Here is a 267,480-nt window from a genome sequence, read left to right as displayed (position 1 = left end):
AAGTTCTTTCAACTTTATCTAAATGTCCAATTCCAATGATTTATCACAAACACTATTATTGGAAGTTACTTGAAACCCCTTTTCATCTCTTGCCGTGGTGATAAGCAAGTGGGTTTACTCTGGCACACACACACACACACACACACACACACACACACACACACACACACACACACACACACACACACACACACACACACACACACACACACACACACACACACACACAGAGACACACACACACACACACACACACACACACACACAGTGCCTTTGGAAAGTATTCAGACCCCTTGACTTTTTGCACAATTTGTTAGGTTACAGCCTTATTCTAAAATAGATTAAATCGTTTTTATCTTCGTCAATCTACACGCAATAACCTATAATGTCAAAGCAAAAACAGGTTTTTAGACATTTTTGCTGATTTATTAAAAGTAAAAAAAGAAATATCACATTTACAGAAATATTCAGAACTTTTACTCAGTACTTTGTTAAAGCACCTTTGGCAGCGATTACAGCCTCGAGTCTTCTTGGGTGTGACGCTACAAGCTTGGTACACCTGTATTTGTGGAGTTTCTCCCAATCTTCTCTACATATCCTCTCAAGCTCTCAATTGCTGACCCTTATTTAAAGCGAATACCTTTTTCCCTATTCTACTCGAACACGTGTTTTAGATTGTAGTACTTAAAAAAAAGAGAACAAACAAATGAATGATTTTTAAGCTATTGTCACAGTTAATTAATAATAATAATAATAATAATAATAAATATATATAATTATTTAACCTTTATTTTCTTATTTACAATGGCGGCCTACCGTCATGATCCAAATACACACAATGATCCAATTATACATTTCCTGTCTCTGTAGTTGTGTTTGCTGTGGGATCTTAGAACTCTGCTTTTGACATATACAGCACACTATTGTAACACTCATGTTACAGTCGGAAAGCAGCATCAGTGTATTGTTGACACACAAAGGATATAGTATGTGTGAATGCGATCCAATGATGTCAACAGAGTGGTATTCCAACCATTTTATCAGTATTCTGTGGACTGTCCCCCAAACTGGTCGCTTTCACATAATCAGTTGTTTTAATATGTTATAACTGTTTTGTAATACAAAGGCAGACAAATTGGCAGACATATTAGATATTATGACATTTATTTGACCATTCTGGTTTGGAAAGAATTAAAATGTTACCATTTCAATTTGACCAAAGGAACAACCTTACGATTTGACTTTGGACGATACAGTGTAAATCTATTTGTCTAAGAACACACAGACACTGTGAATTCGTAAGAACTGTAAGAACAGTACGTGCTAATCCACTTATTAAGAAATCAATACTAATGTTCCTGCTTTAAGATCATAAATCCTTACATACTGTAAGAACACTGTGTCCCTTTCTTCTCTCAACAACTTTAATTAAGTCGTAAACTACAGCGCCAAAGCTGTAAAAAGATCAAATAAATGCTTACACTCCCACAATTACAGAACGCTTGACCAATGGTGAAAACATAATGAGGAAGAATTCTAGCCCCTTTGGCACTAAATACCATATCGTGTAATATTACACTATATATGCACAAAAGTATGTGGACAACCCTTCAAATTAATGGATTTGGCTATTTTAGACAAATTTTATATACCTTTGATGACAGGTATATAAAATCGAGCACACAGCCATGAAATCTCCATAGACAAACACCGGCACTAGAATGGCCTGGTCATAGGATGCCACCTTTCCAACAAGTCAGTTTGTCATATTTCTGCCGTTATTGTGAAATGGAAACATCTATGAGGAACAACGTCTCAGTCGCGAAGATAAAAGATAGAACAGCACACTCCGGGCGGTCTGTGCATATTTGTAAACAACAGCTGGTGCACGAAATCTAAGGAAGTCTATAGTATCTTGTGATAAAATACAGACCACACTATTTACCAAGAGAATTTTCAGCTATACTTTTCATGGCTGTTTATTTACCACCACAGACGGATGCTGGCACTAAGACCGCACTCAGTCAGCTGTATAAGCAAATAAGCAATCAGGAAACCGCTCACCTAGGTGCGGCATTCCTAGTGGCTGGAGACTTTAATGCAGGGAAACTTAAATCAGTTCTAGCTAATTTCTATCAACAGGTTAAATGTGCACCCTGAGGGGGTAAAACATCTAGATCACCTGTATTCCACACACAGAGACACGTAAAAAGCTTTCCCTCGCCCTCCATCTGGTAAATCCAACCACAATTCTATCATCCTGATTCCTGCTTACAAGCAAAAATTAAAGCAGAAAGCACCAGTGACTCGGTCTATAAAAAATTGGTCAGGTATGCATATACTAAACTATATGACTGTTTTACTATCACAGACTGGAACATGTTCCGGGATTCTTCCGATGGCATTGAGGAGCACACCACATCAGTCACTGGCTTTATCAATAAGTGCCTCGAAGACGTCGTCCCCACAGTGACTGTAAGTACATACCCCAACCGGAAGCCATGGATTTCAGGCAACATTCGCACTGAGCTAAAGGGTAGTGCTGCTGCTTTCAAGTTGCGGGACTCTACCCCAGAAGCTTATAAGAAATCTTGCTATGCACTTCGACGAACCATCAAACAGACAAAGCGTCAATACAGGGCTAAGATTGAATCGTAATACACCGGCTCGTCTTATGTGGCAGGGCTTGCAAACTTTTACAGACTCGAAAGGGAAGCACAGCCGCGTGCTACCCAGTGACAAGCCTATCAGACGAGCTAAATCACTTCTATGCTCAGTTCGAAGCAAGCAACACTGAGGCATGCATGAGAGCATCAGCTGTTCCAGGCGACTGACATTAGTAAGACCTTTCAACAGGTCAACATTCACAAGGCTGCGGGGCCAGACGGATGAACCAGGATGTGTGCTGATCAACTGGCAGGTGTCTTCACTGACATTTTCAACATGCCCCTGGTTGAGTCTGTAATACCAACATGTTTCAAGCAGACCACCATAGGCTCTGTGCCCAATAACAAGGCAATCTGTCTAAATGACTACAGACCCATAGCACTCACGTCCTTGGCCATGAAGTTCTTTGAAAGGCTGGTAATGGCTCACATCAACACCATTATCCCAGAAACCCTATTTATTTTTATTTTACTAGGCAAGTCAGTTAAGAACAAATTCTTATTTTCAATGACGGCCTAGGAACAATGCCTGTTCATGGGCAGAACGACAGATTTGTACCTTGTCAGCTCAGGGATTTGAACTTGCAACCTTCCGGTTACTATTCCAACGCTCTAACCACTAGGCTACCCTGCCGCCTCAAGACCCACTACAATTTGCATACGGCCCAAACAGATCCACAGATGATGCAATCTCTATTGCACTCCACACTGCCCTTTCCAACCTGGGCTGTAGTCATTGACTACAGCTCAGTGCTCAACACCATAGTGCCCTTAAAGCTCATCACTAAACTAAGGATCCTGGGACTAAACACCTCCCTCTGCAAATGGATCCTGAACTTCCTGACGGGCCGCCCCCAGGTGGTGAGGGGAGGTAGCAACACATCTGCAATGCTGATCCTCAACACTGGAGCCCCTCAGGGGTGCGTGCTCAGTCCCCTCCTGTACTCCCTGTTCACCCATGCCTGCATGGCTATGCATGACTCCAACACCATCATTAAGTTGCCACCATGGCCTTTTTTGCCTTCTCACCTAATTTGCTCACATTGTATATAGACTTGTTTATACTGTATTATTGACTGTATGTTTGTTTTACTCCATGTGTAACTCTGTGTCATTGTATCTGTCGAACTGCTTTGCTTTATCTTGGCCAGGTCGCAATTGTAAATGAGAACTTGTTCTCAACTTGCCTACCTGGTTAAATAAAGGTGAAATAAATAAAAATAAATAAATAAAAAAGTTTGCAGATGACACAACAGTGGTAGGTAGGCCTGATCACCGACAATGACCAGACAGCCTATAGGGAGGAGGTCAGAGACCTGGCCATGTGGTGCCATGACAACAACCTATCCCTCAACATAACCAAGACGAAGGAGATGATTGTGGACTACAGGAAAAGGAGGACCAAGCACGCCCCCATTCTCATTGAGGGGCTGTAGGGGAGCAGGTTGAGAGCTTCAAGTTCCTTGGTGTCCACATCACCAACAAACTAGAATGGTCCAAACACTCCAAGACAATCGTGAAGAGGGCACGACAAAGCCTATTCCCCCTCAGGAAACTAAAAATATTTGTCATGGGTTCTCAGATCCTCTAAAGGTTCTACAGCAACAACACTGGTTGCATCCCTGCCTGGTACGGCAATTGCTCGGCCTCCGACCGCAAGGCACTACAGAGGGTAGTGCTTACGGCCCAGTACATCACTGGGGCTAAGCTGCCTGCCCTCCAGGACCTCTACACCAGGCGGTGTCAGAGGAAGGCCCTAAAAATTGTCAAAGACCCCAGCGACCCCAGTCATAGACTGTTCTCTCTACTACCGCATGGCAAGCGGTACCGGAGTGCCAAGTCTAGGACTAAAAAGGCTTCTCAGCAGTTTTTACCCCCAAGACATAAGACTCCTGAACAGGAAATCAAATTGCTACCCGGAATATTTCCATTGTGTGCCCCCCAACCCCCCTTTTACGCTGATGATACTCTCTGCTTATCATATATGCATAGTCACTTTAAACTATACATTCATGTACATACTACCTCAATTGGCCCAACCAACCAGTGCCCACACACATTGGCTAACCGGGCTATCTGAATTGTGTCCCGCCACCCGCCACCCGCCAACCCCTATTTTACCCTACTGCTACTCTTTGTTTATCAAATATGCATAGTCATTTGAACCATTTCTACATGTGCATACTACCTCAATCAGCCCTACTAACCGGTGCCTGTATATAGCCTCGCTACTGTTATAGCCTCGCTACTGTATATAGCCTCGCTACTGTTATAGCCTCGCTACTGTATATAGCCTCGCTACTGTTATAGCCTCGCTACTGTATATAGCCTCGCTACTGTTATTTTTCACTGTCTTTTTCACTGTTGTTTTTATTTCTTTACTTACCTATTGTCCACCTAATTCCTTTTTTGCACTGTTGGTTAGAGCCTGTAAGTAAGCATTTCACTGTAAGTTTGTATTCAGCGCACGTGACAAATAAACTTTGATTTGATTTGTTTTGACCATCTGGCAGTCCAACGGACAAATCTGGGTTTGCCGGATGCCTAGAGAACGCTACCTGCCCCAATGCATACTGCCAACTGTAAAGTTTGGTGGAGGAGGAATAATGGTCTGGGGCTGTTATTCATGGTTCTGGCTAGCCCCCTTAGTTCCAGTGAAGGGAAATCTTAACGCTACAGCCAGGGCGACCTGTCATTTAGGGCGGTGGGGGGGCAGAGCCCCCAGAGCCCCCTGTTTTGAGCCCCATCTGTTTTGCAAAAAAATAAATATATATACAGTATATACAGTACCAGTCAAAAGTTTGGACAGACCAAGTCATTGAAGGGTTTTTCTTTATTTTGACTATTTTCTACATTATAAATAATAGTGAAGATATCAACACTTTGAAATAACACATATGGAATCATGTAGTAACCAAAAAGTGTTAAATCAAAGGTTATTTGACCAAAAGGAGAATGATGGAGTGCTGCATTAGATGACCAGGCCTCCACAATCACCCAACCTCAACCCAATTGAGATGGTTTGGGATGAATTGGAGCACAGAGTGAATGAAAAGCAGCCAACAAGTGCTCAGCATATGTGGGAACTCCTTCAAGACAATTGGAAAAGCATTCCTCATGAAGCTGGTTGAGAGAATACCAAGAGAGAATACCAAGAGTGTGCAAAGCTGTCATCAAGGCAAAGGATCGCTACCTCGAAGAATCTCAAATATAAAACTGTGTGTCAATCACTTTTTGTGTTGCTACATGATTCCATATGTGTTATTTCATAGCTTTGATGTGTTCACTGTTATTAGAAATAAGTAAAAAAATAAAGAAAACACTTTGAATGAGTAGGTGTGTCCAAACTTTTGACTGGTACTGTGTGTCGGGACTATATCTCATGGAGGGATGAAATAGTATGAAAAAATTAATCCAAATAAAGTTAATGAAAAAATGTCAATCATTATTTGAATTGGTTGGTAACCCATTGTATGAAAGTGATAATGCCCTCAAAGACTTTGTCTCGGTGCTAATGGTCCTAACAACACCCATGCTGATATATCCTCCAAACACAGGTTGCGAGTGCATTATCACTTAATTAGAGAGCTTGCTTAAACCTACTAATAACACATCATTATGCACCATTCTGTCAAAACTCATTACACTTGAATTCAACTGATAGACAATGAGTACCATTAGTTTTTTCAATTTCATTTCTTTCTACTCAGAACTCACTTCCTCTATGTTACTTTCACTCGTCTGCATTGTTTCCTTCAACTCAGACTCTTCCACCCTTTCCAACACAAAAGCCTTCTAAATCCCCATTAACGACAACATTTCTTGTCCCCTCTAAAATCTCCACCTCTCTCTTTCCCTCTAACACTAATTTACCAGGTGAACCTTATTGGAAGTCTTACCCTACATTTTAACTGTATATATTTATTACCAATCTCTGTGGGGTATTCATTATTTGCTTCACACTCAACATCTACATTTACATTACATTTAAGTCATTTAGCAGACGCTCTTATCCAGAGCGACTTACAAATTGGTGCATTCACCTTATGACATCCAGTAGAACAGTCACTTTACAATAGTGCATCTAAGTCTTAAAGGGGGGGGTGAGAAGGATTACTTTATCCTATCCTAGGTATTCCTTAAAGAGGTGGGGTTTCAGGTGTCTCCGGAAGATGGTGATTGACTCCGCTCCGCATCTATTATTTTGAGATTAACATGTAAAGCGCACACATTTTAAAATGCATCAACCATAATCTGATGCTCACTCAATTAAAATGAACTGGATGGATTAAACTACTCCTTACTGCTTCACACAACCAATCACTCATTATGCAATTTGTCAGATGACTTAAAGAGCTTCACATTAAAATCAGACAAAAGCATTGTGCTATGTCAGAAAAATGTTCACATAAACATGGCCACTGCCTTCCCGAAGTCGAGGATCGGTAGGATGGTCAGTTTTACAAGGGTATGTTTGGCAGCATGAGTGAAGGAGGTTTTATTGCGAAATAGGAAGCCATTTCTAGATTTAACTTTGGATTGGAGATGTTTGACGTGAGTCTGGAAGGAGAGTTTACAGTCTAACCAGACACCTAGGTATTTGTAGTTGTCCACATATTCTATAAGTCAGAACCGTCCAGAGTAGTGATGATGGACAGGCGGGCAGGTGCATGCAGCGATTGGTTGCAAGTAAAACTAAATGCATGCTCTTCAACCGATCGCTGCTGCTGTATATTTCACTGGTCACCCCCAAAACCAATTCCTCCTTTGGCCGCCTTTGCTTCCAGTTCTCTGTTGCCAATGACTGGAATGAACTGCAAAAATCACTGAAGCTGGAGACTCATATCTCCCTCACTAACTTTAAGCACCAGCTGTCAGAGCAGATCACTGCACCTGTGCATAGCCCATCTTTAAATAGCCCATCCAACTTCCTCATCCCCACACTGTATTTATTTATTTATCTTGCACCTTTGCACCTCAGTATCTCTACTTGCACATTCATATTTTGCACATCTATCACTGCAGTGTTTAATTGCTATATTGTAATTACTTGTAATTACCATGGCCTATTTATTGCCTTATTTCCCTTATCTTACCTCATTTGCACCCACTGTATATAGACTTTTTCTACTGTATTATTGACTGTATGTTTGTTTATTCCATGTGTAACTCTGTGTTGTTGTATGTTTGGAACTGCTTTGCTTTACCTTGGCCAGGTAGCAGTTGTAAATGAGAACTTGTTCTCAACTAGCCTACCTGGTTAAATAAAGGTAAAATAAAAATTTTTAAAATGATGGCGGCAGCATCAGGGATCTTTTTCACCTGCAGGGACTGGTAGACTAGTCAGAATTGAAGGAAAGATGAACGGGGCAAAGTACAGAGAGATCCTTGATTAAAACTTGCTCCAGAGAGCTCAGGACCGCAACGTGGGGCGAAGGTTCATCTTCCAACAGGACAACAACACTAAGCACACAGCCAAGACAGGAGTGGCTTCGGGACAAGTCTCTGAATGTCCTTGAGTGGCCCAGCCAGAGCCTGGACTTGAACCCGATCAAACATCTCTGGAGAGACCTGCAAATTAGCTGGGCAGCGACGCACCCCATCCAACCTGACAGAGGATGAGGATCTGCAGAGAATAATGGGAGAGTCTCCCCAAATACAGGTGTGCCAAGCTTGTAGCTTGGCGAATACAATTGCCAAATTACGAGCCTAGTTGGTTTAGCCACAGAAAAAGTGAGCAACTTTCGCGCTAGCCGTGATAAGAGATAATACTGAGATAATACTGAGATAATGAGTGGGCTGGACATGTTGAGAGATGAGTTTGGATTGGTCTGCGATATAGCACGTCTGTCTATTGGAGCTGGTCAGTATGTCTAGGTATTTGTGTCGAACACAGATTGTTTTAAATGTTAGTTTGCGAGGCCAGAGTTATAATAAAGTACATTTTCAAGGTCAAGCTTCTGGCATTTACATGTATCAGCCTGTATCATGTATCAGCCCAAAGTCGCAGCTGCGGGATTTCACATCAGATGGACTCTCTAGTACAGGCATACTATGCTCAGTTGGTAACCCCTTGAAAATACCATAGGTGTCACACCCTGATCTATTTCACATGTCTTTGTGCTTGTCTCCACCCCCCTCCAGGTGTCGCCCATCTTCCTCATTATCCCCAGTGCATTTATATCTGTGTTCTCTGTTTGTCTGTTGCCAGTTAGCCATGTCTTGTCAGGTCTTACCACCGTGTTTTCCATCTCCCTGCATTCTCAAGTTCTGTTTCCTAGTTTTCCCAGTTCTGACCATTCTGCCTGTCCTGACCCCGAGCCTGCCTGCCTGTTCTGTACTATTTTGACTCTGCCCTGGATTATGGACCTCTGCCTGCCTTTGACCTGTCTTTTGCCTGCTCCCTGTTTGGGTCAATAAACACCTGTGACTCTAGCTGTCTGCATCTGGGTCTTATTCTAAGTTATGATACTAGGACTAGCTTGAATTAGTATATAAAATATTCTCTCAAACTTTACCATTGGGCCTATGCCTCGAGCGAGGATGTGGGTTAAAACAAGCGTCAATGATGGTTACCTGTTGCGGGCCTGCAGTATGATGATAATGCTGATACTTTTTGGTTGGGATTACCTGAGCAGGATTTGGGGTGTTGATAAGTTAAGGTCAGGGTCCAGGCTCTAAAATGAATTCGATGGACCCCATCCTCTCTGTAGAATATCTTCTGTTTCAAAAAGGTCAAAGTTATCCACAAAACTCCAACAGAGCTATAGTGCCAGCAACCTACTGATTTTTCGCTACCATGACTCAGTGTTGCCACTGGGGCTGAAATAATTGGATGTTTATTGGAGTCATTCAGTTCCAATTAGTTCTATGAAATCCCATTTCAGCTGATCCGAGCTAGCCATCCTAATGTCATTAGATCCTACATGGACTACGACAGCAACAGCCCCTGTGTTCTGGAGTAGAACGGTAGGAATCAGCCTCTTGATGTTCTGTACCCGAGCCTCAGGATAGCACAAGGTTTTTGCCTCAGGAACCAAGATGTTTCTCACCATAGAGCTGCCGATGATAACGGCTAGTGGGATGGCAGAGGAGAAATGTTAGTTTTTGTGCCTGGAGCCAGCCGCAAAACCAAATGTGGCTGATGGAGGACCCGGTGTGACATCCTCGAGGTCCGGTGAGGTCCGGGATTCGTGTCCGAGTCCCCCCCCTTCCAAGTCTAAGGAAGAATCTGAGACAGAATCCCCTGGGAAGGAGTTTTCCAACGCCAAAAAAGCTCCACCCGCCACATGCAGCTTCCCTCCATTTTGCATACGGTGAGTGACACACTTCCATGGCCGGGCAGCAGGATTGGTGACAGTATCATCCGCTTATCCACCAGAAGCGACGGAACTCGCTTCTGGTCAGAACTCCGGAACTCTGGTCGGTCAACATTGTCCCGGAAGAGAGCATAGTAAATACACCTCCTGCAGCGCATGATGCTTGCTTTTTCCTCTGAACGAGAAGGCTTCCATGAGAAGAGACATAGCAACTCAATCTGTGTTGCAGAGACACAGTAAAACACATATGTATTTATCCGGACCTATGCAGGCCGTTGGTTAATACACCCAATACAAACCTTTAAATGAAACTAAATACACTCTAGCCTGTTACACTTAACCTTTTGGAGGAGAAAATGCAACAAACAGCACAGTGACATTGCGGAAGTCTGTGACCACAACACCATAATACATTAAGACATCAGTCATTCATCTCTATAACATTGTTAACAATAGACAATTAGCAAGGCCATAGTGAATCATTGAGGAGCCATCTCTATCACTTTAAAGTGACAATAGCTGAATTACAGCCATAACCCTTAACCCCAGGAATGTCATTTAGGGCATTAAATGCTGTTTAAGTGATGTTATATGGTAACGCCTATCCTCAGAGGGATCAACCTCTGGTTTTATAGGCAGCTAGAATGTACAGCCTATCACAGGTATAACTCTTTTGGGATTCATGTAGAACCCTCGTGGACAGGGTTAATGGATCTTTGAAGGGTTCTACCTGGAATCAAAAGGGTTCTTCAAAGGGTTCTCCTATGGGGACAGCCGATCAACCTTTTTATCTAAGAGTGCCGATGGGCAGGGTTTACAGGTTTGGGACTATGTTATTTGTTCCATTTGCCTGACAAACTCAATCAAGCACAGATTAAGTATTTTACATTATTTCGAATAGTGTTTGAACCCAGGTCCGTTAGACATTGGTTAATTTTATGTTTTGTTATCATAGGATAAGCTGGCCAGTGTCTGGTAGAATGTAAATGAACTCTGGACTTTAGTGCCTGCCAGATATCGTATATGTGATTTAAGTTTTATATTATAATAATAAATAATCCCTGGGATTTATATAGCACATTTCAATGACTGAATGTGATTTGTCCTGCTCTCTTTTTAAAACACAGGCTTTAGTACAAAAGAGGAAAGAGGACATGTGAACTGTCGTCTATGGAGACACTGACTGTAATGTAACAAGCATGGGTGGCGCTTGGAGCGCTGGACAGGGCTGGGATAGGGAGAGAGAGATTATAAAGATTTGTAATATCCACCAGACTAGACTAGACTAGAAAGAGAGAGAGAGAGCGAGAGAGACAGAGGCCATATCGGATGGAGGTGAGAGGTGGATAGGGGTACACAAAGAAAGCTGAATGAATGACTCAGTAAACTAGAGTAACGTATGTGTCTCTCAAAGCTTGTCAATATTATGTCTGATTATGACTTGTTTATGGGCTACCATTGCTTTGCAGAGTATTACAACCAGCTGTCGGAGCTAGAAAAGATGGAAAACAACAAAGCAATTTGTTTATTTCATCTGTTTTGGTTACATATGATTTGGCTTTGGTCCTTCTCCTGCATCAGAACCAAGAAATATAATTATAAGATTAAAATTAAATGACATTTCCATTCAAAGCAAAGTTTAGAACAAAAGTGTACAACTCATCGAATCAGAATTAGAAGAACAGACAAGTGACCGGCTTATTGTGTGTACCATTTGGAATGTTCAATTAATTTATGCTTATCCTACTGTTACGAAACCAATAACCAGCCTGTAGATATTGTTGCACTTGCTTGTCTACTGGTCCTAGGAAAACTTACCTTGGTCTAGGTCCAGCTCTGTCTCTATTGACCTCTTGGTCGTCCAGCCCAAGCACATTATAATTGGTTCAGATAGGGATGAAACATAAACATATTCAAAAAGGAAAAATATCAAAGGCATGCCCAAAATAAAAGACTCAAAAACAACCAAAAGGCATCATTGCCACCAAACCAACCCTATGTGTAGACTGCGGTTACTACATTCCGTGCCCACTGCTAATGAGGCTGCTAGCGCTGTCTCTGGTCCACATCAGTACAGAAGGTGGAGGTAATGCACGAACATTCGATGTCCACTACCAAACAGCCCCAACGAAGAAGGAGGCTGCTAGCTAGCTTGGGGACACCGGAATACATTGTCTTTTGCCCCAGCCTGCCGAGCACTGCTTTCCCATCAGTTCTGTTAATTTACAGAGATGGAAGTAGCTAGCTAGTGAAGCCAACCCAACTCTTGCTTGGAAGTAATTAGCCTCACCATAACGTTAAAATAACTGCAGGAAAGCAGAGCTCGGCAGGCGGGGGCGAAAGACACTGTGTGACTGTGTCCTAGCTAGCTTGCAGCCTCAATGGCAGTGGCGGTGTGCAGATAGACCCTTCTCAACCAACCAACAACCTCACGACTCTCCAAGCTGGCACTCTGACTGACAACCACCTTAATTGGCAGCATCTGATGTGCTTATCAAGCCTTTGCTCAGCACCTATACCCAGTGGCTGCCAAGTGGGAAATGGAGTGTGGAAGTGTATCCTGGAAAGTGTGTGTATGATCTCACACTAACCATTCCCTTATATCATAACAATACCATAGATAAGCATGTGACCTGACCAGGAAAAACTCTTAAACCTTTAACTAGGGTGAGGAAAAAGTCCCTGTCCTTTGGAACTATAACCATGATATGTCCCAGACAGTCACGAAGCACCAGAGTATCTGCTGGCCCACGTCCCAACTTCTCCGTCTATTAAGCAGCTCAGATAAGTTGACAAGACTATGACCCTACCTGGTCTGTAAGCTGCCAATCATAGGACAATGTGGGATGGACCTGATTGGTAGAACATGAAGTCAAACTGAAAGAAATCTGATTGAAACAAGAATGTACTCTATTCCACATTTCTTCTATGCACTCTATTTCTACCTGCTATATTATTATAGAGTGCTAACTTCAGTCCAGCCAGCAGACAACTCAAGGCTCTTCCCTTTGTCATATACCTGTTCAAGTTGTCCCACACAGAGCACAGAACATCTACAACCTATTACCAGGCACCACACTACCTATATTAAACTCTGGCATTGTTAGCGTGTAGGTTCTTAGCATATCTCAATGGATGCCAGAGACGGCATGAACTGGCAGGGACAGTGTAGATTGTGTAATATGTGAGTAATAACAGGCGCAAATCCCTGCTCCTTCACTGAGTGTACTGTACTGTACCAAACGTATAGGCATTGTCCCAAATGGAACCCTATTCCCTACAAAGTAGTGAACCATGTAGGGAATAGGGTGTCATTTGGGACGCATTTACCACTTTATCACTCTGCAACCCAAGGCCGTCGCACCTAACAAAATATGTTCAAATTATTAATAGAACATTATTACAGATATGTGGTTGCCATCCAGAACTCACATAACATCATAAACCCACAGGAACGTCCCTCGGAGAGACAAAGTACACCCACAGTGAAAATGTAACAATGGCTTAAAGTTTTTCATTTACATTTACATTTAAGTCATTTAGCAGACGCTCTTATCCAGAGCGACTTACAAATTGGTGCATTCACCTTATGACATCCAGTGGAACAGCCACTTTACAATAGTGCATCTAAATCTTTTAAGGGGGGTGAGAAGGATTACTTTATCCTATCCTAGGTATTCCTTAAAGAGGTGGGGTTTCAGGTGTCTCCGGAAGGTGGTGATTGACTCCGCTGTCCTGGCATCGTGAGGGAGTTTGTTCCACCATTGGGGGCCAGAGCAGCGAACAGTTTTGACTGGGCTGAGCGGGAACTGTACTTCCTCAGTGGTAGGGAGGCGAGCAGGCCAGAGGTGGATGAACGCAGTGCCCTTGTTTGGGTGTAGGGCCTGATCAGAGCCTGGAGGTACTGAGGTGCCGTTCCCCTCACAGCTCCGTAGGCAAGCACCATGGTCTTGTAGCGGATGCGAGCTTCAACTGGAAGCCAGTGGAGAGAGCGGAGGAGCGGGGTGACGTGAGAGAACTTGGGAAGGTTGAACACCAGACGGGCTGCGGCGTTCTGGATGAGTTGTAGGGGTTTAATGGCACAGGCAGGGAGCCCAGCCAACAGCGAGTTGCAGTAATCCAGACGGGAGATGACAAGTGCCTGGATTAGGACCTGCGCCGCTTCCTGTGTGAGGCAGGGTCGTACTCTGCGGATGTTGTAGAGCATGAACCTACAGGAACGGGCCACCGCCTTGATGTTAGTTGAGAACAACAGGGTGTTGTCCAGGATCACGCCAAGGTTCTTAGCGCTCTGGGAGGAGGACACAATGGAGTTGTCAACCGTGATGGCGAGATCATGGAACGGGCAGTCCTTCCCGGGAGGAAGAGCAGCTCCGTCTTGCCGAGGTTCAGCTTGAGGTGGTGATCCGTCATCCACACTGATATGTCTGCCAGACATGCAGAGATGCGATTCGCCACCTGGTCATCAGAAGGGGGAAAGGAGAAGATTAATTGTGTGTCGTCTGCATAGCAATGATAAGAGAGACCATGTGAGGTTATGACAGAGCCAAGTGACTTGGTGTATAGCGAGAATAGGAGAGGGCCTAGAACAGAGCCCTGGGGGACAACAGTGGTGAGAGCGCGTGGTGAGGAGACAGATTCTCGCCACGCCACCTGGTAGGAGCGACCTGTCAGGTAGGACGCAATCAAAGCGTGGGCCGCGCCGGAGATGCCCAACTCGGAGAGGGTGGAGAGGAGGATCTGATGGTTCACAGTATCGAAGGCAGCCGATAGGTCTAGAAGGATGAGAGCAGAGGAGAGAGAGTTAGCTTTAGCAGTACGGAGCGCCTCTGTGATACAGAGAAGAGCAGTCTCAGTTGAATGACTAGTCTTGAAACCTGACTGATTTGGATCAAGAAGGTCATTCTGAGAGAGATAGCGGGAGAGCTGGCCAAGGACGGCACGTTCAAGAGTTTTGGAGAGAAAAGAAAGAAGGGATACTGGTCTGTAGTTGTTGACATCGGAGGGATCGAGTGTAGGTTTTTTCAGAAGGGGTGCAACTCTCGCTCTCTTGAAGACGGAAGGGACGTAGCCAGCGGTCAGGGATGAGTTGATGAGCGAGGTGAGGTAAGGGAGAAGGTCTCCGGAAATGGTCTGGAGAAGAGAGGAGGGGATAGGGTCAAGCGGGCAGGTTGTTGGGCGGCCTGCCGTCACAAGACGCGAGATTTCATCTGGAGAGAGAGGAAAGAGGTCAGAGCATAGGGTAGGGCAGTGTGAGCAGAACCAGCTGTGTCGTTTGACTTAGCAAACGAGGATCGGATGTCGTCGACCTTCTTTTCAAAATGGTTGACGAAGTCATCTGCAGAGAGGGAGGAGGGGGGAGGGGGAGGAGGATTCAGGAGGGAGGAGAAGGTGGCAAAGAGCTTCCTAGGGTTAGAGGCAGATGCTTGGAATTTAGAGTGGTAGAAAGTGGCTTTAGCAGCAGAGACATAGGAGGAAAATGTAGAGAGGAGGGAGTGAAAGGATGCCAGGTCCGCAGCTCGGCTGCCCGAGCTGCACGGAGCCCTGTTCTGTGAGCTCGCAATGAGTCGTCGAGCCACGGAGCGGGAGGGGAGGACCGAGCCGGCCTGGAGGATAGGGGACATAGAGAGTCAAAGGATGCAGAAAGGGAGGAGAGGAGGGTTGAGGAGGCAGAATCAGGAAATAGGTTGGAGAAGGTTTGAGCAGAGGGAAGAGGTGATAGGATGGAAGAGGAGAGAGTAGTGGGGGAGAGAGAGCGAATGTTGGGACGGCGCGATACCATCCGAGTAGGGGCAGTGTGGGAAGTGTTGGATGAGAGCGAGAGGGAAAAGGATACAAGGTAGTGGTCGGAGACTTGGAGGGGAGTTGCAATGAGGTTAGTGGAAGAACAGCATCTAGTAAAGATGAGGTTGAGCGTATTGCCTGCCTTGTGAGTAGGGGGGGAGGTGAGAGGGTGAGGTCAAAAGAGGAGAGGAGTGGAAAGAAGGAGGCAGAGAGGAATGAGTCAAAGGTAGACGTGGGGAGGTTAAAGTCGCCCAGAACTGTTTTTCCTGGTCAGGTAAGTGTTCACGGAAAACTTCAGGCCCTTACAATGATTGAAGTCACTTCCTCATTGACTAATATAAATTGTTCCCAGTAGTCCTGAAGGCTTTGGGTACTGCAATGTTCTGTAATGTCTGAATGGAATGTTTCTCTGGTTCAGAGGGACTCATCTGTAGCTAATAGGAGATCTGACGTTTTGCAACTACAAACTAGAGTTTCTGTGGACAAACTCTGGTAGGTCCCTCCCGGCTTCATTCCGTTTGCTTCTGTTTAAGAACCATTTTGCAACGGAATTGGCGTAATGAATACTCCTCCATGTGATCAGAGACCGAGCCATTGACCAGGAAGTCCTTTGTGAAACACACACACACACTCAGACACACACTCAGACACACACACAGATGTGTAAGGCTCTAATTGTTACAAATATTATTGGTAGCACTGGCACTCCCAACTTAAAAACTTAGGAGCACCACTTAAAATGTATTAATGATTGAGTGTCACGTCTGCTCCTGCTCCTCCGGCTTACGACGTTGCCAGAGTACCGGTCCTGGGATTCATCATTGCTCACACCTGGCACGTATCATTACGTGCACCTGTGAATCATTATGATTCACACCTGGACTCCATTACCTTCATAATTTCCTCCCCTTTATATGTCACTCTCCCAGGTTCACTCACCAGTTGATATTGTTGTTGTGTATCGGCGGTCTGCCTTATGTTAGTGTCGTGTTCCTGGTTTTGTTTTATTAAAATGTTTCACTTGCACCTTCTTCCGACTCATCATTACATTGAGATGCAGCCTTTATTGGGCCTATATGAATTCTAGCTACTTTTGAGGCAGATGTTGTGCTCTAGAAACTAACATGTAAAGACATTTGTTCATTATAAGATAAAATGTTGAAACAAATACCTGTCATTGAAATTACAAAGAATGTTAGGTTTCTACATTGTGTGAAAGCCCTGTTTTCTACTGAGATGCATTACATTAAAAAATGTAACACTGTCTCTAAGAATGTCACATTTGTTTTGTGACAACACGCAAATCCATCATTCATCACTGATCTCCTGGGGCCTCACATATAAACGTGTGTTGCCCCAAAACATGCGTGCGCCACTTTTCACACAAAATTTGACATTTATAAAAACTGGACATGAGTTGTGCTTATCCTCCCGCAAACAGTAGACCATAAACACACAGTTTCTAGTTTGTTGAAGCATTGCAAGAAGGCAAAGAAGCAGCCTAGTGCAATTGGAATATATGACAATCTTATAACAAAAAAACAAGTAGTCTCGCTAAATATAATATAACAAGATGCAAACATTTTGGCATTCAAAAACAATTTGAAACAGGCATATACTTCCTATTTAATTTCCATGATCATTGCAGAATAAGTTCTTCATCTTTTCTGACTTTGATGGTTTCATATGCTACTCATGTCGTGAAATAGCCTGTAGCAGTGGTGGATAAAGTATCCAAATATCATACTTGAGTAAAAGTAATGATACCTTTAATAGAAAATGACGTAACTAAAAGTCACCCACTAAAATTCTACTTAAGTAAAAGTCTAAAAGTATTTGGCTTAAAATATACTTCAGTATATTTGAGCAATTACATTTACTTTTGATACTTAAAACTTCTCTAGGGTAGGGGGCAGCATTTGGAATTTTGGATGAAAAGCATGCCCAAATTCAACTGCCTGCTACTCATCCCCAAAAGATAAGATATGCTTATCATTAGTAGATTTGGATAGAAAGCACTCTGAAGTTTCTAAAACTGTTTTAATCATGTCTGTGAGTATAACAGAACTGATGTAGCAGGCGAAACCCCGAGGACAAACAATTCAGACTTTTTTGTTGTTGAGGTCACTCTCTTTTCAATGGGGTTTCATTGGGAATCCAGATTTCTAAGGGACATGCTTGCAGTTCCTACGGCTTCCACTGGATGTTACCACTCTTTAGAAATTGGTTGAGGTTATTCCTTTGTGTAATGAAAAAGTACGGCCATCTTGAACCAGGGTCACTTCATGTGTACTGTTTGATAGAGGCGCATGACCAGAAAGAATGCTTCAGTTTGTTTTCTTCCTGTATTGAACACAGATCATCCCATCTTCAATTTTATCGATTATTCACGTTAAAAAATACCTAAAGTTGTATTACAAAAGTAGTTTGAAATGTTTTGGCAAAGTTTACAGGTAACTTTTGAGATATTTTGTAGTCACGTTGCGCCAGTTGGAACCAGTGTTTTTCTGGATCAATTGCACCAAATAAATGGACATTTTGGAAATATATTGACGGAATTAATTGAATAGAAGGAGCATTTGTGATGTTTATGGGACATATTGAAGTGCCAACAGAAGAAGCTTGTCAAAGGTAAGGCATGATTTCTATTTCTATTTCTGCTTTTTGTGTCGCGCTTGCAGGGTTGAAATATGTTTTCTCTCTTTTGTTTATAGAGGTGCTATCCTCAGATAATAGCATTGTTTGCTTTCGCCAAAAAGCCTTTTTGAAATCTGACATGTTGGCTGGATTCTCAACACGTGTAACTTTATTTTGGTATCTTACATGTGTGATTTCATGACAGTTTGATTTTTATCTGAATTTATTTGAATTTGGCGCTCTGCATTTTCTCTGGCTTTTGGCCATTTTCTCTGGCTTTTGACGCTACCGTCCCACATATCCCAGAGAGGTTTTAACTTCTTGACGCTACCCATCCCTTGAGCAGGATAATTGTCATCAGCAACCGTTGAATAGTCAAAAAATATTACCGCAAATATTAATATTCATGAAATCACAAGTGCAATATTGCAAAACACAGTTTAGCCTTTTGTTAATCCACCTGTCGTCTCAGATTTTGAAATGATGCTTTACAGCGAAAGCAATCCAAGCGTTTGTGTAAGTTTATCGATCGCATGAAAAAACATTAAGTACACTTAGCATCAGGTAGCTTGGTCACGAAAATAAGAAAAGCAATCAACTTAGTCGTTTATCTTTGATGATCTTCGGATGTTTTCACTCACGAGACTCCCAGTTACACAACAAATGTTCCTTTTGTTCCATAAAGATTATTTTTATATCCAAAATATCTCTGTTTGTTTGGCGCATTAAGTTCAGAAATCCAAAGGAAAGAGCGGTCACGACAACGCAGACAAATTCCAAATAATATCCGTAATGTCCACAGAAACATGTCAAAGTTTTTTATTATCAATCCTCAGGTTGTTTAAAAAATATGTATAATCGATAATATATCAACCGCAATGGTCTTGTTCAGTAGGAGAGGGAAGGGAAATGGCTGTCCAAACTCTGTTGCAAAACTCATGTGACTACCTGACGCGATGTTGTCTTTCCGGCTCATTTTTCAAAATAAAAGCCTGAAACTATGTCTGAAGACTGTTGACACCTTGAGGAAGCGATAGGAAAGGGAATCTGGTTGATAATGGAGGAAAGGGAGGCTATGGAACATGGAGTTTTCAAAGTAGAAGCCACTTCCTGGTTTAATTTTTCTCAGGATTTCGCCTGCAATATCAGTTCTGTTATACTCACAGACAATATTTTGAGTGTTTTCTATCCTAATATGTCAATGATATGTATATTCTAGCATCTGCTCCTGAGAAATAGGCTGTTTACTTTGGGAACGTTATTTTTCCAAACATAAAAATAGTGCCCCCTAGCTTCAAGAGGTTATTAAGTAGTAAAAGTATAAATCAAAATTCCTTTTATATTAAATTAAGCAAACCAGATCGCCCCATTTTCTTTTTTTCACTGGGGCCCACTCCAACATTCAGATATCATTTACAAACAAAGCAGGTGTGTTTTGAGAGTCTACCAGATCAGAGGCAGTAGGGTTGATAAGTATGTGAATTGGACTCTTCCTTTTGGAAGTCTAGGAAAATGTAAAAAGTTAAATATTTTCTTAAGGAATGTAGTGCGGTAAAAGTAAAAGTAGTCAAAAATATAAACAGTAAAGTACAGATACCCCAAAATACTACTTAAGTAGTACTTTAAAGTATTTTTACTTAAATAGTTTAGACCACTGCCAAAAGGCCTACAACAAGTTAGTATAGGATACCATTCCTCCCATCTCTCATTGAATTGTACTCACACATAAATAGATAAGGTATTTTCTTATATGAGATCCAATCTGAAGCTCTGGTTAACAGTAGAACAGACATTTCACCTTCTCTATTGAAGTTTGTAGGCAATGTCTAAATACTGTAATGTCAAAATTCTCATGTAGACAATAATTAATTTATATACATAATACATACTGTACATCATAACCATTGCAGAATATATTCCTCAAATGTTCTGGCCATGTTGAGACAGTTAAGTTCATACTCTTGAAGTAGCCATACAAAATAAAATACCATGTGCATCTCTCATTCAAGTGGGCCTGTTAGATATCATTTCAAGATTAGGCTCTATGCATCTGACAGGGAGCACGGTTTATGACATATAGCAGAAATGTATTAGGTGAACAGACAGTTGATCTTTTACATTGAAGTGGGCAGGCTAACACTGTAAGTAGGCCTACTGTACTTTCCATTGAAAGGTGAACAAACAGTTGATCTTTATATTGAAGTTTGTAAGCTACCACTGAAAGTAGGTGTACTGTAGTTTCCATTAACAGGTGAACAGAGAGTTGATATTTACAGTGAAGTGTGTAGGCTACCAATGTAAGTACGTGTCACATCTGCTCCTGCTACGCCCTCGTGTGTTCATCCGGTGTATTCTTGACCTGCAGTTACTCCCCCTGTACTCTCTCTCTCTCTCTCCCTCTCTGTGTGATCGTGTGATTGGAGACAGGTGTGCTGGAGTCAGAGCAGATCCCTACCAGCTGCAACTCGTTCCATATCAAGACCTCTACAAAAACTCAGTTCTGCCACTTCCACTCTTCAAGATCATAATCTCTGCTCAGTCAGTTCATGATTCTGGCCATTTATGATTATTCAAGATCCTGTTACTCTGCTGTGCCCGTTTCCCTGCCTGACACTGTTTATCCTCTCGTTGCAGTTTACTGATCTGTATCGGTCTCCTGTTCCACATCTCACCACCCAACTACCTTGCTCTGGATTTTACTCACCACCACTACCTTGGATTCCCCTCAGGACCTAATTACCCTGTTCCACTCAGCTAACTCAGTCACCACATCTTTTTTTCCCCAGATCTGCGCTCCATAGCTCCTTGTTTTGACAATACATATTTTGATTGATTCATTCCCGTTTCCTCATCTGAGTCTGCTCTTGGGTTCCCCTGTGTTGCTCTGCTTAACAGTAGGATCTGGCCAAGAGATGAACCAAACAGACTCTACTACTCTTCAAACTCTTGTTGGACAAGGCACCCTTCTTGAGCAACATGACAAAGCCCTGCTGGAGAACATCAAGGAGTTTTCACGGAGCCTGTCTGACCTACAGACCGGAGTTTACAACCAGTCTCAAGTCCCTCTTCTCTGCCCCGAGAGCTTTTCGTTCCGGCTCCTGAGCGCTGCGATGGTAATCTTGGCGCTTGCAGAGCCTTTCTTGTGCAATGTTCACTAGTATTTGTGCAAGAGCCCTACTCTTATGTTAGTGAACGAGCCAATATTTATTTTTTCATTGGCTACCTTTGTGATCAACTGTTCGACTTTAATGTTAACCACAGTCGGCCGACTTACAGAATTAGCCTACACAAGTCAAAAGTAAATGTACTGTATGTTTACGGAAGAGGTAGCCTACACGGTTCAATGTAAACACCAACTCACTGTTCAACGTTAATGGAAAGTACAATAGGTCTACTTAAAATTGGCAGCCTTCACAATTCAATGTACAGATCGACTGTCTGTTCACCTCTTAATGGAAACTATAGTGGTCCTACTTACTGTGGTAGGCTACACACTTCAATGTAAAGATCAGCTTGTCTGTTCATCTGTTCTTGGCGAATACAGTGGGCGTACTTACAGTGTTATTCTACATATGTCAATGTGAAGATCAGCTGTCTGTTCACCTGTTACTGTAGGTTACATTTAGTCTACTTCGTTTGTTTACATTGAAGTGTATAGGCTTAAACTAACTTCACCGTTAATGGAAACTACAGTATATCTACTTACATTGGTAGAATACACACTTCAATGTAAAGATCAACCTCCTGTTCACCTGTTAATGGAAACTACAGTAGGTATACTTACTGCGGTAGCCTACACACTTCAATGTAAAGATCAACTAACGCTGTAAGTAGGCCTACACATCACATTCATTCATAAAGCCCTTCTTATATCAGCTAATGTCACAAAGTGCTGTACAGAAACCCAGCCTAAAACCCCAAACCGCAAGCAATGCAGGTGTAGAAGCACGGTGGCTAGGAAAAACTCCCTAGAGAGGAACCAGGCTATGAGGGTTGGCCAGTCCTCTTCTGGCTGTGCTGGGTAGAGATTATAACAGAACATGGCCAAGATGTTCATAAATGACCAGCATGGTCAAATAATAATAATCACAGTAGTTGTTGAGGGTGCAACAGGTCATCATCTCAGGAGTAAATGTCAGTTGGCTTTTCATAGCCAATTATTGAGAGTATCTCTACCTCTCCTGCTGTCTCTAGAGTGTGGAAAACAGCAGGTCTGGGACAGGTAGCACGTCCGGTGAACAGGTCAGGTTTCCATAGCCACAGGCAAAACAGTAGAAACTGGAGCAGCAGCACGGCCAGGTGGTCCTGAGGCATGGTCCTAGGGCTCAGGTCCTCCGAAAGAGAGAATTAGAAAGAGCATACTTAAATTCACACAGGACACCGGATAAGACAGGAGAAATACTCCAGATAAAACAGACTGACCCAAGCCCCTCGACACATAAACTACTGCTGCATAAATACTAGAGGTCAAGACCGGAGGGATCTGGAGATACTGTGGCCCCATCCGATGATACCCCCAGACAGGGCCAAACAGGCATTATATAACCCCAACCACTTTGCCAAAGCAAAGCCCCCACATGACGAGAGGGATATCTTCAACCACCAACTTACCATCCTGAGACAAGGCTGAGTATAGCCCACAAAGATCTCCGCCACGGCACAACCGAAGGGGGGCGCCAACCCAGACAGGAAGACCACGTCAGTGACTCAACCCACTCAAGTGATGCACCCCTCCTAAGAGCACCAGTAAGCCAGTGACTCAGCCCCTGTAATATGGTTAGAGGCAGAGAATCCCAGTGGAGAGAGGGGAACTGGCCAGGCAGAGACAGAAAAGGAGGTTCGTTGCTCCAGTGCCTTTCCGTTCACCTTCACACTCCTGGGCCAGACGACACTCAATCATAGGACCTACTGAAGATTTGAGTCTTCAATAAAGACTTAAAGGTTGAGACCGAGTCCACATGGGTAGGCAGACCATTCCATAAAAATTGAACTCTATAGGAGAAAGCCCTGCCTCTAGCTGTTTGCTTAGGAATTCTTAGGACAATTAGGATACCTGTGTCTTGTGACCGTAGCGTATGTGTAGGTATGTACGGAAAGATAGGTAGGAGCAAGCCCATGTAATGCATTGTAGGTTAGCAGTAAAACATTGAAATCAGCCCATGCCTTAACAGGAAGCCATTGTAGGGATGCTAGCACTGGAGTAATATGATCAATTATTTTGGTTCAAGTCAGGATTCTAGCAGCCGTATTTAGCACTAACTAAAGTTTATTTAGTGCTTTATCCGGGCAGCTGGAAAGTAGACCATTGCAGTAGTCTAACCTAGAAGTGTCAAAATCATGGATGAATTTTTATGCATTATGTTTGGACAGAAAATGTCTGATTTTTGCAATGTTACGTAGATGGAAAAAAGCTGTCCTTGAAACAGTCTTGATATGTTCGTCAAAAGAGAGACCAGGGTCCAGAGCAACGCCGAGGTCCTTCACAGATTCATTTTAGATGACTGTACAACCATCAAGATTAATTGTCAGATTCAACAGAAGATCTCTTTGTTTCGTGGGACCTAGAACAAGCATCTCTGTTGTGTGCGAGTTTAAAAGTAGAAAGCTTGCAGCCATCCACTTCTTTATGTCTGAAAGACAGGCTTCTAACGAGGGCAATTTTGGGGCTTCACCATGTTTCATTGAAATGTACAGCTTTGTGTCATCTGCATAGCAGTGAAAGTTAACATTATGTTATCGAATGACATCCCCAAGAGGTAAAATATATAGTGAAAACAATAGTGGTCCTAAAACGGAAGCTTGAGGAACACCGAAATGTACAGTTGATTTGTCAGAGGACAAACCATCCACAGAGACAAACTAATATCTTTCCAACAGATAAGATCTAAACCAGGCCAGAACTTGTCCGTGTAGACCAATTTGGGTATCCAATCTCTCCAAAAGAATGTGGTGATCGATGGTATCAAAAGCAGCACTAAGGTCTAGAATCACAAGGACAGATGAAGAGTTTGTCTGACAACATTAAAAGGTAGTTTACCACCTTCACAAGTGCAGTCTCAGTGCTATGATAGGGTTTAAAACCAGACTGAAGCATTTTTGTATTCATTGTTAGGCCGATAGTTTTTTATATTCTCTGGGTCAAGGTTTGACTTTTTCAAGAGACGCTTTATTACTGGCACTTTTAGTGAGTTTGGTACACATCCGGTGGATAGAGAGCCGTTTATTATGTTCAACATAGGAGGGCCAAGCACAGGAAGCAGCTCTTTCAGTAGTTAATTGGAATAGGGCCCAGTATGCAGCTTGAGGGTTTAGAGGCCGTGATTATTTTCATCATTGGTTCAAGAGATATAGTACTAAAACACTTGAGTGTCTCCCTTGATCCTGGGTCCTGGCAGAGTTGTGCAGACTCAGGACAACTGAGCTTTGGATTAATACGCAGATTTAAAGAGGAGTCCATCATTTGCTTTCTAATGATCATGATCTTTTCCTCAAAGATGTTCATGAATTTATTACTGCTGAAGTGAAAGCCATCCTCAATGCTGCTTTTTAGTTAGCTTTGCGACAGTATCAAAAATACATTTTGGATTGTTCTCAATTTCCTGAATTAAGTTGGAAAAATAGGATGATCGAGCAGCAGTGAGGGCTCTTTGATACTGCACGGTACTGTCTTTCCAAGCTTTTTATTTATTTTTATTTCACCTTTATTTAACCAGGTAGGCAAGTTGAGAACAAGTTCTCATTTACAATTGCGACCTGGCCAAGATAAAGCAAAGCAGTTTGACAGATACAACGACACAGAGTTACACATGGAGTAAAACAAACATACTAAACTAAGCTAGTCGGAAGACTTCCAGTTTGGTGTGGCGCCATTTCCGTTCCAATTTTCTGGAAGCTTGCTTCAGAGCTCGGGTATTTTCTGTATACTTGGGAGCTAGTTTCTTATGAGAAATGTTTTTAGTTTTTAGGGGTGCGACCGCATCTAGGGTATTGCGCAAGGTTAAATTGAGCTCCTCAGTTAGGTGGTTAACTGATTTTTGTCCTCTGACGTCCTTGGGTAGGCAGAGGGAGTATGGAAGGGCAGCAAGGAATTTTTGGGTTGTCTGAGAATTTATAGCACGAATTTTGATGATCCTTGGTTGGGGGTCTTAGCAGATTATTTGTTGCGATTGCAAACGTAATAAAATGGTGGTCCGATAGTCCAGGACTATGAGGAAAATCATTAAGATCCACAACATTTATTCAATGGGACAAAACTAGGTCCAGAGTATGACTGTGAGTAGGTCCAGAGACATGTTGGACAAAACCCACTGAGTCGATGATTGCTCCGAAAGCCTTCTGGAGTGGGTATGTGGACTTTTCCATGTAAATATTAAAGTCACCAAAAATTAGAATATTATCTGCCATGACTACAAGGTCCAATAGGAATTCAGGGAACCCAGTGAGGAACGCTGTATATGGCCCAGGAGGCCTGTAAACAGTAGCTATAAAAAGTGATTGAGTAGGCTGCATAGATTTCATGACTAGAAGTTCAAAAGACGAAAATGTTATTTTTTTTTGTAAGTTGAAATTTGCTATCGTAAATGATAGCAACACCTCCGCCTTTGCTGGATGCGCAGGGGATATGGTCACTAGTGTAACCAGGAGGTGAGGCCTCATTTAACACAGTAAATTCATCAGGCTTTGTCCATGTTTCAGTCAGGCCAATCACATCAAGATTATGATCAGTGATTAGTTCATTGACTATAAGGTGATGTTTACATTGAAGTGTGTAGGCCTCCACTGTATTGTACACCTACGTTTCCATTAACGGTGAACAGCTAGTTGATGTTTACATTTGTGCAGAATAACATTGTAAGTATGCCTACTATTAGTTTCTATCAACAGGTAAATAGACAGTTGATCTTTACATTGAAGTGTGTATGCTACCACTGTAAGTAGGCCTACTGTAGTTTCCTTTTTTTTTGTATACAATGTTTCAAAATTCGCAGGCAACGCAGGTTTGGGAAAACAATCTCTTTACAGGTCCACAACAGAAACGGTGAGATGCAGGAAATGTTGCAGGAAATGTTACGACAAAAGAAAACATTCTGCCAACACCTCCTAAGACATTTGATCAAGTTTGGCATGCATTGCTATTTCCTTTAGATACTGTCTTGGCCTAATTCCAAAACTTCAAAACTATACAGCAAATAAGGGCGCTATTGTCACCATAAAATATGAACATTTTCCAGGTCTTTTTCAGGCATATATTGCTCGTGCATGCGTGCACAATTTGTAATAACTGTTCATAATAAGGTGTATTACCACAACTGACCTCAGTTCATCTTTCAATCACCCACAATGAGGAGGTGGCACGTGGGTATATTCTTCTATAAACCATTATTATGAAAGTTAGATGCCAATCGCCACATAAAGTCCAAAGAAAAAAAGCCTGGAAAGAGGAGAGATGACTAGAAACAATTCGGTTGACCTTTTCATGTGTGGATTAGATGTCGGAGTAGAGGACCTTGTGCATTTAAGGTAAAATAACAACTCAAAATGTATATCCCAGGATAAATTAGCTAGCAAAAGAAATCTAGCTAAATAGTACAAATTAGCTAGCAACTGCAAGCTAGCTAGGTAAATTGCCATAAATATTTCATGCTTTTCAACAAATTAATATAATTTGTTCAGTTTGTTTTGATATTTCAACCTGTGTGTCGTGGTTGCGTTGGGTGTGGGGGGACAACATCAATTTGCTCATGATGGCGCACGTGGACGTTTGGGCATGGTGTCCTGGACTCAATCAAAAGTGCATCTCTATTGCTCAACAAAAAAGGCGCGATAGGAATATTTATCATGGTGACGCTTTTGTTTTGTTGTGGCCACAATATACCATCATGGATTAAACAAATTTTATGTACAATAATATGAGGCTAGTTAGAATAACCAAACGTTTGGGAAATAGCCTGTAGCCTACTTGAAGTCAGTGATTGGCTCGGAATTTCGGAATATGATCATGTCCAATGCTTTAGGTTGGTGGGCTCAATTATTTAGTCTGTTCTTCTAACGTCGTCATTGGAAAAATTATAGAGAATTGCGCCGGTCGGGTCATCGGGGCTAACACTGAGTTGGAAAGCACTGGCTCCCATATTTGCCTAGGGTTGTTGTTCCACTCCACAAATCAATAGGTCGTTACACAGAGGTTAGATTCACATAGGGACTTACACTGATCATATGCCTGCCATGCACACTTTACTGTCGTAAGTCTATTAATTCATTCCAATGTGCACTGTTGAAAAGTAGCAATCTGTGCATAAAGCGCTTGCGTGAGTTCACGACCTGATGTTTCACAGACAAACACTGCTGTTCCTATTGGAATCATGTTTAATGATTATAACAGAAAATGGCTACCTGACCATCCGCTCACAAAACAAACAACTAGGCTGAATGACTTTTGGAGCCCCTGATCGATCAGCTGTGTTGCCCACAATGCAGTGGTTCCAAAGTGGGCCATCCCATCATGTGAAATTGACTTGGGTTTGTTTACCAAGCAAAGTACAACAGGAAACCGTAGACTAGAGTTACGTATCCACTGACTCTGGATGTGCAACCCTTGGTTTTGTGTATTTTCACATTTCCACTTGACAGAGGAGCACCAGTTTCTACTGCTCTCCGGTTTGTGTGGTCTCCTGCTGAGTGAGACAGAATGAAGTTGTCAGTTGTTCTGCTGGCACTCGCGCTGGCCTCTGCGTTTGCTGCAGAGGGTAAGTTACAATTTTTTTAATTAAACTAATTAATGTCCATTACTCTACCCGTGTGCTGCTAAATGTTTGTACAGTGCCTTGCGAAAGTATTCGGCCCCCTTGAACTTTGCGACCTTTTGCCACATTTTTTCAGTTTTTGATTTGTTAAAGAAGTTTGAAATATCCAATAAACGTCGTTCCACTTCATGATTGTGTCCCACTTGTTGTTGATTCTTCACAAAAAAAATACAGTTTTATATCTTTACGTTTGAAGCCTGAAATGTGGCAAAAGGTCGCAAAGTTCAAGGCGGCCGAATACTTTCGCAAGGCACTGTATAATTCAGCTATTGGTAGCCTACTGCTTTGTTTAGTTACTTAACGTGCTTGCCCAGTAACCATACTTCAAGCCCAGCTTCGTCTGTTCAAAAAATATGTGTGGTCACACTTAGTTAAAGGACTGAGTAACTACAGTTGAATACCTTTTATATAAAAACAACGTCTGTAGCTACTATGTATGATGACCACTACTTTGGGCATTCATATAAGGGCCTCTGTCAATGTCTAGCATAGATTGCTGTATCAGAATGTTGTTCTAAGGTAACCACTGTTTTTGGGTCATCCCTCCTGTGCAGAGTCGTGTGTGGGTCGTTGTCACAGCTTCAACCCCATGGCCAAGTGCCAGTGTGACTCCATGTGTCGCTACTACAGCAGCTGCTGCATGGACTTCGACAGTGCCTGCCCTAGGAAGAGTAAGAAAGATGCTCTGCTTCTCATGATATTATGGCTCCCTGGAAATGATGATATATCATAATATCATATTTATAACGGATGTGTCTGAAATGGCACCGTATTTAATTTCTAGAGCACTACTTTTGACTACTTCGGGCCCGAAGTCAAAAGTAGTGGACTATAAAGGGTATAGGATGCCATTTTGGACATAGCCAGGGTTAGTTTAATGAAGTTTGATCAAGTAAAAAAATGCCACATAGAATCAAACCACTGTCCATATAAAGTTTCTAATATAAATCTGTGGCATTCTCTCCTCAGTTGCCCGCGGTGACACATTTGATGCCCCAGAGGACGATGTAGTGAACACCCCCACTACAGCAGTGAACACAACTGCTGTCCCCACCACCACCCTGGCCCCGACCACCACCACCCATACCCCCACCCTCCCCCTGACCCAGAGGCAGTGCCCTGCAGCGGGAAGCCCTTCGACGCCTTCCTCCAGCTCAAGAACGGATCCATCTACGCCTTCAGAGGTGAGGGGGAATGTGTAAGGGCAAATACCAGAAAAGTTCTTGATGCCATTGACTAGTGACCTGGGGATAATTCCAACGCCCGCAATCCAGTAAAAAATATGAGTCCAAGAATACGTTTAGTCAATTTATTTTCATTCTTTTCAATAATCCAAATCAAATAAAAAGAGCACGGCCTGTGCTCCTAATTAGGTTTAGGTATGATATGAATAGAACACAAAACATTCAAAATGGCTCCTACATTGTAGCTGCAAGTCTCAAAACAATTACATTTTCATAAATGTCCAGGGAGCCTAAATAAAGCATAGCTAGCTAACATTGAACCGGGTTGGTTTGCTCCCAGCCGATTCATGCAGGGCAGTAAACGACATGATTTGGTACTGTTCATTGTTGTTTAACTAGCTAACGTTAGCTGGCTGGCTTGTTAGCTAACATTAAGTGTGTGACCTTACACATTGTTTACCTAGTTACGTTCATTGTTTACCTAGCTAGCTCCATGTCTTAAGCTAAAGTGTACTGTTAGCTAGCTAGCTAACATTAGCTGGCAGGCTCCCTAGCTAGCATTACGTGTATGACATTATTTGTATCCCAGAGCCATTTTCTTTTCTAGTTAGAGCCTAATGTTAGCTAGCTAACATTGAACCTGGTTGGTTAGCTGCCAGCAGATTCACACGGACACTCAGTCAATCTTAAATGAACAATTGTTTATTAATAGTTAACTGGAAAGGTTCCAAAAAACTTGATGCAGCATAGAGCTCCTGACATATGTGTACTATCAGGGAAGTCCCGTTAGATCTCTTATAAACTGCTTACAGATGCGTTACATGGGCATGATTTATCTTATTCATCATTCTAAATTCAATCATCATTGACGTTTGGTTCATTCATGTGACCAACCAATATCTCACGATAGCCAGATCAGGACCTAGTAACACAAGGACCACTCAGAGTATGCTATTCTGTTCTTCTGAAATATACTACATTTTCTTCATATCATGCTTTTTTAGATGTTTCTTTTTTAGATGTATTTTTTTGGGAATGTGTTAGCTATATTACATGGCTTTATTAGACTCTTTAAAATGTAGATGTTCCAAAGGTCTGCATCAGTAGCTTGTCGGCTATGTGTGGAAGCCAGGAGATTCTAAATGTGTTTATATTCAAGTTTTTTTGCTTGACAATCACCGGCTGACATAATTTTGTGACCGCCACAACCCTATGTATTAGGAATTATTCTTAGAAAAGTGCCAATGTATTCGGCGAGAGGAGTCATATTGGAAGAGTGATCTGGGACAAAAGTACAAAATGTATTGGCAATGATTGCACAAGTGACCCCTAGACCTTCCAAAACATAGTCAAGATCCTCTCTGTATTGCAGAGCCAATTTACGCTATTTTTTTTAGCATTGCCAATTTTCTCTACGTCTCTAGATCTCCAGAATTTGGTCTAGGGCACATTGTTGGTCATAGTCTTAAAAGGCATGTTTTCTTATTAATGCTATAGTGAAGTTCACCACTTAACCGGACCCAACCAGGGCTCAGCAGGACACTCATTCCACAATGACCATCTACTTCTGGGCCTCTACTCCGGGGCGGCATTGGTCCCTTTTGCTCAGGGCTCCTTCTAGTTTGCCTCAGGCCACAAACACATTTGCACATAAATCATTCCATCTAACCCATAACACATTAATTGCCTCACTTACATAGTTATAAACGTACTAAACACTAGCTTAAGTCAATTATTCATTTGTAAAAAATGTGTCTGTTTCCAACAATCCCTTATCTGGATCAATGATCACTCACATGTTCCACACGACCTAGAAACCACATTGACTTCATAGGGAAGAGAGAGAACACATTATAACAGTTTCAGACCAACCTTGATAAGAATGAGATTGGGACAAGGTTAGCCCAAGCTACAATCTAGTGGCTATCCTCACATTTTACGAGCATTGCTCTGTCTCTAGAAGCCTTGCCTTTCCAATTCATAATTAGAACTATTGATAAATTATCCAACCTAAATTTAGAATGACAGTCCTTAGTGCTTCACGTTGGTTCTCTCACCGGAATTTTAAGACGCTCAACTTAACACACACCAATACAGGCAGAATGTACATTTACATTGACATACAGTATATACATCTTATATTTCTAGCATTCATTTTTCTCATCACGGCCCCCATTTGTGGTAATGACAGATTGGTATCTAAATGCATTTGTAGTCTAAATTACTATATATTTCACAGTGTATAGACCTCCACAAATAACCTGTTACTGCAAAAAATTGTTCATGGACAAGCCTAAATCAATTACGGGCACAGTTGACCACCCCCTTCCTTCATGGCATTCATTCTTCTGGCATCTTAATTTTCTTCTTCAGATAGGTTTACAGTTCATCCTCCCAATGGCACACATGTTGAAAGTGGATGGCCCTTGATAATTTCCCATTTTACCTGAGCCACCACTGTCCTTTACTGTCCATTATGTCTTGTCCATTTTCCTACCAGTACACGAGCGGCATGAGAGCAGTGTGGACGGGATCACTCTCCATGCTCACTGGTAATTCCCCCTTTGGGCACATGACTCACATCGTGATTCATGCGTCCCCCCAAAAAACAACACTGCCTGTTAAGTAAAAAATTAACAAATCAAATTAGAATTAGAACTCTTTTCTTGAAGAAAATAATTGTATCCCATAAGATAATAGTAAAATAGACTAGAGACAGGTGTCTCTCATTCAGAAGCAGCACTCTCTTTCTGTCCTTCTCATTGTCCGAATCACACATAGGACTATTGCTAAATTCTAACCGTCTTCCTAATTATTAGTGTTTCCATATTACATCTAAGTGTCACCAAATATTCTTAGCCTTTCTAGTAAGGGTGGTCAGGCCTCACCAGAAAGTCAGATCAGAGGTCAGTCAACCCATATTAAGTGAGTGTTTCTTTCCCTGTACCTCAGACATGATTTAGAAAGCTATTTCAAACATTACAAAAATGTTGTGTATCAGGTTTACATTGGGTTTTTCAGTACATTTATTATCAAGAGAATGTACATGTGTGCAACCAAAACTCGGACAATAGATACTTCATAACATTTCATTTTTGTGCTCTTTGTTCATCTTTTCCTCAGGAAGCCTTTTGAAGGGAGAGGTCATTGATAAACATGTCCAAAAAAACTTGGTAGTAGACTGTCACGACTTTCTATTGAATATGCTATTGTCCGGTTGAAGTATTATAGATTATTTAGACAATTGACAACCTGTGGATTAATTACTAACATCGTTTGACATGTTTCGAACTTTACATTTAACATTTACATTTAAGTCATTTAGCAGACGCTCTTATCCAGAGCGACTTACAAATTGGTGCATTCACCTTATGACTTTACCGGTACTATTAAGATGTATTCGTGTTTTGACCGCCTTTCAGCCAGTGGATTACTGAACAAAACGCACCAACAAAACTGAGTTTTTGGGATATAAAGAGGGACTTTATCGAACAAAACAAACATTTATTGTGTAGCTGGGACTCTTGCGACTGCAACCAGATGAAAATCTTCAAAGGTAAGTGATTAATTTTATCGCTATTTCTGACATTCGTGACTCCTCTACTTGGTTGGAAAACGTGTTTATGCTTTTGTAAGCGGGGTGCTGTCCTCAGATAATCGCATGGTATGCTTTCGCCGTAAAGCCTTTTTGAAATCTGACAAAGCAGCTGGATTAACAAGAAATTAATCTTCAAGCCGATGTATAACACTTGTATTTTTATGAATGTTTATTATGACTATTTCTGTATTTTGAATTTGGCGCTCTGCAATTTCACTGGATTTTGTCGAGGTGGGTCGCTTGCTGCATGCCTGCGCCAAACAGGTTAAATGTTTATTATTTGAAGATTAATTTATAAAATACATCAGCCAATTCAGAAAGGAAGAGAAACTTCAGAGTTTCTCCACTTTGGAGTTTCTCCAAATCATTGGAGTTTTGGAGTTTCATTGGAAATCATTTGAAACTTTGGAGTTTCTCCAAATCATCAAAACTCTAGTAATCCATGTCATGACTTTACCTCCTGGGTGAGGATCAGAGAGAGACCCCCCTCTCTCTCTCCCCCCCACCAGAGAGGAAGGGGGGGAGTGGGGAAAGTTTGCCAGTTTAATGACAGTCGTAAATACCTTGTCGGAACTCTCTCTCTCACTCTGCAGAAATTAAAGTAAAAAATCCATTTGATACCACGGAGAGATTTTTCAGTACTGTAACATCAAAAGGTTGTACATTGAAATAATATTTCTAACATAAATAATGTGGGAAATGGTTGGTGGTGCTCCAAACGATAATCATGTCAAACCAGTTGTTGTTTGGTAATATCATTAAAGACATTATAACGGAAACATTTTAACTTTAAATCACACATGTAAGATACCAAATTAAAGCTACACTCGTTGTGAATCCAGCCAACATGTCAGATTTCAAAAAAGCTTTTTGGCGAAAGCATAAGATGCTATTATCTGATGATAGCACAACAGTAAACAATGAGAGAGTAGCATATTTCAACCATGCAGGCGCGACACAAAAGGCAGAATAAAATGTAAAACATGCATTACCTTTGACAAGCTTCTTTTGTTGGCACTCCAATTGGTCCCATAAACATCACAATTGGTCCTTTTGTTCAATCAATTCAATTTATTTGGCGCGTTTGATCCAGAAAAAAACATCTTCCAAATTGCGCCACATCCCTACAAAATATCTCGAAAGTTTCCTGTAAACTTTGCCAAAACATTTCAAACTAATTTTGTAATACAACTTAATACAAGTTATATTTAAACGTTAATAATCGATCAAATTGAAGACATCTGTTTTCAATAGAGGATGAGAGAAAACTAACTCTACTTTTCAAGTCTTGCGCAACTCTCAACAGTGTTACCCATTTCCTAGATGGCCGTACTTCTTCATTGCACAAAGGAATAACCTCAACCAAATTCCAAAGACTGGGGACATCCAGTGGAAGCGGTAGGAAACAAGTACCTAAGAAATATCGTTTTCCAATGAGAACTCACTGAACAGACAGAGACCAAAAAAAAAAAAATCTGAACGGTTAGTCCTCGGGATTTTGCCTGCTACATAAGTTCTGTTATACCCACAGACATGATTCAAACAGTTTTAGAAACGTCAGAGTGTGTTCTATCCAGATATACTAATAATATGCATCTCTTATATTCATGGCATGAGTAGCAGGAAGTTGAAATTGGGCATGCTATTTATCCAAAAGTAAAGAGGCTGCCCCTTGTACCTTAACCTCTTGCTCCTACCTGACACGCAGGCGTCCCATCTAGACATCTGGAAATGCAAATGCGCTACGCTAAATGCTAATAGTACTAGTTAAAACTCAAACGTTCATTAAAATACACATGCAGGGTATTGAATTAAAGCTACACTCGTTGTGAATCCAGCCAACAAGTCAGATTTTTAAAATGCTTTTCGGCGAAAGCATGAGAAGCTATTATCTGATAGCATGTAACACCCCAAAAGACCCGCAGGGGACGTAAACAAAATAATTAGCATAGTCGGCGCTACACAAACCGCACAAATAAAATATAAAACATTCATTACCTTTGACCATCTTCTTTGTTGGCACTCCTAGATGTCCCATAATCACTATTGGGTATTTTTTTTTCGATTAAATCGGTCCATATATAGCCTAGATATCGATCTATGAAGACTGTGTGATAAACGAAAAAAAATTGCGTCTTATAACGTAACGTCATTTTTTTTAATTAAAAAAGTCGACGATAAACTTTCACAAAACACTTCGAAATACTTTTGTAATGCAACTTTAGGTATTAGTAAACGTTAATAAGCGATCAAATTGATCACGAGGCGATGTATATTCTATAGGGGTACGTCTGGAAATAATGTCCTGGTAAATCTCAACCAAAATATCCGGTCGGAGACCGGAAGAAAGGCTCTGCCTTGCGTCCGATTGACCAAGAAACAAATCGTAGGCAAATGACAAGCCTGTTGACATCGTGTGGAAGCTGTAGGTATTGCAACCTTGGCCGCATTTAATGTGGTTCGCCTTTATCAATCGGTTGAAGTGGCGCATGGATATATGTTTCCATTTTCAGTGATCAGATTTTCCTGCACTTTTCGATGAAACGCACGTTCTGTTATAGTCACAGCCGTGATTTAACCAGTTTTATAAACGTCTGAGTGTTTTCTATCCACACATACTAATCATATGCATATACTATATTCCTGGCACGAGTAGCAGGGCGCTGAAATGTTGCGCGGTTTTTAACAGAATGTTCGAAAAAGTAGAGGGTCGACTTAAGAGGTTAAGAAGTTAATCAGGGCAATTTTTCCATAAATAGACAGGTATTTACCTCTCCATGGTTGCAGGATCTTGTCTATTTTTACAAGTTTTCTATTGAAATTCATTGTGGGGAGCTTATTTATATATTTTGTGATATGAATACCGAGTATGTCTACTTCACCATCAGCCCATTTTTTAGGTAAACTGCAGGGTAATGTAACATTTGTATTTTTTACAGATCCAATACATAATATTGTACCCTTATCATAATTAGGTTTTAGTCCAGAGAGTACAGAAAAGTTATCTAGATCTTCAATGAGACATTGCAGGGATCTAGCTTGCAGACATAATATAAAACTTGAGTCATTGGCATACATGGACACCTTTGTTTTTAAGCCTTGTATTAACCCTCTTTTAACTCCTCTTGACAATTCAAAACTCTCTGAGAAGTAGCCGTTATTCACTATTTTACACCTGGGGTTTGCTATACATTATTTTTCCCCATTTTATAAGAGAATTATTGAAATTGAAAAAATCCAGGCATTTATAAATAAAATCCACTCTTACTTAACAAATGCCTTTTCAAAATCCGCTATGAATACCATTCCTGTTTCATGATGTTATATTATTTCTAGTAGTTGTGGTATATTATCTCCAATGTATCGTCATGTAAAAAAAGCCTGTCTGATCAGGATGAACAATACCTGGTAAAACCCTTTTAATTCCGAGTCCTATGCATTTTGCTAGTATTTTTGCATCACAACACTGAAGTGTAAGAGGCCTCCAGTTTCTTTTTAGACTGGATCTAAAAATATATTTGCCATCTGGGTCTTGTTTTAATAATAGTGAAATCAAACCTTCCCGCTGCGTACCTGACAGACGACCATTTCTATAGGAGTAGTTAAAACAATCTAACAATGGAGCTTTTAGTATATCAAAAAATACTTGATATACCTCTACCGGTATGCCATCAAACCCTGGGATTTTAGATTGAAAGGATTTAAGAGCCTCAAACTTCTTCCTCTGTAATTTGGCCTTCGCACTTTCTGTAAAAAAAAATTTTTGACATTTTTTATATTATGTGTAAAGAATTCCTTACCATAATCTTCATTCAGTCGGAAAGGATGAGACGGAAAAGAGAACATCTGCCTAAAATAATTTGCTTCTTCTTTTAAAATATAATTCGGGGAATCATAGATGACTCTGTCTTCAGTAACGAGTTTCTGCAAATATTTTTTTTTAGCGTTCCTGTATTGAAGATTCGGGAAGAATGTTGTGTATTTTTCTCCATATTCCATCAAGTGTGCTTTATTTTGTTAAAGATTACATTAGATTGTTCTTGAAATAAGTTCCTCAAGTTCTTTTTATTTTTCCTCTAACTTATTTCGTATCTCTGTAGTATTGTTTTTATGGCTATCTACCTGTACTATTAGTTCATGTATTTCCCTTGTTAGTCTGGTCTCTTTAGCCAGAAACTGCTTTTTTATTATTGATGAATATTGAATTGAATGACCCCTGAAGGTACATTTAAGGGTATCCCAAACAATAAGGGGATATGCTGAACCTATATTATACTGGAAAAATATGTTATAAATTATTTTGTCTTAGTTTACTGGAGGACAAATTATTTTTAACTTTGATTACATTTACAATATCCAATCCACATTTAAAATCTATAAGAGTTATGTGAATGCAAATTAGATGATGACTCGATCGCATTCTGTCTCCTATTAACTTTTTTTAACCTTTGATGCAAGAAAGAAAGAGACAAGAAAGTAGTCAAGGTGACTAGTTTGATTAGTCTCCTCCATGTATATCTCACTAGGTTGTTTTTTTTTTGTCTCCAAATATCCACTATTTCTAAAGTGTCCATAATATTTGTAATTTCCTTAAGGGAGCGTTATAGTTTGTATAGTGATTACCTTTACGGTCCATTGAGGTACTTAATGGTGCAGCTGTATAACCTTTTGAGGATCTGAGGACCCATGCCAAATCTTTTCAATCTCCTGAAGGGGAATAGGCTTTGTTGTGCCCTCTTCACGACTGTCTTAGTTGTTTGGATAGTTTGTTGGTGATGTGGACACCAAAGAACTTGAAGCTCTCAACCTGCTCCACTGCAGCCCCGTTGATGAGAATGGGGGCGTGCTCAGTCCTCCTTTTGTCTGTAGTCCACAACCATCTCCTTTATCTTGATCAAGTTGAGGGAGAGGTTGTTGTGCTGGCACCAGATGACCAGGTCTCTGACCTCCTCCCTATAGGCTGTCTCATCATTGTTGGTGATCAGGCCTACCACTGTTATCATCGACAAACTTAATGATGGTGTTGGAGTCGTGCCTCGCCATGTAGTCTTGAGTGAACACGGAGTACAGGTGGGGACTGAGCATGCACTCCTGAGGGGCCCCAGCGTTGCGGATGTGTTGTTACCTACCCTTACCACCTGGTGGCGGAACTGTCAGGTAGTCCAGGATCAGTTGTAGAGGGAGGTGTTTAGTCCCAGGGTCCTTAGCTTAGTAATGAGCTATGAGGCCATTGTGGTGTTGAACACTGAGCTGTAGTCAATGAATAGCATTCTCAGATTGGTGTTCCTTTTGTCCAGGTGGTTTCTGGTATAATGGTGTTGATGTGAGCCATGACCAGCCTTTCAACGCACTTCATGGCTACAGACGTGAGTGCTACGGGTCGGTAGTCATTTAGGCAGGTTACCTTCGTGGTCTTGGGCACATGGACCATGGTGGTCTGTTTGAAATATGTTGGTATTACGGACTTGGACAAGGAGAGGTTGAAAATGTCAGTGAAAACACTTGCCAGTTGGTCAGCGCATGCTCGGAGTACACGTCCTGTTAATCCATCTGGCCCGGCGGCCTTGTGAATGTTGACCTGTTAAAAGGTCTTACTCACAAAGGCTACGGAGAGTGTGATCACACAGTCATCTGGAACAGCTGATGCTCTCATGCATGCTTCAGTGTTACTTGCCAGCTCGCCTGGTAGCCTCCTGTTGTTGCTGGGCTATAGTTGGCTGTGCTTCCCTTTGTAGTCTGTAATAGTTTGCAAGACCAACCACACGCGACATGCATCGGAGCCGGTGTAGTACGATTCGATCTTAGTCCTGTATTGACGCTTTGCCTGTTTGATAGTTCATCAGAGGGCATAGCGGAATTTCTTATAAGCTCCCGGGTTAGAATCCCTCTCCTTGAAAGCGGCAGCTCTACCCATTAGCTCAGTGCGATGTTGCCTGTAATCCATGTTTGTGTACTCCTCAATGCCATCGGAGGAATCCGGGAACATATTCCAGTCTGTGCTTCTACACCTGCATTGCTTGCTGTTTGGGTTTTAGGCTGGGTTTCTGTACAGCACTTTGAGATATCAGCTGATGTACGAAAGGCTATATAAATACATTTGATTTGATTTGTGCTAGCAAAACAGTCCTGTAGCTTAGCATCTGCTTCATCTGACCTCTTTCTTCTTGACTGAGTGCTTCCTCTTGACTGGTGCTTCCTGCTTTAGTTTTTGTTTTTAAGCAGGAATCAGGAGGATAGAATTACGGTCAGATTTACCAAATGGAGGACGGGGAGAACTTTGTATGCATCTCTGTGGGTGGAGTGAAGGGTGTTCTGGAGGTTTTTTTCCCATCTGGTTGCACATTTAACATGCTGAGTTTTCCTGCATTAAAGTCCCTGGCCACTAGGAGCGCCGTCTCTGGACGAGCGTTTTCCTGTTTACTTATGCCGTATACAGTTAATTGAGTGCTGTCTTAGTGCCAGCATCGGTTTGTTGTGGTGTGTAGACAGCTACGAAAAATACAGAGCGAAACTCTCTTGGAAATTAGTGTGGTCTACAGCTTATCATGTGATACTACCGCAGGCGAGCAAAACCTTGAGACTTCCTTAGATTTCGTGCACCAGCAGTTGTTTACCGGAGGCCGCTGTTCTATCCTGCCAGAAAAACATATAACCCGCCAGCAGTATGTTATTCATGATTTCGTTCTTCCACGACTCGGTGAACATAAGATTTTACATTTTTTAATGTCTAGTTGGTAGGATATACGTGATCGTAGTTTGTCTATTTTCTTAACGATTGAGTGTACATTGGCTAATAGGACCAATGGTAAAGGTTGATTACCCTCTTGGTGACAGATCCTATCAAGGCACCCAGATCTTCGTCCATGATACCTGTGTCTCCAACTAATGATGGAGATAAGGGCCTTGCCGGGTGTGTGAAGTAAATCCTTTATCGTCCGACTTGTTGAAGAAAAATAATTCCTCCAGTATGGGGTGGGTAATTGCTGTCCTTATATCTAGAAGCTCTTTTCGGTTATTAGACATGGTGGCAGAAACATGTATAAATAACTTACAAAGGGACGATTTTAGTTAGTTAGCTTGCCACCGGAGGACAACGACACAACGAGATGCAACAATTCAAGTTCATTCTGTAAATTACGTTTGGCTTGTAATTGGTGTGAAGCCAGTCCAAACGGGCTTTTCTTGACACTTTTTGTTTTGATGCAACAGGACCATTCACAGTTGATCTCACTCAGTTTAGCCCAACGCTGATTGGCTATAATTTTTTTTATTTTTTTTAATCAAGAGACGCCAAATGCTCTCTGGTTTCCATTGCATTCAATGCTGCAGGCGGCAACAATGTCATACTCTTTTTGATCAGACAGTAAAAGATAGATGGCCAACACTCGCTCGGATGCTTTCTCCAGTGAGATACATTCAGCTTCTTGTGAATTTAAGGAAAATTATGAAACACAGAGAGATAAAAGATAGATTTCTTTATTGGTCAACTTTTGGTGGAAGCCTGGCTTCCCTTGGCACCCATGAATACACACCACTGATCTTTCGGGAACGTAACGTTGTCAAGCACAGGTGCCAATTCTGGTGAGAACTGCCCATAATCCAAACCAAATCCACAATTACATACACAGCAGTGAACCCTCTGAGAGGCAAACAATCAACAACTTATTTGGTTTAGACAGCGATTGTTTTGGCAGATACCTCTGCACATCCCTTCTTTGTCTCTTTTACTCACTGTGGTAACCGCGTCCAGTTGGCAAATACCCCAAAAGTCATTAATGACACTCACTACTAGGGACCTGAGGATAATTCCGATGCACCCCCCAAAACCCCAGAAAGAATACCTTATTTTCAATAATCCAGAATCAAACAAGAAGAGCATGGTTGAAAATTGTCTGTGCTCCCAGGTACACTAGTTCCCACCCACACAATCCCCTGGCAGCCATATACAGTATAACTAAAGCAGACAAATCTAAATCAAGGGGGAGCAGCCAGGTGCACAACAGGTAAGAACAGGGAGGTGTGAGGATGAAATTAATAGAACACAAAACATGGAAAATTGGCTCCTACACTATCTTCTTCTTTATGTCTACATTTTCACTGCTTCTCTGTTTCACTTTCTTTCCCTCTCTCTCTCTCTCCATTCTTTCTTCTCTATGACTTGTTCTGTCGCCCTGTCCTGGTGAGAACAAACATGCTGTCTCCTACAGGTGATTATTTCTTTGAGCTCGATGAGAGGGCGGTTGTCCCCGGTTACCCCAAACTGATCTACGACCAGTGGGGCATCAGAGGACCTATAGATGCTGCCTTTACTCGCATCAACTGCCAGGGCAAGACCTACATCTTCAAAGTAGGCTACCACTTTTCCCACCACTCACAACACTGCCATAGTATCCTACATCTTCCCCACCACTCACAACACTAATACAGTGTATTGCATCTTTAAGCTACCACCTTTCCTCACCACTCACAACACTGACACAGCGCCCTGTTAAAGGGATAGTTCATCCCAAAGTCAAAAGTATGTCAGACCTTTTCACATCTCAAAAGTATTGTCAAGCAGTGCTTCCCATACCTTTCCTCATGTACCCCCAGCCAGTCTACTGCTTTGATGTATTCCAGAACTAGCACAGCGGATTCAAATGGTTACATCATCATCAACCCCTACATTAGTTGAATCAGCAATGCTAGTTCTGGAATTAAGAACAAATAACTGGGCTGGCTGAAGGAGAGGTTTGGGAAACATTGGTCTAAACTTGAGCAGTTGTCTGCTGGAATCAATCCCAAATTAACAGGAGAATATGGCCTATGAAACTAACGTTGACTATTTAGTTTGATTCATTTGCTTTGCTTTTCTTTCGCTTGTCTCCTCTCAGGGAAATAAGTATTGGCGTTTTGAGGATGATGTTCTGGATGCCGATTACCCTCGGGACATCTCTGTAGGGTTTGAGAAGGTTCCAACTGACGTCGACGCTTCCTTCGCCATACCAGCTCCCGGTCACCATGGCAAAGAGAAGGTCTACTTCTTCAAAGGTAACACACACGCACTTGGCACAAACGTCAATTCAAGGTCTTGTCCACATTAGTTCAGCTTAATTGAACTGAAATGACGAGGAAACAATGTTGATTCAACCAATGTGGGCCCAATGGGCAGAATACTGGTAATCTGTGAAACACCTGAAACACAGTGTACTGTGATGAAACCCTTAAGGGGATTAATCACTTAACTTGAACTGACTTCCCAGAAAACCAAAAATGGTTCTGTGAAAGTTCCCAGAACTTTTGTTAGGTTGCGGCAAAGTGGATTTGGAGGGCCAGTAGGAGGCACTCTTTCCTCTGGTCAATGAATAAATAAATAATGTAATATGATGTAATACTGTATATCCAAATGCCACAGGGCAGTGATTGGGGACATTGCCCTGTGTAGGGTGTTGTCTTTCAGATGGGACGTTAATCGGGTGTCCTGACCCTATGGTTACTAAAGAGCCCATGGCACTTATCGTAAAAGTAGGGGTGTTTGCTCCGGTGTCCTGTCTATATTCCCTCATACCATTATGGCCACCTAATCATCCCCTGCTTCCAATTGGCTCATTCATCACTCCTCTTCTCCCCTGTAACTATTCCCCAGGTCGTTGCTGTGAATGAGAACGTGTTCTCAGTCAACTTACCTGGTAAAATTGACCTGGTAAAATAAGGGTTGAATAAATAAAATAAATGAATAAAAATTCTCATAACACAAAAACTGTCCTGTCGTGATGATGATTATAACATGTTTGTATAAAACATTCGCCTGATGTTCCTATAACACATTTAGTCTGTTCATTAATAGTTCCCAGAATGTTTCATTAGGTTGTGGGAACAATCTGGTTGTAACATTGGGCACATCACAAAATATAAGTTCCCAAAACACACAAATATCCAGTTGTGCAGTTGATTCAAAAATATTTTACGGTGCAAAGCAAATTCACCTGCTGTCACAAGAATGTTCCTAGAACACATTTAATTTGTTCTCTAAATGTTCAGAGAATGTTTCTTTAGTTTGTGGAAGCATTGTGTGGTAAGACACAAGATTACACAAGAGGTTACTAAAACACTAAAACTGTGCAGTTGTTCTGACATTCAGATAAGGTTTCTATCAGGGTGCACAAAACCTTCCTAGGTGTAATATGTGTCCGTGAAACTGCTCCTTATCCCTACAAGTGACCTAGTCTAATACATATAGAACACATTTAATCTGTTCTTTAAATGTTCAGTACATAGGCATACTCAGATGAAAATTGGAAAAGGTTGTTGACAGCTTTTTTATATATTTTGAAGCTATACATAGTTTATGTTCCTGTTATAAACAATTAAGTAATACAACCTTAAATACCGAACAAAAATATAAATGCAACATGCAACAATTTCTAAGATTTTACTGAGTTACATTTCATATCATTTGAATCAGTCAATTGAAATGAATTAATTAGGCCCTACTCTATGGAGTGATGGTTGCTGATAATGGGCCTCGGTTACGCCTATGTATATTTTCCATTACATATCTGCCATTTCCAGCTACAATATTCATTTACAACATTAACATTGTCTACAGTGTAGTTCTGATCAATTGTATGTTGTTTTAATGGACAAACAAATTAGCTTTTCTTTCAAAAACAAGGACATTTCTAAGTGACCCCGAACTTTTAAACGATTGTGTAAACAGCAACACCTACCCCATAAGTATTCCTGTCTCTTCTATAGATGTTATATATCCTTGTATTGGTACTGCTGTATCATCAAATTAATTATTTAAGTGAGTCTGAGAAATGGCTAATATGTGACACGATTCAGGAAACTAGGCGTATGTTGCAAGTCACAACTCCACAGGAGGGCCATTTGAATGTAAAAATATATTTTTTATCATAATGCGTTTTTTGGCAGAAATGCCTTCTCGAACATATGAACTTTCATGTGCCTTAGTAACAAACTTGTATGCCATCTGTAAATACAAATACAATTGTTAAATTACGAGCCTTGTTGGTTAAACCACAGAAAAAGTAAACAACCTTCCCACTTGCCATGATTGGCTGAGATAATGAGTGAGTTGGACATGCCGAGAAATGAGTTCGGATTGGTCTGCCATATAGAGGGGCTTCTCTCTATATGAGCTCGTCAGTCTGTGTTGGTAATCCTGTTGAATGCGTCTTTTTAAAAATGTATTGTTGTCACACTCTGACCTTAGTTATCTTTGTTTTCTTTATTATTTTGGTTAGGTCAGGGTGTGACAAGGGCGGTATGTGTGTTTTGGCTTGTCTAGGGGTTTTATATATCAATGGGGTTTTGGCATTGTCTAGGTAAATGTAGGTCTATGGTGGCCTGAAATGATTCCCAATCAGAGACAGCTGTTTATCGTTGTCTCTGATTGGAGATCCTATTTAGGTTGCCATTTCCATTTTGGTTTTGTGGGTTATTGTCTGTGTAGTTGTATGTCAGCACTAGTTGTTTATAGCGTCACATTTGTTTTGTTAGTTTTTTTAAGTGTTCTTCGTTAAATAAAAGAAGAATGTATTCCAATCACGCTGCGCCTTGGTCTCCTCGATACGACATACGTGACAATTGTGTAGTTTAGCTGCATGAGTGTTGCTCTCCACTTTCTGGAGGATCAAGTTTTGAAATCAGTGGAATTAGAGCTAATGAGATGGAGAAAACACCTGTCTCCGGATTACATCGTCAAACTAAGGGCAACCATGGTATGGCATTCCTGACAGGGAGACGTGGCCATCATGCAGTCTAGTGTTAGCTAGCTACATTTTCAGATATTACACATTTTTAGTTTAGAAAAATTGGTTTTATTTCAACCTCAAGTGTGCTGTTATCTAAATCAAATCAAAATGTATTTGTCACATACACATGGTTCGCAGATGTTAATGAAAGTGTAGAGAAATGCTTGTGCTTCTAGTTCCAACCATGTAGTAATATCTAACAAGTAATCTAACCTAACAATTTCACAACAACCACCTTATACAAACAAGTCTAATGGAATGAATAAAAAATATATGAATGAGCGATAGCCGAACGGCATAGGTAAGTTGCAGTAGATGGTATAGAGTACAGTATATACATATGAGATGAGTAATGTAGGGTATGTAAACATGATATAAAGTGGCATTGTTTAAAGTGGCTAGTGATACATTTATTACATCAATTTTTCATTATTAAAGTGGCTAGAAGTGAGTCAGTATGTTAGTTGGCTGGCTCCCTTACTGACGTTATTATTCATATCCCAGAGCCATTTGCTTTTCTAGTTAGAGGCTACTGTTAGCTCGCTGATATTGAACCTGCTTGGTTAGCTCCCAGCACTGTGGCATTGTTGGCACTGTGTTCATTGTTATTTAACTAGCTAACATTAGCTGGCTGGCTCGTTAGCTAACGTTATGTGACACATGTACAACACCGGTTGAATATGCCCAGTGTCAGTAAATGTCTGAAAAAAAAGCATAATGAAATTGTTGCCAGCAGCGCTGGTTAGGCTGTTTTCATGTTATCCATAGGTAAACAAATTATTGGTCAGAGCGTCAAGTGTGCACTCCGAGAGTGAAACAAGATGAGGGGGGGCTAAAGCTTAAGAGAGTGTGAACGATACTGAATGGGTGTAGACCAAGAAGAGCTCTTCACTAGATACCAAAACATTCAAAGGCCATTTTTTCAAAAGTGAGTTTACAAGCTGATCAACTTTCAAAGCAGAATTACTTTCCCGTTGTTCCTCAAATGCAGTGTATGATATACAAATTTGAGTCTCTACTTTTATTCATTGTAAAAAACACAATTTTCAAATGTTGCTACATAAGACTGAATCCAGGTGGTGAGTGACATACAGTGCCTTGCGAAAGTATTCGGCCCCCTTGAACTTTGCGACCTTTTGCCACATTTCAGGCTTCAAACATAAAGATATAAAACTGTATTTTTTGTGAAGAATCAACAACAAGTGGGACACAATCATGAAGTGGAACGACATTTATTGGATATTTCAAACTTTTTTAACAAATCAAAAACGGAAAAATTGGGCGTGCAAAATTATTCAGCCCCCTTAAGTTAATACTTTGTAGCGCCACCTTTTGCTGCGATTACAGCTGTAAGTCGCTTGGGGAAATTCACAGACAACCTAAACCTACCGTCAAACGCTTTAGGTTTATTTCAAACACACGGTAATGGGGTGTAATGGGAAAAAGCCCGTAAGCTAGTCTTACTGGGTAACGAACAGCTAGCTAACTTACCAATAAAATACAGTGGGTGGTCCGCCCAGTTCTAACTTGGGTACTTAGACAAAGTTTTCCTACGGGTAATGTATGCCCAAGGGTGACTTGACTTGGTATCCCCTTTTCCCACCAACAAACAAACATCCATACACCACAGCAATACATACTCACATGATAGCGGACAATGTGAGATGTAGGCGCAAAAACAAAAGAGATAGAGCAAGAGACAACTGATTGTGATTGTGATTGGGTAAGGGAAAAGGTGTCTTCAGATTGGCAACTGATGACTGCCACCTGTTACTAGGCCTGAAGGAGAGAAAACAAATACACACAGGATACATGTATCCATAACACTCCCACCCTTAAAAGAGCAACCCTATAAGGATTGCGACCAAAGTATTTACAACGAATACCAACAAGTTCAATGAGCAAAGGCAACATAACGAGACATACAAAAATCATACATTTTTAAACACGAGACAAAGCATCTGCCAATACATTATCAGAATCCTTTTTGTGGCGGATCTCCAAATTATACATTTGCAAAATAAGTGCCCAACACAAGGCGCTGGTTCTGGTTGTACATACGGTGGAGAAACACTAAGGTGTTAAACATGTCAACATTCACAAGGCCGCAGGGCCAGACGTATTACCAGGATGTGTACTGCGAGCATGCATTGACCAACTGGCAAGTGGATTCACTGACATTTTCAAGTCTGTAATACCAACATGTTTTAAGCAGACCATCATGGTCCCTGTGCCCAAGAACAACTAAGGTAACCTGCCTAAATGACTACCGACCCGTAGCACTCACGTTATTCATTGACGACAGCTCAGCGTTCAACACCATAGTGCCCTCAAAGCTCATCAATAAGCTAAGGAGCCTGGGACTAAACACCTCCCTCTGCAACTTGATCCTGGACTTCCTGATGGGCTGCCCCCAGGTGGTAAGGGTAGGTAACAACACATCTGCCACGCTGATCCTCAACACAGGGGTCCTTCAGGGGTGCGTGCTCAGTCCCCTCCTGTCCTGTCAGGCACAACTCCAACACCATCATTACATTTACCGATGACACAACAGCGGTAGGCCTGATCACTGACAACGACGAGACAGCCTATAGGGAGGAGGTCATAGACCTGACCGTGTGGTGGAAGGACAACAACCTCTCCCTCAACGTGATCAAGACAAAAGAGATGATTGTGGACTATAGGAAAAAGAGGACCGATCACGCCCCCATTCTCATCGACATTGCTGCAGTGGAGTAGGTTGAGAGCTTCACGTTCCTTGGTGTCCGCATCACCAACAAACTAACATGATCCAAGCACACCATGACAGTCGTAAAGAGGGCACGACAACACCTATTCCCCCTCAGGAGACTGAAAAGAAAAAGGTTATACGGCTGCACCATCGAGAGCATCCTCACTGGCTGCATCACTGCCTGGTATGGCAACTGCTCGGATTCTGACTGCAAGGCACTACAGAGGGTAGTGCGAACAGCCCAGTAAATCACTTCCTGCAATCCAGGACAAAAAAAGCATAAAACCTGGTGTATCAAAAAGCATGATCAGATGAATTAGCCAGCTACTGTATTTTAAGAAACATTGAGAAATCATTTGGTCAATTTTTGGGGTCAAATTAACCAGTTATCTACCTGGTAGCTTGCTCCTCGCTAGTTAGTTCCAGTGCCAGTTTCAAGTCTATCTAAATGAATGTCTTACTAACTCGGAAATATGAAGATATTTCAGAATGAAAGTTAACTGGCTAGCGCATCATGCTTTGTGACATTATATTAGCTATCTCATTTAGATTGTATTTTCACTTATTACATCTGCATGCCTGTTGAGTTCTCCTTGGTGCAGTCCTTCGTTCATGAGATGGCTGCTCATTCTAAATGTCAACTGCCCGGCACCCTCCACAGCAACCCGCCAAAGCCCCCACCATTTCTGAAAGAGCTGCAAAATCTGGACCCCTACAAATCAGCCGGGCTAGACAATCTGGACCCTCTCTTTCTAAAAATTATCTGCAGAAATTGTTGCAACCCCTATTACTAGCCTGTTCAACCTCTCTTTCATATCGTCTAAGATTCCCAAAGATTGGAAAGCTGCCGCGGTCATCCCCCTCTTCAAAGGGGGTGACACTCTAGACCCAAACTGCTACAGACCTATATCTATCCTACCCTGTCTTTCTAAGGACTTTGAAAGCCAAGTTAAAACCTGTTATGGCTGCGGTCCCTGTACAGGGACCAATTTCAGCGGAAATTTCAGAGCGCCAACTGATGTACTCGATAAAACTCAAACTTTCATTAAAACACACATGCAGGGTATTCAATTAAAGCTACACTCGTTGTGAATCTAGCCAACATGTCAGATTTGTAAAATGCCTTTCGGCGAAAGCATGAGAAGCTATTATCTGATAGCATGCACGCCCCCGAAATACCTAAATGAGAAGCAAACAAAAGAATTAGCGTAGCCGGCGCTACACAAAACACAGAAATAAAATATAAAACATTCATTACCTTTGACGAGCTTCTTTGTTGGCACTCCTATATGTCCCATAAACATCACAATTGGGTATTTTTCCCGATTAAATCTGTCAAAGTATACCTAAAATGTCCATTTATGAAACCCGTCTGATCCAGGAAAACGCACCTTTCCAAAACGCAACGTCATCGTTTAAAATTACAAAAAGTTGCCTATAAACTTTTACAAATCACTTCAAACTAGTTTTGTAAACCAACTTTAGGTATTAATAAACGTTAATAATCAATAAAATTGATCACGGGGTGATCTGTATTCGATAGCAGCAAGTCTTGAAATCATCGTCCATTTTTTCACTTTCATAACTTCCTTCAGTGGACCCCAAGACAGGAAGTGCCTATTCGTCATCACACCAAGGATAAACTACAAATGAAATGCCAGTACTGACGACATCGTGCGGAAGCTGTAGGCACTGTAAACGGGTCTCTATCTATTTTCCCTTGCCGTAGACACATACATAGATGCGGATGGATATTTTTTTGTGTTTTTTGTGAACAGTTTTCCTCTGGATTTTTACTCCTAAACACGTTCTGTTAAAGCCACAGACATGATTTAACCAGTTTTAGAGACTTCAGAGTGTTTTCTATCCACACATACTAATCATATGCATAAACTATATTCCTGCCATGAGTAGCAGGACGTTGACATTTTGCGCGATTTTTAACAAAAAGCTGCGAAAATTCGCAGCATCCTAAACAGGTTCAACAGATTACTGACCATTTCGAATCCCACCATACCTTCTCCGCTATGCAATCTGGTTTCAGAGCTGGTCATAGGTGCACCTCAGCCACGCTCAAGGTTCTAAACAACATCATAACCGCCATCGATAAGAGACATTTCTGTGCAGCTGTATTCATCGACCTGGCCAAGGCTTTCGACTCTGTCAATCACAACATTCTTATTGGCAGACTCCACAGCCTTGGTTTCTCAAATGATTGCCTCGCTTGATTGCTTCGTTTACCAACTACTTCTCTGATAGAGTTCAGTGTGTCAAATCGGAGGGCCTGTTGTCTGGACCTCTGACAGTCTCTATGGGTGTGCCACAGGGTTCAATTCTCAGGGCGACTCTCTTTTCTGTATACATCAATGATGTTGCTCTTGCTGCTGGTGATTCTCTGATCCACCTCTACGCAGACGACACCATTCTGTATACTTCTGGCCCCTCCTTGCACACTGTGTTAACTAACCTCCAGACGAGCTTCAATGCCATACAACTCTCCTTCCATGACCTCCAACTGCTCTTAAACGCAAGTAAAACTAAATGCATGCTTTTCAATCGATCGCTGCCCGCACCTGCTCGCCCGTCCAGCATCACTACTCTGGACGGCTCTGACTTAGAATACGTGGACAACTACAAATACCTGGGTGTCTGGTTAGACTGTAAACTCTCCTTCCAGACTCACATTAAGCATCTCCAATCCTAAATTAAATCTAGAATCAGCTTCCTATATCGCAACAAAGCATCCTTCACTCATGCTGCCAAACATACCCTCGTAAAACTAACCATCCTACCGATCCTCGACTTCGGTGATGTCATCTATAAAATAGCCTTCAACACTCTACTCAACAAACTGGATGCAGTCTATCACAGTGCCCTCCATTTTGTCACCATAGCCCCATACACTACCCACCCCTGCGACCTGTACGTTCCCATTGGTTGGCCCTCGCTTCATACTCGTCGCCAAACCCACTGGCTACAGGTTATCTACAAGTCTCTGCTAGGTAACCGCCTTATCTCAGCTCACTGGTCACCATAGCAGCACCCACTCGTAGCACGCGCTCCAGCAGGTATATCTCTCTGGTCACCCCAAAAGCCAATTCCTCCTTTGGTCGTCTTTCCTTCCAGTTCTCTGCTGCCCATGACTGGAACGAATTACAAAAATCTCGGAAGCTGGAGACTCACATCTCCATCACTAGCTTTAAGCACCAGCTGTCTGAGCAGTTTACAGATCACTGCACCTGTACTTAGCCTATCTGCAAACAGCCCACCTATCTACCTACCTCATCCCCATACTGGTATTTATTTATTTTTCTCCTTGCACCCCAGTATCTCTACATGCACATTCATCTTCTGCCGATCTACCATTCCAGTGTTTAATTGCTATATTGTAATTACTTCGCCACCATGGCCTATTTATTTCCTTAACTTACCTCATTTGCACTCACTGTATTTGGACTTTTTGTTTTCTTTTGTTCTACTGTATTATTGACTGTATGTTTTGCTTATTCCATGTGTAACTCTGTGTTGTTGTATGTGTCGAATTGCTACGCTTTATCTTGGCCAGGTCGCAGTTGCAAATGAGAACTTGTTCTCAACTAGCCTACCTGGTTAAATAAAGGTGAAATAAAAAAAATAAAAAATAGTATAATCGAATCTGTTCAAAAGAGTGGCAGCATGTGCAGCAGAAATAGGTGTATTTATGCTGTTGTTCAAATGCATAGAACGCTTTATAAATTATATCTTCTCAAAAAATTACTGGTAGTTCAAAAACTTGGCATCATATTTCCGTCATGCTGTATATTTCTGTCATGATTTTCTGGAAACCTTTAAATAATGTAGACCAGGCATTAAAGGAATTTCCTGTGCAACCTAGATTAAACATTGTATGAATGTCATCACAACTGAGCATATTTTGTGTTTTGGGAACCTATCTCTTGTAATGTACCCACACTGTTCCCACAACCTAATTAAATGTTCTGGGAACCACCCTAATTTTTGCACCTTAATAAAAACCTTGTTATGATCGGCTCAAGTGAACAGGTTTTGTGTTTTGGGAACATATCTCTTGTCATGTTCCCATAATGTTACCACAACCTAAATAAATGTGTTAAACTTTTTTATGTTTTTTAAAGTTATTTTCTTGGAATGCTCTTGTAACATCAGGTGAATGTTTTTGGCACTGTAAAATAAACATTGTATAATGTTATATTCACAGAACTGGGTATGTTCCCGGATTTCTGGGTTGCAATTGACATTTATTTATTTATTATTTAACCTTTATTTAACTAAATGAATTGAATTGCTTTAATAGACTTGAATTGATATAACCGTTATTTTCTCCCTATACAGGGGACCAGTACTACCAGTATGAGTTTAAGCACCAGCCGTCTCACGAAGAGTGTGTGCACTTGACTAAGTCGTCCCCCTCTGTGCTCTTCACGCGCTACACCGACCTGTACTGTGATGATACCTGGGAGAACCTTTTCACAATGCTTTTCCAAGGCCGTAAGACCCAGCTGTGTGTGTGTGTGTGTGTGTGTGTGTGTGTGTGTGTGTGTGTGTGTGTGTGTGTGTGTGTGTGTGTGTGTGTGTGTGTGTGTGTGTGTGTGTGTGTGTGTGTGTGTGTGTGTGTGTGTGTGTGTGTGTGTGTGTGTGTGTGTGTGTGTGTGTGTGTGCGCGCGCGCGTGTGTCTCCGTGCGTGTGTGCATGCATGCTTGTACGTGTGTGTTTGTCAAAGTGTCTTTAACTCTGCCTAATTTAAAGAAACTCCTACCGTCTCTTTTTGCAGTGCATGGCCACAAAAAGGGCCCACGGTTCATCAATAAAGACTGGGTGGGGATCAAGTCCCCCATAAACGCTGCCATGGTGGGCCGTCTTTACATCAGCCCAAAACCCACTCCCAATCCCTCCCCATCCGCCACCCCCAGGAGACGAGCCAATAGGGGGAGGAAGGACAAGAGGCGGGGTCAGAGAGGCAGGGCCAGACAGAGTCGCTCAGCGTACTTTGAGGATTTTTTTTTAGATGACCACGACTGGTAGGTATAGTACTCTAGCCTAATGCAGTGCAGGCTTTTGTGCCATCCCAGCACTGATGACTGGTACTGTACTAACTCGTATCACACAGCAGCAACTGTGTCCACCTGATCTGGTGTGTTAGACCTGCTCTGGAATAAAAGCCTGCCCAACTCAAGTCTTTTCTAAGGCCAATTATCTTAATATCTCTACATGTGATGATTTGATGATGTTTGGTTGTCCACACATTAGTGAGGGGTAAAGATATGGACCTTAAAGGAGATTTTAAGCTGACGACAGTGGTTTTGTGTGTGTGTGTGTGTGTGTGTGTGTGTGTGTGTGTGTGTGTGTGTGTGTGTGTGTGTGTGTGTGTGTGTGTGTGTGTGTGTGTGTGTGTGTGTGTGTGTGTGTGTGTGTGTGTGTGTGTGTGTGTGTGTGTTAGGATGGGAGGAGGCTTCACATATGACTACAGTGACTACACCCCCACACACACTACACACGACAAGACACTGCCTGTCCAGAACGTCTACTTCTTCAAGAAAGGTAACAGTACACATGCACACACGCACACAGACAAACATAGGCATCCAACTCACACACACAAACGTACATACACACTCACACACCAGACCTGGGTTCAAATACATGTGTATGTGGCCCGAATCAACTACCTCTATTGGAAGTATTTGAAAGTATTTTCAAATAGTTTTCCATAAATAGCCTAAAATGTGAAAATATTTTGAAATACTTGTTTCATGTTTCAAATACTATTTTCAAATGCATGGGTTAAATGCATGTGAGGCAGAGTACAGTGTGAGTATTTTCAAATACATACCAATACCGTATTTCCAAATACATTCCAGTATTCAACTATTTGTTTTTCAAAATAAAAAATATGTGAATACTTCCTTTTAAATGGATATAAAACTAATTGAGATATTTGGACCCAGGTCTCTCTCTGTCACACACACACACACACACACACACACACACACACACACACACACACACCTTCTTGTTCTGATCATTAGTTTATTTGATTGTTTTCTGCCACCAGATAAATACTACAGGGTGGATCTCCAGACCAAACACATTGACTTTGCCAGCCCTCCCTACCCACGATCCATTGCCAAGTACTGGCTGGGCTGCAAACAGGAGTCTGGCCTGGACAGAGAAGAGATAGACAGACATTACGAGCCAATGGCAGAAAAGAAATGAAAAGCGATAGACAATACAAGCTGATGATGACTTTTATTACAAAGTTACATAAGTTCAATATAGATGATCTAATCATAAGGGTAGCGCACAATGAAAAACATACTATAGTAGTCATTCTTGCATTGTTTGTATTGACTAAAGATGGTCAACCTGATACATCAGTCTACACTGTCTATTTAGGTTGACATGATTAAATAAAATATTAATGATTTGTATCTTTGAGTTGCCTTGTGTCCTCTCTTTTTCTAATATATGGTTAATCAGTTTTTGGCACCCTATTTAAAAAAAGAAAATGTTTTAACCTTTAACTAGGTAAGTCAGTTAATTAATTAAGAGCAAATTCCTATTTACAACGATGGCCTACTCCGGCCAAACCTTAACCCGGACGACCCTGGGCCAATTGTGTGCCCCCTATGGGACTCCGAATCATGGCCGGTTATGAAAGAACCTGGTTTGATTCCAGGTTTGTGTAGTGATGCCTCTAGCACTGAGATGCAGTGCCTTAGACCGCTGCCCCACTCAGGAGCCTATTCTCTATATAGTCAACTACTTTTGACCAGGGCCCATTGGGCTCTGCTCAAAAGTAATGCACTATGTAGGGAATAGGGTGTAATTTCAGACACACTATAAGAAATTACCTCAAGTAGAGAGATTGGGCTTGTTTATTTTATGTCCCTGGACAAAGTATCAAAGTGGCAGCACAGAACCAGTTTAGCTCTGGCTACGTTCCAATTCTCTTCAACATCGTCCTTCCTTCTTTGCCTCCTATTTCCTCATCTCATAAATCATGTGAATGGGCTTGATTGGTGACAGCAGCATAGGAGGGAACCTAATGTAGAGGTCATGTGAGAGATTGAAGATTTGCTTTATCTCAATTGTTTTCTGTTTAGCCCTCTGCATTGTAAAGACATTTAAATGGGTGGTTGTGGGAAAGTGCACTAAGATGCCTATGATACCTGGAAAATACTCTGGTCTCCTTAAAGTGGAACAACGGCAAATTTAGGAAAAAGGTTTAGGTACTTTAACAAGTCTGACTCAGTGTGCACCTCTCACTCAGGGAGGGCGAGGTAGAGCTAGAGTGCCTTCAGAAAGTATTCATACTCCTTGACTTATTCCACATTTTGTTGTGTTACAGCCTGAATTCAAAATGTATTAAATACAGTTTTAGTAAAACTTTACTTGACACCCTTAACAATGTCATATGTCATAACTGCAGACATAACTTGTCATAATCTGTCATAACACTGTCATGACCCACATATTTACACTTGTTGTGACACATATTGCATTATTTTATGGCTGGTTATGACAGATACATGTCAAAACCAACATCTATTCAAATGATTTTTTTTCCCTGCCAGAAGTATCTTTCCTTTGAAATGTTGTTAAAACAAATCACCTACGCTGAATACAACAGGTGTAGTGAAATGATTACTTACAAGACTTTAACCAACTATGCTTTTAGAAGATTTAAGAAAAATAAGTGTTAGGTAAGTAAAAAAATACATGAGTAAATAATTGAAAATAAAAGTAACAAATAATTAAACATTCGCGAGGCTATATACAGGGGGTACCGGTACAGAGTCAATGTGCGGTCGAGGTAATTGAGGTAATATGTGCATGTAGGTAGAGTTAGCATAGATAATAAACAGAGAGTAGCAGCAGCGTAAAAGAGCGGTCTGGGTAGCCCTTTGATTAGTTGTACAGGAGCCTTATGGCTTTGGGGTAGAAGCTTTTAATTTTTAAAAATTAAGAAGACTTTTGGACCTAGACTTGGCGCTCCGGTACCATTTGCCGTAGCAGAAAGAAAAGCCTATGACTAGCGTGGCTGGAGTCTTTTACAATTTTTAGGGCCTTCCTCTGACACTGCCTGGTATAGAGGTCCTGGATGGCAGGAAGCTTGGCCCCAGTGATGTACTGGGCCATACGCACTATCCTCTGTGGTCGGAGGCAGAGCAGTTGCCATACCAGGCACACCAGGCAGTGATGCAACCAGGCTCTCAATTGTGCAGCTGTTAGAGCCTTTTGAGGATCTGAGGACCCATACCAAATCTTTTCAGTCTCCTGAGGGGGATAAGGTTTTGTCGTGCCCTCTTCACAACTGTCTTGGTCTGCATGGACCATGATAGTTTTTTGTGTGATGTGGACACCAAGGAACGTGAAGCTCTCAACGTTCTCCACTGCAGCCCTGTCGATGAGAATGGGGGCGTGCTCGGTCCTCCTATTCCTTGTAGTCCACAATCATCTCCTTTTGTCTTGTTTACATTTTATTTTTTTAAATGTATTTATTGAATATTCCAAATATACTATATACTTGCAGTGAAGCCGCTCAACAACTACATCATACCAGTCATCCAACAGATTCCCATTCAGAGCGACACACAGAAGCATCCAGGGTCACCAGGCCAAAAAACATGAACATGAACCCTCCAAGATCCCCCACAATGCACCAACAACTAAGACAATGAACTAAAAAGGAAAGGACAGAAGAAAACAACGACAATGCAAAGAATATATATAATACATTTCAAACAAAGGACATCAAGGACAACTAAAATCATAACAGCAATGCCAACTGTATATGTTTGTGTGCATGTCTGCCACTATTATGTGTATGTGTGTGTGTTCTTGTATGTGTTTATTTGAATGAGAGCGTGTGTGTGTATTAATGTGTACTGTCAAACGGTGGGTGTAGCTGGTGCATGGAAGCAAAGCACTTTACTGAGGGAATTACTAGAACAGATGCAACCGCGTCACAAAAACAAATGTCCACAGAACAAGTGAGGCAGCACAAAGTACAACAACCAAGTACAAAGTACTGGCTGCTACAAAGCACGGGTACAAAACCAAACCCGGCGTAAACGAGCTGGAAGCGTGCCAATCTTGACAATAAACAATACCCCCACACAGACATGGAGTGAACAGAGGGCTAAATACACATAGTAATTATGAGATGTAAACCAGGTGTGCAGGAAAACAAGACAAAACAAATGGAAAATGAAAGGTGGAGCGGCGATGGCTAGAAGACCGGTGACGTCGACCGTGGAACGTCGCCCGAACAAGGAGAGAGACCGACTTCGGCGGAAGTCGTGACACGTACAAACACCTGCATTTATTGTTTCCTCTATCCTAAAGCTTTTTTTTATGTATTGAAAATTAAATACAGTCCATGCAATTTATTATTATTACTTGTTAAGCAGATGTTTACTCTTGAACTTGTTTAGGCTTGCCATAACAAAGGGGTTGAAAACTTATTGACTCAAGACATTTCATCTTTTCATTTTTTATTAATAAAAGAAACATGTCTCAAAACACAATTCCACTTTGACATTATGGAGTATTGTGTGTCGGCCAGTGACACAGCATCTAAATTGAATTTTTTTTATTTATTCAGGCTCTAAACTCAACAAAATGTGGAATAATTAAAAGGCGTGTGAAAAATGTCTGATACTGTATGTAAATGAGATATTTCTGTATTTCATTTGTTTCAATTTCTAAAAAGATGTTTTCACTTCGTCATGGGGTTTTGTGTGTAGATGGTTATGATTTAAAAACATATATTTAATACATTTTGAATTCAGGCTGTAGCACAACAAAATGTGGAATTTGTTAAGGGCTACAAATACTTTCAGATAGCACTGTACTTCACAAGGTTATTCACAAATGACAATAATTTACAAATGACGCAAGAGATTTAGTTTGCATGACAGGGCCAAATTGCCTTTCTCAAGCGAGCAAGAGAATGTGATAGAGTGTGGCTGGTATGGCATTTTGTCAGCAGGTGATTGTCAAGAAAATAACTGCCGGTTTCATGGTAATTGACCGTTAAATTACATAAACACATTTAGCATCTCCTGGCTTCCATGCATAGCCTACAAGCCACTGATGACTTGTAGGCTATGCGTCTTCCTACACACATTTGGAACCTCTACATTTTTAAAAGTCTAATAAATCCAAAGCCTACACCATCACAATACATCCATTATTTATTTTAGACAAGTCTAAAGAACCATGATATGAAAAAAAAGTGTAGTCTTGAGTTGTACTTGCTATTTGTTTAGATTTCCGTGGCATAATCTTTGAAAATCATTTTATAGTATGAAGAATAAAATTGTACATAGCTGAATAAAATAACAAATACATCCAGCTATTCTGTGTTGAGCGGTTAACAATGAAACAGGTATTCCTATATGCGTAATTTAGAGTTATTGTCACGACGATTGTCAAGACGTCACCGGTCTTCTAGCCATCATTGATCCATTTTTCATTTTCAATTGGTTTTGTCTTGTCTTCCTACACACCTGGTTTCAATCCCATTCATTACATGTTGTGTATTTAACCATCTGTTTCCCATCATGTCTTTGTCAGAGATTGTTTCTCGTTTCAGTTTCGTGTTGTTTGTATTTGGTGCACGACAGGTCCTCATACCCAATTTGTTTAATTTGATTTTATGGTTTTGGAGTTATGTTTTGTTTTATTAAATTACTCCATTTACCAAGTTTATTCTCCTGCGCATGACTATCCTGCCACCTATACACACATTTGTGACAGAATCTCTGACCACCAATGAAGTCAGCAGGAGAAGGTACCCCGACCATGGAAGTGGAGGAGCGCGTCATGGAACATACGGCGATGATTTCCAAACTGAGCGTCGCCATGGGTCGCGTTGTCCAGAATATGGACCGCTGGGAGACACAGGGAGTTTTCCCAGCGCCTCCACCAGCACAACCGGGGTCTCCCCTGAACGCCCCTTTCCCACCTGAACCTAACAGGATCCAGCTATCCATGCCACAGGGATACGACGGAGATGCTGCTGGCTGCCAGGGTTTCCTTCTTAAACTAAGCCTGTACCTGGCCATGGTCCACCCAGCTCATCGGACCGTGAGAGGAGTTTCGCCCTCATTTCATGCCTCACCGGGAAAGCCCTGGAGTGGGCCAGCGCTGTGTGTGGAGGGGGAGATGCAGCGTTGGATGATTTTGAGGAGTTCACCCACTGTTTCCGGACAGTATTCGACCACCCATCTGATGGCAGAGCGGTGGGTGAGCGCCTCTACCTCATGAGGCAGGAGAAGAGGAGCGCCCAGTAGTTTGCCCTGGAGTTTAGGACCGTGGCTGCCGGAGCTGGATGGAGCAACCCTTAATCGACCATTACTACTGTAGTCTACGTGAGGATGTCCGTCAGCCTCTGCTGGCTTGCAGAGACACCACTCTCACGTTCGACCAGCTGGTGGACCTGTCCATCCGGCTGGACAACCTGCTGGCTACTCGCGGACGTTCAGATCAGGGTCTGGTTGTTCCATCCTCCCGCACACCCTCTCCGATACCTATGGAGCTGGGAGGTGCGGTGCACAGGGAGAACGGGGGGGGTTCCCGCTCGTGCACCATATGTGGCCACAGAGGCCACACTGTTGGTCGGTGCCGGGTTGGTTCCTCTGGGTATCGAGGCGACAGGTAGGGCACTCTGGCGGCACACCAGGTGAGTAGGCACCATTCTCATCCAGAGCCCTCTGTTGCACATATGTTTCTCTGTTACCTTTCCTGAATTTTCCCCGCGTTCTCAGCATAAGGCGTTAGTAGATTCAGGCGCGGCTGGGAATTTCATTAATAAACGATTAGCTCATAGTTTAGGGATTCCCATTGTTCCTGTAAATATGCCTTTCCCCGTTCATGCCTTAGATAGTCGACCATTAGGGTCAGGGTTTATCAGGGAGGTCACCGCTCCTTTGAGTATGGTAACACAGGGAAAAGATGAGTCTTTTTCTTATTGATTCTCTTGCGTATTCTGTGGTGCTGGGCCTACCCTGGTTAGCTTGTTACCAGGGTAGCATTACCCTACTGTTTGGTGGCCACAGAGGGATCTAACGGGGTGGTCGCGAGAGTGTTCAGGTAGGTGTTTAGGGTTTTCATTTGGTGCTACTACGGTGGCAAGTCCAGACCAGGTTTCCACCGTCCACATCCCCCAGAATATGCCGATTTGGCTCTCGCCTTCTATAAAAATGTGACTCAATTACCACCCCATCAACGGGGGGATTGTGCGATAGATCTCCTGGTAGATGTTGCACTTCCCAGGAGTCACGTGTATCCCCTGTCGCAAACGGAGACGGTGGCTATGGAGACATATGTCTCTGAATCCCTACGTCAGGGTACATTCAGCCCTCCATTTCTCCCGTCTCCTCGAGTTTCTTTTTTGTGAAGAAGGATGGAGGTTTGCTCCCGTGCATTGATTATCGAGGTCTCAATAAAATCACAGTGAGGTATCGTTACCCGCTACCTCTTATCGCTATGGCGATTGAGTCAATGCACGGGGGGCGCGCTTCTTCACTAAACTGGATCTCAGGAGTGCGTACAATCCGGTGCGTATTAAGGGAGACGAGTGGTAGACAGCATTTAGTACCACCTCAGGGCATTATGAGTACCTAGTCATGCAGTATGGGTTGATGACTGCTCCATCAGTCTTCCAATCATTTGTGGACGAGATTTTCAGAGACATGCACGGGCAGGGTGTAGTGGTGTATATCCACGACATTCTGATATACTCCAATACACGCGCCGAGCATGTGTCCCTGGTGCGCAAAGTGCTTGGTCGCCTGTTGGAGCATGACCTGTACGTCAAGGCTGAGACATGCTTGTTCTTCCAACAGTCCGTCTCCTTCCTGGGGCATCGGATGTTGGCTGGGCTAAACACCCTTTTCTCATCTGGACTGACCATCATAATCTGGAGTACATCCGGGAGGCGAGGATACTGAATCCTCGCCAGGCAAGGTGGGCCATGTTTTTCACCCGTTTTGTGTTTACCCTCTCTTACAGATCAGGCTCCCAGAATGTGAAGGCAGACGCACTGTCCCGGCTGTATGACACAGAGGAGCGGTCCATGGATCCCACTCCCATACTCCCAGCCTCTTGTTTGGTGGCGCCGGTAGTGTTGGAGCTGGACGCGGACATTGAGCGGGCGTCACGTGCAGAGCCCTCTCCCCCTCAGTGTCCAGCTGGGCGTCTGTACGTTTCATCTGCTGTTCGCGACCGACTGATCTATTGGGTCCACAGGTCACCCTCCTCTGGTCATCCTGGGATAGGTTGGACAGTGCGCTGTCTTGATGGGGGGTACTGGTGGCCCACTTTAGCTAAGGACATGAGGATTTATGTTTCCTCCTGCTCAGTGTGTGCCCAGAGCAAGGCTCCTAGACACCTGTCCTGTTGGTAGATTTCTTCACTGATCTTCCACCTTCAAAAGGTAACACCACGATCCTGGTCGTTGTGGATAGTTTTTCTAAGTCCTGTCGTCTCCTCCCTTTGCCCGGTCTCCCTACGGCCTTATAAACTGCGGAGGCTCTGTTTACATACATCTTCCGGCACTATGGGGTGCCTGAGGATATAGTGTCTGATCAGGGTCCCCAGTTCATGTCAAGGGTCTGGAAGGTGTGCATGGAGGTGGGGGTCTCGTCAGCCTTACCTCAGGTTTTCACCCCAAGAGTAATGGGCAGGTGGAGAGTTAACCAGGATGTGGGTTTCTGCGGTCTTATTGCCAGGACCGGCCAGAGGAGTAGGAAATTTGTGCCCTGGGCAGAGATGGCCCAGAACTCACTAAGCCACTCCTCTACTAACCTTTCTCCCTTTCAATGTGTATTAGGGTATCAGCCAGTTCTGTCTCCATGGCATCAGAGTCGGACCAAGGCTGCTGGGGTGGACAATTGGTTCCGTTGCGCGGAGGAAACCTGGGAGGCCGTCCAACTTCAGAAAGAAAGTTGGCGCAGCCAGAAAGTTGGCGCAGACCGTCACCGCAGTGATGCCTCTGTGTTCGGGACAGTCGTCTCCTTGAAAGTCGTTATTGATTATATATAGAATGATTGAATAATGTTGATCACTGGCAACAGCTGCAGTGTTGCTCATCGAATTGACCTCCTTATCATGGAATAGGCTACATGTGGGAAAGTTTATAAAGACAAAGGGCGGACAATTGGAATTATTTGATTTGGATGGATGGTTGACATGACAGGAAACAGGAAACAGGAAACTTTATAGCCTACTGCACAATATATTCCACAATTCAAACAAAATACACCAGCGGCACCATTTAGGAGATAAAGGTTGTAAGCACAGTATTTCTGATCAAAACGACAATTATCTTCTGATGTATTTGTGTGGCTACAATGTCATCTTTAGAGCACAGCATTTTCTGCTTGGTTTCCAGAGCATTGAAAGAAAGAAATGAAACTAGGCTACTATCAAGGTCTGATGATGCTTCCGACATTATGGTAAAAGGATTGTTGTGTTGGGTGATGTCCTAAAGTCTGATGTATTTTGATAACTGCCAGTGACAGTATTTGTGCTTATGAGGACTTCCCTTGTGCGTGTGTAGTTTTATGTGCAGTAAACCCAAGGGTTGCTGTTTCCTCCTTGGTTGGCAGAGATCTCAGAAAAATGTAAAATTGTGAAGCTGTGACCCAAATGTATCACATAAATGTGAGTCTAGAACACAGAACATACACTGAGTGTACAAAACATTAAGAACACCTTCTTAATATTGAGTTGCAACCCCCCTCCCCTCTTTTGCCCCAAGAACAGCCTTAATTTTCGGGCGTGAACTCTACAAGGTGTCGAAAGCACTCCACAGGGATGCTGGCCGATGTTGACTCCAATGCTTCTGGAGGGAAAAGAAATGCACAGCTGTTTAGGCGAGGTGCTGGCTACCAGAGTAGAACACCTGTTTAGGAGAGGTGCTGGCTAGCGGAGTAGAACACCTGTTTAGGAGAGGTGCTGGCTACCAGAGTAGAACACCTGTTTAGGAGAGGTGCTGGCTAGCGGAGTAGAACACCTGTTTAGGAGAGGTGCTGGCTACCAGAGTAGAACACCTGTTTAGGAGAGGTGCTGACTAACAGAGTAGAACACCTATTTAGGAGAGGTGCGGACTACCAGAGTAACACACCTGTTTAGGAGAGGTGCTGGCTAGCGGAGTAGAACACATGTTTAGGAGAGGTGCTGGCTACCAGAGTAGCACACCTGTTTAGGAGAGGTGCTGGCTATCAGAGTAACACACCTGTTTAGGAGAGGTGCTGGCTACCAGAATAGAACACCTGTTTAGGAGAGGTGCTGGCTGGCGGAACAGAACACCTGTTTAGGAGAGGTGCTGGTTACCAGAGTAGAACACCTGTTTAGGAGAGGTGCTGGCTAGCGGAATAGAACACCTGTTTAGGCGAGGTGCTGGCTAGTGGAGTAGAACACCTGTTTAGGAGAGGTGCTGGCTAGCAGAGTAGAACACCTGTTTAGCAAAATCAAAGTAATCACAAGAATGGCTTCAGATCAAAGTCTACGTTGAGACCGAAGGGAGCAAGGGTCTTTAAATTAAAGATCTTGTTTTAACAATAAATTGTCGAGGTCACCCCCTCTCCTAGGGAGGTTGAAATCGAGTGGTTTGCTTCCATAAAGTGGGCCGCAACTGGGTACGTCGAGTTTTTGGACCTAATGGTGCTACGATGCTCCAAGATTCGTACTTTTAATTCATGCTTCATTTTACCCACATTATTTTTACCACATGGATGAGATATAGGATAATGAACTGCATTAGTGGAGCACGTCATAGCACCTTTGATTGGGATCTGTTTCCCTGTTTAGGTGTATTTGAAGGATCTACATTTGTAAGTTCCATTGTATTGAGCATTCAAAGATCAGATGACAGTATCGGTAATGTGTTTTCGGACCCTCCCACGGTCGTATTCTCACGGGGTAGAAATCTCAGAGATCAATTGGGAAATTCTGATTTACCATCCCAAGATACATGGTAATGGTATTACCCTTGTAGTTTCCATCCGGTAGAGGTGCAAATAGACGTTGTTACCGATACTGTCATCGGATCGTTGAATGTGCCAATGTTTGAACTATTCCCTTAGTTTGTTCAGAGCACTTTGAACAGCAGGTAGAACGCAAGAATGATTCTTTTTGCGTGACTGTCCTTGAAAGAGATCATGTCTCGATTTGTTTTGGATATTCTTAATGGCAGCATTAATTATTAGGGCTCCCGAGTGGTGCAGCAGTCTAAGGCACTGCATGTCAGTGCAAGTGGTGTCACTGCAGTCCCTGGTTCAAATCCAGGCTGCATCACATCTGGCTGTGGCTGGGAGTCCAATAGGGTGGTGCACAACTGGTCGGGGTAGGCTGTCATTGTAAATAAGTATTTGTTCTTAGTTGACCTGCCTAGTTAAAATAAAAAAATTGTATCCCCTCTACTTTAATTTTCTTTGCGTCTCAGCCATATTTCTGTCGAAGTCTGATTGTTTTTAGCAAATTCTTTTGATTTGACAGAATTGGTCATAGGACAAACTGTTTTTCAAGGGAAGCGGGTGACAACTAGCAGCCCTCAACAAACTGTTACGATCAGTAGGTTTCCTGTAAAGATCAGTGTATAGAACATTATCCTCACACAAAATCAAAAGATCAAGGAAACTGATTTGACGTGTGTCAGATTGCATAGTAAATTTCAGGTGCTCAGAACAAGAGTTAAGCACGGAAAGCCTGGAGCTGTTTTGCATCACCCCTCCATAGAACAAAAATATCATCAATGTACCGTTTCCAAATAGTGATGTTCGACAAGAAAACATTTTCGAGAGGATTGAGAATTGACTGTTTCTCCATGAAACTGTTGAGCATAAAAAAACTGCAGCTTTGTAGTTCTTGACACAAACTGGTGCACCTGGCACCTACTACCATACCCTGTTCAAAAGCACGTACATATTTTTTGTCTTGCCCATGCACCCTCTGAATGGCACACATACACAATCCATGTCTCAATTGTCTCAAGGCTTGTGACATCAATAAGGGATCATAGCTTTCACCAGGATTCGTCATGGAAAGAGCAGGTGTTCTTAGTGTTTTGTATACACAGTGTATATTTCTCTCAAAACTGGAGGTCACAAATGTAGCCAAGTTCAAACTAACATGCCTCCAGTGTTTGTAGTTGCATTCCTCCTTCTCACCCTTGTATCCTGCATCCCTCCTGCCAAAGATATCTCATGTCGTATGACCTTGGCATTCAGATATTGAAACGTTTTTTTTCAGCTAGCTATCAGTTGATATTCAAATATTCATCAAATATTTCAAAATATAGATTCACCTGGTCAGATATGTCATGGGAAGAGCAGGTGTCCTTAATGTTTTGTACACTGAGTGTATATGCCTTATCTCACAATCAATTGGGGTTCCCAAATTTAGTACGTTGTGAAAGAGACCCTGGTCTCAATGGTGACTCCCTGTTTAAATAAAGATCAAATAAAAATTTGAAATGTTCGCTGTGACCGAACGTTTTCTTTCAGAGAACCTTGTGATTTAGCTCTACCTCGCTCTCCCTGAGTGAGAGAGGTGCACACTGTGACAGGCAGTCTAACTGAGTCAGACAGGTTTAGGTACTTTAACAAATGTCCCCTTTAAAGCTGCTGTCATAAACACACACATCAAATGATAGTCGAAAACATTCACACACGCAGGTTGAACAAACCTTCTACACAAATGTCAGATTCTCTCACTCTCTCACACACACTCACACACTGACCTCTCCTCTCAGGGTGTGGAATGTAGGGCAGGGTGTGTGATGTTGGGCAGGGTGGTGTGGGTGGGGATAGTGGGATCAGCCCTAACATTTGACTTCTGGGCCTTCTGGGCTTTGACACCCCTTTGCTCCTGGTACCGCTCAGCATAACCCTTACACACTGCCCGGCATCTGGTTACACACACACAGAGAGACACACATTAACACACACACACACACACACACACACACACACACACACACACACACACACACACACACACACACACACACACACACACACACACACACACACACACACACACTAAATAACACACACTAACACATTTCTTATTTGTTACTCACGTCTTCCTGCGAGGTAGAAGTGCTCCAGGGGCAGGACCTATGTGCTGCGGCTCAGTCTGGGTGCTCTCTGCTGGGTCTCGGCCAACTTGCTGTGGGGGTCCGTCCTGGATAGGGGGCAGCACTACCTGAGGAGGGAAGAGGGGCAGGTGTGTTACAGAGAGGACAAGTTAAAGGCCGGTGTGCATGTTTGCTATGCCATACTGTAAAGAGCATTGTTCTCACCTGAATTCTCATTGGTGGATGTGGACCAGTCATTTCCTGGTAAGGTGTAGCCTTGTAAACATCCTTCTCAGTTATTCCATATCCCTGCCTCTGCCCCTGGCCACATTGTTGGCCCTGGGATAACATAACAAGTTGCTTGTCATATAAAACCTTTCACATATACATACTAATCAGAGCTGTCCTATTGCTTTTATAGAGATCTCACTCTGCAATATTTACAAGGATTCAGCTCCCCACATTTAAAGCGAGCATGTAGTTTGGCGGTTTTTAAACTCACATTGAGGCCACTCTCAGGGGAGCAGCCACAGCAGTACAGGACAGGGTGCCAGGGGTAACCCATCGTTGGGTCCTACAGAAAACAAACAACAGGTAAGGTTTCCTACCTACACACACAGGCCTTAGTTTATCCTTTACAGGATATCCTTGCTTTAGTCTAATAGTGTGAGATTTCTTGTACTGATAGAGAGTTATAAAAGGCAAGTCGGGGTGTTTGTAAGCATGGCGTTTGTGTACATACAGTCAATTATAAAGGGCATTGGAGATTAGAGGGTAGTGAAGTGTTTACTCTACTCACAGGCATGTTGTTGTATCTGCAGGGATAGGGCACAGGGTGGTGGTTGGCCCCACCCCAGGCACCATGCATGGACAGACCAGAGTTACTACTGCTGTTAGTGTGGGGAGAGCTAGAGATCACCCTGCCATGGAGAAGAAGAAGCCAGACAACCATTGCTCTGAAGTGATGTTTGTTCTACGTTGTTGTATCTTTATGATGGTACACTTTTAGTGCTACGGTATCTAGAACCTGAAAGGGTTATTTGGCTGTTACCACAGGAGAACTCTTTGAATAAGAAGTTTAGTTCCAAGTAGAACCATTTTGAGTTTCACGTAGAACCCTTAACACAGACTGTTCTACGTGGAACCAAAAAGGGTTCTACCCAGAACCAAAAAGGGTTCGACCAGGAACCAAAAAGGGTTATCCTATGGGGACAGCCGAAGAACCCTTTTGGAACCCTTTTTCAAAGAGTGAAAATAGCCTACCTCTCCAGATCTTCTAGTTTTCTCAGCAGGCGGTTGTTCTCATTGAAAAGTTGTGCTCTCTGCTGATTAAAACTCTCCTGGCTGTCCAACAGAGCCAGCTTATCTCGCCTAAAGAGGCACACAACACACTCACACCCTAACTCCGTGTAGCATGTCGTTGTGTGTTCTGGACTCACTCTGTCTTGTCAATTTGTGTTTTGTGTTCTAGACTCACTGTAGCTTGTAATTCTGTGTTCTAGATGGGTTCTAGACTGTTGCCACAGTAACAGGTTCTAGACTAACTGTAGCTTGTGGCTCTATGTTATATGGTCTAAACTCACTATAGCTTGTTGTTCTATGTTCTAAATTCACTGTTGCTTGACATTCTATTTTCTGTGTTCTAGATGCACTGGAGCTGTCGTTCTACACTGAGTGTACAAAACATTAAGAATACCTGTTCTTTCCATGACATGCAGTGCATTCGGAAAGTATTCGGACCCCTTGACTTTTTCCACATTTTGCTACGTTACAGCCTTATTCTAAAATGGATTAAATAAAACAAATTCCACAACTATATACACACACAATACCCCATAATGACGAAGTGTAAACATGTTTTTGGAAATGTCTTAAAATGTATTAAAAATAAAAAACAGATACCTTATTTACATAGGAATTCAGTCCCTTTGCTATGAGACTCGAATTTGAGCTCAGTTGCATCCTGTTTCACTTGATTATCCTTGAGATGTTTCTACAGCTTTATTGGAGTCCAGCTGTGGTAAATTCAATTGATTGGACATGATTTGGAAAGGCACACACCTGTCTATATAAGGTCCCACAGTTGACAGTGTATGTCAGAGCAAAAACCAAGCCATGAGGTCGAAGGAATTGTACGTAGTACTACGTAGAACCACAGGATTTTTGAAGAAGTTTGGAACCACCAAGACTCTTCCTAGAGCTGGCCTCCCGGCCAACTGAGCAATCGGGGGAGAAGGGCCTTGGTCAGGCAGGTTGACCAAGAACCTGATGGTCAATCTCACAAAAAAGTTAACTTGGAAAGACCATGGTAACACTGCAAAAAGACTAGAAATCATGGTGAATAACAATTAACACAGGATGCAGTCGAAATAGCAATAGCCTTCAATTCCTTCTTTATTGACTCTGTCAGGGTACTGACACAGAACTCCTCCACTGGTTTCTTGGGGTCAGTGCTAGTAAATGACGCTCAACCTGTCTTCATCATAAGGGAGGTTTCTGAGTCAAAGGTGAATAGCTCACTGAAGAACTCTAAAGCCAAAGATGTGTTTGGGCTGGACTCTATCTTTCTTAAAAACTACAAAGAGTCACTCATTGGCCCCATTACTAAGGTCATCAACACATCTATTGGTCTCTGGGTGTTTCCAGGGGTACGGAAGTCGGCCATAATAACGGCCATCTTTCAATCAGGCGACCCTGCTGACGTGAGTAACTACAGGCCCATTAGTAGAGAAACCTGTGCTTTCAAAGCATGTTGAAAAGTGTGTAGCAGAACAACTGATTGCCCACCTCAACAACAGCCCCTTCACATTACACTCCATGCAGTTTGGCTTCAGAGCGAAACACTCCACAGAAACGGCCAACCACTTTCTTCTGGAAAATGTGAAGTCCAAGATGGACAAAGGGGGCATTGTTGGGGCTGTGTTTCTGGACCTAAGGAAGGCTTTTGATACTGTTAACCATGAGATTCTCATCACAAAATTGTCCAAGTTCAACTTTTCCCCCGATGCCTTGAGATGGATGAAATCATACCTTGAAGGCAGAACTCTGTGTGTCAGAGTGAGCAATGAGCTGTTGCCTACTCTTAGCTATGATGTGGGCGTGCCCCAAGGGTCAATACTGGGGCCCCTCCTGTTCAGCCTGTACATTAAAGATTTGCCTTCTGTCTGTACTGGGTCTGAAGTTCAAATGTATGCAGATGATATAGTATATATGTGCATGCAAAGAGCAAACAACAAGCTGCACAAGAACTCTCTAATGTAATGGCTAAGTTACAAAGTGGATAAGTGACTCGTGTTTGCATCTCAATGTGAAAAAAACTGTTTGCATGTTCTTCACAAAGAGGGCAACAGATGCTACTGAGGCAGATGTCTATGTGTCAGGGGAAATTTTAAGTACCTTGGCATCATAGTTGATTCCAACCTCTCTTTTAAAAAGCATGTGAAAAAGGTAATTCAAATAACCAAATTCAACCTAGCTAATTTCCGATTTATACGAAATTGTTTGACTACAGAGGTAGCAAAACTGTACTTCAAATCTATGATACTCCCCCACTTAAAATACTGCTTGACTAGTTGGGCCCAAGCTTGCTGTACAACATTAAAATCTATTCAGTCTGTCTACAAACAGGCTCTTAAAGTGCTTGATAGGAAGCCCAAAAGCCATCATCACTGTTACATCCTCAGACAGCATGAGCTCCTGAGTTGGGAAAATCTTGTGCAATACACCGACGCATGTCTTGTATTCAAGATCCTAAATGGCCTGGCTCCCCCTCCACTCAGTATTTTTGTTAAACAGAAAACCCAAACATATGGCAGAAGATCCACAACGTATGCCATGAGAGGTGACTGTATAGTTCCCTTAAGGAAAGGCACCTTCAGAAATTCCGCTTTCTCTGTGAGAGCTTCCCATGTCTGGAATACACTGCCATCAGACACACATAACTGCACCACACATCACACTTTCATAAAATGCATGAAGACATGGCTAAAGGTCAATCAGATTTGCGAACATAATCCCCAGCTGTGTATTGCCGTTTTCCATGTTGCCTGGAGCTTGTAAGGTGTGGAAACACTTTGTTGCTTTTATGAATTTTGTCTTGCTGCTTTTTGTTCTATGTTGCTCTGTCTGTATGCTATGTCTTGCTTGTCCTATGTTGCTCTGCGTGTGCTCAATGCTCAATGATTGTCTATATTGTAATTGTTTTTAATAACCTGCCCAGGGACTGCGGTTGAAAATTAGCCGGCTGGCTAAAACCGGCACTTTTACTGAAACGTTGATTAATGTGCACTGTCCCTGTAAAAATAAAAAAAATTAACTCAACTCAGCTCCAGATTTCCTTTGTGGAGATGGGAGAACCTTCCAGGCCTTTGTGTTAGATTGACCATGCGGAAACCACTCCTCAGTAAAAGGCACATGACAGCCCGCTTGGAGTTTGCCAAAAATGCACCTAAGGGACTCTCAGACCATGAAAAACAAGATTCTCTGGTCTGATGAAACCAAGACTGAAGTCTTTGGCCTGAATGCTAAGCATCACGCCTGGAGGAAACCTGGCACCATCCCTATGGTGAAGCATGGTGGAGGCAGCATCATGCTATGGGGATGTTTTTCAGTGGCAGGAACTGGGAGATTAGTCAGGATCGAGGCAAAGATTAAAGGGTGTTGCTACTTGGCTATCTGACAAACTTTTCAGTTTTTACTTTTAAAACATTCCTCAGTCAACTTTTTTCATTCAACTTTTTAAGCCCGGATGTTTTATCTGGACATGGTTCTACAGGACCTACACCAGCCGAAGCTAAGTAGTAACATTAAGACTATGCCATCTAATTGCAGTGGCTTTATTCAAAATATACAGGATAACTATCGCCTTATGATGAGGATAGCTTCAGATGCAATTGTTAGGCAAGGGCAATTTAAGTGCAGGAAAGGATGAAACAATGTCTGTGCCACCAGTAAGTACAGATAGTAGTATAAATCCCCCGCACAGTTCCTTTTTCTAATGGCTTCTGGAAAGAAATGATGTCGGGAAACTCAACCGGTGTCGCTCATTCAGCCGACAGAAACTTTCAACCAGTTTTCCCCATTAAGCACGAGACGGAGCCAGAGGCCAAGCCTTTCTCAGGTCTCTCCTCCACCCGTTACGGGGTCTGAGCTGGCCTCTCACCATTAGCTCTGACCAATTTAAAACCTAGTCATTGGCAACTCCATTACCCACAATATTAGACAAAAAATAATTATCCATACACTGTTTACCAGGGGCAGGGCTACCGCGTAAAGGCTACGTAAAGGCTGACTAAGGCTAAAACTGGCGAGTGCAGAGAGTAAAGGGATATTGTTATCCACGTCAGCACCAACGATGTTGGGATGAAACAGTCAGATGTCGCCAAGCGCAGCATAGCTTCAGTGTGTAAATCATCTAGAAAGATGTGCTGGCATCGAGTAATTGTCTCTGGCCACCTCCCAGTTAGGGGAGTGATGAGCTCTACAGCAGTCTCACAACTCAATTGCTGGTTGAAAACTTTTCTGCCCCTCCCAAAAGATAGAATTTGTAGATAATTGGCCCTCTTTCTGGGATTTACCCACAAACAGGACCAAGCCTGGCCTGCTGAGGAGGGACAGACTCCATCCTAGCTGAAATGATGCTCTCATCTTATCTATGAACTAAGACAGGGCTCCAACTCCCCTAGCTCCACAATAGAATAGGGTGCAGGCCAGGCAGCAGGCTGTTAGCCAGCCTGCCAGCTTAGTGGAGTCTGCCACTAGCACAGTCAGTGTAGTCAGCTCAGCTATCTCCAGTGTCTGTGCCTCAATCTATGTTGAGCAAAACAAAACATGGCGGTGCTCACCTTAGCAATCTCCCTCCTCCGTTCCTGCCATTATTGAAAGATCTCATATTAGGGATACTTAATGTTAGATCCCTCACTTCCAAGGCAGTCATAGTCAATGAACTAATCACTGAACATAATCTTAATATATGATTGGCCTGACTGAAACATGTCAAGACTGATGAATTTACTGTGTTAATTGAGGCCTCTCCTCCTGGTGACTCTAGTGATCATATCCCCGTACATTCTGCAATGGAGGAGGTGATGCTAACATTTATGACAGCAAATTTCAATTTACAAAAAAATAAATAAAAGACTGCGTTTTTGTCTTTTGAGGCATGAAATCTATGCAGCCTACTTAATCACTTTTAATAGCTACTGGTTACAGGCCTCCTGGGTTGTATACAGCGTTCCTCACTGAGTTCCCTGAATTCCTGTCGGAATTGTAATAAAATGGTGGTCCGATAGTCCAGGATTATGAGGAAATATATCCTGTCGGACCTTGTAGCCATGGCAGATCATATTCAAATTTTTGGTGACTTTAATATTCACACGGAAAAGTCCACAGACCCACTCCAAAAGGCTTTCGGAGCCATCATGGACTCAGTGGGTTTTGTCCAACATGTCTCTGGACCTACTCACTGCCACAGTCATACCCTGGACCTAGTTTTTTCCATGGAATAAAGATTGTGGATCTAAATGTTTTTCCTCATAATCCTGGACTATCGGACCACCATTTTATTACATTTGTAATCGCAACAAATAATCTGTTCAGACCCCAACCAAGGAGCATCAAAAGTCGTGCTATAAATTCTCAGACAACCCAAAGACTCCTAGATGCCCTTCCATACTCCCTCCACCTACCAATGGATGTCGGAATACAAAAACCAGTTAACCACCTAACTGAGGATGTTAACTTAACCTTGCGTAATACCTAAGATGCAGTCGCACCCCTAAAAACTGAACATTTGTCACAAGACATTTGCTCCCATACAGAATATACCCGGGCCCTGAAGCAACCTCCAGAAATTTGGAACGGAAATTTCCGACTAGCTTGGAAAGACACTATCGTAAACTGGCTGGCTCACTTCTCTCCACTGGGATTCTCTGCCTCTGACCCTATTCAAATCAAATGTTATTTGTCACGTGCTGAATACAACAGGTGAAATGCTTACACACAAGTCCTTAACCAACAATGCAGTTTTAAGAAAAATAAGTGTTAATTATTGTCGTTCTACGTTCTGTGTTCTATACTCACTGTAGCTTGTCATTCTATGTTTTTGTTCTACACTCACTGTAGCTTGGAGTTCCATGTTTTGTGTTCTAGACTAACTGTATCTTGTCATTCTATGTTCTGTGTTCTAGACTCACTGTAGCTTGTCGTTCTCTCTCATCAGCTCCTGCAACAGGCTCCTGAGGCTGGTCTCAGAGCAGGAGGAGCCTGTCCTGACCCCGTCCAAGTCTTTTGCATGCTGAGGAGAAGAACTCATATTCCCAGGGTACTTTGTCTCCAGCCCAGAACCCCCTGCCCCAGCCTTGTGGGCTGAGGAGAGGTGCTGCTGTAGCAACAGGTTCTCCTGGCGCAGCCGGCAGATCTCTCTCTGGAGGCTGACCACCAACTTCTCACGCAGGTCCTGGTGTAGAAATATGATGAGTAGAATGGATATTATAGAAATGGAATGGATTTTCTAGAATCAATATTCTAGAATGGCTAGAATGGATATTCTAGGATGGGTAGAATGGATATTCTAGGATGGGTAGAATGGATATTCTAGAATGGGTAGAATGGATATTCTAGAATGGGTAGAAGGAATTTGTAGAATGTATTGAAGGGATATTCTACAACTAAAATAAATAGAAAGGATTTTCTAGAATGGGTAGAAAGGATGTTTTAAAACTAAAATGTTAAGTTACCCTCTTGACCATGGGTCTATTCTTGATCCTTTTGGCTCTGCTGGAGTATCGAAGTGTGTTCAGGGTCTCCTGGAGATTTCCCAGGGTGGGAGACACACACGCAATCTAGGAAAACATATACACCAGATTATTTTGGCGACAAGCCCACAGACATAAAGATTTTTTTTAATACACACACAAACTATAGATCTACAATACCATGAGAGTGATACCAGATCCTCCCAGCGAATCAGAGAGCAGCTTGGTGAGTTTACTGTCGCGGTAGGGAATATGGCCATTCCTCTTAATAGGATCCACCAGAGACGAGATACACTTCCCTGTAGAACACGCGTGCACACACACACACACACACACACACACACACACACACACACACACACACACACACACACACACACACACACACACACACACACACACACATTCAAACGTTTGGGGTCACTTAGAAATGTCCTTGTTTTTGAAAGAAAAGCCATTTTTTTGTCCATTAAAATAACATCAAATTGATCAGAAATACAGTGTAGACATTATGAATTACTAGCTGGAAACTGCAACTTTTTTTAATGGAATATCTACATAGGCGTACAGAGGCCCACTATCAGTAACAATCACTCCTGTGTTCCAATGGCACGTTGTGTTAGCTAATTAAAGTTTATCATTTTAAAAAGCTAATTGTTCATTAGAAAACCCTTTTGCAATTACGTTAAAACATCTGAAAACTGTTGTCCTGATAAAAGAAGCAATAAAACTTCTTTAAACTAGTTGAGTATCTGGGGAGCATCAGCAATTGTGGGTTCGATTACAGGCTCAAAATGGCCAGAAACAAAGACTTTCTTCTGAAACTCGTCAGTCTATTCTTGTTCTGAGAAATTAAGGCTATTCCATGTGAGAAATTGGCAAGAAACTGAAGATCTCGTACAACTTGGATGAGCTAACACAACGTGCCATTGGAACACAGGAGTGATGGTTGCTGATAATGGGCCTCTGTACGCCTATGTAGATAATACATACAAAAATCCGCCGTTTCCAACTACAATAGTCATTTACAACATTAACAATATCTACACTGTGTTTCTGATCAATTTCATGTTATTTTAAATGGGCTTTTCTTTCAAAACCAAGGACATTTCTAAGTGACACCAAACCTTGAACGGTAAGTGTACATGCATACATACATAACATTACACACAGACAACAATACGCATTCAAACACACACACAAAAACAACGATGCTCAAACACACATTGACACGCACACTGAAAACACACACACACAACAGTAACATTGGTACCCAGAGTGAGCAGACTGCGGTTGATGTTGCCTGTCTCTTCCAATAATTCCTCTATAGAGTCTCCCTCTCTCACCCTCTCACTGCCTGCCAGGTCTACTACGCACAGCTTCCCCTGGGTTGACATGCCCTGGCAGAGAGAAGGAGGGGGAGAGAGAGAAAGAGAAGTGAGGAAGAAAGGAGTAACACTCTCCACCCAGCCTTGCTAGATCTACCACAGAGACAGAAGGAGTGTGTGTGTGTGTGTGTGTGTGTGTGTGTGTGTGTGTGTGTGTGTGTGTGTGTGTGTGTGTGTGTGTGTGTGTGTGTGTGTGTGTGTGTGTGTGTGTGTGTGTGTGTGTGTGTGTGTGTGTGTGTGTGTGTGTGTGTGTGTGTGTGTGTGTGTGTGTGTGTGTGTGTGTGACTGGTGTGAAATTTCTAGCTATTTAGTGGTACGTGCTAGTAGCGTTTCAATTGATAACGTCACTCGCTCTGAGACCTTGAAGTCGTTGTTCCCCTTGCTCAGTGGAGGCAGATGTTGATGTGTTCAAAGGGTCCCTGGTTTGAACCCAGGTTTGTGCAAGGAGATGGACGAATAACAAGACTGTTACATTAGTGCTGTGACCTTGATCAATCAGTTGGAATCTGCCCAGCTGATGGGGTTGCTGCAGAGAAGGAGGAGGTCTAATGGGGCTGAGTGTAACTGGTGTGAAAAAGCAAACTAATTAGCGGTGCGCACTAGTAGAGTTTCAGTCGGTGACGTCACTGACTCTGAGACCTTGAAATAGTTGTTTCCTTTGCACTGCAAAGGCTGCAGCTATAGGTAACAATGCTTTGTGGGAGACAAGTGTTGTGTTCAGAGGGTCTCTGGTTTGAGGCAAGGAGAGGGACGGAAGACTGTGTGTGTGTACCTTGATGTGGACAGTTAGGATGGAGTGACTACGGCTGGAATGTTCATTCTGGGAGTGAGAGGAGCTCTGTCTGTTCTGCATCCCTAAGGGAGAGAGATGGGGGGTACAACTTAACAATTACACTGAGGGAGAGAGATGGGGGGGGTTGCAAATTAACTATTACACTGAGGGAGAGAGATGGGGGGTACAAATGAACTATACAGGGGGGAGAGATGCGGGGTAAAATGTAACTGTTACACTAAGGGGGAGGAGATGGGGGTACAAATTAACTATTACACTGAGGGAGAGAGGTGAGGGGTACAAATGAACTATTGCATCAAGGAGAGAGATGGGGGTACAAATTAAATGTTACACTAAGGAGAGAGATGGGGAGTACAAATGAACTATTACACTGAGGGAGAGAGATGGGGGGGTACAAATGAACTATTACACTGAGGGAGAGAGATGGGGGGTACAAATGGACTATTACACTGAGGGAGAGAGATGGGGGTACAAATGAACTATTACACTGGGAGAGAGATGGGGGTACAAATGAACTATTACACTAAAGAGAGATGGGGGTACAAATGAACTATTACACTAAGGGGAGAGAGTACAAATGAACTATTACACTGGGGGATGGGGGTACAAATTAACTACTACACTAAGGGAGAGAGATGGGGGTACAAATGAACTATTACACTGAGGAGAGAGATGGGGGGTGCAAATTAACTATTACACTAAGGGAGAAGATGGGAGTACAAATTAACTATTACACTGAGGGAGAGAGATGGGGTACAAATTAACTATTACACTAAGGGAGAGAGATGGGGGTACAAATGAACTATTACACTAAGGGAGAGAATTTGGGTTCAAATGAACTGTTACACTGAGGGAGAGAGATGGGGTACAATTAACTGTTACACGAGGGAGAGAGATTACACATTTAACTATTACACTGGGGGAGAGAGATGGGGGTACAAATGAACTATTACATGAAGGGAGAGAGATTACACATTTAAATATTACACTGGGGAGAGAGATGGGGGTACAAATGAACTATTACATGAAGGGAGAGAGATGGGGGTACACATTTAAATATTACACTAGATGGGGGTACAAATGAACTATTACATGAAGGGACAGAGATGGGGGTACACATTTAAATATTACACTGGGGGAGAGAGATGGGGTACAAATGAACTATTACATGAAGGGAGAGAGATGGGGGTACACATTTAACTATTACACTGGGGGAGAGAGATGGGGGTACAAATGAACTATTACATGAAGGGAGAGAGATGGGGGTACACATTTAACTATTACACTGGGGGAGTGAGATGGGGGTAGAAATGACCTGTGACCCTGAGGGAGAGAGATGGGGGAACAAATGAACTGTTATCCTGAGGGAGAGAGACAAATGAACTATTACACTAAGGGAGAGATATGGGGTGGGGGTACAAATTAACTGTTATCCTGAGGGAGAGAGATGGGGGTGAAAAATGAACTGTTATCCTGAGGGAGAGAGATGGGGGGGGTACAAATGAACTATTACACTGAGGGAGAGATATGGGGGGGGGGTACAAATTAACTGTTATCCTGAGGGAGAGAGATGGGGGTGAAAAATGAACTGTTATCCTGAGGAGAGAGAGATGGGGGGTACAAATGAACTATTACACTAAGGGAGAGATATGGGGGGGGGTACAAATTAACTGTTATCCTGAGGGAGAGAGATGGGGGTGAAAAATGAACTGTTATCCTGAGGGAGAGAGATGGGGGGTACAAATGAACTATTACACTAAGGAGAGAGATATGGGGGTGGGGGTACAAATTAACTGTTATCCTGAGGGAGAGAGATGGGGGTGAAAAATGAACTGTTATCCTGAGGGAGAGAGATGGGGGTACAAATGAACTATTACACTAAGGGAGAGATATGGGGGTACAAATTAACTGTTATCCTGAGGGAGAGAGATGGGGGTACAAAGTAACTGTTACACTGAAGGAGAGAGATGGGGGGTACAAATGAGCTGTTATCCTGAGGAGAGAGATTGAGGGGTACAAATTAACTAATACACTAAGGGAGAGAGATGGGGGGTAAAAATGAACTGTTACACTGAGGGAGAGAGATGGAGGGGTACAATGAACTATTACACTAAGGGAGAGAGATGGGGGGTACAAATTAACTATTACACTAAGGGAGAGAGATGGGGGTACAAATTAACTATTACACTAAGGGAGAGAATTGGGGTACAAATTAACTGTTACACTGAGGGAGAGAGATAGGGGGTAGAATAAACTGTTACACTAAGGGGGAGAAATGGTGGGGTATGTATTAACTGTTACACTGAGGGAGAGAGATGGGGGGTACAAATGAACTGTTATCCTGAGGGAGAGAGTCGGGCGGTACAAATGAACTGTTACACTGAGGGAGAGAGATGGGGGTAAAAATTAACTGTTACACTGAGGGGAGAAATGGGGGGTATGTATTAACTGTTACACTGAGGGAGAGAGATGGGGGGTACAAATCAACTGTTACACTGAGGGAGAGAGATGGGGTACAAATTAACTGTTACACTGAGGGAGAGAGATGGGGGCACAAATTAACTGTTACACTGAAGGAGAGAGATGGGGGGGTAGAAATAAACTGTTACACTAAGGGGAGAGATGGTGGGGTATGTATTAACTGTTACACTGAGGGAGAGAGATGGGGGTACAAATGAACTGTTATCCTGAGGGAGAGAGTCGGGCGGTACAAATGAACTGTTACACTGAGGGAGAAAGATGGGGGTTACAAATTAACTGTTACACCGAGGGAGAGAGATGGGGGTTACAAATTAACTTTACACCGAGGGAGAGAGATGGGGGTACAAATTAACTGTTACACCGAGGGTGAGAGATGGGGGTAAAAAATTAACTGTTACACTAGGGGAGAGAGATGGGGGTACAAATGAACTGTTACACGAGTGAGAGAGATGGTGGGTACAACTAAACTGTTACACTGAGGGAGAGAGATGGGGGTACAAATTAACTATTACACTAAGGGAGAGTGATGGGGGGGTACAAATCAACTATTACACCGAGGGAGAGAGATAAGGGGGTACAAATGAACTGTTACACTGCGGGAGAGAGATAGGGGGGGGGGGCAAATTACATCTTTACACGGGAGATAAGAAGATTTTGCAATTTTACCGATTCTGCACGTTTCCATAGGATGGAGAAACATTTTGGCCATGTTAATATGATCTGTGAGAATGACTAACAAAATCAATGTGGCCCGTCTAAGCAGTGGCTTATGTCGCTTTTGCCTCGGCCGCCCCTGAGCACACACACCAGGACAAAAAGTCTTAGTGGCGCAGGCAGAGACAGAAAAATAACATTATTTTTGTGGTGTAGCAATGGAGAAAATAATCAAATAAATGTATCTCCCTCACCTCCCTCCAGTATTCTCATGAAGCTGTCCAGGTTGTGGAACTCTACTACTGACAGGTTCTCTACGTAGAACCCTTGGGTTCTGCTGCCGCGCACTGCCAACGAGTATGGCAGACATGGGTTCAGCAGGTCATGCACCTAGATAGATACACACAAGTGGATTTTGAACACACAGTTACTATTGTGTGTGTGTGTTTGTGTGTAACTCGTGTGTGTGTGTGTGTGTGTGTCTACCATACCATACATACCTGTTCATTATAGATCTCCAGGTATGAGGCATAGAGGTGAAAGCCCTCCTCTGATTGGCCAGCCAGCTGAAGAAGGTATGACAGAGAACGCTGCATTAGACCTGCCAGCAAGGCGTCATGAGAGCCCTCCAAGAACTGGAGGAGAGGAAGCCAGGAAAGGGTGAGAGGTCAAGTACAGACGTAAGGAAATAGGGAAGGATGCATTTCTTTAAGAAGTTTAAAAGATCCTCTGAAGACAGGAGTCATGCTTCACCTCAGAGTCTCTGTCCTTTTTTTTAACGATCAACTGTTTAATATAATTGTATTTTTGTTTAAACAAAAGGACGAATGTAGACAAGACTCTTGTCTTTGTCCTTATTAACTACTGGATGAACAGGGGTATTACTGACCCTTGTTCAGAGCCGACTTAGCTAGTATGAGGAAGCTACCTCTTAGTACTGACCAGAGAGTGTGGCCCAGTGATGGTGTATGTTTTTCCTGACCCTGTCTGTCCAAAGGCAAACACAGTACAGCAGAACCTGCCATAGAGAACAACAGATGAACAGATGAAGATGATATGATGGTGTACCTAGTCATTCAACTGTTGTTTCTGCATTGTGTAGCAAAATGAGATTTTGAACTAGCTTGCAAGTGAGTGACTCCAAAGACTAGAAGTAGCGTGTGTCGCCTCCGGCAAAGTTGCACTACAAAATCATTTCGATTTTTATTTGATATATTCTTAGATCTTCTCTGAAAGGCTTTGAAGGCCTTGACGGTATGCAACCGCTACCAACTCACAAGCTATGATGTGTGTTTGACTTCAAAATTTTCTCCTGAACAACTACCCATGAGCCTCCTGACTGTCTCTCACCCCTGGACCGCCATGTCTATAAGACGAGTCATGCCACACTCTTGAAACATGGCATGCTGGGAACTCTCCGGGCCCAGGACCACATCAAACACAAACGCCCTCTCCTGCCCCGACGCACCCACCTGGGAGAAAGGATGTGTGATTGAGGGATGACTGAGTGAAAGGAGAGCCAAGAGAGAGAGGGTGTGTGAGAGAGAAGGATGAGAGAGAGAAGAGAATGTGTGGGAGAGAGAAGGATGAGAGAGAGAAGAGACTGTGTGAGAGAGAAGGGAGAGAGAGAAGAGGATGTGAGAGAGAGAAGAGGATGTGAGATAGAGAAGAGGATGTGAGAGAGAAGGATGAGAGACATAAGAGGATGTGAGAGAGAAGGATGAGAGACAGAAGAGGATGTGGGAGAGAGAAAGATGAGAGAGATAAGAGGATGTGAGAGAGAGAAGAGGATGTGAGAGAGAGAAGAGAATGTGAGAGAGAGAAGGATGTGAGAGAGAGAAGGATGTGAGAGAGAGAAGATGATGTGAGAGAGAGAAGAGGATGTGAGAGAGAAGGATGAGAGAAGAGGATGAGAGAGAGAGAAGGATGAGAGAGAGAAGGATGAGAGAGAGAAGAGGATATGCGAGAGAGAAGGATGAGAGAGAGAAGAGGATGTGTGAGAGAGAAGGATGAGAGACATAAGAGGATGTGAGAGAGAGAAGAGGAAGTGAGAGAGAAGGATGAGAGAGAGAAGAGGATGTGAGAGAGAGAAGAGGATGTGAGAGAGAGAAGGATGAGAGAGAGAAGAGGATGTGAGAGAGAGAAGAGGAAGTGAGAGAGAAGGATGAGAGAGAGAAGAGGATGTGAGAGAGAGAAGAGGATGTGAGAGAGAGAAGAGGATGTGAGAGAGAAGGATGAGAGAGAAGAGGATGTGAGAGAGAGAAGGATAAGAGAGAGAAGAGGATGTGTGAGAGAGAAGAGGGTGTGTGAGAGAGAAGGATGAGAGAGAGAAGAGGATGTGCGAGAGAGAAGGATGAGAGACAAAAGAGGGCATGATGTGTGTTCATGTGCTTTTCGGCATCACCAGTAGACTGTGTTGGTCTGGACAGTAGACGATGGTCTCATCTCCCCTGTTATGCTCATCTTCAGTCAGAGGCCTTACCCTGTAAACACACACAAACAGACACAATAGCTCACCAATAGCTCATCACTACACATATACAGTAGTGATGAATAATAAGATACCTGACGGCCACGATAACGTTGGACTCCACCTGTATCTCGGTCCTCTGCTTCTCTCTTTCTGGCACCTGGCTGGAGAAGGAGCATTATACTAAACATTTTCCCCATCCCCCTCTTCATTTAGCTTTAGCTGATGTTCTTACATAGACTTAGCAATACCTATGTTGTTGTGCTTTGGAAGGTGCAATTGTCAAAATATAAACAACTGCAGTGCAAACTCTGGAATGCTAAATGTGGGCCACATTCTAGTAGAATGGGCTACATAGTGGTTCAATTGCATCAGACTGATCTACAACATGTAATAATCCTTTTACAGCCAATGGAAGGAAGGAGTGGTCAGAATCAGACTAGACCTGTCCCAGTCCACTACAAACCGGTTCTTACTGGTTGGTTTGGTGTTGGTGAAGTGGGTTAGCCCCAGGTTGGATACAGTCCTGACCTGCTGTTCTCCTCCTCCTGCCCCTCATATCCCCCTGAGACACAGAAACTCTTCTGTCTCTCTGTTCTCTACTTCCAAACATCTTATGTGACATCACAATCTCATGATAGAACACTAAACACAAAGGAAGGATAGCACAGTATAATTAGAATGCATTTATAATTTGTATCTAGAATTGTGGAGTAGAATTAACTTTACTAGACTCACTCATTTACAGAACCATTTAAATCATTGCCCAGCCTTTCTGCTCAGTGCTTTCTGATGTCTTTGCTCAGCTGAAGTCAGAAGTGATGAGGAAATAGGGCAACTCTTGAAGGGGAATGGAAGCTGATAAAAGATATTCTTTCAAAATAACTGCTTCTGTACGGTTGTGGCTAGATGGAGTAAAGCGTTTTAGCTAAGCCTAACCTATTTCCTAACCTTAACATAATTATCATAACCTGCTACATTAATTATCCTAACCTGCTATGTTAATTCTCCTAACCTGCTACGTTCATTCTCCATCTAGCCACAACCGTAGCAGCCTTTAGTTCTGAGAAAGCATCACCACACCGGTTTAAAGATCGAAGATTGAAGGAGGATTTTATATTATGGGATATTGGCATAGAGAATGATAGAGATATCACCTTTCTATATGTCCCATTATGGTGTCTGTGAGCGCACGGGCAGTGCCATTGAGCCAATCGGCATTTTGAAGTCGTCAATTTTCGTCTTCTAATATTTCCATGAGTTGGCAAACAAACTGAAACAAACTGCATACTGCCACCTAGAGTGTGTTGTTTAAACAGGTATAAAGCCACGGTTGGCAATTTACTGCCACCTACAGTTCTGGAACATTTGCTCACAAGTATAATTCATTGGCTGATCCCTCCTGATGACCATGGACTCATGTGATCCTTTCTTAACCCATAGAAAGTCCAACCCAGTTGACGACTTTAAAATGGTGGTTGCCCTCAATGGAAATGTCCATGCCAAAACGTTTTTTTTTTATTATCCATCTAGAGTCCTCTAACTCTATGGATATTGGTAAATGAGTTAGACATAGGTCCCGTTCAACTGCTTAGAAGTTGCATGCATCAACCAATGGTTGCGTGCCATGTCATCAACTGTGTCATGGATAGTCTGATTGCTATAACATATGATGTGGTTAGCTGATATGTGAACTACCTATCCAGGTGTTGTAAGATCTTGTAACATCTAAACAGTGGAACGCGACCATAGACACCAATTAGGTTTGGTTTTATAGCCTAATCCCATTGTGATTACGTCATATGGGTCCAGGGACCATTTTGAACCTGATTTTGCTAAGTGGGATGGGTTCCTTTGGACGTCCAACGCTGACATCATCTCACTGAAGTTGAAATTTAAAATGGTAAATTCTAAGTGGGATCCTTGGGACGACCATTCCCTAATCCCTAACCCTTACCCTTAACCTAAACCCAACCATAAATCTTACCTAACCTTAACCTTTACCCTGTTTTACATTTCAACTTCAAAGAGGTGATATCAGATTTGGGTCGTCCAAAGCATCCCACTTCGGTAGATGCCACAAGAATTACTTAAATTCCTCTCTTCACTTCAGTTTGTCCTAAATTCATGAAGAGCGAGGTAACGACAGTGCTCCCTTCCATTTTCTCAGTTTGAGCTTGAGTCAGAGCACAGATAGAACAGTGAGCCACATGTTTCAGCAGATGTATTAATCTGAAGCATCTGGTTGGCGTTTCCACTCACCACCAAATATGGTTATGAGAGGAAGCCCAGTGGCTGGCAGTGGGAGAAGATCGAGCAAGATAGATTTTGGCTGACATTATGCTAATTTCCTCATCAATGAAACGTTTGATCACAATACAGTTTTCTGTTTCCTAAACTAAACTCAGCAAAAAAAGAAATGTCCTCTCACTGTCAACGGCATTAACGTTCAGTAAACTTAACATGTGTAAATATTTGTATTAACATAACAAGATTCAACAACTGAGACATAAACTGAACAAGTTCCACAGACATGTGACTAACAGAAATGGAATAACGTGTCCCTGAACAAAGGGGGGTAAAATCAAAAGTCGGTATCTGGTGTGGCCACCAGCTGCATTGTCATGCTGGAGGGTCATGTCAGGATGAGCCTGCAGGAAGGGTACCACATGAGGGAGGAGGATCTCTTCCCTGTAACACACAGCGTTGAGATTGCCTGCAATGACAACAAGCTCAGTCCGATGATGCTGTGACACACCGCCCCAGACCATGAGGGACCCTCCACCTCCAAATCGATCCCGCTCCAGAGTACAGGCTCTTTTCTTAGATCTTGCTTCTTGTATCCTTGGCCTGTGGAACAACTCCAATACGACCTCTGCCGCTGTTTGTTGTTTTAACAAAAATAAAACAAATAAACAAGAACTCGTGAGTATTGATTCAATGAACAATTCTTTCTAATCACTTTATATGCTAATATATACAGAACTTCCTTCTGAAGTGTTTTCTTACCAACATTCGGAGAAAGTTTTACTGGAGACCTGTGGGTGCTGGGTAGGCTGTGGGGTGGAAGTTGTGGCAAGGGTAGAGATCACGGTGGGAGTGAAGCCAACAGCTCGAGCCAGAATGGTTGCTTATGGAATACGGATGGATAATTCTGGGTGGTGTTTATTTGTAAAGGACCACAGGAGGCGGCCGGTAGCTGGGTCAGGGGCAGACAGATGGTCATACACAGGGGGTCAAAAAAGGCAACAGTACAGGTTGATGATAGGAAATCCGATAGGCTCTGTTGCCGTGACCGGGAAGGCCCAGGGGGCGACGCACAGTTAGCCTAGCGTCGTCGGGTTAGGGAGGGTTTGGCCGGTAGGGATATCCTTGTCTCATCGCGCTCCAGCGACTCCTGTGGCGTGCCGGGCGCAGTGCACACTAACCAGGTCGCCAGGTGCACAGTGTTTCCTCCGACACATTGGTGCGGCTGGCTTCCGTGTTGGATACGCGCTGTGTTAAGAAGCGGTGCGGCTTGGTTGGGTTGTGTTTCGGAGGAAGCATGGCTTTCGACCTTCGTCTCTCCCGAGCCCGTACGGGAGTTGTAGCGATGAGACAAGATAGTAACTACTAACAATTGGATACCACCAAATTGGGGAGGAAAGGGGTTAAAATTCAATAAATAAATAAATAAATAAATTAAATTAAAATAAAGTACATTACAATGATATATTTCACTGTATGCGGACTGAATGCTGAGTTAAGGCTCCCAGGCTTGCAAGGACAGACCAGATACAAATTCTATTAGCACCAATGTGTGAAGTTAAAGGTGTCGAGGCCATTGGGCCCAACAAGTGGCAGGAGTCTTTGAACAGCAGGAGGGGGCTTGAGAGGACGCTTCAAAGACCATTCAGTGGCATTTTCTACAAGAAATCTGGCACCAGAAATAAAAGCTTCTCCCAAGTGTGTGACACCAAGTCCCGTTGCCTGCTGCAGTGCTGCTTGGATTCCACCTGGCGATATGATCACAATCTGCTCTGGTCTGTCTCCCCCTGTCTGGTACAGGTACCTCCACCACACTCACCCCTCTCTCCAAGCTTTCGCTCGCCTCCAGCACGCATGCACTGTTGGGGCGAGTGACTCTGAACCTACAATGGACAAGTTGTTATATATATTTTTTTTTCTTGTGCATTTTGCTATTTGTCTCATGACTCCTGAATACTTTGTTGACTACAAAATTTCCCCCAACCGTGGGACAGACATTTGGGACTCTGACTCTCTATTGGTTACACTGACTTTTGGCCTCACATCTTATTCTAACCACCTCTCGCCAGCTTTGCATTCATGTTACCAGATGAAATATGACTATGACGTTGGAAACCGGGAACTCCTAAAAGTTAAGATGGCTCTGCAGGAGTGGAAGCACTGGCTGGAACATCCCTTTTTGGTTTGGACTGACCATAAGAATTTAGAATACCTCCACACTGCCAAGAGCCTTAACTCAAGGCAAGCCCATTGGGCCCTGTTATTTATCTCCTACTATGCCACTTTGTTTACTTTGTTTACATACTCATCTCATATGTATATACTGTACTCAATACCATCTACTGTATGCAGCTCTGTACCATCACTCATTCATATATCCTTATGTACATATTCTTTATCCCCTTACACTGTGTATAAGACAGTAGTTTTGGAATTTTTAGTTAGATTACTTGTTGGTTATCACTGCATTGTCGGAACTAGAAGCACAAGCATTTCGCTACACTCGCATTAACATCTGCTAACCATGTGTATGTGACAAATACAAATACAATGTGATTTGATTTGATTCGATTTTTACTGCCCAGGGTCCAAAAATGTGAAGCCGGACTCCCTTTCCCACCTGTACAGTTCTGCTGCCACACCCTCTGAATCAGAGACCATCCTCCCTGCCTCATGTTTGGCGGCTTCGGTTGTCTGGGGTATTGAGGCGCTGATCCGCAAAGCACAACGTTCCCAGCCGGACCCTGGGGGACCGGATGTTCATTCCTGATTCGGCATGGCCTCAAGTCCTAGAATGGCTCACTCCTCCAGCCTTACCTGTCATCCTGGTGCTCGTCTTACCCTGGCTTTCCTCCCACAATGCTTCTGGTGGCCCACCATGGCTCCTGATGTCTCGGCATTAGTCGCCGCTTGCATGGTGTGTGCTCAAAGCAAGATTCCGTGGCAAGCTCTGTCCGGCCTCCTTCAGCCACTCCCTGTAACCTCATTGCCCCTGGTCCCATATTTCCCATTTTGCTAGTCCTCCCTGTTTTGACCCCTGCCTGCCTCTACTCTGAACCCGCCTGCCTGACCATACTGCCTGTCCTGACCTCGAGCCTGCCTGCCACCCTGTACTTCCTGGACTCTGATCTTGTTATGATCATTTGCCTTTTCCACGACCATTCTCTGTCCTGCCCCTTGGATTATAATAAATATCAGAGACTCTAACCATCTGCATCTGGGTCTCGCCCTGTGCCCTTATAATGTTGTTGTCTTATAGGTCTCTCTTTATGTAGTGTTGTGTTGTCTCTCTTGTTGTGATGTGTGTTGTCTCTCTTGTTGTGATGTGTGTTGTCTCTCTTGTTGTGATGTGTGTTTTGTCCTATATTTATATTGTATTTTTCATTTATAAACTGCAGGCCCCCATCCTCGCAGGAGGCCTTTTGGTAGGCCGTCATTGAAAATAAAAATGTGTTCTCAACTGACTTGCCTAGTTAAATGAATTGTTAAATAAAGGTTATAAAAATAGTGAGCTTGCTCGTTAGCTACCTGGACTAGCCAGTGCCTAAATTACGGCTAGAGACAAATGATCAGCCATTGGAGGGAGGCATCTTTCCCATAACATATTACTACTTAGATCAAAAACAACAACAAACATTTCTAAACAAGCTTAAGGCTTTCCTACATGTAGGCTCTCTATATATTATTAGCCGCACCCTCATACTACTCCTCCTCTGTTCCGCGGGTGATGTGGAGGTAAACCCAGGCCCTGCATGTCCCCAGGCAACCTCATTTGTTGACTTCTGTGATCGAAAAAGCCTTGGTTTCATGCATGTCAACATCAGAAGCCTCCTCCCTAAGTTTGTTTTACTCACTGCTTTAGCACACTCTGCTAACCCTGATGTCCTTGCCGTGTCTGAATCCTGGCTCAGGAAGGCCACCAAAAATTCAGAGATTTCCATACCCAACTATAACATCTTCCGTCAAGATAGAACTGCCAAAGGGGGAGGAGTTGCAGTCTACTGCAGAGATAGCCTGCAAAGTAATGTCATACTTTCCAGGTCCATACCCAAACAGTTCGAACTACTAATCTTGAAAATTACTCTCTCCAGACATAAGTCTCTCACTGTTGCCGCCTGCTACCGACCCCCCTCAGCACCCAGCTGTGCCCTGGACACCATTTGTGAATTGATTGCCCCCCATCTAGCTTCAGAGTTTGTTCTGTTAGGTGACCTAAACTGGGATATGCTTAACACCCCGGCAGTCCTACAATCTAAGCTAGATGCCCTCAATCTCACACAAACAATCAAGGAACCCACCAGGTACAACCCTAAATCTGAAAACAAGGGCACCCTCATAGACGTCATCCTGACCAACTGGCCCTCCAAATACACCTCCGCTGTCTTCAACCAGGATCTCAGCGATCACTGCCTCATTGCCTGTATCCGCTACGGAGCCGCAGTCAAACGACCACCCCTCATCACTGTCAAACGCTCCCTAAAACACTTCTGTGAGCAGGCTTTTCTAATCGACCTGGCCCGGGTATCCTGGAAGGACATTGACCTCATCCCGTCAGTTGAGGATGCCTGGTCATTCTTTAAAAGTAACTTCCTAATCATTTTAGATAAGCATGCTCCGATCAAAAAATGCAGAACTAAGAACAGATATAGCCCTTGGTTCACTCCAGACCTGACTGCCCTCGACAAGCACAAAAACATCCTGTAGCGGACTGCAATAGCATTGAACAGTCCCCGCGATATACAACTGTTCAGGGAAGTCAGGAACCAATACACGCAATCAGTCAGGAAAACTAAGGCCAGCTTCTTCAGGCAGAAGTTTGCATCCTGTAGCTCCAACTCCAAAAAGTTCTGGGACACTGTGAAGTCCATGGAGAACAAGAGCACCTCCTCCCAGCTGCCCACTGCACTGAGGCTAGGCAACACGGTCACCACCGATAAATCCATGATTATCAAAAACTTCAACAAGCATTCCTCAACGGCTGGCCATGCCTTCCGCCTGGCGACTCCAACCTCGGCCAACAGCTCCCCCCCCGCAGCTACTCGCCCAAGCCTCTCCAGGTTCTCCTTTACCCAAATCCAGATAGCAGATGTTCTGAAAGAGCTGCAAAACCTGGACCCGTACAAATCAGCTGGGCTTGACAATTTGGACCCTCTATTTCTGAAACTATCCGCCGCCATTGTCGCAACCCCTATTACCAGCCTGTTCAACCTCTCTTTCATATCGTCTGAGATCCCCAAGGATTGGAAAGCTGCCGCAGTCATCCCCCTCTTCAAAGGGGGAGACACCCTGGACCCAAACTGTTACAGACATATATCCAGCCTGCCCTGCCTATCTAAGGTCTTCGAAAGCCAAGTCAACAAACAGGTCACTGACCATCTGGAATCCCACCGTACCTTCTCCGCCGTGCAATCTGGTTTCCGAGCCGGTCACAGATGGTTTCCCGTCCTTGGACACTGTGCTATCTAACCTCCAAACGAGCTTCAATGCCATACAACACTCCTTCCGTGGCCTCCAACTGCTCTTAAACGCTAGTAAAACCAAATGCATGCTTTTCAACCGTTCGCTGCCTGCACCCGCACGCCTGACCAGCATCACCACCCTGGATGGTTCCAACCTTGAATATGTGGACATCTATAAGTACCTAGGTGTCTGGCTAGACTGTAAACTCTCCTTCCAGACTCATATCAAACATCTCCAATCGAAAATCAAATCAAGAGTCGGCTTTCTATTCCGCAACAAAGCCTCCTTCACTCACGCCGCCAAACTTACCCCAGTAAAACTGACTATCCTACCGATCCTCGACTTCGGCGATGTCATCTACAAAATTGCTTCCAACACTCTACTCAGCAAACTGGATGCAGTTTATCACAGTGCCATCCGTTTTGTCACTAAAGCACCTTATACCACCCACCACTGCGACTTGTATGCTCTAGTCGGCTGGCCCTCGCTACATATTCGTCGCCAGACCCACTGGCTCCAGGTCATCCACAAGTCCATGCTAGGTAAAGCTCCGCCTTATCTCAGTTCACTGGTCACAATGGCAACACCCATTCATAGCACGCGCTCCAACAGGTGTATCTCACTGATCATCCCGAAAGCCAACACCTCATTTGGCCGCCTTTCGTTCCAGTTCTCTGCTGCCTGTGACTGGAACGAATTGCAAAAATCGCTGAAGTTGGAGACTTTTATCTCCCTCACCAACTTCAAACATCTGCTATCTGAGCAGCTAACCGATCGCTGCAGCTGTACATAGTCTATCGGCAAATAGCCCACCCATTTTTACCTACCTCATCCCCATACTGTTTTTATTTATTTACTTTTCTGCTCTTTTGCACACCAATATCTCTACCTGTACATGACCATCTGATCATTTATCACTCCAGTGTTAATCTGCAAAATTGTAATTATTTGCCTACCTCCTCATGCCTTTTGCACACAATGTATATAGACTCCCCTTTTCTTCTTCTTTTTTTTCCTACTGTGTTATTGACTTGTTAATTGTTTACTCCATGTGGAACTCTGTGTTGTCTGTTCACACTGCTATGCTTTATCTTGGCCAGGTCGCAGTTGCAAATGAGAACTTGTTCTCAACTAGCCTACCTAGTTAAATAAAGGTGTAATAAATAAAATAAATAAATATAACAGCATATGTAACATATGTATCATGCACTACGAGTTTACAGATTCGTTATGATTTTATTTGTAGGCTAGTTTGGGATCTAATATTTATACAATCAAACCAATACTATGGAAAATTATTTGATTGAATAAAATACAATAGCGTAATCATAAACTGCTTGTATATAAAACAATTGCTAGCTAATAGGCCAAGAATGTGTGTTCATGTCTCCATAGACCTCTATTCACATATGATAATAATTCTTATATATCTATAACTATTAACAATAATTTGCATTTTTTAAATATTTTACCCTTTGTAAAAACTCAGTTGAGAATATAATCGATCATAGCAGTTGAAACCTCCAAATCAGTCAAATTCAAGTCGTCGAGATCCTGCTTGTAGAACTCAGGCAGGTCTTCTGAAATTTCAGCTCTCTGGCTCCGACAGGTGGCGAAGCTGAAGTACTGCATTGGCATGTTGTGTGCATGCAAGCATTGGCCAGATGCGCCACTTCGGCTCTCGGGGATGGTGTGTTGCCACTGCGTGTCCCCGGAAAACGCCTCATAGACACTGTGTCCCTCTGAAAACTCCGAAGTACTCTGTGTCGCTTTACACTGCACCGCTTCATTGTTATAATACCCTAAATGCAGGCTCTGAATACTGCCCAGTGGGTAGCCCGTGGCCTGGTCTCTGGGGGTTGGAGAGGTCGGCAGTGGCAGGTACATTGTCTGCCTCCCTGGCACACAGCCTGAAGAAAGCTTGGAGGCCTTGGCTATACCTGGGGAAGTGTAGCGAGGAGGCGGAGATGTGTATTGGCGAGGTGGGGAAGGATAGGGGGGAGGCATGGTCGTGGGGTTGGGGGTTGGAGCGCAGGGGAACTGTGGAACTGAACGGTCAATTGCTGGTGGTAATTGGTCTTCTTGTGGTTTCTTGTTCTTGAAGTAGCGCGCACGGCGATTTTGGAACCACACCTGAGAAAGAGGTAGATCAAGTTGTTAGGTTGGATGCTTTGTTTGCAATCTCTCTCTCTCTTTCCAGTTAGGCCTACTCATCATCCATTAGTCTATGCATACTCCTCCATTTCCAAACAGTTATTATTTTGGTCATCCTTAAACTTAAAAACACAGAAATAACACATCTGTAATACCTGGATCTTGGACTCGGGGAGCTCCATGAGGGACGCGAGAGACTCCTTCACTTTGACGTCAGGGTAGTGCGTGAGGGAGAAGGCCCTCTCCAGCTCGACCAGCTGCGCTTTGCTGAAGGTCGTGCGCTTCCGGCGCCGGCGAGTGCCCTCGTGCACACCGCGGAGAGCATCCTGGTGTACTGTAAGGAGGAGGAGAGATATAGTCTTTGTATGTTTTCTGTTTAGAGACGCCTTTTTTTCTATTCACTTTGTTACAGTTTCCAACCAGGTTGGAGACATAAAATAACGCAACGGGATATGTCGCCTAACCCTGAGTGATCTTTTTCATCTTTACAGTTTCACATAAAGTTATAGGCTACATCAACAACAATGTTTGAAAATATAACTATTTTAGACTATTTCACTTTGTAAGAGCCATAACCTGTCATTTTTAAGTAAATGGTCTTACCTCTGCAGGAGTCCTGTGCGTAATCCGTGTTGTTGTTGGTGGTATCCACGTAGGAAGTTGACCAGTTATGGCCAGTGTAAAACGCGCTCATCTCGCTGGCACAACTCACGTAATCTTCACCAAATGACATCGCTCCAATATTATTCTACAGACGGGAGGGAACTTGCTGCAACGACATGGAATGGTGTGACCTGAGTATTTAAAGACACGACACCTCGATATCCAAGGACAATGAGGCCATGGTCGGAATATCAGTTTTTTATACCATGGGAGGGAGAGATCTACCTGTTCTCATAACCTCCACCCCCCTCCCCATCCTCGGCCTCCCCAGAGGTGGGGAGCTATGCGTGCCTATGAAGCGCACACGCTCCTAAAAGTCGTTAACTCTAGCCGGCTAATAAGGTGTCCTTTTTGAAGTCCAATGAGCTTGTAATGGGCCCGTTTACGCCACTGAGCCAGATGGACACATTGCCAGCCCTGACACGATCAGGGAAAACAGTGATCACCCCCTGACACATTTTGTTCAGAGAGATGTGGAGGGGATAGTGTCATAGGGAAGTGAGTATGTCTGCGCATAATCTTTCCATCTAGACCAGACCACCAAAAGACAATATAGGCTTGGGTAGACTACCACCAGAGAAACGTCCCACTGGGCCAAACACTAGTTGAATTATCGTTGTTTCCACATCATTTCAACAAAAAAGTATTTTAATGGGATGTGGAAAACTGATTGGATTCGCAAAAAGTCATTACATTTACATTTACATTTAAGTCATTTAGCAGACGCTCTTATCCAGAGCGACTTACAAATTGGTGCATTCACCTTATGACATCCAGTGGAACAGCCACTTTACAATAGTGCATCTAAATCTTTTAAGGGGGGGGGGGGTGAGAAGGATTACTTTATCCTATCCTAGGTATTCCTTAAAGAGGTGGGGTTTCAGGTGTCTCCGGAAGGTGGTGATTGACTCCGCTGTCCTTGCGTCGTGGGGGGAGTTTGTTCCACCATTGGGGGGGCCAGAGCAGCGAACAGTTTTGACTGGGCTGAGCGGGAACTGTACTTCCTCAGTGGTAGGGAGGCGAGCATGCCAGAGGTGGATGAACGCAGTGCCCTTGTTTGGGTGTAGGGCCTGATCAGAGCCTGGAGGTACTGAGGTGCCGTTCCCCTCACAGCTCCGTAGGCAAGCACCATGGTCTTGTAGCGGATGCGAGCTTCAACTGGAAGCCAGTGGAGAGAGCGGAGGAGCGGGGTGAAGTCATCGATATAAGGGCATTTTTTAAAACATCTTTTAACATAAATCCAATGAAATTGTGACATCTTTGGGGGATTTCACTTTGAGTTCACATCAGTTGACTACTAAAACAAATTAAAATAAAACAAATAGACGTTGAACTGATGTCTGTGCCCAGTGACGAAAGTGTATATTGAGAAGGCCTGGGGTGTCGGATCAGTTAGGTCTGAGTGGATGTGGCAGGTCGGGATACTAGTCGTTGTTTTGGCTACTTGGTCGGGTTCTTTTCCATCGATTTGAGATCAAACCGTCGGATAACGCAGGTTGTTAGTGATTCTGGACTTTCACAACAAGTCTATGGCTGTAACAGTGCCGGACACACACTGTAGAATAGCCCCTGTTCTGAGCCCTGACCATCTAATGATTATTGAAGATGAAATAAGACAACAAAACCGCAGATATTTATATGTAATGCATACATTTATGCTGTAGTCCACTGACCATGATAGTATGTACATTCGTAAATTGTAAATGTTAGGCTAGGCTCACTGTTATTCTTGCTATTCAAAATGAATGAAATGTTTGCTTTCATCTTGAGACAGGGCCCTCCAGTAGCCTATGAAACAGTCCAGTGAATTATGTCTCCTTAAAGAAAACAGCCCTATGTCTCCTAAAAGCACTGTATTTATGTTTCAGTGTTGTAGGCTAATTACGCAACATTCGAGGAAGACACTGAGGAATAATAATATTGTATACTTGTTATTGCTATAAATCGGTGTTGGATTAAATTTACATCACATTCTCACTTAGAGCCTCACGTGATAAACCGGAGTATCGTTAATCCCTCACATGACCGAATTATAATGGCTCTGTCATTCATAAACGACATCGAAACCATTTAGGCCTATCGAAACTTCCATCTGAGACTGGGCCCATGTCACCCCTCTGTAACGAGGACTCTCGTGTTCAGGCAGGTCCAAATTAAAGTGGATAATTAGGAACAATATGCGTTCAGTCCCCATCAGTTCATAATTATAATGTTGGCTAAATTATCAATCTACAATATGGTCTACTGTATAACCGTGTATCAATCTTTATACAATGGCATTGTTGAATACTCGGCTTGAAGGGCAATCCAGATAGTGCATTATTTCCCTATAAGCAGACTTGTAGAATACACTGGTTATAGTTCATTCTTACATGTTTGATCTGCTTTTAAAAAACAAAAGTCGAATTGAAAATGTTGTTGGCATTGTTGAATTCGATTTCCATAATAGTAAAATAGGACTGACTGGTTTGGTGAGCGAAACCAACGGTAAATGTGTTCAATTATAGCCATGTTAAAAATGAATGATCAACTCGAGGCTCTATGTGTTCTATGGAATATAATGCAACTCAGTTGAAGGTTATTTATTCATTTTATTTTTTACCTTTATTCAACTAGGCAAGTCAGTTAAGAACAAATTCGTAACGCGTCGTGAAACACACCTTCCACATCATTAATTATTCTCCAGCGAACGCATGGCCCCTCATGATTATCCCTTATATCAGTCTATAATATTACATCATAATCACATCACTGAGAATAGGCTATACCGGTCTTGAAATGCACATTCCAATTTCATATGAGTGACACCTGTCTACCTCTAGCTATTGGACTAGCTATGAGCTATAGTTCCAAACCCCGACAGTTCATGTTTAAAAACTGGTGGCAAAAATGTGACAATCCGATTATGTAATTGGAATATGCCTACATTTCAATGGATCATAGAACTTGTTATTTTAGGGATAGTGGTTTGGTATGAATGCCAGGCTTATTTGTTCATATTTTAGCCACTGTGCCATCTAATAGAATAATTAAATAATGTTATGATTTCAAATACGTACCTGAAAATGAGTTTTAGACATTTCGAGAGTTTGTGACTATAAGGTTGTATTGGCAAAAATAGGATTCTGAGACAATTGTTTTAAATTGTGTTATTTTGTATTCTTTTGAATAAAAAAACAGGAACTGGGGTATTTAGAGTATTATTTAGTTGGAGAATATTGAACAAAACAAGGCTATGGCATTAACTCAATTTAGGCAAAAATGCAGATAGAACCAACGTTCCCGATGTATCATAAGGTTGTGTCTACAAAGGGTTTGGAATGTCTCAACTGGCACTTTTAATAACATAGCATTACATTTCTTAAAAGACAACATTAGGGTTGGAGCAAGCCTTGTCTTGAATAGAAGCCTACTGCTTCTCACTTTCCAGGTCATCATTGTAAATAAGAATTTGTTCTTCATTGACCTGCCTGGTAAAAAATAAAGGTTGAATAAATAAATACAAATCTAAATGTAAAAGGGAAATCTGTGATTGCTACATCCATGTTTGGAGTTGAAAAATAGTTATATATAGCCCACCCACTGATTCTTAAAGAATAAAAGTACAAATGCCTTGTGAGCTTTAGTTCATCTGTCGTACCGTGTCAGAACCCAAAATATAAGATCATTTGAAAACAATGCCAGTGTAAACAAACACTGTATTTCCACAAAACATTGTTACAACTCTAATATTGATGTTATGAATAGGTCAGTCCTTGCATCTCTCTCTATGAATTTGAAAGTTATCAAATGTTTCCAGCCTAGTCCCTCAGCTGTTTACCAAAACAGCAGCAGATTGACAGCTGTATTGTTTGAATGCAGATTGCCCCTTTAAAGCTCCTTCATAGATTCACAACTTCAATTCCACCTGTGCTCTCATGGCCCCAGCACGGAACGAGGTAAATGGATTAGCTGTTAAGGTTTTCTGTCGAAGGAGAGGAGGACCAAAATGCAGCGTGGTTATCTTTATACATCTTTAATAAAGATGATAACGAACAATACAAAAACAAAAACGTAACGTGAAAAACCGAAACAGCCCTATCTGGTGCAAACAAACACAGAGACAGGAACAATCACCCACGAAATACCTAAAGAATATGGCTGCCTAAATATGGTTCCCAATCAGAGACAACGATAAACACCTGCCTCTGATTGAGAACCACTCTAGGCAACAATAGACTTTTCTAGATAACTCCACTAACCACAATCTCATTACCTACAAAAAACTAGCGCGGGACGTGGACCCCACTCCAACATAGTCTTAGTCCGCTTACTCCGCGTCCTTAGATTGGTGATCCTCATCGCCGACCTTGGCCTAGTAACCGTAACAAAGGGCCCCACTGGACTGAGGGGCAGCTCGGGACTGAGGGACAGCTCGGGACTGAGGGGTAGCTCAAGACTGAGAGGAAGCTTAAGACTGAGAGGAAGCTCAAGACTGAGAGGAAGCTCAAGACTGAGAGGAAGCTCAGGACTGAGAGGAAGCTCAGGCAGGTTGATGGCTCTGGCAGATCCTGGCTGACTGGTGGTTCTGGCAGATCCTGGCTGACTGAAGGCTCTGGCTGCTCCATGCAGACTGGCGGCTCTGGCTGCTCCATGCAGACTGGCGGCTCTGGCTGCTCCATGCAGACTGGCGGCTCTGGCGGCTCCATGCAGACTGGCAACTTTGGCTGCTCCATGCAGACTGGCAGCTCTGGTGGCTCCATGCAGACTGGTGGCTCTTGCGGCTCCTTGCAGACTGGCGGCTCTGGCGGCTCCTTGCAGACTGGCAGCTCTGGCAGCGCTGGACAGGCGGGAGACTCCGGCAGCGCTGGACAGGCGGGAGACTCCGGCAGCGCTGGACAGGCGGGAGACTCCGGCAGTGCTGGACAGGCAGTAGACTCCGGCAGCGCTGGAGAGGAGGAAGGCTCTGGCAGTGCTGGACAGGCGAGGCGCACTGCAGGCCTGATGCGTGGTGCTGGCACTGGTGGTACGGGGCCGAGGACACGCACAGGAAGCCTGGTGCGGGGAGCTGCCACCGGAGGGCTGGTGCGTGGAGGTGGTACTGGATAGACCGGACTGTGCAGGCGCACTGGAGCTCTTGAGCACCGAGCCTGCCCAACCTTACCTGGTTGAATGCTCCCGGTCGGCCTGCCAGTGCGGCGAGGTGGAATAGCCCGCACTGGGCTATGCAGGCGAACCGGGGACACCGTGTGCAAGGCTGGTGCCATGTAAGCCGGCCCAAGGAAACGCACTGGAGACCAGATGCATAGAGCCGGCTTCATGACACTTGGCTCGATGCCCACTCTAGCCCGGCCGATACAAGGAGCTGGTATGTACCGCACCGGGCTATGCACCCGCACTGGAGACACCGTGCGCTCCACAGCATAACACGGTGCCTGCCCTGTCTCTCTAGCCCTCCGGTAAGCACAGGAAGTTGGCGCAGGTCTCCTACCTGGCGTCGCCATACTCCCTGTGTGCCTCCCCCAAGACATTTTTGGGGCTGACTCTTGGGCTTCCATCCATGCCGCCGTGCTCGTCTCTCCAACTCCATTCTCCTATAACCCTCCTCACATTGCTCCAGTGAATCCCAGGCGGGCTCTGGCACTCTCCCTGGGTCGACCGCCCACCTGTCTATTTCCTCCCAAGTCGTATAGTCCATACTTTGCTGTTCCTACTGCCGCTGCCTGTCTCCACGCCGCTTGGTCCTGTTGTGGTGGGTGATTCTGTTAAGGTTTTCTTCCGTCGTAAGAGAGGAGGACCAAAATGCAGCGTGGTTATCTTTATACATCTTTAATAAAGATGATAACGAACAATACAAAAACAATAAACGTAACGTAAAAAAACGAAACAGCCCTATCTGGTGCAAACAAACACAGAGACAGGAACAATCACCCACGAAATACCTAAAGAATATGGCTGCCTAAATATGGTTCCCAATCAGAGACAACGATAAACACCTGCATCTGATTGAGAATCACTCTAGGCAACCATAGACTTTTCTAGACAACTCCACTAACCACAATCTCATTACCTACAAAAAAACCCTAGACAAAACCAACACATAATTCACCCATGTCACACCCTGGCCTGACCAAAATAATAAAGACAACACAAAATACTAAGGCCAGGGTGTGACATTAGCCATGGTTTCGCCACTAGATGGAATCAGATGCACATGCATGCGCGCGCACACACACACGTGTTACGTTCTTCTATCCTCGTGGAGAACTCACATTAATTTCCATTCAAAATCTTATTTCCCTAAACCTAAACACAACCCTAATTATTATTGTAACCTTAACCACAACCACTAACCCCCCCACACATACACATCCCCTCACAAGCCAAGACCCACAGTCCAATAACAATCACAGGTGTGCAAACACAGCTAATGAAAACAAACCTACTAACAAACAGACAGCAACAAGTTGAAAACACTTAAACACAATGGTACAATGGTATGGGTTTGTCTCTGTTTGTGTATTGATTGTAGTTTGCTGAACCTTGCTTGAGACCCGAACACTAGGCTTTTGCTCAGCAGCTCAACAACCTTGTTGCACACAGGAAACCCGGTTGGAATACAGTCGGTCACATTTGACTGAAGTTGAAGTAGAAGAGTCCAGAGCCAGAGCCTTGTATTGAGAATATAAAGCTATTTTGAGTGATATAAATCAGAGATGAACTTCTGGATGAAGGGTCTACTGTGTAATAATAGTTGGCATAGAACAAATGTTTTTTTTATTCATGACATTCCTGATGATTTATATATTTTTTGCTTTCAGAGGGCATAGAGAGAGTAATGAGTTGAGCCATCTCAAACATGACACAACAAAACCACCAGTGTTTGTCACCAGTGAAAGTGGATCCTCAGGTGTGATTGACGTTCCCCCTCCTCTTCTCCTCCTTCCCTTTCCCCCCTTCCCCAATACACAAACACCCCTCCTCTCCTCTGCGTTTGATGTGGAATCTCCATCCATATTTCCTGTTATCCTGAGAGATTTTGAGGCCTAATTCGTGTGTGTGTGTTGAAGGGGAGAGTCCTGGCCTGCTACCAAAGCTTCAGAGAGCCTCTGTGGGCATCAATAGGGCCCCTGAAAACCCTGAGAGCCTGAGATCCAGAGCCTGAGTGTGATCCATCCCAACCTGGCTACAGATGAAAGGCAGAGACCAGGCATGGCATAGGAGATATACTGCAGAATGCCTAGGGGGATGACCCACATATGAATGGACTTGGTTTAAGCTTGAATCGCAAACGTACTGTATGCTCTTTACGTATGTGTGATGAATTTAAAACCATAAAATGGTTTAAATAATTAGATATCAAGTGTAACTAAAACACAAAATATTTTTTCATGATTCCCACCTGGGTCAGGCACAAAGTTGGCCTACCATAATGGAAATTAACCCTTAAGGAGCGCAGGGGAAGAATATATATATATATATATTTTTTTATAATAAGAAAGTTTTTCTTGAAAAGTGAAATCCCAAGACATGACAGTAAAACTACAATAGCAACATTCAGATCAGTCTGGCAAGAGCTTTATTTTAAGTTGAATGTGAAATGAGAATCTGATGGTCACCTATTGCAAGCACGCAAATCCTTCTAACTATGTCTGTTTTTTTTCTGTGGCTGAAACATGGGCTACTCACAGAATGAGGTTTGGCTCATTCTCGAATTAGATTCATGTGAAATCAATGGGGCTTTTATCAGCTCAATCATGGTTCACAGATTTTTGCAATAGTTCGGTCATACTTACACCTTGGCCCAAACCCTTGAATCTCTAAATAGATGGTGCTTTCCATTCACATTATTTTGGGTCTGAGAATACAAAAACATCCATTTCATAGCTGCGCACATACTTCCACACAAGCAGTAGGTATCCTATGCACATACACACAAACAGCAGGTGAGTTTTTACCTTCTCCACAGTTCGCACCACTTTGTATCACTACCCAGCCCACAGTTCCATTCCCCCAAGATTAGGGAGACCTTGAGAAGTACTCACTGTCCTCTCCCAAGTCTCTCAGAGGCCTAGCCAGGTCGGCCCAAACACAGTTTTAATTGTTCTTCAGTATTTTACTAGGCTCACACACACACAAGTTCAAATCCTAAACTACGCCTTGCTCAGACAGTCTGTGTTTTCCCATTAAACAGATACATTGTTTAACATAACTCCGACTAAACCTACACACATCATCAGATTATAATTTTATTATTCTAATCAATTTGATACAGTTCTAAAGTTTCAGAGTGCAATTATTTGTATCATTATCTTTCACATATACATTATTTTATAATTTTGCTACACTCCCAATTACATCCGCTAACCGTGTGTATGTGCCCAATAAAATTGGATTTGATGTATTAATCATTAGGCTACAGAAGCATTGGGCTCTCGAGTGGCACAGCAGTCTAAAGCACTGCATCTCAGTGCTAAAGACGTCACTACAGACCCTGGTTCGATTTCAGGATGTATCACAACCAGCAGTGATTGGGAGTTCCATAGGGCTGCGCACAATTGGCCCAGCGTTGTCGATAACCAGGGTAGGCCGTCATTGAAAATATTACGTTGTTCTTTAACTTACTTGCCTAGTTAAATAAAGGTTTTTAAAAATGTGCTTTATTCGCGATAGGCCTACCCATTCTGCAGTGCAAAAAGTTTGGAAAACAAAACAATATCATAAAATAAAGATCAAGTAAGGGATTATGCGTCACCGCCAGGTAATAACCATGTAGGAAAACATAGTTATAATATCATTGTGCATCGACTTCTGACGCTTGAGTGACAGGCAAACTAACCATTAACTACCCAACCAGTGTTCACCAATAGCAGAGGGGCAGAATTAACGGAGATCCACCCTTAGCAGCGGTGGAAAAGGGATGTTTATGATTTTCAGGGATTCAGTCATTTCAACCTAACTTCGCTTTTCCACTGTAAAACAGAAGTAGGTACTCCGCTCACGCGTTTTTCTTTGGGTGCCACATTAACTGAATGGAGATCTGTATTTCATGTTTACTCTATAGTGGTTCGGACTGAGTTTGCGGATAATTTCTAACGTCGTTGATTCGGCATTTAGCAATTTTGCGAATAACCTGAGAGAGATTTGGAATAACAGCCCGTCAGGTAAGAGTTGTGTTTGCGAGTAACATTAATTAAATTAGTGACCAAGAAACGTTACAGAATGGCCTGCTGCAGGCCAGTACAACGTTACTGTGTTAAAGGTTGTGGTCAAGCCTTTTCTACATGTTGACTCAGCAGAATAGAATCATGAACAACACCTTCTCTCAAACGGATTTTATTTTTGCCATAACGGAGAGCTGTCAATCAAACTCAAAGCTACCATGTAATTTAACGGATCAGAATGATTCTATGATTTGATCTCTCATGGAGCCAGTGTTGTTACATAGCCTACAATGCGCTGTTTTTTAGTTCACAGGTAGTTACGCCGTTGTAATGGGATAATACAAGTCATTTACTTTGTCTTGTCTTGTTTTAGCCTTTTGACAGCATTTCATCATAGCTGTTATTGCCGACAACACCAAAGCAGGCAACGTCGGTTGACCAAGGCAAACAGAGCAACCTAGTAATTTGTGGATGTCCAAAATAAATGTATCAATTTCGTATGATATGTTACAAATTGCAATTCGTACAATATGTTACGAATCTAATTTGCAAACGTATGATACGTTATTAATTCCAATTTGTGGTGGCTAAGGTTTGCTTGTTGCCTAGGTGGCACCGAGTACCTACTTCCGTTTTACAGTTAGCTAGGCTAGGGGTTAGGGCAGAGCTGCCAACTCCCGAATTTGCGGCGAGACATCCGCATTTGACCCTCCTCTCACGCTCTCACGGCATACCTCTCACAATATATCTCACACGCATTGAAAAGTACGGCTTTTATTTGTCTAATTAGTCAGCGCGTTAACTTTTCAACTGTGCTCCAAATCGATGATACGAAACCCAGGACTCACTGGAAAACAGTGGCAATTGTTACTGAGTGGACTATCCTGGCTAAATAAATGAGCGCAGTTTTAAAATAGGAGCACCTGAGTCTCCAATTTAACACCATGAGCGGAACCTTTATCTTTGTCCTGTCCTACCACAGCAATGTCAACCGCGGCATATTGAAGCATATGATTGGTCTAGTTATGTAGGGTATCAAGGGGATTGGACGCATGTTTTAAAGAAACGCCCCTCAAGATTAGAGTGAAGTTGAATGGAGAGAAACAACGACATCGATTTAATCCGCACCTGCATTAGTCCCCTTGTTTGGTGATGATTTGCATTTAGGCTGTGACAAGGAAAAGGCAGCAGTCAGAGAAACTATGAAAATAATTTTGTCTAAAAGATTGTGAACCCAAAGCGTACATTTGATTCTAGAGGGGGGACAATAAATATAACAGTTATTTGATTAGGAAGTGGGGGCAGATTAATGGCATTTTGTCTTCAGGAGATTTTATTTTTTATTTACTTATTTTAGTCGGACCATTCTTAACAATGGGCTAAAATATAGGGTAATTAGTGTGCTTGTCAGCAAGAACACTACTGCTATTCCCCAATTTTGTCACATTAGTCATTTGAAATCTGATATGCCTACCTTTGTCTTTGAAAATTAATTATATGAGGCTATGTATCGTCTGAAAAAAGTGCCGGCACTTTAAATGTCATCCCTCAAAATCTAAAAATAACCATTTTGAGTTTAATGTTTTAATATTTCATTTAATGTTCAAAGCATCCTGAATACCCCTGACTTGTGGTTTTTATTAGGGTTAGAGGTTAAATTTAGGGTTAATATTAAGGGTTAGGAGTTAGGATTAGGGGAAAAGTTAGCTAACATGCTAAGTAGTTGCAAAACAGCAAAAATGTACTAAGTAGTTGTAAAGTTGCTGTTTAGCTAAAAAGCTAAAGTTGTCTAAGATGTGATTCAAACGCACAACTTTTGGGTTGCTAGAAGTTTGCGTTATACACCCACCCATCCTCCCTTACCAAGCTCCCCTCCTTTTGTTTTTGGCTTAAGTAACCTTCAGTCTTATGTAACTATAACATATAACATACGTAACATATTGACTAATTTGAGTGTCCCAGATTTACATTTACGTCTTCGAGCCCAGAATGAACATAGTTAGCCTACTCATATCAGTATGTTGACTATTTAATATTATAGCCAATAGATGAAATCATCCCTCCCTGATACACAACCTTGTTGTCATCAACACAGCATGACTCAGGAGTATAAAATATAAAATGGTTGTGAGTAGTGCCGTTCGTTCACAGTAGAAACATTTATGTTATTTTGTGGGGCGTGTTTGTAACATCCAGCCATCCATCACCTCTTGTAGAATGTCCCGTGAGCAGAAGGCGGTGGAGCGCGCGAGGAAAGCGTTCCTCACTGGGAGGTCGAAGCCCTTAGAACACCGGATCCGCCAGCTGAAGAACCTCCAGAGATTCCTCTTGGAGAGAGAGAAGGAGATAGCTGAGGCGATCAAGAAAGACCTGAACAAGGTAGAGAGACAAACAGACAGACACAGCGTGAGTGAGAGAGGAGTATGTGTGTGTGTGTGTGTGTGTGTGTGTGTGTGAGCATGTGCATAAATCTATTTGTGTTTGTCTTTGCAGCTTATGTTTGCACAAGCACTAGTGTGTCTGTGTGCATGTATCTATCCTCATCTATGTCCATATCCATCTTCTATCCTCCATTCATCCAGAGTGAGGCAGGCACCCAGCTATATGAGACAATGGGCCTGGAAGGGGAGATTGTCCTTGCAGTGAAGAAGCTGGCAGAGTGGGTTGCCCCCCGGCCTGTTGAGAAGAACCTCCTGACCATCTCAGACACTGTTTACATCCAGCCTGAACCGCTGGGAGTGGTGCTCATCATAGGAGCATGGAACTACCCCTGGGCCGTCACCATACAGCCACTTATCGGGGCTATTGCTGCAGGTAGGGGGGAGTGGGGGGGTTGGGTAGTGTGTGTCTGTGTGTTTGTGTGTGACCTATCCCCAGACCATTCATCCATCTTTGCTTCTCTCAGGTCAGGTCCTTTTAATCAGTATTACACAATTGTCCTCTCAGCCTCTTACCTATCAAAGACAGGTTCAAAGTTCCTTGATTGTTATTCATTTGTGTGTGTGTGTGTTTGTGTGTGCTTGCATGCATGCATGCGAACTCTGAGCACTGCCACCATCAGGGACTTTATCCTCCAAGGGTGAGACTCCGTCCTTGTATTGTGTCAGTCATGATCATCGAGCCCTCCATCTTTCCCCCTTCCAAGATGGCCACCAGTGAATGTACTTCTGAATGATTTACATTTATGTTTTATTCACGTTTGTCTGTTTTTAAAAGCTTGTTGCCAATGATCACTCTGTTGTTTGTATTACAAGCAGCACCACAGTAAACACCTGAGAGGTATACTACAACGTTAGCCAGCTAACGTTGATAAACAACCAGAAATAACCACACATTTTCTGGTTAATTAAGAAAGCTTCACTTAGACATGTGTCTTTGTACTCCCTGACGAATGATATGCTACCGAAACGGGTCAGAGTTTTAAAACCGTTGTTCCGTTGAATGAAGGCATTTTAATTATATGAAGAGTGCCTTGGTCCTCCTTTCTTTTTGATGACCAATTTATCCCAATTTATGACCAATTTACACCTTCTACCTACAAAGACCTAGCAGGGTTATATCATCCAATATCATACACAACACATCCAATAGCATACACATCAACCTACTCAGATTTACGACACACATAATATCTCGACCCAATTTTCTAACATCTGTGGCATTGGCTCACAGGCAAACAGGCAAGGGAATAAAACACATATTGCTAGAACCGGTTTCTTTAATTCTAAATATCAGACATTTGAAATCTCTAATCTTGACCGTAATACCTCTTATGGCAGTAACTTTACAAGCACTAATTATGGTCAATTTAGACTGAGAATAGTATCTAGTTATGATAAGGGGTGAAATAAGTATAGCCAGTTATAATTGTAATGGTTTATCAGATTATAAAAAAAGATGATCAGTCTTTACGTGGCTAAAAGAAAAGGAATATAACATATACTGTTTACAGGAAACTTACTCTACATCCTTAGATGAAGTTGCGTGGAAAAAGGAATGGGGTGGTGAAATAATTTTCTGTCATGAACAAAGGCAATCAAAAGGTGTGATGATTTTAATTAACAAAAAAAATGGATCTGAATGTGCAAATAGTCAAGAATGATTCGCAAGGAAGGTGAATCTTTTTGAATATGAAAGTGGACGAAAAAGTGATTTGGCTCATTAATCTATGTGGTCCAAATTAGGATGATCCATACTTATTTGAAAATATTTATACCAATTTATTGAATTTATAGGCAACAAATGATCAAATCATTATGAGAGGAGACTATAACTATCATAAGGAAATCACAAATATTATGGACACCTTAGAAATAGTGGATATTTGGAGACTAAAAAACCCTGACCAAGTGAGATATACATGGAGGAGACTTAATCAAGCTAGTCGCGTTGACTACCTTTTTTTTTTGTCTCTTTCTCTCTTGCATCAAAGGTTAAAAAGGTTTTAATAGGAGACAGAATGCGATCGGATCATCATCTAATTGGCCTTCACATAACTCTTATAGAATTACCATGTGGATGGGATATTGGAAATGTAATCAATGTTTACTGGAGAACCATTTATTTTTAACTAAGACAAAATAATTTATAACTGAATTTTTCCAGTATAATATAGATTCAGCAAATCACCTTATTGTCTGGGATACCTTTAAATGAGGTCATTCAATTCAATATTCATCAATAATAAAAAAACAGTTTCTGGCTAAAGAGACCAGACTAACAAGGGAAATATATGAACTAATTGTACAGGTAGATAGCAATACAAATAATACTACAGAGATATGAAATAAGTTAGAGGAAAAACAAAAAGAACTGGAGGAACCTATTCAAAAACAATCTAATGTAATCTATTACAAAAATAAAGCAAACTGGATGGAATATGGAGAAAAATGCACCAAAATCTTCCTGAATCTCCAACACAGGAACGCTAACAAAAATAATTTGCAGAAACTCGTTACTGAAGACGGAGTCATCTATGATTTTCCTCAAGTTATATTTTAAAAGAGGAAGCTAAGTAATTTAAGCAGATGTTCTCTTTTCCTTCTCATCCTCACCCACTGAATGACTATTATTGTAAGGAAATCTTTCCAAATAATACAAAAATGGAAAGTGAACAGATTTATACCTTGTCAGCTTGGGGATTTGAACTTGCAACCTTCCGGTTACTAGTTCAACGCTCTAACCACTAGGCTACCCTGCCACCCGAGTTCTGACAATGCAGTAATAACCAACGAGTAATCTAACCTAACAATTCCACAACTGCTACCTTATACACACAAGTGTAAAGGGATAAAGAATATGTACATAAAGATATATGAATGAGTGATGGTACAGAATGGCATAGGCAAGATGGTATAGAGTACAGTATATACATATGAGATGAGTAATGTAGGGTATGTAAACATTATACTAAGTGGCAGGGTAGCCTAGTGGTTAGAGCATTGGACTAGTAACTGAAAGGTTGCAAGTTCAAATCCCTGAGCTGACAAGGTACAAAATCTGTTGTTCTGCCCCTGAACAGGTATTTAACCCACTGTTCCTAGGCTGTAATTGAAAATAAGAATTTGTTCTTAACTGACTTGCTTAGTAAAATAAAGGTAAAATATAAAATTGTTTAAAGTGGCTAGTAATACATTTTTACATCAATTTCCATTCATTTCCATTATTAAAGTGCGCTGGAGTTGAGTCAGTATGTTGGCAGCAGCCACTCAATGTTAGTGGTGGCTGTTTAACAGTCTGATGGCCTTGAGATAGACTGAAAAACAGCTTCTCTCTCTGTACTGACCTCGCCTTCTGGATGATAGCGGGGTGAACAGGCAGTGGCTTGGGTGGTTGCTGTCCTTGATGATCTTTATGGCCTTCCTGTGACATCGGGTGGTGTAGGTGTCCTGGAGGGCAGGTAGTTTGCCCCCGGTGATACGTTGTGCAAGAGCTCACTACCCTCTCGAGAGCCTTGCGGTTATGGGCGGAGCAGTTGCCGTACCAGGCGGTGATACAGCCCGACAGGATGCTCTCGATTGTGCATCTGTAGAAGTTTGTGAGTGCTTTTGGTGACAAGCCAAATTTCTTCAGCCTCCTGAGGTTGAAGAGGCACTGCTTCTCCTTCTTCACCACGCTGTCTGTGTGGGTGGACCAATTCAGTTCGTCCGTGATGTGTACTCCGAGGAACTTAAAACTTACTACCCTCTCCACTACTGTCCCGTCGATGTGGATAGGGGGGTGCTGTGTTGTTGTTTGTGTCGCACTGCATTGCTTTATCTTGGCCAGGTCGCAGTTGTCAATGAGAACTTGTTCTCAACCGGCCTACCTGTTTAAATAAGGGTGAAATCCTATATTTTTTTAACCAGTCTTACAATTGGAAGAGAGCGGTGGGTCTATGTAGCATCTAGATCTTTGGAGTTTAAGTGGTTTGGCCCACATCCAATTATCTTTATTTCTCTGGTTAAGCCTTAATTGAGACGTAACAGTTGAGTCTTCCAGTAACAAGTTCCCATTCTGATTGGATTGGTAGTGGAAACACTTTGAGGAAACATCTTTTCTGATTTTCTTTCGTCCTAGTTCCTCCTGGTTCTTGTAATGGAGAAATGGCACAATATATTTAACAGACATTTAGTATTCAGCCAAGTAAGTAGCTGTTGGCATTGAGCTTGGACTGTTATTGATTAATGTGTGTGTGTTGGGCTGGACTTTATTCTCTAACCCTGCTATCAGTTACCAGAGGCAAGGTTATGGCCGTTCACTCGGTGAGAGTTCTGCCTTGCCTTACAGAAGGCCCTTTGCACACACACACCAGTCATCCCGGTGGATGGTGGCTGCAGAGGGACATATAGTACTGTAATATCATATGTGATAAATATATTTTGTAAAGTGGCCTATTGCAATGACTGTGGTATGTGGTTGTTTTCCCTACTAAACTTCTTAAATACACTTAAGAGTGTCTGCTAACTCAGAGTTTCCCAAACTTGGCATAGCCCCCCAACTGAATAAAATGTAAATGTAATGTCATAATGGCTCTGCAGGTGTGAACCAAACATTGGATTAGACTGAATAAGAGATAAGTAAACATATAAATAGAATAAGGATCTCTTTTTATGCCAGTAAATGCCAACACATTCTGTCTGTCCGACTCATAAGGCTCCAACTCCAACTTTGTTTGTCTGCCCCAAGACTTATTACCCAGTGCTAACCAATAACTCCATTGTTTGTCTTAGCATCCTTAAGCTAATGCTAATGACAACTGTACTATTCTCTGTGACAGGAAACGCTGCTGTGGTGAAGCCATCTGAGGTGTGTGTCCACACTGCCAAGGTTATGGAGGACCTGCTGCCCGCCTACATAGACAAGGTAACACACATGCACACGCAGTTACACACTAGGGGGTTGAACGTTTAAACATCTTAATGCTAAGAAAAATCCCAAATAGAAAAATATATATTTATTTCCCTCCCCCCGCAAAATTCAAATCACAGTGCAGCTGGCTCACCTGTGCTTACTCAGTCTTTGGTCTGTTGCGTGGAGAATATTCTAGCCTTCATTGATGATAGGCCCAAGAAATTGCAAAATACAGCATTCCATTGCGATATGTAGCTTTTGATTGCCGATAGATAGGCCTAGTGCATGGTTCTGACTCTGTCTGCCTGGTGGCCTACCTGCCTATACTGTGCCCCTTTCTCTCCGTCCCTCGCTAGCTCGCTATGAAAAACGTTTGTGTTCTCGGGAGTACAGCCTTTCTTGGGAGTACAGTACTAATCAGTGATCTCCGTTCCAAAAATACTGAATCTTAGGAGTCGATTCCAACCGGAAGATGTGTTTTCTTTCTACTAAATGTCTTGGTAAGACACGGCATTTAACTAACTTTAAAGTACTTTTTTTTTAGGAGAGAGTGGTCTGACTCTGCCTGCAGGCAGGCTGTCTACAAGCAGCTCGAGATTATTTGATTGACATTTCTGTTTGCCTAGTGAATGACATATGAGTCCGATTTCAGAAATGGCATTCCTTTATAGATAAGTAAAATGCTTGTACAATTGCGCTTCGAAAGTTTCTTGGGAGAAGGTTTAGTGTCGGCATTTAAAAAGCCGTATTGTACCCTTACCGCTGTAGGGGTGGCAGATAGCCTAGCGGTAAAGAGTGTTTTGCCAGTATCCGTAAGGTCTCTGGTTTGAATCCCTGAGCCTACTAGGTGACAAATCTGTTGATGTATAAACAGTGTGTATCTACCGCCCTGTTTTGGTGGCAAGTAGCCTAGCGGGAAAGAGTGTTGGGCCAGTACCTGAAAGGTAGCTGGTTCAAATCCCCTCAGTGACATATCTGTTGATGTGTCCTTGAGCAAGGTACTTATCCCTAATTGCTCCTGTAAGATCTTCTGGACAATAGCATCTGCTAAATGATCTGTTATGTAATCTGTATATAGCATAATGTGTTGTAAATAACAATGTGTTTTTCCCTGCATCTCTAGGAGTTGTACCCAGTGGTGACAGGGGGTGTATCAGAGACCCAGGAGTTGCTGCGTCAGCGGTTCGACCATGTGTTCTACACAGGGAACAGCATGGTGGGGAAACTGGTGATGGAGGCAGCAGCCAAACACCTCACCCCCGTTACCTTGGAGCTGGGGGGCAAGAGCCCCTGTTACATCGACAAGAACTGTGACATCCCCATCGCCTGCCGGTAAGAGAACAGATACAGAAACGGACAGACCAATACAACTTTCTAAATCTCTTCTGTTTCTCATCTTGTCCCTCCCTCTCTTCCCTCTTCTCTCTCCTGTAGTCGTGTGACATGGGGGAAGTATTCTAACTGTGGGCAGACGTGTATCGCTCCAGACTACATCCTGTGTGAGCCCAGCATCCAGGACCGCGTGCTGGAGGAGATCAAGAAGTCCATCAAAGTACAACTCACTATGTTGGGAGTATAAAAAGGAGTATATATCTGGCTTCACTAACTAAGCATTGAGTAGCAACCATAAAGGTACTGACAGTTTTTGTTGGAGTGAAAACGGAGGCCTTTTCCCTGAAGTTTTTTTTCCCCACAAAACCAGTGCTCTCACAAGCTTATTATAATTATAGACAGATGGGTTGTTTAGCAACAAAAACTTTGGTTTAAAATCAAAAGGAAATCAACTATATTTCATCTCCAAATGTTTATTGAAAACATAAATACATTTGCACAATGAGCACTTGTTATCGCTCAAATAGATTGTTACTAGGGATGTGCCAATATGACATTTTTTTATTTTTTTCAACTTTATTAAACCAGGTAGGCTAGTTGAGAACAAGTTCTCATTTGCAACTGTGACCTGGCCAAGATAAAGCAAAGCAGTTCGACACAAACAACAGAGTTACACATGGAGTAAACAAACATACGATCAATAATACAGTAGAAAATCTATATACAGCATGTGCAAATGAGGTAGGGTAAGGGAATACATAGGCCATAGTGGTGAAGTAATTAAACACTGGAATGGTAGAATGTGCAAGAAGAGATACTGGGGTGCAAAGGAGTAAGATAAATAAATACAGTATGGGGATGAGGTAGATTGGATGGGCTATTTACAGATGAGCTATGTACATGTGCAGTGATCTGTGAGCTGCTCTGACAGCTGGTTCTTAAAGCTAGTGAGGGAGGTAAGAGTCTCCAGCTTTAGTGATTTTTGCAGTTCGTTCCAGTCATTGGCAGCAGAGAACTGGAAGGAGAGGCGGCCAAAGGAAGAATTGGCTTTGGGGGTGACCAGTGAGATATACCTGCTGGAGCGCGTGCTACGGGTGGGTGCTGCTATGGTTAGTGAGCTGTTATGGTCAGTGAGCTGAGATAAGGCGGGGCTTTACCTAGCAGAGACTTGTAGATGACCTGGAGCCAGTGGGTTTGGCGACGAGTATGAAGCGAGGGCCAGCCAACGAGAGCGTACAGGTCGCAGTGGTGGGTAGTATATGGGGCTTTGGTGACAAAATGGATGGCACTGTGATAGACTGCATCCAATTTGTTTAGTAGAGTGTTGGAGGCTATTTTGTAAAAGATATCTTTGAAGTCGAGGATCTGTAGTTTTGGCTGATACCGATATCCAATATTTTCCTTGCCAAAAAACCTGATACCTATACCCGATATTTACAATTTTAGCGACCTTTTAAGCATTCTAGTACAGTTAAATAGTTGAAACACACACACACTTACCAAAAAAAATATATTTTGTTGGCATTTATGTCCCCATTACCAGTAAAACACAATCAAAGCCTATTTCTTTCACTTACTTGCTGTGCTGTTTCGATTTCATCATACATCAAGCAGTGAGGTTTCAGCTCTGTCTGTCCGTGGCCTCTCTTCCTCGGTGCGCACTGTCACTGTGTCCTTTTTCCATCTTGTCCAGCTGTGTCTAACATTTCACGTAAACCCTGTTTCTTGTCTGCATCGAAGTAGCGGTCCTTGTACCTTGCATCGAGCATGGTGGTGACACAGTAAAGAGGCTCATAGAGAATTAAACCAAATTGCTTGTTCACAGCCTCTAGTGGAGTACTTTTCTAAGTTAACCCAACGGTCTGTGTTGGCAGTTTCAATGGTTTCAATGCCATGACAGAGGGTATCACGTCTGCTGCAGACGCAGTTGATGAGCTTATTTCTCCAGTCAGTTGATCGAATGGCGCTAGGAGTGTGTTCATGTTTCCAAGTTTCAAACATGTTCTCAAATGCCATTGAAATGGCAGCAGCGGTATGAGAACCAGCACATTCTTGAGCAACGCAATACGACTTTCCTCAGTACAAAATCCTTTGTCGACCACTGTGCTGTCAAGCTAATAGCAGCGACGCCCATAGCAAGTAGCTCGTGGATGTACGTTTAAGCAATACTGTGTAACTCTGGTAGGGCAACATCTGAAAAATAATTCCTACTTGGTATTGTGTACCAGGGATAGAGGTGCTTGACCAGTCAGCGAAAGCCAACATCATCCACGATAGAGAAAGGTTAATTGTCAAGGGCAGTGAATTCCATTATCTTGAATGGATTTCGCCTTTGAGTTGTCTCGCTGAAATGTTCTTCCTCTTTCAAATGACTGCTCGACTTGTTGACTGCTCGATCCACACAGCAGACATTGTGGGCTAGGTTAGGAATGCTGTGTTGCACATGTAGCGCTATAATGTTTGTGGCGCCATTACGTCATCTAACTACGTTATGTAGGTATGCACGTCAGCTTTGACATCAATTATGCACATCAGCGTTAAACTAGACATCGGGCCGATGCCGATGTTTGTATTTTTATCTAATATCGGCAGATTACGATATGCTTACTGATATATCGTGCATCCCTAATTGTTACAGTTGTTAGTTAGTGATCCAATTTTTGACATAATGGCACATAAGTCAAGATACCATGTCTTGTTTTCAGGTGTTAAGAACAAGATGAAACTAGCTAAAATAATCAACCTACGATTTCCCACATTACAGCTTCTTGGCATAATTTTCACGTCATCATTTTCGTGACTTTGTCAGGCAACCCATCTATTATGTAATGTACAATTGGTCAATTGTGTACATGTATTTTCCATTCAGGCCTTCTACACAGAGGACCCCAAGACCTGCCCCGACTACGGACGCATCATCAACCAGCGCCACTTCAAACGCATCATGGCCATGACAGAGGACAGCACCATCGCCATAGGAGGGGATAGTGATGAGTCAACGTGCTACATAGGTACTACCTATGACAAGCATAATGCTACATAGATACTGTACTACTTATGATAGGCATAGCTACCTAAGATGGCGCCAGAGAAGAAGGCTGACGTTTTATGTGCCCCCAACCAGTTGTGTTTTTTGTTAGTTTCTTTGCATTGTTGTTTTTTTAAACTTATTTTGTACATAATGTTGCCACTACAAGTCTCTTATGACCGAAAATAACTTCTGGACAACAGGACTGTGATTACTCACCACGGACTGGCAGAAACCTTTTTTCCCTTTAACGAATCTGACGAGCCCGACTTGAATGATATACTGCTCTCCCAGGAACAGGCCCAGATCACCATGATTTGCGTGAAGAGAAAAAGTGGCCAAAGGGCGGGCTGCCTTCTGAGAATTCTGAGAATCAAATGAACCCCCATTTCCTTCCATTCTGCTAGCAAACGTGCAATCTTTGGAAAATAAAATAGAAGACCTACGTGGAAGATTAAACTCTCAAGCTATTGCTAGCCTGAGGTAGAGTATCTCATGATAAGCTGTAGACCACACTATCTACCTAGAGAGTTTTCATCTGTATTTTCCGTAGCTGTTTACATACAACCACAGACTGAGGCCTGGCACTAAGATAGCATTGAATGAGCTGTATTCCGCCCTAAGCAAACAAGAAAATGCTCACCCAGAGGCGGCACTCCTAGTAGCTGGGGACTTTAATGCAGGGAAACTTAAATCCTTTTTCTATCAGCATGTTAAATGTGCAACCAGAGGGGGAAAAAAACTCTGGACCACCTTTACTCCACACACAGAGATGCATACAAAGCTCTCCATCGCCCTCCATTTGGCAATCTGACCATAATTCTATCCTCCTGATTCTTGCTTACAAGCAAAAATTAAAGCAGGAAGCACCAGTGACTTGATCAATAAAATAGTGGTCAGATGAAGCAGATGCTAAACTACAGGACTGTTTTGCTAGCACAGATTGGAATATGTTCCGGGATTCCTCCAATGGCATTGAGGAGTACACCACATCAGTCATTGGCTTCATCAATAAGTGAATCGATGACGTCGTCCCCACAGTGATTGCACGTAGATACCCCAACCAGAAGCCATGGATTGCAGGCAACATCCACACTGAGCTAACAGCTCGAGCTGCTGCTTTCAAGGAGCGGGAAACTTATAAGAAATCACGCTATGCCCTCCGACGAACCATCAAACAGGCAAAACGTCAATACAGGACTAAGATTGAATTGTACTACACTGGCTCTGACGGTCGTCGGATGTGACAGGGCATGCAAACCATTACAGACTACAAAGGGAAGCACAGCCGAGAGCTGCCCAGTGACATGAGCCTACCACATGAGCTAAACTACTTCTATGCTCACTTCGAGGCAAATAACACTAAAACATGCATGAGAGCAGCAGCTGTCCCGGAAGACTCTGATCACGCTCTCCGCAGCCGATGTGAGTAAGAATTTTAACAGGTCAACATTCACTAGGCCGCAGGGCCAGACGTGTACTGCGAGCATGCGCTGACCAACTGGCAAGTCTCTTCACTGACATTTTCAACCTCTCCCTGTCCGAGTCTGTAATACCAACATGTTTTAAGCAGACCACCATAGTCCCTGTGCCCAAGAACACTAAGGTAACCTGCCTAAATGACTACCGACCCGTAGCACTCACATCTGTAGCCATAAAGTGCTTTGAAAGGCTCGTCATGGCTCACATCAACACCATTATCCCAGAAACCCTAGACCCACTCCAATTTGCATACCGCCCCAACAGATCCAGAGATGACGCAATCTCTATTGCACTCCACACTGGCCTTTTCCACCTGCACAAAAGGAACACCTATGTGATAATGCAATTGATTGACTACAGCTCAGCATTCAACAACATAGCGCCCTCAAAGCTCATCAATAAGCTAAGGACCCTGGGACTAAACACCTCCCTCTGCAACTGGATCCTGGACTAACTGACGGGCCGCCCCCGGGTGGTAAGGGTAGGTAACAAGACTTCTGCCACACTGATCCTCAACACAGGGGCCCCTCAGGGGTGCATGCTCAGTCCCCTTCTGTACTCCTTGTTCACTCATGCCTGCACGGTCAGGCACGATTCCAACACCATCATTAAGTTTGCCGATGACACAACAGTGGTAGGCCTGATCACCGACAACGACGAGACAGCCTATAGGGAGGAGACATGGCCATGTGGTGCCACGACAACAACCTCTCCCTCAACGTGATCAAGACAAAAGAGATGATTGTGGACTACAGCAAAAAGAGGACCGTGCACGACCCCATTCTCATTGACGGGGTTGTAGTGGAGCAGGTTGAGAGCTTCAAATTCCTTGGTGTCCACATCACGAACAAACTAACATGGTCCAAGCTAGAGGTCGACCGATTATGATTTTTTTCAGCGCCGGTACTGATACCGATTATTGGAGGGCCTAAAAAGCTGCTGCCGATTAATCGGCCGATTTAAAAAAAAAAAAAAAATGTATTTGTAATAATGACAATTACAACAATACTGAATGAACACTTATTTTAACTTAATATAATACATCAATAAAATCAATTTAGCCTCAAATAAATAATGAAACGTTCAATTTGGTTTAAATAATTCAAGTGTTGGAGAAGAAAGTAAAAGTGCCATGTAAGAAAGCTAACGTATAAGTTCCTTGCTCAGAACATGAGAACATATGAAAGCTGGTGGTTCCTTTTAACATGAGTCTTCAATATTCCCAGGTAAGAAGTTTTAGGTTGTAGGTATTATATGACTATTTCCCTCTATACCATTTGTATTTCATTAACCTTTGACTATTGGATGTTCTTATAGGCACTTTAGTATTGCCAGTGTAACAGTGTAGCTTCCGTCCCTCTCCTAGCTCCTCCATGGGCTCGAACCAGGAACGACAACAGCCACCCTCGACGCAGCGTTACCCATGCAGAGCAAGGGAAACAACCACAGGCTCAGAGCGAGTAATGTTTGAAACGCTATTAGCACACGCTAACTCGCCAGCCATTTCACTTTGGTTACACCAGCCTCATCTTGGGAATTGATATGCTTGAAGTCATAAACAGCTCAATGCTTGACGCACAACGAAGAGCTGCTGGCAAAACACACGAAAGTGCTGTTTGAATTAATGTTTACACGCCTGCTTCTGCCTACTACCGCTCAGTCAGATACTTAGATACTTGTATGTTCAGTCAGATTATATGCAATGCAGGACACGCTAGATAATATCTAGTAATATCATCAACCATGTGGAGTTAACTAGTGATTATTGTTTTCATAAGATAAGTTTAATGCTAGCTAGCAACTTACCTTGGCTTACTGCATTCGCGTAACAGGCAGTCTCCTTGAGGAGTGCACAATGACTAGTTAACTGTAAGGTTGCAAGATTGGATCCCCCGAGCTGACAAAGTGAAAATCTGTCGTTCTGCCCCTGAACGAGGCAGTTAACCCACCGTTCCTAGGCCGTCATTGAAAATAAGAATGTGTTCTTAACTGACTTGCCTAGTTAAATAAAGATGAAATAATGGTGTAAAAAATAATAATAAATTGGTGTCCAAAAATACCGATTTCCGATTGTTATGAAAAAGAAAACTTGAAATCGGCCCTAATTAATCGTCCATTCCGATTAATCGGTCGACCTCTAATCCAAGCACACCAAGACAGTCGTGAGAGGGCATGACAACACCTATTCCCCCTCAGGAGACTGAAAAGATTTGGCATGGGTCCTCAGATCCTCAAACGGTTCTATAGCTGCACCATCGAGAGCATCCTGACTTATTGCATCACTGCCTGGTATGGCAACTGCTCGGCCTCCGACCGCAAGGCACTACAGAGAGTAATGCGAATGGCCCAGTACATCACTGGGGCCAAGCTTCCTGCCATCCAGGACCTACCACTATACCAGGCGGTGTCAGAGGAAGGCCCTAAAAATTGTCAAGGACTCCTGCTCCCCCTTCACCGCTGCTGTTCTCTGTTGTTATTCTTTATTTATTCTTTAATAACTCTAACTACATGTACATATTACCGAAACTAACCGGTGCCCCCGCACATTGACTCTGTACCGGTACCCCCCTGTATATAGTCTCGCTATTGTTATTTATTGCTACTCTTTAATTACTTGTTAGGTTTATTTTTATTCTTGTCCGTATTTTTTAAAACTGCACTGTTGGTTAGGGACTCGTAAATAAGCATTTCACTGTAAGGTGAAATGTTGTATTCACCTGTTGGTTTCCCATGTGACTAATAAAATTTGATTTGATTTGATGATACATACTTGTAGGTTTCACTTTTCCTATCAAAACTGCCTCAACTCCTTCCAACATTCATAGCTGGCTAGAGACACTATTCAATCTCCATTTTTACAATTTGTTGATTGTTTGTTTTGCCTTTTGTTTTCCTTTGAAATTCTTTCTGTAATACAAGTTGAATAACTTATTTGTATTATATGACTGTCATAGGACTCCATAGGTATCACATACATTACAGGCCCATGGTTTTTATATACGCAAACAAATCCCACTACATTATTTAGTACCAAGCAGTTAGTGTTAAGCCCTTATTTGTATATCTAGTTGATGTATATCTATGCTCAGGGCATCACATACCCAACAGTTGGTTACCCTGACACATCTAGTTGTGTATCTATGCTCCCCTCATCAGCTCCTACAGTACTGATATGGGGTTAAAGTTGGTTTCCCATCTAGTTGATGTATATCTATGTTCTGGCCACCACATACCCTACTGTCGGTTACCCTGACACATCTAGTTGTGTATCTATGCTCCCCTCCTCAGCTCCTACAGTACTGCTATGGGGTTAAAGTTGGTTTCCCATCTAGTTGATGTATATCTATGTTCTGGCCACCACATACCCTGCTGTTGGTTACCCTGACACATCTAGTTGTGTATCTATGCTCCCCTCCTGAGCTCCTACAGTACTGCTATGGGGTTAAATTTGGTTTCCCATCTCGTTAACCTCTAAATATATTATCCCCTACTCAGACCATACAGTGCTGCTACTGGTTTCCCTGACACATCTAGTTAATCCATATCTGTCCTCCCTCCTTCTCAGCTCCTACAGTACTGAAGGACGTGCAGGTGAACTCCAAGGTGATGCAGGAGGAGATTTTTGGTCCCCTGCTCCCCATCCTGACGGTCAGTGGAGTGGACGAGGCCATCAACTTCATCAACAAGGGAGAGAAACCCCTCGCCCTCTATATCTTCTCACCTGATGACAAGGTAACTACTCACACATGCACACATATAGAGAACACACAAGCACATGCTCAGCAACTATTTCTTTTTAAAACAATGGTGGGCAGTTTTTTTCATTAAAATGTCTCATTCTCTCTCACTCCTCTCACCCCTCCTACTCAACCCTCCCTCCCTTGCTCTTCTCTCTCTGCATCCCCCTTCTCTCTCTCTCTCTCTCTCTCTCTCTCTCTCTCTCTCTCGTCCCATCTCTCTCTCGTCCCATCTCTCTCTTTAGGTGATAAAGAAAGTGATAGCAGAGACCTCCAGTGGAGGAGTGTTGGCTAATGACTGTCTTGTGCACTACTCTGTCAGTGCACTGCCCTTTGGTGGAGTGGGTAAGTAAGGTTCACTATATAACACATCAACAAAAAATTGCTGTTTCACACGGAGTCAAATGAGAAGAGATATGTGTTCTTCATGTTTCCCCCTGTAGGTAACAGTGGAATGGGCAGCTACCACGGAAAGTTCAGCTTTGACAACCTGAGCCACCTGAGGGGCTGTCTTATCAAGCAGCTGAAGATGGAGGGGGTTAACGACATGCGCTACCCTCCCCATACTGCCAAGAAACTGTTCTGGGCACGCTTCTTCATCCTCAAAAATCCAGACCTGGGGTGGTTAGGACGCATGACGCTGCTCGCTATCATCGCTGTGGTGGCTGCTGTGGCGCTACAGGTTAGGGGGAAGGAGGAAACTGTGTGTGTGGGGGGGAAGAAACGATTTGGGAATTGTAGATTGAGTTTCACTGATTAGTGGATGTGTGTGTTTCTGTGTGTTTCTTCAGAGATATCTTCAGTGAGATCAAACAAGTCTACCCGTACTTCTGGCCTGATGTTACTCTGGTGACCCGCTGGACCCTGGAACAGAGTTGGGTCTAAAAGTGCTAAATGAACTTTGACGCGGTTAAGATTCTGTCTGCTTCAAGATAATAATCATCCGTAACCATAGTAATGTCAGGTTGAACCTTTAACCCCTCCCCAATAACCCCTATCAGAATTACGCAATTCTGCATGAAGCCATTTCAGAAGGATTAGCTTGCTAATGCTTACTAACATTAGCTAGCCGCAACAGATTTTATGAATGTGATTTTTTATCTGATTTATAGCACTTTAATCATGTGAATTTGTTAGTTAAACCTGTCCGCTTTTTATTTTTAGCCTTAAAAACGTTGAAATGTTTGCTGCTTATTAACATTTTGGAAAATGTATCAAAATAAACAATGCATACCTCTTATAAAAGGTTATAACTGGTCATATCGCTGCGCTATGAAGAAGCATAGCTGACCTATATGCAAGGTTCTCTAAGGATTGCATAAATTCCTTTCATATGAATGAATAATCATGAAGTATTGTGTGTTAATATTGTACTACTATTACACATGCTTGTATGCTTCAGTCAGCCTCAGAGAAGCACAACTCTAGTTCTGTTATCATTTCAGTTTTTAATTTCAACCGTTAGAAAGAGATTGCAATGGAGATGTATTTTATTTGAAGTAGAACTTTAACATTCCCTGTCAGTGATTTTACCATGCTTTTCCAGGGCAATTGTTCTGATTGTTGCATTGTATTTTTTATGTTTCACATTCACACTATGTGCCTGAAACAAAACCAAATAACCAATCAAGTACCTTTCGAGAATTACACCTTCCATTTCACCACAGAGTTCTTAAAATATTTGCCTGAAGAACTTGTATTCAATAGCTCAGGGTGTAACAAAGTATGACAACTACTATGCCTGAGCAACAATGAAGGAGTAACAGCGTATAATTTCAATGTTTTGGTATTGCCTTCAGAGCATTCCCATGGCATTGATTGTAATTAATTTGTAATAAATCCGTTTTTATGTCCTTCACTTATTGATTGCGGTTGTGTTATTGATAGGGAATGAGAGGAATATCCAGTGGTGATTTTAGCATGTAAATCTTGGTGGGGCAAACTCCCCCCAATTCTTTTTAAGGCATGCCAGCAAAGGCACTACACAACACAAGACTAAACAATACATGGATTGCACTATAACGGTGACAAACGGTGCCCACAAACGGTTAGGGCCTACATAAAGCTGTCCCAACAGCAGAGCTTTCTTTTCAGCACCATTGAGTGAATCCTTACCACCGCTACACCTGGCTTTCAGCGGAACCTTTTCTGGAAGCGAAAGAGTTCATTCAGCCTCATTTACTGCCTTTTAAAACCACTTATTTGATATGGCTGACTTGCTTAAACAAATGTGGTTTCTACTGCAATTGATATGTACAAACTATGGCATAAGGGAACAATGAGTGGAGAGGAAATCCCTAATTTCGATTAAGACATTAATGTGCGAGCTAAGACGGACGTAGTCGTAACAATTTGTTCAGCACTTTTTAAATGTAAAGTGACAGAATTCAGAACATGGGCCGTTCTTACAGTATTCTCCCTGTACACCAAGTCAGAGCTGTAGGATAAGTAAAGGGGGCATAAAAGCAGACAATGAAAGCTCTTAAGAGTATTCGATGATGACATTTCTCTAAAACAGGCTACATGTAAACCACCAAGTCCGAAAAGACGGCTAAGTTATGAGGGTGAAAGGAACCAAATTATTATGGTGAGGCACATGGGCTACTAACAGCTTACTACACAACATATACTTATAATTACTTTCTTAGCTACATTATACATATCTCACTGGCATATTACATCATTTTTGCAGCAGCATACAATACATTTTTGGACTCACCTTGTTGTGCTGTCCTCACTTGAACAGGAAGGTGGCGCAGTGGTCCTTTTTGTGGCACTTTTTGTCATAGAACTTTCAATACAACTAGGAACTCTGAAAAAATCAAGGTTGAATCATGTCAGAGATCTTCGGGTCGGAGTTCTAGAAAGAGGCCCGAGTTCCCAACTTCAAATTCACAGGCTTGGACAACATACCCTCTCCACCGAATAGCAGGCTAGTGCTTATGCACCGAATAGCAGGCTAGTTAGCCACTGATTCCTTCCAAATCACATATTTTTGAATTTGAACTTGTCTAATGTTTATGTCCAATGGCCGAAGGAGCTCCAATATGTTTTATCTATAATTTCTCTTCATATGACAAGGATTGAAAAGGATTTGCAAGAGATTGTCGACTTGATTCATGAAGACTGCTTGTCTAGCTTGCTCGCTAAGATTTTGAAAGTATGATGTTGACATGATCAGTCCAATCAAAGCTCCAGTACATAAAACATGATTTGACATCATTTAATCTGTGGCCAATGACCTTGAGCCTTCTTGGATGTGCACTTCTAATGTAAACCTATGGCAACAACCAAGTGGCTTGAACTTTCTAGCTGTCCCTGTAGATTTGGCAGTGATGCAGTGTCCCTATGAGTGAGAGAACACTGAGCCAATCACATTGCAACTTGAGAACATTATCAACCACTATGCTCTGTATTTTCTGCTGGCTGCCCCACCACCAAAGAAAGCACTGAGCTAGGCTGAAACAACTGCATTTTGGAGCTGCCTTACTCAAGAAAGCAAGAAAAGAGACTATGTTTGTATGCAGCTTTATTAACTCAATCAGTTTGCCAACTGATATGTGATACGTATTATTTTAATGTATTTATTTATTTGCTTAATGGGGGGCTCTGCCCCACCTGCCTTGAATGACGGGTCGCCACTGGGAATATCAGATGATCGGGTTTCTAAATAGATCCACAATGTCAGTGGGACATTCCATTTGTGTGGTTTGCTATGATAAATATGGCCAGTAGGTGTTGCTCTAACTACTTGACTACAACTTTGAAGAAACCTGCCAGTAGTTATTTTCTACACCTTCTCTGTCTCTCTACCTCCCTCTCTCTCCCCCATCTCTCCCTCCCTCACTATCATTCCCTTTCTTCATCTCTCAGGTGGAGGGTCAGAGAGTGTGTGTGTGTGTGTGTGTGTGTGTGTGTGTGTGTGTGTGTGTGTGTGTGTGTGTGTGTGTGTGTGTGTGTGTGTGTGTGTGTGTGTGTGTGTGTGTGTGTGTGTGTGTGTGTGCGTCAGAGTGTGTGTTTTCATTAATGTATGCCTCTATCTGGCTCCTGGGAGTGTCTGCAAGTGGTAGTCATGGATTTTCCTCTTTACCTCTCCAGTCTCCTCTCTGTTTTCATCCACTGCTCAGGTAAGACATTTGAGGTTTTTGTGATTGTGTATTTCTGAAATAATCAAAACTTGGAAAATGGCGCAGAAGAGGATGGCTGTCGTTTTACATGCCCGTAATCAATTGTGCTATTTTTATTTTTTTTTTCATTGTTCGTAACTTATTTTTGAACTTATTTTGTACATAATGTTGCTGTTACCATCTCTTATGACCAAAAATAACTTTTGGACATCAGAACATGGATTACTCACCACAGACTGGAAGAAGCTTTTTCCTTTAACGAGTCCGACGAGAAAGATATACTGCTCTCCCGGGAACAGGCCCAGAGCCACGTCATTTGTGTGAAGAAAAGACAGAGGAAAAGAGGATGCAGATCAGGCTGCCTTTTGAGAATCTGTAGGCGAGCGAGTAAACTCCCACTGCCATCAATTTTACTTGCTAACATGCAATCATTGTAAAATAAAATGGATGACCTACAATTACGATTATCCTACCAACAGGACATGAAGAACTGCAATGTCCAATGTTTCACCGTTTCGTGGCTGAAAGACGACACGGACAATTTATGCTAGAAGGATTTTCAATGCATCAGCAGAACAGAGAAGGTACGTCTGGGAAGACGAGGGGTGGGTGTGTGTGTCTTTTTGTCAATAACAGCTGGTGTGCGATGTATAATATTAAAGAAGTCTCGAGGTATTGCGCGCCTGAGGTTGAGTACGTTATGAAGAGCTGTAGACAACACAATCTACAAAGAAAGTTCTCATCTATATTATTCGTAGCCATCTATTTACCACCACAGACCGATGCTGGCACTAAGACCGCTCTAAACCAACTCTATAAGGCCATAAGCAAACAAGAAAATGCTCACCCAGAAGCAGCGCTCCTGGTGGCCAGGGACTTCAATGCAGACAAAATTTAAATCAGATATACACAATTTTTACCAGCACGTCACATGTGCAACCAGAGGAAATAAAACTCTAGACCACCTTTACTCCACAAACAGAGATTCATACAAAGCTCTCCCTCACCCTCCATTTGTCAAATCTGACCATAATTATATCCTCCTGATTCCTGCTTACAAGCTAAAACTAAAGCAGGAAGTACCAGTGACTCGCTCAATACGGAAATGGTCAGATGGCGCGGATGCTACTCTACAAGACTGTTTTGCTAGGACAGACTGGAATATGTTCCGGGATTCATCCACTGGCATTGAGGAGTATTCGACCTCAGTCATCAGCTTCATCAATAAGTGCATTGACGACATCGTTCCCAAAGTGACAGTATGTACATACAGTATAGCAACCAGAAGCCATGGATTACAGGCAACATCCGCATCAAGCTAAGGGCTAGAGCTGCCGCATTCAAGGAGCGGGACACAAATCCGGACGCCTATTAGAAATCCTGCTATGCCCTTAGACAAACCATCAAACAAGCAAAGCATCAATACAGGACTAAGATTGAATCCTACTACACTGTCTCTGATGCTCGTCGGATGTGGCAGGGCTTGAAAACTATTACGGACAACAAAGGGAAACCCAGACACTAGCTGCCCAGTGACGCGAGCCTACCAGACGAGCTAAATGGCTTTTATGCTCGCTTCGAGGCAAGCAACACTGAAGTCCCTGTGCCCAAGGAAGCGAAGGAAACTTGCCTCAATGATTACTGCCCCGCAGCACTCACGTCAGTAGCCATGAAGTGCTTTGAAAGGCTGGTCATGGCTCACATCAACACCATTATCCTAAGTCGCTCTGGATAAGAGCGTCTGCTAAATGACTTAAATGTAAATGTAAACCCTAGACCCACTCCGATTCGCATACCACCCCAACAGGTCCACAGATGACACAATCTCAATCGCACTCCACACTGCCCTTTCCCACCTGGACAAAAGGAACACGTATGTGTGAATGCTGTTCAATGACTACAGCTCAGCATTCAACACCATAGTGCCCAAAAAGTTCATCACTAAGCTAAGGACCCTGGGACTAAACATCTCCCTCTGCAACTGGATCCTGGACTTCCTTGGGGCCGCCCCCCAGGTGGTGAGGGTAGGCAACAACACGTCTGCCACGCTGATCCCCAACACTGGGGCCCCTCAGGGGTGTGCACTTAGTCCCCTCCTGTACTCCCTGTTCACCCACGACTGCATGGCCAAACCTGACTCCAACACCATCATTAAGTTTGCCGACGACACCACAGTGGTAGGCCTGATCACGAACAACAATGAGACAGCGTATAGGGAGGTCAGAGCACTGGTAGTGTGGTGCCAGGACAACAACCTCTCCCACAATGTAGGCAAGACAAAGGAGCTGATCGTGGTCTACAGGCAAAGCCGGTCCGAACAGGCCCCCATTAACATCAACGGGGCTGTAGTGGAGCAGGTCGAGAGTTTCAAGTTCCTTGGTGTCCACATCACCAATGATCAATCATGATCCAAACACACCAAGACAGTTGTGAAAAGGGCACTACAAAACTTTTTCCCCCTCAGGAGACTGAAAAGATTTGGTATGGGTCCCGAGATCCTCAAAAAGTTCTACAGCTACACCATCGAGAGTCTGGTTCTGGTATGGCAACTGCTTCGGCATCTGACCGTAATTTATATAATGGCCACCGGACTATTTACATTGGCTATGTTGAGAGGTATCTTGCAAGTAAGCATTTCATTGCACTGTTTACACCCCTCTGTATTCTGTATATATGATTAATACAATTGGGTTTGATTTAATTTGATTAGATTTTTGACAGTAAGGATGCTTGCCATTTCAGGAGGCATAGTTCCTGAAAAAGAGTAAAAGAGAGTACACCAGGGATATATAATATCTCAGGATAAATTTGTCCAGGATGGCTGTAGTGCTCCAAGCAACAAGGCGCACTTGTTGGGGCAACACGAGATGCAGTTCAGCCTTTAGAGGAAGCAGAGCTTCCAGAGGTTGTTGAAAATTCTCTCTGGTATGCTGGGTGTTTGGTGGTATAGATGAAGAGTGACGCAAAAAAAACATGCTGTCAATCAGATGACTTTGACTTTGAAAGAGTACCTGCAGGTCCAACCCCACCATTCAGCATCCAGTCCACACATCTACCCGCATCAGTCCTCCGCTCCTGTATGGACTACTCTACCACCAGCTGGGCCTCTGTCCATGGCCATGACACCAGTGCCCGGCTGGGCCTCTGTTCATGATCTCCACACCTATGCTCGGCTGTCCCTCGGTTAGACCCATCCTCTGCTCCTTACGGGCTAGGCATTATGATGGAGCCAGCGATCTGTCGCTCTCCATTTTCAGTTAATTATATATAATTGTAATTATTTGTGTTAAATTGTTTGTCCCTGTGGTGTTTATTTAACTGTATATACAGCATCATACTCAAAAGTATTCTCCCCTTCCTCTTAATTCACTCTCTAATTACATTTCACCCAATTAATGTCAGTCTTTGAATGGTGTATAAACTATTTAATGTTCCTGCTTGTGTGCTATGTGCACTGATGTGCACTGATTTCAAACAATTAAGATTATGTTGTTTTGATTATTATGTTTATCATTCTCAGTCTTCCTCCAATTCTGTCTTCAATTACTTCCTTGATTTACAATCAAAACAACTTAGCTAACAAAGAGACAGGTTTTCATAATAAAAAGTTATGGATGATGATGATGACAGATTTACAGGCTGAGAGGAACGAGGATTGGAAAAGAAAGCAATAAAAATGATTCAAGGCTAAATACAGCAGCCGTGTTGGGATCAAATAAAATAAAATGTATTTATAAAGCCCTTCTTATATCAGCTGATGTCACAAAGGGCTGTACAGAAACCCAGCCTAAAACCCCAAACAGCAAGCAATGCAGGTGTAGAAGCACGTTGGCTAGGAAAAACTCCCTAGAAAAGCCAGAACCAAAGAATAAACCTAGAGAGGAACCAGGCTATGAGGGGTGTCCAGTCCTCTTCTAGCTGTGCCGGGGTGGAGATTATAACAGAACATGGCCAAGATGTTCAAATGTTCAAAGATGACCAGCGTTGTCTAATAATAATCACAGTGGTTGTCGAGGATGCAACAGGTCAGCACCTCAGGAGTAAATGTCAGTTGGCTTTTCATAGACGATTATTCAGAGTATCTCTACCGCTCCTGCTGTTTCTAGAGAGTTGAAAACAGCAGGTCTGGGACAGGTAGCACGTCCGGTGAACAGGTCAGGGTTCCATAGCCGCAGGCAGAACAGTTGAAACTGGAGCAGCAGCACGGCTAGGTGGACTGGGGACAGCTAGGAGTCATCAGGCCAGGTAGTCCTGAGGCATGGTCCTAGGGCTCAGGTCCTCCGAGAGAGAGAAAGAGAGAAAGAGAATTAGAGAGAGCATACTTAAATTCACACAGGACACCGGATAAGACAGGAGAAATACTCCAGATAAAACAGACTGACCCTAACCCCCCGACATAAACAACTGCAGCATAAATACTGGAGGATGAGACAGGAGGGGTCGGGAGACACTGTGGCCCCATCCGATGACACCCCCGGACAGGGCCAAACAGGCAGGATATAACCCCACCCACATTGCAAAAGCACAGCTCCCACACCACAAGAGGGATATCTTCAACAACCAACTTACCATCCTGAGACAAGGCCGAGTATATCCCACAAAGATCTCCGCCACGGCACAACCCAAGGGGGGGGCGCCAACCCGGACAGGAAGATCACGTCAGTGACTCAACCCACTCAAGTGACACACCCCTCCTAGGGACGGCATGGAAGAGCACCAGTAAACCAGTGACTCAGCCCCTGTAATAGGGTTAGAGGCAGAGAATCCCAGTGGAGAGAGGGGAACCGGGCAGGCAGAGACAGCAAGGGCGATTCGTTGTTCCAGTGGCTTTCCGTTCACCTTCACATTCCCGGGCCAGACTACACTCAATCATAGGACCTACTGAAGAGATGAGTCTTCAATAAAGACTTAAAGGTTGAGGCCGAGTCTGTCTCTCACATGGATAGGCAGACCATTCCATAAAAATGGAGCTCTACAGAAGAAAACCCTGCCTCCAGCTGTTGGCTTAGAAATTCTAGGGACAGTAAGGAGGCCTGCGTCTTGTGACTGTAGCATACGTGTAGGTATGTAAGGCAGGACCAAATCGGAAAGATAGATAGGAGCAAGCCCATGTATTGCTTTGTAGTTTAGCAGTAAAACCTTGAAATCAGCCCTTGCCTTAACAGGAAGCCAGTGTAGAGAGGTTAGCACTGGAGTAATATGATCACATTTTTTGGGGATCTAGTCAAGATTCTAGCAGCCGTGTTTAGCACTAACAGAAGTTTATTTAGTGCTTTATCCGGGTAGCCGGAAAGTAGAGCATTGCAGTCGTCTAACCTAGAAGTGACAAAAGCATGGATTAATTTTTCTGCATCATTTTTGGACAGAAAGTTTCAGATTTTTGCAACGTCTTGATATGTTTGTCAAAAGAGAGATTAGGGTCCAGAGTAACGCTGAGGTCCTTCACAGTTTTATTTGCAACTCTGTTTTGTCCCAGTTTAAAAGTAAATTTACATTTGTAGCCATCCCCTTCCTTATGTCTGAAACATAGGCTTCCAGGGAGGGCAATTTTGGGGCTTCACCATTACATTTACATTTAAGTCATTTAGCAGACGCTCTTATCCAGAGCGACTTACAAATTGGTGCATACACCTTATGACATCCAGTGGAACAGCCACTTTACAATAGTGCATCTAAATCTTTTTAGGGGGGGGGGGTGAGAAGGATTACTTACCCTATCCTAGGTATTCCTTGAAGAGGTGGGGTTTCAGGTGTCTCCGGAAGGTGGTGATTGACTCCGCTGTCCTGGCGTCGTGAGGGAGTTTGTTCCACCATTGGGGGCCAGAGCAGCGAACAGTTTTGACTGGGCTGAGCGGGAACTGTACTTCTTCAGTGGTAGGGAGGCGAGCAGGCCAGAGGTGGATGAACGCAGTGCCCTTGTTTGGGTGTAGGGCCTGATCAGAGCCTGGAGGTACTGAGGTGCCGTTCCCCTCACAGCTCCGTAGGCAAGCACCATGGTCTTGTAGCGGATGCGAGCTTCAACTGGAAGCCAGTGGAGAGAGCGGAGGAGCGGGGTGACGTGAGAGAACTTGGGAAGGTTGAACACCAGACGGGCTGCGGCGTTCTGGATGAGTTGTAGGGGTTTAATGGCACAGGCAGGGAGCCCAGCCAACAGCGAGTTGCAGTAATCAAGACAGGAGATGACAAGTGCCTGGATTAGGACCTGCGCCGCTTCCTGTGTGAGGCAGGGTCGTACTCTGCGGATGTTGTAGAGCATGAAACAGGAACGGGACACCGCCTTGATGTTAGTTGAGAACGACAGGGTGTTGTCCAGGATCACGCCAAGGTTCTTAGCGCTCTGGGAGGAGGACACAATGGAGTTGTCAACCGTGATGGCGAGATCATGGAAAGGGCAGTCCTTCCCCGGGAGGAAGAGGAGCTCCGTCTTGCTGAGGTTCAGCTTGAGGTGGTGATCCGTCATCCACACTGATATGTCTGCCAGACATGCAGAGATGCGATTCGCCACCTGGTCATCAGAAGGGGGAAAGGAGAAGATTAATTGTGTGTCGTCTGCATAGCAATGATAGGAGAGACCATGTGAGGTTATGACAGAGCCAAGTGACTTGGTGTAAAGCCAGAATAAGAGAGGGCCTAGAACAGAGCCCTGGGGGACACCAGTGGTGAGAGCGCGTGGTGAGGAGACAGATTCTCGCCACGCCACCTGGTAGGAGCGACCTGTCAGGTAGGACGCAATCCAAGCGTGGGCCGCGCCGGAGATGCCCAACTCGGAGAGGGTGGAGAGGAGGATCTGATGGTTCACAGTATCGAAGGCAGCCGATAGGTCTAGAAGGATGAGAGCAGAGGAGAGAGAGTTAGCTTTAGCAGTGCGGAGCGCCTCCGTGATACAGAGAAGAGCAGTCTCAGTTGAATGACTAGTCTTGAAACCTGACTGATTTGGATCAAGAAGGTCATTCTGAGAGAGATAGCGGTAGAGCTGGCCAAGGACGGCACGCTCAAGAGTTTTGGAGAGAAAAGAGAGAAGGGATACTGGTCTGTAGTTGTTGACATCGGAGGGATCGAGTGTAGGTTTTTTCAGAAGGGGTGCAACTCTCGCTCTCTTGAAGACGGAAGGGACGTAGCCAGCGGTCAGGGATGAGTTGATGAGCGAGGTGAGGTAAGGGAGAAGGTCTCCGGAAATGGTCTGGAGAAGAGAGGAGGGGATAGGGTCAAGCGGGCAGGTTGTTGGGCGGCCGGCCGTCACAAGACGCGAGATTTCATCTGGAGAGAGAGGGGAGAAAGAGGTCAGAGCACAGGGTAGGGCAGTGTGAGCAGAACCAGCGGTGTCGTTTGACTTAGCAAACGAGGATCGGATGTCGTCGACCTTCTTTTCAAAATGGTTGACGAAGTCATCTGCAGAGAGGGAGGAGGGGGGGGGATTCAGGAGGGAGGAGAAGGTGGCAAAGAGCTTCCTAGGGTTAGAGGCAGATGCTTGGAATTTAGAATGGTAGAAAGTGGCTTTAGCAGCAGAGACAGAGGAGGAAAATGTAGAGAGGAGGGAGTGAAAGGATGCCAGGTCCGCAGGGAGGCGAGTTTTCCTCCATTTCCGCTCGGCTGCCCGGAGCCCTGTTCCATGTTTCATCGAAATGTACAGCTGTGTGTCAACTGCATAGCAGTGAAAGTTAACATTATGTTTCAGAATGACATCACCAAGAGGTAAAATATATAGTGAAAACAATAGTGGTCCTAAAACAGAAGGTTGAGGAACACCGAAATGTACAGTTGATTTGTCAGAGGACAAACCATCCACAGAGACAAACATATCTTTCTGACAGATTAGATCTAAACCAGGCCAGAACTTGTCCGTGTAGACCAATTTGGGTTTCTAATCTCTCCAAAAGAATGTGGTGATCAATAGTATCAAAAGCAGCACTAAGGTCTAGGAGCACGAGGACAGATGCGGAGCCTCGGTCTGACGACATTAAAAGGTAATTTACCACCTTCACAAGTGCAGTCTCAGTGCTGTGATGGGGTCTAAAACCAGACTGAAGCTTTTTGTATACATTGTTAGTCTTCAGGAAGCAGTGAGTTGCTGCGCAACAGCCTTTTCAAAATTATTTGAGAGGAATGGGAGATTCGATATAGGCCGATAGTTTCTAATATTTTCTGGGTCAAGGTTTGGCTTTTTCAAGAGGCTTTATCACTGCCACTTTTAGTGAGTTTGGTACACATCTGGTCGATAGAGAGCCGTTTATTATGTTCAACATAAGAGGGTCAAGCACAGGAAGCAGCTCTTTCAGTAGTTTAGTTGGAATAGGGTCCAGTAGGCAGCTTGATGGTTTAGAGGCCATGATTATTTTCATCAATGTGTCAAGAGATATAGTGCTAAAAAACTTGAGTGTCTCCCTTGATCCTAGGTCCTGGCACAGTTGTGCAGACTCAGGACAACTGAGCTTTGAGATTGAGATTAAAAGAGGAGTCCGTAATTTGATTTAAAGAGGAGTCCGTAATTTGCTTTCTAATGATCATGATCTTATCCTCACAGAAGTTCATGAATTTATCACTGCTGAAGTGAAATCCATCCTCTCTTTAGGAATGCAGCTTTTTAGTTAGCTTTGCGACAGTATCACAAATACATGTTGGATTGTTCTTATTTTCCCCAAATAAATTGGAAAAATAGGATGATCGAGCAGCAGTGAGGGCTCTAACAGCCTGCTGCCTGGCCTGCACCCTATTCCATTGTGGAGCTAGGGGAGTTAGAGCCCTGTCTATGTTCATAGATAAGATGAGAGCACCCCTCCAGCTAGGATGGAGTCCGTTACTCCTCAACAGGTCAGGCTTGGTCCTGTTTGTGGGTGAGTCACAGAAAGAGGGCCAATTATCTACAAATTCTATCTTTTGGGAGAGGCAGAAAAACGTTTTCAACCAGGGATTGAGTTGTGTGACTCTGCTGTAGAACTCATCACTCCCCCTAACTGGGAGGGGGCCAGAGACAATTACTCGATGCCGACATATCTTTCTAGCTAATTTACAAGCTGAAGCTATGTTGCGCTTGGTGACCTCTGACTGTTTCATCCTAACATCGTTGGTAACAATATCCCTATACTCTCTACATTCGCCAGTTTTAGCTTTAGCCAGCACCATCTTCAGATTAGCCTTAATGTCGGTAGCCCTGCCCCCTGGTAAACAGTGTATGATCGCTGGATGATTCGTTTTTAAGTCTAATACTGCGGGTAATGAAGTCGTCAATGACTAGGGTTTTCAATTTGTCACAGCTAATGGTGGGAGTTTTCGGTGCCTCAGACCCCGTAACAGGAGGAGTAGAGACTAGAGAAGGCTAGGCCTCTGACTCCGACTCACTGCTTAATGGGGAGAACCGGTTGAAAGTTTCTGTCGGCTGAATGAGCGACACTGGTTGAGCATTCCTACAGCATTTCCCAGAAGCCATGAGAAAGTTGTCCGGCTGCGGGGACTGTGCGAGGGAATTTATATTACTATCTGTACTTACTGGTGGCACAGACGCTGTTTCATCCTTTCCTACACAGAAATTACCCTTGCCTAATGATTGCATCTGAAAATGGGCTTGCAGCACAGCTATCCTCACCGTAATGCAAAGGAAGACGCGTTCAGAGTGAAAGAGGATGTTGGGTCGGCAACAGTGAGTATGTTCATTCTTGGTAGAAATTGCATCCCGAATTCGCTACACTTGTTAATTGCTGGTGGCACAACCTCGACTAACTTGCTGGACGACGGCTTCTTGAATATATCCTCTGTAAATTTACCCCGAATTAGCCTGGTAAAGGTACTGCTTTTTTCTCCATTCTTTTTCACTTCATATATTTATCGTCAATGTTTGAATAATCTTCATTGTTAAAGTTAACACCGCTCCCTGGTGGTCTAGTGGTTAGGATTTGACACTTTCACCCCTGTAATCCGGGTTCGATTCCTGGTTAGGGAATTATATTTTCGCCTCTCGGCGTAATGTTTTTGATGGTGATGAGTAGAAGACATATATGCTACATAGGCTACAACAAAAAATGTCATATCTTTTTGTCTCAATGGGAGAATTACATCCTAATGAATAGCCAGCTGGCTCTGGTTCATGACATTGGTGGGACCTACAGATTCTCAGACTACCCATCCATCACCTTCCATCCAAAGACAACCATTTTATTTTCCTATTTCAGAGGAAATTATATAATAACTCAATGCATTCATGCAACACTGAGATGAAACCTGGCAGCCCTTGCCTTAACAGTGCCCTTTGCGTGTTTATTACAGCCTGAGCATGTGTGTGAAAGGGGCTGATGAATTGTGATATCCACTTTATCTAGACCAATAGTCAGATTCAGACTCTCTCATAATAAAGAGGAAATAAATATTTCTGACTAGGCTACTGTTGGTGCTCAGCTCACCCCTTCCCTCTCTGTCTTATTTATTCTGTCTTTCTTCCCCTTGCAGAGATGGATTGCGTGCCTTGGCTGAGCTGCGCAGCTGCTGCAGAGATCTCACGGCGGCGCAGATGAAAGTATCGGTCTGGGCTTTGTCGCAGCACCGAGAGCTCGCTCCTTCGGCCCCGTCTCGTGATCATCATCACATCCATCGCCAAAAACGCCGTGCCGTGCACACCCACGACAACCAACATTCGAGCGGATGATAAGAGAAATGCCGATAGGTCGATAAATAGCCTAAATATGGCGTCTATAACCGCCTTATAACCGTAAACATCGACTGACGGTAGGGACTATTGCCTCGATAACCTAACCGCGCAACAGAAGAGGAGGAAAGACGCACTTGTTCAGGAACATCACTTGTGTCGGAAGATGTATGCAGCAATGCAGACTTTACTCAATTAAGCTTGTCAATGAATCGAGGCTATATCAATCTGCATGCCCCTCTGTCCATCGCGCTCTCTCTCTCTGTTCTGATTAGGTCCGTCCATTGAGGTTTGTCTGTCTGTCTGTGTTTCCATACAGAGGCTGCTCACTGGCCCAAAGAGACATGAGACAACTGCAGGAGGCAGGTAACTAGGCAACAATAGAAACACTGCACGCGCCACGGCGGGATAACATGGGGTACAAGGTAAGCGCGCGACCCCCTGCATCCTATAATGACTAGTTGTCGTTGATTCAACATGCATCTAACGTGCTTTGAATATATATGTTGTTATGGAACAGTGCCTTATTGTATATTATGGAAGGAAAGTAGGTAGGTAACCAACTACTGGAAATGTACCAGTGTTGATGGAAATGATGTTATTTCATGTTGAAAAGCAGGGCTATATTGGTATATTGGATTTGATAGCAAACGGTTAATCGTTTTCAGGGTTTCAGGTGTGACTTAACACTTCGGTTTTTTTGTGCGGTGGTGGTGAATGAGTTTGGTCCCAGATCTGTTGGTCCTCTTGCCAACTCCATTGCTCATTATCAATCCAAACATCATTGGCATGACAATGAGTGACAAGGAGTTGGCATGATAGCAAAAACAAACTGGTATTTAGGTTAGTACATGAGAGCATTATGAGGCATACCCAAATCCACGAGAGGGCAAGTTGAAACTTGTCCGTTTTAGTTTTATGTCCCTATGTAAAAATAGCAAAAAAGCTCTAAATGATTGAGTGACACAGGTTGGCGCAAAATCTGTATCTTCGCTGAGCTGTGTCAGCACCATGGACAGAGCGTTCAGCTGTATGTGTAAGGGGGCTGTGGAGAGCCACTTGGGCGGTTAGGTATGACTCTTTGGGTTTCCATAAAACGTGGGAAAATCTCATCTGTGGTAGGCTAAGTGAATAAATGATAGGCCTCAGTCTGTAATATCTGATTTTCATTTATTAGGGCAAGGTCAAGTTTACTCTTGAAGCTGCTTCACTCAACTCTGCCTCACGCCCCACCATTACAGAGTTTAGTTAGCTTCTTAGCTAGCTGTAAAAATTGTTAGTGTTATTAACCTTAGCCTATTTAGCTAGCGCGAACCAGCTAATCTGCCACTACCATGTTAGAAATCAGAAATTGGCTTCGCAAAGTACTCAAACAAAGCCAAAAGAGAGCGATGAGCAGCAGCATCAAACCACCTAGCCCAGCATCTAAGCTCTAGCTATTTCTGAGTGCAGAGCCTTCCCCCTCTTCCACAAGCGCCGCCAGGATAACAGCTCCACAGCCCCCTCCACCTCCAACTGTTCCTGACGATCATGGAACAGAGGTAGCAGCCCAGGTTAGCCTAGAATCCTACCATAGCCACAGGTTTTCTGTCCCAAAACGTTCATGAAATAGCAATTGGAATGGCATCAAAACACATGGTGTTTGATGTATTTGATACAATTCCACTCATCCCGCTCCAGCCATTACCACAAGCCTGTCCTCCCCAATTAAGGTGCCAACAACTGAAAAGGTAAGAAAAGGTAAGAAAGAATCTAGCTGTTTTTAAACATATTTTTAATCTGCTTTAGTTTGTAGTGCTCTGTCCATGGTGCTGCTAGAGAGCAGCTGAGATTTCGCGCCAACCTGTTACTTCTTGGTCAAATGCATTTAAACTTTTACGTTTTTTGTGGTATAGTGTGATGTAAGCAGAATTCAATATAATTCCAATGCAAAATTCCAAGTGACGCACCTGGGTATAGCTACATATATAAGGTGGTCCTACATATGCTGAGCACTAGTTGGCTGCTTTTACTTCAATCTGCGGTCCAACTCATCCCAAACCATCTCGATTCGGTTGAGTTTGGGTGATTGTGGAGGTCAGGTCATCTGACGCAGCACTCCATCACTCTTCTTGGTCAAATCGGCCAGGTCGCAATTGTAAATGAGAACTTGTTCTCAACTTGCCTACCTGGTTAAATAAAGGTGAAATAAATAAATAAATAAAAATAGCCCTTACACAGCCTGGAGGTGTATTTTGGGTCATTGTCCTGTTGAAAAAGAAATGATAGTCCCAATAAACACAAATCAGATGGGATGGTGTATCGCTGCAGAATGCTGTGGTTGTAATGGTCCTGTGTGTAGCTAGTGTAGAGAGTCAGGCACAGGACAGCAGATATGGGTAATGAACGTACTTTACTCAAATTTACAAAAATACAAAGCAACATAGCGAGCCTACAAAAACGGACCGATGTACAAAGAACAGTCACACACAAACAAAACATGGGGAACAGAGGGTTAAATAATAAACAGGTAATTGGTTGAGTGAAGCTAGGTGTGAAAGACAAAGACAGAACAAATTAAAAATGAAAAGTGGATCGTCGGTGGCTAGATGACCGGTGACGTCGACCGCCGAACGCCGCCCGAACAAGGAGAGGGACGGGACTTCGGCGGATGTCGTGACAGTGGTAGCCATGCTGGTTAAGTGTGACTTGAATTCTAAATAAATCACAGCCAGTGTCACCAGAAAAACACCTCCACACTACCACACCTCCTCCTCCATGCTTCACAGTGGGAACCAAACATGCGGAGATCATCCACTCACCTACTCTGCATCTCACAAAGACATGGCGGTTGGAACCAAAAATCTAAAATTTGGACTCATTAGACCAAAAGACAGATTTCCACCGGTCTAATGTCCATTGCTCGTGTTTCTTGGCCCAAGCAAGTGTTTTCTTCTGATTAGTGTCTTTTAGTAGTGGTTTCTTTGCAGCAATTCGACCATGAAGGCCTGATTGACTCAGTCAAATCATCAAGGAACCCACCAGGTACAACCCTAAATCCGAAAACATGGGCACCCTCATAGACATTATCCTGACCAACTTGCCCTCCAAATACACCTCCGCTGTCTTCAATCAGGATCTCAGCGATCACTGCCTCATTGCCTGTATCCGCTACGGGTCCGCGGTCAAACGACCACCCCTCAACACTGTCAAAAGCTCCCTTAACCTCTTGCTCCTACCTGGCACGCAGGCGTCCCATCTAGAGCTCTGGAAATGCAAATGCGCTACGCTAAATGCTAATAGTATTAGTTAAAACTCAAACGTTCATTAAAATACACATGCAGGTATTATTGAATTAAAGCTACACTCGTTGTGAATCCAGGCAACAAGTCAGATTTCTAAAATGTTTTACGGCGAAAACATAGAACATATTTATGTCAAACCACCACCGCAGACATAGCTCATTAGCATAGCCAAGTAGGAAAAAATATGCAATCAACAAACGCAGGATTAAAAAAAAATCTTTTCACTAACCTTTTGAAATCTTCATCAGATGACAGTAATATAACATGTTACACAGTACATTCATTTGTTTTTCAATAATCTGCAATATATATCCAGAAATCTCTGTTTACAATGACGCATCGTTCAAAAAATGCTACTAAAATGTCAGGAGAAATGAAATAGCTCCGGCAGATAACGTCAGCTAACAAGGAATACACATCATATCAACTTTGACTAAATATGCATGTTTTACATATGTATAGGAAGATACACTTCTTCTAAATGCAATCGCTGTGTTACATTTATTTTTAACGTTACAGGTTGCGTTTACTAGGCTATACTAGGAGTCGGCGCTCCAAATGTATCATTATGCCTCCTCTATCTTGGAGTCGACAGAAACCCAAAATTAACACATAAATATTCCCTTACCTTTGCTGTTCTTCCATCAAAAGACCTGGAAGGGATTATACTTACCAAAACAGCGTTTAGTTTTCAAGTCTGCGTCTTTCGTTTCTCAAAATAGCCACATTTCGGTCGAAATGTAGGCAAAATTCAAGTGGATGCGCACCAAAACGTCGAAAATATATATTATATGTCGAGTAAACTTGTCAAACTATGTTCATAATTAAGCTTTAACATGTTATAAAGGTGTACAGCAATTGTGAGGACGAAGCGAAACACACACGTCTTTTAATCGATCCTGAAGAAAAGACTTCACCTGAGCAGAGCGCGCATAATCGTACACTTTTTTTTCGCGTGACCGAGACCTTTCGGCACGCTCAACGTCTCGTGAGCGCGCGATTCTCACAATGAGAAGCCCCATTGAAAGCAGGCTTCGCGCTGAACACGTACAGACTGTTCCCAGAGCGGTAGTTGTTTGGGAAGGTGTATACGATGACGTCAAAGTTGGGCCAACTTTTTCCATGACAAGAGAGACTTTGGGAGAATGCATGCCCTGAGACTTCTGCTTTACATAGAGACAAAATTTAAACGGTTTTAGAAGCTTTAGAGTGTTTTCTATTCGATAATATTTTTTATATGCATATATTAGCAACTTTTGACAAAAATGTATCCTGTTTTATATGGGTACCCAATTCCTCCAGAAGGGGCAGTAAACAGGGGTAGGCTTAACAGGTTAAACACTTCTGCGAGCAGGCCTTTCTAATCGACCTGGCTCGGGTATCCTGGAAGGATATTGACTTCATCCCGTCAGTTGAGGATGCCTGGTCAACAGCTCCCCCCTCCCGCAGCTACTCGCCCAAGCCCCCCCAGCTTCTCCTTTACCCAAATCCAGATAGCAGAGGTTCTGAGAGAGCTGCAAAACATGGACCCATACAAGTCAGCTGGGCTTGACAATCTGGACCCTCTATTTCTGAAACTATCCGCCGCCATTGTCGCAACCCCTATTACCAGCCTGTTCAACCTCTTTTTCGTATCGTCTGAGATCCCCAAGGATTGGAAAGCTGCCGCGGTCATCCCCCTCTTCAAAGCCGGAGACCCAAACTGTTACAGACCTATATCCATCCTGAACCTGCCTATCTCAGGTCTTCGAAAGCTAAGTTAACAAACAGATCACTGACCATCTCGAATCCCACCGTACCTTCTCCGCTGTGCAATGCGGTTTCCGAGTCGGTCACGGGTGCACCTCAGCAAAGCTCAAGGTACTAAACGATAGCATAACCGCCATCGATAAAATATAGTACTGTGCAGCCGTCTTCATCGACCTGGCCAAAGCTTTCGACTCTGTCAATCACCATATTCTTCTCGGCAGACTCAGTAGCCTCGTTTTTTTAAATGACTGCCTTGCCTGGTTCAACAACTACTTTGCAGACAGAGTTCAGTGTGTCAAATCGGAGGACATGTTGTCCGGTCCTCTTGCAGTCTCTATGGGGGTACCACAGGGTTCAATTCTCGGGCCGACTCTTTTCTCTGTATATATCAATGATGTTTCTCTTGCTGCGGGCGATTCCCTGATCCACCTCTACGCAGACGACACCATTCTGTATACTTCTGGCCCTTCCTTGGACACTGTGCTATCTAACCTCCAAATGGGCTTCAATGCTATACAACACTCCTTCCGTGGCATCCAACTGCTCTTAAACGCTAGTAAAACCAAATGCATGCTTTTCAACCGTTCGCTGCCTGCATCCGAACGCCCGACTAGCATCACCACCCTGGATGGTTCCGAACTAGAATATGTGGACATCTATAAGTACCTAGGTGTCTAGCTAGACTGTAAACTCTCCTTCCTGACTCAGATCAAACATCTCCAATCCAAAATCAAATCTAGAGTCGGCTTTCTATTTCACAACAAAGCCTCCTTCACTGACTATCCTATCGATCCTCGACTTCGGCGATGTCATCTATAAAATAGCTTCCAATACTCTACTCAGCAAACTAGATGGAGTTTATCACAGTACCATCCGTTTTCTTACTAAAGCACCTTATACCACCCACCACTGCGACCTGTATGCTCTAGTCGGCTGGCCCTCGCTACATATTCGTCGCCAGACCCACTGGCTCCAGGTCATCTACAAGTTCATGCTAGGTAAAGCTCCGCCTTATCTCAGTTCACTGGTCACGATGGCAAAACACCCACCCGTAGCACGCGCTCCAGCTGGTGTATCTCACTGATCATCCCTCAAGCCAACACCTCATTTGGCCACCTTTCCTTCCAGTTCTCTGCTGCCTGTGACTGGAATGAATTGCAAAAATCGCTGAAGTTGGAGACTTTTATTTCCCTCAACAACTTTAAACATCTGCTGTCTGAGCAGCTAACCGATCGCTGCAGCTGTACATAGTCCATCTGTAAATAGCCCACCCAATTAACCTACCTCATCCCCATACTGTTTTTATTAATTTACTTTTCTGCTCTTTTGCACACCAGTATCTCTACTTGCACATGATCATTTATCATTCCTGTGTTAATCTGCTAAATTGTAATTATTTGCTCCTATGGCCTATTTATTGAACCTTTCAAAGTTTTGGAAATTTTACGGATTGACTGACCTTCATGTCTTAAAGAAATTATGGATTGTAGTTTCTCTTTATTGATTTGAGCTGTTTTTTTCCATACTATGGACTTGGTCTTATGCCAATATATATACCACCCCTACCTTGTCACAACACAACTGATTGGCTCAAACGCATTAAGAAGGAAAGAAATTCCACGAATTAACTTTTAACAAGGCACACCTGTTAATTGAAATGCACTCCAGGTGACCTTCTCATGCAGCTGGTTGAGAGAATGCCAAAAGTATGCAAAGCTGCCATCAAGGCAAAGGGTGGCTATTTGAATAATCTCAAATATAAATGTATTTAGGTTTGTTTAACACTTTTTTGGTTACCTCATGTTTCCATATGTGTTATTTCATAGTTTTGATGTCTTCACTATTATTCTACAATGTAGAAAATCGTCAAAAATAAAGAAAAACTCTTGAATGAATTCGGTGTGTCCAAATGTTTGACTGGTACTGTATGTATTCTACTATGGTTTTCTTGGTAGCCTATTGTTGCTGAACTCATGAGCGCCTAGCAGCATGGTTTTCCATGCTTGAAGGGGGCTTATAGGCCTATTTATTTGCAAGACAGATGTGCATGGCTGCTTCTCACTGTGTTAGGCTGCAGGCTATGCTTTGGTTATTTGGATCTCCATTCACCTTTTCGTTACTGCGTTTGTTAACTGTTAATGCAATATAGATTGTTTCATACCTTTATCAACCTGATATTTTTTTTACTAGGCCTACTACTTGGTACCGCTGTTTTGTTCTGTTAACATTCATTAATTCACATTCGCAGTTGTGTCGGTATTCTAAGCCAAACTGCTGTCTGGAAATTCTTACACAGGGACACTCAAAGTCAGTTAAATTAATACTTGTTTATTGTCAGTGCACTGGAGAGGTTCCAACTAACTCAATGCACCATAGTACACATGTCAATCAGGACCTCTGCCTGGGCAGACCCAGCAGTTGTCTTATATACGGCTATACACAGACAAATTATATTTACATGATTTAGCATAATTAATCAGTCATTATCGTTTTGTTTCATAACATGTGACAGACCAACACCTCACGAGGCTTTTTCTCTCTAAGCTGAGACCTTGAAACTGAGATATCTTTAGTTCGTTCTCAAAACACGGTCTAGGTGTACTTCCAAATTGCAGCTACTGATAGTGGGTGTTTGTACAGTCAGCCACTTGCATGAACACAGAAATTGGTTATTAGAACAGCACATGAACAGAAGACAGAAGTTAGTTATAAGAAAAGCACAAACATTAACATTTCCTTTACACTGCTATTCAGTATTTTTTTTGCATGCATGAGTAACTAGGCTGTTACTTTAAGCATACAGTTTGCATTATTTTGTTAAGACAGCTGTATGTTTGGCTGCATTCACTGTTCTTGTAGCCTATGTTCATTACTAAAATAGCCTTGTTTTAAAACCTCTTGGGGCTAGGGGGCAGAATTTTCACTTTTGGATAAATAGCGTGCCTAATTTCAACTTCCTGCTACTCATGCCAAGAATATAAGATATGCATATTATTCGTAGATTTGGATAGAAAACTCTCTGAAGTTTCATGTCTGTGAGTACAACAGAAGTTATGTAGCAGGCAAAACCCCGAGGACTAACCGTTCAGAATATATTTTTTTGGAGGTCTCTGTCTGTTCAGTGATTTCTCGTTGGCAAACAATATTTCTTAGGAACTGGTTTTCAGTTCCTACCGCTTCCACTGGATGTCACCAATCTTTGGAATTTGGTTGAGGTTATTCCTTTGTGCAATGAAGAAGTAGGCCAACTAGGAACTTGGTAACACTGTTGAGAGTTGCGCAAGAAGTGAAAAGTAGCGCTGGTTTGTTGTCTTCCTGTATTGAACAACAGATAGACCCATCTACAATTTGATCGATTATTAATTAACGTTTAAAAATACCTAAAGTTGTATTACAAAAGTAGTTTGAAATATTTTGGCAAAGTTTATAGGCAACTTTTGAAATATTTTGTAGTGACGTTGCGTGTTTTGGAAGCTGTTTTTTTCTGGATCAAAAGCGCTTTATAAATTGACATTTGGATATATATGGACGGAATTAATCGAACAAAAGGACCAATTGTGATGTTTATGGGACATATTGAAGTGCCAACAAAAGAAGCTCGTCAAAGGTAAGGCATGTTTTATATTTTATTTCTGCGTTTTGTGTAGCTCCTGCAGTGTTGAAATATGCTACCCTCTTTGTTTGCTGGTTGTGCTATCATCAGATAATAGCTTCTTATGCTTTCGCCGAAAAGCCTTTTTAAAATCTGACATGTTGGCTGGATTCACAACGAGTATAGCTTTAATTGAGTATCTCACATGTGTGATTTAATGACAGTTTGATTTTATATCATTTTTAAAAAATTTGCCGCGCTGCATTTTCCCTGTTTTTTGCCCAAGTGGGACGCGACTGTCCCGCCTATCCGTAAGAAGTTTTAATGTCCATTGTGCTGAAACAGATTTCGTGTGGAACGCTGTTTGGGTCTTTGCGTGTCAAATAAGCTTGTTGACCAATCAGGTCCTGAATATGACTGCACGTCACATAATAATTTGACGCGTTCGTAAATTTTTTACATAGTTATTACACATTGATTACACTATCACTCGTATTTCATATGTCACAACGATTCATCGATACGTATGCTATGATGCTGGTAAAGTTGTCTTGCGCACCTACAGTGCTGGTCATAAAAGAAAGCAAGCTAGCTCATGGATGCAAACAATGTTCTTCCCCCAAAACATAGCAAAATCTGTTTTAGTAGCTATAGTAGTTTTAGTAGTTCTCATTTGATTAATGGTGGTCTGACCCATATATGTGAAGCTAGCCACAATAGTGGACTTTGCAGTTAGCTTTCAAAATAAAAGTATGTAATTGACAATGATACAAATAGAATTATGCCAAAATTGAATAGTTCTCAACGAGGTTGAAATGTTGTTATATGAAATCAACAAAAGACAATTTGTTGAAATCACACTGGATGTATTAGACTTTAGAATTGCATTGGGTGCATACTTATTTCACTGTACAGCCTTACCTATGGATTGTGGATCAAGGGTATCAGTCTACTCAGTGACACCCAGAGAAACATTAGCGTCATAGCTCTTATTGCGGGACTCTGAAACAACTGTGAATTGAGCCACATTTATTGTCAAGCCATGTGTATTGAACACTATTCCAGAGGAAAAATGATGTTTTTTCGGAGTGGGAAAAAATATATTGGGTATTGAGTAGACTGATACACCATTTCATTGATCCCCAATACTTAGGTAAAGCTGTACAGTGCGATATGAATGTCAATACATACAATAGGCTGACTGGGGAGGTGATTTCACATGGTCACAGTCCTGCGATAAGAGCTACAACGCTAATATTTGCGTAAACTCTTCACAGTTGTGTTCTGCGGGTGTCACCGAGTAGACTGGTAACCCATTTCATTGCTTCACATTCCAACCATGTTTAACATTATCTAGTCTAAACATGGCATAATTCCACCAATTGTAACCTTCTGCGTCACTTTCAGAGGTTGTTTTATTTTGAAGGCAAACCGCAAATTCCACTATTGTGCCTAATCCTTATTTTTTCCAATTTCACAACACATAACCCAGTCAGGTCAAGCCTCATTAGCCAGATTAAACTAGCTGGCTGTTTATAATGTTAGCTTTGGGCAACAGGATTAAGTAGCTGGCTAGCTAATTATTTTCATTAACTGAAGTTCATTTTCAATAGGCGAACAACAAGTAGCTACCGAGCTAATACTTACCTCACAAGGATTCCTAAATCATTGTTAAGGACAATGAAAATGACGGCAGTTTCTACTGGTCATTGTTTTTTAGGCTTGATGTATTGGTGCAAGCTAGGTACCAAGAAGTTAGCTAACCCAGAAGTTGCGGTCGAACAAATAATGCTTTATTACCAACGCGTATTGTAAACACATCATTCGTGGCTGGTGTTTGCCTGTTTGCAGACTTTTTTTGTACTGTTTTGACAGTGCTACTGATAGTTGTGGCGCTTGGCTTGCATGTGCAAATTCATCACACACAACATTCTAATAGAATTGTTATTTGACAAGTCAAATTGGAAGCTTATTTGACGTGTCAAATAGTGTAATTTGACGTGAATTGTTTTGACACGTAAAGACCCAAACGGCGTTCCATAATTTCGAGACAACTGTCACTTGAAAAGCACTCAATGGTCTCTATGTCTCAACATTTGAACATGTTTATTGTGGTATAGTGTGATATAAGCAGAATTACAAATAATTCCAATGCAAGAACCCCAGAAAATGTATCAATTTTAACTTCCCCTTTAGTCACTTTATCCTGGTGCTGGGTCTGTTATAAGGGTGAGATCATGTGAGATGCCTCCTCTTGGCACCATGGTGCTGGTGGTGCCATTTACATAACTACTTCCTTTAAACCATATTATGCAATTTCACTAAATCGTTTAAAGGGGAATAATGTCAAAGTTTTAAAATGTGTCTAAATTCCTAAACCCCTCTGACTTGTAGGTTCGCAGTGTATGTTCACTATGTCTGTTAACAAAACCATTTTTGGACTCTGTCAGGGAACTGGCTCAAAGATTTCCAACCAAGACCACAATTCTCACTCTCATGGATGAAAATTAACCAAAATTCAGAAATCCTGAAACCTCAGCGTCAGCAGTGGACAGTATTATTAGCTTCTTCAGGATCTCTAGAACAAAATATGTACAGTTGAAGTCGGAAGTTTACATACACCTTAGCCAAATACATTTAAACTCGGTTTTTCACAATTCCTGACATTTAATCCATGATTTAGGTCATTTAGGATCACCACTTTATTTTAAGAATGGGAAATGTCAGAATAATAGTAGAGAATGATTTATTTCAGCTTTTATTTATTTCATCCCATTCCCAGTGGGTCAGAAGTTTACATACACTCAATTAGTATTTGGTAGCATTGCCTTTAAATTGATTAACTTGGGTCAAACGTTTCGGGTAGCCTTCCACAAGCTTCCCACAATAAGTTGGGTGAATTTTGTCCCATTCCCCATGACAGAGCTGGCGTAACTGAGTAAGGTTTTCAGGCCTCCTTGCTCACATACGCTTTTTCAGTTCTGCCCATGTAACGGATGTAAAACGGCTTGCTTAGTTAGCGGTGTGCGCTAAATAGCGTTTCAATCGGTTACGTCACTTGCTCTGAGACCTTGAAGTAGTAATTCCCCTTGCTCTGCATTTGTGGAGCGATGGGTAACGATGCTTCGAGGGTGACTGTTGTCGTTGTGTGCAGAAGGTCCCTGGTTCGCGCCCGGGTATGGGCGAGGGGACGGTTTAAAATTATACTGTTACATTGATGCTGTTGACCCGGATTACTGGTTGCTGCGGAAAAAGGAGGAAGGTCAAAAGGGGGGTGAGTGTAATGGATGTGAAATGGCTAGCTTAGTTAGCGGTGTGTGCTAAATAGTGTTTCAATTGGTTACGTCACTTGCTCTGAGACCTTGAAGTAGTAATTTCCCTTGCTCTTTAGGGCTGTGGCTCTTGTGGAGCGATGGGTAATGATGCTTTGTGGATGACTGTTGTTGATGTGTGCAGAGGGTCCCTTGTTCGCGCCCGGGTATGGGCGAGGGGACGGTTTAAAAGTATACTGTTACATTGATGCTGTTGACCCGGATTACTGGTTGCTGCGGAGGAAGGTCAAAAGGGGGGTGAGGGTAACGGATGTGAAACGGCTAGCTTAGTTAGCGGTGTGCTCTAAATAGCGTTTCAATCGGTTACGTCACTTGCTCTGAGACCTTGAAGTAGTAATTCCCCTTGCTCTGCAAGGGCCGTGGCTTTTGTGGAGCGATGGGTAACGATGCTTCGAGGGTGACTGTTGTCGTTGTGTGCAGAAGGTCCCTGGTTCGCGCGAGGGGACGGTTTAAAATTATACTGTTACACCCACAAATTCTTTATTGGATTGAGGTCAGGGCTTTGTGATGGCCACTCCAATACCAAGACTTTATTGTCCTTAAGCCATTTTACCACAACTTTGGAAGTATGCTTGGGGTCATTGTCCATTTGGAAGACCCATTTGCGACCAAGCTTTAACTTCCTGACTGATGTCTTGAGATGTTTCTTCAATATATCCACGGAATTTTCCTAACACATGATGCCATCTATTTTGTGAAGTGCATCTCCTTCCTGCAGCAAAGCACCCCCACAACATGATGCTGCCACCACCGTGCTTCATGGTTAGGATGGTTTTCTCTGGCTTGCAAGCCTCCCCCTTTTCCTCCTAACATAATGATGGTCATTATGGCCAAACAGTTACATTTTTGTTTCATCAGACCAGAGGACATTTCTCCAAAAAGTATGATCTTTGTCCCCATGTGCAGTTGCAAGCCGGAGTCTGGCTTTTTTATGGCGGTTTTGGAGCAGTGGCTTCTTCCTTGCTGAGCGGCCTTTCAGGTTATGTCGATATAGGACTTGTTTTACTGTAGATACTTTTGTACCTGTTTCCTCCAGCACTCCAGCATTTCCACAAGGTCCTTTGCTGTTGTTCTGGCATTGATTTGCACATTTCGCACCAAAGTACGTTCATCTCTTTTCATTTTCCCATAATGTCAAGCAAAGAGGCACTGAGTTTGAAGGTAGGCCTTGAAATACATCCACAGGCACACATCCAATTGACTCCAATTATGTAAATTAGCCTATCAGAAGCTTCTAATGCCATGACATACTTTTCGGGAATTTTCCAAGCTGTTTAAAGTCACAGTCAACCTAGTGTATGTAAACTTCTGACCCACTGGAATTGTAGACAATTGTTGGAAAAATGACTTGTGTCATGCACAAAGTAGATGTCCTAACCGACTTGCCAAAACTATAGTTTGTTTACAAGAAATTTGTGGAGTGGTTGAAAAATGAGTTTTAATAACTCCAAACTAAGTGTACAGTGGGTAGAACAAGTATTTGATACACTGCAGATTTTGCAGGTTTTCCTACTTACAAAGCATGTAGAGGTCTGTAATTTTTATCATAGGTACACTTCAACTGTGAGAGACGGAATCTAAAACAAAAATCCAGAAAATCACATTGTATGATTGTAATTAATTTGCATTTTATTGCATGACATAAGTATTTGATCACCTACCAACCAGTAAGAATTCCGGCTCTCACAGACCTGTTAGTTTTTCTTTAAGAATCCCTCCTGTTCTCCACTCATTACCTGTATTAACTGCACCTGTTTGAACTCGTTACCTGTATAAAAGACACCTGTCCACACACTCAATCAAACAGACTCCAACCTCTCCACAATAACCAAGACCAGAGAGCTGTGTAAGGACATCAGGGATAACATTGTAGACCTGCACAAGGCTGGGATGGGCTACAGGACAATAGGCAAGCAGCTTGGTAAGAAGGCAAGAACCGCAATTATTAGAAAATGGAAGAAGTTCAAGATGACGGTCAATCACCCTCGGTTTGGGGCTCCATGCAAGATCTCACCTCGTGGGGCATCAATGATAATGAGGAAGGTGAGGGATCAGCCCAGAACTACACGGCAGGACCTGGTCAATGACCTGAAGAGAGCTGGAACCACAGTCTCAAAGAAAACCATGAGTAACACATTACGCCGTCATGGATTAAAATCCTGCAGCACACGCAAGGTGCCCCTGCTCAAGCCAGCGCATGTCCAGGCCCGTCTGAAGTTTGCCAATGACCATCTGGAGGATCCGGAGGAGGAATGGGAGAAGGTCATGTGGTCTGATGAGACAAAAATAGAGCCTTTTGGTCTAAACCCCATTCGCCGTGTTTGGAGGAAGAAGAGGGATGAGTACAACCCCAAGAACACCATCCCAACCGTGAAGCATGGAGGGGGAAACATTATTCTTTGGGGATGCTTTTCTGCAAAGGGGACAGGACGACTGCACCGCATTGAGGGGAGGATGGATGGGGCCATGTATCGCGAGATCTTGGCCAACAACCTCCTTCCCTCAGTAAGAGCATTGAAGATGGGTCGTGGCTGGGTCTTCCAGCATGAAAACGACCCGAAACACACAGCCAGGGCAACTACGGAGTGGCTCCGTAAGAAGCAGCTCAAGGTCGTGGAGTGGCCTAGCCAGTCTCCAGACCTGAACCCAATAGAAAATCTTTGGTGGGAGCTGAACGTCCGTATTGCCCTGCGACAGCCCCGAAACCTGAAGGATCTGGAGAAGGTCTGTATGGAGGAGTGGAGCAAAATCCCTGCTGCAGTGTGTGCAAACCTGGTCAAGAACTACAGGAAACATATGATTTCTGTAATTGCAAACAAAGGTTTCTGTACCAAATATTAAGTTCTGGTTTTCTGATGTATAAAATACTTATGTCATGCAATAAAATGCTAATTAATTACTTAAAAATCATACAATGTGATTTTCTGGATTCTTGTTTTAGACACCGTCTCTCACATTTGAAGTGTAGCTATGATAACAATTACAGACCTCTACATGCTTTGTAAGTAGGAAAACCTGCAAAATCGGCAGTGTATCAAATACTTGTTCTCCCCACTGTATGTAAACTTCTGACTTCAACTGTATTTGTTCTAGACACTGTCTTCCTGAAGAGAGACAAATATTCTCTTATTGCCCCTATTGTACATCTAGTTAATATGTCAATGAAATATGGGTTATTCCCCAATGCTTGGAAGTCTGCTGCACTGATACCTGTTTAAAATCTGGTGACCCAACACTGGTGGATAATTACTGACCTGTAAGCATTATTCCAGTGCTATCAAAAGTAGCTGAAAGATGGTTGGCTGATCATCCTACTGATCACCTCAATCAGGGAAACGCCATACATCAAATGCAATTTGGATTCAGAACGAACCATTCTACTGAAACAGCCAATTGCTTTTTTTTCTGGAGTGCATTAAATCTAACCTGAACATAGGTGGTGAAGTCAGCACAGTCTTTTTGGAACTTAAAAATGCATTTGATACTGTGAATCATGAGGTCTTCCCAGTGCTTAATTTGTCAATTGGGAGGTGCCAGAACAAAAAGTGAGCCTGAGAGGGGGGTGACCTGGATGGCTCTGAGCTACTTGAACGCATGAAAGAAAAAGGCACTCTTATAATAAAGCATTACATGCATTATCATCTATTTTGCGTACTGGCATGGAGTAGTAGAGTAGAGAGAGGCCTTTGCAGAAGTTACACACGTGGACATTTTTAGTGGCCTAGGGTCCGGGGGAAAAAATTGGCCTTCATAAAAGCATTTCACACAATTCTACCTAATTTTAGATGACTGGAGGAGACTTTAGCAGAATCTTTTTTAATACCTCACAAATTATCGAGATGACAGGCTATACTTTGACACTGACAAACTGAGAATCTGAGATCAATGAAAACGACCTTGTCTTGAATCTGTCAATAGCCCAGACCTAGCTGTTTGGAGACACATATTGTACAATATGAGGAGGGAATTATAGTCCTAAAAAAGCTTTTGTGTCATCGACTCAACTCAATAATGTACAGCTCACTCACATCAGCGACGGCCGTTGCGCTTGAGCCAAAAGCTCTCTTGTTTTACTTTGAAAAACAATGCTGTTCGCTCAGTAAGTCTATTTGGAAGTTGATAACATGGTAGCCTACAGAGAAACTAGTCTTCTCTTTTCAGCAGGATCCATTTGCTTTCCAACCTGTGTTTCCCAGTGAGTGAATTTGAAATATCCTGAATATTCCTGAATAGTCACAATGAATGAAAGATTACATGTAAAGACACTGTACATTTTCCCCCTTTTTGTCCCCCTTCAACCTCTCCCAGAATGCCACCAAACACATTTACAAAGAACGTCATTGAGTTACATATCAGAGAACCAAACAAAAGTATACAACAATGTTACTTCAATAGAAGCAAAAAAATGTAATAGCCTAACAATTTCAGGTGATTAGGTGATCCTATAGCAGTAATCTCAAGGGCTGGGGGTGGGGCCAAGAGCACTAATCTGGAGGAAGTGTTTGGAGGATAGGATATCATCGGGTCCCAGGTGGAATAAAATTAGTTCTACTTATTTTTTTCTAATTTTAGGAACAGCATCAGATATTTGAGCCAAAGAGAGGCTAAGGATAGGATTGATAGAGTTACAATCCAACAAAATCCTTCTGTGAGCCAACAGGGTGGCAAAAGCAATTGCATCTAGTTGTCTATTGGTCAGAGAACGATCGTTGTTTGCTACTCCAAAAATAGCCATTTCTGCACTAGGCTGCAACTTTATATCAAATGCTTCAGAAAGTGTTTTTAATGTAGTGGACCAATAATCTGCCTTTACACATGTCACATCAATATGTGGGTAGAATTTGGAGAATCTGGCCTTGCTTAAATGGATACGGTGAAGTACCTTAAACTGTATTAAGGCTGAGCCGGGCACAAGAGGAGCTTCCATTTACCCTAAGTAAGGCACCATTCCAGACTTCATCAGTAATCTCTCCAAAAAGTTTCCTTTCCTACTCAGATCATATTTTATTGGATGATGGCTTATCAAGGGACATGATTATCTCAAAAATACGGGATATGAGTCTCTTTAGTTGGCATCCAGACCCGATCTGGGTGATAGAATTGGAAAGGTTAGGCTTTGAGTCCGAATAAACAGGTTCATTTGGAAATACCTAGATAAACCTGAATGGGTTAGATTCAATTTGATAGCGAGGTCTTCGAAATTGGCAAAGGTGCCATCAATATAAAGGTCATGAAACTTAGTGAGGCCATTCCCCTGTCATAGCCTGAAAGCTGAATCCAGTTTGCCTGGAAGGAAGAGGTATTACATATAGGACCTTGAAAATGTTAAATGTTGACGGAATTGAGTCAAAAAGTATTGACATCAATTGGAATGGATGTGTAGCGCGACGCTGAAAGGGGGAGATTGGGGGTGACTAAGGCTGACAAAGAGGAGGAGAAACAGGAGTTGGCTTCTGTTTGACAGTAGTCAGTTTCTGGGTTGTGCCCCTTGATAATGGGAAATACTGTGAACAAAGTACTGATGCCTTGGGTGATGAGTACAACAGTAAGACCCAGGAAATGAAGTTTTCACCAAAGCCATTTTCCCAGTACAGAGAATACATTTTCCTATTCTACCCTGTCAAATGCCTTCTCTGCATCTAAAGACATAAACACTTCAAGAACGTCCGAAGGTGCAGGAGAGTGTATGACATTAAGCAGACGTCCAATGTTAGAAAAGGAGTGGCAAGCCTTAATAAACCCTGTCTGATCCGTCGATGATGTCTGTCATAATGGTTTCTATTCGAGAGGCAAGCATTTGCAAAAAAATGTACATCTGCATTTAAAAGTTAGTTCGGTCTGTATGAGCCACACACACATTTTAACAAAGGAGGGCAGCTAGTTTGGCAGAAGACCTTTGTAGAATTCGATTGGGTAGCCATATGGGCCAGGGGATTACCCACTTTGCATTGCTGTAATTGAATAAATAAACTCCTCTAACCGCAAAGGTTGATCAATTTCATCTCACTTCTCTGTACTAATGGTAGGAGTTTCCAAATTGTAAAGAAAATCATTCAGAACTGAATTGTCTTCAGGTGGTTCTGACATGTGAAGAGCTGAATAAATGTTTTTGAAAGTATTTTTGATTTCAGTAGGGCTAACTGTTAAGACACCTGAGGTGTTGTGAATTTGAGGGATCAGCTGTGAGGCAGATTTACACTTGAGTTGATGAGCTAGAAGTCGACCAGCCTTTTCTCCATGTTCGTAAACAAAACCATGTGAGTGGAGTAGCTGCTGCTCAGCATTATCTGTGGATCGTAAATTGTACTGAGTTTGAAGACTCAGCCTTTCTTTGTAAAGTTCTGGTGATGGAGAGGCAGAATGTTTTTGGTCTGATTTCAGAATAGCGTCGATCAGCTGTTGTTGTTGTTTAATATTCCGTTGTTTATTGAGAGGAGAGGAATAGGAGATTATTTTGCCTCTAAGAACAACTTTAGTGTTTACCAAAGTGTAGATGGAGAGATCGATTCTGTTTTATTTGTCTCAATGAAGACATCAATTGCATTCAATAGAATGGTGCAGAATGAATTGTTTGAAAGTAACGATGAGTTAAGTCTCCATGGGGGCGATTTGTATAGTTCAATGAGAATGAGAGGTCGAGCAACAGAGGAGCATGGTCACTAATAACAATGGCAGAGTATTCCACTTTCTTAACAGAGGGGAGAAGGGCTTTATCTATTAAAAAGTTGTCTATGTCACACCCTGATCTGTTTCACCTGTTTTGTGATTGTCTCCACCCCCTCCAGGTGTCGCTTATTATCCTTGTGTTTCCTGTCTCTCTGTGCTAAGTTTGTCTTGTATGTTTTTCAAGTCAACCAGAGTTTTTACTCCTGCTTCTATTCTCTTTTGCTAGTCCTCCCGGTTTTTGACACTTGGGACACCTGTTTTCTGGACTCTGTACCTGCCTGCCTGACCATTCTGACTGTCCTGACCTCGAACCTGCCTGCCACCCTGTACCTCTTGGACCCTGAACTGGTTTTGAACTTTTGCCTGTCCACGACCATTCTCTTGCCTACCCCTTTTGGATTGTTTAATAAATATCAAGACTCAAATCATCTACCTCCCGTGTCTGTTTCTGGGTCTCGCCTTTTGCCCTTATAGTACGAACTGGCCATGACAGACCCAGCAGACTTGGACCAGCTCCGCCACACTGTCTCCCTGCAGGGAGCCACCATTGTGAGGCATGAAGAGTTTCTGCAGGATCTTTTGGAAGGACTTCGACCACGACCAAGGGTTTAAGTCTATTATGGAGAAAATCAGGGAGTTAGCTCATAGGCAGCCTGCCACCTCTGAGAACCCCCAACCACCCACTAACTTTTTCCCTATTAGTGCTGAGTTCGTACAGCCTACCTCGGCTCCGCAAGAACCCCGCTTACCTCCTCTGGAGCGAAATTCTGTGGATCCTGGTACCTGCCAGGGTTTTCTTTCTCGGTGCTCTGTTATTTTAGAGCTACAGCCATCTTCGTTTCCTTCGGACCGATTGAAGATAGCGTATATTATTACGCTATTGTCGGGAAGGGCGCTCTCCTGGGCTACGGCAGTTTGAGCACAACAATCCGACATTTGTCATAATCTGGAGGATTTCATGGCAGAGGTGAGGAAGGTATTCAATTCTTCGGTATCCGGGAGAGGTGGCCCGAAAACATTTTGAATTACATCTAGACTCCCGTAGTGTGGCAGATTACGCTATTGACTTTCGCACATTGGCCGCCGAGAGTGCCTGGAATCCAGAGTTTCTTTTCTTCAAGGTTTATCTCAGATGGTGAAAGATGAGCTAGCTGCTCGGAAATTACCGGTGGACCTCGATTCCCTCATCGCCTTCACCATTAGAATTGATGGACGTCTAAGGGAATGCAGGAGTGAGAGGAGGTCTGGCCTAGGTCACACTCGTACATCCGCTGCGGCTCGCTCACCTCTGAAGGAATCCGGAAGTCGCCAAAGGCTGTTTTTCCGAGAGAATCCAAAGCCACCCGAGCTCCCTCGAGAATCATCAGCGACGGGTGAGTCAGATACTCCGAACCTATGCAACTGGGCAGAGCTAGGTTATTGCCTAGGTAACGTTCAAGTAGGCTAAGTTCCAACAGTTGTCTGTACTGTGGGGCTGCGGGACATTATATAGCCACTTGCCCAGTTAAGAGACCTATTTCTGTAGTAGGTACAAGTACTCTGGTGAGCCAGACTGGGAATCCTCTAAATCCCATCAAGCACACTCCTTTTTTTGTGATACTGCTGTGGGCCTCCTCATGGCTTAAGTCAAGTCTCGGATTTCTCTGCCGTCCCCACAGAGTTCCACGACCTCCTGGAGGTCTTCAGCAAGGCATGGACTACTTTTCTTCCCCCGCACCGTCCTTATGATTGTGTCATTGATCTCCTTCCAGGCACCACACCACCTCGTGGTAGGCTATATTCTCTATTCGGGCCGGAGACTAAGGCCATGGAGGAATACATAGAGTCTCTGGCTACTGGGGCCGTCCGACTGTCTGCATCTCCTGCTGGCGCAGGGTTTTTTTTGTGGAGAAGAAGGACAATAACCTGCGTCCGTGCATTGACTACCAGGGTCTAAATTACATTACGGTTAAGACTCGTTACCCCCTACCACTCCTCTCCTCGGCTTTTTAACCTTTCCAGGGGACCACCATTTTTTCCAAGCTTGACCTTCGGAATGTCAGATACGCAAAAGAGATGAGTGGAAGACAGAATTCAACACAGCCAGCAAATATTGAGTACCAGGTCATGCCGATTGAGTGGACCCTGCGTGTCACAGTGCTTTTTCATGCGCGCGACCGAGAGAGTGCCTTTCTTGTTTACCTTTTATATTGACAACGTTATTGTCCGGTTTAAATATTATCGATTATTTAGGCTAAAAACAACCTGAGGATTGAATATAAATATCGTTTGACATGTTTCTATGAACTTTACTGATACAATTTGGATTTTTTTGTCTGCCTGTTGTGACTGCGTTTGAGCCTGTGGATTACTGAAGAAAACACGCAAACAAAACAGAGGTTTTAGGAGATAAAGAGAGACTTTACCAAACAAAAGGAACATTTGTTGAATAAATTAACGTCTTCTGAGTGCAACCATGTGAAGATCATCAAAGGTAAGTTAATAATTTTATCTCTATTTCGGACTTGTGTAACTCTTCATCTTGGCTGGTTACTGTTTGTAATGATTTGTCTGCTGGGCTATGTTCTCAAATAATTGTAAGGTATGCATTTTCCAAATCTGACACTGTGGTTGGATTCACAATAAGTTAATCTTTAAACCTATGTAAAATAGTATATTTTCTGAATTTTTACCATGAGTATTTCTGCATTTGAATTTGGTGCTCTGCAATCTCACTGGATGTTGGCCAGGTCGGACGCTAGAGTCCCACATACCCTAGAGAGGTTAACAGCCATGCCGAACGATACTTTGGGAGAGGTGAGCTACCAGGGTGCCGTAACCCTAAATGAAATGGCGGTAGAAGTTAGCTAAACCCAGGAAACATTGCAACTGCACCCTGGATGTAGGTTGAGGCCAATCCACCACTGCTTTCACCTTTCCAGGATCCATCTGGACATTTCCCTCGGAGATGACATATCCCAGAAAGGAGATTGTAGAACGGTGGAACTCACACTTCTTGGCTTTCAAGAGCAATTGGTTCTCCCGGAGGCTCTGAAGGACCTGTCTGACATGAAGAACATGTTCTTGGGCAGACCGGGAAAAAACAGGATGTTGTCAAAGTAGACAAACACAAAATGGTTTAGCATGTCCTGAAGCACATCGTTTACCAGAGCCTGGAAGACAGTTGCCGTTAGGTGAATCCATTCAGACTGCTCTTACTCCCTCATTTTTTAGAATACAAGCCTGGAACCATTTCTAAAGACCGACATCTAGTGGAAGGCATAGGAACTGCAATTTGAGTCCTAAGTCAATGGATATTGTAATGGCATTCAATAGAAGACAAAAAAAAACATCCTACTTCCCGAATGGATTTTCTCAGGTTTTCGCCTGCCAAATCAGTTCTGTTATACTCACAGACATTATTGTAACAGTTCTGGAACCTTTAGAGTGTCTTCTATCCAAATTGACTAATTATATGCACATCCTATCTTCTGGGCCTGAGTAGAAGGCAGTTTAACTTCTTACGACTAGGGGGCAGTATTTACATTTTTGGATAGAAAACACTCTGACGTTTCCAAAACTGCAAAGATATTGTCTGTGAGTGCAACAGAACTGATGTTACAGGCGAAACCCAGATAGAAATCCAATCAGGAAGTGCCGCATTTTTTGAAACCACCTCATGCCAATGACTCCTTATATGGCTGTGAATGAGCTACGAATGAGGTTACGTTTTCTACGTATTCCCCAAGATGTCTACAGCATTGTGACGTCGCTTTACGCATTTATGTTGAAGAATAGCCATAAGGGACCACATTTAGCAAGTGGTCACATGATGTCTCCCGCAGAAAATCTTGCGTAAAGTACTGAGGTAGCCATTTTTCCAATCACTTCTTATGAGAAACCAATTGTCTCGACGGATATATTATCGAATAGATATGTTAAAAACACCTTGAGGATTGATTCTAAACAACGTTTCCCATGTTTCTGTCGATATTATGGAGCTAATTTGGAAAAAAGTTCGGAGTTGTAGTGACCGCATTTTCCGGTCGATTCCTCAGCCAAATGTGACGATCAAACGGGAGCTATTTCGCCTACAAAAATAATATTTTTGGAAAAAATGAACATTTGCTATCTAACTGGGAGTCTCCTGAGTGAAAACATCTGAAGTTCTTCAAAGGTAAATGATTTAATTTGATTGCTTTTCTTATTTTCGTGAAAATGTTGCCTGCTGCCAGCAGAGCCTGATCAACAGAGCATGATCAACTTAGCATAGCATGATAAACTTACACAAATGCTTGTCTAGCGTTGGCTGTAAAGCATATTTTGAAAATCTGAGATGACAGTGTGATTAACAAAAGGCTAAGCTGTGTCTCAATATATTTCATTTGTGATTTTCATGAATAGGAAGATTTTGTAGGAAGATTTATGTCTGCTGCGTTATGCTAATTAGTGTGAGGCGATGATTAAGCTCCCGGATAATTTTGGCACACTTTTCATCCAAAATTCCAAATGCTGCCCCCTACCCTAGAGAAGTTAACAGAGCCTTTTTGGATCTGAAGGATCGGTTCACCACAGCACCCATCCTCATCCGTCCTGTCAATTTGTGGTAGAGGTTGATGCTTCTGATGTTGGAGTGGGGGCCATCCTGTCCCAGCGATCTGCCCAAGACCAAAGCTTCATCCCTGTGCCTCCCTGTCCCATCGTCTCAATCCTGCAGAGAGGAACTACGATGTAGGCAACTGAGAACTCCTGGCGGTCAAGATGGCATTGGAAGAGTGGAGGCACTGGTTGGAAGGAGCAGAACAGTCATTCCTGGTCTGGACCGACCATACAAATGTTGAATATCTCCGTACAGCAAAGCGCCTTAACTCCAGGCAGGCCCGTTGGGCTCTCTTGTTTACAAGATTTAACTTCACAATTTCCTACTGCCCAGGGTCCAAGAATGTGAAGCCTGATGCCCTCTCCTGCCTATACAGTTCCTCTGCCAAACCCTCAGTCTCCGAAACCATTCTCCCTACCTCATGCCTTGCAGCCTCAGCGGGTTGGGGTATTGAGACCCTGGTTCACAAGGCACAACATTCCCAGCCTGGACCTGAAGGGGGACCAGCTAACCTGCTGTTTGTCCCTAACTCTGTCCGGTCCCGGCTCCTGGAATGGGCTCATTCCTCCAGGCTGACCTGTCACTACCTGGAGCCGACAGCTGGTCTGGGTGAAGTATGCCCGGAACACCCTTACCTGTTCAGCCACGGTACTCCCCCCTTTTGAGTATTCCATTGGGTAGCAACCTACACTCTTTCCAGGACAAGAATTGGAAGTCTACGTACCCTTGGCCCAGACGTTCGTCTGCCACTGTCGACGTACCTGGAGAATTGCTCGGGTAGCACTTCTCAAGACCAATTCCAGGTATCGTCAACAAGTGGACGGCCGCCGGACTCCAGCTCCCGCTACCGCATTGGCTGTCCGTATGGCTGCCCACCCTGGACCTGCCCCTTCTGGTAGAGTCCCTGTAAATTGTCCCCTCGTTTTATTGGTCTGTTCGACATCTCTAGAGTCCTTAGTTCCACTGCTGTTCATCTCTTTTTACCCTGTACCCTCCGTATTCACCCTACGTTCCATATGTCTAGCCCATGTCTCACAGTCCTTTGTTTTCTGTCCCCAGGCCCCCCTCCCCGTGTCATTGATGGCCATCCGGCATACACGGTGAAACTTCTCCTGGGTGTTTGACCACTGGGCAGGGGTTTCCAGTATCTGGTTGACTGGGAGGGTTACGGCCCGGAGGAGAGGTGCTGGGTTCCCACTAAAGACATCCTGGATCCAGCCCTCATCGCCGACTTCCACCGCCGACACCCCGGTCAACCAGGTATGCGCCCAGGTAGGACGCCAGGTGGTGCCCCTACAGGGGGGGCACTGTCACACCCTGATCTGTTTCACCTGTTTGTGATGGTCTCCACCCCTTCCAGGTGTCACTTATTATCCCTGTGTTTCCTGCACTTATTATCCCTGTGTTTCCTGTCTCTCTGTGCCAGTTCGTCTTGTATGTTTTTCAAGTCAACCAGTGTTTTCCACTATACTCTTGCTTCTATTCTCTCTTGCTAGTCCTCCCGGTTTTTGACCCTTGCCTGTTTTCTGGACTCGCCTGCCGGACCATTCTGACAGCCCTGACCTTGAGCCTGCCTGCCACTCTGTACCTGGACTTTGACCTTTTGCCTGTCCACAACCATTCTCTTGCCTACCCCTTTTGGATTGGTAAATAAATATCAAAACTTAAACCCTCTGCCTCCCGTGTCTGAACCTGGGTCTCGCATTGTGCCCTTATAGTCTATTCTAGAATAGGAGTGGTGTACATGTGAAAAGAAAGATGTTACTGGGAAAAATGAATCCATGGATCTACACATTCTGCCTGGCTCATAAATGCAGACAAAGTGCTGGACATTTTTGAAGGAGATAATGATCTAGGGTTTGAGCGGTCCAAGACTGGGTTGATCACACAATTCCAGTCCCCTCCAAAAATTAAATAGTGTGAGTTGAGATTGGCCAGCAAATAAATACGTTTGTTAATAAAATCAACATCATCCCAATTGGGAGCATAAACATTTACAAGCAAAACAGAAGTGTGAAAGAGAGAACCAGATACCAAAACAAAATGCCCCTGTGGATCCGAGATGATGTCAGCAGTGGTAAATTGTACTTTCTTATGAATAAGTATTGCTGTTCCCCTTGCCTTAGCATTGGATTTTTAATGGAATATTTGCCCTACCCAAGCTTTACGGAGTCTACCATGATCTGCTGCACACAGATGTGTTTCTTCTAAGAATGCAATATCAGTTTTTACATTCTTAAGATGAGCAAATATTCTAGCCCGTTTAACCAGGCCCTTCATTGTCTTGACGTTCCAGCTTGTAAACCTAATAGCTGACCCCCCAACTCCCACCCCAATATCTGAATTGTCAGTCATTAAAAATTGAGATTACTAAATAAAAACTGGAATAGACATGAACACCCTGTATAAGACCACCGATCATATCTTGTGACAAAGGGAAAAGCATGCACTGAAAAGTTAGGCAAAATACTGTTGAAGTAGAATATGTAACAATCAAATGGTTAATGAAGGCAAACAACCTCCCCCTACCCCCTGACATAAAAACCCTCAAAATAGCACAACAAAATAAACACAGAACAAAATAAAACTGTCCTATGCTCGTCTCTAAGGCTCATCGCAGGGTTCCCCAAATAGAGTCAATCTCCCGGTTAACTACCTGACACTTAACTTACCCTACAAGAGGGCTCCCAATTGTTAACAGAATGATTTACAACAACAGTTTTAAATTGTATAAACTCAGATTTTGACGGTTCACTCAATAGTCAATCAGTTACATCCTTCATTGGCTTTAACAACCGCAAATAGTCAAATAAAATGCTTCTGTTGGTCAAGACTTCGGCCCCTGGGTTGTGTTAGGGGTGCGTTCCACGCTCCCAAAGCCGCACCGTGCAACTGCATCCACAGGTAGTAAAATATGATACTCAGGCGCAGTGCGACCACAAGGACTACAGCAGGGAATGCACCACACAAACATGAATGCCAAAATATTCCAACGTCAATGAATCTCCGTAGAGGCGAAAGCTAAATATATCCAAACACCCACTCAAACAAATAAAGGCATTACAGTCACATGAAAGCAAATGCAAACAAGAAAGTAACCCGAGTCAAACTCTGAGATTGTAGCATTAGCAAATAACATTAGTCTTTAGGAAGGTAACGTTAAATGAATAGCTAATGCCAATTTAGTTCAAACAAAAACAAACTCACGTTAGATATTTAAAATGTGTTACTAGTACCAGCTAAGCTAGTCAGTCAGCCAATGTTACATACATGGATACAGTTCTTCAGGTCTTCATTCAGTCGATTTTAGATGTAGCTAGCTAGGTAGTTGTCCATATGTCAAGCTATATCTCAGCTAGCTAGCCGCTAGAAATGGTGGAGAAGTGCCTAGCTAAATCCACCGCCACATTCAAATAGCCCAGTCAGTGCTTGAGCGTAGCTAGCCATGCTAGCAAGTCAGCCCAATGTTCCTGTTGTCTGAAATCTTCACAGCCAAGTACAGATGTAATACAGATATCCCTGGGTGCTCCTGGAGTTAAGCATTAATCTTGTTGTCATGTAAATATACATACAAAAAATTGTGTTAGCTCGCCAGCCAGATAGTAAACAGTCAAATGTGTCAAGCCAGCTCCCGCAAGCCAGCCAATTTGATTGTGATGTATTAGCTAACGTTGCCACTAATCTCAGTCAGATTAAACTAAATAAAATAAAGATGTCATCGGGTGCTCCCGGAATTAGAAAGAAAAAAACATTGCTTTGATGTGAAAAGTAATATCCAAATGGGTGTCATGAAAATCAGTCAGTTCCCAGCTAGAAAATTATCCAGCCACATATTCCTTCCGCCATGGCCAGCCAACCGGGCCGCTTCCTCTATCAACTTAACTCTATGCATCAGAAGTTTCTATAGCCATGACATAATTTTTAGGAATTTTCCGAGCTGTTTAAAGGCACAGTCAACTTAGTGTACGTAAACTTCTGACCCACTGGAATTGTGATACAGTGAGTTATATGTGGAATAATCTGTCTGTAAACAATTGTTGGAATTACTTGTGTCATGCACAAAGTAGATGTCCAAACCGACATGCCAAAACTATAGTTTGTTTACAAGAAATTTGTGGAGTGGTTGAAAAACAAGTTTTAATGACTTCAACCTAAGTGAATGTAAACTTCCGACTTTAACTGTATGTGAGAATGCTATTCATTGACTACAGCTCAGCGTTCAACACCATAGTGCCCTCAAAGCTCATCACTAAGCTAAAGACCCTGGGACTAAACATCTCCCTCTGCAACTAAACTTCCTGACGGGGTGCCCCCAGGTGGTAAGGGTAGGTAACAACACATCAGCCACACTGATCCTCATCACAGGGGCCCATCAGGGGTGTGTGCTCAGTCCCCTCCTGTACTCTCTGTTCACTCATGACTGCACGGCCAGGCACGACTTCAACACCATCATGAAGTTTGCCGATGACACAACAGTGGCCTGATCACCGACAATGACGAGACAGCCTATAAGGAGGAGGTCAGAGACCTGGCCATGTGCTGTCAGCACAACAACCTCTCCCTCAATGTGATCAAGACAAAGGATATGATTGTGGACTACAGGAAAAAGAGGAACGAGCACGCCCCCATTACCATCAACGGAGCTGCAGTGGAGCAGTTTGAGAGCTTCAAGTTCCTTGGTGTCCACATCACCAACAAACTAACATGGTTCAAACACACCAAGCGGTACCGGAGCAGCAAGTCTAGGTCCAAGAAGCTTCTAAACAGCTTCTACCCCCAAGCCATTAGACTCCTGAACACCTAATCAAATGGCTACCCAGACTATTTGCATTGCCCCCCACCCCACTTTTACACTGCTGCTACTCTTTGTTGTTATCATCTATTATTTATTATATTTTTTATTTTACCCCCTTTTCTCCCCAATTTCATGGTATCCAATTGTAGAAGTTACTATGTTGTCTCATCGCTACAACAAGAGACGAAGGTCGAAAGCCATGCGTCCTCCGAAACACAACCCTGCTTCTTAACACAGCGCACATCCAACCCGGAAGCCAGCAGCACCAATGTGTCAGAGGAAACACCGTGCACCTGGCGACCTGGTTAGCATGCACTGCGGCCTGCCACAGGAGTCGCTAGTGCACGATGAGACAAGGATATCCCTACCGGCCAAACCCTCCCTAACCCGGACGACGCTAGGCCAATTGTGCTTCGCCCCATGGACCTCCCGGTCGCAGCCAGCTGCGACAGAGTGTGGGCTCGAACCAAGAGTCTCTGGTGGCACACTGCGATGCAGTGCCCTAGACTACTGCGCCACCTAGGAGGCCAGTTACTGTCTATTCATAGTCACTTTAATAACTCTACCCACATGTGCATATTACCTCAACTAACCGGTGACCCCGCACATTGACTCTGTACCGGTACCCCCCTGTATATTGTCTCGCTATTGTTATTTTGCTGCTGCTCTTTAATTACTTGTTACTTGTATTTCTTATTCTGAAACTGCATTGTTGGTTAGGGGCTCGTAAGTAAAGTACACCTGTTGTATTTGGCGCATGTGAGTAATACAATTTGATTTGATTTGACTTGAAATCATTGGCCACTTTAATAATGCCACTTTAATATTGTTGGCATATCTTGCATTACTCACCTCATATGTACAGTATATACTGTATTCTATACCATTTATTGCATCTTAGCCTATGCTGCTCTGTTATTGCTCATACATATATTTATATATTCTTATTCCATTCCTTTACTTAGATTTGTTTGTATTACATATCTGTTGTGGAATTGTTAGACATTACTTGTTAGATATTGCTGCACTGTTGGAACTAGAAGCACAAGCATTTCGCTACACTCGCAATTACATCTGCTAACCATGTGTATGTGACAAAAACAATTTGATTTTACATGCAGATGTATGCAGACGATACACTCAAAATGTATGTTCACTCAAAAAATAGGCAACAAGTTGTTAACAAGTTAACTGAAGCTACACTGTGGTACACATTTCTAAATGGATGACTGAATCTTGCATGCGTTTAAATATCGACAAGACTGTTTGTACAGTGCCTTGCGAAAGTATTCGGCCCCCTTGAACTTTGCGACCTTTTGCCACATTTCAGGCTTCAAACATAAAGATATAAAACTGTATTTTTTTGTGAAGAATCAACATCAAGTGGGACACAATCATGAAGTGGAACGACATTTATTGGATATTTCAAACTTTTTTAACAAACAAAAACTGAAATATTGGGCGTGCAAAATTATTCAGCCCCTTTACTTTCAGTGCAGCAAACTCTCTCCAGAAGTTCAGTGAGGATCTCTGAATGATCCAATGTTGACCTAAATGACTAATGATGATAAATACAATCCACCTGTGTGTAATCAAGTCTCCGTAATAAATGCACCTGCACTGTGATAGTCTCAGAGGTCCATTAAAAGCGCAGAGAGCATCATGAAGAACAAGGAACACACCAGGCAGGTCCGAGATACTGTTGTGAAGAAGTTTAAAGCTGGATTTTGATACAAAAGATTTCCCAAGCTTTAAACATCCCAAGGAGCACTGTGCAAGCTATAATATTGAAATGGAAGGAGTATCAGACCACTGCAAATCTACCAAGACCTGGCCGTCCCTCTAAACTTTCAGCTCATACAAGGAGAAGACTGATCAGAGATGCAGCCAAGAGGCCCATGATCACTTTGGATTAACTGCAGAGATCTACAGCTGAGGTGGGAGACTCTGTCCATAGGACAACAATCAGTCGTATATTGCACAAATCTGGCCTTTATGCAAGAGTGGCAAGAAGAAAGCCATTTCTTAAAGATATCCATAAAAAGTGTTGTTTAAAGTTTGCCACAAGCCACCTGGGAGACACACCAAACATGTGGAAGAAGGTGCTCTGGTCAGATGAAACCAAAATGGATCTTTTTGGCAACAATGCAAAACGTTATGTTTTGCGTAAAAGCAACACAGCTCATCACCCTGAACACACCATCCCCACTGTCAAACATGGTGGTGGCAGCATCATGGTTTGGGCCTGCTTTTCTTCAGCAGGGACAGGGAAGATGGTTACAATTGATGGGAAGATGGATGGAGCCAAATACAGGACCATTCTGGAAGAAAACCTGATGGAGTCTGCAAAAGACCTGAGACTGGGACGGAGATTTGTCTTCCAACAAGACAATGATCCAAAACATAAAGCAAAATCTACAATGGAATGGTTCAAAAATAAACATATCCGGGTGTTAGAATGGCCAAGTCAAAGTCCAGTCAAATCCAATCGAGAATCTGTGGAAAGAACTGAAAACTGCTGTTCACAAATGCTCTCCATCCAACCTCACTGAGCTCGAGCTGTTTTGCAAGGAGGAATGGGAAAAAAATTCAGTCTCTCTGATAGAGACTTACCCCAAGTGACTTACAGGTGTAATCGCAGCAAAAGGTGGCGCTACAAAGTATTAACTTAAGGGGGCTGAATAATTTTGCACGCCCAATTTTTCAGTTTTTGATTTGTTAAAAAAGTCGTTCCACTTCATGATTGTGTCCCACTTGTTGTTGATTCTTCACAAAAAAAATACAGTTTTATATCTTTATGTTTGAAGCCTGAAATGTGGCAAAAGGTCGCGAAGTTCAAGGGGGCCGAATACTTTCGCAAGGCACTGTATGTACTTCTCTAAGAAATCAATTGATTCTTCGCAACCAGCTGTTCTTGTTAATTGGGAGAATCTGAAAGTTGTGTCTAACTTCAAGTATCTCAGCATAATTTTGGACTCCAACTAGACATTGAAGAAACGGGTGAAGAAGGTGGTTAACATTGTCAAGTTTAGGCCATCTAACTTTTTGTTTATAAGACCTTACCTTCCTCTGGAATGCATGTTATGATCAATATATGCATGTTATGATCTTCTTACGTCTGAGATATTGCCTCACATGCTGGTCACAAGCAGGAGCTACTACTCTGAAACCCATTGAATCACTCTACAAACAAACCAAACAGTTACCACCATTGTCACATCATTCACAAAAATCATCGATATCATCTGGATAGCTTTAAGCAGTATGTAGATGCAAGCTTTGTCTTTAGGATCTTGCATGGTCTTACCCCTCCACCCCTATGCCGGCATAGCATGCTCATGGAAAGCCCCTCCAGGATAACAAGTGCAGCAACTAGAGGGGATTGTGTTGTCCCTTTTCAACACAGTAAAATCGGTCAATCGGCCTTCTCTGTTAGAACTACAATATGCTGGAATGTAATGCCCATGGACTTGAGAAGCTGCACTGATTATTGTACTTTTAAATGTAAATTGAAAACATGGCTCAAATCCATCCAAACCTATACACATGTCATCTGTGGTTCCTCATAGGTAAGACAACAGTTGATGATATTTTTTTATTATGAATAAGTTGTTGTTAGAATGATATATTATTGGATGTAATGTTTTTGTATTGCTTTGGTGAGTATTTGCATTGTGGCTGTGTAATTGCCGTTACCTGCCCAGGGGCTATTGGTGCAAATTAGCTTTTGGCTAACCCCGGCACATTTACATGGATGTTGCATTATTGTAAATTGATGTTGATTAATGTGCATTGACCCCTATAAATAAATAAATTTAGAAAAATAGTGTAATAATGAAGAATTGTGGGCATTGTGGGCGGTCTAATTATTTTATAATGAAAGGCTAGAAATGGTTAAAAAATTCCCCTCAGAGAGCCAAATAAGACACTGAGTACAACACTATGTGTGGAGTTCACAATGACAAGCCAAACTAAATGCTGCAGAATTTAGATGAGTTGGAGTCGGATGGAGGGTCAGATATCGAGCTTGAAATCGACGTTGTAAACAGATGAAAGAGCATGGATGTGGAGTCATTTTGGTCTGATGGGTATGGGATGGACCTTCAGAGAAACGATGCAACACCTGCGGCAGGTGTACAGGAAACAAGGCCTATGAAACCTGTGTGCAGTGCAACTGATTTGTTTGTAGGGCTTGCTCACACAAAGCCCCAAAGCTGTGTGCTGACTGTGGACCCAAGCGTAAAGAGAAGACGAGATCGATTAATGCGTAAAGGCACTGGTATAAGGGCACAATTATCCCATACAAACAACAAATGCCAGTTGTTATATCTTGCCATTAATATTTTCCCACTAATATTTCTTTATGCAATTCATCCTTTACAATTGTCCAGGTGCTTTTGTTTAGGAATAAAGCAAATCATTTCACCTGTGACCTGGCTGGTTATATTATTATTATCTTTTCAGTTTCTACTTTGTCAAAAGAAGCTGTAACTGGGCTTTATTAATTACTATAACTATATTACTAATCGAATCTACAAATAAAGTTGATCAAATGGATTATACTGTAATGTTTTTATTGTAAGGGAAAACGAAAATAGGATATAGGCCTGCATTTATTCTAGGACTTTGTAGAATTATACAAAACATATCATTGACTCTATCTAAACAAACAACCTTTGTTGTTCATTTTTTTAAATGTATAGATTTCCACAAATATTTCTTCATCCAATTCATCCTTTATGATAGTTTATGCACTATTTATCAAGTGCTAAGTGCTTATGTTTGCTGTATCTTGCGGGTTGATATGCATCTGATGCATATGCTAAAGGGGACGCCTGGCAAAGTTCTCAACATTCTCTAACGGGTACTTATTGGCTGAAAGCCCAGGCGGTTCTAGTGTTAAAGGCCAACTCACAGCTACCACTCCCCCATCTCTCAGACTGTATTCTCTCTTTCTCTCTGTCTGGTCCTGCTCTACTTTCTCTCTCCGTCACTACATCTCGTTTCTGTTTAGATTTTTCTTATTGGTCAGTCTGAAGCATTGTTAGCTAAACCTTTGTCTTCTTTGTGCCATTTCGCTTCCTTGTGCCATTTTTAAAGCACTGTTAGAGAATAGGAAGCCATTACACAGCTATAGCCATTAAGCCTGTAGCTGTGTTACCAGGCCAGTGGGTTGGCTGGAGTAGACCTATACACTGGATGTACATTGTACATTGTGAATGTGAGGATGGCTGAGAGAGTGTGACCACTATTAGCTACTGGACTTGCATCCCAAATGACACTCTATTCCCTATTTAGTGCACTACTTTTGAGCTCGGCCCATATGGTGCAATTTGTGATGCAGGCCTACTAAGCCTGTGGCTCTGCTCTGGGCAAGGTTGCCTGTTCACTACAGCAGATAAATAATGTAACATGAACATATTGATTTCAAAGGTTCCCTACAGTTCCATGTAGCTTTAGCTCAGCCAATGTGTCTGTGTAAGATAACAAGCAAGCAGGAAGTTCCATGATGGTACAAACACACAATGTTAAAGGCTCACCATCGATCTCCACCTGCTCCCATTTCATTAACTCTTTAATTAGTCTCTCCCTGTCTCTCTCTCTCTCTCATATATATATATATACTCTAACACAGATTGATTTATGCAGGGCTGCAGTTTTGCCAATGATTTTCTCTGAGACGCTTGTGTCCATACTAATCCAGATTCTCAGAATTGCTTTCCAACCAGCCTCTCCTCTGGTGCCATTAAATGTGTGAGTGTGTGTGTGTGCTTGTCAAAAATCGAATGCTATTCTGATCGTGTGTGGGATCTTCTCTCTAAAGTCTAGTCCAGCTTTGACCGAGTAACAACAACCATTCGTCTCCTCAGCTCTCTGTCTCTCTCGTTCTTTCTCCCTCACTGTTTGCTTCTCCCTCTCGCTCTCTCTGATGAAAGATCAGATTTACATTAGATGAGTTCAAGAAACAGCCTGGGAGAGTTTAAACAGGGCTACTGCAACATTGTCTCTTTAATAAAATGTTCAGCAGCACTATTCAAAAAAGCTAATTCAATAAATATAATAAATTACATTTGTAAAGCTCTTTTCATTATACAAAAATAATCTAAATACTTAAAAATAAAAATAGAGAAATAGTAAAACATTATATACAGTTGAAGTTGGAAGTTTAAATACACTTTAGCCAAATACATTTAAACTCAGTGTTTCACAATTCCTGCCATTTAATCCTAGTAAAAATTACCTGGTTTAGGTCAGGTAGGACCACCACTTTATTTTAAGAATGTGAAATGTCATAAAAATAGTAGAGAGAATTATTTATTTCAGCTTTTATTTCTTTCATCACATTCCCGGTTGGTCAGAAGTTTACATACACTCAATTAGTATTTGGTAGCATTGGCTATAATTGTTTAACATGGGTCAAACATTTCAGGTAGCCTTCCACAATACGTTGGGTACATTTTGGCCCATTCCTCCTGACAGAGCTGGTGTAACTGGTTTGTAGGCCTCCTTGCTTGCATATGCATTTTCAGGGCTTTGTGATGGCCACTCCAATACCTTAACTTTGTTGCCCTTAAGCCATTTTATGGAAGTATACTTGGGGTCATTGTCCATTTGGAAGACCCATTTGTGACCGAGCTTTAACTTCCTGAAATGTCTTGAGATGTTGCTCCAATATATGCACAGAATTTTTCCCTCCTGCAGCAAAGCACCCCCACAACATGATGCTGCCACCCCCATGCTTCACGGTTGGGATGGTGTTCTTCAGATTGCAAGCATCCCCCTTTTTCCTCCAAACATAACGATGGTCATTATGGCCAAACAGTTCTATTTTTGTTTCATCAGACCAGAGGACATTTCTCCAAAAGTACGATCTTTGTCCCCATGTGCAGTTGCCTCACTGCTGGTGTCCTGCCAGAGCTGGAGTAGCCTCCGGGCAGCCTCTCCCCCGGAAAATGTGGCATCAAACACCATCTTGAATCAGTATGCAGCCCCTCTCTCCCCCTCTGTCCTGTCTCTGGGTCCAGTCCAGCTTCTTCACTTGTTTAAAGGTCAACTCACAGCTACCCCTCCCCCCATCTCTCTGACTGTATTCTCTCTTTGTTACTGTCTTGCCCTTACTCTCTCCCCCCATCATTCCATCTCATCTCAGATTTTTTTCATATGTCTGTCTGAATCAAGCTCTTTCTCTTTTACTCACTGGCCATTCCCTCTCTCTCCCTCCTTCCTTCAACCCACATCTCTCTGTAGATCAGCCTCTACTACCTCCACTCCCTCCCTCTCCAGTGTCCATCCTTCGCTTGGCCTGATTGGCTATAGGCAGTCTTAGTGACGAGGCTCTACTTCTTTCATCGCTGCACCTCATTGTTATCCTCCTTTCTATTCTGACCATTCTTTCCTCTCTCACCCCTCTTTTCTGTATCAACCTAACTCACAGGATTTAACAGAAAACATGTCTGTCAGCACTGTGTAGAAAGGGCAGGCCCACTCTTGTACTGTAGATGAAAACGGAGAGTTCCAAATGTGTTTTCCCGTACAGTGTGAATATACAGCATACTGTGGGTGAAAATGGGTGAGTCATCAAAATATGCATTTTGTCCATGTAGATACAGCATTCTGTAGTTGTATTTCTGCTTGTCTGATCTTTTGATGTTATCCTCCTGTGATACAGTATTGTCTTGTTTGCATTGCCATGGGATGTTGAAAGTAAGCAACTTGTCGTCGGAAGGCTCATACTGTCATCTTATCACTCTAAACCCCCACCCTCTCCCCCTTCTCTCCTCTCTCCCTACCTCTTTGCTGTTCTCTTTCCAACCCTCAATTCCTCACTTTCTCACCCCTTCTCTCTACCTCTCCTTCGGCACCCCTTTCTCTCTTACCTCTCCCCCTCTCTCCATCGAACCCCCTGCATCCTCTCCACCTCTTCCTCCCCCCTCTACATCCACCCAACCGCCTCTCCAGTACCCCGGGGCAGCGATGGACCGCGTCAGCTTGCTGTGGCGTCTACGTCGTCGGGCTCGTCGCGGGGCGCTGTGTATGGGCCTCTTCTGCATCTCCATGGCAATGCTCTATGCCCTCTGCGCCGAGAACAGCGTACCCGTCACCGATGCTATCTTCGGGGTGCGGGCACGGACCCGCGCCCAGCCCCGGGCACACTCCATCATCAAGGTCTGTTTGTCTGTCTAGAGTGGTCACGGAGCATCATCAGCAGAACATGAGCATGTCCGAAATGGCATATTCCCAATTTAGTGCACTACTTTTAAACCCATCGGACATACTCATAGCCATAGGCTCATGAATCCTCACACTGTATCATACAATAGAATCTATCCATTCTTCGGCAGCGTAGCCTAGTGGTTAGAGTGTTGGACTAGTAACCGGAAGGTTGTGAGTTCAAACCCCCGAGCTGACAAGGTACAAATCTGTCGTTCTGCCCCTGAACAGGCAGTTAACCCACTGTTCCCAGGCCGTCATTGAAAATAAGAATGTGTTCTTAACTGACTTGCCTGGTTAAATAAAGGTAAAAAAAATAAATAAAATGTAATCTTCTTCTTCCACAGGTGCTGAGAGGTGGGGCCAAGCCCATGTACCTCGACCCCCAGAAGCTCCCCGGCGTCATCCCTGGCAACGCCCACCGTCCAATCCCAGTCCTCTCCTCCCCAAACCACACACAGGAAGTCACAGCTAAGGAGACACACCCCAAACACCCCAAGAGAGAGCGAGAGTCATCGGGATTCTTCACCTGGCTCTTGCCGCGCCCCTTCAGTCGGGCCATGGAGACCCTGTTTGGGGGCCGTCGTCGGGGGGAGCTTAGTGGAACAGTCGGGGACGCAGATTTTTTTGGTCCTCACAGAGCTCTGGGGGAGGTCTGGGACGACGAGATGTCCAGTAGCATGCTGGGGAAGAGGCTGAGGAAAGTGGTGCAGAACTATCAGGTGAGGGAGATAGAGAAGAGAGAAAGAGTCCAGCTAGCACATAGCGTGTATTACTTTAACAGAACATTTCCTAAAAGGAACTTAAAACCGATCAGAATTCTGAAGGAATGTCAATGTCATGCTGGAAAATGTTTTTGCAGAGGACGCTCCGCAAAAATAGCCTGTAAGCCAGCCTTTTCCCTATAATGTAAACTCCAACAGAAATAACTTCAAATTAAACAAAGGTTGCTAGCCAACCAGCCTGCTAATGTTAACCCTACTACCCTGCGAATTCTAGCACTACCAGCCTGCTAACGTTACTTGATTGCGTAAATCAACCCGTTGCTAACAACACTTAGCTGACAGCCAAAGTTTGAGAAACGAAATGCAATCTAACCAGTTATCAAATAATGTTACCAGCATATGCAGTTATCTTAGCCAACAAGCAAGCCAGATAAAGTTTGTTATTTTAGCCTGCTAGATAGCCTAGCCAGCTAACTAGCCTAGCTAGCCAACCACCAGGGTTGACATACAGTATATCACAAAATTGAGTACACCCCTCACATTTTAGTAAATATTTGAGTATATCTTTTCATGAGACAACACTGAAGAAATGACACTTTGCTACAATGTAAAGTAGTGAGTGTACAGCTTGTATAACAGTGTAAATTTGCTGTCCCCTCAAAATAACTCAACACACAGTCATTAATGTCTAAACCGCTGGCAACAAAAGTGAGTACTGTAATTTCTGGACTATTAAGCGCACCTGAATATAAACCGCACCCACTGAATTATAAAAAATATGTATTTTGTACATAAATAAGCCGCACATGTCTATAAGCCGCAGGTGCCTACCGGTACATTGAAACAAATGAACTTTACACAGCCTTTAAACGAAACATGTCTTGTAACAAAAATAAATAGGCTTTAACGAAACACGGCTTGTAACAAAAATAAATAGGCTTTAACGAAACACGGCTTGTAACAAAAAATTAAAAAAATAGCAGTAAACAGTAGCCTACCAAGAAAGTCATTGGTCACTATCTTCCTCCTCCTGTGCAATGAAACCACTGAAGTCATCTCCTTCGGTGTCGGAGTTGAATAGCCTCAGAATTGCTTCATCCGATGTTGGATCGTTTTCATTGTCGCTCTCGTCACTTTCATCCGGAGGCAAATTCCCTGCTGAGCTCATGCTGCCCCTTCAACACGCAGCAGTCCAGCCTTTCGAAACCCGTTGATGATAGTGAATTTTTTGACAATGCTCCACGCTGTCAGGACCCACTGGCAGACTTGACCATAAGTTGCTCTTCGCATGCGGCCCGTTTTAGTGAAGGATTTCTCCCCACTTGTCATCCAAGCCTCCCACTGAACACGGAGCGCCACCTTAAATGCACAATTTACACTGATGTCGAGTGGCTGCAAATACTTTGGGCCATCTGCTTTTCTTCCCTCTGAAAGCTTTTGTTGTTTTTGAGTCAGTTCCTCACGCTGCTCTTTCCAACGTCTTATCATCGACTCATTAAGGCCAAGCTCCCGTGCAGCATCTCTATTTCCTTTTCCAACAGCCAGATCGATCGCCTTCAACTTGAAAGCTGCATCATATGCATTTCTCCGTGTCTTTGCCATGATGAGGGTGACAAAATTACTACCGTAATCAGAATGATGGGAAGTTTGAGCGCGCTCGATTTACGTCACATTATGTGACGGTGCTCAGTTTTTTGGCGGCATGAATCTTGTGAAAGCGGGAAAAATCCATAAATTAGCCGCGTCATTGTATAAACCGCGAGGTTCAAAGCGTGGGAATAAAGTAGCGGCTTATAGTCCGGAAATTACGGTACACCCCTAAGTGAAAATGTCCAAATTGGGCCCAATTAGCCATTTTCCATTCCCGGTGTCATGTGACTCGTTAGTGTTACAAGGTCTCAGGTCTAAATGGGGAGCAGGTGTGTTAAATTTGGTGTCATCGCTCTCACACTCCCTCATACTGACTGGTCACTGGAAGTTCAACATTCAACACTCTTCTAAAGATGATGCACAAGAAAGCCCGCAAACAGTTTGCTGAAGACAAGCAGACTAAGGACATGGATTACTGGAACCATGTCCTGTGGTCTGATGAGACCAAGATAAACGTATTTGGTTCAGATGGTGTCAAGCGTGTGTGGCGGCAACCAGGTGAGGAGTACAAAGACAAGTGTGTCTTGCCTACAGTCAAGCATGGTGTTGGGAGTGTCATGGTCTGGGGCTGCATGAGTGCTGCCGGCACTGGGGAGCTACAGTTCATTGAGGGAACCATGAATGCCAACGTACTGAGACATACTGAAGCAGAGCATGATCCCTCCCTTTGGAGACTGGGCCGCAGGGCAGTATTCCAACATGATAACGACCCCAAACACACCTCCAAGATGACCACTGCCTTGCAAAAGAAGCTGAGGGTAAAGGTAATGGACTGGCCAAGCATGTCTCCAGACCTAAACCCTATTGAGCATCTGTGGAGCAACCTCAAACGGAAGGTGGAGGAGTGCAAGGTCTCTAAACATCCACCAGCTCCATGATGTCGTCATGGAGGAGTGGAAGAGGACTCCAGTGGCAACCTGTGAAGCTCTGGTGAACTCCATGCCCAAGAGGGTTAAGGCAGTGCTGGAAAATAATGGTGGCCACACAAAATATTGACACTTTGGGCCCAATTTGGACATTTTCACTTAGGGGTGTACTCACTTTTGTTGCTAGCGTTATGGACATTAATGGCTGTGTGTTTACATTTACATTTACATTTAAGTCATTTAGCAGACGCTCTTATCCAGAGCGACTTACAAATTGGTGCATTCACCTTATGACATCCAGTGGAACAGCCACTTTACAATAGTGCATCTAAATCTTTTAAGGGGGGTGAGAAGGATTACTTTATCCTATCCTAGGTATTCCTTAAAGAGGTGGGGTTTCAGGTGTCTCCGGAAGGTGGTGATTGACTCCGCTGTCCTGGCGTCGTGGGGGAGTTTGTTCCACCATTGGGGGCCAGAGCAGCGAACAGTTTTGACTGGGCTGAGCGGGAACTGTACTTCCTCAGTGGGTGGGAGGCGAGCAGGCCAGAGGTGGATGAACGCAGTGCCCTTGTTTGGGTGTAGGGCCTGATCAGAGCCTGGAGGTACTGAGGTGCCGTTCCCCTCACAGCTCCGTAGGCAAGCACCATGGTCTTGTAGCGGATGCGAGCTTCAACTGGAAGCCAGTGGAGAGAGCGGAGGAGCGGGGTGACGTGAGAGAACTTGGGAAGGTTGAACACCAGACGGGCTGCGGCGTTCTGGATGAGTTGTAGGGGTTTAATGGCACAGGCAGGAAGCCCAGGGACTATGGTGGTCTGCCCAGCCAACAGCGAGTTGCAGTAATCCAGACGGGAGATGACAAGTGCCTGGATTAGGACCTGCGCCGCTTCCTGTGTGAGGCAGGGTCGTACTCTGCGGATGTTGTAGAGCATGAACCTACAGGAACGGGCCACCGCCTTGATGTTAGTTGAGAACGACAGGGTGTTGTCCAGGATCACGCCAAGGTTCTTAGCGCTCTGGGAGGAGGACACAATGGAGTTGTCAACCATGGAACGGGCAGTCCTTCCCCGGGAGGAAGAGCAGCTCCGTCTTGCCGAGGTTCAGCTTGAGGTGGTGATCCGTCATCCACACTGATATGTCTGCCAGACATGCAGAGATGCGATTCGCCACCTGGTCATCAGAAGGGGGAAAGGAGAAGATTAATTGTGTGTCGTCTGCATAGCAATGATAGGAGAGACCATGTGAGGTTATGACAGAGCCAAGTGACTTGGTGTATAGCGAGAATAGGAGAGGGCCTAGAACCGAGCCCTGGGGGACACCAGTGGTGAGAGCGCGTGGTGAGGAGACAGATTCTCGCCATGCCACCTGCCCAACTCGGAGAGGGTGGAGAGGAGGATCTGATGGTTCACAGTATCGAAGGCAGCCGATAGGTCTAGAAGGATGAGAGCAGAGGAGAGAGAGTTAGCTTTAGCAGTGCGGAGCGCCTCCGTGATACAGAGAAGAGCAGTCTCAGTTGAATGACTAGTCTTGAAACCTGACTGATTTGGATCAAGAAGGTCATTCTGAGAGAGATAGCGGGAGAGCTGGCCAAGGACGGCACGTTCAAGAGTTTTGGAGAGAAAAGAAAGAAGGGATACTGGTCTGTAGTTGATGACATCGGAAGGATCGAGTGTAGGTTTTTTCAGAAGGGGTGCAACTCTCGCTCTCTTGAAGACGGAAGGGACGTAGCCAGCGGTCAGGGATGAGTTGATGAGCGAGGTGAGGTAAGGGAGAAGGTCTCCGGAAATGGTCTGGAGAAGAGAGGAGGGGATAGGGTCAAGCGGGCAGGTTGTTGGGCGGCCGGCCGTCACAAGACGCGAGATTTCATCTGGAGAGAGAGGGGAGAAAGAGGTCAGAGCACAGGGTAGGGCAGTGTGAGCAGAACCAGCGGTGTCGTTTGACTTAGCAAACGAGGATCGGATGTCGTCGACCTTCTTTTCAAAATGGTTGACGAAGTCATCTGCAGAGAGGGAGGAGGGGGAGGGGGAGGAGGATTCAGGAGGGAGGAGAAGGTGGCAAAGAGCTTCCTAGGGTTAGAGGCAGATGCTTGGAATTTAGAGTGGTAGAAAGTGGCTTTAGCAGCAGAGACAGAGGAGGAAAATGTAGAGAGGAGGGAGTGAAAGGATGCCAGGTCCGCAGGGAGGCGAAGTTTTCCTCCATTTCCGCTCGGCTGCCCGGAGCCCTGTTCTGTGAGCTCGCAATGAGTCGTCGAGCCACGGAGCGGGAGGGGAGGACCGAGCCGGCCTGGAGGATAGGGGACATAGAGAGTCAAAGGATGCAGAAAGGGAGGAGAGGAGGGTTGAGGAGGCAGAATCAGGAGATAGGTTGGAGAAGGTTTGAGCAGAGGGAAGAGATGATAGGATGGAAGAGGAGAGAGTAGCGGGGGAGAGAGAGCGAAGGTTGGGACGGCGCGATACCATCCGAGTAGGGGCAGTGTGGGAAGTGTTGGATGAGAGCGAGAGGGAAAAGGATACAAGGTAGTGGTCGGAGACTTGGAGGGAAGTTGCAATGAGGTTAGTGGAAGAACAGCACCTAGTAAAGATGAGGTCGAGCGTATTGCCTGCCTTGTGAGTAGGGGGAAGGTGAGAGGGTGAGGTCAAAAGAGGAGAGGAGTGGAAAGAAGGAGGCAGAGAGGAATGAGTCAAAGGTAGACGTGGGGAGGTTAAAGTCGCCCAGAACTGTGAGAGGTGAGCCGTCCTCAGGAAAGGAGCTTATCAAGGCATCAAGCTCATTGATGAACTCTCCAAGGGGACCTGGAGGGCGATAAATGATAAGGATGTTAAGCTTGAAAGGGCTGGTAACTGTGACAGCATGAAATTCAAAGGAGGCGATAGACAGATGGGTAAGGGGAGAAAGAGAGAATGACCACTTGGGAGAGATGAGGATCCCGGTGCCACCACCCCGCTGACCAGAAGCTCTCGGGGTGTGCGAGAACACGTGGGCGGACGAAGAGAGAGCAGTAGGAGTAGCAGTGTTATCTGTGGTGATCCATGTTTCCGTCAGTGCCAAGAAGTCGAGGGACTGGAGGGAGGCATAGGCTGAGATGAACTCTGCCTTGTTGGCCGCAGATCGGCAGTTCCAGAGGCTACCAGAGACCTGGAACTCCACGTGGGTCGTGCATCCTGGGACCACCAGATTAGGGTGGCCGCGGCCACGCGGTGTGGAGCGTTTGTATGGTCTGTGCAGAGAGGAGAGAACAGGGATAGACAGACACATAGTTGACAGGCTACAGAAGAGGCTACGCTAATATAAGGAGATTGGAATGACAAGTGGACTACACGTCTCGAATGTTCAGAAAGTTAAGCTTACGTAGCAAGAATCTTATTGACTAAAATGATTAAAATGATACAGTACTGCTGAAGTAGGCTAGCTGGCAGTGGCTGCGTTGTTGACTTTGTAGGCTAGCTGGCAGTGGCTGCGTTGTTGACACTACACTAATCAAGTCGTTCCGTTGAGTGTAATAGTTTCTACAGTGCTGCTATTCGGGGCTAGCTGGCTAGCTAGCAGTGTTGATTACGTTACGTTGCGTTAAAAGAACGACAATAGCTGGCTAGCTAACCTAGAAAATCGCTCTAGACTACACAATTATCTTTGATACACAGACGGCTATGTAGCTAGCTAGCTATGTTTGAGTTATTTTGAGGGGACAGCAAATTTACACTGTTATACAAGTGTTGTCACATGAAAAGATATACTCAAATGTTTACAAAAATGTGAGGGGTGTACTCACTTTTGTGATATAGCTAAGTAGTAAGCCAGAGAATAACACCAACTAGTCTACAGGGGCAGGAACCACAGAAGACAAAAAAATGCCAGCAGATATAAAGTAGAGAGAGCAGAGACTTACCGGTTGACGGCTAAGTTAGCTACCAAAGAAGGGCCAAGAAGGGGCACTTCAGAGGGAGAGGATATTCCAACGGACGAGGGAGAGTCAGCTAATCCAATAGCGATATAGTGAGGTAAATCCAAAGTCGATAGATTCCAGAGGCAATAATCCAGAGGTGGCATTGGGTACAGGAGACGAGGGGAAGAGTGAACAATAAGAGAGTGATCGGAAGAAGGCTCCAGCAGATGGAAATGATCACAGCAGCACAGTCAGTCAACTACTGTACCGCGCTAGTACTAAGCCAGGGTTGGAAAACGCTGGTAGCCTACTTCAAAAGAGAACAGGATGAAAAGTTGAGCAAACAAATTGGAGGACGAAAAACAACTAAGAACAGGTGAGGTACTAAGCAATTAGAGCAGGTAGATTTTCCACTTTTCTTTTGATCCACAAGCAAGTCTGCCGGTGATGCAGGAGAAGTCAGAGCTGCCAGGAGATACCGACTCTACCATCAGGCTTGTTTAAAACGGTAATTTTTGTCCTCATGCTAGCTAGAAGTAGTCACTGCAGCTAAGTTTGACCACACTGAGTTGTTACTTTGGTGAGTAAAAACGCAGGGTTCAAACTCATTCCAGGAAGGGCCGACTGTCTGCGGGTTTTCGCTCCACCCCTGTACTTGATTGATGAATTAAGTTCACTAATTAGTAAGGAACTCCCCTCCCCTGGTTGTCTAGGTCTTAATTCAAAGGAAAAAACAAAAACCCACACTCGTCCCTCGGTGGAATGAGTTTGACACCTCTGCTTTAAAGTCATATTCTCAAATTGTTCAATTTTTTAAAATAAAAAACACTCTTCTGTGGGAATTTCAGTACTTCAGCATAACGTTTCGTACAGGTTTCACCATGCTTCTTTTTAAAGAGGCAATCTGCAGTAGCTACATACATTTTTGAACATTTTTGGCCAATTGAGTTTTGAAGATTCTAATTTATAAATGCCTCATGAGCGTAGTTCAACTGTCGTACCCCATCAGAACACCAAATATAAGCTTGTTTTACTCCAATGTTTGTAAATAAAGTAAATGTAAACACACACTGTATAGCCTCAAAACATGGTTAAAATTGTAATGTTGGTACAGTGGTTCTTCCTGTAAAAGTTGTGTTGTACTGCAGCACACCTTGGGGGCTGCCGCAGATTTCTATGGCACGTTATTTAATTGTCAGCCATTGTTACCATTAATGCTAGTTAGTGCTAGTTTGAGGGCATCTCTGAGAAGCATTTGATAGCCTTCAATATTGGCTGTTTCCGTCAGGAAAATATGGCCCTGTACAACATGACAGTTGGGAGTAGGCTACTGTAGTCTAACCAATACCCAAACGGAGATTCAGTGAAAATAAAAATCTCATTGACTTATTAAAACCAGTCCCCAATGCTTGTCTCAGAGGAGCGCGAAACAGTGCTGAAATAGTTGACCACGGTGGGTAGACTATTGTTTCAAATCCTATTGCTTCTAACTTCAATATGCTTTAAATGTCACAATCTCACAAATAATTGAACACACTCAATTCTTAAAACTCTGAGAAGGGTAATAAGAGGTGGTCTGCACTGCATATTAAACTGACATTCGTATTGCTTTATTGCACGTGTTACTGTGTGTGTTTCGATCCTCCCTCTCTCACACACATACGCTCTTGCTGTCTTGACCTCTGAATGGTCGGCTATGAAAAGCCAACTGGCATTTACTCCTAAGGTGCTGACCTATTGCAGCCTCTATAACCACTCTTTATATTATTTGACCATGCTGGTTATCTATGAATGTTTGAACAGCTTGAAAAATGATCTGAAAAATGATCATTTATGGCCATGTACTCTTCTAATCTCCAAACCAGTTTGGATATAAGTATAACTTTTGTATGATTGAAGCCTTTAGTGAGAGGTCTAATGCTTTAATATTTAATCATATTCATTATATAAATAGGGCCATGTGGACCTTGATATTGGGGATGCGCCATGTGGCGGGGAAAGGGGGGGGGGTGGAGCCGGTCTGCGCAACCCAGGCAACATGGAGATACAGGGATCCGAGCTCGTGCCACCCTTCCGACCCTCCCGGCCCAGAACCCAGCGCCAACGGAAGTGGAGCGCGTGGGCCCCCTACCCTACCCAGTCCTCAGAGAGGCATAGATACTCCCGCCTTTTACCCCATGCTTCATTGGTCTGTTTTGCTTGATGGCCTTCCGTTCTGCACTTGTTAGATGGCCCTCCTACCTGCAACCGTTTTCTACGGTTATACACGCGTTCCCATTCTTGTAGTGTATCTTATTGCCCGTTTTACTATCGTCCTTGGCTTATAGATCGAGTCAATCCTTCATCAGATGAACCACAACATGTCGGCTAAAGCGATTTAATTCATGAATGCGTTTGAAAGTTTTTAATATTGTGATAGTGAAGAGAAAATTCGCTTGAGAGGAATTTAACATTACATTTACACCAACTGGTAGGCTAATCACACAACTGTACAGCCCCCACTGTACAGCCCCCACTGGTGAAGAAAGTTACCCTCTACATACACATTCCCCGGAATCTCTGAAGGAAAATACTGGCAGATTCATAAAACGTCCTTGTACAGTAGTATACCCAATAAAAATTTGGATGATTCTAAATTAATATCTAAGGGGCTTTTATACAATTAAAATGCAAGGTTAATACAATTTTTTTTTAAATGTATGTTTATTAATATAATAAATAATAATAATATATGCCATTTAGCAGACGCTTTTATCCAAAGCGACTTACAGTCATGTGTGCATACATTCTACGTATGGGTGGTCCCGGGGATTGAACCCACTACCCTGGCGTTACAAGCGCCATGCTCTACCAACTGAGCTACAGAAGGACCATTAAGAGGGCCTCCCGGGTGGCGCAGTGGTTAAGAGCGCTGTACTGCAGCGCCAGCTGCGCCACCAGAGACTCTGGGTTCGTGCCCAGGCTCTGTCGCAACCGTCCGCGACCAGGAGGTCTGTGGGGTGACGCACATTTGGCCTAGCATCATCCGGGTTAGGGAGGGTTTCGCCGGTAGGGATATCCTTGTCTCATCGCGCTCCAGCGACTCCTGTGGCGGGCTGGGCGCAGTGCGCGCTAACCAAGGTTGCCAGGTGCACGGTGTTTCCTCCGACACATTGGTGCAGATGGCTTCCGGGTTGGATGCGCGCTTTGTTAAGAAGCAGTGCGGCTTGGTTGGGTTGTGTATCGGAGGACGCATGACTTTCAACCTTTGTCTCTCCCGAGCCCGTACGGGAGTTGTAGCGATGAGACAAGATAGTAACTACTAAAACATTTGGATACCAAGAAATTGGGGAAAAAAAGGGCTAAAACCCCCCCCAAAATAAAAAAATAAATAAGTATGTTAATTAATTAGTCTTGCTTGTCTAAAAGTAGCGCAAAACGGTTCTGAAATAGTTGATAATTGTCACATCCTGACCATATAGAGCTGTTTATTCTCTGTGTTGGTTGGGGAGTGACAGTAACTAGGGTGGGTTATCTAGGTAAATGATATATCTATGTTGGCCTGGTATGGTTCCCAATCAGAGGCAGCTGTTTTTCGTTGTCTCTGATTAGGGATCATATTTAGGTAGCCATTTCCCCATTGTGCTTTGTGGGATCTTGTCTTGGTATAGTTGCCTGCGAGCACTACTTTGAGCTTCACGTTTCGTTTTACGCTTTATTGTTTTTGTCTTTGAGTTTCTCTTCCTAAAACAAAGAGGATGGAAACACACCACGCTGCATCTTGGTCCACTCCTTATAACGATCGTGACAGAAGATCCCACCACGACTGGACCAAGCAGCATGCCCGGGAGGAGATGGCATCCTGGTCTTTAGAGGAGGTTGAGGAGAGAATATCCTGGACTTGGGAGGAAGTCTTGGAGAGATACGAAGGCCTGCCATGGAAGCAGACGGAAGCAGCGAAGGAGGATCAACGACGACTCCGGGGTTCGCAACCACGACACAAGCACGAGAGGCAGCCCCCAAATTTGTTTTGGTGGGGAGCAACGGGGTGGTTGGCGGAACCAGGTTTCAGACAGGAGCCAACTCCACACACTCGCTTTAAGGAGTGAATGCTATGCAAAAACACATTCACGTTTTTTTTAAAGAAAATGCACTGAAACCAAAATACCTTTAGTTTTGGTGATCCTCTCAGCTCCGGCTCATTTTCAAGTCCTCCGGTGGTTACAGTCCTAACCGTGGAACGGATAGCACCATAGAAAGGGTTAGGGTGTAGAAGAAGCAATGCAGGTGTAGAAGAAGACAATATGCCCTTTTAATTTAGTCTGGCTTGCCATTCCAACTAAAATTGAATATTTGTTTCTCAAATGATTTAAACAGGTCGCTCTCCGCCTGACTCTGCGCTTATTTTAGTTAATCGCTCTTCACAGACCGTGCTTATTTGAGACCAAAACTAGTGATCAATTGTACAGTCGTGACTTTTATAATCACTTCTATTTTCTATTTTTCACTGCCAGACAATCAGGAAGAATGTTGGTACTTATCTTGATCCAAAGCCATGAATGAGTGAGTCACTCAGCTTCATGTAGGTGCCGAGGCTATATGCCTGCGCCATCAACTTGATCATTTTGCAGACACCACTTGCTGCTTATATTCAGTCAACACATACTGTATATCATGGAATATAATGGAACATTTTCATTTTTCTTAGAATAAGAACCTTAGTGTAACAACAAGTTTTAGTAAGTAATATGCTACAGTCCAGTTACAGCTCCTTCTGACCAAGTAGAAACAAGTGTTTTTTTTCGGGTGTGTGTGCAGAACAGAGGAATAGCAATTCTTACACTATTGTTCTATATTCAATCACCTTCATCCTCATCATTCAGTTCAATAAAATTACATTTTGAAGTAGTGAACAATTATCACTTTCTATTTGGTTTATATCGCCCAATTCATTGTCAGGTAGAGACACATTTAGTGCCTTCGGACCCAAATGCACAATCAGTGCTCTAACTCCCCCTTGTGGTGTTATGGAGCAATGAAGCAGTGACGCAGGGTAATGTACAAAACCACAAAGTCCTGAGGCATAATTTCAAAACATGTAATTGAGGAACCACTGTATCTTGGATAGTCAGTCCTTGGTCATGGATAGCTCTTGTCTATGAATTTGATAGTTCCATTTTAAGAGTTTTTAAAAGTTTTTTAGAGAAACAGTGGCGGGAAGTTTGTTATTTATTTTAAATTTCACCTTTATTTAACCAGGTAGGCTCGTTGAGAACAAGTTCTCATTTACAACTGCGACCTGGCCAAGATAAAGGAAAGCAATGTGACACAGACAACAACACAGAGTTACACATGGGAATAAACAATAAACAAGCCAATATCACAATAAACAGGTCAATGACACAGTAGAAAAAAAAATAAAGTCTATATGCAGTGTGTGCAAAAGGCATGAGGTACCATAGTAGCGAAGAATTACTATTTAGCAGATTAACACTGGAGTGATAAATGAGCAGATGATGATGTGCAAGTAGAGATACTGGTGTGCAAAAGAGCAGAACAGTAAATTAAAACAGTATGGGGAGGAGGTAGGTACAGTGCCTTGCGAAAGTAGTCGGCCCCCTTGAACTTTGAGACATTTTGCCACATTTCAGGCTTCAAACATAAAGATATAAAACTGTATTTTTTGTGAAGAATCAACAACAAGTGGGACACAATCATGAAGTGGAACGACATTTATTGGCTATTTCCAACTCTTTTAACAAATCAAAAACTGAAAAATTGGGCGTGCAAAATTATTCAGCCCCCTTAAGTTAATACTTTGTAGCGCCACCTTTTGCTGCGATTACAGCTGTAAGTCGCTTGGGGTATGTCTCTATCAGTTTTGCACATCGAGAGACTGAAATTTTTTCCCATTCCTCCTTGCAAAACAGCTCGAGCTCAGTGAGGTTGGATGGAGAGCATTTGTGAACAGCGGTTTTCAGTTCTTTCCACAGATTCTCGATTGGCTTCAGGTCTGGACTTTGACTTGGCCATTCTAACACATGGATATGTTTATTTTTGAACAATTCCATTGTAGATTTTGCTTTATGTTTTGGATCATTGTCTTGTTGGAAGACAAATCTCCGTCCCAGTCTCAGGTCTTTTGCAGACTCCATCAGGTTTTCTTCCAGAATGGTCCTGTATTTGGCTCCATCCATCTTCCCATCAATTTTAACCATCTTCCCTGTCCCTGCTAAAGAAAAGTAGGCCCAAACCATGTTTGACAGTGGGGATGGTGCGTTTAGGGTGATGAGCTGTGTTGCTTTTACGCCAAACATAACGTTTTGCATTGTTGCCAAAAAGTTCAATTTTGGTTTCATCTGACCAGAGCACCTTCTTCCACATGTTTGGTGTGTCTCCCAGGTGGCTTGTGGCAAACTTTAAACGACACTTTTTATGGATATCTTTAAGAAATGGCTTTCTTCTTGCCACTCTTGCATAAAGGTCAGATTTGTGCAATATACGACTGATTGTTGTCCTATGGACAGAGTCTCCCACCTCAGCTGTAGATCTCTGCAGTTCATCCAGAGTGATCATGGGCCTCTTGGCTGCATCTCTGATCAGTCTTCTCCTTGTATGAGCTGACAGTTTAGAGGGACGGCCAGGTCTTGGTAGATTTGCAGTGGTCTGATACTCCTTCCATTTCAATATTATCGGTTGCACAGTGCTCCTTGGGATGTTTAAAGCTTGAGAAATCTTTTTGTATCCAAATCTGGCTTTAAACTTCTTCACAACAGTATCTCGGACCTGCCTGGTGTGTTTCTTGTTCTTCATGATGCTCTCTGCGCTTTTAACGGACCTCTGAGACTATCACAGTGCAGGTGCATTTATACGGAGACTTTTATCATCATTAGTCATTTAGGTCAACATTGGATCATTCAGAGATCCTCACTGAACTTCTGGAGAGAGTTTGCTGCACTTAAAGTAAAGGGGCTGAATAATTTTGCACGCCCAATTTTTCAGTTTTTGATTTGTTAAAAAAGTTTGAAATATCCAATAAATGTCGTTCCACTTCATGATTGTGTCCCACTTGTTGTTGATTCTTCACAAAAAAATACAGTTTTATATCTTTATGTTTGAAGCCTGAAATGTGGCAAAAGGTCGCAAAGTTCAAGGGGGCCAAATACTTTCGCAAGGCACTGTAGATTGGGTGGGCTATTTACAAATGGACTATGTTCAGCTGCAGCGATCGGTTAGCTGCTCAGATAGCTGATGTTTAAAGTTGATGAGGGAAATATAAGTCTCCAGCATCAGCGATTTTTGCAATTCGTTCCCATCACTGGCAGCAGAAAACTGGAAGGAAAGGCGGCCAAATGAGGTGTTGGCTTTGGGGATGATCAGTGATGATTTGGGGATGATGTTATCATGACTAGTGAACTGAGATAAGGCGGAGCTTTACCTAGCATAGACTTATAGATGACCTGGAGCCAGTGGGTCTGGCGACGAATGTGTAGCAAGGGCCAGCCGACGAGAGCATACAGGTCGCAGTGGTGGGTGGTATAAGGTGATTTGGTAACAAAACAGATGGCACTGTGATAGACTGCATCCAGTTTGCTGAGTAGAGTATTGGAAGCCATCATAAAATGCAAATTAATTACTTAAAAATCATACAATGTGATTTTCTGGATTTTTGTTTTAGATTCCGTCTCTCACAGTTGAAGTGTACCTATGATAAAAAGTACAGACCTCTACATGCATTGTAAGTAGGAAAACCTGCAAAATCGGCAGTGTATCAAATACTTGTTCTCCCCACTGTATACAGAGAAAGGAGTCGGCCTGAGAATTTAACCCTGTGGTACCCCCATAGGACAACAGGCCCTCTGATTTGACACGCTGAACTCTGTCTGCAAAGTAGTTGGTGACCCAGGCGAGGCAGTCATTAGAGAAACCAAGGCTATTGAGTCTTCCGATAAGAAATCTGTGATTGACAGAGTCGAAAGCCTTGGCCAGGTCGATGAAGATGGCTGCACAGTTCTGTCTTTTATTGATGGCGGTTATGATGTCATTTAGTACCTTGAGCGTGGCTGAGGTGCACCCGTGACCGGCTCGGACACCGGACTGCACAGGTGGGATTCGAAAGGGTCAGTGATCTATTTATTAACTTGGCTTTCGAAGATTTAGAGAGGCAGGGCAGGATAGAAATAGGTCTATAGCAGTTTGGGTCTTTGAAGAGGGGGATAACCGCGGCAGCTTTCAATCTTTAGGGATCTCTGACGATATGAGAGAGGTTGAACAGGCTGGTAGTAGGGGTTGCAACATTGGCGGCGGATAGTTTTAGAAAGAGAAGGTCCAGATTGTCTAGCCCAGCTGATTTGTACGGGTCCAGGTTTTGCAGCTCTTTCAGAACATCTCCTATCTGGATTTTGGTGAAGGAGAAGGAGGCTCAGGCGAGTAGCTGTGGGGGGTGGGGGGGGGGGCTTTTGGCTGGGGTTGGAGTATCCAGGAGGAAGGCATAGTCAGTTGTAGAGAAATGCTTGTTGTCAATTATCATGGATTTATCGGTGGTGACCGTGTTACCTAGCGCTCTTGTTCTCCATGGACTAAAGTGTCCCAAACCTTTTTGGAGTTAGAGCTACAGTATGCAAATTTCTGCTTGAAAAATCTAGCTCTTGCTTTCGCGACTGACTGAGTGTATTGATTCCTGACTTCCCTGAACAGTTGTATATCCAGGGGACTATTCGATGCTATGGCAATACGCCACAGGATGTTTTTGTGCTGGTCAAGGGCATTCAGGTCTGGAGTGAACCACGGGCTATATCTGTTCTTAGTTCTGCATTTTTTGAAAGGGCCATGCTTATCTAAGATGGGGAGGAAATTACTTTTAAAGAACGACCAGGCATCCTCGACTGACGGGATGAGGTCAATATCCTTCCAGGATACCCGGGCAAGGTCGATTAGAAAGGCCTGCTCGCATACGTTTTTTAGGGAGCATTTGACAGTGATGAGGGGTGGTTGTTTGACCGCGGACCCATAGCGTATACAGGCAATGAGGCAGTGATCGCTGAGATCCTGATTGAAAACCACAGAGGTGTATTTGGAGGGCAGGATAATGTCTATGAGGGTGCCCATGTTTTCGGATTTAGGGTTGTACCTGGTGGGTTCTTTGTTGATTTGTGTGAGATTGAGGGCATCTAGTTTCGATTGTAGGACATCCGTGGTGTTAAGCATATCCCAGTTTAGGTCACCTAACAGATCGAACTCTGAAGCTAGATGGGGGCGATCAAGTCAGATATGGTGTCCATTGCACAGCTGGGAGTGGAGGGGGGTCGATAACAGGCAGCAACAGTGAGAGACTTATTTCTGAAGAGATACATTTTTTGTTTGGGTATAGACCTGGAAAGTATGACAGAACTTTGCAGGCTCTGCAGTAGATTGCAACTCCTCCCTCTTTGGCAGTTCTATCTTGATGGAAAATGTTGTAGTTGGGTATGGAAATCTCCACATTTTTGGTGGCCTTCCTAAGCCAGGATTCAGACACAGCAAGGACATCAGGGTTGGCGGAGTAAGTGAGTAAAACAAACTTAGGGAGGAGGCTTCTGATGTTAACGTGCATGAAACCAATACTTTTTTGATCACAGAAGTCAACAAATGAGGGTGCCTGGGGACACGCAGGGCCTGGGTTTACCTCCACATCACCTGAGGAACAGAGGAGGAGTAGGATAATGGTACGGCTAAAGGCTATCAAAACTGGTCTTCTAGAGCGTTGGGGACAAAGAATAAAAGGAGAAGATTTCTGGGCATGTTAAAATAGATTCAGGCATTATGTGCAGACAGGGGTATGGTGGGGTGCCGTACAGCGGATGTAAGCTCAGGCACTGAGGGATGATAAGAGAGGTTGCATCTCTGGACATGCTGGTTATAATGGGTGAGTTCACCGCATGTGTGGGAGGTGGGACAAAGGAGGTATAAGAGGTATGATGAGTGGAACTAGAGGCTCCATTGTAAACTTAAACAATGATAACTAGGGCGGTGGGCCTGTCCTGGCTCAGCGATAGCTTTGGTACTGGGTCACTCGGTGGCAGCTAGCTAGCTGTGAAGATCAGGAGTAATGGTCCAGGGTTTACGGCAGGAATCCGGCGTTGTAGTGGAGAAACAGTCTGGTAGGCTGGCGAGTATTATCCAGGCTAAAAAAAGGGCTGGTATCTGTGCAGAAGGTAAAGACCGCTAGCAGTGGCTAACAATGACTAAATAGCTTGTAGCTAATTAGCTGGTTAGCTTCTGGTTATAAGGTCTAAAAAATTTAAAATAATAGCGGTTCCGTATCACATCGGGTGAGGCAGGTTACGGGAAGGTATAAGAGATTGAAATATATACAAAAAAGGACGAAAATACAAAAGTACACGAGAGGATGAACAAAACACATCTGCACTGCTACACCATCTTGGACTCTATCAAGTACAATTTGTTATTGTTTCAACTGTCGATTGCAGTTTGAAAGTCACGTAAATCAAACTGCTCCGAGAACGCTAAGAAAACGTTACATAAAAACCATAAGAAAACTTTTGTAACGTACAAAAAACGTTCTAAGAATGTTATTTAAAAACATTTAGATTCCGTTCTTATCATCATCAAAAAGAAAATATATCCTTTAACTTGTTAAGTGTGTTCAGGTGTGTTGGCCGCACCCACTAATTGGCCACACCTGATATTAATGAGTGCTTGTTTCCTTTTGAAATGGGCTCTGTTTGAATAGACTAAAAAGAAAAATGTTGTATCTGTGAATGAAAGAGGGCATGCTAGCTCCGTCCTGGTGGCGCAGTGGACTAACTCCATGGATAGGGAACATAATAGTAAAGGTTTGAATGCCGTGTTACAATAAAAAATACATGTTTTTGCATGATGAATGACTGTGTAAAAAAAAGTCAACAGAAATAAACAAGCAGTGTTGTTAAAAGTCTTGAAACATTCAGTAAAGTTATTCAAAAATCTCCAAATAACCTAGAATTTTAATTTTCAGAGCGTTAATAAATCCTCCCAGAAAAACTTTGAAGGATGCAGAATAAAACTAACCCTCTAAACTATGAATAAACGTTCCTAGAACAGGCAACCTTTTCACTTCTGTTCTCGGAACGTCAGGAAACATAGGGCTTTGTTCCCACAACCAATGTGAAACCAAAAACATACGTTTCCACAACTTACAGAGAAAGATGGAAACAGAAAACTGGATTTACTTCATATTTTTTGTCCAAAGTTATCTTTTCTCTTTTGTCCCTCTTTCCGTCCCTTTTTCCAACTGCCTCTCTTCTTCTCCATCTCCCCCATCTTCTTCTCCATCGACATTACCATTCCCTCTCACCATAATATCTCTCTCTCTCTCTCTCTCAGGCGATGAATAAGTATGGTGTGGAGTTCTCTGGTCCTGGGGGAGTGGCCACTCGTCCTAAAGTGAGCGGCTCAGAGTTGCTGTGCCAGCTGAAGTACAAGGTAGACGTTGCGACCCTGACCCCTGACCTCGAGCCCTTCTCCTCTCTGCCCTGGGCGTACCAGCTGCCCCTACAACCCATAACCTCTGACCTTGGACCCTACAAGAGCTGTGCAGTGGTATCATCGGCTGGGTCACTACGCTACTCTGGACTGGGCAAGGAGATTGGTAAGTGTTGTTGTACTAAACACATTAAAGTTGTATAGAAGTTGTGTTATCGTACTATTAAAAGTCACCTAAGTGTACTTCTAGGTACTAAAATCACCCCACTTAAAGTATACTACTGTAAGTGTACTTGTAAGACATCATTTGAAATGTACTCTATACACACTTAAAATATACTTTTACTGACACTGAAAGCTATTGTCAAGTAGTATGGAACCAACATTTTTGGTTACACCAATAGTAAAACCACCCGAATCTGTGAGGTGTAAGGCTAGTTGAGGGCTCCATGAACACGATTATGCCTAACATCTTTAGAAACATTAGACCAGAACCTTGATACTGTTTGACGTCTAAATTTGAACATTAGTCATGAAGATTAGGCTATATTGGATTTATTTTGCATCAGAAGTGTGTTAATAATGTCAGTAGCATATCCCATTTACACTAAAAGTGCACTTTAATTATCTTTGGATCACTCTTTTAGTTGCAAAATACTTGTACATGGTAAACATATTTTATTTACATCTAATCAGACACTCTTATCCAGAGCAATTTACAGATTGCCTACATTTTCATACTGGTCCCCCGTGGGAATCAAACTCACAATCCTGACGTGACAAGCGCCATGCTCTACCAACTGAGCCACACGTGACTATATGTACACTTATTTTTATATTTCTAATGTACTAACGCTGGGATTGACGTTAACGCTTGTCCGTTTGCCTGGGGCAAGTATGTCGGACAAGCAGATTATAGATTTAAGTTGTCCAAATGGAAAAGTAATTTAAAAAAATCACAATATCAAACTATTAGCCTACTCCAAACAGAATTGTATCAGTGTCCCCTGTCTGCGATGTGTTGAGCACTGTCCTCGCAATTTTTACAGAGCGCATTGCAGTATAATTATTGTAGGTCTGCATTGACAGGCATGAGCGGTCTTTCAATCATGCAGTCTCGAGCTGTGTTTTAGAGATAAAAGTGAGCCTTTGCACTTTTGTTGATATTCATTGCTAGTTAGTGAGTTATTTGCCCAGTTATAGCAAATATTTGGTCAGCAATGAAAATTCTGGAAATGTCATGGTGTGTGCATCACATGCATGCGTGCCAGTATTTCACTGGTTATCTCGCTATTTAACTATTTAGCTATTAGCATGTATTAATGTCATTGTCATGTCCAATGCCATAAACAACTTTCCACCGGCACTCATGAACAGCCTTAAATGGCCGTCACAAAGTTGATACAGGTGCACAGTTGATAAAACCAATGCAGCATCCTCTCAGCATACTCTCTCAAGCATTCTACATTTGGTGTTGAGAAATAATTCTGAAACCCTTGAAAGCTGGGATTCTCTTCTATTCAGTAAAAAGTATTCTTAGAATAACCTAATTGACAAGTACAGTAACTCCTATGCTGTCATTTTTTCTGTCATAGTTGAAGTGTACCCATGGTGAAAATTACAGGCCTCTCTCGTCTTTTTAAGTGGGAGAACTTGCACAATTGGTAGCTGACTAAATACTTTTTTGCCCCACTGTATATTAGCCTGTCAGTGCAGTATTTTACTTCATGGGGGGTTAAGTGCCTTGCTCAAGGCTACAGTGGCAGCATTTATAATAATTGAGTACAGAGACCCAGCAGCCTTCCATTGTCAATACCAGTGATAATAATGCATTTTATTTTGTGAAGTGGTTCCTTGCATGATACAACACAATTTTCAGTCACCGTTTCGTCCCGTGGTCTTACAGATTATATATATTTTTCCTTTGGACAAATGACTTGAGCTTTCGGACAAGTAAAAAATAAATTATACTTGTCTGATGAACAAGTGGCTAAAAAAGTTAATGTCAAGTGCTGTAATACATACATGTATTTAATGTGTGTTTAATATAGTGTTAGTTTGGAACATCTTAAGTTGTACTGAATACACTAAAGATGTGTCAGAGTACTATAAAAAGTCAACGAAGTGAACTTCTGGGCACTTAAAGTAAAGTAAGTAAACTTGTAAGACATTATTTGAGATGTTTCTATCCTCCCGAAAATATTAGCAACATATGAGAAACAACATAATATATTAAATCAAAACTCCACCTGCAGAAAAGGACACGGGGTAATATGTAAATATTTTTAGGGGTTCACTTAATATGGTCAATGATTGGTAACTTTTCTTCTAATAGCACACAGAAACGAGAGGCCATGTGTAACTTGGTCAAAATGAATGACACCGACTAGCCTATAGGTGGCACTGCATAAGCAGTCTCACTTATACCCTCATCTGCCACTCTGTTTGACCTAGAGACTTGAAACTGTGTATGTAGGGGTCTTTCCTAATGCTGAACACATTTGCCTCAAGGACCTATAAGGTCCGTCAGAATAGATTTTCCTCTATCTTGGACATTTTGAAAAAATGTCTTCTCATGAACCATAAATCCAAATAACACAATTCAGTATTTAGGTCCATGATTCAACCATTCCAGCTCTGCAGATTTTGCTGCGAAGAGACAGAATCAACAGATCATTTGTTTTGGTACTGTCTATACAGTGGTTCCTCCTTTAAAAGTTGCGAGCTTACGCCGCGGGACTTAAGAGGTACCCAGCGCCACGGCTTCATTGCTCCAGACCACCACAGGGGGGAGCTAGAGCACTCATTTTGAATTTGGGTCCCAAGGTTTTTATATGACCAATCATATCGAGTGGTTCCAATGACGAATTTGACGCGAGCCACCCGTTGCTGGGGACTTTCATCAGCAAAGATGTCTGGCAAAAACGTTACAGTGGAAGCAAATGTAAGTAGTTATATCATAACGAGTCAAACAAAAAAAATGTACCATTGAGAGGAATCTGTTAGTTAATGTAGAGACAAACAATTGTGCATATTTTTTTGCCATTAAAGTTCATTTAAGAAAATCGCTATTTAGCAAGTTTTTTTTCGGTCATGTCCAAAACCAGATGTATCAAACTCCATTCTTTGAATGTCTGCATGTATGTATGTATGTATGTATGTATGTATGTATGTATGTATGTATGTATGTATGTATGCATTACAATTAATTATACACTTCAACGGTGTTTACCACTCCTGGAAGAGGGCGAGGAACGAGATGGGAGTAACAATCCAGGCTATTTGCCCTGTGACTGGCATAATAATGTAATGAAACATGCAGGGAGCAGGTTTCGAACCATCAACATTCTAGCCTGATGTCCAGCACGCAATAGACTGTACCCAAATGTATTAATTGGGGTTGGGGCCGATTGTGACTAAAAAAACGTTATAATTTGGAATCTTTAACATGTGGAAAGGGGAAAAAGTATTATTATTCGTTTTTCACAAGCGTAGCAGGATGGGCTATTAGCTGAACAAAAGACTATTCAACCTTTACTAAATAATTGTCTAATAGCCGAGCTAGATGTGAAACCCCTCCTCCACAGCTCGCAAACAAATATTTTTTTCTACCTTTCCACATCTACCTACACAGGGTTAATGTTCTGAAAAAAGATATATATATTTATATATATATTGGTCATGGCTCCCAGTGGCGCAGCGGTCTACAGTCCCTGGTTCGAATACAGAACTGTATCACATCCGACCGTGATTGGGTGTGCCATATGGCGACGCAAAATTGGCCCAGCGTCATCCGGGTTTGACTGGGGTAGGCCGTGATGTAAATAAGAATTTGTTCTTGCCTAGTTAAATATAGGAAAAATTTAAAAACAACTAGCGGGAAACACAGCACAATCAAGTGGCTGGTGCTGAAAATATAGCTAACTTGTTATGCAAGTGTTGCATACCAACAGATGGAGAAAACCTACACCAGAGGAGCAATTCATTTCAACAATAATCTTCATTTTAATTTGACTTTACAAACAACAAGAGGGCTTAATTGGAGTCTTTCTTCAGAGCCTAGGCCCATATAAAATAGCTTAACTGGCTGAGGTCGGCTATGAGGCTTAACAGCCGAATAGAAGTAGGATTTTTTTATTAGGTCTACTTACAATTGCAACTGTTCAAAAATGTAGCATCCTTCATAAGACAATCATTTAAAGAAAAAAGTCTGCACGTTCGACCTAAAACAATGCAACTAATAATGAAAAGCTAACATTTGTACATTTACATTACATTTACATGTAAGTCATTTAGCAGACGCTCTTATCCAGAGCGACTTACAAATTGGTGCATTCACCTTATGACATCCAGTGGAACAGCCACTTTACAATAGTGCATCTAAATCTTTTAAGGGGGGTGAGAAGGATTACTTTATCCTATCCTAGGTATTCCTTAAAGAGGTGGGGTTTCAGGTGTCTCCGGAAGGTGGTGATTGACTCCGCTGTCCTGGCGTCGTGAGGGAGTTTGTTCCACCATTGGGGAGCCAGAGCAGCGAACAGTATTTGACTGGGCTGAGCGGGAACTGTACTTCCTCAGTGGTAGGGAGGCGAGCAGGCCAGAGGTGGATGAACGCAGTGCCCTTGTTTGGGTGTAGGGCCTGATCAGAGCCTGGAGGTACTGAGGTGCCGTTCCCCTCACAGCTCCGTAGGCAAGCACCATGGTCTTGTAGCCGATGCGAGCTTCAACTGGAAGCCAGTGGAGAGAGCGGAGGAGCGGGGTGACGTGAGAGAACTTGGGAAGGTTGAACACCAGACGGGCTGCGGCGTTCTGGATGAGTTGTAGGGGTTTAATGGCACAGGCAGGGAGCCCAGCCAACAGCGAGTTGCAGTAATCCAGACGGGAGATGACAAGTGCCTGGATTAGGACCTGCGCCGCTTCCTGTGTGAGGCAGGGTCGTACTCTGCGGATGTTGTAGAGCATGAACCTACAGGAACGGGCCACCGCCTTGATGTTAGTTGAGAACGACAGGGTGTTGTCCAGGATCACGCCAAGGTTCTTAGCGCTCTGGGAGGAGGACACAATGGAGTTGTCAACCGTGATGGCGAGATCATGGAACGGGCAGTCCTTCCCCGGGAGGAAGAGCAGCTCCGTCTTGCCGAGGTTCAGCTTGAGGTGGTGATCCGTCATCCACACTGATATGTCTGCCAGACATGCAGAGATGCGATTCGCCACCTGGTCATCAGAAGGGGGAAAGGAGAAGATTTAATTGTGTGTCGTCTGCATAGCAATGATAGGAGAGACCATGTGAGGTTATGACAGAGCCAAGTGACTTGGTGTATAGCGAGAATAGGAGAGGGCCTAGAACAGAGCCCTGGGGGACACCAGTGGTGAGAGCGCGTGGTGAGGAGACAGATTCTCGCCACGCCACCTGGTAGGAGCGACCTGTCAGGTAGGACGCAATCCAAGCGTGGGCCGCGCCGGAGATGCCCAACTCGGAGAGGGTGGAGAGGAGGATCTGATGGTTCACAGTATCGAAGGCAGCCGATAGGTCTAGAAGGATGAGAGCAGAGGAGAGAGAGTTAGCTTTAGCAGTGCGGAGCGCTCCGTGATACAGAGAAGAGAAGAGCAGTCTCAGTTGAATGACTAGTCTTGAAACCTGACTGATTTGGATCAAGAAGGTCATTCTGAGAGAGATAGCGGGAGAGCTGGCCAAGGACGGCACGTTCAAGAGTTTTGGAGAGAAAAGAAAGAAGGGATACTGGTCTGTAGTTGTTGACATCGGAGGGATAGTGTAGGTTTTTTCAGAAGGGGTGCAACTCTCGCTCTCTTGAAGACGGAAGGGACGTAGCCAGCGGTCAGGGATGAGTTGATGAGCGAGGTGAGGTAAGGGAGAAGGTCTCCGGAAATGGTCTGGAGAAGAGAGGAGGGGATAGGGTCGTGCGGGCAGGTTGTTGGGCGGGTCACAAGACGCGAGATTTAATCTGGAGAGAGAGGGGAGAAAGAGGTCAGAGCACAGGGTAGGGCAGTGTGAGCAGAACAGCGGTGTCGTTTGACTTAGCAAACGAGGATCGGATGTCGTCGACCTTCTTTTCAAAATGGTTGACGAAGTCATCTGCAGAGAGGGAGGAGGGGGTGAGGGGGAGGAGGATTCAGGAGGGAGGAGAAGGTGGCAAAGAGCTTCCTAGGGTTAGAGGCAGATGCTTGGAATTTAGAGTGGTAGAAAGTGGCTTTAGCAGCAGAGACAGAGGAGGAAAATGTAGAGAGGAGGGAGTGAAAGGATGCCAGGTCCGCAGGGGAGGCGAGTTTTCCTCCATTTCCGCTCGGCTGCCCGGAGCCCTGTTCTGTGAGCTCGCAATGAGTCGTCGAGCCACGGAGCGGGAGGGGAGGACCGAGCCGGCCTGGAAGATAGGGGACATAGAGAGTCAAAGGATGCAGAAAGGGAGGAGAGGAGGGTTGAGGAGGCAGAATCAGGAGATAGGTTGGAGAAGGTTTGAGCAGAGGGAAGAGATGATAGGATGGAAGAGGAGAGAGTGGGGAGAGAGAGCGAAGGTTGGGACGGCGCGATACCATCCGAGTAGGGGCAGTGTGGGAAGTGTTGGATGAGAGCGAGAGGGAAAAGGATACAAGGTAGTGGTCGGAGACTTGGAGGGAGTTGCAATGAGGTTAGTGGAAGAACAGCATCTAGTAAAGATGAGGTCGAGCGTATTGCCTGCCTTGTGAGTAGGGGGAAGGTGAGAGGGTGAGGTCAAAAGAGGAAAGGAGTGGATTGGGGAGGTTAAAGTCGCCCAGAACTGTGAGAGGTGAGCCGTCCTCAGGAAAGGAGCTTATCAAGACATCAAGCTCATTGATGAACTCTCCGAGGGGACCTGGAGGGCGATAAATGATAAGGATGTTAAGCTTGAAAGGGCTGGTAACTGTGACAGCATGAAATTCAAAGGAGGAGATAGACAGATGGGTAAGGGGAGAAAGAGAGAATGACCACTTGGGAGAGATGAGGATCGGTGCCACCACCCCGCTGACCAGAAGCTCTCGGGTGTGCGAGAACACGTGGGCGGACGAAGAGAGAGCAGTAGGAGTAGCAGTGTTATCTGTGGTGATCCATGTTTCCGTCAGTGCCAAGAAGTCGAGGGACTGAGGGAGGCATAGGCTGAGATGAACTCTGCCTTGTTGGCCGCAGATCGGCAGTTCCAGAGGCTACCGGAGACCTGGAACTCCACGTGGGTCGTGCGCGCTGGGACCACCAGATTAGGTACGCGGCCACGCGGTGTGGAGCATTTGTATGGTCTGTGCAGAGAGGAGAGAACAGGGATAGACAGACACATAGTTGACAGGCTACAGAAGAGGCTACGCTAATGCAAGGAGATTGGAATGACAAGTGGACTACACGTCTCGAATGTTCAGAAAGTTAAGCTTACGTAGCAAGAATCTTATTGACTAAAATGATTAAAATGATACAGTACTGCTGAAGTAGGCTAGCTGGCAGTGGCTGCGTTGTTGACTTTGTAGGCTAGCTGGCAGTGGCTGCGTTGCTGACACTACACTAATCAAGTCGTTTGTGTATAGTTTCTACAGTGCTGCTATTCGGGGCTAGCTGGCTAGCTAGCAGTGTTGATTACGTTATTTGCGTTAAAAGAACGACAATAGCTGGCTAGCTAACCTAGAAAATCGCTCTAGACTACACAATTATCTTTGATACACAGACGGCTATGTAGCTAGCTATGTAGCTAGCTACGATCAAACAAATCAAACCGTTGTGCTGTAATGAAATGAAATGAAAATGTGATACTACCTGTGGAGCGAAGCGGAATGCGACCGGGTTGTTGACGGAAGTTCTATTCAGTAGACGTTGGCTAGCTGTTGGCTAGCTAGCAGTGTCTCCTACGTTAAGGACGACAAATAGCTGGCTAGCTAACCTCTGTAAATTAAGATAATCACTCTAAGACTACACGCTCTAAACTACACAATTATCTTGGATACGAAGACAGCAAAGACAACTATGTAGCTAGCTAACACTACACTAATCAAGTCGTTCAGTTGAGTGTAATAGTTTCTACAGTGCTGCTATTCGGTAGACGGTGGACATTTGCTAGCTGGCTAGCTGCTGGGCAGATAGCAGTGTAGACTACGTTAGGACGACGAAATACGAAGTTGCAATAGAAGTGCTGACTGTTTCACTTTGTTGTCCTCTTTCTTTCCTTTTCTTCTGTCCTTCTTTTGTCCTTAATTTGTCTTCCTTTCTTCTGTTAACTAGATATTTTTTTGTTGTTATTCTTTGTAAGCTAGCTAGCTTCTTCCAGGAGAGTCCCTAGCAACTGCTTAGCAACAAGTAAACAATTCTGCTAGCAATTCAGCTAGCTAAGATAACTGTACAATTTTATGAAAAATAGTTAATTTTTCAGAAGCCTGTCTTTTTGGTTTGTTCCTTGTTTTGTCTTCTATTGAGTCTTGCAGTTCTCTTGATTTTTTCGATGTACTTCACTCTAAAAAAACATTTAAATCTCAATATATACAGGAGCTCATTTTTCAGCAGCTGCTCAATTTAGAACTCCGGAACAAATCCCAAACTCTAAAAGTAATTGGAAAGGTAGATACAAAGTATTTGTGACATTGTGGGTACAATAAAGAATGTAAACAAGATGCTGTGTTTTTATTTAGGGCAGTGATGGACAACTGGAGGCATTTTGAAAAAGGTTTTCAAACACTTTTCACAAGTGTACTGTAGCAGGTGTAGCCCATCATGCAAATGTTTCCTATTAGCAGGACAATAGACTTTTTATAGCCCAGCTACTGGAGTGAAAATCCCCCAACTTCCAATGTATTCGATGCTTAAGTACTCTAAAGTGTTACATTTCTAACTAAAAACAACAGTACAGTATTTCTTCACCAACATCTTTTATGCTTTTGCTAATAAAATAACGAGAATACATTAAAATGCGGATGTTTATTTAAACTCCATTTTAGTCGCACTTCCACCCAGCTCCACGACCACAGGTAAAACCTTGCTGGGATGATCAATGTATTTGTTGCATGTTGTTTCATCAATTTCTCTAGGCAAAACATCTTGATGGCCTTGACCAGTTCATCTTTGCTTGTCAGAGCTACGGATTAATGTTTTCAGTTGATGCCAAACAAGTTAGATCGGGTTTAAATCAGGAGGCCTACAAGTAGAGATTAAAAAAATATTTGTAGATATACTGTAGGCCTACCGAAGGTGTTGTAGGTCTTTTATTTATGTATTTTATTGAACCTTTATTTTACTACATAAATGTCTACTTACTCTGCTGGCGTCTTGACCCAGTTTATGCCCTCATTTGCAATGCAAACCCGGGTGGCAGTGTGTTCTGGGTCATTGTCTGCATTTGGAGAAGAAAAAAATACATTTAGCCTAACAGCCAACATTAGGTACAATAATAGAAATATACATGTAAATAGGCATAAAGGTAACAAAATATTGCTATAATCCTACCTTGAAATAAACAATGTGGTCCCAGAAAATAGATTTTTTGGGGGGTTGTTGTGGAAATTTCCTCTATTTACCAAATCATGGGAGCAAACCACACACACAAGTCAGAGTTAGTTATCGAAGTCCATCTTTAATTATATGAGCTCTATCACAATCCTGGGACTCTCAGGTAATTCAGTGTCTCTCAGTGAATTCTCTGAGAGCCCCTCCTGCATTGCAACTGCGATCCTTTAATAGCAAAGAACACACATAGTCAGACAGCATAGACATAATAAATCGTTCGTCTCCTTACTCAAACCCCAGAACCATAAACCAATCATCCATATCAACAGGCATATATCAAATTGTCATTTAGATACAACCAATTCTAAATACAACCAATCCTGGACAAACTCACGGAGAGGAGCATGATTGCTATAGGTTAAGATAGGGACAACATTAGAGGGAGCATAGAATGATTCCAGACACTGCCACCCTCCTTTCCCCACTGGGAAAAGTAGGGAGTGACTCCACACAGACACAGTGGAGCAAAAGATATGTTTACACATGATGACACTTTGACCTCTCCCCTCTCTGCGGACCATGCAACTTAGTCTTGACATAGAACAGATAACTGCAACCTCGCCACAGTATTATACAAAAATACCATTCTGATGAGAAGTAACTTACAAACATATGATGAATATAAAACATCTTACCTATGTTACCAACAAATTCTGATTATTTCCACAACATTCCCCTCTCAAGGGACTCAGTCCCTTCTGACAAATCAGAATATTAATTACATACTCAATATTTAAAAATTCAAATCCCCTCAATGTTAAATACCTTAGCTTATATGTAAGCTTTCTCCCTTCTGAAACTAAGTTTACAACCTTTATTCTACAAGACACATGTTTAATAACACAGAATAATCCATTTGAGGAAAATAAAAACATAACATATTTATGCTCTTTAAGTTACATGAGAATCAGTGTCTAAACACAGGCCTCCTCACAACATATAGGACAGACATCCCTCTAAGTACTCATGCTCAGAAATATACTCAGGAATAGAGCATATGGCAGTGAAATCATTGATATTCCAAATCATAAGTAACAACCCAACTATTTACCAAACCAATATTTAGAATAGCATTCCTCAGTGATTCAAATTTGTCTTATCACTCAAAGTAAAAACCTCAATTTAACACACATCAATATTAGCAGATTTACATACAGTATAATTATCCCATAATTCTACTATTAACTTTTTTAATCATTGTCCTGCTCGAAGGTGAACCTCCATCCCAGTCTCAAATCTCTTGAAGACTGAAACAGGTTTCCCTCAAGAATTTCCCTGTGTTTAGCGCCATCCATCATTCCTTCAATTTTGACCAGTTTTCCAGTCCCATGCTTCCACCACCATGCTTCGCTGTGTGGATGGTGTTCTCGGGGTGATGAGCTAAATGTATCATCTAACCAGAGTACCTTCTTTCATATGTTTGGGGAGTCTCCCACATGCCTTTTGGCAAACGCCAAACTTGTTTGTTGCTTTTTTTTTAAGCAATGGCTTTTTTTTCTGGCCAATCTTCTGTAAAGAGTAGCTATGTGGAGTGTACGGCTTAAAGTGGTCCTATGGCAAGATACTCCAATCTCCGCTGTGGAGCTTTGCAGCTCCTTCAGGGTTATCTTTGTTGCCTCTCTGATTAATGCCCTCCTTGCCTGGTTCGTGAGTTTTGGTGGGTGGCCCTCTCTTGGCAGGTTTGTTGTGTGCCATATTCTTTCCCTTTTTTAAATAATGGATTTAATGGATGTTCAAAGTTTCAGATATTTTTTTATAACCCAACCCTGATCTGTACTTCTCCACAGCTTTGTCCATGACCTGTTTGGAGAGCTCCTTGGTCTTCAAGATGCCGCTTGCTTGGTGGCGTGCCTTGCTATTTCTCGGAATAGAAATACCATAATATTTATCAAATGAATTATGCCAAATTTCTTAAACTTAATCCCATATACTATGTTATTACAAAAACATGTTTTAATTATCTGGTAATGCCAATATGGAAGGCTATCAAATTATTCTCAAAGATGCCCTCTGGTGGTCAAACTAGCACTAACTTGCATTAACAGAAAAAATGGCTGACAATTCAATAACGTGCCTAGCAGCCCGCAAGGTGTGCTGCAGTATGATGCAACTTTAAAAAAAATAAGGAAACACTGTATTTAGCTTGGTTTTGGTCACAAGTCCAGGAATGGCTGAAGAATTGCAACATTTACCTGGAGCTAACTCTGCAAATAGCACTGCTGGGTGATTTGAAAAGTCATAGTCAATCAATCAATAATACAGTATAATAATACCTTTAGCAAATATGTTTTTATGTACAATCTGTGGAAACTATAAGAATAGAAAGGTTCAGCAATTTTGTGAAACATCACAGCACAGGTGAAACATATGGAAAATAGTCATCAAAATGGATTGTGTTGAGATAGATGGGAGGAGTTGAGTGGAACTGAAGGGTGGGACTAAAAACACCACGATAGCTAATGTAAAATATACTGTATCCGTAAAATGTATATAGGTTCAGAACTTTTGTGAAACAGCACAGTTAAATATATATGGCAAATTGAAATCAAACTTCAGAGATAGAGCGGCTGTTATTTAAGTCCCGCCGTGGGACTATGCTGGTGATGTATACTTTAGTTGCATTGTGGCCACTTCTCCCAGGGCCCATACAACAGCTGCAATGGCTCAAGTGAACCCATGTAGACCTCTCTGCAATCTGCCTGGGTCGTCAAGAGCACTTGGAATGGACCAGTCCAGTGCTGTTGGTGCCAAGTCTTTCTGCGGAGGTCCTTGATGACCAACCAATCTCCTGGTTGAAGATTTGTGGAGCTGTCCTCCCTTTGGTTCAGGCAAAGCTGCTTCAACTCTGGGGAAAATAGACTTTAAAGCATTGTTAAGTGCAGCACAGAGCATAGTAACTTACCATTCCAGCTGAGTACTTAAACAGTTCATCATTATGCAATCGTTGATTCAATCATTCTGTTATTGTTTGCGTCAAATCAAATTGTATTGGTCACATACACATGGTTAGCATATGTTATTGCGAGTGTAGCGAAATGCTTGTGCTTCTAGGTCCGACAGCGCAGCAATATCTAACAAGTAATCTAACAATTTCACAACAACTGCCTAATACACACAAATCTAAGTAAAGGGATAGAATAAGAATATATACATATACATTTATGATGAGCAATGAACGAGTGGCATAGGCAAGATGCAATAGATGGTATAAAATACAGTATATATGGGGCGGCAGGTAGCCTAGTGGTTAGAGCGTTGGGACAGTAACCGAAAGGTTGCTAGATGTAAACCCTGAGCTAACCAGGTAAAATTCTGTCGTTCTGACCCTGAACAAAGGTAGTTAACACACTCTTCCTAGGCCGTCATTGTAAATAAGAATTTGTTCTTAACTGACTTGCCTAGTTATATAAAGGTTAAATAAAAAAATACATTTGGGATGTGTAATGCAAGATATGTAAACATCATTATTAAAGTGACTAGTAATCCATTTGTTAGTGGCCAATGAGGCAGCAGCCTCTCTGTGTTAGTGGTGGCTGTTTAACAGTCTGATGGCCATGAGACATAAGCTATTTTTCAGTCTCTCGGTCCCAACTTTGATGCACCTGTACTGACCTCACCTTCTGTTTGATAGCGGGGTGAACAGGCAGTGGCTCGGGTGGTTGTTGTCCTTGATGATCTTATTGGCCTTCCTGTGACATTGAGTGCTGTAGGTGTCCTGGAGGGCAGGTAGTTTGCCCCCGGTGATGCGTTGTGTAGACCACACAACCCTCTGGAGAGCCCTGCGGTTGTGGGGGGTGCAGTTGTCATACCAGGCGGTGATACAGCCCGACAGGATGCTCTCAATTGTGCCAAATTACTTCAGCCTCCTGAGGTTGAAGAGGCACTGTTGCGCCTTCTTCACCACACTATCTGTGTGGGTGGACCATTTCAGTTTGTCCGTGATATGTACACAGAAGAACTTAACTTTCCACCTTCTCCACTACTGTCCCGTCAATGTGGATAGGGGGGTACTCCCTCTGCGGTTTCCTGAAATCCACGATCATCTCATTTGTTTTGTTGACGTTGAGTGAGAGGTTGTTTTTCTGACACCCCACTCCGAGTGCCCTCATCTACCTGTATTATCCTCAAAGAGGGCAAAGAAGGTGTTTATTTTGTCTGGAAGCAAGACGGTGTCTGTGACGTGGCTGGTTTTCTTTTTGTAGTCCGTGATTGTCTGTAGGCCCTGCCACAAGTCTCTGTGTCTGAGCCGTTGAATTGCGACTCCACTTTGTCCATATACTGACATTTTTCTTGTTTGATTGCATTGCGGAGGGAATAACTAAACTCGGCCATTTTCCCAGTCACCTTTCCATGGTTAAATTCGGTGGTTTTCAGTTTTGCACGAATGCTGCCATCTATCCAAGGTTTCTGGTTAGGGTAGGTTTTGTCTCAACATCGCCTATGCACTTCTGTATAAACGCACTCACCGAATTAGCGTATAAATCTATATAATTATCTGAGGCTACCCAGTCCGCGTGATCAAAACAATCTCGAAGCGTGGATTCCGATTGGTCAGACCAGCGTTGAATAGTCCTTGTCACGGGTACATCCTGTTTGAGTTTCTGCCTATAGGACAGGAGAAGAGAAATGGAGACTTCGTCAGATTTGCTGAAAGGAAGGCGGGGGAGGGCCTTGTATGCATCGCGGAACTTAGAGCAGCATTGATCCAGTGTTTTGCCAGCCCGGATACGACAATCAATATGCGTCACACACATTAAACAAATAGGGAGGAGTCCCCCATTAATTAGTTATTTAACGGTATCTACATTTCTTAACAGCAGACAACTCTTAGGTCAATCAGTTAACTCATACCAGGCCTTTTTTACATAATGTTTTTTTTACACTTGAATTCAATTTCAATGTCAAAATGCATGCTCTAGTGAGAGCAAACAATTCTGCAGCTTGGGCTGACAGATGTGGTGGTAATTTAACAATCTCTAGGGTAGTGACAGTTACAGCATAAGCTACAAATGCTCTTCAATAGTGTCAACATATGGGGTTTTGTAACTGGCTGTGGTACAGAGATTTCCAGCCACACACTCTCGACCCAATTTCCTACCATTTGGTGTAATATCATGTAAACCAAACAGAAGCATCCTAAAAATATAAAATACAGCCTGTTCTTTAGACATCTTAATACTAAGAGCACAAAACAAAACTGAGGCCCACTATAATCTGAAGGTTGTGAGTATCACTGCATTGTAAGCTTTCTCTCAGACAATTTTTTTCAGAAATCTCTCAAGGTGTAAATCTCTCTTCAATGGTGAGAAATGGGTGGTGCAATGTAGATCTGTCTGTGGCATAAAACTGCCTTTTTCCCCCAACAGCTACGGGCCGTTGAGAAAATCTCTTCAATTGGGTCAATGTCCTGTATGTCCCATGCATATTAACAATCACACATTTGGATAAAATAATATGAATTCCCAATTTACAGAGAAGATCTCTTCCTGCCAAATTTGCAGGGCAACATGCAGAGGCAATACATTGATGTGTCCTGCACATATCAATTTTAACTGGCAGGGGCATTGTGAGTAACTCTTTCATAATTTCTCCCAAGGCCCCCACAGTGCTGACTAGTTCATTTGACATGGGAGGATTGGACATAGTTTTCGAATTTATGACAGACATTGCAGTGCCAGTATCTACTAGAGAATTGATTGACTCACCATTGACGAAGAGACAAACCATTGCCTCCTCACGGGAGCTTGAAAAATCTTTAAACACTGTCCAAGAGTGTCAACTGTGTCAACCTCGCGTCAGTCTGTGTGTGGGTTGGTCCTGTTCTCCAGTTACCTCCTCCTCGCCCGACCCCGCCCGATCCAACAGCAAAATATCCATTCTTTCCACAATTAGAGCAGGCAAAGTTCCTACGCTGTGGTTGCTGTTGTCCAGCCCGTCCATGTGCACTGTCTCCCTCTACTTCTTCCTTTTCCTTTCTGTTCATCGTTTTGAGGTCCTCCCTGAGCCTGCCACTGCTGGCCCGGTCCTTGAGAACGCTAGCTGGGCAGCATGTAGTTTCACACCATCCCTTTTCATTCTCTGGTTTCGTCTTTTCTTCTCGAGACAGTTGCTGCCTCTCAGCGTGTTTACAGTGTTCAATGACTGTTTGTAGGGTAATAGTTTCCCAGCAGATGTAGGTCATCTTTAACATGAGGCAAAAGTCCATTCATCAGGACAGCCTTCAAGACGCTCTTGTAGTTATCGGTTGCTGGTCTGATGCCATATTATTTGTGGAAACAGTTCTCCAATCGATGCCTGTAGTCCTCCAGTGAAACTGTAGTCATTATAGGCGGTGTGTAGAACGGGCTCTTACTGCTCCGGCCAGAGGAGTCGATGTTGATCCTGCAGTCATATCCGGTCTTGTTGGGGGGGTAGAGCTGCGGCGGGGGAGGCGGATGAGCGGGCTGCTGGTGTATTGAATACAGGGATATAATAGGGAGGTGAAAAGTCATTGTTGTCAGAGTAGAGTTCCACATATTAATGATAGTGTAACTTCCAAAACAAAACAACAAAAAAATGGACACACTAAGTATGATCCCCAATTAGAGGTAACGATTATCAGCTGCCTCCAAATGGGAACCATACATACACACCAACATAGAAATATAATACCTAGAAACCCCCCTAGTCAGGGCGTGACAATTGTTTCTCCTTCTTTTCTTATCATTCACTATTATTCCTTTAATTTTATTTTTCTGCCCTTCTCTCTGATTCTCTTTCCCACTTCCTAAAATCATCCCAGTCTATTATACTTCCCTTGCCTTTCCTGGTTCTTCAAAGTCCTGTAACTTATTTCTACATTCTGCAAATAAAACTTCATTTAATGTGCCTTTCAAGGGAAAATCTGCTACCTTGTGCCAGAGGAGAACCTGTTCCAGAATGTCCCTGTGCCACTTATCCACCATTACCTTCACCTGTCCGGTCAGTGGGTTGGGCAAACGGTTCCCCCCTGGTGCTCTTGGCTCCCATTGAGAAAATCCATTTACACACACATACTCAGAGAGAAACGAAAACAAACACACAAAACAAAACAGTATTTAGTTAGGAAAGTCTTCCTTTCTTAAAATGTATTATGGGTTAACTCAAAAATAAATTGATCATGGGTTAACTCAAAACGGAGTGTTTCTTTGCCATAAGAAAATATTTTAAACAAAACATAAAACAGGGTTGTCTTTGCTTCAACAAAGACCTAATGTGCAGAACATTTTCCAGAACAGGATTTTCTATGATGTTTGAAAGAAAATCACCCTTCATTTATTTTGCCTGCTCGGGATGGTGTGTCCGTCCACTGACGCTACCTGCCGGGTGCGAGAAGGGTCACTGTGGAGTGTGGGCTCCCTGAGCCACGCCTAATGTAGCCACTGTGCACAGTTAACCTTGGTGTCCCCTGGAACGATCAGCAAGCGGAGCTAGCCATCCCATCCTTGTCGCCAGGAATTGTAGTGGAAATTCTAATCAGAAAGGAAGAGAGACTGCAGATTCTTCAAAACAGCTACGTTTTATTACATACGATTTGCAAATCTGGAGCTGAAAATCAATCAAAATATGCAAAGTTAAGAGCCCAACAAACAAGAGTTGGGTCTCAGCTTTTATAATCTTAGTCTACTTGGCAGTTTACCAGGTGTGTGAGATCATGATGGGAACATAGTGTACAAACAAGTGAAACCGCCAGTTTTGTTACTCCATTCTGCTGTCACTGGTGCTCAAACTAGCCTCTTCTCTTTTCTCCACACAGCTTTTTCTGAAAGAAACAAATAGAACAGGTTGGACCAAAAACTGTGGTCACTCTCAGAAGCTCTTTGTCTTTGGCCACGTGGCCAAGTAATTTTTCCACCTTAAAAAACAGTTGATGTTGAGATGTGTCTGTTACTTGAACTCTGTGAAGCATTTATTTGGGCTGCAATCTGAGGTGCAGTTAACTCTAATGAACTTATCCTCTGCAGCAGAGGTAACTCTGGGTCTTCCTTTCCTGTGATGGTCCTCATGAGAGCCAGTTTATCATAGCGCTTGATGGTTTTTGCAATTGCACTTGAAGAAACTTTCAAAGTTCTTGACATTTTCCGGATTGAATAACCTTCATGTCCTAACGTAATGATGGACTGTCGTTTCTCTTTGCTTATTTGAGCTGTTCTTGCCATAATTGTAACCAACCTCTTTCTCCTCTTCTGAGGAGTAGCGAGAAGGATCGGAGGACCAATTTTCAGCGTGGTAAGTGTCCATAATGTTTATTTTAATACATAAACTGAACACTACGAAATACAAAACAATAAACGTGAAATGAACGAAACAGTCACGTGTGTTACGAACACTAACACGGAAGACAAACACCCACAACTCAAAAGTGAAACCAGGCTACCTAAGTATGATTCTCAATCAGGGACAACGATTGACAGCTGCCTCTGATTGAGAACCATACTAGGCCGAACACAGAAATCCCAAAATATAGAAAAACTAACATAGACAGCCCACCCAACTCACGCCCTGACCATACTAAAACAAAGATATAATAACAGAAATAAGGTCAGAACGTGACAGTACCCCCCCCCCCCAAAGGTGCGGACTCCGGATGCAAAACCTAAACCTAATAGGAGAGGTTCTGGGTGGGTGTCTGTCCGCGGTGGCGGCTCTGGCGCGGGACGTGGACCCCACTCCACCATAGTCATTCTACGCCTTTCTATTCGCCTCCGTGGCCTCTTAAGAGCGGTGACCCTCACCGCCGACCTCTGACTGGGGACCCTCGCCACGGGTCCCGAATGGACGGGAGATTCTGGCAGCGCCGGATGGACAGGAGATTCCGGCAGCGCCGGAGTGAAGGACGACTCCGGCAGCGCTGGAGAGGAGGAAGGCTCTGGCAGTGCTGGACAAGCGGGAGCACCTGTAGGGAGGAGACAGAGAGACAGCCTGGTGCGGGGGGCTGCCACCGGAGGGCTGGTACATAGAGGTGGCACCGGATAGACCGGACTGTGAAGGCACACTGGAGCTCTTGAGCACCGAGCCTGCCCAACCTTACCTGGTTGAATACTCCCCGTAGCCAAGCCAGTGCGGCGAGGTGGAATAGCCCACACTGGGCTGTGCTGGCGAACCGGGGACACCATGCGTAAGGCTGGTGCCATGTACACCGACCCGAGGAGACGCACTGGAGACCAGATGCGCTGAGCCAGCTTCATGGCACGTGGCTCGATGTCCCCACTCCGGTAGCCCGGCCAGGACCTGACGCCACAGGCGCCCCCTGCACATTTTTGTACCAGGCACCGGGCTATGCCTCCACACGCACCGGGACATTCCGTCCGCTGCTGCTGCTGCCCGTTGCCACGCTGCTTGGTCCTTTGGTGGTGGGTGTTTCTGTATCGAACCTCTTCCTCCTCTTCTGAGGAGGAGTAGCGAGAAGGATCGGAGGACCAATTTGCAGCGTGGTAAGTGTCCATAATGTTTATTTTAATACATAAACTGAACACTACAAAATACAAAACAATAAACGTGAAATGAACGAAACAGTCCTGTGTGGTACGAACACTAACACGGAAGACAAAACACCCACAACTCAAAAGTGAAACCAGGCTACCGAAGTATGATTCTCAATCAGGGACAATGATTGACAGCTGCCTCTGATTGAGAACCATACTAGGCCGAACACAGAAATCCCAAATGATAGAAAAACTAACATAGACAACCGACCCAACTCACGCCATGACCATACTAAAACAAAGATATAATAACTGAACTAAGGTCAGAACGTGACAATAATAAGGACTTGGTATTTTACCAAATAGGGCTATCTTCTGTATACCACCCCTACCTTGTCACAGCACAACTTGTCACATGCGCCGAATACAACAGATGTAGACCTTACAGTGAAGTGCTTCCTTTACAAGCCCTTAACCAACAATGCAGTTAAGAAAAATAAGTGTTAACTTCTTATGTCCAACATCTGGTGAAATTGCAGAGCGCAAAATTCAAATGACAGAAATAGAAATATTTAACATTCATGAAACTACAAGTTTATTACATCAAAATAAAACTTAACTTCTTGTTAATCCGTCCGCTGTGTCAGATTTCAAAAAGGCTTTACGGCGAAAACACACCATGTGATTATCTGAGGACATCGCCCCGCATACAAAAGCATGAAAACATATTTCAACCAGGTAGGTGCGCCACGAAAGTCAGAAATAGAGATATAATAAATGCCTTACCTTTGAAGATCTTCTTCTGTTAGCACTGTAACGGCTCTCTTGTATCTCCTCCTCTGACGAAGAGGTAGAACAAGGATCGGACCAAAATGCAGCGTGATGATGATTCATGATATTTTAATGAAGGAAAAACTATCCATACAGAAACTACATAAATAACGAAATGAAATAACGGAAACCGAAACAGCCCTATCTGGTGCAAACACAAAGATAGGAACAATCACCCACAAACACACAGTGAAACCCAGGCTACCTAAATATAGTTCCCGATTAGAGACAACGAGAATCACCTGACTCTGATTGAGAACCGCCTCAGGCAGCCATAGACTATGCTCGACAACCCTACTCAACCACAATCCCAATACCTACTAAACCCCAATACAAAAACACACCACAAAATAAACCCATGTCACACCCTGGCCTGACCAAATAAATAACGAAAACACAAAATACTAAGACCAAGACGTGACAAGCACTCCAAAAGGCCCCAGCTACATCACAAATGGTCCTTTTGTTCGATAATGTCCTTCTTTGTATCCCCAAAAACTCGCTGGTGCGCTTCAGTCAATAATCCACCGGTTTCCCTCCTTCAAAATGCATACAAAATTAATCCCAAACGTTACCAATAAACTAATCCAAACAAGTCAAACAATGTTTATAATCAAACCTCAGGTGCCCTAATACGTAAATAAACAATCAAATTTAAGACGGAGAATCGTTAGTCTTTACCGGAGATAAACAACGAATTAAGCGCTCTCATCCACGCGCATGAAAATACTAAGCCGAAATTGGAGCCACTTAGAAAAACTACAAATTCCAGCACATTTTTCCAAAAACAAGCCTGAAACTCTTTCTAAAGACTGTTGACGTCTAGTGGAAGCCCAAGGAACTACAATCTGGATGACTTCGCCTCATAATAAACATGACAGTCATTGGAAACAGTGGTAGGCTGAAATTATTCTTTTTTTGGATGGTTTGTCCTCAGGGTTTTGCCTGCCATATCATTTCTGTTTTACTCACATCATTTTAGTTTTAGAAACATTAGAGTGTTTTCTTTCCAAATCTAACAATTACATGCATATCCTAGCTTCTGGACATGAGTAACAGGCAGTTTAGTTTGGACACGCTTTTAATCCGGACGTCAAAATCCTGCCCCCCTACCCCAGAGTGGCTTATAAGGATCGGTGTCCTGCTAGCGGGACAACTTCCGGTGAAACTGAAGGGCGTGCAATTCAAGTAAATAATCATAAATATTATGGATTCTAAACATTTAGGTACATAAGTGTCTTATATCGGCTGAAAACTTCAATTATTGTTAATCTAACTGCACTTTGCGATTTACAGTATAACTATTACAGCAAAAACATGCCATGCGATTGGTTGAGGACGGCACTCCACATCAAAATATTTTTCCACTGGCACAGGTTTCATACATTCACATATAACAAATAAATATTCACTTACTTTTCGAAAATTGTCCTCTGATTTGTCATCCAAAGGGTCCCAGCTATAACATGTAGTGTCATTTGGTAGAACTGATTTAAGTTTCCCTGCATTAAAGTCTCCGGCCACTAGGAGTGCCGCCTCTGTGTGAGTGGTACCATGTTTGTAAAAAAAACGTCTGTAGTGTTTAAAGGTCTTACTCGCATCGGCTACAGAGAGTGTGATCACATAGTCATCCAGAACAGCTGGTGCTCTCATGCACGGTTCAGTGTTGGTTGCCATGAAGTGTGCATGGAAGGCATTTCGCTCATCTGATAGGCCCGCTTCCGTATTGAGCGCATTTGGACACTACAGACGTTTTTGTGAGAAGACCGATTTTTGGGATGTTCTGACAAACACCGCTCTAGCTCTGTCACTGTCCACCACAGATGTGGAAGTACAACACTGGCAGATGCGGTGGATTGAGACGCATCCAATGTGTCCCGTTTGGCTCAGTTGCTAGAGTATGGTGCTTGCAATGCCAGGGTTGTTGGTTTGATTCCTATGGGGGACAGTGTGAAAAAAGTGTGAAAATGTATGCACTCACTACTGTAAACCACTATGGACAAGAGTGTCTACTAAAATGTAATGCAAAAAACCTGATATCTCTAGCTTGAACTGACACATTTTGACGGGGCGTCAATCGACTCTAGGGGGTTAATTAAGAAATAAGGCCCAAGGGGGTGTGGTATATTGGTCATTATAAACACAATACAATATACAACGATACACTCCACCTGAATCTAAATACAGATTCGGATGCAAAACTGAAATATGTGGGCATCTCAGAAATGCATTCAAAAAAGCTTATAAGCCCACTTTAGTACAGCATCTGTAGCTTCAATGATTCAAAATGAATGATGTATATATAAATACTGTACTTATTTATCATTGTCCAACCACAGACTCCCATGATGCAGTGCTGCGGTTCAACGCAGCGCCCACCGTGGGGTACGAGAAAGATGTCGGCTCCAAGACCACCGTCCGCCTCCTTAACTCCCAGGTAACACACACACACGCCTAGTATCTACGTTTAACCACACACCTACACAGTCATTTGTTGTTGTTGTTGAGTCAACTTAAAACAATCAAGGCAAACAGCTGCAATTCGATTTCTACTGAACTGAGTCATGGCGCTGGAGGGAATAGCAGCCATTTTACGGGCGCCTAACCAATTGTGCTATTTTGTGTTTTTTTGAGATGATCTTAACTTTTTTTGTACACAATATTTCCGCCATCGTTTCCTATGGCCGAAAAGAGCTTCTGGACATCAGAACAGCGATCATTAACCTCAATTTGGATGATGATTTATACTTCAGTGAGTCAGAGGAGAATGACATACCGCTCATCCTGGACCAGGCCCAAATCGCAGACACCTGAAAAAGGAAGAGGCGCCGTTATAGAGGCCCGCGTGCGGGATACCTGACGAGACTATGTCTGAAAGTGGATAAACTGCCTCGACCCTCGTGCAATCACTGGAGAATTAACTGGACGAGCTCCATTGGAGACTATGCTATCAACGTGATCTGAAGAACTATAATATCCTATGTTTCTACGAGTCGTGGCTGAAAAAGGACATGGAACATTTTAATCTAGCTTTTTTTTTCGGGTCACCAATACCTTAAAAAAAAGTAAGGGCATGGTACAGAAAACCAATCTGTTGTAACCGCCATTTGCCTCATGCAGCACGACACATCTTCTTCACAAAAAGTTGATCAGGCTGTTGATTGTGGCCTGTGGAATGTTGTCCCACTCCTCTTCAATGGCTGTGCGAAGTTGCTGGATATTGGCGGGAACTGGGACATGCTGTTGAACACGTCTATCCAGAGCATCCCAAACATGCTTAATGGGTGACATGTCAGGTGAGTATGCAGGCCATGGAAGAATTGGGACATTTTCAGCTTCCAGGAATTGTGTATAGATCCTTACGACATGGGGCCGTGGATTATCATGCTGAATTATGAGGTGATGGCGGCAGATGAATGGCACGACAATGGGCCTCAGGATCTTGTCACGGTATCTCTGTGCATTCAAATCGCCAGTTGGACATAATTCCAAATTCTCTAACATAACATTAGAGGCAGCTTATTGTGTTGGGTGACAAAACTGCACATTTTGTTGTCCCCAGCGCAAGGTGCACCTTTGTAATGATCTTTTATTTCAACTCGTGAAAAATGGGACCAACACGTTACATGTTGCGTTTATATTTTTGATCAGTGTATTTACCAAAAGAGTTATATAAGATCTATATTTTTCGTACCCGTCTTCTTACCACCACAAACCAATTGCTGGCACGAATATCGCACTCAAAAAGCTGTATAGGGCCATAAGCAAACAAGAAAATGCTCACCCAGAGGCGGCGCTTCTAGTGTACGGTTATTTTAATGCAGGAAAACTGAAATCCATCTTACCTCATTTCTTCCAGCATGTCATCTGTGCAGTAGAGATGAAAAAAACTATAGATTAATTTTACTCCACACACAGAGACGCATACAAAGCTAACTCTATCCTCCTGAATCCTGCTTACAAGCAAAACAAACAGGAGTACCAGTGATGCGCTCAATACGGAAGCGAGCCTATCAGATGAGCGAAATGCCTTCCATGCTCACTTCATGGCAACCAACACTGAACCGTGCATGAGAGCACCAGCTGTTCTGGATGACTGTGTGATCATGCTCTCTGTAGCCGATGCGAGTAAGACCTTTAAACAGGCTAACATTCATAAAACAGATTACCAGGACGTGTACTTAGAGCATGCATGCACTCTCCCTGACCCAGTCTGTAATACCTACATGTTTCAAGCAGACCACCATAGTCCCTGTGCCAAAGAATGCCAAGGTAACCTGTCTAAATGACTATTGCTACATAGCACTCACATATGTAGCCATGAAATGCTTTGAAAGGCTGGTCATGGCTCACAACACCATCATCCCAGACATCCTGGACCCACTCCCAATTCGCATACCTCCCAAGCAGATCCACAGATGACGCAATCACTAATGCACTCCACACTGCCCTTTCCCACCTGGACAAAAGGAACACCTACGCGAGAATGCTTTTCATTGACTACAGCTCAACATTCAACACCATTGTCCTCTAGCCCCCTACTGTACTCCCTGTTCATCCATGACTGTGTGGCCACACACGATTCCAACACCATCATTAAGTTTGTCCATGACACGATGGGGGTATGCATGATCACGGACGATGATGAGACAGCCTATAGGGAGGAGGTCAGAGACCTGGCAGTGGTGCCGGGACAATAACCTCTTCCTCAATGTCAGAAAGACAAAGGAGCTGATTGTGGACTTACAGGAAAGGGAGGGTTGAGCATGCCCCCATTTAGAGTTGGAGTCATTAAAACTCCACAAATTTCTTGTCAAACTATAGTTTTGGCAAGTCGGTTAGGACATCTACTTTGTGCATGACACAAGTAATTTTTCCATCGATTGTTTACAGACAGATTATTTCACTTATAATTCACTGTATTACAATTCCAGTGGGTCAGGAGTTTACATACAATAAGTTGACTGTGCATTTAAACAGCTTGGAAAATTCCAGAAAATTATGTCATGGCTTCTGATAGGCCAATTGACATAATTTGAGTCAATTGGAGGTGTACCTGTGGATATATTTCAAGGCCAACCTTCAAACTCAGTGCCTCTTTGCTTGACATCATCGTAAAATCAAAAGATATCAGCCAAGACATCAGAAAAAAAATTGTAGACCTCCACAAGTCTGGTTCATCATTGGGAGCAATTTCCAAATGCCTGAAGGTACCACATTCATCTGTACAAACAATAGTTTGCAAGTATAAACACCATAGGACCACGCAGCCGCCATACCGCTCAGGAAGGAGACGTATTCTGTCTCCTAGAGATAGATTAACGTACTTTGGTGCAAAAAGTGCAAATCAATCCCAGAACAACAGCAAAGGACCTTGCGAAGATGCTAGAGGAAACAGGTACAAAAGTATCCAAATCCACGTTTAAACGAGTCCTATATCGACATAACCTGAAAAGCCTCTCAGCAAGGAAGAAGCCACTGCTCCAAAACCGCCATAAAAAATGCCAGAATACAGTTTGCAACTGCACATGGGGACAAAGATCGTACTTTTTGAGAAATGTCCTCTCAAAAATAGAACTGTTTGGCCACAATGAACATTGTTATTTTTGGAGGAAAAAGGGGGATGCTTGCAATCCAAAGAACACCATTCCAACCATGAAGCACGGAGGTGGCAGCATCATGTTGTGGGGGTGCTTTGCTGCAGGAGGGACTGGTGCACTTCACAAAATAGATGGCATAATGAGGATAGAAAATTATGTGCATATATTGAAACAACATCTCAAGACATCAGTCAGGAAGTTAAAGCTTGGTTCCAAATGGGTCTTCTAAATCGACAATGACCCCAAGAATACTTCCAAAGTTGTGGCAAAATTGCTTAAGGACAACAAAGTCAATGTGTTGGAGTGGCCATCACAAACCCCTGACCTCAATCCTATAGAAAATGTGTGGGCAGAACTGAAAAAGCTTATGCGAGCAAGGAGGCCTACAAACCTGATTCCGTTCCACCAGCTCTGTCAGAAGGAATGGGCCAAAATTCACCCAACTTGTTGTGGGAAGCTTGTGAAAGGCTCCCCAAAACGTTTGACCCAAGTTAAACAATTTAAAAGGCAATGCTACCAAATACTAATTAAGTGCATGTAAACATCTGACCCACTGGGAATATGATGAAATAAATAAAAGCTGAAATAAATCACTCTCTACTATTATTTTGACATTTCACTTTCTTAAAATAAAGTGGTGATCCTAACTGACAGGGAATTTGTACAAGGATTAAATGTCAGGAATTGGGAAAAACTGAGTTTAAATGTATTTGGCTAAGGTGTATGTAAACTTCCGGCTTCAACTGTATCAATGATGTCGCTCTTGCTGCTGGTGATTCTCTGAACCACCTCTACGCGGACAACACCATTTTGTATACATCTGACCCTTCTTTGGACAAACAAGCTTCAACGCCATACAACACTTCTTCCGTGGCCTCCAACTGCTCTTAAATGCTAGTAAATCTAAATGTATGCTCTTCAACCGATCGCTGCCTGCACTTGCCCGCCCGCCTGACTAGCATCACTACTCTGGACGGTTCTGATTTAGAATATGTGGTCAACTACAAATACCTAGGTGTCTGCTTAAACTGTAAACTCTCCTTCCAGACTCATGTTAAACATCTCCAATCCAAAATAAAATCTAGAATCGTCTTCCTATTTCGCAACAAAGCCTCCTTCACTCATGCTGCCAAACATACCCTTGTAAAACTGACTATCCTACGATCCTTGACTTCGTCAATGTCTACGAAATTACCTCCAACACTCTTGACGTAGTCTATCACAGTGTCATCGTTTTTGTCACCAAAGCCCCATATACTACCCACCACTGCAACCTGTATGCTCTCGTTGGCTCGCCCTTGCTTCATATTTGTCGCCAAAACCACTGGCTCCAGGTCATCTATAAGTCTTTGCTTGGTAAAGCCCCGCCTTATCTGGGATCACTAGTCATCCTTGGAATACCCACCAGTAGCACACGCTCCAGCAGGTATATTTCACTGGTCATCCCCAAAGCCATCACCTCCTTTGAAAGCCCTTCCTTCCAGTTCTCTGCTGCCAATGACTGGAACGAATTGCTAAAATCACTGAAGCTGGAGTCTTAAATCTCCCTCACTAACTTTAAGCATCAGCTGTCAATGCAGCTTACCGATCACAGCACCTGTACACAGCCCATCTGTAAATAGTCCACCCAAATACCTCATCCCCATATTGTTATTAGTTTTGCTCTTTTGCACCCCTGTATCTCTACTTGCACATCATCATTTGCACATCTATCACGCCAGTGTTAATGCTAAATTGTAATTATTTCGCCATTATGCCCTATTTATTGCCTTACCTCCCTAATCTTACTACATTTGTACTTTTGTTTATCCCATGTGTCCCATGTGTTGTTGTTTTTGTCGCACTGCTTTGCTTTATCTTGGCCAGGTTGCAGTTGTAAATGAGAACTTGTTCTCAACTGGCCTATCTGGTTAAATGAAGGTGAAATAAATGTTAAAAAAAAGAAAATGTTTCAATTGTCTCAAGGCTTAAAACTCCTACTTTAACCTGTCTCCTCCCCTTCATCTACACTGATTTTAAGTGGACTTAACAAGTGACATCCTCCATGGCCTGCATGCTCACCAGAGTGCCACATATTGATCATGTTTGGGATTCTCTGGGTCGACGATTTGTACGATAGCGTGTTCCATTTCCCACCAATATTCAGCAACTTCACACAGCCATTGAAGAGGAGAAATGGGACAATATGCCACAGGCCACAATCAACAGCCTGGTCAACTCAAAGGAAATGTCACATGCATGTGGAAACTGGTGGTCACATGCCAGATACTGACCAGTGTCAAGCCCCTGGCCTAGAGAGGCAAGGTAGACTAAGGTGGGAAGGGGTGTGTTTTCTGTTAGTCAAGATTGACATGTCTATTCATTCTGGTGTTTTTACTTCGAATGTTTATGTTTTTAGTTTATTGGTTGTGTGGTGGTGAAACCTAAGTGGGGGAAAATGGCAATATGTTTGTTTTCTATGTTTTGTATTTCTATGATCTTGTCTGCAATGGTTCTCAATGAAGGAAACAGCTGATTCTAGTCCATGGTGGTCAGCAAACCATTAACCTTTGAGTAGACATGCATACATAGATATCTATGTTTATAAACACAGGGTGTTTTACAGTTGGGAAGTTAACCATTATTTTGTTCAGGGCACATAGCCCAAAGTATTTTACAGTTTGGTTGTCATGTAAAAATACTAAAGTTGGTGGATCTTTGTTTTTGTACTGGGCAGATACCATGCTGCACCTTGGTCCAGCGGACAGCGTGTATGGCACGTGTGGGCACAGCGGTTTGCTGATGTAATTTTTGAACAGATGCATGGTATCGGTTATGCATGCCCGCATTATTTCAATTGACTGATTTCCTTGTGAACTAATCAGTAAAATATTTGAAATTGTTGCAGGTGCATTTAGCCCTCCTTTTGTTTCAGTGATGATTAACACAATGTTGCAAAAATGTCAAAAGGCCTATGTATGTTTTTATGTTATCACCTTAGTCATATTGATCATGTTTGGGAAATCTGTCATACCTAGGGCTGTTGCGTTGACTATATTCAGCCACACCACAGTCATTGTCTGCAGTGGGAAAATGCCACAGGCCACAATCAACAGCCTGGTCAACTCAAAGGAGATGTCACATGCATGCAAAAACTGGTGGTCACACCAGATACTGACCAGCAAAGAGGCTTTTCCCTCCGATGTCAACAACTACAGACCAGTATCCCTTTTTTCTTTTCTCTCCAAAACTCTTGAACGTGGTTCCTCAGGGCCAGCTCTACCACTGTCTCTGATTGAATGACCCTTCTTGATCCCTTTTCAGTCACCTGTTTTTCAAGACTAGTCATTCAACTGCCCAAAGACGGTTTGTTTCTTCTTTGCATTTTGGAGGCGTCATTTTCAACCGCTAAAGCTAACAACCTCTCACCTCTGCTCTCAGTCCTTCTAGACCTATCAGGCTTCCCACCACCAACGGAACCATCAGGTGGACTCCTGGACCACCCTCTCTGGTTGGGCATCTACACATGGGAGGAGATCCTGGCAGGTCGCTTCCATCGGAACAGGTGGCAGCTGGAGAGCAATCTGTCAGCCGGACCAGAGGAACCAGCTGGTATGTGGGAACACGGCCAGGGCTCTGAGAGGCAGCCCCCTATTTTCGGGATACACCAGAGTCAGACCTGGCCAACTCCCGTCATAACCTCAGCATGGTCTCTCCTATCATTGCTATGCAGACGACACACAATTAATCTTCTCCTTTCCCCTTCTTGACCAGGTGGGATCGCATCTCTGCATGTCTGCCAGACATATCAGTGTGGAAGCTCTGGATCATCAATGCTGCCTCGGCAAGCCCTGGAGCTGCTCTCCACTCCCGCATCAGGACTGCCCGTTCCATGATCTCCCATCACCAGGCTGACAACTCCTGTCTCCTCCTCCCGGTGCTGCCAGAGAACCTCCTGTCTGAGCTGCCAGACAACCCTCCTATCCGGAGCTGCCAGAGCCGCCCTCCTGTCCGGAACAACACCCTCCTGTCCAGCTGCCAGAGTCGGTGGCCCGTTCCAGAGGTTCATGCTCTACAACATCCGCCCTCAGTACAGAGGCCCAGCCTCCACAGTCCAGAGGCGCAGCCCTAATCCAGGCACTTGTCATCTCCCGTCTGGATTACTGCAAGTCCTGTTGGCTGGGCTCCCCCTGTGCCATTAAACCCCAAGACTCATCCAGAACGCACGCAGCCCGTCTGGTGTTCAACCTTCCCTTCCCTTCACGTCACCCCGCCTCCGCACCTTTCCACTGGCTTCCATAGAAGCTTTTATCCTCTACAAGACCATGGTGTGACTACGGAGCTGTGGGAATGTCCTTTTTCATGTTTTGTATTTCTATGGCCCTTCTGGTATGGTTCTCAAACAAGGGCAGTGTCTATTGTTGTCTCATTCCACCTCTGGCCTGCCGCCTTTCCCTACCACTGAGGAAGTACAGTTCTTTGTTCAGCCCAGTCAAAACTGTTGGCTGCTCTGGCCCCCAATGGTGGAACAAACTCCTCACGACGCCAGGACAGCGGAAGTCAATCACCACCTCCGGAGACACCTGAAACCCCACTTTTTTAAGGAATACCTAGGATAGGATAAGTATTTCCTTCTCAACCCCCTAAAAGATTTAGATGCACTATTGTAAAGTGGCTGTTCCACTCAAATGTCATAAGGTGAATGTTATCACTTATCATAATTACATACCTTGTGAAATATGTCATACCTAGGGCTGTTGCGTTGACTATATTACCGCCACACCAGCAGTCATGTCTGCAGTAAAATTCCACGTGACCGTTGAGTCACGGTAATCTCCTCATATGCACTATGGACATTCATTGGTCAAAAGCAAGTTTGGGTAACCATCAGGTCCTAATGGTCTGGTACTCAGGGCTCTATTGTCCCTCCACCAGATTTGAATGGTCTGGTACTCAGGGCTCTGTTGTCCCTCCACCAGGTCCTAATGGCCTGGTACTCAGGACTCTATTGTCCATCCACCAGGTCCTAACTGTCTGGTACTCAGGGCTCTATCTCAGGGCTCAATTGAGAATAGTCTGATGGGTGAAAATATGACCACTTGAGGCGAGAACTTGCGTGTGCAGCCTGAGGCAAGGAACAGAGCGCAAGCTCTTTTTGGACATTCTCAAATCATCAGTAGCCAATAGTCGCATCATGCAACTGACATGTTTGGATTTCTAAAACATTCTAAGGTTTGTATCATTCACAACTAAATTTGCTAAATAATTCTAAATCTAGCATACAGGGCCTGTTTCAAGTCAATATAGCCACTTCATATTGCACACTCGTTTCAGAAGGCACAGGTCTACGAGTAAATGTTCTGCACGTGATAATACCAGTGTATTTATTTGTATTCTTATCTGTATAGGTGATATACAATACCAGTCGAAAGTTTGGACACACCTACTCATTCAAGGGGTTTTCTTTATTTGTACTATTTTCTGTAAAATAATAGTGAAGAAATAAAAACAATGAAATAACACATATGGAATTATGTAGTAACCAAAAAAGTGTTAAACAAATCCAAATATATTTTAGATTCTTAAAAGTAGCCACCCTTTGCCTTGAGAGCTTTGCACACACTTGGCATTCTCTCAACCAGCTTCATGAGGAATGCTTTTCCAACAGTCTTGAAGGAGTTGCCACATATGCTGAGCACTTGTTGGCCGCTTTTCCTTCACTCTGCAGTCCAACTCATCCCAAACCATCTCAATTGGGTTGAGGTTGGGTGATTGTGGAGGCCAGGTCATCTAATGCAGCACTCCATCACTCTCATTTGTGGTCAAATAGCCCTTACACAGTCTAGAGGTGTGTTTTGGGTCATTGTCCTGTTGAAAAACAAATGATAGTCCCACTAAGTGCAAACCAGATGGGATGATGTATCGCTGCACAATGCTGGTTAAGTGTGCCTTTAATTCTGAATACATCACAGACAGTGTCACCAGCAAAGCACCATCACACGTCCTCCTCACACAGCGGTTGTAACCAAAAATCTCAAATTTGGACTCATCAGACCAAAAGACAGATTTCCACCAGTCTAATGGCCATTGCTCGTGGTTCTTGGCCCAAGCAAGTCTGTTCTTCTTATTGGTGTCCTTAAGTAGTGGTTTCTTTGCAGCAATTCGACCATGAAATCCTGCTTCACACAGTCTCCTCTGAACAGTGGATTTTGAGATGTGTCTGTTACTTGAACTCTGTGAAGCATTTATTTGGGCTGCAATTTCTTCAATGAACTTATCCTCTGCAGCAGAGGTAACTCTGGGTCTTCCTTTCCTGTGATGGTCCTCATGAGAGCCAGTTTCATCATAGCGCTTGATGGTTTTTGCGACTGCACTTGAAGAAACTTTAAAAGTTCTCAACATTTTCCAGATTGACTGACCTTCATGTCTTAAAGTAATGATGGACTGTCGTTTCTCTTTGCTTATTTTAGCTGTTCTTACCATAATATGGACTTGGTATTTTACCAATTAGGGCTATCTTCTTTATACCACCCCTACCTTGTCACAACACAACTGATTGGCTCGAACGCACTAAGAAGGAAAGACATTCCACAAATTAACTTTTAACATGATGTCCCCAGTCCTCACTATTATTCTACAATGTAGAAAATAGTAAAAATAAAGAAAGACTCTGGAATGAGTTGGTCTGTCCAAACTTTTGACTGGTACTGTGAATTTGTGTTACCAACATGTATATTGATTATATAAAGCTCTGTCCTTACCTGTATAGGTGATATAAAGCTGTGTTGTTACCTACAGTGTATTTGGAAAGTATTCACACCCCTTGATCTTTTCCAAATGCAGTTATGTTACAGCTTTATTCTAAAATGGATTAAATCGTTTTTTCCCCATCATCAATGTACACATAATACACAAAATGTTTGCAAGTTTATTTAAAAAAAATGATACAACATTTACATAAGTATTAAGACTCTTTACTCAGTACTTTGTTGAAACACCCTTGGCAGCAATTACAGCCTTGAGTCTTCTTGGGTATGACCCTACAAGCTTGGCACACCTGTATTTGGGGAGTTTCTCCCATTCTTCTCTGCAGAACCTCCCAAGCTCTGTCAGGTTGGATGGGGAGCGTTGCTGCACAGCTATTTTCGGGTTCTCCAGAGATGTTCGGGCTCTGGCTCTGGCTGGGCCAGTCAAGGACATTCAGAGACTTGTCCCGAAGCCATTCCTGTGTTGTCTTGGCTGTGTGCTTAGGGTTGTCCTGTTGGAAGGTGAACCTTTGTCCCAATCAGAGGTCCTGAGTGCTCTGGAGCAGGTTTTCATCAAGGATCTCTCTGTACTTTGCTCCGTTCATCTTTCCGTCAACCTGACTAGTCACTCAGTCAGTCCCTGCTGCTGAAAAACGCCACCACCATGTTTCACTGTAGGGATGGTAACAGGTTTCCTCCAGAGTTGAGGCTTGGCATTCAGGCCAAAGAGTTCAATCTTGGTTTTATCAGACCAGAGAACCTTGTTTCTTATTGTCAGAGAGTCTTTAGGTGACTTTTGGCAAACTCCAAGTGGGCTGTCATGTGACTTTTACTGACGAGTGGTATGGTGGTTAATTTCTGGATTATCAAATGAGGAGAGAAACTTATCACACAAGTCAGCGTTATACCCAAACTGAATCTTTATTAGCGAGAGCTTTGCAATAGCGGTGGCTGGTTGACGAATCAACCTCAGATGATCCATTGAGAGCCACCACACAAAGGCTACTGAGATCTTTTATAACAAAGATCCACCCCCTAGTCTACATAACAAACCACAGATGTTTAGAACGTGTCACAAGGTGAGACTTTTTAAATGAGAAAGGAGCATCCCGTAGCCAGATAGCCTTCGCTATAAATTATTGTTCAGTTTGGCCCCTAAAACGAGGTTCCGATCTCATTCCTGGTACTGAGGTTGATTCGTCAACCAGCACAAAAATACAAAAATACCAACTCATCCAATGGCATAAATCAATTGTCAACTCCAGATACTCCCATCTCAAGTAAAACCCCTTCTTGACCACACTCCTCGACAAGCTCACCGAGGGGAGTGAGCCTCTAGGTCAAACACTATCCCAGGATAAGTGCAACATCAGAGATGACATACAATGGTTCCAGACACTACCACACACATCCCCCAATGCCAAAGGAGGGAGTGACTGGACAGACATTGTGGAGACAAGTAATAGGTTTCCCATGAATCGCGCCATCCCTTCACATGGGTAAAGACATGGGTATAGGTAAAGACACATTCACATATGAAGACAATGTTCCCCCCTGTCCTCTTCCCTTTCTGATATTCTGCATATCACCAGGGACATGTGAAAGACAAACCTGACCTCTCCCCTCTCTGGGCCCCAGGTGACTGAAGAAGTGCAACTGCCAACACCAGAGTTTGAAAGGATCCATTCTAATAACAAGTATATCACATGAGCATATTATGCAGATAAGACATCTTAATTATCTATGTTACCCAACTAATTCTGATTCTTCCACCACAGTGGATTCCATTTGGACACTCTACCATAGAGACCTGATTGGTGGAGTGCTGCAGAGATGGTTGTCCTTCTGGAAGTTTCTCTCATCTCCACAGAGGAACTCTGGAGCTCTGTCAGAGTGACCAACGGGTTCTTGGTCACCTCCCTGACCAAGGCCCTTCTCCCCTGATTGCTCAGTTTGGCCGGGTGGCCAGCACTAGGAAGAGTCTTGTTGGTTCAAAACTTCTTCCATGAAAGAATGATGGAGGCCACTGTGTTCTTGGGGACCTTCACTACTGCAGAAATGTTTTGGTACCCTTCCCCAGATCTGTGCCTCGATTACAATCCTGTCTCGGAGCACTATGGACAATTCCTTCTACCTTATGGCTTGGATTTTGCTCTGACATGCACTGTCAACTGTGGGACCTTATATAGACAGGTGTGTGTGCCTTTCCAAATCATGTCCAATACATTGAATTTACCACAGGTAAATGGCAACAGGATGCACCTGAGCTTAATTTTGAGTCTCATAACAAAGAGTCTGAATACTTATTGTTGAGTTTACATACACCGTAGTCAAATACATTTAAACTCAGTTCTACACAATTACAGATATTTAATGCTAGTAAAAATTCCCTGTCTTAGGTCAGTTAGGATCACCACTTTATTTTAAGAATGTGAAATGTCAGAATAATAGTAGAGGGAATTATTTATTTCAGCTTTTATTTATTTATTCACATTCCCAGTGGATCAGAAGTTTACATATACTAATTGAGTGTTTGGTAGCATTGCCTTTAAATAGTTTAACTTGGGTCAAACGTTTTGGGTAGCCTTCCACAAGCTTCCCACAACTTTGGAAGTATGCTTGGGGTCATTGTCCATTTGGAAAACCCATTTTCAACCAAGCTTTATTAACTTCCTGACTGATGTTTTGAGATGTTGCTTCAATATATCTACATGATTTTCCATCCTCATTATGCCATCTATTTTGTGAAGAGCACCAGTCCCTCCTGCAGCAAAGCACCCCCATGACATGATGCTGCCACCCCCGTGCTTCACGGTTGGGATGGTGTTCTTCGGCTTGCAAGCCCCGCCCCCCCCTTTGTCCTCCAAACATAACGATGGTAATTATGGCCAAACAGTTCTATTTTTGTTTTATCAGACCAGAGGACATTTCTCCAAAAAGTACAATCTTTGTCCCCATGTGCAGTGGCATACCGTAGTCTGGCTTTTTTATGGCAGTTTTTGAGCAGGAGCTTCTTTCTTGCTGAGCTGCCTTTCAGGTTATGTCGATATAGGACTCGTTTTACTGTGGATATAGATACTTTTGTTTCTGTTTCCTCCAGCATCTTCACAAGGTCCTTTGCTGCTGTTCTGGGATTGATTTGCACTTTTTGCGCTAAAGTACATTTATCTTTAGGAGACAGAACGTGTATCTTTCCTGAGCGGTATGACGGCTGCATGGTCCTATGGTGTTTATACTTTCGTACTATTGTTTGTACAGCTGAATGTGGTACCTTCAGGAGTTTGGAAATTGCACCCAAGGATGAACCAAACTTGTGGAGGTCTACAGTTTTTTTCTTTTGATTTTCCCATGTTGTCAAGCAAAGAGGCACTGAATTTGAAGGTAGGCCTTGAAATACATCCACAGATATACCTCCAATTGAGTAAAATTATGTACATTAGCCTATCAGAAGCTCCTAAAGCCGTGACATAATTTTCTGGAATTTTCCAAGCTGCTTAAAGGCACAGTCAACTTAGTGTATGTAAACTTCTGACCCACTGGAATTGTGATACAGTGAATAAGTGAAAAGGTCTGTCTGTACAAAATTGTTGGGAAAATTACTTGTGTCATACACAAAGTAGATGTCCTAGCCGACTTGCCAAAACTATAGTTTGACAAGAAATTTGTGGAGTGGTTGAAAAATTAGTTTTATGGCCTCCAACCTAAGTGTATGTAAACTTCCTACTTCGACTCTATGTGAGTCAAGTATTTAAAAAAATACAAAATAAAAATTGCAAATATTAAAAATAAAATAAAAAGTTTTCGCTATGTCATTATGGGGTATTGAGTAGATTGATGACATTTTTTTATTTAATCAATTTTAGAAAAGGGCTGTAACTTAACAAAATGTGGAAAAAGTCAGGGGTCTGAATACTTTCCGAATGCAAGGTAAGTCGCCCTGTATTAGAGTTTCTGCTAAATGACTCAAATGTAAATTTATATAAAGCATAAACCTGAGCTGTTACCTATATATGTTGTATAAAGCTTTGTGACCTGTAATAGGTGATACAACGTTGTGTTGTTACCTGTCCCGCAGGTGATGGCATCAGACGACCACCGCTTCCTGTCCAGCTCTCTGTACAGCACAGGTGTTCTGGTGGCCTGGGACCCTTCCCCCTTCTCTGCTGACCTCAGCCAGGTATGACTTGGGGAGAGTAAATACCAGTAGTGATCATTAGAGGCCAGTAAATACTGCTCAAGACCAATAAAAACTTTTCAAAACCAGTAAAGATTGAGTGTTAAGACCAGTCAAGACTAGTCAAGAACAATCAAGACCAGTAAAGATCATTAACCCCCTAGAGTTGATGTCCAAGCCCCCGCGGAAATCTATTTAGCTTAATAAAAACATCCCCGTCAAAATCCGTCTGTTTAAGCAACAAAAATGTGTTGTTTTGCAACGACTCAATCCACAGCATCCACCGATGTCGGCCTTTCGATCATAGAGTCATCTCTCAGTGGTGTAAAGTACTTAAGTAAAAAATTCTTTAAAGCACTAGTTAAGTAGTTTCTAGGGGTATTTGTACTTTACTATTTATATTTTAGAACATTTTTACTACACTACATTCCTAAAGAAAATAATGTACCTTTAACTCCATACATTTACTCTGACACCCAAAAGTTCTCGTTACATTTCGAATGCTTAGCAGGACAGGAAAATTGTCCAATTCACTTACATCCCTGGTCATCTCTACTGCCTCTGATCTGGCGAACTCACTTAACAGAAATGCTTGGTTTATAAATTGTGACCGACCGGCTCAAATCAGTCTTATGTAACAGAATTTGAAATGGTATTATTTACTTTGGATTAAGTAGAGACGCAGAGCTACAAAATGGTATAACATACACTGCATTTGAGAAACAATGGGAAAGTCATTTTTCTTTGAAAGTTGATAAACTTGTGAACTCAATTTTGAGAAAATGGCCTTTGAATGTTTTGGTACTACTACTGGAGAGCCCTTCTTTAACTACACTCATTCAGCACCGTTCACACCCTCTGAAGCTTTAGCCCCACACAACTCTTTGAGGGTTGATCCGAGCGTTCTGTACTAACAACAGCAATCAAGCACCCCTGTAAAGTTCTTTATTATACACAGATTCAAACAAATGTGTATTTATACACAGTTGATAACACAATTGATAACAAATATGTATTTATATGGACCCTGATGTAACGTTCATTGTTAATTTGTTTATTTTTCATGGCAGATTTATCCATAAAATGATGTGGGCAGAGAACAAACCCCTCTTCACATTCTTTAAGATAGAATTTAAATATTATTTTGAAATGATCAGTAAGTGTAAAAACAAAAAAGCAATACATTCCAGAGAACGTTTTGACAAATTGAAAATACATCTCGATATGTAATACCTCTGTCTGTTAATTTTATGTACTCTTGTTTGCATATTCCTGTTTTTGTTTTGTTCATAATAATATTAACTTCTCATGGGCAGGTGGGACGGTATTATAAATATTTAACTTCTATAAAATCAATAGTGTAATACATCAAAATAAAGCTTCACTTCTTGTTAAGCCAGCCGCTGTGTCAGATTTCAAAAAGGCTTTACGGCGAAAGCAAACCATGTGATTATCTGAGGACAGCGCCCCGCATACAAACGCATGAAAAACATATATTTCAACCAGGCAGGTGCGACACGAAAGTCAGAAATAGCGATATAAAAAATGCCTTACCTTTGATGATCTTCTTCTGGTTGCACTCCAAAAGGTCCCTGTTACCCTATTAATGGTCCTTTTGTTTGATAATGTTCTTCTTTATATCCATAAACACTCAGTTTAGCTGGCGCACTTCAGTCAATAATCCACCCATAGCCAAGTCCTCCCAGATTGCAGTTCCAGGCTGGTTTTTGGAAAAATAAGCCAGAAACTGTTATTTTTCTAGGTGGCTCCCAATTTGGCGCCCCCCTAGCAATTAAACAATGGAGTGATAGATGTGCAGAAGCGGAATGTGCAAGTAAAGATACTGAGGTGCAAAGGAGCAAAAAATAAATAACAATATGGGGATAAGGTAGTTGGATGGGCTATGTACAGGTGCAATGATCTGTGAGCTGCTCTGACAGCTGGTGCTTAAAGTTAGTGAGGGAGATATGTGTCTCCAGCTTCATTGATTCTTGCAATTCGTTCCAGTCATTGGCAGGAGAGAAATGGAAGGGAAGAAGGCCAAAGGAGTAATTGGCTTTGGGGCTGATCAGTGAAATATACCTGCTGGAGCGCGTGCTACGGGTGGGTGCTGCTATGGTGACCAGTGAGCTGAGATAAGGTGGGCTTTACCTAGCAAATACTTAAAGATGACCTGGAGCCAGTAGGTTTGGCAACGAATATGAAGGGAGGGCCAGCCAACGAGAACATACAGGTCGCTGTGGTGGATAGTATATGGGGCTTTGGTGACAAAACAGATGGCACTGTGATACACTGCATCCAATTTGCTGAGTAGAGTGTTGGAGGCTATTTTGTAAATGACATTGCCAAAGTCAAGGATCGTTAGGACAGTCAGTTTTACGAGGGTATTCTTGGCAGCATGGCAGAATGGTGTCATCTGTGTGTATCAGAGAATCAGATAATCAACAGCAGCAAGAGCAACATCATTGATGTATACAGAGAAAAGATTCGGCCCATGAATTTAACTCTGTGGCACCCCCATAGAGACTGCCAGAGCGGAGAAAGTATGGTGGGATTCAAAATGTTCGGTGATCTGTTAATTAACTTGGCTTTTGAAGACCTTAGAAAGGCAGGGTAGGATAGATATAGTTCTGTAACAGTTTGTCTAGAGTGTCTCCCCCTTTGAAGAAGGGGATGACCGTGGCAGCTTTCCAATCTTTGGGGATCTCAGACGATACGAAAGAGAGGTTGAACAGGCTAGTAATAGGGGTTGTAACAATTGCGTCAGATAATTTTAGAAAAAGAGTGTCCAGATTGTCTAGCCCAGCTTATTTGTAAGGGTCCAGATTTTGCAGCTCTTTCAGAACATCAGCTATCTGGATTTGGGTGAAGAACAAGAAATGGGAGAGGCTTGGGCAGGTTGCTGTGGGGAGTGCAGGGCTTTTGACCGGGGTAGGGGTAGCCAGGTGAAAAGTATGGCCAGCCATAGAAAAATGCTTATTGAATTTCTCAATTATTGAGGATTTATCGGTGGTGACAGTGTTTCCTAGCCTGAGTACAGTGGGCAGCTGGGGAGAGGGGTTCTTATTCTACATGGATTTTACAGTGTCCTGGAACTTTTTGGAGTTTGTGCTACAGGATGCAAATTTCTGTTTGAAAAAGCTAGCCTTTGCTTTCCTAACTGCCTGTGTATATTGGTTCCTAACTTCCCTGAAAAGTTGCATATCTCGGGGGCTATTCGATGCTAATGCAGTACGCCACAGGATGTTTTTGTGCTGGTCAAGGGCAGTCAGGTCTGGAGTGAACCAAGGGCCCTATATCTGTTCCTGGTTCTACATTTTTTGAATGGGGCATGTTTATTTAAGATGGTGAGGAAAGCACTTTTAAAGAATAACCAGGCATCCTCTACTGACGGAATGAGGTCAATATTCTTCCAGGATACCCGGGCCAGGTCGATTAGAATGGCCTACCCGCTGAATGTTTTTAGGGAGCGTTTGACAGTGATGAGGGGTGGTCGTTTGACCTCAGACCCATTACGGACGCAGGCAATGAGGAAGTGATCACTGAGATCCTGGTTGAAGACAACAGAGGTGTATTTAGAGGGCAGGTTGGTCAGGATGATATCTATGAGGGTGCCCGTGTTTATGGCTTTGGGGTTGTACCTGGTAGGTTCATTGATCATTTGTGTGAGATTGAGGGAATCTAGCTTAGATGTTACGACAGCCGGAGTGTTAAGCATGTCCCAGTTTAGGTCACCTAACAGTACGAGCTCTGAAGATAGATAGGGAGCAATCAATTCACATATGGTGTCCAGGGCACAGCTGGGGGCTGAAGGTGGTCTATAAGAAGCGGCAACAGTGATAGACTTGTTTCTGGAAAGGTGGATTTTTAAAAAGTAGAAGCTAGAATTGTTTGGGCACAGACCTGGATAGTATGACAGAACTCTGCAGGCTATCTCTGCAGTAGATTGCAACTCCGCCTCCTTTGGCAGTTCTATCTTGTCGAAAAATGTTATGTTCTAGTTAGGAATGTACATTTCTGAATTTTTGGTGGCCTACTTAAGCCAGGATTCAGACACGGCTAGGACATCCGGGTTGGCAGAGTGTGCTAAAGCAGTGAATAAAACAAACTTAGGGAGGAGGTTACAGAAGTCAAAAAATGAGAGCGCCTGGGCAATGGGAGTGGAGCTAGACGCTGCAGGGCCTGGATAAACCTCTACATCCCCAGAGGAACAGAGGAGGAGTAGACGATTAGAGAGGCTTTGTCCCTAGAGACACTATTTAAACCAGGTAAAGTCACCACATGTGTGGGAGGTGGAACAAAAGGGCTAGCGAAGTCATATTGATCAGGGATGGAGGCTCTACACTGAAATAAGACAATAATCACTAACCAGAACAGCAATGGACAAGCCATATTGACATTAGGGAGAGGCATGCATAGCCGAGTAATCATAGGGTCCAGTGAGTAGCTAGGCGAGCTGGAGACACGGCGATTCAGACAGCTAACTGGCCGGGGCTAGCAGGCGAGCAGAAGAGCCTTAGGGGGATATTGCGACGTAAGAGCCTGTGGAAATTCCCTCCGGCGGATTACATCGGCAGACCAGTCGTGATGAATCGGCAGGGCTTCATGTTGGCAGTAAAAGGGGTCCAGGCCAATTGGCAAAATAGCTAGCTGGGAGATGGGCCTAGCACGAGGCTAGCTCCAGGCTAACTGGTGCTTTCTTCGGGACAGAGACGTTAGCCAGGAGTAGCCACTCGCATAGCAGCTAGCTAGCTGCAATGATCAGGTGAAAAGGTTCAGAGCTTGAGGTAGGAATCCGGAGATGTGGAAATTTGGTGGAGAAAAAGCAGTCCGGTGTACTCTGGGTTGAATCGCTCTGTGCAGACTGGCAGGAGTTGATCGGGCTAAGGTTAGCTGATGACTGCTAGCAGTGGCTCACTGACAACTAGCTAATAGCTAGTTAGCTGGCTAGCGTCTGTTGGGGGTTCCAGTTTTAAAGTATAGAAAATAGCAAGCAAAGGATCCAAAGGCCTTTTTGTGTTTATCGTTGACACTGATAAAAGACTGGCATATTCCTTCATGGTCCAGTCTGTCCAGTTTCTCCTGGTGCACATGACACATGGCCACATTATTTGGCCTTGTTTGACTCATTGATGATCTAAGCCATGTCTTAAGCCTCCTCAGAGCACTAAAACTCCTCTCACGACCCCTAAGCCTTACTAAAGCTTCCACCTGCCTAAAGAGACCATCTTACCTCTGGCACCATTTCCCCAATAATGCTATCAACATCTGAGCTCATTTTATATGTGTAATTAGCCCCAAATATGGCCAGCTGCACCTGCAGTAGTCTTGAATTTTCAATCTGCTGCAGCTTTTGGAATCCAGCTTGACCAAATCTCTCTTTGAATTGAGTATTCACGGTCCAAGGTGGTCCACGGTCCACGGTCCAAGGTGTCCAAGGTGTTGTAGAATTGGGCTCTGTACAAAGACTGGGCATCTGGATGGATATGGGCAGCAGCCTGACCAGTGTAACGCTTTGTAGATTTGCGGATATGAGGCATCTGAATAAGTTGTAGGTCCAACTTTATTGCTATAGCAGTTGCTTTTGCGAACAAGACATCAATGTGCTCCTCCATCCGCTTGTCCTGCATGCTTGTTTTGACATGGTCCATAGCCTCCAACATGCCTGAAACAGTCTGTTTCCTAAGCTGCAGGGAGGTGTTCAGGCACTCCAAATCCCCCATCAGTTCTTCAGTCATTATAAGGCCAAGCACAGTGTCCCCTTTTAGAAATGTTCCATGAAGATCATTAGCCTTAGTTGAAGTATCAGATGAGCTGCATGATGCTATTTCTTCAAGGACTGTCAGCACTGACTCCTATTGGCTGAGACCTGAACGGATGGCAGGGGTGCGAACAGTCCACCTGGTGGGACAAAGGTTTGCACGAGGTGAAACCATGTGGACCACAGTGATAATATGTAGCCAGTGGTTGTTCTTTCCTTAAAATGGCTTACACCCCCTGCAATCGTCGAGCCATGTTTGTACCACCGTCATCGTTTGGTTGTAGATCTGCATCTACAAAGCGCAAACATATTGACTCCTGATCAACTCCTGATATATCCTAGGTGCATTTAAAAATATTGACTCCTGATCAACTCCTGATATATACTGGGTGCATTCAAACATATTGCCTCCTGATCAACTCCTGATATATACTGGGTGCATTCAAACATATTGACTCCTGATCAACTCCTGATATATACTGGGTGCATTCAAACATATTGACTCCTGATCAACTCCTGATATATCCTAGGTGCATTTAAACATATTGACTCCTGATCAACTCCTGATATATCATTGGTTCCATCAAACATATTGACTCCTGATCAACTCCTGATATATCCTAGGTGCATTTAAACATATTGACTCCTGATCAACTCCTGATATATCCTAGGTGCATTTAAACATATTGACTCCTGATCAACTCCTGATATATCATTGGTTCCATCAAACATATTGACTCCTGATCAACTCCTGATATATCCTAGGTGCATTTAAACATATTGACTCCTGATCAACTCCTGATATATCCTAGGTGCATTTAAACATATTGACTCCTGATCAACTCCTGATATATCCTAGGTGCATTTAAACATATTGACTCCTGATCAACTCCTGATATATCCTAGGTGAATTTAAACATGTTGACTCCTCATCAACTCCTGATATATCCTAGGTGCATTTAAACATATTGACTCCTGATCAACTCCTGATATATCCTAGGTGCATTTAAACATATTGACTCCTGATCAACTCCTGATATATCCTAGGTGCATTTAAACATATTGACTCCTGATCAACTCCTGATATATCCTAGGTGCATTTAAACATATTGACTCCTGATCAACTCCTGATATATCATTGGTTCCATCAAACATATTGACTCCTGATCAACTCCTGATATATCATTGGTGCCATCAAACATATTGACTCCTGATCAACTCCTGATATATCCTAGGTGCATTTAAACATATTGACTCCTGATCAACTCCTGATATATCCTAGGTGAATTTAAACATGTTGACTCCTCATCAACTCCTGATATATCCTAGGTGCATTTAAACATATTGACTCCTGATCAACTCCTGATATATCCTAGGTGCATTTAAACATATTGACTCCTCATCAACTCCTGATATATCCTGGGTGCCATCAAACATATTGACTCCTGATCAACTCCTGATATATCCTAGGTGCATTTAAACATATTGACTCCTGATCAACTCCTGATATATCCTGGGTGCCATCAATGCCAAGTGTGAACTGGACCACTGGCATTGATGTTATTTCTGACAATTTATTTGACGATTGTAATGCCCACCAGCTTCAATTATTTTTTTGCATTTGGGGACTGGTGAAATCAAAGTGACATTTCAGCCAGGTGGTCAGCTCTGCATCATCCTCTGCCTCGTGCTTTAGAAGCTGGTTGAAATTCCCACTCTCCTTATCAATGCCTCGAAAATCCTGACCTTGCCGCACCAAGCACTTCACACCTCCAGACAATTTTCATAAGATTTATCTTCGCTCGTTGCTGCTGTTTTTCAAGCTCGTGTGAAAGTTGTAATTAACAGGCTTTGGCTCCTGAATCCGAGTCATCATAGCTAATTTGTGACACTAATTTGGCTGTCTTTATGCGCACTAAATTTCTCCAGTGCCTTCTTCCAATTTTGAAAGCCAGTCTTGACAAAAGGTGAACTTGGACTTTTGTGTTACAAAGTATTTAGCACCATAGAAACAGAGGACCCCCTTTAAGGAGGGGCTGTAATGGAGCCAAGTATAATCTTTAAAACATTTCTCCTGAAAATAGAGTGTCCTATTTGATCGGGTTTGAGTAGGTATGACATTCACATTTGGCCGATCATCTTCGCATGACTGTCTGCTCTCTCTCTCTCTCTTTCTCTCTCTGAATGTCATTGTCTCAAAGTCACTCTCCCTGCTTGATTGTATTATCTGAAATGCACATGAGAAGCCATACTTAGAGGAATATCACAGATTAAATTAACTTCAGGATTAGACTGTTGTGATGTCATTATTCGGTCTTAACCATCAATATTTGCTCCTTCTCTCACTCACCTCCATGTCACCTGCTGCACATTGAGTCCACTCTGCACGTTGATGCTTTTATTCCTGAGGCGGCCGCGGTGCTTGCGGAAGTGTCTGAAGGACAAGAGAAGTTCATCTTGGCAACAGTATCCCATGACTCCAAGGAGGAGGGAAGTTGCTCACACACAGAAACTGCTGGCTCAAAATCATGAAAAGAATAGTCATTCAGGTTTGCTGATTGAATGTGAATATCTGCTTGAGTCAGATTCTGCACCGAGATGTGTCGAAACGTCTTTTTCTCCAGGGGTCCTTTCAACAGATACTCCTTGTGGATGACTGTGTTGCAGCCAGCGTTAGGAGAAGACAGTGTGGTCGGTGGCGACGGCGCTGTTGCCTGTGACCACAATTGGTTGTTTTTCCAATCCATCAGTGGGACGAAACGGTCCATCAAGTCTGCGCAAAGTAGCAGATATTCAGTTTCGAGGCTGCTAACATACACAGGGTGAACAAGCGATACGTTCTGGGAGTGTAGTTTCAGCATGAGTAGCATTGTGAGAGGCGAGGTAGTCTGAGTGAAACCTTGAAGTTTAGTGTCACGTCGCTCCTTTTTTAACCAACATTTAGCTGGCTTCAAAGCCCTTTTGAGATCATTGAACAACATTTGAGAGATGAGCGATATTGTTGAACCCAAATCAATTAGCTCATCACAGGTTAAGCAGTCCTCCAGGGATGTGTTGAGGTATGGCGTCTGAGTTTTGTGGTCATATTCCCCACAAAGTGGAGTGATTGTTCGCAATGGTGTGATGTGTAATTTGACTTAGAGTTTGAGTGGAATTGGCTATTGCGGTGTGGTTGACCTTGTGCGTCGCAACATTTGTATCTGAGTCTGTAGTCAAAGCCAGGGGGCCTGTTCCCTGATCAAGCAGGGTCTCGTTTGAGAGCGGGATTAAGTTGATTGTTTACGCAAATGGTGTTAATTTTGGCGGACCTGTTGTCCGGCAAAGCCACGCCTAGTCATGGTGATCTTTTTCCTATTTGTGAAATTTTTGGCGCTTCTGTAGTTCTCTTAGCAGAGCTTTTAGAGAACATTGGTCTACGATTTGATCATCATTGACCCCTTTGTTACCCTTGTGCTCTGATATTTTGTGTGGGTTGGGGGCAGGAACGTAGTAATCAGGTTGATTGTAGCGGTAGTCGTTTCGCTGGCGATGTACTTTATAGTTATTTTGACCACTGTGGATATTGGTATCATGTTTTCGTGGTACATGCCTTTGTTGTGCGTTATTCCTGATAAAGCACCCTCTAACTGGAGTGAGTGCTCCTGTTCAAATCTTCAAAACCAAGATGTCAGGGCTCTTAGCGCCGCTCACTGTTGATGCCTCAAAAGCTGTGCTCGCAAGCTCTTTGAGTTTCTGAGATTGGCAAACCAACGTGGGCTGAAGGGCCACAGTAGTTAATGAAGTTGGGATACATTCCATTCCTGTTTCAGTGAGTAGCCAAAGTAAGCTGAACAAAGCCTATGATAGTATGCTCGTGGGTCTTCCTGCCGAGCTTGTTTGACAGTGAGCTGTTGTGTTTGCGTGTCACAGAAGCACTGAATTCTATTTTCAAAGCCATGGCAAATTTCGAGTAGTCTTTCTGCACCTGTTTCTGTTGTAGACGGATTAACCTTGTCACGTCTATTCGACATTCGCTTCAAGAGGTAAAGACTGTCAGTACCTGTAGCATTCGGATAGCCATCCAAGGCATCCTCTATGTCTGCTAAGAGCGTCGCAGTGTCGTTTGGCTTCCCTCAAGTGGAAGTTTTTTTAGAGTATCTCTACCTCGCCTGCTGTCTCTAGAGAGTTGAAAACAGCAGGTCTGGGAGAGGTAGCACGTCCAGTGAACAGGTCAGGGTTCCATAGCCATAGACAGAACAGTTGAAACTGGAGCAGCAGCATGGCCAGGTGGACTGGGGACAGAAAGGAGTCATCATGCCAGTTAGTCCTGAGGCATGGTCCTAGGGCTTAGGTCCTCCGAGAGAGAGAAAGAAAGAGAGAATTAGAGAGAGCATACTTAAATTCAAACAGGACACCGGATAAGACAGGAGAAGTACTCCAGATATAACAGACTGACCCTAGCCCCCCGACACAAACTACTGCAGCATAAATACTGGAGGCTGAGACAGGAGGGGTCAGGAGACACAGTGGCCCCATCCGATGATACCCCCGGACAGGGCCAAACAGGCAGGATATAACCCCAAAGCACAGCGCCCACACCACTGGACGGATATCTTCAACCACCAACTTACCATCCTGAGACAAGGCTGAGTATAGCCCACAAAGATCTCGGCCACGGCACAACCCAAGGGGAGGGACGTCAACCCAGACAGGAAGATCACATCAGTGACTCAACCCACTCAAGTGACGCACCCCTCCTAGGGACGGCATGGAAGACCACCAGTAAGCCAGTGACTCAGCCCCTGTAATAGGGTTAGAGGCAGAGAATCCCAGTGGAGAGAGGGGAACCGGCTAGGCAAAGACAGCAAGGGCGGTTCGTTGCTCCAGAGCCTTTCCGTTCACCTTCACACTCCTGGGCCAGACTACACTCAATCATAGGACCTACTGAAGGGATGAATCTTCAGTAAAGACTTAAAGGTTGAGACCGAGTCTGTCTCTCACGGGTAGGCAGACCATTCCATAAAAATTGAGCTCTATAGGAGAATGCCCTGCCTCCAGCTGTTTGCTTAGAAATTCTAGGGACAATTAAGAGGCCTGCGTCTTGTGACCGTAGCGTACGTGTAGGTATGTACGGCAGGACCAAATCGGAAATATAGGTAGGAGCAAGCCCATGTAATGCTTTGTAGGTTAGCAGTAAAACCTTGAAATCAGCCCTTGCCTTAACAGGAAAGGAGGCAAGGAAGGGAGGCTGGCACTGGAGTAATATGATCAAATTTTGGGGTTCTAGTCAGGATTCTAGCAGCCGTATTTAGCACTAACTGAAGTTTATTTTGTGCTTTATCCGGGTAGCCAGAAAGTAGAGCTTTGCAGTAGTCGAACCTAGAAGTAACAAAAGCATGGATTAATTTTTCTGCATCATCCTTGAAACAGTCTTGAAATGTTCTTCAAAAGAGAGATCAGGGTCCAGAGTAACGCCGAGGTCTTTCAGAGTTTTATTTGAGACGACTACAACCATCAAGATTTGTCAAATTCAACAGAAGATCTTTGTTTCTTGCGACCTAGAATAAGCATCTATGTTTTGTCCGAGTTTAAAAGTAGAATATTTGCAGCGATCCACTTCCTTATGTCTGAAACACAGGCTTCTAGCGAGGGCAATTTTAGGGCTTCACCATGTTTCATTGAAATGTACAGCTGTGTGTCATCCGCATAACAGTGAAAGTTAACATTATGTTTTCGAATGACATCCCCAAGATGTAAAATATATAGTGAAAACAATAGTGGTCCTAAACGGAACCTTGAGGAACACCGAAATTTACAGTTGATTTGTCAGAGGACAAACCACAGAGACAAACTGATATCTTTCAGACAGATAAGATCTAAACCAGGCCATAACTTGTCCGTGTAGACCAATTTGAGTTTCCAATCTCTCCAAAAGAATGTGGTGATTGAAGGTATCAAAAGCAGCACTAAGTTCTAGGAGCACGAAGACAGATGCAGAGCCTCGGTCTTACGCCATTAAAAGGTAATTTACCACCTTCACACCTGCAGTCTCAGTGCTGTGATGGGGTCTAAAACCAGGCTGAAGCATTTCGTATACATTGTTTGTCTTCAGGAAGGCAGTGAGTTGCTGTGCAAAAGATTTTTCAATTTATTTTAAAAGGAATGGAAGATTTGATATAGGCCGATCATTTTTTATATTTTCTGAGTTAAGGTCTGGCTTTTCAAGAGAGGCTTTATTACTGCCACTTCTAGTGAGTTTGGTACACATCCGGTGGATAGAAAGCCGTTTATTATGTTCAACATATGAGGGCCAAGCACAGGAAGCAGCTCTTTCAGTAGTTTAGTTGGAATAGAGTCCAGTATGCAGCTTGAAGGTTTAGAGGCCATGATTATTTTCATCATTGTGTCAAGAGATATAGTACTAAAACACTTGAGTGTCTCTCTTGATCCTAGGTCCTGGCAGAGTTGTGCAGACTGAGGACAACTGAGCTTTGGAGGAATACGCCGATTTAATATGTTGAGTCTGTCATTTGCTTTCTAATGATAATGATCTTTTCCTCAAAGAAGTTCATGAATTTATTACTGCTGAAGTGAAAGCCATCCTCTCTTGGGGAATGCTGCTTTTTAGTTAGCTTTCAAAAATATTTTTTCCTCAATTAAGTTGGGGGCTCTTTGATACTGCACGGTACTGTCTTTCCAAGCTAGTCATTAAACTTCCCGTTTGGTGTCTCGCCATTTCCATTCCAATTTTCTGGAAGCCTGCTTCAGAGCTCGGGTATTTTCTGTATACCAGGGAGCTAGTTTCTTATGACAAATGTTTTTAGGGGTGCAACTCCATCTAGGGTATTTCGCAAGGTTAAATTGAGTTCCTCCCCAACTAGAGAAACAAAAGTTCACAGCATGGCTGGGTGCTAACATACAAACACAGCGCAAAGAATTGAGGAACACAAAGGGTTTAAATACATTCAAGGGAAATGAGGCACAGGTAACTAGAACAAGGGAAAATAAAAGGGTCAAAAAAGCGCAATGGGGGCATCTAGTGACCAAAACCTGAACAATCCTGGCCAAATCCTGACAATATCCATGGGATAAGATGCAGTTTATAGGTGTTTTTCTTGTTTGTGCTGTCCTGGGACTGAGCGCCTGATCTCTACTTGGAATTTGGATCTGTTTACCCTGCAATTTGGTTGCTACAGTTGATTTGAACATTTTCAACAGTTTTTTTCTCAATGGTGGGATTTACAGGATAATGTATCTTGGTTTTGTCAATATCCACTGGGCAAATTAGTAGGCTTAGACCCATTGCTTTTTTCCCCATTTACATTTCTCCTCTCCTGAATAGAGACTCAAGCAGCCCTTATTGTGGACAGTAAATATTCAGACGTAAATGTGTATTCACAAAGTTTGTTTTCAACTTAGAGAGCTCGTAGGTTTTAGTTTACACCAAGGTTTAGCTAGTAAGAGCAAGATGGAAAGTGAGCAACAGCGTATCTCTACAAGTGTTTTCATGTTTGATTGTTGGGATTGTGGTTTATGTCCGACAATCGGCATGGGTGGGGTTTCTGTTTTTTTTCTGTTAAATGTAATTTCCTTCTTAAAGAGACACAGGTCACTTCAGTGTTCAAACTAAAGTTGAAACATTACCTGACTATTTACATATGAGGAATTCCCAGTCGGTTGTATATTAGAAACCCAGCCCATGCATAATTCACTAATATATGTCACATTCAAAGTAAAAGGTCTTAACAGCACAGTTTAGAGGAAAATAGTCTATACATACCTTAAGAAATTAAAGGCTGACATTGTGTTTTTGCAAGAAACAGATCTTACAGCCAGCGAACACAAGAAATTAATGAGGGAATGGGTAGGACAAGTATTCACATCCTCTTTAAACTTCAAAGCAAGAGGAACTGCAATTTTGATAAGTAAACACATTCCCTTCTGTGTCAGCAACATCATGTCTGATCCCTAAGGCAGGTTTGTTTTGGTGCAAAGGCATATGTATTCGGAGTCTTGGACCCTATTGAATATTTATGCTCCTAACTTCAACTTCAGTTTATTCAGAATTTCTTCCTTCCTTCAGGTTGCTAAAGCACCATCAGTGTTAGATACTGAGTATCTCCCCAGATTGCTTCGTGACCATTCTCCTCTGGTATTATCAATCTCCATTCCTACTAAGGTAAATGGAGCATATACAGTACTGTGCAAAAGTTTTGGGCAGGTATGCAAAAACAAAATGCAAAGTGAGTGAACAGAAGAAAAATCTACATCAAATCAATATTTGGTGTGACCACCATTTGCCTTCAAAACAGCATCAATTCTTCTACAGTGGTGTGCGAAAGTATTCACCCCTTTGGCATTTTTCCTATTTTGTTGCCTTACAACCTGGAATTAAAATGTTTTTTTGGGGGGGGGTTGTATCATTTGATTTACACAACATGCCTACCACTTTCAAGATGTAACACTTATTTTCTTGTGAAACAAACAAGAAATGAGACAAAAAAATGAAAACTTTAAATGAACCCCCAAAAAAAAAAGTAAATACTTTGTAGAGGCACCTTTTGAAGCAATTACAGCTGCAAGTTTCTTGGGGTATGTCTCTATAAGCTTGGCACATCTAGCCGCTGGGATTTTTTCCCATTCTTCATTTAAATGTTTCCCCTTAAACCACTTGAGTGTTGCTTAAGCAGTATGCTTGGGGTCATTGTCCTGCTGGAAGGTGAACCTCCGTCCCAGTCTCAAATCTCTGGAAGACTGAAACAGGTTTCCCTCAAGCATTTCCCTGTATTTTGCGCCATCCATCATTCCTTCAATTTTGACCAGTTTCCCAGTACCTGTCAATAAAGAACATCCCCACAGCATGATGCTGCCACCACCATTCTTCAATGTGGGGAAGCTATTCTTGGGGTGATGAGAGGTGTTGGGTTTGCGCCAGACATAGCTTTTTCCTTGATGGCCAAAAAGCTACATTTTTGTCTCTTCTTACCAGAATACCTTCTTCCATATGTTTGGGGAGTCTCCGACATGCCTTTTGACGAACACCACACGTTTGCTTATTTGTTTCTTAAGCAATGGCTTTTTTCTGGCATATCTTCCATAAAGCCCAACTCTGTGGAGTGTACGGCTTAAAGTGGTCCTATACTCCAATCTCCACTGTGGAGCTTTGCAGCTCCTTCGGGGTTATCTTTGGTCTCTTTGTTGCCTCACTGATTAATGACCTCCATGCCTGGTCTGAGAGTTTTGGTGGGTGGCCCTCTATTGGCAGGTTTGTTGTGGTACCATATTCTTTCCATTTTTTAATAATGGATTTAATGGTGCTCCGTGGGATGTTCAAAGTTTTCAATATTTTTTAATAACCCAACCCTGATCTGTACTTCTCCACAACTTTGTCCCTGACCTGTTTGGAGAGCTCCTTGGTCCTCATGGTACCCCTTGCTTAGTGGTGTTGAAGACTCTGGGGCCTTTCAGAACAGGCGTGTATATATACTAAGATCATGTGACAGATCATGTGACACTTAGATTGCACACAGGTGGACTTGATTTAAACTAATTGTGTGACTACTGAAGGTAAGCTACCCTGGGGCGGCAGGGTAGCCTAATGGCAGGGTAGCAGGGTAGCCTAGTGGTTAGAGCATTGGACTAGCAACCGAAAGGTTGCAAGTTTGAATCCCTCAGCTGACAAGGTACAAATCTGTTGTTCTGCCCCTGAACAGGCAGTTAACCCACTGTTCCTAGGCTGTCATTGAAAATAAGAATGTGTTCTTAACTGACTTGCCTAGTAAAATTAAAGTAAAATACAATTAAAAAAATTGGTTGCACCAGATCTTATTTAGGTGCTTCTTTACAAAGGGGGTGAATACATATGTACGCAACACTTCTTTTTTTATTTTTTTTATTATTTTTTAACAAATCTTTTTTTTTCATTTCACCAATTTGGACTATTTTGATTATGCCCATTACATGAAATCCAAATAAAAATATATTTAAATTACAGGTTGTAATGCAACAAAATAGGAAAAACTCAAAGGGGGATGAATACTTTTGCAAGGCACTGTAGGTACACTTGTACACAGTTTTTGAAGGAACTCAGCAGGTAGGTTGGCCCAAACATCTTGGAGAACTAATCACAGTTGAATAACTGTGGATTTAGGCAGCCTCAGATGCTTCTATCTCTTTATGTAATCCCAGTAATACTCAATGATGTTGAGATCAGGGCTCTGTGGGGGCCATACCATCAATTCCAGGACTCCTTGTTCTTCTTTACGCTGAAGATAGTAATTAATGACTTTCGCTGTATGTTTGAGTTCATTGTCATGCTGCAGAATACATTTGTGGCCAATCAGATGCCTCCTTGATGGTATTGCATGATGGATAAGTATCTGCCTGTACTTCTCAGCATTGAGGAGACCATTAATTCTGACCAAATCCTGAACTCCATGTGCAGAAATGCAGTCCCATATGTTTGTAGTCAGGTGCCTTATTGTCAGAAGCAACCCACTTGTAACACAGCCACCTAATGCAATCAATGGCTCAGTGTTCCAAAACGGTTCACCTGTTTCTATGTCAAAGAAGGAAATTGTATTTGTGTGTGTTTTATGGTGCACGTGGGTCACAGCAGCATAGTGTAGCGACCAGCACAGACAGTTAGTTGTGTGTTATGTGTTAGGCTATTAGTTGGTTGTGTTGTACTTACCAGCACCCAGTGGTGGGGTCCGCCATGCCAATCAACCTGCTATCTGCCAATCACAGGAATGCCTGGAATGTTCTGATGCCGGCCATTCTGGTCATGGGTGGAGGGGGTTAGGCAGGGGGATGGAGCATTGGAAGTTAAGACCAGGTTTAGCCATTGTTCTCTCACTTATGTCTGACTTTCACAAGGTCACGGTTGTTTTATAGGGTATCCTTCATTTATTTGGCGGGGGCTACAGCCAAACAGTGGCCGGTGTGAAGTTGGGTTAATAAACCGTCAATTCGTAAACTCAATCCTTTGTCTGGACAATTGTTCCTTTATGATCTAGTCAGGTCATTACATTTGGTGTCAGAAGTAAAAACGTTGATAAAAGTTACATGCTGACCAGACCGGACACGTTGCGTTTGCGAGAGCCGCAAAATAAATGTTGAAATCCATGTTATTCAATTATGGCACTAACACTGCTCACGCATGCCAATGAGCATCTGCGTTGCCAAGGGCTAAAATAGAATCAGTTATATTATATATATATCAGTTATATTTCTGATGCAGATCGCGCTGCAAGTCCTGCCTCTCACATCTCCTCATTGGTTTGTAGAAGCAGGTACCCACGTGCCATCTCCTCATTGGTTATACCCACGTCGGTGATTGAAAGGCGAAATGTTTTGCAGGTCGTCATGGTAATACTATGAAAGTTTAGATGCTGATCACCATATAAGTTCAAAGATGAAAAGGCCTGGAAGGAGGAGAGATAACTAGAAACGATTCGGTTGGCCATTTTATGTGTGGATTAATTGTGCATTTCAGGTAAAATAACAACTCAATGTTTATATCCCAGGACAAATTAGCTAGCAATAGCATGCTAGCTAAATAGGACAAATTAGCTAGCAAGTGCATGCTAACTAGCTAAATTGCCATACATGTTTAATGCTTTTCGACCTGTCCCCAAATTAATGTCATTGGTTCAGAGTTTGTTTTGATATTTTAACCTGCGTGTCATGATCGCGTTTGGTGTAGGGGGACAAAAAACATTTATGCATGATAGCGCACGATTGGCTCATGCGTGCAGCCGGTTTGGGTTCCGTGTTAGCCAGCTAGCTAGCTGACTTCCATGGTTAGCTAACGTACGTGAGAACGGGGGTTGGAAATGCTTTGAGGGAATCCCAAAGTGAAGGTGGAGGTAGGGGACGATTATGGCCAAGGAGGTGCGTGTGCATGGACGTCGTGGGATCTGGCTGAGGAGATCGCCAGGGCATCGGAGCACAGAGGCCGCTTGAGGGAGGACAAAAGAATGATGGCGGCTGAAGCGGGCATGAGTGCTTCGTCGACTGTGCTTCGTGCGGATTCTGGTGGGCGGACTGAAGGGGTGACGTCGACACGGTGGGACGAGGAATCTGGGGCTCAGGATGTAAACAAACATGGTGGCGCCCAGGTCCCGATTGCATCCGTATCTGTTAAAACTTCTCAGGCTCGTGTATGTTTTGTTCGATAAAGTTCATATTTATATTCAAAAATCTCAGTTTACATTGGCGCTTTATGGTCAGTAATGTTGTGCCTTGAAAACATCCGGCGAATTTTCAGAGAGCCACATCAATTTACAGAAATACTCATAATAAACTTTGATAAAAGATACAACTATTATGCACAGAATTATAGATATACGGCGCTCATACACAAAAACAAGACATGCAGATACCCGCCATGTTGTGGAGTCAGTAAAATAGTCTTATAAAAAATAGAAATAGTGTTATAATTATTCACTTACCTTTGATGATCTTCATCCAATATGCACTCCCAGGAATAACAGTTCCACAATAAATGTTTGTTTTGTTCGATAAAGTCCATAATTTATGTCCAAATACCTGTTTTTTTTCGCATTTGGTAAACAAATCCAAGCTCACGAGGTGCGGGCAAGTCCAGATGAAAGTTCAGACGAAAAGTTCAAAAAGTCATATTACAGTTCGTAGAAACATGTCAAACGAAGTATAGAATCAATCTTTAGGATGTTTTTAACATAAATCTTCAATAATGTTCCAACCGGAGAATTCCTTTGTCTTTAGAATTGCAATGGAAATGCAGGTCGCTCTCACGTGTGCGTGCGCGATCCGCTCATGGCACTCTGGCAGGCCTCTGGTTGAATCAGTTCTCATTTGCCCCCACTTCACAGTAGAATCCTCAAACAACGTTCTAGTGGAAGCCTTAGGAAGTGCAATATGACCCCATAGACACTGTATATTCGACAGGCAATGAGTTGAAAAACTACAAACCTCAGATTTCCCACTTCCTGGTTGGATATTTCTCAGGTTTTCGCCTGCCATATGAGTTCTGTTATTATACTCACAGGCATCATTCAAACAGTTTTAGAAACTTCAGAGTGTTTTCTATCCAATACTACTAATAATTTGCATATATTAGCTTCTTGGCCTGAGTAGCAGGAGGTTTCTGTGAAAATGCTGCCCCCTATCCCAAACAGGTTTTAAGACCCTGAAGTATTCTGGTAAGGCGGATTGGGAAGCTTTTCATGCTCAGTTTGAACTGTTAGCTCATTTTGGGGGGTGGTCAAATGAAGATAGGGCACTGCAGTTGGCTTTGTGACTCACGGATGATGCTCTGGCCTGTTTGATGTTGATTAGCCCCGACAGACGTGATTTTTGGTCTTTAGTGGGAGCACTGAGGAGGCGCTTTGGACAGTGTGTACAGCACGGGCTGCGTGCAGAGCGAGCTAGCACGGGACCAGTTCATACAGGCGCTGTCTCGAACGGAGCTGCGCATACAGGCCCAGCTGGCTCATCCTGAGTCATTGCATCCTTGGAGATGGCTATGGAGAGGGAGCTGGTGTGGGCTGGAGCTTCAACTGGGGCTTTGGTGGGAGTGCAGGGAGACAGACCCACTGTGTGGGCTGGGGGGCAGAGCAGCCCAGAGCCGGAAAAGCATGCATTGTTGGCTGAAATGACTGAACTAATTCGTGCTGTGTCGCTACAGGCAACACGAAACACACGCCCTGGTCCCAGGGTCTGCTGGGGGTGTGGCCAGCCAGGCCATCTGCAGCAAGTTTGCCCCATGTCCCCCAGAGCTCAGGGAATCGACTTGGGGTCTGCATGGAAGTGCAGACCCCTGGCTCTCTTTCCCAACCACCATCATCTTCAGGAGGAGCCCACCGGCACAGACGTGGAAGCAAGGCTCCACTTCCCCCAGAAGCAGACAATGGAAAGCTGATGGAGCCTGTTGTGGTGGTAGGCTGGACCTGTGTTGGGGACTTTTGTCATGTCCTTGTTACTGTGAGGGGGGGGGTTGCCCTGCTCTGCCCTGGTGGACACTGGGTCCACAGTAACCCTGGTGAGGCCAGATATTGTGCCAGGTTGGAGCCCACAACTGTGCAGCTCTGCACAGTCACAGGTTAGCTGGCACCCATGAAAGGGAAGGGAATGATGACTCTGACAGTAGGGGGCAGGACTGTGCGTCATCCTGTGTGGGTGGCGGATGTGCAGGACCCTTGTATCCTGGGGTTGGACTTTATTAGGAGCACAGGCTGCCAGTTGGGGGCACACTGAGCTTCCAGGGAGGGTCGGCAGTCACCATGCCCCCCCATAATGTCACATTCACTCAACCCAACAAACCCTTTACTCCAACAGTTAAAGCCACAGAGACTCATGGCTGTCCCCCCTTTTCCCCAGCCTCTCTGTCAATTACGACTGTGTGTTACATTCCCCCAGCTACCTCCACGACACATCCCTCCGTGAGCCCGGCCGCGCCCCCCCAGCCCAGTTACCCCAGATGGGAGAGGAAAGGACACTGTCTGCAGTGAGGGAGATATGGTGGAGGAACTGTGTTCATCTTGATCCCGAGCAGCAGGAATGGTTGTGGCAGTTGCTGTTTGAATTCAGAGACAGCTTTGCGCTGAGTGAGGAAGAGGTGGGTCAGACTCATCTGGTGCAGCATGAGATCGACACAGGTGATGTCCCGCTGACACGCCAGGAGGCGGCAGACAAGGCTGTGTTGGAGATGCAGCGGGCAGACTTCATCGAGCCCTCAGACAGCCCCTGGGCGGCACCAATCGTCATGGTTCCTAAGAAGGGGGGCACGCTGAGGTTCTGTGCGGACTACAGGTGGCTGAATGAGGTAACCAGGAAGGACTCAAAACCCATACCACGTATCGATGATTCGCTGGACCTTGTTAGGGGGTCCTCCTGGTTCTCCTCACTAGACCTCCGCAGTGGCTACTGGCAGGTGCCCCTCTCCCCAGAGGCCAGAACCAAAACTGTGTTCTCCACTAACAGAGGATACTGGCAGTTCAAGGTCCTGTGCTTCGGCCTGTGCAACGCTCCAGCTACATTTGAGCGCTTGATGGACAGGGTGCTGGATGGCATCCCCCGACAGCAGTGTCTGGTATACCTCGATGACATCCTGGCCCATGGCAGTGCCTTCCAGTCAGCCCTTGTGGCGCTACAGCGTGTGCTGGAGTGGGTGGCTGCCGTAGGTCGCAGGTCTCAACACCCTGAAACGTGCACTGATCAAGGCCCCGTGCTTGCCCCCCTGACCTCACCTTGCCCTTTATCCTGGACACAGATGCAAGCAATGTGGGCATGGGTTGGGTGGGGTGCTGGCCCATGTGGAGCCAGAGGGTGAGAGAGTGGTGGCGTACTTCAGCAAAACATTTAACAAACATGAGTGCCGCTACTGTCACCCGGCGGGAGCTCTTGGCTGTTGTGGTATCCATCAACTTCAAGTACTACCTGGGTGGCCTGCCCTTTACTATAAGGACTGACCACTCTGCTCTTCAGTGGCTCATGTCTTTCAGAGAGCCAGAGGGGCAGGTGGCATGCTGGTTGGAGGAGCTTCAGCCGTACGACTTCACAGTTGTGCACAGGGCAGGGGCACACCACTCCAACGCCGACGCCATGTCCCGTTGGTCCTGTATTGCAGACAGGTGCCACCACTGTGAGCTGAGAGAGGGACATAAGAGAGAGCTGTGTGCAGAGGAGGGGGTCTGTGCCACAGTGTGTCGGGTGAGCGGGCCTGTGAGCTGCAGACTGTCGAAGTGGCTGAATGGGGGCAGCAGCAGGGGCGCAGCTGAGACTCTCACTCGCGACCAAATTGTTGTGGTCAAAGTTTGAGAGACTACGGCTGGCTGATGGCGTGCTACAGCGGGCATGGGAGAGGAGAGGGGGCAGGTGGTGGTCCCAAAAACGCTGTGGGAGGCTGTGCTCCAGAGCACTCATGGAGGGGTGGGGACAGGACACTTTTGTGTCACAAAAACACTCCGCTGCCTCCGTCAGGCCTTTTACTGGGGGAAGCACGAGGGATGTGCAGGACTTTTTCCGCCTCCGTGACAACTGCACAGTGAGAAAGGGTCCCCCAGGCTGCTCTCATGCTCGGCTCCTACAGTTCCCAGTGGGGGTTCCCATGGAGAGTGGTTGGGAGTGGATGTAGTTGGGCCCTTCCCCACCACAGACAGTGGAAACCGCTGGGTGCTCACAGCCATGGCCCGGGGCTTATGCTCTGCCTGACCAGGAGGCATAGACCATCGTCGACGCCCTGATAGCGGGGATGTTCAGCAGGTTTGGAGCTGCGGAGTCCATCCACAGCAACCAAGGCGGAAACTTTGAGTCCCATGTGTTCGCCACCATGTTTGAGAGGCTGGGTAAGCAAAAGACCCGCACTACTCCTCTCCATCCTCAAATTGACGGAGCGCTTCAACAAAACGCTTGGACAGCAGCTGACCATTGTCTCTACCAAACACCAGCATGACTGGGACAGGCACCTGGCTATGGTCCTCATGGCATACCACTCCCCTGTCCAAGACTCCACCTCCTGCACACCTGCCCTCCTCATGCTGGGGAGAGAGATCCGCACCCCTGCGGAGATGGTGTTTGGTCGGCCCCTGGATAGCCCTCATGTGTCCCCGGGGCAAGAGTATGCCCGGAGACTCCAGGACCGCCTGGAGATAGCCTACACCTTCACCAGAGAGCAGCTGGTGAATACAGATATGAGGCAGAAGTTGAACTATCACGTGCACACCCGGGGAAGGCACTTTGTGGCTGGGAAGCTGATCTGGGTCTACAGCCCCCTGAGAAAGAAAGGCAGATGCCCCAAGTTGGACAGTCACTGGGTGGGACCTTGCAGCATCCTGGAGAGGGTAGGGGAGGTTGTTTACCAGGTGCAGCTTTCTCCCCCTGGCAATTCACCGGGACAGGTTAGCCCCATACAGAGGGGCCTCTTCTCCCCAAACCCCAGGGACCCCCACAATTCCCCTCCCCTCTCATTCTCCAGGCACCCACCCCCATGTTTTGCAGACAAGGCTCCAGACAGCCCACTCCCCCAGTCTCCCTCCCTGTGTCACCTCGTGGGTCCCCGGAGCCACAGACTGTATTCCCCGTTACCGCATCCTTGTACCCTATGTCCCTGCCTTCATCCTCTGGGTTCCAGAGGGGCAGCCCCCGTCCATGGATGGAGCCCCCTGTTTCACATCTGGACAATCTGCGACCATCACGGCCATGCAGGCAAAGGAGACCTCCGGGTCGCTTCAGCGACTTTGTTTGTTCCCTTGGGGATGAGGAACTTTGTGATGGGGGGGGGGGCTGTGTAGCGACCAGCACAGATAGCTGTGTGTTATGTGTTAGGCTATTAGTTGGTTGTGTTGTACTTACCAATACCCAGTGTTCGCGGGGTCTGCCATGCCAATCAACCTGCTATCTGCCAATCACAGGAATGCCTGGAATGTTCTGATGCCGGGCATCCTGGTGGTTGGCGGAGTGGCGTGGAGGTTGGGTTGGGCAGGGGGATTGAGTATTGGAATTTACGACCAGGTTTAACCATCTCTTACATCTGGCCTTCACAAGAGAAGGTCACGGTTGTTTACTAGGGTATTCTTCATTTATTTGGGGTGGGCTATGGCCAAACAGTAGCCTGTGTGAAGTTGGGTTAATAAACCGTCAATTCGTAAACTCAATCCTCTGTCTGGACAATTGTTCCTTTATGAACTAGTCAGGTCATTACAATATAATAGATTTTTATCTACAATTTCCACCCCAAAAGTGAGATTTCATATTGATCTAGCAATGGTGTGTTAGATACCACCCACATATGTTTGCTTGAACCCCCTCATTGTCATTTTGGAGGAAGAATTACAGAAATAATTTAAGAAATAATATTAATGAAAAAAATTAAAGAAAGTCGGATTCATTATTTAAATCATTGTTTATCTATTTATGTGTTTATTCTGTTTTTTACCTCTTTATGTGTGGATTTATTTACATATTCATGTTTTTATCTATTTGTCTGCATTTATCTATTTATTCATTTCATTCTAATTATGGCAGCTTTGGTCCTCCATGTCATGCAGGGCTCATCTGTGAAAAAGACCAGGTTCAATAAATGAGTCCACCATTTTGTTTACAATGTTACTACCACTTTTCACATCCAAATAAATAAATGTGTGTACTAAGGTATGTGAAAAACGAATATGAATATCAAATTAGGGGTGGCAGGTAGCCGAGTGTGTAGAGCGTTGGGCCAGTACTGAGAGGTTGCTAGATCGAATCCCTGAGCTGATAAGGTAAAGCCCCTGAAAAAGGCATTTAACTCACTGTTCCTAGACTGTCATTGTAAATAAGGAATTGTTCTTAACTGACTTGCCTAGATAAATAAAGGGGGGAAAAATATATATATCTATGTTGACTTGAACAGAATACAGCGTAGTGTGTACACAGTAGAATATAATATAATAATATAAAGAGTAGGTCCCTGACTGGGAATGGAACCTGGCTGTGACAGTGAGTGCCGAATCCCAACTAGGCAGCGGTAGATGTTGTTGAATATTCAATTTAAATTACATGGACAGAAAGTACCAACACAAAAACCTTTTCTTCTCTTCTCCACTTGATCCCTGTTGCTTTCTCATCTCCTCTCCTCCCCACCCATCCATGTCTCTCTCTTCTATCTCCCTTACCCCCACCTACTGCCCTTTCTCAGTGGTACAACAAGACTGACTATCCCATCTTCGCCCAGTACCAGCGGTACAGGAGGCTCCACCCCCTCCAGCCCTTCTACATTCTGCACCCCAGCTTTGAGTGGCAGCTCTGGCAGCGAATCCAGGACAACATGGCCGAGCCCATCCAGAAGAACCCTCCCTCTTCTGGACTGCTGGGTAAACTATACAGTGAATTCTACTAACCTTTTTGGTTACCATATAGAGATCAAGGCAGATCAGGGGTAGAACTCAATAGTCTATCATATCAAATTGTATTTGTCACATGCTTCATAAACAACAGGTGTAGACTGCTTACTGATGGGCCCTTCCAAACATTGCAGATGGAAAATATACATGGGGTACCAGTAAAAGTGCAGTGATATAAGGTAATTGAGGTAGGTAGGGATAAAGTGACTAGGCAAAGGGATAACTAATTAACAGTAACAGCAGTGTATGTGATGAGTCATAAGAGATTAGTGCAAAAAGGGTCTATGCAGATATTCCGGGTAGCTTTTGGTGAACTATTTAACTAACTATTTAGCAGTTTTATAGCTTGGGGGAAGAAGCTGTCCAGGGTCCTGTTGGTTCCAGACTAGATGCATCGGTACTGCTTGCCATGCGGTAGTAGAAAGAACAGTCTATGACTTGGGTGGCAAGAGATTTTTAGACTCAAATCTTTTTTCCGCCTCCTGATGGGAAGTGTGTGGACCATGATACTTTCTTGGTGATGTGGACTTCGAGGAACTTGATGCTCTCGACCTTGTTCCACAACAGACCCATCGATGTGGATGGGGGCGTGCTCGGCCCTCCGTTTCATGTAGTCCACGTTTAGCTCCTTTTTCCTGCTGACGTTGAGCGAGAGGTTGTTGTCCTGGAACCACACTGCCTGGTCTCGTCAACGGTGATCAGGCCGTCGTGACGTCTGCAAACTTAATACTAGTGTTGGAGTCGTGCATGGCCACACAGTCGTGGGTGAACAGAGAGTACTGGAGGGGACTAAACATGCACCCTGAGGGGCTCCCGTGTTGAGGGTCAGCGTGGCGGATGTGCTGTTGCCTACCCTCATTACCTAGGGGCGGCCTGTCAGGAAGTCCAGGGTCCTTAGCTTAGTGATGAGCTTGGAGGGCACAATGGTGTTGAACGCTGAGGTGTATTCAATGAACAGCATTCTCACGTCGGTGTGCCAATGGAGATTACGTCATCTATGGATCTGTTGGGGCGGTATGCGAATTGGCGTGGGTCCGGGGTGTCTGGGATGACGGTGTTGTGAGCCATGGTGTTGATCAGCCTTTCAAAGCATTTCATGGCTACAGATCAGAGTGCTACTGGGCGATAGTCATTTAGACAGGTTACCTTGGCTGAGGTTGAAAATATCAGTGAAGAAACTTGCCAGTGCATACTCTGAGTGTGAGTCCTGGTAATGCGGCATTGTGAATGTTAACCTGTTTAAAGGTCTTACTCACATTGGCTATGGAAAGCATGATCACACATTCATCGGCAATAGCTGGTGCTCTCATGCATAGTTTACTGTTGCTAGCCTCAAAGCTTGCATAGAAGGTTTTTAGCTCATCTGGTAGCCTCGCGTCACTGGAAAGCTTGTGGCTTGTTTTCCCTTTGTAATCCAGGATAGTTTTCTAGCCCTGCCACATCCCATGATCGTCAGAGCTGGTGTAGTAGGATTCGATCTTGGTCCCGTATTGATGCCTTGCTTATTTGATGGTTCGTGGGAGGGGGTAGCAGGATTTCTTATAAGCGCACAGATTATAGTCCCACTTATTGAAAGCGGCAGCTGTAGCCTTTCAATTCAGTGCCGATATTGGCTATAGTCAATCCATGGCATCTGGTTGGGATATGTACAGTTGAAGTCAGAAGTTTACTTACACTTAGGTTGGAGTCATTAAAACTCGTTTTTCAACCACTCCACAAATTTCTTGTTAACAAACTATAGTTTTGGAAAGTCAGTTAGAACGTCTACTTAGTGCAAAACACATGTCATTTTTTCCAACAATTGTTTACAGACAGATTATTTCACTTATATAATATATAATATATAATATGTATCACAATTCCAGTGGGTCAGAAGTTTACATACACTAAGTTGACTGTGCATTTAAACAGCTTGGAATATTTTTAAAAAATGATGTCATGCCTTCAGAAGCTTCTGATAGGCTAATTGACATAATTTGAGTCAATTGGAGGTGTACCTGTGGATGTATTTCAAGGCCTACTTTCAAACTCAGTGCCTCTTTGCTTGACATCATGGGGAAATCAAAAGATATCAGCCAAGACTGATCCCGGATCCGGGAGAATTGTCAGCAACTACACTAATTAGCATAGCGCAACGGTCAAATAATCTTACTAGAAAATATTGATATTCATGAAATCACAAGTGAAATATAGCGAAGCACAGCTTAGCCATTTGTTGCTCACGAAAATCAGAAAAGCAATCAAATTAACCGTTTACCTTTGATGATCTTCGGATGTTTTCACTGACGAGACTCCCAGTTAGAAAGCAAATGTTTCTTTTGTTCCATAAAGATTATTTTTATACCCAAAATACCTCCGTTTGTTTGTCACGTTATGATCAGAAATCCACCGGAAATAGCGGTCACGACAACAGCGGAAAAAAAATCTAAATTATATCCATAATATCGACAGAAGCGTGGCAAACGTTTTTTATAATCAATCCTCAAGGTGTTTTTCAAATATCTATTCGATAATATGTCAACCGGGAAGGTTGGCTTTTCAGTAGGACCGGGAGGAAAAATGGCTACCTCTCTCTTTTACAATTCTTACACATCTTTCAATACTTAGGAGTAAGATGAGGAGAGGAAGTTGATTTAGATATGCACCCTATATTAATGAAAGGTACATTTCCTTGATTATCTAACAGTTCTGAAGTCTCATGGCAGCAACCAGACACCCCAATTACCCTCTGGACATGCCCCCTCTCCTGCCAACTCACTACACCTGTCCCAACTCTGCTAATCACCGTTCCTATTAGAGCCCTAAATGGGTACCCATGCCCGCAACATTCAGGCCCTACCTCTGCCAAATTTAAGGCCCGGGCCCTGTCTTAACCCAAAATCTTCATTAGTATTAGTGCTGAGTGATTAACCGAAATGTCTGTTATTTCTCGGTTTTTAAACAACTTGACCGACATCGGTTAAATTAATTTATTTCCATTTCGTTCTGTTTTTTTTCTGTGAGCTCAATGTGCAGTTTGTCTAGAAAAACATCAGATCAAGCTTGAACTGTGCAATGTAGTAGGGAGTTGTAGTTTCCAACAGACCAATATTCTGCATAGTTTAGCACATAAAATGTGGTAATTAACTACAATGACCATAATCCATTGCACGCCTACTTGTTCAATCTATGTGGGGAGAGAATAGACAGAAGACGGTGTGATCGAGAGGAATAGAGAGCAGTTGCTTTCAAGAACTACTAAAATAGTGATTTTTGTCAGACAGCAATGGCAGCAACTCTATAGAGTGGTGAGAAGGAGTCTACCAGGTCCGAAACCGACTTCACAATTAATTTTCTTTATTCAGGGTTCACTCAATCATAGTTTTAAACTTTGTTTTACTATTGACAGTTACAGCTTATTTCGGGATTGTATTCACTCTCCTTAAATATAAGTAATCTGAATTGTTTAAACAAACTTTTTGCCGCCAGCTTCTGATATCATGGAATAAAAACTACAAACTGTCTCCAGGGCCGGAGCTGGTTTTCCCTGGCTAAACTAGCTGGCTAGCTGAACTATGCTAGTTTTCATCCTCATTGCAAACTTCAGAAATACTGCACCCTCAACTTCAAAACTCCCTTGATAGTTTTACAATCATGTAACTAAGAAATGAGCTGTAAATCAAATCAAATCAAATTGTATTGGTCACATACACATGGTTAGCAGATGTTAATGCGAGTGTAGCGAAATGCTTGTGCTTCTAGTTCCGACAATGCAGTAATATCTAACAAGTAATCTAACAAATTCACAACAACTACCTTATACACACAAATGTAATGGATGAATAAGAATATGTACATATGCATATATGGATGAGTGATTGCCGTGGAGCATAGGCAAGATGCAGTAGATGGTATAGAGCAGTATATACATATGAGATGAGTGATGTAGGATATGTAGACATTATTAAAAGTTATTTAAAGTGACTAATGATAGGCATAGGCAATATGCAGTAGATGGCATGGAACAGTATATACATATGAGAAGAGTAATGTAGGATATGTAAACATTGAGGTTGACACTTTGTGGTTGAGGGCGGTACTTGTTTTGTTGAATAGTCATGACTGGTTTGAGATATGTCATAAGATGACAGTTGCGAAGGATATCATTGCTACTTAATGCTGGACGTTTCTGACTGGTCTTGGAACTGTGACAACTATCAGCCTCTCCCCGCTTGGCTTGATGGGATATGTTGTGATTTTAACAACACAGCCAGATACAGTGCATTCAGCGAAAGTATACAGATCTCTTAGCTTTCTCCACATTTTGTTACGTTACGCCTTATTCTAAGATTGATGCAATTTTTTGACCAGGCAAAAACAGGTTTTTCATGTGTTTGCACATATATTGTATTTGGGGGGATATCATATTTACATAAGTATTCTGACCCTTTACTCATTACTTTGTTAAAGCACGTTTGGCAGTGATTATAGCCTTGAGTCTCCCTGGGTATGACACTACAAGCTTGGCAAACCTGTATTTGGGGAGTTTCTCCTATTCTTCTCTGCAGATCCTTTCAAGCTCTGTCAGTTTGGATGGGGAGCGTCGCTGCACAGCTATTTTCCGGTCTCTCCAGAGATGCTCGATCGGGTTCAAGTCCGGGCTCTGGCTGGGCCACTTAAAACCTCTTGGTGTTAGGGGGCAGTATTTTCATTTTTGGAGAAAAAAAAACGTTCCCGTTTTAAACGGGATATTTTGTCAGCAAAAGATGCTAGAATATGCATATAATTGACAGCTTTGGATAGAAAACACTCTAACGTTTCCAAAACTGTAAAGATATTGTCTGTGAGTATAACAGAACTCATGTTGCAGGCGAAAGCCTGAAAAAAATCCAATCCGGAAGTGCCCCAGGTTTTGAAAGCGCTGCGTTCCAATGACTCCCTATTCAGCTGTGAATGTACCATCAACGAGCTTATGCTTTCTACGTATTCCCCAAGGTGTCTACAGCATTGTGACGTAGTTTTAGGCATTTCTGTTGAAGAATAGCCGTAGGCAGCCACATTGCGTAAGTGGTCACATGGTGGCTCCGAGAGAGATTCTTGCGTAAAATACAGAGGTAGCCATTACTCCAATCGGTCAGAGTGAAAAACGAATTGTCCCGACTGATATATTATCGAATAGATATTAGAAAAACACCTTGAGGATAGATTCTAAACAACGTTTGCCATGTTTCTGTCGATATTATGGAGCTAATTTGGAATATTTTTCGGCGTTGTGGTGACCGCAATTTCCGGGCGATTTCTCAGCCAAACGTGAAGAACAAACGGAGCTATTTCGCCTACAAAAATAATAATTTGGGAAAAAATGAACTTTGGCTGTCTACCTGGGAGTCTCGTGAGTGAAATCATCTGAAGTTCATCAAAGGTAAACAATTTAATTTGATTGCTTTTCTGATTTCCGTGACAAGTTTGCCTGCTGCTAGCAAGGCATAATGCTATGCTAGGCTATGATAAACTTACACAAATGCTTGTCTAGCATTGGCTGTAAAGCATATTTTGAAAATCTGAGATGACAGGGTGATTAACAAAAGGCTAAGCTGTGTTCCAATATATTTCACTTGTGATTTTCATGAATAGGAAGATTTTCTAGGAAGATTTATGTCCGTTGTGTTATGCTAATTAGTGTCAGATGAGGATAATGGTCCCGTTCACGGGCTGGGCGTCACTACAGGTTAAGGACTTTCAGAGACTTGTCCTGAAGCCACTCCTGTGTTGTCTTGGCTGTGTGCTTAGGGTGGTTGTCCTGTTGGAAAGTGAAACCTTCACCCCAGCTCTGGAGCAGGTTTTCATCAAGGATCTCTCTGTGCTCCGTTCATCTTTCCCTCGATCCTGACTAGTCTCCCAGTCCCTGCTGCAGAAAAACATCCCCACAGCATGATGTTGCCACCATCATGCTTCACTGCAGGGATGGTGCCAGGTTTCATCCAGATGTGACATTTGGCATTCAGGCCAGAGTTCAAACTTGGTTTCATCAGACCAGAGAATCTTGTTTCTCATGGTCTGAGAGTGCTTTAGATGTCTTTTGGCAAACTACAAACGGGCTGTCATGTACCTTTTACTGAGGAATGGCTTCCATTTGGCCACTCTACCATAAAGGCCTGATTGGTAGAGTGCTGCAGAGATGGTTGTCCTTCTGGAAGGTTCTCCCATCTCCACTGGAGCTCTGTCAGCGTGACCATCGGGTTCTTGGTCATCTCCCTGACTAAGGCCTTTCTCCCCCGATTGCCCAGTTTGGCCAGGCGGCCAGCTCTAAGAGGAGTCTTGGTGGTTCCACACTTCTTCCATTTAGGAATTATGGATGCCACTGTGTTTTGGTGTAGCTTCAATGCTGCGGAAATGTTTTGGCATCCCTTCCCAGATCTGTGCCTCGACACAGTCCTGTCTCGGAGCTCTACGGACAATTTCTTTGACCTCATTTAATGTTTTTTGCTCTGACATGCACTGTCAACTGTGGGACCTTATATCGACAGGTGTATGGCTTTCTAAATCATGTCCAATCAATTGAATCTACCACAGGTGGACTCCAATCAAGTTGTAGAAACATCTCAAGGATGATCAATGGAAACAGAATGCACCTGAGCTCAATTTCGAGTTTCATAGCAAAGGGTCTGCAAACTTATGTTTCTGAAAAAAACTGTTTTTGCTTTGTCATTATGGGGTATTGTGTGTAGGTTGATGAGGGAAAGCATTTATTTAATCAATTTTACACCAAGGCTGTAATGTAGCAAAATGTGGAAAAAGTAAAGTGGTCTGAATACTTTCCGAAAACACTGTTTTCGCTATGGGTGGGTGTTGCTATGGTGACCAGTGAGCTGAGATAAGGCTGGGCTTTATACCTAGCAAAGACTTAGAGAGTACAGTGTATGTGTGACACATAGTATTAAAGTGTTTATTACATACACTACCAGTCAAAAGTTTTATAACACCTACTCATTCAAAGGTTTTTCTTTATTTTACTATTTTCTACATTGTAGAATAACAGCGAAGAAATCCAAACTATGAAATAACACATATGGAATCATGTAGTAACCAAAAAAGTGTAATACAAATCTAAATATATTTTATACTTGAGATTCTTCAAATGGCCACCCCCATGCTGTGGGGATGTTTTTTAGAGCCGGGGACTGAGAGACTAGTCAGGATCGAGAGAAAGATGAACGGAGCACAGTACAGAGAGATCCTTGATGAAAACCTGCTCCAGAGCGTTCAGGACCTCAGACTGGGGTGAAGGTTCACCTTCCGACAGGACATCGACCCTAAGCACACAGTCAAGACAACACACGAGTGGCTTCAGGATAAGTCTGAATGTCTTAGAGAGGCCCAGCCAGAGTCCGGACTTGAACCCGATCTATCTTTGGAGAGACCTGGAAATAGCTGTGCATCAACGCTCCCCATCCATCCTGACAGAGCTTGAGAGGATCTGGGAGAATGGGAGAAACTCCCCAAATACAGGTGCAGTGGAGGTTCTCGCTTGTATGGCTCCCTGGGCGAATCCCCCCCCCTTTCCGCACCATTCTGCACTAACTGTAATTTTTATTCAGATATTTGGAACAACACAATTACATAATCATAACATTTAAAACGATTTAAATATATAAATATATACAAAAATAAGACTCATAAATATCAAAAATAAGTAACAGAGTCGAATAAAAACAAATTGAAGTATATAAATACAAATAAAAAAAGACAATTGAATTATTACATTATTACCCTATTGCTAACAAAAAACACACAAATAAATTGCACAAATCCTATATCACACAAATGTCACGGATCCCTCCGGAACATTCATTACGCACACCTGGCCCCTATTCCCAGTGATTAGTAATTGTGTATAAGTGTGCCCTTATGTCAGGCAAGTTCTTCAGTTCCTGTGCAAGCTTTCTGCCATCCAAGTGTGAGTGTTCTTTATAGTGCAGTGTCATACTAAGGGCCTCACAATGTTCTGTCAGCTCCTCATTTGAGAGACTTTGGAAGGTTGACAGCACTCCAAACTCCTCTCCCACATTTTCCAATGTGGAAAATCTTTCCTGAAGTGCTGAGGTTGCAGCATCCACAATGACATTGAACAATGTCACCTCCAGCTTCTTCATGGGCATCACTCAAAGGCTCATCAAATGATTCATATGAAAAGTGCCACTTTGTGGACCTCAGCATTTTTTGTTGTAGAACGGCCTCTACATAAATTCCCCTTCAAATATCATTGGCTGAAGTGTGTGCAGTCATAAAGCCTGTTGCCCTGTAGTTGCTGAGACCTCTCTCTGTCTTTCTGGGAAGACTGACTGCAACATCCACATGCATACTGGGAGACTGCATCAGTTTGCTCATATGTTGGATCTGGCTCAAGATGTCATACCACACCACTGTACAGATGCTGAAGCGGTATGATCGCACCTCCTCTGACAAGGACCGGGCCTCAATCTTTATCACAGGGTCTATGGTTTGATCCCTCACCTCAATCAGTGCCTCTCACCGTTGCTGCCTTATACCTCAGTGGCTCGAAAACTCTTAACTTTACTCTCCCACCTTGTCTCAGTCCATATCTTCAAAGTGATATCCACATGTTTTTTTCAGGATGGCCCATCAGTGTGTGGAGGCTGAGAACAAGGTGTACAATTTGTGCAAGATGCCAATGTAACCTGTGGCATTGACATAACTTTTAGCAGCATTAGCCACAACCAGGTTCAATGTGTGAGCCCCACATGGCACAAATAGAGCTCTTGGATTCATTTACAGGAGTCTGGCATGGACACCTTTGTTTTTGCCTCTCATGTTGGCCCCATTATCATAAGACTGTCCTCTGCGGTCCTTTTTAGCTCCTCTAATCTTTTGAGAATCAGGGATGCCAAATGTTGGTCCTGTGGACTCCTCTGCCTCCAGAAACCCACATAATGTTCCATTGTGTGTGGCTCCTCCTGCAGTGACACAATTATAATCACAATTGACAACTGTTCAGTGTGGCTGACATCTGAAGTGCAATCTAGAATTGAAGGAATGATGGATGGCGCTAAATACAGGGAAATTCTTGAGGGAAACCTGTTTCAGTCATCCAGAGATTTGAGACTGGGACGGAGGTTCACCTTCCAGCAGGAGAATGACCCTAAGCATACTGCTAAAGCAACACTCGAGTGGTTTAAGGGGAAACATTTAAATGTCTTGAAATGGCCTAGTCAAAGCCCAGACCTCAATCTAACCGAGAATCTGTGATATGACTTAAAGATTGCTGTACACCAGTGAAACCCATCCAACTTGCAGGAGCTGAAACAGTTATGCTTTGAAGAATGGACAAACATCCCAAGTGGTTAGATGTGGCAGGTTTACAGATACATACCCCAAGAGACTTGCAGCTGTAATTGCTGCAAAAGGTGGCTCTACAAAGTATTGGCTTTGGGGGGGGTGAATAGTTATACACAGTCAAGTTATAATTTGTTGGTCTTATTTCTTGTTTGTTTCACAAGAAAAAATATTCTGCATCTTCAAAGTGGTATGCATGTTGTGTAAATCAAATAATACAAACCCACCCCCAAAAATCAATTTAATTCCAGGTTGTAAGGCCACAAAATAGGAAAAAATGGCAAGGGGGTGAATACTTTCGCAAGCCACTGTATATTAGGCCATATATGCCCATATATTACTTTTCCATATGGGTATCCAGCGCTATCCTAATGTAAAGTGTCAGGCTCATTAAGCGTAGATAGCAGAGACCTAATTCCTATCCCTTCCTCATCGGGGGTCTTCAACTCCTCATTGCATCATGACCGATGCACAATAGCGGCAATATACTACCTGAGGCTAACCTAGATTACAATCCAACCGGGACATTTTTTCTTTATGGGCCTTTGAGCCAGATTAGACCCAGTTTACATTCAACTAAACCCCCTCCCTCTCCCCTTCCTCCAGGTACGGTTTTGATGATGTCCCTGTGTGAGGTAGTACACGTGTATGAGTTCCTGCCATCTCAGAGGAAGACGGAACTGTGTCACTACTACCAGCGCTTCTACGACGCAGCCTGCACTCTGGGGGCCTACCACCCCCTGCTCTACGAGAAGAACCTGGTCAAGAGGATGAACCAGGGGCTCGACAGGGACATCTACACCCACGGACGGGTCACCCTGCCTGGGTTCAGCACTCTCAACTGCACCCGGGGGCCTGAAATTGTACCAGCAAGCGCTGACTGAGATAATAAGAGAGATCATATTACAGTCAGAAACACACACAGGTGGTAAATACAGAAACACAATCATATTCACAAGCACAGCATGTATAACAATATGACTGACTACTTTATCATGTGCAATCCCTTCAGACAATCTCTAAATCATGGACTGATGGACATTGACAGACATGTATACATGTTTGACACTGCCATAACTAAATGGAATCTTGCAACTAATGTAAATACCCTTTACTCGCTCAAACACGCACAGGTGCACAGAATTCCTTGTGACAGCACATACAAGAATTCACACACATACATCATACAATGGACTGTGTGCAAAAAAAAACACAAACTCACAGTTTTGCCGATATCCCTCTTTCCCTATGTGAATATAAGCTATAAGCGTAGTCATTCCACTGTGAGGCGCTGTTGTCCTGTCTCTGTCTCTCAGGTTGTGACTGAGGGACAGAGAGAAGAGAGCAGCTCCTCTCTCATTACTGAAGATTGTCTCTGCATGCCTGCCTTCAACTGCACTACCACACACACATATACACACCGAACCTGTACCCTATGTGGACTAGTTGAAAATGGACTTGAAGAGAAACTGAGGAGACTGCATGAAGCTCTGACAAGAAGAGTGGCACCTTTTGGATATGCTATATTTTTGACCATAGACCTGATGGAGATAAATCCCTGAGTGAAATGTAAAGGCTAACTGAAGGAAGCAACTGGAGTTCATAGCATGATGCGTGACATCTAAGGGCGACCCAGAGATGACCTCATCAAGACATGGACCACAGAGGTTGTGCGGTGACACACACACACACACACACACACACACACACACACACACACACACACACACACACACACACACACACACACACACACACACACACACACACACACACACACACACACACACACACACACACACACACCAGCCAGACTAGCAGTCTTCTCACTCATGAATGAACCAACCATCCAGCCCACCATGGACCAATGAGAACTGAGAACAGTTGTTCTGGACTGGCTGAGGATTTCGTGGGCATCTAATGCCCCTTTGTGGGTGAACAAAATAACTGGATTATTGTATTTCCTTCCAGGAAGAAAAAATGGAAGTTTGTTAAAAGTAGAAGTTTGTTTTGGCAAATAAAAACCATGGTCTGCATCCAAAATGGCAACCCTGATCTAATCAAATGAAGAAAGGATTTCTAGGACTGCACTGATTTACCTACTCTACGAGAACCAAATAATGCTTTATTTGTCATTTTTACTGAGATGCATAATAACTTTATAATTTACACCTCCAAGGGGGCTTTATAGATTTAGAATCATTGATGTCATAATATTGAAAATATAAGTAGAATGACAGTCAAACCCCTTGTTGTTGCACTTCTGTCCATGTTTGCCAGCCTTTCTCCCCTACCCTGCCTGTTACGTCAAATGTCATAGCATCTCATCATTCTGCACTCATAAGCTAATTCTATACCATCCTGCTCAGACAACCCCAGTCTTCATAGCAAACCACTGCTCACCTCGGTAACACTGCCCACACGTTAGCCGCCCCTACGTTACAAAACGCTTTTACCCAATATTGCACAAAATGGTTGCTAACATTGCCAATATGGTAGGGTTGCTGATACATTTTCAATAGTAAAAATGATCCGAATAATGTAATTGACTTTGAATTTGTGTTCAGATCATTTGTTAAACCAACTGAATGAATGAATGTGCTTCTGGAGTGTGCATTGTTGCACTGCCTATACATACATCCACCATTTCCCAATCAGCACAGAACATTCTCCTAATGTTGCCACAACATTGGGAAAGTAAGGCTGTTTATGTTATTTTTAGACCATGGCTAGGGTTGTTTTTAGAATGTTTACAGATGTTGTTTCTTTGGTTTCTTTGGGACTTCTGTCACCCTGATATCAATGTGTACCACTGAACAGAAATATTAATGCAATGTTTAAAGTGTTGGTCCCATGTTTCATGATCTGAAATAAAAGATCCCAGAAATTTTCCATACGCACCAAAAGCTTATTTCTCTCAAATTTTGGCCACAAATTAGTTTGCATCCCTGTTAGTGAGCATTTCTCCTTTGCCAAGATAATCCATCCACCTGACAGGTGTGTCATATCAAGAAGCTGTTTAAACATCATAATCATTACACCTTTGCACCTTGTGCTGGGGACAATAAAAGGCCACTCTGAAATCTGCAGTTTTGTCACACAACAAAATGCCACAGATGACTCAAGTTTTGAGGGAGCGTGTAATTGACATGCTGACTGCAGGAATGACCACCTGAGCTGTTGCCAAATAATTTTATGTTAATTTCTCTACCATAAGCCGCCTCCATCGCAGTTTTAGAGAATTTGGCAATATGTCCAACCGGCCTCACAGCCGCAGACCATGTGTGTGGCGCCATGTGGTCGTGCGGTTTGCTTATTTCACTGTTGTGAACAGAGTGCCCCATGGTGGTGATGGGGTTATGGTATGGGCAAGCATAAGCTACGAACAGCGAACACAATTGCATTTTGAATGCACAGAAATACCGTGACGAGACCCTGAGGCCCATTGTGAGGCCCATTTATTTAAAAATGCAAGCAAGGATATGCATTTTCTTAATACTATTTGAAAGGAAACTCTTTAAAGTTTGTGGAAATGTGAAATTAATGTTGGAGAATATAACACATTAGATCTGGTAAAAGATAATGCAAAGCAAAAAACATGCTTTTTACATTTTTGTTTGTTTGTTGAACAAATGTTTTACACATTTTAAGTTGATTGAACAAGTTTGTGCATTCAGAGGTGAATTTATCAAACCAGTTGCCGTGATAAAGATTTTTTGATGTTGAGCACTCTCCTCAAACAATAGCATGGTATTTTGTCACTGTAATAGCTACTGTAAATTGGACAGTGGAGTTAGATTAACAAGAATTTAAGCTTTCTGCCCATATAAGACATGTCTATGTCCTGGGAAATGTTCTTGTTACTTACAACGTCATGCTAATCACATTAGTGCACCTTAGTTCAACCGTCCCATTGAGGTTTTAAGGTATCTGTGAACAACAGGCAACTGTATTCCCAGTCATGTGAAATCCATAGATTAGAGCCTATTGTATTTCTTTCAATTGACTGACTTCATCATATGAACTGTAACTCAGTAAAATCTGTAAAATTGTTGTGTTTATCAAAGTGAACAGATTTTTAAATAACAAATTGTTGTGTGAACCATTGCAAATCAAATAGAAAAAAAGCTTAGTTTGCTGGGACCACACTTTCCGCAAACTGTATTTCACTGTTCAGTTAAAACATACCACAGAGACTGAAATATTATGCTTAAAAAATTTGATGGGTGCTTATATTTGTATAAGTGTATGAAATGAAAACTTGTATTTTGCATATCCCAAGGCCCCCTCCCCTGAGACACCCTTGAAGAGTGGGGCCACTGGCCAGGGTCAGCCATTAACAATGGCGTCCTTCGAGCAATTACGGTTAAGTACCATGCTCAAGGACACATCGGCAGATATTTCAGCTTGTCGGCTCAGGGAATTGAACTAGCGACGGTCTCAACGTTCTAAACGCTAGACTACCTAACGCCCTCAGATTGTTGTACACGTTTGTATGGTTCTTGGTTTGTCAGTACAGATTTGACCAGTCCATTCCTTGGATCATGACAAACTAAAAAGGTGTCGAAAGGGACTTACATCATTAATGTACTTGTCTTAAAATATTTAAATTAAAAAATAATTTCCATATGAACAAATTGTTTACACATTTGAAGTTGATTGAACTTCTCCCAAACTTGCCTATTTAGCTAGGTTTCCTTCCAATTTGTGACAGATTTTCATGTGAATATTCAAAAATCTGCATTAAACAATATTCACATTTTCCCACCAGAGATGTTTCCATCAAAGTTGCTTTTTTGCGGTTAAAAGACTGTGTGTGATGACGTAGTGCACATAAAAATAACTTTTATGTACCAAATGAAAAATATAAGTGAAATTGACTCCCATCGCATTTCCAACTCTACTGATGGTTTTCACAAACACTGTTGCGTTGTATAGCAAATGTACCCACTCTTGTCTTGACCCATACGCTCTAGCCAACAGCTAGCAGATGCAGTTTGGGTAGGTTACATACAGTACATTGAGATTATTATGGATAAGAGCGATATTATTTGTATTGTCAAACGGCAGCCAAGCATCGATCATCATGTCACCAGAATAAGACCCTCAATATTTATTGGAACGGAGCATCAAACTCAACTCCTTGCTTATTCACCAAGCTGTGAAGTCCATAAAGGTTTTTCATCTGTAGCCTAATAAACTGCATGGTCTTCCACCAAGGTAAAGTAGGTTCTATATCAGACATTCAACAGAAATTCACTGTTTCCATTCCTCTCTGATTACTATGAAGGACAGATAAAGTAAAGTGTTGATTTGATAGAAATAATCAAATCACATAAAAATGCATTTAGGCCTCCTGAGTGGCGCAGTGGTCTAAGGCACTGCACTGCAGTGCTAGCTTTGCAACTAGAGATTCTGGGTTCAAGTCCAGGCTTTGTCACAGCTGGCTCTGAATCCATGGGGCGACACACAATTGGCCCAGCGTTGTCTAGGGAAGGGTTTGGCTGGCAGGGATGTCCTTGTCCCATTGCGCACTAGTTACTTCTGTGGCGGGCCAGGCGCAATGCACGCTGACACGGTTGCCAGGTGTACGTTGTTTCCTCTGACAAATTGGTGCATCTGGCTTCCGTGTTAAGTGGGCATTGTGTCAAGAAGCAGTGCGGCTTGGTTGGGTTGTGTTTCGGAGGATGCACGGCTCTCGACCTTCGCCTCTCTGAGTCTGTATGGGAGTTGCAGCGATGAGACAAGACTGTATACCATGAAAATTGGGGGTGTAAAAATCTATCTTGTTCGCAATTATGGTCTAAAAACATCTGACCTACTTTTACAACCGTTGATTTGATAGAAATAATCTGGTTATATAATATTGAATTTAAACTCTTATCCTCAATACATTTTTCATGGATTGTAAATCCAAATTAATCAAAACCAGATCCTCAATGGAATTGACGCAAGCCAACACCGCCAAGTTTCGGCTTTACAAATGGTGTTACAGAACGACCTGCCAGTGACTCTTAGCACACCATCTCACAGCCCTCTCTCAAGAGACAAAATATGTAACTGGCCCTTCACAACTCTGGCCATAACCAAACTGTTTTGTTGTTAGGGACCAGGTTGTCAGGTGCCTTATCACACTGTGGGGTCAGCCAATATCAGGCAGTCATCTTAGATTACAGATCCCCAATTCCTGCCACCCCCTCTGTCTTCAAGGTTTTTTATTGATTGAAAAGGGGAATTTAGAAGAAAGATGTGAGTCGGATAGTCGGAAATGGCATTGAGTGGTGAGGACAAGATGGAGGAAACGAACATAAAGTTGTTGAATCAACAGCTGTGCTGGAATGTGAACAATATCGGTATCAGTTCTGATAGTATGGAGCAGGAGGATGAGGGTCAAGGTCGGTAGTGGAAAGACAAAGGAAGAAGAGAGCTCATGATACAGAAAGCATTGGATCGTCTAGTAAAGAAAGCATAAAGATGGCCAAGGTAGGAAGCAAGGGTAATGATGTGTTGGAGTGGAAAGTGGTGAGGGTTTTCGTGAGACCACAGGGCCTCATTTACACCCTAACTGACTAACTAAAGCCTTAGAGAAAGAGGTAGGTGAAGTCAAATTAGCTTGGTTCATTGGAAATGGTAGATTGTTAAAATGTTGTGGTAGCCAGGCTCAGCAAGAGCAGATTCTGAAAATGGAAAAGCTTAAATGGGAAGAAGATTGAAAGCCATGTCCCTGGTAATAATGCTAAATTGAAGAGAGTCATCAATATCTATGTCCATAGATGATAAAGAAAATGTGAAGGAAGGCAGAGTGATTGTGGCCAAAATGTTGATCAGTAGGAAAGTAGGTCAAAGAAGTGAAAGCCTGTCAATGATGCTGAGGTTTGCGAAAGTTTTGCCTGGAAATGTGCAGATAGAATTTCTTAGTTTCAGTGATAGAGAATTTGTCCCATATGCACTGCAGTGTTTTAAATGACAAAGAATGGGACACGTAGAGTAGCTGCTCAGTGTAAAAGAAAGAATCAAATCAAATTATATTTGTCACGTTGTCACGTTCTGACCATCGTTCATGTGTGTTTTCCTTGTTTTAGTGTTGGTCAGGACGTGAGCTGGGTGGGCATTCTATGTTGTGTGTCTGGTTTGTCTATTTCTGTGTGGTGCATCGTCGTTGCACCACACGGTCAGATCTCTGTCCTCCTCCCTATAGGCTGTCTCATCGTTGTCGGTGATCAGGTCAGCAAACTTAATGATGGTGTTGGAGTCGTGTTTGGCCACGCAGTCGTGGGTGAACAGGGAGTACAGGAGGGACCTAAGTACACACCCCGAGGGGCCCCAGTGTTGACGATCAGCGTGGCAGACATGTTGTTGCCTACCCTTACCACTTGGGGGGCGGCCCGTCAGGAAGTCCAGGATCCAGTTGCAGAGGAAGGTGTTTAGTCCCAAGGTCCTTAGCTTAATGATGACCTTTGAGGGTACTATGGTGTTGAACGCTGAGCTGTAGTCAATGAATAGTATTCTCACATAGGTGTTCCTTTTGTCCAGGTGTGAGAATGCAGTGTGGAGTGCAATAGAGATTGCATCATCTGTGGATCCATTGGATCGGTTGGGGCGGTATGCAAGCTCTCGGCTGTGCTTCCGTTTGAAGTCTGTAATAGTTTGCAAGCCCTGCCACGTCTGAAGAGCGTCAGAGCCGGTGTCGTACGATTCGATCTTAGTCCTGTATTGACGCTTTGTCTGTTTGATGGTTCGTGTGAGGGCATAGTGGGATTTCTTATAAGCTTCCATGTTAGAGTCCCGCTCCTTGAAAACATCAGCTCTACTCTTTAGCTCAGTGCGAATGTTGCCTGTAATCCATGGCTTCTGGTTGGGGTATGTACGTACAGTCACTGTGGGGACGACATCATCGATGCCTTTATTGTAGAAGCCAGTGACTGATGCAGTGTACTCCTCAATGTCATCGGAAGAATCCCAAGAAGATATTCCAGTCTGTGCTAGCAAAACAGTCCTATAGCTTAGAATCTGCTTCATCTGACCACTTTTTTTATGGATCTAATCACTGGTGCTTTCTGCTTTAATTTAAGCAGTTATCCCCTGCCTCTTATACTCACTGTGATCGAACAGATGCACGGTGCTCAGTACTTTACCAAATTGGATTTATGCAGTGCCTACAACCTGGTGCACATCAGGGAGGGGGAAGAATGGAAGGCCGCCTTCATTACCAGCACTGGGCACTACGAATACAGGGTAATGCCCTACGGCCTGACAAATGCACCCTCTGTGTTTCAATCCTTCATTAACAAGGTGTTTAGAGATATGTTGGGTCGCTGTGTAGTGGTATACATAGACAACCTCTAGGTGTACTCCACTATACGCGAGTAACATGTCTCTCATGTCAGGTCCATTTTGGAGAAGCTGATAGGGCATCACCTGTACACCAAGGCGGAGAAGTGCCTTTTCTTCCAGCAGGCGGTCTCCTTCTTGGGCTATCGGATATCCACCGCGGAAGTGGAGATGGAAGAGCAGAGGGTCAGTGCAGTATGGTCTTGGCCTGTTCCATCCAACATAAAGGCGGTGCAGCGCTTCCTAGGTTTATTTAATGCAGTTCATTAGGGGTTTCAGCACAATGGTGTCCCCTCTTACCTTCCTCCTGAAGGGAGGCCTCGACAGCTGCGCTGGACTGAGGAGGCCAATAAAGCATTCCGTGCGCTCAAGGAACGTTTTACGAACGCACCTGTTCTGGCTCATCCTGACCTGTCTTTGACCTTCAATATGGAGGTGGATGCATCCGAGGTTGGAGTAGGGGCCGTTCTTTCCCAACGCACTGGATCGCCGCCTAAACTTCATCCATGTGCCTTTTACTCGCGGAAGCTTTGTGAGTTGCTAGCCGTCAAGAAGGCGCTGAAAACATGGCGGCACTGGCTGGAGGGTGCTCAACACCCATTCCTGGTTTGGACAGACCACCAGAACCTAGAGTATATTCAAGCAGCAAAGAGGCTGAACCCACGTCAGGCCAGGTGGGCCCAATTCTTCGCCATGTTTGACTTTACCCTCTGCTATCGGCCGGGATTAAAGAACGTCCTGAGGAGGACTCCTCACCTACCCAGACTCCCGAGGGGCGTACCTACGTCTTGAAGGCCTTCATGGAATGACTGGGGGTCACGGGCGGCCTCACCTCCGGGTACCATCCCCAAGCAAATGGGCAGGTGGAAAGGGTAAATCAGGAACTGAGTAGGTACCTTCGTAGTTACTGTCAGGACCGGCCGGGGGAGAGGACTGAGTTTCTGCCTCCGTCACTCCTCCACTAACCTCACACCCTTTCAGTGTGTTCTAGGCTCCTGGCACCGGAGTCAGATAGAGGCTCCTGCAGTAGACGATTGGTTCCAGCATGCCAAGGAGGTATGGAACACAGCGCACATCCGTCTCCAGCGCATTGTCCTTCAGCAGAAGGAGCAGGCCGAATGTCACCGCAGTGTGGCCCCGGTCTTTCACCCTGGTGATAGGGTCTGGCTTTCTACGAAGGACCTGCCCCTCCACCAGCCCTGACGGAAGCTGAACCTGTGGTTTGTGGGGCCATTCAAAGTCCTGAGGAGAGTCAATGAGGTGATATAAAGATTACAGCTCCCCGTCAATTACCTTATTTCACCCTCATTTCATGTACAGTGGTTCCACCTTTAAAAGTTGCGTCGTACTGCGGAACACCTTGCGGGCTGCTGCAGTATTCTGTGGCACGTTATATAATTGTCAGTGATTTTTTTTCTGTTAATGCAAGTTATTGCTAGTTTGACCACCAGAGGATATCTTTGAGATGCATTTGATAGTCTTTCATATTGCAGGCACGCGGGAGACCAGGGTTCAATTCCCCGATGGGGAGGAAGGAATAGGCTGTCCTTGTAAATAATAATTTGCTCATAACTGATTCCATATATGTTATTTCACAGTTTGGAAAAATAGTAAAAATATAGAATGAGTAGGTGTGTCCAAACTTTTGACTCATACTTCCTTATTTCATTTGATTAATACTATTCCATGA

The 267,480-nt window shown here is 43.4% G+C and overlaps 4 protein-coding genes across 8 annotated transcripts; 3 read left to right on the top strand and 1 right to left on the bottom strand.

Annotated features, from left to right (window-relative positions):
• The first annotated feature begins 27,967 nt into the window (after window positions 1–27,967).
• LOC118366051 (vitronectin) lies at window positions 27,968–53,927 on the top strand. The gene is given in 10 exon segments (XM_035748380.2): window positions 27,968–28,152; window positions 28,764–28,880; window positions 29,179–29,301; window positions 29,304–29,393; window positions 41,199–41,338; window positions 41,865–42,021; window positions 51,832–51,987; window positions 52,271–52,517; window positions 52,937–53,037; window positions 53,552–53,927. Coding segments are annotated over 10 exon segments (1,350 nt in total). The 5' UTR covers window positions 27,968–28,094; the 3' UTR covers window positions 53,713–53,927.
• Window positions 53,928–65,252: 11,325 nt separating this feature from the next.
• On the bottom strand, window positions 65,253–67,026 carry LOC118365917 (uncharacterized). The gene is made up of 5 exons (XM_052491703.1): window positions 66,390–67,026; window positions 66,093–66,164; window positions 65,816–65,929; window positions 65,594–65,718; window positions 65,253–65,419 (listed from the first exon to the last, which is right to left on the bottom strand). Exons 1-5 carry the CDS (start codon window positions 66,540–66,542, stop codon window positions 65,260–65,262), a joined length of 624 nt encoding a protein of 207 aa, XP_052347663.1. The 5' UTR covers window positions 66,543–67,026; the 3' UTR covers window positions 65,253–65,259.
• A 33,433-nt stretch (window positions 67,027–100,459) lies between these two features.
• aldh3a2b (aldehyde dehydrogenase 3 family, member A2b) lies at window positions 100,460–119,566 on the top strand. 2 transcript variants are annotated; one of them, XM_052491702.1, is made up of 11 exons: window positions 100,460–100,618; window positions 103,014–103,176; window positions 103,380–103,611; window positions 108,056–108,141; window positions 109,253–109,461; window positions 109,564–109,681; window positions 112,331–112,472; window positions 117,537–117,703; window positions 117,954–118,053; window positions 118,152–118,390; window positions 118,500–119,566. In XM_052491702.1, the coding sequence occupies exons 2-11, from the start codon at window positions 103,015–103,017 to the stop codon at window positions 118,512–118,514; spliced, it is 1,470 nt and encodes a 489-aa protein (XP_052347662.1). In that variant the 5' UTR covers window positions 100,460–100,618; window position 103,014; the 3' UTR covers window positions 118,515–119,566. The 2 variants fall into 2 exon arrangements, with proteins under 2 accessions (XP_052347662.1, XP_052347661.1); XM_052491701.1 differs by having other exon boundaries at window positions 100,514–100,797.
• A 12,697-nt stretch (window positions 119,567–132,263) lies between these two features.
• Window positions 132,264–260,351, top strand: st6gal1 (ST6 beta-galactosamide alpha-2,6-sialyltranferase 1). Of its 4 annotated transcripts, none has more exons than XM_035748376.2 (10): window positions 132,264–132,636; window positions 132,788–132,893; window positions 156,730–156,930; window positions 168,425–168,631; window positions 169,024–169,398; window positions 187,141–187,405; window positions 209,361–209,458; window positions 223,422–223,523; window positions 247,922–248,096; window positions 258,066–260,351. In XM_035748376.2, the coding sequence occupies exons 4-10, from the start codon at window positions 168,440–168,442 to the stop codon at window positions 258,341–258,343; spliced, it is 1,485 nt and encodes a 494-aa protein (XP_035604269.1). In that variant the 5' UTR covers window positions 132,264–132,636; window positions 132,788–132,893; window positions 156,730–156,930; window positions 168,425–168,439; the 3' UTR covers window positions 258,344–260,351. The 4 variants fall into 4 exon arrangements, with proteins under 4 accessions (XP_035604269.1, XP_035604270.1, XP_035604268.1 ...); XM_035748377.2 differs by having other exon boundaries at window positions 156,730–156,942; XM_035748375.2 differs by lacking the exon at window positions 156,730–156,930 and having other exon boundaries at window positions 132,265–132,636.
• The last annotated feature ends 7,129 nt before the right edge of the window (window positions 260,352–267,480 follow it).

The sequence above is a fragment of the Oncorhynchus keta genome, chromosome 33, assembly GCF_023373465.1.
Source record: "Oncorhynchus keta strain PuntledgeMale-10-30-2019 chromosome 33, Oket_V2, whole genome shotgun sequence".
NCBI classification, from domain to species: Eukaryota; Metazoa; Chordata; class Actinopteri; order Salmoniformes; family Salmonidae; genus Oncorhynchus; species Oncorhynchus keta.
Note: the sequence above shows the minus strand (reverse complement) of the source record. Positions and strands in the feature narration are given on the sequence as shown.

Coding starts and splice junctions, on each gene's coding strand:
- LOC118365917 (XM_052491703.1), bottom strand. CDS start 66,542: ATGGTTGTCTGGCTTCTTCTTCTCCATGGCAGGGTGATCTCTAGCTCT. Junction 66,165..66,389: donor GCAGATACAACAACATGCCT/GTGAGTAGAGTA, acceptor TGTTTTCTGTAG/GACCCAACGATGGGTTACCC. Junction 65,420..65,593: donor CTTCTACCTCGCAGGAAGAC/GTGAGTAACAAA, acceptor GTGTGTAACCAG/ATGCCGGGCAGTGTGTAAGG.
- aldh3a2b (XM_052491702.1), top strand. CDS start 103,015: ATGTCCCGTGAGCAGAAGGCGGTGGAGCGCGCGAGGAAAGCGTTCCTC. Junction 112,473..117,536: donor TGAGTCAACGTGCTACATAG/GTACTACCTATG, acceptor CCTCCTTCTCAG/CTCCTACAGTACTGAAGGAC. Junction 118,054..118,151: donor ACTGCCCTTTGGTGGAGTGG/GTAAGTAAGGTT, acceptor TTCCCCCTGTAG/GTAACAGTGGAATGGGCAGC.
- st6gal1 (XM_035748375.2), top strand. Junction 168,632..169,023: donor GGGCACACTCCATCATCAAG/GTCTGTTTGTCT, acceptor CTTCTTCCACAG/GTGCTGAGAGGTGGGGCCAA. Junction 187,406..209,360: donor TGGACTGGGCAAGGAGATTG/GTAAGTGTTGTT, acceptor GTCCAACCACAG/ACTCCCATGATGCAGTGCTG.